A 288,358-nucleotide genomic window follows, 5' to 3' on the forward strand; every position below is an offset into this window, starting at 1 on the left:
TTTTCCCAATCCACCTCAGCCAATGTGGTTCAAAACTTACAATTTTCCATATTCAATTAAACACTTCATTAAACTATCTCACTTGCAGACATAATTCTAACGTACCATGGTCACTCATCTCTAAAGGTTCTTTACAAGATTATGAATTAAACCTTCTTCATTATATAATACTACATTTAAAATAGCATGCCCTTAAGTCAGTTCTTCAACATACTGCTCTAGAAAACCATTCTTAACGCATAATAACTAGGCCTACACAGTTTTAGCGCTGAACTGGTTCATCCATCTATCTGCAGATTGATGTTACTCATAATTACAGTGCTGCCCATGTTACATAAATCGGGGCAATCTTCATTTCCAATAAAGTTGTCATTTGTTGGATGAGAGAAAAAGATGCAATGTAATCCTTCAACATAATACATTTGTTTTTATAGCAATCCCACCCCTCTGCAGTCTTTGAAACTTAATTAGCCTATTTTGGTCTTCAGCGTTATTTAATACTTCCTGATCCTTCCAATAAAATAAGTGGCTTTCACCTTATGTGACATACAGCTTTTGGAGGCTCAAGATGCTTGAGTAAATCTAACTTTGAAAATAATGGGATAAGTAGCAGTGCATTCACATACAACTTCTATTATTCCAAAAGGAATGCACATTCAGTGAAAGCACAGACTAAAATAGTCCAAACAAAGCCATGATTAGTACCACAGCAAAAGTGTTTGTTCAATTGGCTACACTTACAAGTTGTTTTATGATTATATATCATATATACAGGTAAACCTGCTTTAACTTTGGCAGGAGCATTGGATCCAGTTTGGTACCTATGGGGGGGGCGGGGGGGGGGTCTGCTTCACACTCCCTCATTAAATTCCTTTTTCTTTTCAAAGGGCTTAGGAAAATTTTACTTCCAATATGGGTTGAAACTCAGAGTCAGCATTGTACAGATTGGAACCAGACCCTTTTGTTCAACCAATCCATGTCAATCATAATCCCAAACTTAACTAGTTCCACTTGCCTGCACTTGGCTCATATTGCTCCAAACAGTTATTATTCATGAACTTATCCAAATGACTTTTAAATGTTGTAACTATACCCACATTCACCACTTTCTCTGAAAATTCATGCCACACATGAACCAGTGTATACAAAATGTGCCAGTCATGTCTTTTTAAAATTTTTTTCTTTCACCTTAAAAATATGCCCTCTACTCTTGAAAATCTCCACCCTAGGGAAAAGTCACCTGCCTTATCTATACCCCTCATGATTTTATACATTTCTGTAAGGTCACTTCTCAACCTCCTAAATTCCAATAAAAAAAACAAAAGTCTGTCCAGCCTCTCCTTATAACTCAAACCCTCCATTCCCAGCAACATCCTGGTAAGTCTCTTCTGAACCCTCCCTAACTTAATAACACCCTTCCTATAACAGGGTGACAGTACTCCAGAACAGGTCTCCCCAATGTCTTTCACTACCTCAACACGACATCCCAACTCCTACACTCAAAGATCTGAACAATGAATTCAAGAGTGCTAAATGCCTTAACTACCTTATCTATGTGACAACACTACTGTTCTACAAAACTATCAAGGCTCTACTTAAGCATACAAACTCTACCCTTGTTTGTTTTACCAAAATGCAATACCTTGCATTTATCCAAACTGAACTCTATCTGCCACTCTTTACGCCCATTGACTCAATTGATCAAGATTGCTGAAATCTTAAGACTACCTTCTTCACTGTCCATTGTACCACCAATTTTGGTGATTTATTGCAATCTGCCAACTACAGAAGATTATATAAATCTGTTGCAAAGCTCAAGTTTCAGCTTCTACCTAGTAGATTGTTTTCATAATATTAAGAAACATGGAAAGATGCCACATATGCCACTATTCAGCACAAAGGGAACTATGACCTTTGCTCATTAACCTACACACTGAATAGTCACTTTCCTTTGTGGAATGGTAATACTTGTACAGCTTCATATACTGCATGCAAGCCTTGAATGAGCTGGTTAATGCAAGGAATAGTTTTTTCAATTGAAAGTGTAAACTCAAGTAGGGTAAATAATAAAATTACTTCCACTCATTGCAGAAACAGGAACCATTTTAGTTGAAAGGTGAAAATTAGAATAAATCTTATCAGACAGAACTATTAGAACATGATATGCTTTACCACTATCAAGGAAAGGTCATAATGTTATTTGGAAGGGAATTTCATGGTAAATATTGAAAATATGAAATGATAGTAAGAAAGGGAAGCAGGGAGCTCCAGTTGAAAAGTTAGCACTGACACAACTGGCTAAAGTTTGTGTTTTAATTTTGCAATCCAATAAAAATCTCACTATGAATTTAAAGTAGCATTACTGCTGAGTGGTGCATGGATCTGATCCTTGAAACGTTTTATTAGCTCATTCTAATTGAGAAAGAGCTGCTTTTCACCAAAAAGAGCAGTGAGGTCTCACAACAGAGAAGCCCAAGACATTAATGTAGGAATTTGAACCACTCCCCACCATAATCAGCCATACCCAACATATTCTTGTGAAAATATGAAACAAATTAGGTTGTCTTTGTGCATACACATTTCACTAAATTGATTTCAGAGGTAAGGGGTTTGCTTTACAAAGAGGCATTGAGCATTTCTCTGGAGTTTAGATAAATGAGAGGAAATCTAATGGAGATCTACAAATGCCAAAGGGGGTTGACAAAGCAGACATGGAAAGGATGTTTCCTCATGTGGAGCAATCAGGAACGAGAGGTCATAGCTTTAGGATAGAGGGAGGAGATTTAAAACGGATGAGAAATTATTTCTCTCAAAGAGAGTCATGAATCTTTGGAATTCATCACCCCAGATTGTGATGGATATTGGGTCACTGAGTAAATTTGAAGAGATAGACAGATTTTTAATTAGTTTGAATTGAAGTGTTATGGAGACCAGGCACAAAAGTGCTTAGAGACAAAGAAACTGCAGATACTGGAATCTAAGGTAGACAAGCTGGAGGCTGGAAGAACACAGCATACCAGGCAGTGGAGAAGAAATCAACATTTCGGGTGTAACCCTTCTTCAGGACAGGCGGGTGGATGTAAGGGGAGCTGCAGATAAAGGTGATGCGAGGGCAGGTTGATGAGGTGGGGGATAGGTGAAGACTGGCAGACGGTACGACCTGGTTGGTCAATGGGAGGAATGAATCCGGTAGGTGGCTGGGAGGTGTGGAAGAGAGGGAGATGATCTGGGGAGGGAGTTGGGGGAAGGAAAGGGAGGTTATTTGAAATCAGAGAACTCAATTTGTTGAGTAATCCTGGCTGTAGGCTGCCCAAGTGGAAGATGAGGTGTTGTTCCTCCATAACGAAGGCACAAAAGTGGGGCTGAAGCCAAGATGAGATCAGCCATGATTGTATTGAATGGCAGAGCAGGCTTGAGGGCAGAATTTTCTGCTCCTACTTTAATCTCTGGTCGAAAGAGCTAATTTCTACAACTTCATTGCAATAAACTCTCACCCATTTGACTGTACAAAACACAATAAAGTCACCTAAGTGTTTGTAAAAGCAACAATTATAACTACCAAAAGAAACATCTCAATAAAAGGGGAGCACTGGACACTTAAACTCAAAGCCTAAAGCAAAAATTACATTTCTGACAGCAACTCTTCCATAAGAACTAGTTGTCATAATACTTCATGCATATTCTTTATAGTTTAGGCATTGGAATTCCTTTCTCATCTTACATCAAATGTTTTTGGTGTAGTCTCATTTCAGCAGTTATGGTGAATGGAGAATTATTTTGCTTCAATAAGCTGTGTATTTTGAAAAAACATTCAACCATTTTCCCAAAAGCTTATGGCAATTTCACTGCCTTCTGCCCTCCCCCCACCCCAACACATTTTATGGTAATAGAACATTGATCTTTCTCACGATAACAAAGTATACAAAGGAATTGCAACTTTATGAAACAAAGTATTTCTTGTTTTGAGCTTTTTAAAACTGCAGTACAATATGCAAAAAGAAACAGAAAAGAATACTACGTTGGAAACAATGGGCCGTTGTGGACAATCACATTTTAATTAAAAATGATTTCAACAGATCCATACTAGCAATAGTATTTCATTTTTGAAACCCTAACATATAAAGAAGTTTTAAAACACTGAAGTGAAATGCAACTTCTTGTACCATACAATGCATTAATTAACAGATTCAATTACAGTACAAGTTTAGATTACATCAACTGAGCTGCAAAGGAGTATAATTGCAAAGATTTAATTTACAGCGATATATCTAACAAAATGTGAGATTTAATATACACGATGATCCTTTATAATTTAGGTATTTCATATACTGGTCCAGCTGTAGTCTTCTCATTACTTAAGAAAACTGAAAAATAAACAAAATAGCTGTTTAACACTAGATCACAGAATGTAATCAAATTCTATAGACAAATTACATATTATAATCAGATTAACACACAGCATGAATTAATGCAAATGCAAAGTACTACACATACTGGAGATCTGAAAGAGAAACAAAGTGCTGGAGAAACTCAGCAAGTCTGCTAGCATCTGTGGAGAGAGAAAAACAAAGGAAATTATTTGAATCCATATAATATTTCTTCAGCAATGAAGAAGGAATTCATGTAATCTTGTGTAGCCTTCTTTTAAAATGTGAATTTAACACTTCTCCCCCACATTTATTAGATTCAAATTTATTCCAATATGCACATTTTTGCTTGTCTGATTGACTATTAGGATCAACCAAACATCCAGACAACTCCCATTTCGTCCTAACTCAACACAATTGAAGGATGCAATTCTATTTTGATTAATGAGTACCACATACCTTTGAGTACTTGCAATTTCTGTGGAATTATTCAAAAGAGTAAACATCAAGTCTGACTACTTATATCTGTTCAAAGATTTAAATCAACCCAAACTCGTAGCTCCTCATGACGATCTGCAACTGGTTTCAAATTCTTCAATATGCGTACTTCAACTTTACTTTGCTAGCTGGATTTTATATGCTATCTGGAAGGAGGCAAATCTGGTGTAGGAAAGACAGAAGTTGATGGACCGATGCACATCCGACAGCAGCTCAGATTCAGGTTCAGGCGGAAGAGGACCGGAGATATGGTTTGACTCAAGCACAGTAGGAAAATTAATACTGATGGCAAAGTCCTGCCTGCCTGTGGCAACTCCAATTTTCTCAAATGTTCTAGCATCTTTATTGCCATAGAATTTAAGATATTTTCTAATTAACTTGTTCATCGATGCTCTGGAGCAGGTGGGACTCGTATCTGGCTAAGAGGTAAACACGCTATCACTGTGCCACAAGGGTTCCTGACTCTCATGACTGTTTCTTCCACTATATTCAAAGGGCTAGTTTCCTCTGCTCTTTTTCTACCAGTCACAACCCTCGGTTTTCTAGGAGAAAGTGAGGACTGCAGATGCTGGAGTTCAGAGCTGAAAATGTGTTGCTGGAAAAGCGCAGCAGGTCAGGCAGCATCCAAGGAGCAGGAGAATCGACGTTTCGGGCATAAACCCTTCTTCAGGAATGAGGAACATCCAGCTCCCCAACACCATTACAGCCTTTTCTCATATTACGCGATTCTCTACAGGCCTCAAAAATTCTACAACATTGCCAGAGATGATCAACAACATCCCTACTATCTAGAAATGAAGCTAACTGCCCAGTTAAAAATAAATCTTGCCTCAAACAACTTAGGCTGTACTATGGAGCCATTGCATTTATTATTGCCAACCTACAGCTATAACAGAGGAAATTCAAGTCTAAACCCATTAAACCGCAGCTTACGTTGTGCTGTACTAATACCACCTGGTCACAAGCTCGCTTTCATACCCCAAAGTAATCAATCCTCAACAGATATTTTGCATTCCTGTAACACTTATACAATTCTCAGTGAATTTAAAACAAAGTTTCAATGATTTCTGTCTTCTCCAAATCCAAATTTAACAAACTTCATGCAAGCCAATATTTGGGATGAAGCAGGAATTTTGTACAGGGAATGAGGCAATGCTGGAAATGTAGAGATAATACTGAATTTGCAGCAGGAAATATTTTGCTTCTGTTTTCTGTTCAGCTGGCAGCCACTGTCTGGATGTCAGGTAGGAAATCCAACATTAAAAGGATGAAGTTGAGGAACCTTAGGCATAGCATTGGGTTATTGATCACAGAAGGGGAACAGTAAGATATTGGATTTGCTGGGGGGGTCAGGTGGTCATACTCTGGAGAGTTTGAAGGCATCAAAGGAGTCATGATGTGTCCAGTGAAGAACTGTTTGGAACAAAAATTCCCTGAATCAGGAGCTTCAATATTACATCTAAACCAGGCTCCCTGGTGTTCTGCATGTTGAGGGTCAGACACTGATAACAGAAAATTGATGACACATACTACAAATGCTGGAGGTTGTAGACCAGATTAAACTTGTAAAAAACAAAAATCTGCTCTTAACACTCTTCCACTCACTGCCAGCAGCACTGGAGGTTAGGAAGCAACAAGGGGTATTACCTGTAAAAACAAGAGTCCAGGAATGAGGACTTTCGGTTATGAGAACAGATCGAAGAAGTTGCAACTGTTCTTCTTGGACAGAAGGTGGCTAGAAGAAGACTTGATAGAGGTTTTCAAAATCATGAGTGAGCTGGATAGAGTAAATAGGGAGAAAGTGTTCCTGCTTGCAAAAAGGAACAAGAGGGCATAGATTTAAAATAGTCTGCAAAAGAAGCAAGGGTGATATGGAGGGGGGAAAGAAAAAACAGTAGTTAGTTATGATATGGAATGCATGCATTGCCTGGATATGTGGTAAAGGCAAGTTCTGTGGCATTCAAGAGGGCATGAGAGGATCACAGACAAAAACAGTGTGCAAAATTATGGGAAAAAGAACAGGGGATTGGCACTCAATAAATGATGCTAATTTAACATGACAGTGCAAGTATGAAAAGCTGGATGGCCTTCTTCTATACTGTAATAGATCTGTGATTCTGAACTCAGGTCTCCTAAATAATCACACTAGATCAATACCACACCAAATCCCAAAACATCCTAGTAAAAAATAGCTGAGCATGAATATCAATAGCATCTTCACTGACCCTGGTGCAAAGCTTCTTAAATTTTGCCATTTAAACTCTGTAATCTTAATAGGATAAACACTGCTATAGACTCAGGGATTTGTATTACCAACAACTTGTACTATATAACAGCTTTAATGTTTCAAGATGCTTCACAGAAACACTATAAAACAAATATGATACAAAACTACAAGAGGAGACATTATGTCAGATAGCCAAACCTTTGTTAAAGAGACAGGTGGTAAGAATTATTTTACAAAACTGAAAAGGGAGCTGAAGAGGCAAAAGGAACGGAATTCCAAAGGTAAGAGCCCAGGCAACTGAAGGCATGGACATCAATGATGGAACAATAAAAACTGGGAATATAAACGAGGCCTGAACTTGAGAAGCACAGAGGTCAAAGAGCGTTGAGAGATTGGTGTCGATAAAGAGGAACAAGCCCACAGAAAGACTGGCAAACAAAGAAAGATGAGAATTCTAAACCTAAAATATTGGTGGACCAGGATCCAAAAAAGGTCAAGGAGTACGGGAGTGACAAGCCAACAGAGCTTACTGCGACTTAAAGACAAAGTTTTGGATACACTCATAGTTAGAGTGGGGATAGTCACCAGTAATGCACTGGAAAAGTTGGTCTCGAGCTAACAAAGTCAAAGTCATCATAGTCATAGAGATGTACAGCACCGAAACAGACCCTTTGGTCCAACTCGTCCATGCCGACCAGATATCCTAACCTAATCTAGCCCCATTTGCCAGCATTTGGCCCATATCCCTCTAAACCCTATTCATATATGCCTTTTAAATGCTGTAATTGTACCAGCCTACACCACTTTGCCTGACAGCTCATTCCATACATGCACCACCCTCTGTGTGAAAAAGGTGCCCCTTAGGTCTCTTGTATATCTTTCCCCTCTCAGCCTAAACCTATGCCCTCTAGTGCTGGACTCCCCCACCCCAGGGAAAAGACCTTGCCTATTTATCCTATTCATGCCCCTCACTATTTTATAAACCTCTATAAGGTCACCCCTCAGCCTCCGAAACTCCAGGGAAAACAGCCCAAGCCTATTCAAATTCTCCCTATAGCTCAAATCCTCCAACCCTGGCAACATCCTTTCGATAGGAAGGAGACTAGAGTTGCACGCAATATTTCAAAAGTGGCCTAACCAACATCCTGTACAGCCGCAACATGACCTCCCAACTCCTATACTCAATGCTCTGACCAATAAAGGAAAGCATACCAATCATCATCTTCACTATTCTACCTACCTGCGACTCTACTTTGAAGCAACTACGAACCTGCACTCCAAGGTCTCTTTGTTCAGCAACACTTCCTAGGACCTAACCATTAAATGTATAAGTCCTGCTCTGATTTGCTTTTCCAAATCGCAGCATCTCACATTTACCTAAATTAAACTTCATCTGCCACTTCTCAGCCAATTGGCCCATTTGATCAAGATCCCATTGTACTCGGATGTAACCTTCTTCACTGTCCGCACTGAGGATTTCAGCAGCGGATGAGATTAGAAAGGGGTGAAAATCAGGTAATGGTACGATGGTGGAAATAGCTGGTCTTATTGATGGCTCAAATCAAGTCTCAATTTCTGTTTCAAAAATGGCACCATGAATATAAAGCCTGATTCAATTTTACTGTTGGTATGGGCAGCGATGGAATAGATAGCTATGAAACAGTCTGGGGCAGAGGTGAACAGCCTTCTCAAGTATAGGCTGTGACAAAGTAGATGTCACTGGACTAGTAACCCAGGAACCCAGGATAATGTTTGAGGACATGGACTCGAAATCCATCACATAAAAATGGTGAAATTTAACTTCAGTAAAATATGGAATTAGAATTAAGTCTTATGTCATTGCCTATCATTGCAAGAACGCATTTAGTACTCATCTGGTTCACAAACATCTTTTAAGGAAGGATAACTGTGGTCCTGCTGGGTTTTCTCTAGCAATCGGTGTTTTTGTCACTGTGGTTCTTCTCTGGTCTGATCTATGTGACACCCGGTCTGGTCTAAATGTGACTCCAGAACAACAACAATGTGATGGACTCTTAACTGTCTTCGGAAATGGACTAACAAGTCACTCAGTTGTATCAAAACTGCTACAATTTCTATAGGAAGGAATAAAACCAGATGGACTATCAAGCATCAAAACAAAAAAAAAAGACAGTGACAAATCCAGCTCTGTACACCCTGCAAAGTCCTCTTTTCTAAATCTGGGGGGTTAGATTTTGTGTTTGAATACAGTTCTCATACACACGCAGTTGAGTTGCTAGATCTGTTTGAAGTCTGTCCCATTTAGCATAGTTATAGTTCCACACAAAATAATAAAGACAGTGGTCTCCAAAATGTGCAGTGGTCACTCCCATTGGCATGGTACAGCTATGATTGGTAAGTTAGTGACAATGAGGTGAAAAAGTTCTCTTTTTGTTGGTTTCCTCACCACCTAAGATCCAGTCTTAGGACTACTGGCTCAATCAATCAGTATTGCTGCTTCTGAGCCATTCTTGGTGCTGGACATGAATTCCTCCAGCCAGAATACTTCTATGCCCTTGCCACACTTAGTGCTTCCTCTCAGTACTAAGACTTTATAAGGCAGGGAGTCAAAATGTTGATGGAGATATAATGGAAATGTCACTGGAATAGTAATTCAGAACCCCATTTTATGTCCTGAGGATATGGGTTTAAATCCCACCATGCCAGATGAATTCAATAAAACAATTCTCGAAAAATTGGACTAATGCCACCCATGTAACCAGTGATTATCGTAAAAGAACAAAAATCCATCTGATTCACTAATGTTCTTTAGAGATGGAAATCTCATCCTTTGCTGGTGTGGCTGGCATGACTCCATACCTACAGCAATGTGGTTGACTCTCAATTCTGCTCTGGGCTGGCTGAGTGGGTGACACCCAGATCTCATGAATAAAAAAAAATCCTAACTGTATGTCACTGTACTACTCTCTGCCAGTGTAACAGGACGTACGCAAATGAATCTGACTTAAACTTGGCAGTGTTGCCATATCTAGTTATGAATGGTAAACATTTAAACACTCAACAGGAGGTGAATGCTACATAAATAGCCTTATTAATAACAGAGCAGCATGAGGCACATCAGAAGTATTTGTTAAAATTCCAAGTCAGGATGGATGCAATGTTGCTTCACTTTTGTTGGGTCAAAAACCTGAAACTCCAACAGCACAGTGGGCATCCCTACACCCCAATAACTGTAGTGGTTCAAGAAGACAGCTCATTGCCACTTCCTCAAGTATAACTAGGGATGCACAATAAATACATGTATTGCCAATGACACCATCAAACCTGGAAAAAGTTGAGAACATTTTATGCGCACTAAATTTCCACTCATCCAATGCTGTCACATGAGCTGGGTATTAGCTTACATACGAAAACTAACATTCTACCTTTGCAGGATGCCAAAGGCCAGCACTTAGATGAAAAATGTACCTTCCAACCTCTACCACTGATAAGAACAAAGGCACAGGGCCACCACCTGCAAGTTTCTCTCCAAGCCACACACCATCCTGACTTGGAACGGTCTTTATTCCTTCACAGTTGCTGAACCAAAATCCTAGAATTCCCTTCCCTAACAGCACCATCAACATACCTGCACCACACAGACATCGTATCATCCTTCATCATTTCCGCCACCTCCAAATAGACCCCACCAGCAGGAATATATTTCCCTCCCCACCCCTATCAGCGTTCCAGAGAGACCACTCCCTCCACGACTCCCTAGTCAGGTCCACACCCCCCCACCAACCCGACCTCCACTCCCGGCACCTTCCCCTGCAACCGCAAGAAGTGCAAAACTCGCGCCCACACCTCCCCCCTCACCTCCCTCCAAGGCCCCAATGGATCCTTCCATATCCATCGCAAATTCACCTGCACCTCCACACACACCATTTACTGTATCCGCTGCACCCGATATGGTCTCCTCTACATTGGGGAGACAGGCCGCCTACTTGCGGAACGTTTCAGGGAACACCTCTGGGACACCCACACCAACCAACCCAACTGTCCCGTGCCTGAACACTTTAACTCCACCTCCCACTCTGCCAAGGACATTCAGGTCCTTGGCCTCCTCCAACGCCAGACCCTGACCACACAACGCCTGGAGGAAGAGCGCCTCATCTTCCGCCTAGGAAACCTCCAACCACACGGGATGAATGTATTTCTCCAGCTTCCTCATTTCCCCTCCCCCCCACTGTATCTCAATCCCAACCCCCAGATTCAGCACCGCCCTCTTGACCTGCAATCTTCTTCCCGACCTCTCCGCCCCACCCCCTCTCCGGTCTATCACCCTCACCTCATTCCACCTATCATATTCCCAGCGCCCCTCCCCCAAATTCCCTCCCCCCTACCTTTTACCTCAGCCCGCTTGGCACACCAGCCTCATTCCTGAAGAAGGGCTTATGCCCGAAACGGCGATTCTCCTGCTCCTCAGATGCTGCCTGGCCTGCTGTGTTTTTCCAGCACCACATTTTTCAACTCTGGTCTCCAGCATCTGCAGTCCTCACTTTCTCCTTGTAGTGGTTCATTACTACCTTCTTAAGTGCAATTAGTGATCAGCAATAATGCAGATCTAGTCAGCAATGTCCACACCTCATGAACAATTTTTAAAAAATAGGTAGAGGCCAAAGCTTAATCCTTGAGTATACAATGTCATATAGCTCAACCTAAATTACTGAATATCATGACTGTAATGTCACATTCAATCAACTCAAGCAATGACATAAGAGGTTTGCTTTTCTGCACACAATTTTAAGTTATCCATTCTAAAACACAAAGAACATTTCCATTAACAAACCAGTAGTAAAAACTTTTAGAATGTCCAAAACATTTCAAACGTTCTTTTAAAATTCCCTTTCTTCCCACCCCACAATTCATTTCTCATCTCTTGACAGCAGCATTTGATTGAAGGAGCAAATTACTGCAGATGCTAGAATCTGTACTGAAAAGAAAAAAAATGCTGGAAAGCACACAGCGTGTCAGGCAGTATCCATGGAGAGAGAGCATGCTAACGTGGAGTCTAGATGGCTCTTCAGAGTTGGCCATTTGTTTAATGCCCTGAACTTTAGGCGCAATCCTTTTTTTTTACTATTTGTGCTTGGTAGGTTTGTGCTTTCCACTCAGGTTCTTGATTACAGGAACCTGACTCCTCAGATGATTTTTTTCTTCCCTTTTTTTAAAGCCAGGGACCCAATGGTTTGAGATCAGTTAACTCAGTACAGATGGTACTCCAGCCCTTAAACTGGCATGGCACAATATTACATTATTAAGATCGTCAGAGCTTAATGAAATGCTACAGTTCTATATATTTTAGAAAATTACCAGACTACAATATGAAAACATACTTTCCATCGGTTACCACATTCATTGCAAAAGACAAACGTTGTCATGGGTTCATCAGCACTTCGTGTTTGAACCTGAAGAAAGACAAAAGCAAGGATAAATCAGAAAATGGCTTTCTTAATAAAGGGCAAAAGTTTTGTTCTTATAAAGCAAGAAAACTACAGGCAATATTTTTTTCTGAACACATCTTGCAAAACTGTGTTTGAATTCCACGTGACAAGGAACAAAACATATTAAGTATTTCTACAAGAAACTTGTTTTCTATGTGGCCTGCTCTACAGGAAGGAAGAAGGAATTAACAGAAAAATAGGTCAATAACACAGGTTTGGTAGTTTAAATATTCTGTTATAAATAAAATTGTTTAAATTTCAATAAGTGGCAAATCTACATCTTTCTCTAGAAAAGACATGCTTATTCCAAGTATTTCCTTCAAATATTTTAAGAGTTTAATATTGCCTCTGATCAAAAGGTTTTAAGATTAGAAAAATTTTGAAAGCAGGTTTGAAAATAAATTGTGTGTGGTTGGTTAACGTTTACTCAGAAATATGGAACAATTACAAGATGGCAATAGGCCTACCTAGAATTGATTCTATGATTTTGACTTGGACAGGGAGTTTTGCAAATTGTAAAAAACGTGGCATACATGTTGGACACTAATATCTTCACTCTTATCACTATGGTTACATATTCTCATGATTCATTCAGTGTAAAAGTGTTTCTGGCTGACTCAGTCATCAAAGCTAAAAATCATTAAAACCACTACAATGGTGTAAATCTCAGCTTGCTGAATGATGCAAAGCCATCTTGAGACTTGCAGGGATAGATAATGAAGCAGAGTGAGGCAAAGAATGTTGAAAGCACAGAGCACAATGGCTCAAAACCAAAAGCAAGCAGCTATTTATAATGTATGGAATAACATGTCAGAGCATTTAGAAATCACCTGATAACTGGGAGAGTGGCTAATGTTGCATCTTTGTTCAAGAAAGCTGTAAGGAGAAACCAGGGAACTATAGACTTGTGAGTCTGACTTCAGAGGTGGGTAAGTTGTTGAAGATGATTAGAAAAAGTAGGATTTATGGAGATAAATACCACAACACCCAGTTATAGTCCAACGAGTTTATTTGGATATATTGAAGAAGACCTGGATTATTTGTTAAGTCTCTCATCTTTCAGTTCTTTCATATGTAAATCCCAGAACTGTTTAAAAGTTACACTTTCAAGTGAACGTTAACAATAGGTGACAACGTGGGGACACCTCCCAACAGGTACATGGCATGTACATATGTGACTCGGCCAACATTGTCTATCTCATGCGTTAGGCAAGGATGCTCTGAAGCATGGTAAATTGGCGAGACCGAGCAGAGACTTCAGCAATGGATGAATGGACACCGCACAATAATCAACAGACAGGAGTGTTTCATTCCAGTCGAAGAACGCTTCAGGGGTCCGGGACTTTTGGGTGACCATCCTCCAAGGTAGACTTTAGGACAGGCAACATCGCAAAGTGGCCGAGCAGAGGCTGATAGCCAATTTCAGTACCCATGGGATGGTCTCAACTGGGACCCTGGGTTCATGTCACACTACAGCACTACACCACATGCACATAGACCCCATCTCATACGCTCACACATACTTATAACCCTACCCTACCCCCCGACACACCAACACAAGTTTGTGGGGTGAAATTTACTTGCAGAATTAAATTTTATTTTGCTCAAAAACTTCATGAATCCATGTAAGATTCCATAAATCCCTTTTTTAGATTAGAATCAGTCTGAACATTGGAGCACAGACATCCTCACACAGGGCACCTCACACCTTCAAAGCATTCTCTGGACCAATATGGCACCTATTGTTAAAGTTCACTTGAGAAGGTAACTTTAAGTTTGGGTTTTACATATGAAAGAACTGAAACCAACATGCCCTTTCTAAAAGATGACAGACTTTGGTAACTGCCGTGGGCGGCACGGTGGCACAGTGGTTAGCACTGCTGCCTCACAGCGCCAGAGACCCGGGTTCAATTCCCACCTCAGGCGACTGACTGTGTGGAGTTTGCACATTCTCCCTGTGTCTGCGTGGGTTTCCTCCGAGTGCTCCGGTTTCCTCCCACAGTCCAAAAATGTGCAGGTCAGGTGAATTGGCCATGCTAAATTGCCCGTAGTGTTAGGTAAGGGGTAAATGTGGCATATGGGTGGGTTGTGCTTCGGCGGGGCGGTGTGGACTTGTTGGGCTGAAGGGCCTGTTTCCACACTGCAAGTAATCTAATCTAATCTAATCTTAAACAATCCAGGTCCTTTTCAATATACAATTTCAGTTACATCACACTGTAAACTTTTGCTATAAATTCTGTGTTCCACAATCTTATACTCCACAACAACTAATGAAGGAACGGCACTCCGAAAACTAGTGCTTCCAAATAAATCTGTTGGACTATAACCTGATATTGTGATTTTTAAAACTTTTGTACACCTCAGCAAATCCAAATCAGGATTTGGACATTTCGAGTGGCAAAAATTGATTAGAGATAGTCAGCATGGTTTTGTGTGAAGGAAATCATATCTCACTAACTTGATTGACTTTTTTAAGGCAGTTACCAAAAAGACTGATGATGGCAGAGCAGTAGACACTGCTGACCTGGACTTTAGTAAAGCTGGTGACAAAGTTCAACATGGGAGACTAATCAATAAAGCTAGGTCATATGGGACTCAGGATGCTCTTGCCAATTGGATACATAATTAGCTTAACAGGAGACAGCATAATGGTGGAAAATTGCTTTTTGGACTGAAGGCCTGTGACGAGCAATGATCCGATGAGATTAGTTCTGGGTCCTCTTTTGTTTGTCATTTATATAAATGATTTGGATAAGAATATAGAAAGCATGGTTAGTAAGTTTGCAGATGACACCAAAGTTGATGGTATGGTAGGCAGTGAAGGTTTTCTAAGATTACGAAGGGTTCCTGATGTGGGCGGCACAGTGGCACAGTGGTTAGCACTGCTGCCTCACAGCGCCAGAGACCCGGGTTCAATTCCCGCCTCAGGCGACTCTGTGTGGAGTTTGCACATTCTCCCCGTGTCTGCGTGGGTTTCCTCCGGGTGCTCCGGTTTCCTCCCACAGTCCAAAAATGTGCAGGTCAGGTGAATTGGCCATGCTAAATTGCCCGTAGTGTTAGGTAAGGGGTAAATGTGGCATATGGGTGGGTTGCGCTTCGGCGGGGTGGTGTGGACTTGTTGGGCCGAAGGGCCTGTTTCCACGCTGTAATGTAATCTAATCTAAACAGGTCAATAAGAGTTTGAAAAATGAGAATGAAAAACAGTAGTTGGAGTTCAACTTGGATAAATATGAGGTATTGCATTTTGGTATAAAAAATGGTAGGGCCTTGATTAGAACAGGTGGACCTAGGGGTGCAGGTACATTAATCTTTGTAGTTTATGTCACATATAGACAGGGTGGTTAAAAAGGCATTTGACACACTTGCCTTCATTGCTCAGTCCTTCGAGTAAAGGAATTGGTAAGTCATGTTGAGGGTGCATAGGACATTGGTGAAGCCTCTTCTGAAATACAGTATCTAATGATCGCTTATTGTGATGATGTTACACCTTTACCAAGGTTAGGTTGTCCTTGGTTTTTTTTTCCAGAGGGATCATAAACCCATAAATTTCAGAATCTGTGTTTATCTACTTAAAGAAACTTTAAAGTTTTAAAACAAATACTTGCACAATGATATGGGAGTAGCCAGTTAGAACATAACAGCGCAGTTTTGTCTCTTTATGTTGAGTTGACCTGTGAAACCAATCTGAAGCCCATCTAACCCACACTATTCCATTTTCGTGCATTCCACGCCCCCATTACTCGGAGTAAAGAGACTACCTCTGACATCTGTCCTATATCTACCGTCCCTCAATTTAAAGCTATTTCCCCTCGTGCTAGCCATCACCATTTGAGGAAACAGGCTCACTGTCTACCCGATCTAATGCTCTGATCATCTTGTATGTCTCCATTGAGTCGCCTCTCAACCTTCTCTCCAACGAAAATAGCCTCAAGTCCCTCAAACCTTTCCACATTGCACATTCCCTCCATACTAGGCAACATCCTAGTAAATCTCCTGAGCCCTTTCTAAAGCTTCCACATCCTTCTTACAATGCGGTGACCAGAACTGTATGCAATATTCCAACTGTGGCCGCACCAGAGTTTTGTGCAGCTGCAGCATGGTTCCGAAACTCAATCCCTCTGCCAATGAAAGCTAACACACCGTATGCCTTCTTAACAACCATATCAACCTGGGTGCAACCTTCAGGGATCTATGTACATGGACACTGGAGATCCCTAATGTCCTATGCAACCTCAACATGTCTTACCAATCCCTCATCTACACTAACAAGAATCTTATGCCAGCATTCTGCATTCCTGCTGCTCCTTCCTTAGTAAACTACAGCTCCCGTGCTCGGCAACCTCTTCCCTGCCTGATCAGTACATACTTAACAAGGACCCACAGTAGCTGTTCCTTGAATAAGTTCCACATTTCAATTGTGCCCATCCCCTGCAGTTTCCTTCCCCATCCTATGCATCCTAAAGCTCACCTAGTCGCAACATAGTTGCTTTTCCCCCAGGTATAACTCTTGCCTTGTGGTATATACTTATCCCTTTCCATCGCAAAAATAGACGCAACTGAATTATGGTCACTACCAAAGTGCTCACCTACCTCAAAGTCTAACACCTGGCCAGGTTCATTACCCATTACCAATTACCAAATCTAATGTGGCCTCACCCCTTGTTGGCCTGTCTACATACTGTATCAGGAAACCCTCCTGCAGACATTGGACAAAAACTGACCCATCTAAAGTACTTGAACCACAGTATTCCCAGTCAATATGTAGCAAGTTAAAAGTCCCCCATAGTAACTACCCTGTTGCTATCGCTCTTATCCAGAATCATCTTTCCTATCCTTTCCTCTACATCTCTGAAACTATTCGGAGGCCTATAGAAAACTCCCAACAGGGTGACCTCGCGTTTTCTGTTTCTAACCACAGCCCATACAATCTCAGTGTGGGAGTCCCCAAACATCCTTTCTGCAATCACAATACCATCCTTAACTAACAATGCTGCTGCTATCCCCAACCACTCCAACTTCTTGCTTGCCAGTGCCCTCATGCGACAATGAAACCCTATTTCAGACCTCTCTACTCTCAACGCAAACTGCAATTTGGGTTTCCACCCCCTCGGTGAATTAGTGTAAACCCACCCGGAAAGCATTAGCAAACTTCCCCCCCCACCCCGGATATTAGAACCCCACAAGTTCAGGTGAAGACCATGCAGTTTGTAGAGGTCCCACCTATGCCAGTTCTCCCAACTCAGCTTTTCTCTGGTTTGTTTTGGTTTTAGCAATCAATCAGTTTGCTCGAGGCTGCGGATCAAAGAAAATCCGACATGGAAGAAGGTACTCCATTCTGAATCTGCCATCCCTCTTGCTTGCAAGACACTGTTTGATTTTACCTTTTTTACCAAGTGATGTTTATGGGGATTGTTGCAGGAATTTGGAACAGCATCATTAGGTTGGATAGCTTAAGTTATTCTGTACTCTGTTCTCTTTTGTTTGTGCTTCATTCGATACTCCTGTAAATAGATTCTGCTTTGTTTAAAACAGAGGGCTTTTGACAGGCTGTATCACTCCTGGAATATCCACTTTACATTTGCTCAAAACAACTAGAAATGTTAGGGTCTGGCCTGGTCCATAACGCATCGCTATAGGAAGGATATTATCAAGCTGGAAAGGGTTCAGAAGAGGTTTACCAGGATGTTGCCAGGTATAAAGAAAGGCTGGGACTTTTTTCACTAAAGCCTGAAAGGAGATGGAGGAGTAACCTGATGGCAGTTTATAATGAGGGGTATAGACTGAGTTGATGGTAGTTATTTTTTTTCCCTAAGATGGGGGAGTTTCAAGACCAGGGGCACATGTTAAGGAGAGAGATTTAAAAAAGCTGAGGCGATTTTTTTAAAAATAGAAGATGATTTGCGTGTTTAAAACGTGTACAACGTTTAAAAGACATTTGGGCAGATATACGAATAGGAAAGGTTTGGATGGTTTTGGGCCAATAGCAGACAGGTGGGACTAGTTTAGTTTAGATTATATACTGGATTAGTGGTGCTGGAAGAGCACAGCAGTTCAGGTAGCATCCAACGAGCAGCAAAATCAACGTTTCGGGCAAAAGCCCTTCATGAAGGGCTTTTGCCCGAAACGTTGATTTCGCTGCTCGTTGGATGCTGCCTGAACTGCTGTGCTCTTCCAGCACCACTAATCCAGTATTTGATTTTCAGCATCTGCAGTCATTGTTTTTACTTAGTTTAGATTATGTTCGGTATGGACTGGTTGGACCAAAGGGTCTATTTCCATGCTATATGACTCTATGCTCACTCTTTTCATCTGTACACAAGGTACAAGAAATGCTGGATGAGGCCATAAGGATAGTCAAGAAAGCATAAAAAGATCTAGTTCTCTTGGTATACCACGAGGACAATATAGCACCATGCTAAGAGGGGGCAGTATTCTGGCAACTACCTGGGACGCATGAGGAGGGGGAAAACCCTCAGTGAAACAGAACTAACCAGACTTACTGTTCAGCAGATAAATGGTCTGAGATATCAAGCCACAACATTGCCCTCTTGGTCTGTACTTCATCCATATTATGTCATTGTGTTTTGCTGAAGCATCAGTGCACAAAATGAAACATGATGATACAAACATGGCTATTTTCAACACCCAGAATGGGCATATGATACCATCAGTAAGCCACTGTAGTTAGGAAGTGCATCACCACAATAACATAATACAGCTGCAAAATGACAATCAGGTAAATTAGACAGAAGTGTTAGGGTCATCTAAATCAATATTTTTCTGGACAGCACAATGCAGCTTCTTCAACCAGAGGTGCAATTATTTTTGATGTAAATAAGCACAGAGAGGGAGAGAAAAGAAAAAGCATCCTTTGTATTCATGAAAACCACAAAAACCCTTAAATAGGACAACCAATGAAATGAGTATTTCACTTATTAAAACAGGTAGACTGAAAAAAAAAACTGGTTCCAGTTCTGCTCTACTAATTTAATAATGCTTCTTTGCAACTTTTGAACAAATGCTCAGGACTACTTAATTGGCCCTCATAACATCAACCTCATTCTTACCTGTGTATAAGTACAGTTCTTCTGTTTGCACCTCCCACAAGTGAAGAGGGCAGTTTCAGTACCACCAGTCTTGGCCATTTGGCGCTCTCTGATAGCTTCATTTGTTAAAGCTTTCCGAATCTCTCTCAGTTCGTCACTTGCCATTTCCTTTATTTTTGGTGAAAAAAGAAGTCAGAAGGTAAAATATTTTAAATAAAAACACATTTGAGCCCAGGTTACATGTATTTTAAATATGTCTTACGAAGAAGGCTCAAAATAAATTTTTCATTTACAATATTCTTCCAATTTAGATATTTTAGCCTTTCAAACTACAGGAAACTGAATGTGTTTTTGTAAAAATCCCTACCTGGTAGAAAACACTAATTGCATTGTTGATTTTCAGCCCTGATGATCTACCAGTTCACATATTTCTTCATTTAAAGAAGTCACACAGTTAAGGTTGATTAAACGCATATCAAGAAGCAATTCAGTATGGTTCAGTATCCAGCTAACCCAAGAACTGTAACTGCAGTCTGTTTCTTGCTGCTGCTGCCCAAGAAATGCTCTCGTGTCAATACCACTATAAGTGATTTGACAACTTTTAATAAGCCAACACACATAAAGCTACATTAAAAATGGCTACATTACTCAATTCCAAAGAAATTACCAGGTTTTCAGGCTGAATGTCTATTACGTGTGAGATGACCAATGTATGTATCCATTTTGATACAAGTGTAAAAGTCAGGATGATGATCAGTGATAGCAGATTTTGAGTTATGAAAAGTGCATCAAGCACAACTGGCTGAATATTTAGCTTGCTTCTTTTTAAGTTGGGGGGTGGAGAGAGAGAGGCTCGAAACAATCAATATTTCAGGTCAGATTCCCACGTAATGCGAACATCAGTACACAGATATAGTTGCACCAAACACCAGTAGGATCCAAACTGTTTAAAAATTTCAATACTTTATTTGAATGGGAGCTTGATTCTTGTCAAATTGCATCTCAATCCAGAATGAAACTAGTTTTAAAGAAATCGTTAATGCCCCTTTCTACTCAAGATACTACATGAACTTTATCAAAGTGAAAGAAAATTCCACTGCCTGGGAATAACAGGGATATAATTTAATCTTTCTACACCTATTCAAGATAAATTAAATCTTAATGATGTTTCTACTTCACCTTAAATCACACGGCAGCCACCTTTTAAATCACAATGAGGTCAGGGTTGCAAATTTCAAAATGGTGTCACCTCCAACATGCGTAGTGGGATCACTACATCTTTTGATTGTCACAGTCGATTTTCAAAGAAAAAACACACACAAGAATTGAAATATTGGTTAAGTATGTAGTGTATTGCAAGTTCCTCGCAGCAAGTGTCTTCAACCCCAAATCACTATTTAATGTATTTAATTTTTGGTTAAGTGTGGTATCTAATGTCATAATTTAGAACATTAAAAGTTAGGATACTAAAAAAAATTCATCCCGTTGGGAATTCTGAAGTACCTAACTATTCACTTTTTTGCTTGTATATAATAAAAAAAGACCAAAAGACTTTCTTTACACCTGCTTTTAGATTAGATTAGATCACTTACAGTGTGGAAACAGGCCCTTCGGCCCAACAAGTCCACACCAACCCACTGAAGCGCAACCTACTCAGACCCATTTCCCTTCACCGAACACTACGGACAATTTAGCACGGCAAATTCACCTAACCTGCACATTTTTGGACTGTGGGAGGAAGCCAGAGCACCCAGAGGAAACCCACACAGACACAGGGAGAATGTGCAAACTCCACACAGACAGACCTGAGGCAGGAATTGAACCCAGGTCACTGGCACTGTGAGGGAGCAGTGCTAACCACTGCATGACTGTGCCGCCCACTGTGGACACAACATAGTCAGTACATTGGAAATATAAGTAAGTCTGGAAAACTGTGGACACCAATTTGTCATCCTGATGCAGTTCACCATTTTCAAAGAAAGAAAATATTGCACTGGGTTCATATTACAGATGTTTGGCCTGCTTGTATGTGGCCGTAATGGGCCCAACATTTATTTCAGCCCAGTATCATTCATACATCACCTGCAATAAGTTGGCAAAAAGACCTCTGCCAAATTTATGGCGAACAGCTGCTGGCTGTGGCTTCTACACAAGGAGAGCTTTTTCATTGGGCAACAACAATGCATCTCCTCAAAACTCTCTTGACTTCTCTTTAGAGGATCTCTTGTGGCACAGTGGTAATGTCCCTGCCCTGGACCAGGGATGGCCAGGTTCAAGTCCACTTGTTCCAGAATGATGTAATGACATCTCTGAACAGATAGATTTTAAAAACCGGTTCGACATAAATTTGCAGAGAGAACATAATTATATTGATACTTTTTGCCTCACTATCCTCCCTGCACTGTCCCTAACTGCCTCCACATTAAATACTTGAAGAAAGGTCACACCAAGTATTAACAATGAAAAATCAGGGTACACTCAAATTTCTGGGGGCACAGGCAGCACGGTGGTTTAATGGTTAGCACTGCAGCCTCACAGCGCCAAGGACCCAGGTTCGATTCCAGCCTCGGGTGACTGTGTGTGGAGTTTGCACATTCTCCCAGTGTTTGAGTGGGTTTCCTCCAGGTACTCTGGTTTCCTCCCACAGTCCAAAGATGTGCAAGTTAGGTGAACTGGCACTGCTAAATTGCCCATAGTGTAAGGTGCATTAGTCAGAAGGAAATGGGTCTGGGTGAGTCACTCTTCAGAGGGTCGGTGTGGACTTGTTGGGCTGAAGGGCCTGTTTCCACATTGTAGGGAATCTAATCTAACCTCTGGCAAGGGATTTATTTGTAATTTAATGTGTGGAATGTACATGGCTATGATCAACATTTCAAAATGCATTGAGAGGGTAAACGGCATAGTGCACCACAACAGTATTGCAATAACACAGAAGGCCAGGAAAGAACTTTAAATTAGTATGAAGCAAGAATACAGAAAACAGTATAAAGAGTGGACTGCAAGAACAAGGAGAGACTCTGAATGAGATTAAATCTATGGACTGAAATATTGCTTTCGTGTGTCTGCCTGTATTCTCTGGGTGTTGTAAATTTAATTGACATTGCAAAGTCAAGTGTGTAAACTGAATCAAGGGTTATAAAGGAATAGAAAGGATTTGCAATAAATAAAGTCTTTTGCAAACCTGGTGACAGCTCAAAAAGATCTTTACAGCCAATACAGTATTTGTGAAGGAAGGTCACTGTTGTAAAATAGGGAAATGTAGCAGCCAATTTTCACACAATAGTAGTATCTCGTTGCTGTTTGAGGAATGAATGTCCAGATAATGTTGGTGGTTGAGGGATAAATATTACTTAGGATACTGACAATTCTCTCACTGTATCTTTGAATAATGCTATGGAACCTTTTATGTCAGCATAAGGGGGAAAAAAACAGGGCTTTGGTTTTGTATTTAATTCAAAAGGCAGTATCTCGAACAACATATACTACTTTCTCAACACTGCATGAAAAGGTCAGCCTGAAGGATATTGTCAAGCCATGGAGTGGGGTGTGCAACCTTTTGACTGAGGGGCAAAATCAGTAACACTAGGCTAAGTATAACTTATCAGTTAAGGAGCTGATTTGTGTTCATACACAAGTGAGGGAAAGCTCGGTTTCTACAGGTGGGTAGAACATAGAACAGTATACCATAGTACAGGCCCTTTGGCCTCAGATGTTGCGCCGACCTTTTATCCTACTCTAAAGATCAAACTAACCCACACTCTTTATTTTGCTATCATCCATTTGCCTATCCAACAGTTGCCTAAATTGTCCCTAATGTATCCGACTCTACTACTACCACTGCTGACAATGCATTCCAGGAACCCAACACTCTGTAAAGAACAGACTTCTGACATCTCACTTAAACCTTCCCACAATCATCTTAAAATTATGCTCCTTTGTGAAAGCCATTTCCCCTCTAGGAAAAATTCTGATTGTTCACACTCTCTTTGCAGCTCAACATCCTGTACACCTCTATCAAATCACTTCTCATCTTTCTTCATTCCAATGAGAAAGCCTTAGCACCATCAACCTTTTGTCAGAAGATATTATCTCCAGTCCAGGCATTATCCTGGTAAATCTCCTCTGCACCATTCTAAAGCTCTTTTCCAGACTCTTCCTATAATGAAGCGACCAGAACTGAACACAATATTCCAAATGTGGTTTAACCAAGGCATGACTGCTCTACAGTATAACCTCACAGCTCTTAAACTCAATCCCCCTGCTAATGAAAGCCAACACATCATACGCCTTCTTAATAATCCTATCAACTTGGGTGGCAACTTTGAGGGATCTGCAGATGTAGGCCCCAAGACCCCTCTGTTCCTCCACAGTGACAAGAATCCTGCCTTTAACCCTGTACTGTGTGAAGGAACCAGATAAAAGCATTTTTAAAGTACAATGAGAATACATTCTCAAAACAGCAAACATCCTCAAATTTTAGCATGTGTCAATGTAGATGAAACCTGCAAAATAAAACACCCCTTCAAACACTGCTATGTGAAATAATTCTGAACCAATTTATAATGGAGGCGGCATGGTGGCTCAGTGGTTAGCACTGCTGCCTCACAACACTGGGAACCCAGGTTAGAATCCAGCCTCGGGCAATTGTCTGTGTGGAGTTTGCACATTGTCCCAGCGTCTGCAAGGGTTTCCTCTGGGTTCTCCTCCCACAGTCCAAAGATGTGCAGGTGAATTGGCCATACTAAACTGCCCATAGTATTAGTTGCATTAGTCAGAGGGAAACAGTCTGGGTGGGTTACTCTTCGAAGGGTCGGTTTGGACTTGTTGGGCCGTCGGGCCTGTTGACACACCATAGGGAATCTAATCTAATGCCCATAATTTTCTCTCCGATATTTGGAAGTTTTGAATTTAGAGGGCTAATGGAGAATGGGTCGAGGTGGACAGCTCTTTCATGAGCTGGTACAGACACAATGGGCCAAACAGCATCCTGCTGTACCCCAAAATTCTATGATTCTAATAATTAGCAAATTACAAATCAGCACGCTGCTAATGGCATCCCTGGTTAGAATAAAATACCAAACTATTTTGATTTCAAGATTTCGGACAGAGTAGTTATTACAAACACCTGAAAGATCATTCTTGATGTCTGGAAAGATGGCAATAACATTCAAAAACACTGGTTATGCAACAAAACTGTTCTTCACAGAACTTTTGAACCATGTATTCAAGTACAATTATGCAATCATTAGAAGTTGTTTTAAAAATGTTTAGCAGAGTTCAGCTTCAGTAATGCTCATTAATGAATTAAGGCTCCGGAATCACAATGAAAAAATATTTTTAATTAAAACAACTCCAAATCTTTAAAAGGCCCAATTCTAATACATATAAATTTGTTACATGAAGGCAGCAATACATGTCAACATGCAAGCATTAGAAAATCTTTCTTGCATGCCATTAATAGTTTGACAGCAACATCTAGTGGCAGATATTTTAATGCAAACAGGACTTAATTTCAATGTATTTAGTATCGACAGATTGGTGAAATGGTATAATGTATTTAGAGCAAGTGTTTTCAATACATTCTGCGCTTTTAGAATCTTCTGTGGCAACTTAAATTGTTTTACTACTTTTAACAAACATTATAATGACAGTAGCCATTTGGCATGACGATTCTGATACATGTATTTACATTATTGAAAAGGTCATGATTTTGTTTAAATGCGAAATAAAACATCTCAATAATAACACTGCCTTACCTCAGCAGTCATTCTTGCAATTTGTTCTGGTGTAATATTTCCACAGAGAACATTCTTCCTTAAATTGGGGTTTTTGGTATCTTTTAGGTTAGCTATCCTGCTTCGCACTCGGTTTTTGTATTTCATATCTGTATTGCCCATCTCTTGGAATACAAGTATCAATTAAATTAAGGAATCATAGCCAAAATCCAGAATAATTACATTTTAACTTAATTCCATCATAAAACATCAAATTTCAAAGAATATCAATTACTGAAGCCGCTGAATGAGTTTATTTTGAACTTTGGTTTAGGAGATAACCAAAAGCGACTATCCTTTCTGCTTTGGCTCATCGGTGGCTATCCTTTTATAATTTATTTTGATAGTTCCGCTAAGAAAAGCTAATGTTTCTAGAGGTTGGAAATAAGAGGTGGAAATCACTATCTAAATAGCAGCTTTACAACATAAATTGGCTTTAGCTCCTCATTGAGTGTTACATTACCACCTCCACCCACACAAAGGTTTGACACAAAAAAACGTTTTGCGTAAACCAGTTTTTGATTTTTAATTCTTGTATTTGCAGAAGAGGAACTACAAATCAACATATACTATAGGGACTCAAATGCCTATATCTTTGTTGGTCAAGAGCTTGTAAATTTATTGCTGCAAAAACAAACCAAACTTTCTCAATGTTTATTTGCAAGTCTATTTCTGCTAGGCATGGAATTTTGTATACTTATGCTCAAGATTAGCAATGTTAGCAGAAGGAATGTTGAATTCACAATCAGTATACAGCACGCTCAGACGAGGTAAAGAATGGCAATACATGGTAAAGCCATGTTGTACTTCCAATAAAGCGTAAAAATGGTCATTACAAAAGAAAAATGAACATCAGTACTCTACTTCCTACACCAAATAACCCTTCTATCCCATTAAGTGAGATGGGCAATTTATTTTAGCTCATGTTGAATTATGGGCAGTTCTGATTGGTGATGGTCATTACAGAAATGACAAGACAGAATGTACACTCCATCACTTAAACATTCAGCAAATGAAATATTTTCTAGAGGACAGCTTATGAACATCATCTGGAGAGGATATTCAGATGAAAAAAAAGGATATTCTCTTCAATTTGAGCTGCCATATGGTCACAGTCAGTTCCTATTGCAACATAATCATCTGCAATTGAGATGCAATTAAAATCAGAAGCTGAATGTCCTGTATTTGTCCTGTTCAGCAATAAATGCATAGAATCAAAAGAGGATAAGCAAGAGTAGTTGATCATTTCAAATGGTCTTTCATTCAGATCTGAATTTTATATGTTTCAATGCATGATTTGCCAGGAAATCTTTTCAGTTAAATCTCGAGATGAAACAAAATTATATTGCTGCTCCTTAATATTAGAACCTAGAACATTTGACTAAAATAATACAACTGTGCTTCTGAAGTACGGCTCTTTGAGCTGTTATTGCAAACCATATTGGCTAATGACAAGATTCATTCCGAATATTTGGATCAGTCCAATTTGCAGTCATTCTACGATAAAGTGGAAAGGAGTGCCTTCTGCAGCCAATAAAATGAATTCGAGGCCTTGCACAAAAAAAAGCATGCTTCACAAACATCCATTAAACAAATTATATAAATCCCATTAGTTCCTGCAATGTGAAATTCAGTATTTGCATTAGATTATTCAACATTAGATTTCATTTTCAGATCTTTTGGCTAAAATACATTGCACTTTTGATTTGCAAATCACTGTTTATTTCTGACTAACATTCTGTTAACTCTCAGTATTTATAAATAATGCGAGTTTTGAGAAGATTTGTAGGTCAGGTTGAAGTTCTGGGTGTAGGTTTGCTCACTGAGCTGGAAAGTTCAATTTCAGATGTTTCGCCACCATACTAGATAACATCAGTGACCCTCCGGACGAAGCATTGCTGGTATGCCCAGCTTTTTCTTTATGGTTTAGGTTTCCTCGAGTTGTTTACATCATTTCCTATGATGTTATTTTCTGTCCTTTTTCTCAAGGGGTGTAAACGGGATCCAAGTCAATGTGTTTGTTGACAGAGTTCCAGTTGGAATACCGTGCTTCTGGGAATTCTCACGTGTATTTGTTTGGCTTGTCCTAGGATGGATGTGTTGTCCCAGTCGAAGTGGTGCCCTTCCTCATCCGTATTTAAGGATACTAGTGAGTGTAGAGTCATAGACTCAGGTGTACAGCATGGAAACAGACCCTTCGGTCCAACTCATCCATGCCGATCAGATAGCCCAACCCAATCCTGTCCCACCTGCCAGCACCTGGCCCACATCCACCACTTCCTCTGGCAGCTCATCCCATACACGTACTATACTCTTTGTGGACAAAGTTGCCCCGTAGGTCTCAATTATATCTTTCCCCTCTCACCCTATGTCCTCTAGTTCTCGACTCCCTGACCCCAGGGAAAAAACTGTCTATTTATCCTATCCATGCACCTCAATTTTGTAAACCTCTATAATGTCACTCCTCAGCCTCCGACGCTCCAGGGAAAACAGCCCCAGCCTGTTCAACCTCTCCTTCTAGCTCAAACCCTCCAACCCTGGTAACATCCTCGTAAATCTTTTCTGAACCTTTCCAAGTTTCATAACATCTTTCTAATAGGAAGGAGACCAGAACTGCACGCAATATTCCAGCAGTGGCCTAACCAATGTCCTGTACAGCTGCCACATGACCTCCCATCTCCCGTACTTAATACACTGACCAATAAAGGAAAGCATACCAAACACCCACTTCACTATCCTATCTACCTGCGACTCCACTTTCAAGGAGATATGAACCTGCACTCCAAGGTCTCTTTGTTCAGCAACACGCCCTAGGACCTTACCATTAAGTGTACAAGTCCTGCTAAGATTTGCTTTCCCAAAATGCAGTCCCTCTCATTTATCTGAATTAAACTCCATCTGCTACTTCTCAGCCCATTGGCCCATCTGGTCAAAATCCTGTTGTAATCTGAGGTAACCTTCTTGAATGTCCACTACACCTCCAATTTTGGTGTCATCTGCAAACATACTAACCATGCCACTTATGCTCACATCCAAATCATTTATATAAACGACCCAGCACCCTGAAAAACAACCCTCCACTACCACCCTGTCTTCTACCTTTGAGCCAGTTCTGTATCCAAATGGCTAGTTCTCCCTCTATTCCGTGAGATCTAATCTTGCTAACCAGTCTCCCATGTGGAACCTTGTCGAACGCCTTCCTGAAGTCCATATAGGTCACATCTACCACTTGGCCCTCAATCCTCTTTGTTACTTCTTCAAAAAACTCAACTAAGTTTGTGAGACATTATTTCCCACGTACAAAGTCATGTTGACTATCCCTAATCAGTCCGTGCCTTTCCAAATACATGTACATCCTGTCCTTCAGGATTCCCTCCAACAACATCAGGCCCACCACCAACGTCAGGCTCACTGGTCTATAGTTCCCTGGCTTGTCCTTACCACCTTTCTTAAACAGTGGCACCATGTTTGCCAACCTCCAGTCTTCCGGAACCTCACCTGTGACTATCGATGATACAAATATCTCAGCAAGAGGCCCAGTAATCACTTCTCTAGCTTCCCACAGAGTTCTAGGGTACACCTGATCAGGTCCTGGGGATTTATCCACCTTTATGTATTTCAAGACATCCAGCACTTCCTCCGCTGTTATATGGACATTTTTTAAGGTGTCACCATCTATTTCCCTACATTCTGTATCTTTCACATTCTTTTCCACAGTTAATACTGATGCAAAATACTCATTTAGTATCTCTCCCATTTTCTGCAGCTCTACATAAAGGCCACCTTGCTGATCTTTGAGGGGCCTTATTCTCTTCCTAGTTACCCTTTTATTCTTAATTTATTTGTAATAACCCTTAGAATTCTCCTTAATTCTATTTGCTAAAGCTATCTAATGTACCCTTTTTACCCTCCTGATTTCCCTTTTAACTATACTCCTACTGCCTTTATACTCTAAGGATTCACTCAGTCTATCCTGTCTATACCTGACATATGCTTCCTTCTTTTTCTTAGCCAAACCCTCAATTTCTTTCATCATCCAGCATTCCCTATACCTACCAGCCTTCCCATTTTCACTCTAACAGGAGTTTACTTTCTTTGGATTCTCGTTATCTCATTTCCGAAGGCTTCCCATTTTCCAGCCAACCCTTTACCTGAGAACATTTGCCCCCAATCAGCTTTTGAAAGTTCTTGCCCAATATCATCAAAATTTGCCTTTCTCCAATTTAGAACTTCAAAGATTATGTCTTTTTGTGGTTAATTTATGTTCATGTTCATGTATCTTAGTGGCTATTTTTCTGCCAGTTTGTCCAATGTAGTGCAAAAATGCAAGAACTGTAACAAACACTACATATCACTTCAACTGGGACAACATATCCAACTTAGGACAAGCCAAATCATGACATGCGTGAGAATTCCTAGAAGCATGGCATTCCAACCGGAACTCTATCAACTAACACATTGACTTGATTAGATTAGATTAGATTACTTTTTTAGATTAGATTACTTACAGTGTGGAAACAGGCCCTTCGGCCCAACAAGTCCACACCGACCCGCTGAAGCGTATACCACCCAAACCCATACTCTTACATTTACCCCTTCACCTAACACTACGGGCAATTTAGCATGGCCAATTCACCTAACCTGCACATTTTTGGATTGTGGGAGGAAACCGGAGCACCCGGAGGAAACCCACGCAGACACGGGGAGAATGTGCAAACTCCACACAGAGAGTCGCCTGAGGCGGGAATTGAACCCGGGTCTCTGGCGCTGTGAGGCAGCAGCGCTAACCACTGTGCCACCGTGCTGCCCACCACTTGGATCTCATTTACCACCACCTGAGAAAAATGACAGGAAATGTCACCACCACCCCAAGGAAACAAACAAGAAGCGGGTCAGACCACCAGTGCTTCATCCGGAGGCTCACTGATGTTACCTAGTATGGTGACAAAACATCTGAAACCAAACCTTGCAGCTCAGCAAACAAACCTACATCCAGATTTATAAATAATTTTATTAGTAGTCTAGAGAGTTGCTTAGTAGTCTAGAGAGTTGCTGCATACATTTTGTTCTCTTGCAAATTCAAATGATAAAATTGCTGTTTTGAGGTTGAAGACTCTGAATTGCACCCCTGCAAAGTGCTCCAAAATAACAAATGTTTCATTCAGAACAAAGATCGCAACACAATGTAAGGAAAAGAGCAAATTTGATTTCAAAGCCTTCGATTATGCAGAACATTATGTTTTAAATGCTAAATTACACCATTTAGGAACATAAAATAAGAACAAGAGAATTGATTTAAAGGTAAAGGTAACACAGAGTCAAATAGCACGGAAGCAGACCCTCTGGTCCAACCAGTCTTTGCCAAACATAATCCCAAACTAAACTAGTCCCACATCTCTCCAAACATTTCCTATTCACTTATCTATCCAAATGCCTTTTAAATGTTGTAATTGTACCCGTATCCACCACTTTCTTAGCAAGTTCATTCCACATGTGAACCACCCTCTGCTTAAAAAAATTTGCCTTTCATGTATTCTAACAAAAACCTCTCCTCTCACATTAAAAAGTGCTCCCTATTCTAGAAATCCCTAAGCTAGGGAAAAAAAATTACCATTATCTGTATCTATACCTCATTATTTCAAACTTTTATCGGTTGCCTCTCAACCTCCTACACTCCAGTGAAAGAAGTCCCAGCCTTTCTTTACAACTCAGACCTTCCATACGTGGCATCATCCTGATAAATCTCTGGGGCTTGATAATAACCTTCCTATAACTGGGCGACAAGAACTGGACACAAATTCCAGAAGAGACGTCACCAACATCCTGTACAACCTCAACATGACTTGCTAACTCCTACACTCAAAAGGACTGAGCAATAAAGGCATGCCTGCCAAATGCCTTTTTTAACTACCTTGTCTATGTGCTAGGCAAACTTCAAGGAATTATATACCCATACCCCTAGATTCCTCTGCTATACAACACTACCCATGGCCCTACCATTAAACTTTATAAGCCCTACCCTCGTTTGTTGTACTGAAATTTAATACATTGCATTTATTCAGATTGAACTCCATCTGCCATTTTTCAACTCATTACTAAGGGATCTTGGTCAAATAGGTTAATCTTTAGAAAACATTCCTCACTGTCTACTATGCTACGTATTTTGGGGTCACCTGCAAATGCATTAACCCTGCTTTTTATATTCTCATCCAAATCATTTATATAAAAATGACAAACAAAAAAAAGGACCCAGAACCGATCCTTGTGGAACACCACTGACGACAGGCCTCCATTACGAAAAGCAACCCTCCACCATCACTGTGTCTCCTGCCGTTAAGCCAATTATGTATCCAATTGGCAGGCTCATCGTGAATCCCACGTGATCTAACTTTACTAATCAGTTTATCATGCGGAACCCTGTTAAAAGTCTCACTAAAATTTAAATAAACAATGTTTACTGCACTGTCAACCACCTTTTCGGTAACTTCCTAAAAAAAAACTCAATTAAATTTGATATATGAGTTTCCTTGCTCAAAACCATGCTGACTATGCCTAATCAATTTCTGCCCCTCTAAATGTCCACAAATCCTATTTTTTTTAATAATCATCTCCAACAACTTACCTACAACGGAAGTCAGACTCACAGGTCCGCAGTTTTCCAGTTTCTCCTTACAATCTTTCCGGAACAAAGATACATCATCAGCCACCCTCCAGTCATCAGACCCTCACTCAGTTATAGATGATGCAAATACTTCTGCCAGGGGTTCCACAATTTCTTCCCTTACTTCCCACAATCTTCTGGGATACAATGGATCAGGACCCAGAGAATTATCCACCTTTATTTTCTTTAAGACCTCCTGAACTTTCTCTTCTGGAAAGTGATTTTTTTTTACAACATCAAAGTTTATTCGTCTGCTTTCTCTAGGCTCCATTTCTTTCTCCACAGTAAAAACGGATATGAACTATTCATTTAGCATCTCTCCCAACTCCTAGGGTTCAACACAATGAAAACCTCCTTCATCTTTAAGAGGCCCCATCCTCTTGCTCTTAACATGTTTGTAAAACCTTTTTGGATTATCCTTACTTTATCTGCCAGTGGTATCTCATATCCTCTCTTTGCTGCCTTGACTTATTTAAGAATGCCCCCACACTGTTTATACTGATTAAAAAGATTCAACTGAACCAAGTTGTCCATCTCTAAACTAAGAGGTATGCAAATGTATCATTACAAATCAAACATATATTGTACTAAGAATCATTCAGTAACCAAAATTTCAATGTCTGAATTTTTATAGAATATTAGCTAATCTATATAACTATGTACAAGATAAAATCATGACCACAGAAGAAGTCCATCAAATAGGCCTGACCACGGAAGGATGGCAATTTCCTTTGCTAAATAGTATTAGTGAACCACATGGTTAACTCTTAACTGCCCTCTGGGCAATTAAGGTGGGTAATAAATGCTGGCTTAGTCAGCGATGCCCTCATCTGTGAATGAAGAAAGAAAAGCAGCTAAGCAGGCTTTCAGTCTCCAACATTTGAGACAGACAGAGATTGAATTTTTTTTGATCATCAACAGGATGAAGTTCTTAAAGCAGATTGTAAGAATTTTCCTGGGCAAAAGTATGACCTGCCTATAAATCAGAGGCACTGTAAAATCTGCTTCTGAACAAAAAACTTTTGTAAGTTTGAAGCATAGGAGCAAATGTAAAGGTCAAAAAAAGAAATCTTGCATTTAAACAGGAGGATATAATTCATCTGTTTGACCAGCTGAGACTTTTGTCATAGACGTGGACATTTAAAAAGAAAATCAAAATTTGCTGGAAATGCTCAAATCTGGTAGCATCTGCAGAGAGAAAGTAGAGTTAAACGTTTTGAGTCCAGTAACCTTGTTTAAGAACCAGTTGTAGCTAGAATAAGATTGGTATATATACACTAGGGAAGGGGGTTTGGGTAAGGGGAAAAAATAAATGATAGGAGGAGGTGGAGCTGAGACAGAGGAACAGGCGAAGGCCTGTCTGGGAGAATGAATTGTTGCTAAAGGGGACTGTTAGTCACAGAATCGCCACATTACAAGTAGAGACCATTTGGCCCATTGATTCTGCACTATCATTATTACTGAAACTGGCAACCATTTCTGGTGTCAGCTTCTGTGTAGTTAAACACAAAACAACAATCTTTTGAAATCAATGAACCGGGAACTTTCCTTTTCACGCTGTAATACTCCTGTTTAAACACCATTGTAAAACATGCACCTTGTTAATGAGGTGTAGGCAAACCTTTAGGCAAGAAATCACAACTTCTTAGAAACAAGCTCTCTGGCCCAGGAAGAGAACTTTTAAATCTGTGGAATGTTAAAATTCTCCAGATGATAAGGCCAGATCGGATCCAATGAAGAAAACTTCAAGTTTATGTCTTCTAGCTACTGGTCCCAAACACAATTTCTGCATAAAGTATTTTAAAAAGTGAAGACTAATTAGTACATTTTGCTTCCTGGTTTGCTGTCCATTGAGAAGCAGAGAGAGTGAATGCTTGAGGCTGTGGTGCAGGCTGTTTTGTCCTAGATAACGTCAAGCTTAGTGTTGTTGGAGCTGCACTCATGCAAGCAAGTAGGGTGTATTCCATCACACTATACTGCGTGTCTTGTAAATGACAGACAGGCTTTGGAGAGTCAGGAAGTGAGCGACTTGCTACAATACTTCTCACCTTTGATTTGCTCTTGTAGCTACTATATTTATATGGGAAGTCCAATTAAATTTCTGGTCAATGGTAACCCCCAGAATGATGACTGTGAGGGATTCAATGATGATAATGCTGATTAATATAAAAGGACAGTGGTTAGATAGTCTCCTATAAGAGATTGCCATTCCCTGGCATGTGGGCCAACTGTTACCTGCCACTTGTCAGCCCAACCTGGATATTGTTCAGATCTTGCTGCATTTGAACATAGACTGCTTCAGTACCTGACAAATTGTGATTGGTACTAAAAAGTGTGCAATCATCGGCCAACATTCCCACAAATGTACCAGATTTTTGCACACCTACTCAACTCCTCTGGCCACTGCATGCTCCAACTACAGACTTCTCTTAGATAGTACCCATTATTTAACGTTTTGCTTCTTAACATTCTCACCTGCTGATCAATAGGCATATGGGGTCAGGAACTCCACTACAGCATTACTCCTCAACCCTCTGGCCTATTTGTCTCTGTCCATATACTGTTCAAACCCCTGGCTCCTGTGCTAATTGCATGCCGCTAGCTAATCCAGTTTATCCCCCGCCATCAACTTCTCAACTGTTGACTCAGTAGCACATCCTGCTTTATAATTAAGTAGAATGAAAACAAATTTCATAATTAATTAGAAGTCGACTGTACTGCTTCCATAACAAAATTCCAATGCAAATCATGCTCTCCAGCAGTCACAAAAGTTATCTCGCAAAACAGATTCAGTAGAACAGCTCTAGGATGAAAATATTACAATTATGTGGATACACTGGAGAAACTAAGATTGTTTGAAGAGAGGAATACAAGAAGTTTTTTTTGGACGTATTAGGTGAAATAAATCAAGTATAACTGTATCCACTGGCTGATAGATCAGTTAACAGAAGTCAAATTCTTAAAGATATTTTTCAAACAATCTGGAGATGCCTATTGGGGGGGGGGGGGGGGGGGGGACTTTTTAAAACTACAAAACTGGCTAGTATATCAAATGTATTTTCCTGATGAGAGGGGTGCAAACAGATTCAATGGACACTTTTGAAAAGGACTAGAGTACAAACTCAAAAGAATGCAAACTTACAGGGGAGTGGGATTAACTGAATTACTCGTCAGTATTTTCCTTTGGTGCTGTACCATTCAAATTCACTAAAACTGGAAAATCTTACATCCAGCTACAATACTTTAACAGATACAACTGTAGCAGTGTTAAAATCAAATGGAACAACATGCTTTCTAAATAAATAAGCAACTATTGCTAGAAGATTAAAAGTAGAACATGTAGGCTGTGTTGACAATAATGTTCTATGTTTTAAGGCAATATACTTGCAAGGTCATACCTCCAATGAAAACCATAATTTGGAAAATAAGTGATTTTGAAGGACAGAAGATAGAACTTGAGAAAATAAACTTGACAAACAGAAAATAAAGTAGTGGACGACATTTTGCAAGCGATCACAGTACTAAAAGAAAGAACAAACTAAACACCTGTTGGAGTCAAATTGATGAATCAAGATGGGAACAAGCAGGGTTAGGAAAAGGCATATCAATAGACAGGCAGACGAATGCATGATAAAGAGAACGCAAAGAAATTTGGAGAGAAACCAAGAAAATTAATTAGTAAGATAAAAAAGAACTGTGCAACTAAGTTAACAAGGATCATTAAACAAAATAGTAAAATATTTTACAGGTATATCAATTACGATGGGATTAGGACCATCAAGGGATGGACATGATAACATCATGAATAATAGAAAGAGAGCAGACTGTAAATAATTATTTCACTTCAGTATTTACCAGGGAGATAGAACAGGTAGGCAATATTGAAAGAGGAGATGACTGATGAGATTAGTGTGTTTCAAGTTTTAAAATGCAAATATATTGAACAAACTAAAATCCTAAAGACAGCAACTTGCTGGGATGGATTACATCCACATGTTTTGGAAGATTCTAATAGTAATAGCTGTGCTATTACTGTGCTTTTCCCTAATATGTAAGGAGATGGTGTAGAGGTAGAGGTCTGGCAGACAGCTGGAATAAAGAAAAGATAGGCAGAATATGTCCAGGGAATTATAGACAAGTCAGCTCATCATTGATACTCAGAAGCATAATGGAATCTCACTAAAAAGGAGAGAATAGAAGAATATGTAGAAATACAAGACTGAATAGTCAGCATGATCTGCAAAAGGGATTGATTTACTTGTTTGTTTCTGAGGTGGCAACAGGCACAGTTTACAATAGTAATACAGTTGGTGGGATTTGTTTTAATATAGCTATTCCCCAGATTGCAAACGGTTTCCATTCTGGAGTTTCTTTGTAAGCCAGAATGCGATGTAGGACAATCTAAAATAACTGTTCGAGGAAACAGCACCCCTGTATGGGCTCGTATTCCTAAGTACAAATGTTTGTAAAGTGGGGAACCCTTTTACTTCAACAGGTTTTGATAAGGTCCCCCATAATAGACTAAAATGATTAAGATTACAGAATGTGAAACCAGGGAAGAAGTGGCATTATGGATTGCTAGTTGCCTTCAAGACACAAGGCAAGAGAGTGTAACAAAAAAGTGTAACTATTTGTTTAGATCAGCAAAATTGGAAAATGGTGTTCAACAAGGACCTTTTCTGGGACCATTATCTTCACAATTTACATTAAAAATTGGAATTATGTATTCAAAAACAGGGAGAGTCAACACTGCGGAGGGAGAGTCAACACTGCGGAGGGAGAGTCAACACTGCGGAGGGAGAGTCAACACTGCGGAGGGAGAGTCAACACTGCGGAGGGAGAGTCAACACTGCGGAGGGAGAGTCAACACTGCGGAGGGAGAGTCAACACTGCGGAGGGAGAGTCAACACTGCGGAGGGAGAGTCAACACTGCGGAGGGAGAGTCAACACTGCGGAGGGAGAGTCAACACTGCGGAGGGAGAGTCAACACTGCGGAGGGAGAGTCAACACTGCGGAGGGAGAGTCAACACTGCGGAGGGAGAGTCAACACTGCGGAGGGCTGTAATACACAAATGAAGAGGATATAAATAAACTTTCAGAACAAGTGAATAAAAATTCAACACATAAATGTGACATACCACTTTTTGGTGGGATGAACAGGGAGGTCACTAATTCCATGAAAGGACCAAATCTAGGTGAGGTGTAGAATCAAAAGGGACCTGAGAATACAAACACACTGAATTGCTAAAAGTTGTGCCACAGGTTATCAAGGTTTTTTTTCAAAAAAAGCAAAGTACTCTGAATTCTAATCAGTCTAGGAATAAAAAGTAGGGAAGTTATGTTAAACCACACTGCCTGCAGTTCTAATGGCCACATTGCAAAAAAATGATACAGAAGAACTGAAGATGTTGAAGATATGATATAAAAAGCTAATACCAGAAATACATAGGCTTACACATCAGACGATGGTTGACAGCTTGTGATTCTTTAGTCTTGAAAAACAGGCTCTTTAACATTATGGAAGTCAGGGAAGGGTGGGGGTGGGGGGGGGGTGGGGTGGGGGGGGGGGGAAACAGGCAGGAAGTGGGAGAGTGGGGGGAAAGAAAAAGTCAACTGATGGGGAGTGGGCGTGGAAGAGACAAGGAGAAAGATAAAGGCAGACTGACAGAGACAGTGCGTGACTAGGCGGGCATCAGGCTGTTACCGAAAAGAAAACAAACAGAATTCAAAAGAAATGAATTATTTCAAAGATTGATAAAAATGTGGAATTCTGTAATCACAGGGAATGAAATGAATGAAACAAATATTATACATGCATTCAAGCAGAAGCTGGACCAAGCATTTGAGGGAAAAGGTTAAATTATGTTTTAAAAAATGGAGGAGCTACGTTGCCTCCAGCTGCTCTGCTGAGAAACTGCAAGTGAATGAGTTGGCATGCTCTCAGGGGCAGCTGTATAGCTGAGAGGAAACACTGAAGAAGTGGATGATAAAACCAACAAGGAGTGATTGGACCAAAAGCCCTGTTTCGGTAATGCACACTGGTGACAATACTGTCACTTTAAGAGGTTATTTGTCCTGGTTGTAAGGCAGAGATAATGAGCTGTCTCTAAGAGGGTAAACAATTTATGAAACCTTGGTGTTGGATTTTAAGTCGAAACAATCAAAGCAGCTTGCTCTCTCAGACCAGGCTTTCTAGTTTTTAGGTTTAGTTTTAAGCAGAAGCCATTTGGGTCTCAAAAGAGTTGGATGCTTCAGTGAATATCTCCTAGTTGCTATTCTCTCTGAAGTTTCTTTTGATGTTATTTCCTCCTAGATTGGAGAACTATACCAGAGAATCTCTTTTTGCCAAGGGATGTATTTATGGAATGATACTATACTGGAACAGTTAATTCGTGATAGTTACTGTACATATTAGGTGAAGTTTACCAGAAGTTCCTCTTTATTTTGTTTGTATTTTAGAGAAAGGGTATAAATAAGTTGTGTTTTGCTTGATGTTGAGCAGCTTGACCAGTAACATCTGGTCCACAGCACTTCACAGATAACTTTAAAATAAGAAATAAGTTAAGGTCTAGGCTATCTTAAAATATAGTGAGTGGGTCTCGTCCATAACAATATCCTAAGAATGTGAGCATTTTCTCAACCATAAAGTTTCCTGTACAAAACCTAAGATTCTAAACATTTTAGGCATTGACTGGGATTCATTTTATTATACAAATTCATGGAATGTCATTTGGGGGAGCTGCACCTCAAAATCTCTCATTTGAATCCTGTGACAGGGCTACTTCTCCTCCATTTTAGGCACTTACTGTTTCCCTCATTGGTCCAGCAACCAACTGGGAGGAGGAATCCACAATCTCTTGATCCAAGAATGGAGCACAAAACAAAATCTAGTGGAGATGTGCTGCAGCTCAGCTAGTAAAAGGTGATTGCAAAGGCAAAAGTAAAATCCTGTCCAGTGGTTTTGTTGTTTGGGTTATTTGATCATTTTAGTTCTTTTGACTTGTTTGTCTCCATGGGAGAAATCACATCTTTAAAATGGAGGCTAAACTATGCCAGAATCAAATAAGATAAAAGATAGAGGAGGGACTTGGGGGAGGGGCGTTGGGAATACGATAGATGGAAGGAGGTTAAGGTGAGGGTGATAGGCCGGAGAGGTCGGGAAGAAGATTGCAGGTCAAGAAGGCGGTGCTGAGTCTGAGGGTTGGGACTGAGGTGAAATGAGACCACGCCCTCCGTGACTCCCTCATCAGATCCACACCCTCCACCAACCCAACCTCCACTCCCGGCACCTTCCCCTGCAACCACAAGAAATGCAAAACTTGTGCCCACACCTCCCCCCTCACTTCCCTCCAAGGTCCCAAGGGATCATTCCACATCCGTCACAAATTCACTTGCACCTCCACACACATCATTTACTGCATCCGCTGCACTCGATGTGGCCTCCTATACATTGGGGAGGCAGGCTGCCTACTTGCGGAACGTTTCAGAGAACACCTCTGGGACACCCACACCAACCAACCCAACCGCCCCATAGCTGAACACTTTAACTCCCCTCCCACTCCGCCAAGGACATGCAGGCCCTTGGCCTCCTCCATCGCCCGACCATGGCAACACGACGCCTGGAGGAAGAGCACCTCATATTCCGCCTAGGAACCCTCCAACCACAAGGGATGAATGCAGATTTCTCCAGCTTTCTCATTTCCCCTCCCCCCACCATTTCTCAGTCCCAACCCCCAGACTCAGCACTGCCTTCTTGACCTGCAATCTTCATCCCGACCTCTCCGCCCCCACCCCCTCTCTGGTCTATCACCCTCACCTTAACCTCCTTCCAATTATCGTATTCCCAACGCACCTCCCCCAAGTCTCTCCTCCCTACCTTTTATCTTAGCCTGCTTGGCACACCCTCCTCATTCCTGAAGAAGGGCTTATGCCCAAAACATCGATTCTCCTGTTCCTTTGATGCTTGTCCAGCAACACATTTTTAAGCTCTGATATCCAGCATCTGCAGTCCTCACTTTCTCCCAGAATATCAGATACAATTGTCATCCACCCAGTAGTCATGCTTCAATTAAGATGATGTGTTCAACACTAAGCAAATAAAAATTATACAAACAAAGCCCTGCATCTACAAGCACATCATATCAAACCCAGCCATTATAAATTCCAATGCCTAACATGTCATGGAGTTTGTCTGCACAAACCTGTCAGGCTTTAATTATATTCTCCTGGCAATGGACAGCTGCAATGACACCACTGTTAGGTGATGCAAATGCATGGTTACACACAGTTTACATTATAAATAGGGATTTGTTTAGCCTAGTTGGCTTGGTGGGGGGGGGGGGGGGGGGGCATGTGGAGGCAGGAGGTTTGGTTTGTGAAGCAGTGTGATACCAACAGCATGGGTTTCAAAAACCCATCACTGACTGACGTTATTACATAGAACTGTCCTTTTAAACCTCTCCCCTTGATAGAGATATGATGGCCTTCTGGTAAAAATCACCATCCATCATCTCTCTCTAACAAGCACACAGCCCTAAGGCCTGGTGAGATGGTGGTGATAACACAAGATTATAAATGTGAACTCAAGAATTTGTAACAGATAAGGACAAAAAGTACAGCTTTAAAATTAGGATCCATATTGCCATCAGTGACCCCAATCCTATTATAGCCTAGCCTCACTTAACCGGAGGAGGTTTGAAATTCCAGTATGCAACCTCTCAGCATATCAACCAATTCCGTCAGTAAGTATACTTTAGAATCATACAATTAAGCTGAATAATGTGCATTTATCAAAGCTCCTTGTATGCAAAGTACAAAAATAAACACAGAAAGGAGTAGTTGGAGATGCTTTGATAAGACAGGTGAGAGAAATTTCAAACATTGGAAATGACCAATTGGGCATGCTTCTTTGTGACATTTCATCATTCACATAATCACTAATATCTGTAATTATTTTTGGTAAATAATTACATTTATTTAATAAAGAAAATTTCTACAACATTTGGAGATTAGAAAACCAGAGAGTGGAAATACATGAAAGCAAAAAAAAAAGGATAAATTCCAGTCCAATGCCTTCAGACAAAAACAGAAGTGATTTCCTTCATAGGCTGTGCTCCCTGGAGTGTCGGAGACGAAGGGGTGACCTTATAGAGGTGTATAAAACAAATGAGGGGCATGAATCGGGTAAATAGGCCTTTTGCCCTGTGGTGGTGGTGGTGGTGGTGGGTGGGTGGTAGAGTCCAGAACTTGTGGCGATAGGTTTAGAGGGAGAGGAGAAAGATTTAAAAAAGGGACCCAAGGAGCAACTTTTTCATGCAAAGGGTGGGGTGTTTATGGAATGAGCTGCCACAGGGAATGGTGGAGGCTGGTACAATTACAACATTTAAAAGGCATCTGAATGGGTACATGAATAGGAAGGGTTTAGGGGGATATGGGCCAAATGCTGACAAATAGGCAGCACTGTGGTTAGCACTGCTGCCTCACAATGCCAGAGACCCAGGTTCAATTCCCGACTCAGGCGACTGTGTGTGGAGTTTGCACATTCTCCCAGTGTCTGCGTGGGTTTCCTCCAGGTACTCCGGTTCCTCCCACAGTCCAAAAATGTGCAGTTAGGTGAATTGGCCATGCTAAATTGCCCGTACAGTTAGGTGAAGGGGTAAATGTAGGGGAATGGGTCTGGGTGGGTTGCACTTCAGCGGGTCAGTGTGGACTTGTTGGGCTGAAGGGCCTGTTTCCACACTAACTAATTAAAAAAAAAAGTGAATAGATTAATTTAGGATATCTGGTTAGCATGGACGAGTTGGACCAAAGGGTCTGCTTCCGTGCTGTACATCCTTATAACTCTATGATTAGATGAATGTTTTGTGCTCTCCTAAAAAGACAGCAACATTAGTAGGGAGAATAGCAATCAACTTTCACAGCCATGAACCAGAAAAAAAAGATTACTGGAGGTTTCAGAGCAGTGCATCAACACTCCCTTACTACTCCAAATAATTTATAGCTGCTAAAGACATTCGAATGTTTGGAAGTTGAGAAAACTGAGTGAAAATGGGGTAATAAAAATTATAAGTCTTCTGCATCAAGTCATACACAAGTTATAGCCTCACTGCAACACAAAAGGAGAATATTTGGTCCAATGCATGAATGCTGGCTCACTGTAGTGAAATCTGTTCAGTTTCATTCTCTTGCTGGATTGCCATAACTCTATAGATCTATTTCCCTCAAGCACATAAGCTGTTTCCTTTTCCAACCATTGCTTGCAAGTGTGAAAAATGTCAAGATAGAGTCTTCAGGGTCATCCCGTTTAAGTCTTCCTCATATCCCATTTGCATTTCTTTCTCCATACCTTAATTCTGCATTTCCCATCTCCATTTTTATTGGGATGGAAGGGAAACAGCTAATGTAGCAGGATAATATCATTGATTTAGTGGCAAAAAACAACTGTAGAACTAGCAAGCACTATGAGAAACTTAGGGGCTGAAAAAAAAACTTACATTTATACATTCTCAAATATCCAAAATAGCTTCAAATTGAATTACTAAAATCTAGTCAGTCACTTATTACTTCAGGAAATGCAACTGTGAACATGCACACATCAAGTCATATGATCAGAAAAAAAAATAAGAGTAGGATATCCAATTTTAGCCAGTTTGTGGAAGGAATGTTGAGATGTCACAAATGTAATTCATAAATTACACATTAACTACAACCATTAACTACACATTAACTGTGCAGATAAACAGTCACCAATTTGTACTTAACAAAACTAAGTAACAGAAATAAGTAAGCAATTTTATTTTACTTTAAGAAAGTGGCTTACATTTATAGGCAGCATATTGGACTCCCCTGCCTCTCTTTGAATTGTATACAGTTTTAACGTCCACCTGACAGTTTTTGAATGAGTAGTTAAGCCAAGGTACTGTCTCCAAATGTAGCTGTCCCTAAGTACCATACTGATTATATGCAACTCATGACAATATGACTTTGACAGATGTGCTACTAACATTTAGTCTGAATTCTGGAGAAAGGAAACAGCTAGAGACGAAAGTAGTTTTCACGGTATTATCATCATGGTTTCGATCAGAGAACAACAATCTCTGTTTCAAAAATAGCTGGAAAACAGGGAGGTCCATTCATAACTGAGGCTAGAAAATGTTTAGACAAAGAGCGCTCTTAGCAGAATTGATAAAGAAAGGCAAAAAGAGCTTTTGATGACAAGATGATGATTAGAAGATATAAAGTGGAGAGGTTTTCATCATGTGGCATTCCTCTTCTTCATAGATCATGAAGAGCTATCTCAGCAACAGGAATACTTAAGGACAAAAGTAATCACAAAGCAAAAAGAGAAAACTCGGCCCTTTACAGGCAGCTTTAGGAATGAAGGAGATTTGGCAGCTTCAAGTAACAGAATAATAAATTAATGCATATTACTCACTGTCTGTTTGGAGGGCAGCCGACAACATTTCTCTGCACTTATTGCGAACAGTATCACTTGTAACAGGAACTGGAGGGAATGTGGTCATCTTTGGAGTAGTAGGTGTTCTTGGTTCTGATCTCTTACTAGAGCTACAAGACATTGGGTTTTCATTAATTGGATCAGATTTCCAGTGAAAGCAGTCAACTTCAAAAATAAAAAAGGTGACACTAATACTGACCTGATTTACTGAATACCTTTAACAAGGTACTATACAGAAGACAGCTAAACAAGATTTGAGCTCATGGTGTTAGGGACAAAATACTATCATGGACAGAAGATTGGCTGATGGGCAGAAGGCAGACAGTAAGGATAAAGGAAACTTTTTCAGGATGACTGCTGTTGAGTTTGATTTCCACGAGGGTCTGTGTTAAGTCCACAATTACGTGATGGACGAAGGAACTGAGGGCATTGTGTCATCTGCAAACTTAGCAGCAGAGTAGGTGGAGAGACAGGTAGTGTTGAGAAAGCTGGGCTTGGATATGCTGAGAGTGTGAACAAGGAAGTGGCGATGGAATACAATCTGGCAAAATGTTAGGTTATGCAGTTTATTAGGAAGAAGAGGTGGAGATTATTTTCTAAACAGGGAAAAGCTTCAGAAATCTGAAGCACTAAGGGACTTGGGAGTCCTAGCTGAGGATTCTCTTAACATTAAGATGCAGGATCAATTGGCAGTTAGGAAGGCAAATGCATTCATTTCAAGAAAGTGAGAATACGAGAAAAGGAATATACTGCTGAGGCTCTACAAGGCTCTGGTCAGACTGCATATTGAATATGATGAGCAGCCCCTGGCTAACTGATCTAAGGAAGGATGCACTGGTATTGGAGAGAGCTCAGAGGAGGTTTGAAAGAATGATCCCTGGCTTGTCATATAAGGAGTGGCTGAGGACTCGAGGGCTGTACTTGAAGATTGGAAGGATTGAGTTTTTTTTGGGCTGGGGGGGGGGGGGGGGGGGGGAAAGAAAGAGCGGGGAAGAGGTTGGGTGGGGAATAATTGGACTGAAAGTTATAGAATACTGAGAGACCTAGATAGAGTGGTCTTGGAGTATCAGAGGCTGAGGGGTGACCTTATATTGAGATTTATAACATTGAGGGGGTACAGTTAGGTAAAGGGACAAGATCTTTTCCATAGGATGGGAGAATCCGAACTAGAGGGCATACATTTATGGTTATAGGGGAAAGATTTAAAACAGACCTATGGGACAACTTTGTCACACAAAGGGAAGTGCACATATGGAATGAGCTGCCAGAGGCAGTGGTGGAAGCTGATACAATTGCAACATTTAAAAAGGCATCTGGATTTGTATATGATTAGGATGGGGGCCAAGTGCTGGCAAACAGGATTAGTTTAATTTAGGATATCTGGTCAGCACGGATGACTATTTCCGAGCTGTACATCTCCATGATTAGATTAGATTAGATTTTTTTATTATTAGATTCCCTACACAGTGTGGAAACAGGCCCTTCGGCCCAACAAGTCCACACCGACCCTTCGAAGAGTAACTCGCCCAGACTCATTTCCCTCTGACTAATGCACTTAACACTAGCAGTGCCAATTCACCTAACCCGCACATCTTTGGACTGTGGGAGGAAACCAGAGTACCCAGAGGAAACCCATGCAGACATGGGGAAAATGTGCAAACTCCACACAGACAGTCGCCCGAGGCTGGAATCAAGCCTGGGACCTTGGTGCTGTGAGGCAGCAGTGCTAACCACTGAGCGAAGGTGCTTCCACTAATAGGAAGACTAGAACCCAAAGGCACAGCTTCGAGATGAAGGGACAAGCCTTTAGAATTGAGACGAGAAGGAATTTGTTCAGCCAGAGGACAGTTAAATCGATCAAACTCATTACTGCAGAGAGCTGTGGAGGCCAAATCATCGAGTGTATTAAATACAGAGATAGATAGATTCTTCATTGGTGAAGGGATCAAGTGAGATGAGGAAAGGCAACAAACTGGGGTTGTGAGACATATTAGCCACGATTGAGTGGCAAAGCAGACTTGATGAGCCAAATTCTGCTCCTACGTCTTATGATACCATCCATTCCCCATGCAAATATCCAAACTAAAAAATAGTTTTAAGGTTTTATCTCTTTTTATAAGCTATAAAACAGGTTATTCAGATTACTGGGTGTTCAAAGTCAGTACAAAGGAATATATGATACTAAAGAAAATGAAATTAAGCCACTTAGGCATTAATTTTCAGTAACTATTGAGGTTTTGCTGTTCTATTCAGAAAAAAAGCTGATTTATTAATTATTTTCATAGAGAAAAACATTACATTCATTGGTATGAATTACCAAAAATATTGGATAATTTGCTAGGGGAGAAACTATTAAAACAGCATGTGAAAAATTTCTATTTTTTTCATAATAGTCTGGTCGAATAAACACATATGCTCAATATTACAGACAATGTTTGAATATCCTTTGCATCTCAAGTCCTCAAACCCTTAGTTCTAGAGAATAAACTTATTTTGAATGAGAAAACCTGATGTTTGAATTTTTGGTAAAGCAATGTACAATTATACCTTTATCATTATCAATACCTGCATCACCATTACTACTTCCAATTGCATCCTCTCTACTACTGTCAAGTTTATTACTACATGAAAATATTCTGCACAAGTACCAATAATACTTATCAGAAATGTCACAAAATTGGACAAAGAAACAATACCACATTTAATCAAGTGTTTAGTCAAAAATGGTACCTTTTAGGAACATCTGAAAAGGAGAAAGAAAGCATTTAGGGCAAAGCTTAGAGGGTCATTTCAGACTGCATGGCCTTGGCAGCTGAGGGCACACGGACAATGTTGGAATAATAAAAATTTGGGACACTCAAGATAGGAGAATTGGCCGAATGCAAATATCTCAAGAGGGCTGTGGGCTACAGGAGACTACAGAGCTCAGAAAGTGCATGGCAAAATAGATAAACAAGGATGAGGAATTTAAATTAAGGCACTGCTTAATATGGGAGCAATTATTGGTCAAACAGCACAGCATTGATGTGTATCAGGATCTGATGCAAATTAGGGCACCAGTGAAACTTTGGATCATGTTAAGTTTTCAGAGGCTAATGAAGTCACAGAGAAATTACCCGCAGGGAATCTGAAGAGTGGGGCAACAAGTGGTTGTTCCATTAAAATGGAACTGTATGCATTATAGAAGGTAATTAAATGTTAAAAGGAGCTCCAAAAAGACCTTTGTTCTGTTGAGTCTGAAATGTTCTTCGAGGAAGTTGAACATTCCTTTCTTTTGTCTTCAGCATCTTTGTCTCCTGCAGGGCCATCTGCAAACCATTAATTTAGACAAACATCAACTACAGTACTTTGAAATTAACACACCATCCATTTAATATATAATCACTGATCTTGAGGTTTTCAAAAGCACAAATTAAAGTACAAGAGAAAGCTAGCTATAACTAAATAGAATTTCTGCAGGCATTTAAAAAAGGAAAAGCATAACTAATGTGTGCACTGGTCTTTCAGGAAGTGAGTCGAGTGTATGAGATGCTGGAAAAGTATAGCAGGTCATGCAGCATCTGAGGAGCAGGAGAATCGATGTTTCGGATAGGAGCCTTTCATCAGGAATGTAGGGCTCCTGCCGAAATGTCAATTCTCCTGCTCCTCAGATGCTGCATGACCTGCTGTGCTTTTCCAGCACGATACACTCTTGACTCTGATCTCCAGCCCTCACTTTCTCCTTCAGGAAGTGAGTCTGGAGAATTAATAATAGAAAATGAGGAAACAATAGAATATTTCTTCAATTCTCTGACTGCCTTCACTGGACAGTAAACATACCAGATGTAATTATAAAATCAAGAGGTGAAAGGAAAGGATGATGTTAAAACAATAATTAACAGGTTAACGGTATTCAAAAAAAAAATCACAGCGCTAAAAGCTGACAAATCCCCAGGTCCAGAAGGACTTCAGCCTGGGACTTAATAGAAGTGGCTGCTGAGACAAACCTAGTGCGTGTATTAAATTTCAAACATTTTCTAGATTCGGAAAAGGACCCATTGTGTGGAATGATGCTTGCTTTTTCCTCGATTTAAGGAAAGAAGGAGACAAATCAGAAAACTACAGGCAATAACAATAGCGTTAGGGAAAATTCGAGAATCTACTATGAAAGAGGTTGTATAAAGCTGGGCACTTAAAATCTCAATGCATTCAGACAAAATAAATACTTGTTTGTGAAAGGGAAATAATGTTTCACTAAATTAAGTTAGAGTTCTTTGAGGTAGTAACAATGTGAATGAAGGGGAACCTGCAGATATACTTAGATTTTTAGAGGCATACAACAAAGGTGCCACATCACATGTTACTACGCAAAATAAGACCACGGCAAACATATTGACTTGAACAGAGGAATGATTAGTTAACAGGAGGCAGAGAGTAATCATAAGTGGGTCATTTCAGGTTGGCACGATGCAAAGAGTGGAATGCACAGTGATCAATGCTGGGGATTCAACTATTTATAATCTATCAACAACTGGGATGAAGGGATTAAATGTATGATTCAATTTGCCTTCATAATCACTTACTGTAACATGAAGCCACTCAAATCCTACTCTTCTGCCTTGACTGTTTCAAGTTAAAAACCACACAACGCCAGGCTATAGTCCAACAGGGAACACTGCTAAATTGCTCTGCTGTCCAAATAAGCCAATTATCTCTAAGAAAGCTGCACATCGTCCTTCTAGTGGACACTGCAGGGACAAATCGATTCATCGGACATCTTGTTGCTCAGGAACAGCCTATTATTATTTTCTTTGCCTCTTCTCCCCATATTACACATTTAATGAACAACGCACCTCAAAGAGGTTAAAAACTACATTAAAGGGAATATAAACAAAATCCAAGACATTTTCACACTCTGAATTCAAACAAAAAGAAACTAGAATGATGTCTTTATTTACACAATATGGAAAACACAAATCAAACTAAGTTCTACATGGTTCTTCCACATTAGATTCTAAGTTTCCAAATAATATTTCATTGTGGACCTGCATTACATTTCTTGCATATTGGAGACATTTTAACCTTCACATTACAATTTCCTCCCTTCACCATATCTATTTTAGTTACAAAGACATAACTTCAACATTAGCAAGTACATCCCACAATTATATTCTACACAAATCCATTTTGATCATGACCTTCATTGTTGCTCATGATTAGTCATCCGTTATGAGGTTAGAGTAGAGAATGTGGTACTAGAAATGTACAGCAGGTAAGGCAGCTTCCGGGGAGCAGGAGAGTTGACGGTTTGGGCAAAAGCCACCACGCTCTCTACTCTAATCTCCAGCATTTGCATTTTCACTTTTGCCTAATCCATTACGAGCTGGTCTGTTCCAGTGTGAAAAGTTTTCAAACTGTATGGTTGATAGCATTAAATATTTGAGACTATTTCATTAAGCACTAGTGTGAAATATTTTGACAGCGAGAGGATTACGATCTATACAAGTAACAGTATCTTCAGGATTGTTATATATTTGGACTTAAAACAAATACTGAACTCAGTCTTGTTCTCCACAACTGAAAATTCCTGTTGATACACTGAATTTACATGAAAAGCAACAATCATGGTGCTGGCATCAACAGTCAGTTAAAATGGAGTCATACAGTCATAGAGACGTACAGCATGGAAAAAGACCTTCGGTCCAACCCGTCCATGCCGATCAGATATCCCAACCCAATCTAGTCCCACCTGCCAGCACCCAGCCCATATCCCTCCAAACCCTTCCTATTTATATACCCATCCAGACGCCTTTTAAATGTTGCAATTGTACTAGTCTCCACCACTTTCTCTGGCAGCTCATTCTATACACATGTCACCCTCTGCGTGATAAAGTTGACCCAAGGTCTCTTTTACATTTTTCCTCTCTCAGCCTAAACCTATGCCCGCCCATTCTGGACTCCCCCATTCCAGGGAAAAGACATTGTCTATTTAACCTATCCATGCCCCTCATGATTTTATAAACCTCTATTAGGTCACCCCTCAAACTCAGACACTCCAGGGAAAACAGCCCTAGTCTATTCAACCTCTCCTTATCACTCAAATCATCCAACCATGGCAACATTCTTGGAAATCTTTTCTGAACCATTTCAAGTTTCACAACATCGATCCGAAAGGATAGAGATCAGAACTGCATGGAATATTCTAACAGTGGCCTAACCAATGTCCTGTACAGCCGCAACATGACCTCCCAACTCCTGTACTCAATACTCTGACCAATAAAGGAAAGCATACCAAATGCCTTCTTCACTATCCTATCTACCTGCTACTCCACTTTCAAAGGAGCTATGAACCTGCACTCCAAGGTCTCTTTGTTCAGCAACATTCCCTAGGACCTTACCATTAAGTGTATAAGTCCTGCTAAGATTTGCTTTCCCAAAATGCAGTACCTCACATTTATCTAAATTGAACTCCTTCTGCCACTTCTCAGCCCACTGGCCCATCTGATCAAGATCCCGTTATAATCTAAAGATAACCTTCTTCACTGTCCACTACACCTCCAATTTTGGTGTCATCTGCAACCTTACTAACTATACCTCTTATGCTCGCATCCAAATCATTTACATAAATAATGCAAAGTAGTGGACCCAGCACCAATCCTTGTGACACTCTACTGGTCACAGGCCTCCAGTCTGTGAAACAACCCTCCACCACCACCCTCTGTCTTCTACCTTTGTGGCAGTTCTATATCCAAATGGCTAGTTCTCCCTGTATTCCATGAGATCTAACCTTGCTAATCAGTCTCCCATGGGGAATCTTGTTGAATGTCTTACTGAAGTCCATATAGATCACATCTACCACTCTGCACGCATCAATCATCTTTGTTACTTCTTCAAAAAACTCAATCAAGTTTGTGAGACATGATTTCCCACACACAAAGCCATGTTGACTATCCCTAATCATTTCTTGCCTTTCCAAATACATGTACATCCTGTCCCTCAGGATTCCCTCCAACGACTTGCCCAACACGGACGTCAGGCTCAATGGTCTATATTCCGTGGCATGTCCTTTGGCTGAGCTTACATTGGTGCTGCCAGAACTGTAGCGGTACTGGTACCAATTTCAAAGTTATCAAAGACAAAGACACCCTGACATTCTTTTGTCAATTCAACTTTCTTGAAAATTTTAAAGAAAGGCAAAAAAAGCCACGACAGTGCAAAAATTCAGAACAAACCTCCACATCAATATATTGAAAAAAATTATTGTTAAGTTTCAGGCATTAGAAAAATCCAAACTAACTGAGTGTTTCACTAGGTTCTACCGGGCCTTTGGTGTGCTTTGCTTCAAGTCTGGTAGTGTGACCAATTTGCATTTGAACGCTACACCTGGCACTTGTATTCAAAATAATAAAAAGCTCTAATCGAGGCTATGTTCTTCATATATTTTTGAAGGGGTTTGGTCTGGTCCATAACATAAGCATTCTGAAGAAGTCACATTAAACTCAAAAATATTATATTGTTCTCTGTTCAACTACCAAAGACAACTTCACCAGTAAACTCAATTGCAAAAGCTGAGACATTCAAATATCTGCTCTTCATAAACCATTCAAACACTAATCCGTACATCTTTGGACTAGTGTCTCATTTCTAACGTGCAATTAGTAAACCCATTCTATTACATTAAGAAAGCCTGGCTAAGTTGGCACAATTTTATAGCATAAATTCGTATGGCCTGGGATTAAGGTAGTCACAAGGGAAGGGATCCTTCTAAAATAACCTTTACCCAATGAGCCAAGAGGTAAGTGAATAGAGGCACAGAACCAATTCATTGCTCATCCGTAAGCTTAACAGTTTTCAGGTATCCCATTTAGAACTGTAATGAATTGCAGAACTTTGCCCCGTATCTAGTTGTGACATTGCCAGATAATGTGTATGTCATTCCTTAATTTAGGATGGCAGGTCCTCCCTGGAGGATATTTCATTATCAGATTATATGTACCCTGTATATTCTGAAGGAATCCTGTAAATATCCACCACTATGTATCTAATGACCTCCCCTTTCACCTGGTGTTCCAGTTCACTTTAGCTAGCTCAACTTTCACCACTCATAGCTGTCTGAGGTTTACAATATTAGTCTTGGACCCAATGTTCTCCCATACAAACTGGATGTAATATGTACTGTGATTGTTGTTACCAAGATGTGCCTGAACTCAGATTATTAAATAAATTGTATCATATTGCACAGTACCAAGTCTAATATAACTTTGTCTTTTGATAGGTCCAAAACATGCTGCTCAAAACTCTCTCTCTGAAGCACTGTGTCAACTCCTTATCACATTCTTAGCACCAACGTGACTTTTTTCTAATTTATACATAGATTATAAGGTCTCCCTTGATTATGGTCATCCTTTTTATCAAAAGCACCAAGTATTAATTCTTGTTACTTTGCCTCATATTGTGATTACTGTTAAGAGACCCTGTAAGCCGCTCCCACTAGTGACTTATTTCCCCTAGTGCTCCACATCACCCCCCCCCCCCATCCTGATCTCCTGAAATCTCTTGTTGTACAAATGACAACTTCAATTAACAGTCCTCCCCCTCCACCGTGATATCATAGACCCGTCAATATTCTCAACTTAAACCATGAAGTTCTGAAGCCAAGCCCTCTCACAGACTAGACTTATTTACTTCAATGCGCGATACCAATTTTTGGTGAATGTTATGTAGATAGTGTGTTTAGTTTTATCTGTTGTTATATTTGCAACATCAAGTCTGGATTGTTGGTACATTCCTAGGTTTATTTCTTTGAGCCCTTTCTGAACATTCTCTAACCTTCAGTTCACATATTTTTATTACTTACCTTGTTTCTACTCTTTGATCTACCACATATTTCCACATTTGACTCCTTGCACCATTTAGAGTTACAGAGGTGTACAGCATGGAAACAGACCCTTCAGTCCAACTCGTCCATGCCGACCAGATAGCCCAACCCAATCTAGTCCCACCTGCCAGCACACGGCCCATATCCCTTCAAACCCTTTCTATTCAAATACCCAAACAAATGCCTCTTAAAATGTTGCAATTGTTCTAGTCTCCACCACATCCTCTGGCAGCTCATTCCATACACGTACCACCCTCTGCGTGAAAATGTTGCCCCTGAGGTCTCTTTTATATCTTTCCCCTCTCACACTAAACCTACGCCCTCTAGTTCTGGACTCCCCGACCTCAGGGAAAAGACTTTGCCTATTTATCCTATCCATGCCCCTCATAATTTTGTAAACCTCTGTAAGGTCACCCCTCAGCCTCCAACGCTCCAGGGAAAACAGCCCCAGCCTGTTCAGCCTCTCCCTATACGCAGATCCTCCAACGCTGGCAACATCCTCGTAAATCTATTCTGAACCCTTTCAAGTTTCACAACATCTTTCCGATAGGAAGGAGATCAGAATTGCACGCAATATTCCAACAGTGGCCTAACCAATGTCCTGTACAGCCGCAACATGACTTCCCAACTCCTGTACTCAATACTCTGACCAATAAAGGAAAGCACACCAAACGCCTTCTTCACTATCCTATCTACCTGCAACTCCACTTTCAAGGAGCTATGAATCTACACTCCAAGGTCTCTTTGTTCAGCAACACTCCCTAGGACCTTACCATTAAGTGTATAAGTCCTGCTAGGATTGGCTTTCCCAAAATGCAGCACCTCGCATTTATCTGAATTAAACTCCATCTGCCACTTCTCAGCCAATTGGCCCATCTGGTCAAGATCCTGGAGTAATCGGAGTTAACCCTCTTCTATGTCCACTACACCTCCAATTTTGGGGTCATCTGCAAACTTACTAACTATACCTCTTATGCTCGCATCCAAATCATTTATGTAAATGACAAAGTAGAGGGCCCAGCACCGATCCTTGTGGCACTCCACTGGTCTCAGGCCTCCAGTCTGAAAAACAACCCTCCACCACCACCCTGTCTTCTACCTTTGAGCCAGTTCTGTATCCAAATGGCTAGTTCTCCCTGTATTCCATGAGATCTAATCTTGCTAATCAGTCTCCTATGGGGAACCTTGTCGAACGTCTTACTGAAGTCCATATAGATCACATCTACTGCTCTGCCCTCAATTTTTTTTGTTACTTCTTCAAAAAACTCAATCAAGTTTGTGAGACATGATTTCCCACGCACAAAGCCATATTGACTATCCCGAATCAGTCCATGCCTTTCCAAATACATGTACATCCTGTCCCTCAGGATTCCCTCCAACAACTTGCCTACCACTGAGGTCAGGCTCACTGGTCTATAGTTCCCTGCCTTGTCCTTTCCACCCTTCTTAAACAGTGGCACCACGTTTGCCAACCTCTCGTCTTCCGGCACCTCACCTGTGACTATCGATGATACAAATATCTCAGCAAGAGGCCCAGCAATCACATCTCTAACTTCCCACAGAGTTCTCGGATTCACCTGATCAGGTCCTGGGGATTTATCCACCTTAAAACCCTCTACCTCCCTAGGTATGCAGTTCCCAAGAGAATGAGCCCCAACACTTAGGTGTACGTCCTTCCGACACTCCACCCCCAATTTTCCCCAGTACCTGTGCCAATGGCACATGAACCAGAAACCATCTTACCCATTCCAGTCTTTGAGCAATGTATCTTATGTACACAATGCCAATTTGCACATGCCTCAAGGAATAACCCAAAAGATTAGATTTTTTTCAATTTAGTGCCTAGATCCTCTCTAAATACAGCCAGTCCTAGTTTTGCTTATGTCCCTTTTCTCTAAATGAGCCATAACCACCGGATCTTCCTTCCTACCAATGCAAGTTCATTTTTTCCCCAGCAGATATGCCAAACACTGGCACTGGGCAAGCAATAACGTCATTTGGACTCTCATTCTTTATTATAGCGAACAATGTCAATCCCTGTCAGTATATTCTGACTATTCCTTGTTGCTTCCCCACTTGAATCACTTCCTGTGTTATGGACTAGGCCAGACCACTCAAAACATTAAGCAGGCAGCCCAGACCATAACTTTGCAATTTGTCTCAATAAGTGTACAGTGAAAATTACCAGAGTAAGCTAGCTAGGTTGACTACCAGGTTTTTAAAAAAGACAAAAATTTATTCACAAAAGTAGGGAACCAAACACAAAGAACAGAACAAAGAACATCTGCCAGAACTCAGACTATCCAAACTAGACTTGATTATGCTGTCCTGAATATGTACAACAGTCCCCAAAAACAAATCCCTTAAACACAGTAAAAATGAAACAAAGGCTTACAAAATTGAAGTTGGAAAGGTAGAAGGAGAGAGAATTTAGCAGCCTGTTCCCACACAGCTCCACTGCTGAACTGACTTGAATTGTTCAGCTCGATGGCTGGCCACACCCCCTTGACTTATACAGGTTACTTCTAAAGCCATAAAAGCTTTAGTCTAAAGTCTCATCTGTTTATATATAAACAAAAAGGCCTTTCATCACTGTACCAAACCAGTGGATTCTGAGCCTGAGTTCAGAGGTGAACTGAAAAAAACCAAAGGACATAGTAGTATCCTTGAGAAAAGGAACAACTCTTAGAAAAAAAGCTTTGTGACAGCTGTATCACAGAACATAGAAAAGTAAAGCACAGAACAGGCTCTTCGACCCACAATGTTGTGCCGAGGATTATTCCCAATTTAATATAAAATAATCTAACCTACACACCCCTCAATTCACTGCTGTCCATGTGCATGTCCAGTCGCTTAAATGTCCCTAACAACACTGCCTCCACCACCACCACTGGTAACGCATTCCATGCATTCACAACTCTCTGCGTAAAGAACCTACCTCTGACGTCTCCTCTACACCTTCCTCCGAACACCTCCAAACTATGACCCCCTTGTGCCAATCAATCCTGCCCTGGGGAAAAGTCTCTGGCTATCAACTCTATCCATGCCTCTCATTACCTTGTACACCTCGATCAGGTCACCCCTCTTCCTCCTTTGCTCCAGAGAGAAAAGTCCAAGCTTAGTCAACCTATCTTCGTAAGGCAAGCCTTCCAGTCCAGGCAGCATCCTGGTAACTTCTTTGCACCCTCTCCAAAGCCTCCGTATCTTTCCTATAATAGGGCAACCAGAACTGGACACAATATTCCAAGTATGCTCTCACCAGGGACTTGTAGAGCTGTAGCAAACCCTCGCAGCTCTTAAACTCTATCCCCTGTTAATGAAAGCCAAAACACCATATGCTTTCTTAACAACCCTATCCATTTGGGTGGCAACTTAGAGGAATCTATGTACTTGCACACCCAGATCCCTCTGTTTCTCCACACTGCCAAGAATCCTGTCTTTAGTCCTATATTCAGCATTCAAGTTCAACCTTCCAAAAATGTGTCACTTCGCATTTATCCAGGTTGAACTCCATCTGCCATCTCTCAGCCCAGCTCTGCATCCTGTCTATGTCGTGTTGCAGCCTGCAATAGCCCTCAATACTATCGATGGCACCTTCAACCTTTGTGTCATTTGCAAGTTTACTAACCCACCCCTCAACCTCCTCGTCCAAGTCGTTTATAAAAACTATAAAGAGCAGAGGTCCAAGAACAGAGCGCTGCAGGACCCCACTCAACACTGACCTCGAGGCAGAATACTTTCCATTTACAACCACTCTCTGCCTTCTGTCAGCCAACCAATTCGGAATCCAGATAGCTAAATCTCTCTGATTCCCATACTTCCTGACTTTATGAATGAGCCTACCAGGAGGAACCTTATCACATGCCTTGCTGAAGTTCACGTACACCACATCCACTGCTCGACCTTTGTCGACCAGACTTGTCACCTCCTCAAAGAACTCAATAAAGATTTGTGAGGCATGACCTGTCCCTCTCAAAGCCATGCTCACTGCCTTTAATCACGCCATGCTTTGCCAAATAGTCATAAATCCTATCCCTCAGAATTCTTTCCAAAACTTTGCTGACCACAGCAGCTTAGCAACCTTTTTCACTTTCCAGAGCAACCTAGGATAAATCTGGTCTTTCCCTGGGAACGTATCAATCTTAATGTCTGCCAAAATTTCCAGCACATCAACTTCATCAATCTTGATCTGTTCAAGCCTATTTCCCAGCTCCTCAAAGTTCTCATTTACAACAAGGTCCCTTTCCTTCGTGAAATCTGAACCCAAAAAAACTCATTTAAAACTTCCTCTATCTGCTCAGACTCCACGCACACGTTCCCTACACTATCCCTGATCGGCCCTACCTTCTCTCTGATCATTCTCTTATTCCTCACATATGAGTAAAATGCCTTTGGGTTCGCCCTAATCCTTCCCACCAAGCCTTTCTCATGCCCCCTCCTGGGTCCCCTCAGTCCATTTCTGAGTTACATTCTAGCAAGCCTGTAATCCTCGAAAGCTGTGCTAGGCCCTTGCTTCCTCCACCTATGTTCTTTCTTTTGACAAGAAGCTCCTCTGTTCTAGTCATCCAAGGCTCTTTAATCTTACCCTTTTTTCCAGTCTCAGAGGAACAAATTTATGCATCACTCACAACAACTGCTCCTTAAACAAACGAAGTCTCCACATGTCTGTCGTGCTCGATCTGTACTCCACAACTCCTGTTTGGTAGCGTCGTAATTTCCTTTTGCCCAATTAAATACCTTCCTATGATAACTGCTCCTTTCCCTCTCCATGGTTATGGAAAATGTGAGGCAGTTGTGATCACTGTCACTAAAGTGCTCTCCCACTGCAAGATCGGAAACCTGTCCTGGCTCATTGCCAAGCACCATAGCCAAAAAGGCCTCTCTTGTCCGCCTGTCTATATACAGAGTAAGGAAACCTCCTTAACACACCCAACAAAAACGACTCCATCTAAAGCATCTTCACTGAGGAGGTTCCAATCAGTTTTGGGATAGTTGAAGTCACCCTTAACAACAACCCTGCTACATCTGCATTTTTCCAAAACGTGCCGGTCTAAGAGTTCTTTGATCTCCCTACTGCGATTGGGGGTTAATGAGGTGCCTGCTCCTTTCCTGTTTGTAACTTCCACCCATACTGATTCAGTAGACAAATCTTCCTCGACAACCTTTGTTTCTGCAGCTGTGATGCGCTAATTAGCAATGCTACACCCCCTCCTCTTTATCCACCTTCTTTGTTCTTTTTAAATGTACTAAACCTTGGAACACCTAACAACCATTCCTGCCCCTGTGAAACCCAAGTCTCCATTATGGCTGCAACATCATAGTCCCAAGTACCAATCCATGCTCTAAGTTCATCACTCTGATTTCTGGCACTCCTTGCGTTAAAGCAGATACACTTTAACTGATCCCTTTGTTTCATCACATGAAACATCTTCCCAATAGATTCACTACATCCTGTCACTGCCCCATCTAAAACTACCTCGCTCTTGTGTGTAGCTCTGGTTCCCATCCCCCTGCCAAATTAGTACCGTGATCAGTTTCCACATCAACCCTTCAATCCCTTCTCTCAAGCAGAGGGAGAGAAACCTCAAAGATCTAATGGGCAACTGCAGGTTCGGTTCCTTTATCCACCTCCAAGTCACACTCCTGTCCCTGATCCAGTCATTTTGAAAACACTTTTCTTCACTCACTCTATCCATAACAAATATTGCATATCTGCTTCAGCTGTACAGTAGCCAAAACCAGTCCAAGGACATTTCATGCTCTCTCACAAAATGAAAAATATGAAAAAGGTGGATTCAACTTTTAAGCAGAATATAACCATCTTTAATCTTTCATCTCAACCGCTTTCAATGGTCTCCTGCCATCAGCTTTTTCAGAAAGGAATCAAATTACACTGAAGTAAAGGCGTAGTTACACTGCAATCCTTCACCCATGTGCTGATTCTTCATGTCTAGGACTTGGTATGTCTGAAAGCTGTAATCCATTACAGCCATACTATTTTGTCCACAGCATACAAATCAGGAGGAGGTAACCCTGACTGAATTTCACCTCCTTAAACCAGGACTATCAAAGTCAATTTTACATCCTCACAGATCAAGAAACTCAGAACCTGAAGACAGATTAGAATTAGCAGAACATTAAAAAATTTTTTAAAATGCTCCTTATCCTAAATTAGTAATTTCAGAGGTAATTCCAAAAATGCAGTCTTCAATGTCCATTTAGTAAACTCTTTTACCAAAGACAAAAGATGACATTTTATTTTTCTATAAATAATTTTAAACAATTGTTGATTGTGTACCCTTGCTTACAAAAGTGCAGAGATTAAGGCAGAAAGGTCTGGGCAAATAAATGAGGACTGTAGATGCTGGAAACCAGCAGCTAGATCAAAGTGGTGCTGGAAAAGCACAGCAGGTCAGGCAGCATCCAAGGAGCAGGAAACAAAAAAAAAGAGAGACATTCCGGGTAAAAGCCATTCCTGATGAACGTCGATTTTCCTGCTCCTTGGATGCTGCCTGACCTGCTGTGCTTTTCCAGCACCACTCTGATCTAAACCCTGGGCAAATAAATGACTAATTGCTAAAAATACCTTAAATTGCAGACAAAATATTAACTCAGATTTCATAGTGGTGCTGATGCCAAGGCTAACATTTACTATTACTCCTTTAAAACCAATGGCAAATTCTAGAGTCTACCACATGCAGCCAATCATGAACCGATGGAGTTGATCAACACTTTTCCACAGGCTTTACTGAATTCCTATAGACTTATTTCAAATATAAATAAAAATACAAGAAAAGTTTCATTGGAGAAATGAGAATTATGTATCTTGCTTGGAGAACCTTTGAAAAAGAATTGTATCTGATTGAATGGATTGCAACTGCCTTATTAATGCCATATTAAGTTCACAATTAAAGCTGAACAGCCTTATTGGCACTGAAAAATAAAGCTTAGATTGATCAGTTGGAATTTAAGACATTACATGTATTTGTTTTAAGATTTTATGATGTTTCAGCTTCTGTTTTCATGGCATAATACATCTCAGTTATTTCATTCTGTAGGATCAAATTAAAAGTGAAGGATATTTAGTGCATTTTACTTCCTAAGGTATTCACACAGACAACACTTCAATGTGATCTGCAGCACATCTCATTTCACTCCCTTGACTTCATACAGATTTAGGGAAAGGAAAAACCCATGTCACATAGTTCACTAAATCTTATGGACAGAGGAAGCAACACAGAGCTATCCTGATTTATCACATAATACGCAACATACAGAATATGGTCTGTGGAGTAATGGAACAAGTTATGTTCGACGTCATCATGAACTTTAAAGTAATACAATGAAGGGCAACCAGGATGGCTCATTAGGTTAAGACAGCAAGCTTACTAGAACTATTTGTACAGGTTAGGAAAAAAATTGCATCATATCAAAGTATTTAAATTTGGAAAAGTGTGTAGGATAGTAAAGATGTGGTGGCCTTTTTGTGGTTCAGGAATAGGTACTCAAGAACCATAATTAATTATAAAATACAACATTACTGGAAGTATAATGAATGCTGAGTCCATATTTATAAAACTAAAATACAAATTCCAGGGTAAGACAAGTGAAAAAGTACACAATGCTGGTGCAGCAAGTCAAAAGGGCAACAGTTAACCAGAACATAGTCTTGAACATACATTCATTGGTAGCTTGTCAAATTCAGCTTTTATTGAATTATCTCTAAAGGCCAATGCATTAGAAATTTTTAATTACGCAACTACAAAATTTTACGTCTGATACCATTTTGAAATGGATAAAACTAGTTTTACTATAAAATGAATTGCACTTGACTTCTATTGTCATTCAACATTAGTTGAGTTTCACCAGAACAAAAGCACAACTTCCACTAGTCAAGGAGCACTTTCTACCTCCCTCAAATATACCATTTTTCTTCAGTTAACTTCAAAATAAAATAAAAATCTCATACATGTATAGTAATTTTTTTAAGATTACTTGGATTATAGTTTATATGTCATATAGATTCTGCCAGTTGTTAGCCGAGCTTACAATGACTAGAGCAGAACTTTACCTAGCAGCTTTTTCCATGATTTGATGAGTGACTTAGCAAGTGTTGTGACTTCTTCATCTGTGCTTTGTTTTCTAACAGCATTCACAGACATCCCAACCCGTGTAGACTAAAGAATAAAAAGGAACAGATATTATAAATCATCTTTAAAATTGCAATAAAAATACCTTCCTTATTTTACCTGATTTTGATCTGCATTAGGAGAGAAGTCCCCTTCCTGTGAAATAGGGTCAAGGTTTAATGCTGCCGGACATCAAAATGTCTACACTTCAGGAATACAAGCAGCCTGGTAAAGTTAACAATATTTTAAATTCAGTCTCCAAAAAAAAAACTTAATTCATCATACTTTCAACTATTGTGTCAACAATGTAAATTTAACATGTCCTTATATAAAGGATCCTTACTCCTATGTAGTTAATTGAAGTGCCAATTATCACACTTCTCATTCCCTGAAGCACCTGCAGCAGGAACGAGGTGAACTGTCCACAAAGCTCCTGTCACATAACACGAAGGCACTTGAGGCAAGATGCATTCCTATGAAAAATATTTTTTTTCACATTTACAGCTTCTGCAAAGGGTTGCAATAGATTTTCGGATCCATTATTCAAAGGTTATAGGCAATGTTTTGTTAGGGTCAAGATTAGAGTGGTGCTGGAAAAACATAGGTCAGGCAGCATCTAAGGAGCAGGAATGAAGGGCTCCTGCCTGAAACGTTGATCTCCCTGCTCCTTGGATGCTGCCTGACCTGCTCTATTTTTCCAGCACCACTCTAATCTTGACTCTAATCTCTAGCATCTGCAATCCTTACTTTCACCTCATGTTTTGTTAGGGTCGAACATGCAAAACTGTTTATGTAGGGATAATTGGATTGATAATAGCATTTGCCATTGCTGTTAAAAAAAAGGCACTTTGTTTTGCTTACTTGACCTGGAATTTGTACAGTGAAGGAGGAAATTAATGTCAGGTGCAGGATTGGGATAGTCTTTGCAATTCCCTTTTAAGCAGGTGTTAAGATGGAAGAAGGTTCAAGTAGCATAATCAAAGGCAAAGGTGGTGAGATCATAATGAAGTAGGACTTACTGAGCTGATTAAACTTAGAAACAAATTGAGGCATTCCTTGATCTCTCAGAAGAGTTAGTAAGAAATGAGTATGAGAGCTATGTCATTTTCTGGGACAAAGCAAGTAGCATTCTTCATAGACCTCAACAACACTATGTTTACGAGGAAATTTCCCAATGCAAAACAATGCCTGCTGAAAACCAATAAGTCTGTGCCCCTCACTTTTAATATCCAAGTGGTTTGCATGAGGCCATTACATGAATCAAGAGTTAAAACTCAAAGCGGAGGTAAGACTTCTAGCAACTTTTTGCGGCCAGTAAACTTGGCATTCTCCTCTACTTCTCGCGAGAGCTGTTCAACAGCCTAGTCATAGGACAGGAAACTTGATGTGATTGAGCCCATTTTTCAGATATGTTTATATCTTGCAACTGACAAGGTAATTTGGCTCTTTTGCACAGTTGTTGGCAAACTCCACATACAAGAAAAGGAAATTACAAATTAGAATCACACCAGAACCTTTTTGCAAGTTACAATTTTCTATTTTTCTCCCCAGGATTGAGATCATAGTTTTAACAATGCCAAATGACGTTCCTTTAAAGTACTAGAGATGCCAATGACTGTATGCCTTAACGACTACAAAGAAAATTAGTTCTATAAATCAGTCTGCAGCAAAATTATGTTGCTTACAGATTATGACAAACGCCCCAGGAAAATTGGTTTGCCAGAAAATTTTAGAATCAATGATGTAAAGATTGTATTTACATAACCTGAATTGTAAATTAGTTTCTTCAAGCAGAATATTATTTAGACTTTCACTTTCAAAGGTATTGCGTATCAATGTCCTATAAAAGTTGTTCAGAGTGGGGGAACATTTGAGATTCCAATGACATGGAAAATGTAATTTTTAAAAATTGTAATTTCACCCAATAATCTAATGTGGAAAGGTCTTCATCCATACAAACCAAGAAGTCAGAGTTTTAGTTAGCATCTTTGCCTAGTAACTCCATTTCATTCCAGTGTTCTGACAGAAATTTTGTTACATTGGTAAGAAGCGAGGCCAAGAATATGTTTGGTTGTGCTTCTTAAAAGCCTGAGAACAACAAAATCTGGGCAAAATATTACAGCTGCCAGTTCCAAGAAATTACATCCAGCAAAATCAAGAACAATCTTCTTTTTATGCCATAAGTTTTCTATGTTTAGGGAACAAACAAGACAAGGAGGGCAGAGTCAAATGTACTTTAGCATGGACTAGTATTGGGTCCACTGCTTTTTCTCATTTATATAAGTGTGAATAATGGAGCTCAGAGATATATAGCATGAAAACAGACCCTTCAGTCCAACTTGTCTACATTGACCAGACATCCTACATTAGGCTAGTCCCACTTGCCAGCACTTGACCAGATCCCCCTAAACCCTTCATATTCATACACCCATCCAGATGCCTTTTAAAAAGGTTGTAATTTTCTAGTCAGTAAGTTTGAGAAATTTGAATGTCCAAGATGGCAGCAGAGTAGGACTCCTCAGATGGACCTTGCCCATTCAATCCGTTTCTTTTTTTCTCTGTTGTATTTCTTTCCCCCTCTTCTCTCGGCCATGTATTCCCAGCCTTGGACCCAGTTTGTCCTGCCATGCCAGAGGCCCAGCATGGCGGTCTTTCAACGGTACATGGCAGTCCCTCGGCCCAGTATGGACTTCTGGTCTTGGGACTGCACTTTGAGGCATCATCACATCATGGCTAAGCACTTAAAGACTGTAATGTTTGAACTTTCAGCTTTATTTATTTTGTAAGTAAAACTAAAGACGGTGTCACTGTACTATAATTACTGCAGCTTAAGTTTGTTCTTTCTTTCTAGCTTATTCTTAAGATTCTGTACCTAGGTACACGTACCCAAGATAGCACCTTGTGTGGAGACATTATACACTTTCCACTGTAATCCTGCATTTGAGTACATGTGACAATAAAATAAAACCAAAATTGTCAGTGTAGTGAACAGCAAAGAAGGTTTCCTCAATACAACAAGACCTTGATCAGATGGGCAAATGAATCAAGGAGTGGTAGATGAAATTTCATTTAGATAAATGTGAGAAGCTGCATTTTGGTAGGCAAACCAGGTCAAAACTTATACGCTCAATGATAAGTACCAGGGAGTGTTGCCGAACAGACAACTTTGGGATGCAGATTCCTAAATCCTTGAATGCAGAGTCACAGGTTGACAGGATAGTGAAGGCAGCGTTTGGTACACTTGCCTTTATTGGCAAGTGCATAGAGTATTGGAGTTGGGACACCATGTTGTGGCTGTACAGGACATTGGTTTGGCATGGAATTCTAGCTTCCCTATAGGAAAGTTGTTAAAGCTGGAAAGGATTTACAAGGATGGAGGGTTTGAGCTACAGGGAGAGGATGAATAGACTGGTGCTATTTTCCCTGGAGCATCAGAAGATGAGGGGTGACCTGACAGAAGTTTATAAAATCATGAGGGATAGGGTGAATAGTCAAGATCTTTTCTCTAGGATGTGGAGGGGGTCCCAAACTAGAGGATATAGGTTTACGGTGAGAGGGGAAACATTTAAAATCAGACCCAAGGGTCAACTTTTTCATTCAAAGGATGGTGTGTATGAATGAGCTGCTAGAGATAGTGGTGGAGGCAAGCACAATTACAACATTTAGAAAGCATCGAGATGGGTATATGATTAGTAAGGGTTTAGAGGGATATGGCCCAAATGCTGGCAAATCAGATTAGATTATTTTAGCATATTTGGTCAGTATGGACGAGGTGGACCAAAGGGTCGATTTCCGAACTGTATAACTCTATGACTGGTATTATTGCTATTTACCTGCAACAAATCCAAAGTCATGGGAATGCTTTTAAGTTCTTTCAATAAATCAACCGCACCACTCTGCAGAATTAACAGAAAAAGCAGAACAAAAAGTTATTGCAGTATAAGCTGAGTAATTGAGGACCCATACACGTTCACGAAAATGTATAATAGTGTTACCAATTGGTTGATCAATCAAGATTAGAAAATACTATAAAATGTTACCAAACACTACAGAAGAATTTTAGAAATAAATGATGTTCAGTCTGCACCAGGCAGGAGATTACCTAAGGTTGTCCCATGTTTTGAGCAGCCTAGACTTTGTTTGCATTTAGCTGTCTACATCCTAACGACTTCTGAATCAAAACCAAGACACAAGTAATAAATCTTAAGGATTAAAAACCATGACACTGCTGCAGCTAACAGAAGATACAAAAAATGTTCATATGCCAAATATAATTACTGAAGTTGCAGCACACACAATACTAACTGCACTCCGTATCCCTCCCATCCACACCTTCAAAGTAATCAACTGAAAAAAGTTTAACTCGAACCAAAGACATAACATAAATACATCAAATGCAAAGTCAGTGATCCTCATCCCTTGTGGAATTACTGAAATATTTAACTTCACATATTTTAACTCAGAATAGATTAAAAATAAAAATGGAATTTAAAGTTGAAACATGTTCTCTCTGAAAATAACTATAATCAGCATCCATAAAGGAAAACTTTCATTCAAAACCCATCACTGAAAACAATTATTAAAATATGGAACTCCCTCAAATAACCTTGTCTGTCCACAATTCATCGCGTCCCCCCCATAAAAACTACAAGCGATATGAATTTAAAAGCTGATGAACATAAAGGATCAAGAGGGCGTTCTCCCATCCAACATCACAAACGCCAGAAGCCTCAGCATTTCCCCATAAAGTTAACGTTTATTGCCCGAGGGTGTCCTTCAGCCTAACCATTCACTGTACATGGGTTAGTTCACATCCCATCGGTTCCGGAGGCAGAAACCTGCAGCGAAGCAGCCGGACTGGGCACGGTGCTGCATCGACAACCCCGGGCAGGCGGCCACCCTCTACACACCCACCGTGTTCTTCTTAGACACCATCTTATCCATCTTCTTCGCTATGCGTACGATTTCCTCCAGCTTCCCCATTCTTCTCCTGCGATTCCTTTTTAAAAAAAAAAATCCCCACCCTCCCTTGATCTCGCAACGCTAAGATGGGAAAGACACAATGGCCGCAGTCATCAGTACCAAACAAACCAAGCTCCCTGCCCCTCGACTCAGCTTCGCCTCTTGTATATGGCGCTTACCCCAGCCATTCACAGTCTTAGACACCGCGGGCGCAAGGATCCCTGGGGGTTGTAGTTCCGGCTGAGACACAGAATGCCGGTTCCCACCATCACTCCGGCGGCTGGGTGACTACACTTCCCAGCATCCATCGCGCTGCCCGAAGAAGGTTCTGGGCGACTCGGTTATTTGCGTTTCAGGTAAAAACAATGACTGCAGATGCTGGAATCCAGATTCTGGATTAGTGGTGCTGGAAGAGCACAGCAGTTCAGGCAGCATCCGAGGAGCAGTAAAATCAACGTTTCGGGCAAAAGCCCTTCATCAGGAATAAAGGCAGAGAGCCTGAAGCTTGGAGAGATAAGCTGGAGGAGGGTGGGGAGAAAGTAGCATAGAGTACAAAAGGTGAGTGGGGGGATTGGGTGGAGTAGATAGGTGGAAAGGAAGATAGGCAATAGGACAAGTCATGGGGATAGTGCTGAGCCAGAAATTTGGAACTAGGGTGAGGTGGGGGAAGGGGAAATGAGGAAACTGTTGAAGTCCACATTGATGCCCTGGGGTTGAAGTGTTCCAAGGCGGAAGATGAGGCATTCTTCCTCCAGGCGTCTGGTGGTGAGGGAGCGGCGGTGAAAGAGGCCCAGGACCTCCATGTCCTCGGCAGAGTGGAAGGGGGAGTTGAAATGTTGGGCCACGGGGCGATATGGTTGATTGGTGCGGGTGTCCTGGAGATGTTCCCTCAAGCGCTCTGCTAGGAGATGTCCAGTCTCCCCAATGTAGAGGAGACTGCATTGGGAGCGACAGATACAATAAATGATATTAGTGGATGTGCAGGTAAAACTTTAATGGATGTGGAAGGCTCCTTCAGGGCCTTGGATGGAAGTGAGGGAGGAGGTGTGGGTGCAGGTTTTGCAGTTCCTGCGGTGGCAGGGGAAGGTGCCAGGATGGGAGGGTGGGTTGTAGGGGGGTGGGGCAATTTGCATTTCAGGGTGAACAGTCTTAGTGGCGCCTTCTCTCCAACTTGTCGTCAGTTCGTTGGGTTTGGGTTCTTTTTCGAGAAACTTCTTCGTGCCTTCCCGGTTGTGGAAGGAGGAAATACAGGTTGTACCTACCATTGCCATAAATCGACAAAGCTGGACCCTATCTCTGTCATCAGTTGAAGTTTTCATCCCTTGTCGAGTAGGGAGAGTGGGTGGAGAAGATTTGAAACACAACCTTAGCAAAAAAAACCTCATGTCAGCCCTGAAACAATATCACTCGTAAATCACAGAAATGGGATTGGGTAGATCCTGTTCTTTCATTTTTGCATGGGTTTGCTTTTTAATGGCTGAAACACCTAATTCAAACGATACACTGAAAAATCAAACGACATTGTTTCAGAAGTGGATTGATTGGCATAAATTTACTGCATCTCCTGTCCAACATTTTAATTTAGATAGTTAAGATATGTATTAATGTGTGTTTATAGTAAAGCTGAATCTGATACTGAAATAGTGTACATCACAGAATCCCATTTGTTACGGCAAAGGAGTGTTTGTCCAGGATGTCTGTACCAGTACTATTATCTAGTGCCAATCTCTTGACTTTTACTCTATATTCTTGCAAAAATATTTCTATCTAAATAAACATCCAATGCCCTCTCAAATGTCTCAGTTGAATTAGCTTCCATCACATTTCCAGGCACTGCATTCCATACCTTAACTACTCTTTCTCAAGTTGCCCTTTTGGGCTAAAGAACTTGTTGGTTTTATCTTAAGTTTTCAAAAACTTAAAAATCAAAGGAATAAGAACAACTTATGTGGCAGTAAAACATTTAACTTTAATACACAAACTAAATTCAAAATTGAAAGTTCAGACAAAGTATATTTAATTATGTGAATTGATTATCAATTAACAACTCATTTGGTATGAGTTGATTTTAATTGTCTCACTGGAGCTTCATTGCTTCAGGTTTTAATTGGAAAGTTTCAAAAATGTACTATTTGAAATTGGTTTACTTTTTCTTTCAATATCTAGTGTACTTGCTAAAAGTATCAAACAATGGTATTTGCACTACAAATATATCTAATATAGTTTATTTAATTTCTGCAATGTAAGGAGGACTTACCAGCAAACTGAAGTTTAATAATCAACTTTCCTGGACCACAGCTACCTTCACCTCAGTTCTTGGAATGGTACAGCTGAATGCTTTTTGGGTCTACCGTTGTCCTGCTCTTTACTAATCTGCCTTTTCTTTCTCTTCTAAAGTACTTGTTCAATACTCTTGAAAATTACTCTTCAATCCGCTTCCATTATCCTTTCAGCCAATGTATGTCAGATCACAACAACTTGCTGCTGTTATGAACCAGGCCAGACCCCCTCAAAACATTGCAAGAAAGTAGTTCAGACCCAAAACTTTTTTAGTTGTTGCAAGCAGTGTAAAGTGGAACTTCCAGGAGAGATGTCATTGGTCAAACCACTAAGTTAAACAAAACAGAATTTATTTACAAGGTTACTGAATGAAACACAAGCAAAAGACAACAGAATACCAAATAACAACCTATCCGAAAACCTAACAGACTAACCCAACTTAATGATGCTGTTCCAAATACTTGCAACAATCTCCATAAACACTACTCGGCACAAAAGGTAAAATCAAACACAGGGTCTTACAAGAGAGAAGTCAGAGAGTATCAGCCTGAACCTGCATCTTTGGGTCCAGCAGCTTCCATGCACCACTGCTGAAAAAAAAACCAAAGCTGAGCTGGGAGAACTGGCCACTCCCATTTCATTGTCCAGTAGTTTTTTTCAAAAACTTGAAAGCCTGTTTCCTGTTGGCTGTAATCAAACTGGCTGTAAAACCCTTCAACTTAGACTCTTCGGAGTCTGTGTCTTTTATGACCCTTTGACAAAAAACCAAGGCCAACATAACCTTGTTAAAGGAGCAGCATTGTCACACTTCTCCCCTTAAAATAAATGAACCATTAATATCCAAAGATGGCTTCCTTTTAAAAACCCTTAATCCTAAGTTGTTAATACTCTACAACACGCATATACATTACATTGACTATAAACAAGCAAACATGTGCAACTACATTCTCTTTCAGTCTCTTTTACTTCTGCCACCAAATGCCTCCGTTTCTCATTCAAGTCTGGACAATGTGTTGACAATTACGTTGTCTCGTCCTGCCACTTGCACAATTTTCAAATTGAATGGCTGTAACAACAAGCTCCATCTAAACAGTCAGGCATTTTTGTCTTTAAATTTCTCCAATGGGAGAATTTTACCCATTAAACTTCAATGGGTTATAGTCAGTGTATATGCTTGTCTTAGATACGTTACTGGTAACATAAATATTGAAATGTTGTAACGCCAACACCAAGCTCAAAGTCTCCTTCTCAACTGTCAAATATTTCTGCTAATGAATGCTCAGTGTTCTGGAGGAATACCTGACAGGTCTGTCTTTTCATTGTCATCCTGTAAGAGCACAGCACTGACACCCATATCACTTGCATCGATAGTCACCTTGAATGGTTTTGTGTAATTAGGTAAGACTAATACTGGGGCAGTGGTTAATGCAGCTTTCAGGCTGTCAGATACGTTTTGACAGTCCACAGTCCACTGAAATTTCTTGATTTGGAGATGCCAGTGTTGGACTGGGGTGTACAAAGTTGAAAATCACACAACACCAGGTTATAGTCGAACAGATTTATTTGGAAGCACTAGCTTTTGGAGTTCCGGAGTCACTAGCTCTGAAAGCTAGTGCTTCCACATAAACCTGTTGGACTATAACCTGGAGTTGTGTGATTTTTAATGAAACTTGTTGCCTTTCTTTAGCAATTCTGTGTGGAGCAGCTGCACTGCTAAAACTTGGTATGAATTTTTGATAAAATACACAGTCCCAGGAATCGTAGAACTGCTGATTTTGTCGATGGCACGGGAAACTCCACAGTTATCTTTGTTGTTGCATCCTGTGGAGTCATTTGCCCATGTCCAATACCATGACCCAGGAAGGTGATTTAGACTTTGGCAAATTCACTTTTAACTGGGTTTATCATCAAGCCTGCCTTCTGAAGTCGATCGACCAAGTCTGATAAATGTTGCAAATGTTCCTTCCACGTGTGACTAAAAGTCACCAGGTCATCTATATATACAACATAGTTGGATAGTCCAGCAATGATCTTATTGGTTAGTCTCTGAAATGTGGCTGGTGCATGTTTCATACCAAATGGCAAAACTTTTAAGTTGATACAGTCCATTTGGCATTTCAAAAGCCAAAATTGCCTTTGCTCTTTCTGCCAAAGGTACCTGCCAGTATCCTTTGAGCAAGTCCAACTTAGAAATATAAGGTGCTTGTCCAACTTTTTCAACATAGTCTTCCAAACGCAGAATCAGAAATGCCTCAGTCTTTGTAATTGCATTGACTTCGCGATAGTCCACACATAACTGTTGAGTACCATCGGTTTTGGCACCATGACTATTGGTGAGCTCCAATCAATGTTACTCACTTTAATTATGTTGTTTTGGAGCATGCGTTCAATCTCGTTTTGAACCTGTGCCAACTATGCCAATAAGGATGTTGCTTAGTCGGAACAACATCTCCTATCTCTACATCATGCATAATTAGGTTAGTACTTCCCAGCTTTTTTCAACATATATCCCCATGTGATAGTAATAACTTTTTCTGGTAATTTTGATATTCCTCTGGAAGGTAACTCAATAAATTATCCCAATTTTGACAACTTCCTCGTTGAGGAATGTCCAATTCAGAATCTTCTGAACATGATTCTTCCCTCTGTGTTATAACCAATAACATAGTCTCCTTTGGCTTTCCTTCCCTGTAAAATATACCTTTTGAGCATATTCACATGACACATTCTGAGGTTTCTTTTTGCCTGGAGTCATTATCTGATAGTTCATGTCACTCAATTTCTTTTCAACTTAATAAGGTCGACTGAACCTTGCTTTAAAAGGATCACCTATCACTGGAAGTAACGCTAACACCTTATCTCTGATAGCAAAATTGCAAGTTTTTGATTTCTTGTCTGCTTCCTGTTTCATTGTATGCTGTGATACGTTCAAATACTGTCTTGTCAGCTCCCCCACTCTATTTAATTTTTCCTGAAAATTTGACATATCGTCCCAAATATGTGGTCTCTGAATTCTGACTTACCAATTTCTCCTTAATCAATTTTAGTGATCCTCTCACTTCATGCCCAAACACTAATTCAAATGGACTGAATTTGGTCGATTCATTTGATGCATCTCTGATTGCAAAAAGCACAAATGAAATTCCCTTGTCCTAATCATCTGGATAGTCTTGACTAATAGTCCTCAACATGGTGTTTAAAGTCTGATGCCACCTTTCCAGTGCTCCCTGCGACGCTGAATGGTATGCAGTAGATTTGAATTGATTTATACCTAACTTCCTTGAATAATTTTGATGTAAAGTTTGACCTTTGATCTGATTGTGGGTCCTCCATATCTAGTGGAAAAAATTTATAATTCCTCTACAATCATTTTAGCTGTGATATTGCATAATAGAACAGCCTCTCTGAAATCTAGTGGACACATCAACTGTTGTTAAAAGAAATACTGATTCCCACTTTTTGTTTTAGTTCGGTGTCCTACACAATCAATTAAGAACCTTTTAAAAGGTTCCTCAGATGCAGGAATAGGTATTAAGTGTGCGGGTTTTATTACTGCCTGTGGTTTTCCAATTACCTGACGTGTATGACTTATCAGGCAAAATTCAACTACATCCTTGTGCAGTCCAGGCCAGTAAAAATGTTTTTGTATTTTAGCTTGAGTTTTTCTCACTCCTAAATGACCCCTTTGAGGTAGCTTGTGCGCTGCTCACATCACCTCCTTTCTATATCCCACTGGTAATACAATTTAATTAACGTCTGCCTGTTTCTCATCTGTCTGAATATGCAATGGTCTCCATTTCCTCACGAAGACATCATTTTTAAGAAAGTAACATTCAGGGATACATTCGGATTTGTTTTCTGTGTATGCCTTTGATACAATTGCTTTAAATTTTCATCTTTCTGCTGTATCTCAGTTAATTTATCTAAGCTAAAGATGTCAGCTTTGGCATCTGTCTGCTCCTGGTTTATCTTCAACATCTAACCAAATAGAGCCTCTGCTAATTTCATATCAACTTTCTTATCTGTACTCTTTGATCTCTCCTCTTTCAATTGGTGACTTTGTGACCTCGTTTCCACATAGTCAGGAAATATCCCATGATATATGTCCTGCAATAGTTCAGTTGTCAGACTTTCCACTAGCTTTTCATCGACAGTTGGTAGCCCTCTTACCTGTGAACCAGCTATATCATTAGCAAGGACAAACTGTATTCCTGGAGCTGAGAGTTTGTTCAGTATTCCTACCACGACTTCCCCATTCTTCACTGGACAGGAAACTCTAACCGCTCTTTACAAAATTGAGCACTTTTTGTCTCACCATGAATTCCTGTAATTAGTACCTTTTCTGGCGGTAGTCCATCAGAGGTACATATCTCCTCATCTTTCAATGTCACAGATTGAAAGGATCCTTAATATTGAATTCCTGCTGCTCCTGGCCTATGCGAGCAAACTTTGCCTTTGCAGGTATAAGGTTTAAGAAGATCTGGCACTTTCACCTTAACCAACCTCCAATCACCTTGTACATTCTAGTGCAGATTTTTAGCCTTCACTGTGCTTTCCATTACAACTCCAACAAAATTCACTAGTTTTTCCTGTTTTCCTATATCTGACTTCCCAGTGCTTTTCCGAACCGACCAAAACCGTGATTTCATGTGGCTTATGTTATTGCAGTGAAAACACCGGAGCTTTTCAACTTCTCTTTTCCCTTCAAGGGTTTGGGTTTTACCCTGTGCTAAATTATGCTTATGATCTTCACCGAGCTCTACCTTTCCCTTTCCATGTGAGGATTTCTCTTTTCCCCAATTTCTATCCCTCATGGATTGAAATTGATTTTGAAGCTAAACTTTAATTTAGGGACCAACTCAATCTCAGCCATTTTAGCTGCTAATCTTTTCATTTTAACTCTCTGCACTTCCACATGAGTTCTCACTACTTCAAGAAGTGAACTTTGAACTCATCCAAAATAATTCTGTCTATAAGAGTGTCATGGGTTTGCTCTATTTTTACTGTCATTATCCACCAACCAAAATGTCTTTGTTTTATCCTTTCAAACTCAATGTAGGTTGAACCAGGGTCGTTCCTTAGATTCCTGAAATGTTGTCTGTAGGCCTTTGGCACAAGCTCATATGCACTTAAGATGGTTTTCTTCACCTCATACACCCCATAAACCTCTTCTGGTAGTGATGTGAACACCTCACTAATTCTACCTACAGGTTTTGTTTGGATTAACAAAACCCACACAGTCACTGGCCACCGTATTTGTTTAGCCACCTTTTCAAATGGTCACTGGCCACCTTCTCATCAAATTTAGGCAATGCTTGAATATATTTAAAACAGTTTCTCACCAGGTCTTTATCTACCATGGGTTTGCTCATCCTCACTCTCTTCCTTGCTACACTTACCTTCAGCCTTCATCTCCAGCCTTTTAAGCTGACTTTCCTGTCTGAATGTCAATTTCTGAAGTTCAGACTCCCTGTCTTTCTTCCTTTCCTCTCTCTTCTCTTTCCTCTGCTTCTAATCATAATTCCTTGTCTTTTGCCTCTAATTCAAGGTGCTTCATTTTCAATTGAATCTTAGCCATCCCTAAAAGTTCTGATGTTAGCAAGTTTTGAGAAGATTTGTAGCTCAGGTTGAGGTTCTGGATGTAGGTTTGCTCACTGAGCTGGAAGGTTCATTTTCAGACATTTCATCACCATTTTCAGAAACTTCATCTGGAGGCTCACTTAAGATGCTACCTAGTGTGGTGATGAAACATCTGAAAATAAACCTTCCAGCTCAGCGAGCAAACCTACATCCAGTTCTGATGGTGTTTCTAGCAAATTTAGATGCTGAGCTATGGCTCTAATTATCTCTCCTTTCTTCATGGAAGGAGGTAGCTCCAGCTCCTGCTTGTCTGCTAATTCCTGCAGCTTGGCCTTAATCAGCTTTTGAAAAACCCCCAAGGTCACTTCTACCCCCAGAAAACTCTTGATGACTGAGAAAGCCATTACTATCTCAAGCACTGTTTAAATCAAAGGAATTCAACACACAAAACAAAAAGACACTAACACCAACCACTCGCTGTCATCAAGTCCAACAAACCCAATCCCAAATCAGAACTATAGAACAAATCCCGCAAAGCGCCCCCAATCTGTTATGGACCAGGCCAGATCCCCTCAAAACATTTCAAGAAAATAGCCCAGACTCCAACTTTGCTAGTTGTTTTAAGCAGTGTAAAGTGGATATTCCAGGGAAGATGCCGCTGGTCAAACCACTTGGTTAAACAAAACAGAATTTATTTACAAGATTACTGAATGAAACACAAACAAAAGAGAACAGAATACTGTATACATTAACTTATCTGAAAACCCAACAGACTATCTCAACTTAATGACTCTGTTCCAAATACTAGAAACAATCCCTATAAACACTCCTTGGCACAAAGGGTAAAATCAAACACAGGGTCTTAACAAGAGAGAAGTCAAAGAAAACCAACCTGTACTGCTTATTTGGGTGCAGCAACTTCAATACACTACTGCTTTAAAAAAAGCCAAACCAGAGAACAGCTGAGCTGTGAAAACTGGCCACTCCCCTTTCATTGTACAAGTGTTTTTTTTCCTCAGACCTGTTGTCTGAGGTAGTTATTTTTGGCTGTAATCAAACTGGCCTTAAAACCCTTCATCTTAGACTTTTCGGAGTCTGTGTCTTTTACGACCTCTCTGAAAATAAAAGGACAGCATAACCTTGTTAAATGAGTAGCATCTTCACACTGCAGGTAGGAATCTTTCCTCATTATCTCTGGTTCTTTTGCCTATCATTTTAACTCTGCCTCCTCTGATTACCAACTGTGTCATTGGAAACCATTTCTCCTGTACTTTACCAAACCTTGCATGATTTTGAATCAAATCCTATTAGCCTCTTCTCGGTTCTGAGAAAAAAGAATGTTAGCCTCTCCAGGTCTCCACATAGTGGAAATTCTTAATTCCTGGTATCATTCTAATGAATTTCCTTTTTACCGTATCCAAGATCTTGACAAGTTTTCTCAGTCTGGTGCCTAGCTGAGATTTATTAAAAATGTGAGAAGGCCAAAATGAGACAATATTCTAAGCAAAATTAAACTAAGATTCTTTTTATTGCCAAATCTCCTCTTGAAGGATTTTAGTGAGGGAGCCCAGAAAAGGGAAAAATCTTCCTTGAGCTTTGCCCACACCAATCTACCTATTGCAGATATATCTAACCGTTACAATATTGTAGCAGTGACCACATAGTCCTTGTGGAGACAAAGTTTGTCTTGTTCATATGATTATGTTGTGCAGCGATGCTACTCTGCTTAATGGGATGGATTCAAAACAAATCCAGCAGCCAAAACTGGGCATCTTTGAAACAATTATATTTAATCAAAATCTGAAACCTCATGGATCAGCATTTTCTTTACCATTACCGTCAAGCCAGAGGGTCGACATTCATTCAATGGGGAGTGCAGGACAGCTTACCAACAGTTATAGACATACACTTTACCATTCTGATTGCTTGCTGTATCTGCATGTCAGCTTTCAGCCCTTATTTAAAATGACGTCCAGGTCATTTTGGACATAAGAATATTTTAATCACTCACTATTTAACAAAGGTGCACCTCCATTTCTCTGATCAAAGTACATATCTTCTCACGAGTCCACATTATGTTCCACCTGTCATGTTTTTTTGCCATTTGCTCAGCTTATCCAAATCCCCTTGTATCCACTTTGCATCATCTTCGCAACATGTACTCCCACCTAGTTTAATGACATCTACAAACATCGAAATACTCTGTTTGGTCCCTATGTGCCAAATCATTTATATTATTAGGGCTGGTTCTTGCCAGTTTACATTCATATCCTGTACTTTTATCAGTTTCTAGGTCCTCCTTTATTGAATTCTAAAATATTCCCAGTCTTCAGACCTATCACTTATTTTGGTATTTTATATACCTACTTTGATCTAATGCAATATTTTACTTTTGTTAATCACGATTGACTCTCATTTCCTGTTAGGTTTTGAGTCTTAAAAGAATGTATGCTTGTTGTAAACCAGGTTTTATTTTTAAAACTAAATCATGGCAATCGACTACCACATTATTTAATATATTTTCCCAATCTACCATAGCAAATTTGCTTCTCATTCCTTCAGTTTACTTCATTTGGATTAAAGAGATTAAAATTTTACTAATTCCATGCCCCCACCAAATTTGGATTGTATTTCATCATTTTCCAAACTAATGGAAGCTACCAGCATGTTATGGTCATTCTCCCTAAAGATTATTTTACATTAAGATTATTAATTAGTCCCATCTCAATATGAATTACTAGATTTAAAAGAGACTTCTGTAACTGCTCTACCAACACAAAACATCTTGTACATATTCTAGCAATTTGCATTGGTGCTCATTATATTTAACCAATCTTTATGTATATTAAAGTTACAAATGATTACTGTATTATACTTGTTACATGCACATCTATAATTTTTTGATTTATACCATACCTAACATTACCGTTATTGTTTGGTGGCATACAAATGTTTGCTGCCCTGTTCAAAGTTGAAAGAGCTCAGTTTAGGAGATGAGGTGATATCTAGCCAGTATTGGACCAAGTGCAGTATCAAAAAGCCCTAACAAAACTGAATTTGGATTCAGTAGGAAAGGTCTCCTCTGATTTGAGTGTTAGTTAACGTAAAGGAAGATGGTTATGGTTGGAGGAGGTCAGTTATCTCATCCTCACGGCAACATGCAAAACATTTTCAGTGCTGTATCCTAGGCCATACATTTGTGACTCTTCAGATAGTGAAGAAATCCATATCCACATGCAGTAATACCTGAATGATATTCAGGTCTGAACCGATAAGTGGAGAGCATATTTATATCACACAAATGTCAAGCAACAACCATCTCCACCACAAAAGAATTAAACTGTTTCTCTCTGTTATTCAACAACCTGTGGGCTATCATTAAACCAGAAACTTAACTGGACCAGCCCTATAACTACTAGGACTACAAAAGTGGAGAATTCCTCAGGGAGTATCACATCTCCTGACCAATATTCCTTCTAATTTTAGTGTGCAAACCTCCAAGATTCATGTGTGGTAGCAATTTTTTTAACATTGGAAATCAGTACGTCATACCAATCGTGCACAGAATGACACGCTCTGTTGCTTAGAAGGACCGTTGCTTCTGACTTTCCAAAGTCTAGCTTCCAGGATGTGCCTTGCTTAGATGGGTGCAGCCCCAATCACACTCAAAGTTCTACTTCATCCAGGACATAGCAGCCGTCTACAACTGTAAACATTCACAGGACAGCAGGCCCTTCGACAGCTCTTTCCAAACCTACAATCTATAAAAGGGCAAGGGCATGTGTATAGACTCTATCATGTTATTCTGTATTTTTTATTGTGGTCTGAAATGGGAAAAGGACTGTTTTAAAAAAACAACCATTTTGTAAGGGATTTTTTGCATTTTTTAAAAAGTAAGCTGCCAACATCTTAGCCGGGGGAGAAGCTTAGTCACAAATGTACTATCACCGAGAGATGTGTAGAAAATTAGATTGGCTGGTAACGGGTAGCTGATTGTCACTTGTGTCTAAGAAGACAAGTGAATTTAGGAATATGCTTACTTTTTGAAAAATCTTTAACTTTTGAGAAGCATTGGAAATAAAGGGGCTTAATTTCCACAGCTCTATCCCAGAAAGGCATGACAAAGTATTGGAGCTTGACCAGGATGGATTTTGAAACAGAGGCAATGAGGATTTAGGTGTAATATTAGTAAATAACAGGTGAAGGAAAATGCCAAGTTCTGTAGTGCATTTAAGACATGGCACCAGTAATGGCCAAACATTTCCTGCATATGGTAGTTGTCTCTAACAGTCTTAAGGAAACTTTCAAAGCTCAGGTTGATTGAATTGCTGAGTAAACTTGAAGTAGTTTTGCCAGAAAATGCTAAGAAGCCAAATATAATTGAGGTATTAGTACAGCACTTGGGTTTAAAGAAAATGCAAGAAAGATCAGATATTTCGAGTCATGAGACATTGGAATCAGGTGAAATTCAGTTATGGTTTAAGCAACTTGAGCATGAGGAGAACATGATGAAATAAGAGATGGTATAAAAACACAAAGGAAAAGGAGAGAGATAAGGAACAGAAATGGAATTAACAAAACAGGGAATGAACATGAAATAAATAGAATTGCAAAGGAAAGAGAAGGAAGATGAAAGAGAGAGCAAGAAAATATTGTTATCAGCATAAAAGGTACGGTTGAATTAGGGATCGTCAGATGCTAATGCCAACCCTGGTGAGGAGAATTGGAATCATAATTTGAAGTCCAGTCAAGAAATAAGACAATACTATATTGCCTGCAAGTAACTTAGTGCTTGAGGTCTATACAGAATGCCCAAATTTCTCCTTTTCTGCATGATTTCTAATATTTTCTCTGAGGTTTTATGACTCTTGTTTCTTTATCTACATGTGTAACACTGCATTTATCCATTGTGTATATCACTTGCCAGTCATGAGCCTAATTACCCAACATACTAAGATATGTGTGGCGTCACTCACACAGATCTTAGCATTGGTAAGTGTGCAAATTGTGCCTCGAGCACTTGTTTCTTTAAATAGCAAGACTAAAACTGCACACAGTATTCAAAATGTGGTCTCATCAATACCCTATTTAACTGAAACAAAACATCCTTTATGTTTAATTTCTCTCATAATTAAGGATAGCATTACATTAGCCTTAATTGCTTGCCCTACCTGCATGCTAACTTTTTGTGACTCATGCAAAAGAACATCTAAATCCCTCAGAATTCTCCAGTTGTTCTCCATTTATTCTTGTTGTCAAAGTGAACAATTGCACATTTTCTTACATTATACTCCATCTACCTGATTTATTCATGATTCAACATGCCTTCCTGAAAAAGTGGTACGTGATCTCTTGTTGACTGCCCACATGACTCCCAACACCTCAACAGGATTCTATCCACAGAATTTAGTCTGTTCAAGCAATAATTTAATGCTCTAAGTAGTACAACAATTAGTTTATTTTTTTTCTTTGAATAATTTGCGACCAAGAAATCAGTTATTATCAAGTCTTGGAGAAAATTTGGAGAGTGCAGAGGCATTGTATAAGACTATCTGGGACACTGTTCGATTTAGGAAAATTGGCTTGTAATGAGAGGGAGGGTCACAGTGAGTGGAACGGTCCTAAGGTAATAGGTTATAATGATAAGCACTGTACTTCTCGATCATTTCAATCTTTGCAATCAAACTTAAATTTCCATAGTTATGAACAAAATTCCAGATTATTTTGCAACTGCTGGAGATAAGCATGGTGCCCATTTGTGCCTGAGATGTTGATGTGTTTGTAATGAAGGTCTTGAAGAACAGAGTGCAGTACTTGAAGGCTGAATGTAGGTACTGTGATCAATCATAACACACATGATAGAGCTATCATATCTGAAGCCAAATTCCCAAAGGTGGTGCTCAGGTATTGCAAGAGGACTTAATTGCTGGAGGGAAGCAAAAACTGTGGGATATATCAAAAAATCTTTTGGCAAGTTCAAGCATTGGGTAAATGTTCAGGTCAAAGACTAAGAAATCCTTGGATTCACAAAATGGTGTGATGAACAGGAGAGTAAGAAAGCACAATTAACATAGTAACTTTGGAAATGATTCTTGTGCTCGAAAGCAATTATGACTGGAGAAAGGACTTCTGATAGAACAAAGGGCGAGATCTCACGTGGTTCTATAATTATGACAGACATAGAAGTGGAAGTAGAGACTTTATCTTGATGAGATCAGCCCCAATAAAATAAAGGCCAAAGAATAGTCTCACAACAGAACTGGAAGCAGAAGACTTCAACACTGTGCTAGTATGTTGGCTGCCAATAAATCAGAGGATAAGCTAATAAGGTAGTCAAATAGTTGGAGTGAATTTGGAGTTTATTCTGAAGTACTGGATAAGGTTCAACCAACTTGTTACAAAGTGTGTTTGTCCTGAAAAAGTTCATGTAGATGGGATTGAAAACTAAAGCAAGGCCTCCAGGAGTTTTGAAGAATGATTGCGTAATACAGATGATAGTGTCTTCAATAACTGGAAAAGTAGTCTCAATCTTTTTAAAGATTTTTTTGTGGCATATTCACCAGAGTGGAGGTATATTGCCATAAGTTATATTTCTCTACCTTTTAAACAGAACTGCTTCTAAGACTGCCCAGAAAGGTAACAGATGCATAGGAACTAGGAACAGGAGTAGGCCATTTGGCCATCAAGTGTGATCTGCAATTCAACAAGCTCATTTCTGGTCTACCCAGATCTCAATTCCTCTTTACTACCAGCTCAGCATAGCCATCAACTCCCTCAAAAAAACACTCTCTTCTTTGAATACTTCCAGTGATTTAGCTTCCACAACTCTTTCAAGTCGATAATTCGAGACATTCACAGCCCTCTGAGATAAGAAATTCCTTCACATTTGTTTTAGATGAGTGTCCCCTTTTTGTGTAACTATGTCCCCTTGTTTGAGATTCCTCACTGGTGGAAACATACTTCAATATCAACCTAAGATTCTTGTGTGCTTCAATGAGGTCATTCATCATTCCTCTACACTTCAATGCATAAATCAACCTCTTCATCCCAAGAATCAGTCTAGTGAATCACTTTGAAAGTGTCTCCAATATCAGTGCATTCTTATTTGAATAAGGGGACCAGACTTGTAGTATTGTACTCAAAGTGCAGTCTCACCAATGCCCTGTACAGTTGTAATGAGACTTCCCTGTTTTTAAACTCCAGCCCTTTAGCAATAAACAGAATTCCATTTGCCACCTCAATTACTAGCTGCACCTGCATACTACCTTTTTGTTTCATGTACAACAATACCCAGGTCTCTGCCTGCTGCATTTTATTTTGGAGTTCCTCTCTCTCCATTTAAATAATTGGAAACTGAACAAAAGTTTCTATAGCTTAAATTATGTACCAGCGTATGGCATTTTTCAAAAAGAGGTGTTTTTTTTTGCTGAAAATCTGTGGTGTTCAACTAAAAGCAGATCTTACATTTGTTTGTACCAAAATGAACAACTTCCAGGCAGCTTTACAAGATATATGATATCATGGGGTGGTACTGTTGAATGGAACTGAGGAATTTGAGAACTGTATTTGTTAGGCATTTAAATACTTTAATATTTAGCAAAGTAGGTAAGACTAACTTTCATTCACAATCCTAGTTAGTTTTAACGATTAATCTTACAGTGAGCATTACAGAAAAAAACTGCTGTATCTTAAAAAAAAGTCAGAGGAGTTGCAAAGCTTATGTGGATTGAAATATTTGTATAATTAGATTAGATCAGGTGCTGGTTTTGATGTATTTGGGTTGAATACTCTGATAAAACACTCTAAGTAGAGGATGTTTTAAGGACAAATGAAACATTATCAAACTTTAAGTTTTTTATTGATTTCTGGGATGTGGGCATAACTGGCTGACCAGCATTTATTGTCTGTCCCTAGTGGCCCTTAAGAGGTGGTTGTGAGCTGTCTCTTGAACTGCTGCAGTCCACCTTCTGTGGGTTGATCCACAATGCTATTAAGAAGGGAATTCCATGATCTTGACTGAGCAACAGTGAAGGATTGGCGATGCATTTCTAAGATAGGATGGTAAGTGGCTTGGAGAGGAAATTGCAGGAGGTGGAGTTCCCTATCCTTCAAATGTTAATCTTCTTGATGGGAATTGTAGAAACTGATTTTTTAATATTTCTGATGGGTGAGAATTGAAAACGTTGACTTTTAGCTTGGGAGCTCAGGAAACAAAAACAATTATTAAAGGTACACCGGTTAGCAAAATCCTGGCTGTGAATGTAGGAGAAAGTGAGGGCTGCAGATGCTGGAGATCAGAGCTGAAAATGTGTTGCTGGAAAAGCACAGCAGGTCAGGCAGCATCCAACGAGCAGGAGAATCGACGTTTCGGGCATGAGCCCTTCTTCAAAAATGAGGAAAGTGTCCCCAGCAGGCTAAGATAAAGGGACTTGGGGGAGGGTCATTGGAAATGCGATAAGTGGAAGGAGGTTAAGGTGGGGGCAGAAAGGTCAGGAAGAAGTTTGCAGGTTAGGAAGGTGGTGCTGAGTTCGAGGGTTGGGACTGAAACAAGGTGGGGGAGAGGGGAAATGAGGAAACTGGAGAAATCTGAGTTCATCCCTTGTGATTGGAGGGTTCCTAGGCAGAAGATGAGGCACTCTTCCTCCAGCCGTCGTGTTGCTATGGTCTGGCGATGGAGGAGTCCAAGGACCTGCATGTCCTTGGTGGAGTGGGAGCGGGAAGTGGAGGAGATGCGGTGGAGACCATTGTCGACCACGTCTGGGGGGAAATTGCAGTCTTTGAAGAAGGAGGCCATCTGGGTTGTTCGGTATTGGAACTGTTCCTCCTGGGAGCAGATGCGGCGGAGTCGAAGGAATTGGGAATATGGGATGGCATTTTTACAGGGGGCAGGGTGGGAGGAGGTGTAGTCTAGGTAGCTGTGGGAGTCGGTCGGTTTATAGTGCAAATGTAGGATTCTATTTGTCCAGTATGTTTAGTGAGATTCTGTACAATGGGTACACTGAAGGTTGTATAAAGTTATGTAGATAATTAACATCCACCCTTTGACTATGAGCTTGAGTAAGAAATCTTTATGGATTGATTTTTAAAAATTTACTAATGGGATGTGGGCATTGCTTTGCCGATCCAGAATTGCCCAGAGGCCAGTTAAGAATCAACCACGTTGCTCTGGATCTGGAGTCACATGTCGGCCAGATCAGGTAAGGGTGGCAGATTTCATTCCGTAAAGGGCATTAATGAATCAGATGAGTTTTCTGACAATTGACAATGGTTGCACAGTCATCATTAGACCCTTTATTGAATTCAAATTCTAATGGTGGGATTTGAATCTGGGTCTCCAGGATATTAGCTGAGTTTCTGGATTAATGGTCATGCAATAATACTACTAGGCCATTACCACCTCTTAATTTAGGTTACTAGTCAAATGACATGACCACAATGCCATTACCTATAAATAGTGACTTGAGTCAAATGTTAGAGGGAAATGAATGCTGTAAAATTAAATAGATCGATGCAACTCATTAATTCATCATGTTTTTACAAAAGGAAATGTCCTAGAGAAACATCATTTTAAGATGTAATGCTTTGTACTGAATATAAAATCATAAGAAATCGGAATAGGGGTGGGAGTTCGACATCTTGAGCCTGCTTTGCCTTTTAATGAGATTTTGGCTGATCTGACATGCCTGACATCCATCTTCCTGTGTTTTTCCTATAACCGTCAATTTGCCCTTCTGATCAAAAATCTATCTTGGTCTTAGATAAACGCAAAGGCTCTGCCCCACACAACTCTTTGTGGCAAAGAGTTCCAAAAACCCTCAATCCTCTAAGTAATTCCTCCCTATCCCAGTGGTAAATTGGCACCCTTTTATTCTGAAACTCCACCCTTTGGTCTCAGACTGTCCATGAGGGGAAACATCTCAGCAGTTACCCTTCAAGCTCCTTTAGATTCCTATGTGTTTCAGTGAGATCGCATCTCATTCTTCTAAACTCCAATGAGTACAGCTCCAAGCTGTTTAGCATTTGCTCATCGTACAATCCCTCTGTACCAGTGATCATCCCAGTGAACCTTCTGTGAACTGGTGGTCTTTGATTTAATTTGCTTTGAAACTTTTTGGTTGCGCATACAAGTTAAATTTTTAGTTAAACAGAGAGAAAGAAATCTGTTCATTGTATATTACTTGCATTTAATTATAGGCAGCTGGTGGACATTAAATAGAAACATAGAAAGTTGAAGCAGGAATAGGCCATTTAGTCCTTCAAACCTATTTCTCCATTCATTGTGATCATGGCTGATCATCCAACTCAAAAGCCTATTTCCGCTTTTCCCCCATTTCTTTGATCTCTTTTGCTTCAACTGCAATATCACAACTCCTTCCTAAAATCATAAAATGTTTTGAATCAACTGCTTTCTGTGGTATTGAATTCCACAGGCTGACCACTCTCTGGATCATGTAACTGAGTTTCTACTGGCAATCTGAGAAGTTACTACTGCTGGGAATCCCCATTAAATAATTCTAAAATCAATTGCACATCATGAGAATTGAATTTCTTACTACAGAATTTGAGGTCTCTCTCAGTGCAGTTTTCTTTTGAGTCAGCAAAAATGATTGTTTCTTTGTCACTGACCACAAATGTCAGGCCGCTATGTTGATAGTCACAACTGCAACAAAGATGGAAAACAGGTTAAAGGCTCTTAGCAGGAACCCATGTTAGGTTGGAGTGGCGGGGGGTTGGGGTGTGGGGGGGGGGGGGGAGGTGAAGGATGGAGGGGAAGAGTTCAATCCCCAACTATAGGGAACTTTGTACACACTTCTGCTTTTCCTAGCCTCCATCAGCGCTGTGACATCACTTTCAGAGATAGCTGTTCTCGCCTCCCTTCATCTGCAGGGTTTCCTGAAGGCCATAGTTAAGCCTGTTAATAATAGGGTTAAATCAGAGGCTGGCAGTAATACTGAAGTACTAAAATTGCATATCCCTTGTCTTAGCTCCATTAAACCGTGAATAAAGGATCACTAGGATTTTTTTTAACCCATAACTTCTGACTTGACCTGAATCTTGGTGTGGTGCTACTCTTTAAGAAGGGCGGTAAGAACAAGCCAAGGAATTATAGACCAGTGAGCCTGACGTCAGTGGTGGGTAAGTTGTTGGCGGAACTCCTGAAGGACAGGATGTACATGTATTTGGAAAGGCAAGGAATGATTAGGGATAGTCAACATGGCTTTGTGCGTGGGAAATCATGTCTCACAAACTTGATTGAGTTTTTTGAAGAAGTAACATAGAGGATTGATGAGGGCAGAGCGGCAGATGTGATCTATATGGACTTCAGTAAGATGTTCAACAAGATTCCCCATGGGAGACTGGTTAGCAAGGTTAGATCTCACGGAATACAGGGAGAACTTGCCATTTGGATGCAGAACTGGCTCAAAGGTAGAAGACAGAGGGTGGTGGTGGAGGGTTGTTTTTCAGACTGGAGGTCTGTGACCAATAGAGTGTCACAAGGATTGGTGCTGGATCCACTACTTTGCATCATTTCTGTAAATGATTTGGATGTGAGCATAAGAGGTATAGTTAGTAAGTTTGCAGATGACACCAAAATTGGAGGTGTAGTGGACATCGAAGAAGATTACCTTAGATTACAACAGGATCTTGATCAGATGGGCCAATGGGCCGAGAAGTGGCAGATGGAGTTTAATTCAGGTAAATGCGAGGTGCTGCATTTTGGGGAAGCAAATCTTAGCAGGACTTATACACTTAATGGTAAGGTTCTAGAGAGTGTTTCTGAACAGAGACCTTGGAGTGCAAGTTCATAGCTCCTTGAAAGTGGAGTCACAGGTAGATAGGATAGTGAAGAAGGCATTTGGTAGGCTTTCTTTTATTGGTCAGAGTATTGAATATGGAGTTGAGAGGTCATGTTGCGGCTGTACAGGACATTGGTTAGACCTTTATTGGAATATTGTATGCAATTCTGGTCTCCTTCCTATCGGATAGATATTGTGAAACTTGAAAGGGTTCAGAAAAGATTTACAAGGATGTTGCCACGGCTGGAGGATTTGGGCTATAGGGAGAGGCTGAACAGGCTGGGGCTGTTTTCCTTGGAGCGTCGGAGGCTGATGGGTGACCTTATAGAGGTTTACAGAATTATGAGGGGCATGGATAGGGTAAATAGGAAAGTTGTTTCCCTGGGGTTGGGGAGTCCAGAACTAGAGGGCATAGGTTTTGGGTGAGAGGGGAAAGATACAAAAGGGACCTAAGGGGCAACCTTTTCACGCAGAGGGTGGTACATGTACGGAATGAGCTGCCAGAGGAAGTGGTGGAGGCTGGTACAATTGCAACATTTAAGAGGCATTTGGATGGATATATGAATAGGAAGGGTTTGGAGGGATATGGGCTGGGTGCTGGCAGGTGGGACTAGATTGGGTTGGGCTATCTGGTCGGCACAGACTGGTTGGACCGAAAGGTCTGTTTTTGTGCTGTACATCTCTATGACTGAATGACTATTTCTTTACTCCTACTATGACAGATCAAGACCATAAGATGGCAGCATCTTATCTAATATTGAGTGTTCTTATCAACACTGAAATAGTCTTGTTTCTTTTTTACATCTTAAAGAAAGTCTTTGTTTTCAGAATTCTTCTATGATAATAATTCAGTCAGCTTCAGATATGATTGTCTCATATTTGGCAATTTAGAATATTATAGGGGACTGGAAAAATGGACATCTGTCTCGTACAGTGATTTACATGTTCCAGTCTATTAGTGAGGTAAATTGAGCATAATTTGGCCAGCTATCCTATTTTGCTTTACTACAAAGCTTAAATGATATGTGGAAATTTTATTGTGAATTCTATGTCTAGTACACCCTTGACTTTGCTATAACAAGTGTATTTAAAATATTTTCCTAAGCAGAATTTGGAAAGATGCTATCAGTCTGAAATGAAATATGAAAGTGCTAGATATATTCACTAGGTCAGGCAATATCTATTGAGAGAACACAGAGTCAATGTTTGAGATCTGCGACCTTTCATCAGAAAATGTGTCATGTTTATCTGATGTGCAGCTGAGTACTACAGACCAGAAAAATTGCAGATTTTGTCTAATTAAATTGGCTAATCTTGCCCAAAGTAGTATAGAAGATATTATAGTTGGCTATCTTTGTTCTTGGATTGGAGGAGTGATATCTTCTAACATCCAGATAGCTATCTAGCAACTCTGGGACTGACAAACTGTCAGGATCAGGTAAAACCTTGGATGAAGATTCAGGCAGGAAATCAGCCATGGAACTGCAATTGAACAAGCAGATGATGCCTTTAGGCATGACAGAAGTTAAATTCTGAACACTCTTGCACTAAAAAAAATCCCAATATTCAGGCTAGAACAGAAATTGCAATATCTTTCAAGTTCTCTCTTTTATTGGCCACTTGTATTCGTACATTCAAAAGATAAATATCAGTAAAAACTTCCCATATCTGTTTATTCCATACATTCATTGTCATGTAAAAACCATTTCCAGAAGAGAAAATTCAAGTGGCACAGAGTATTTGTTAGCATAGCTGAGTGCAATGCCAACTATTACCAGTGACTTGAAAGGGTTTTGATTTTCTATCTGTTTACAAATTCGGCTAAATCAACAGCGATTATATGGATCAGAAAAATTGGAAAAGCATTTAATGAGAATGACAGTTGTGTAACTTCTGGCAAATAGCTGCAAAGAAATGACTGCTGCAATGAACAATCGGATTATATTTTGAGGGCACGACGTTGTGAAATGTCAAAGTGGGGAGAAAACATTATTTAACAGATAGGAAGAAAAATATTTTTCTACTTTTCCTCTATAAAAAGAACAAAAAAGTAAAATTAGCTGTTTCACAAAAGAACTACTCAGTAAGTATATACTGGAATTAAGAAGACCTGAGTGGATCCAAGATTTTTAAAATTAAGAGCTCAAGTGGCAAAACAGAGCTATGTTAGGCACACATTGAATGATCTTCATCCTAACATTAATATCTATGAAGGGTGAAATAATTCCGTTTTTCTGTGGAACTACCTCTAAAGCATGAAGTAACAATGGCAGGATACTTCTCCCTTTCAGTTCTGATTCAAATGTGTGTATGTACGTATTCAGTTGCTTTTCAAATTTTAATTCTTCCTCTACATTTAATCAATTTTAAGTTGTACCAAAATATTAGCATGCCAGTAGAAACATCACACCAGCTTATTTATTTTAAGAAGAAATATCTAACAAATACTAAAAAGAATTCTTAAGAATTCCTTCAATCACATGCTTTACTGACTTTCAGGAAAAAGTTATTCTGGAAGGTTTTTTGACCTGTATTTCCTCCACAACATACTGCAGAGAGTAAAGTGACTTTGGGATTACATGTAACGACATTAGCATGAAATGAATCATAAATCTTCCAATTTATCTTGGATTTTGACCCACCCATTTAATCTCATTTGGAAAGATTTTGTACATTTCTTCATCAATAACCTGTGTGCTTTCAAAGTTTGATTGATGCTTTTCTTTAGATTTAGATGTAGTTCGAATGATGTATTTTTGAATTCCTTAATGATAATTTACTAATAGGTCATATGACAGGAAGCTTTTTCCTGAAACATCGATTTTCCTGCTCCTCGGATGCTGCCTGACCTGCTGTGTTTTTCCAGCACCACTCTAATCTTGACTCTGATCTCCAGCATCTGCAGTACTCACTATGGCCTAAATGATAGAACGTGTTCAGTTCCAAACATAAGGTAGTTTTAAAGCTGATCAGAAGGTACAAGAAATGTGACGTTATGCTTTGAATGTTTTGGAAATATCTTTTGAAATATGTTTAGTTATTTGGTTATTTAATTCTGTAATAATATTCAACGATGCTGATAAGAAATAAAATTGAGAACATTAATGAAATGAAGAACCTCTGCATATCATACACAGATGTTGATGTTTACAATAGCTGTGTCTTGATGTTAGTTTATTATTAGAGACTAATTAATTATAAAGAAATCAAATTCTAAACAAGTCAAATTGCGATGTTAAGTAATCTATAAATATGCCCCCAGGAAAGAGGAGGTAGGAAGGGAGTGCCTAGTGACTGAAAGACTTTACTGACAACTAACAAATTTTTTACTCTGTTTATATTAAAGTACATGGCTTTTTTTTCCTTGAGACTACAAAGGAAGTTATACAAACAGAACAAAAAATATATATGTCATCAGCTTTCACTGATATGAGACTTGTGTCTCTTAGAAAAGCCCCCAGAGTGTGAAGCAGACATTCTGTGCTTTCTACTTCTGTTTGGGTGGTTCACAACTAGAGGAAACCACACCTCTGTACAGTTAACCTGCTTTAATGGAAAATCCCACTGAGTCACTTATGAAGAGCTGAAATGGTTTGATTTGCTATCGACTTAGAAACTGATATATCTTTTTATGGAACAGAATAGTGCACTGAACATTCCTGTATAACTGGAATAATTGAATATTGTTACACCCATTTAATATCCAGTCTGTCAAGAGCAAATATTTGCAGAGCAGAATTTTACTATGATATAGTACTAAAACCAATTTATTTGCCACTTCAACTATAGCAGGTTGGTCTTGACAAGTTGTATACCTACTATAGACGATTTAGACCTAAGTCAGTCGAGATTGAATAGGGAAGTGAAAGTGTTTATTGTTGATTAAGTATATGAAGTGGAAGTGATAAAAGCTAATCAAGCATTGAAAATATAATCAATAGGTTCACCAAACGTTGGGGGTTGGTTTAGTTCAGTTGGCTGGAGAGCTGGATTGCAATGCAAAGTGTGTTTTTATTTCAAAAATATTATTTATAAAAAATATAAAATTATTTATAAAAAATTATTCATAAAAAATATATGTATACGTTGTCACAAATGCAGGGTTTGGTTCTGTACAGTAGCAAATCAAGAAAACAAACAAACATTGGACTTTGACCATCTAAACAAACCAAAAGCATCACGGACTTGAACCAGACTATACTTACATGCATTTGAGGCACCAGGAGGATCTGATAACTGAATGGACCCCCATTTAACTTCAGCAGGAAATGATCAGACAGAGTTTTGATAAAGACTTTCCCACTGCAGCTACCCAAAACTTTAGTGCAACACTCAGTCAAGGCAACTCCTTTTTCTGGAAGACTAACAAGACCAAAGAGCATTTTTCACAAGAGTTGATGGTTCTCCAGGTGTAGGGGATGTTTGTCTTAGTGTGTCTCCTGGGGAACAGACTGTAAAGCACAGAGTCTTGCATCACAGAACTAGTCAGGATGAACCTCGACAAAACCACTACATCTTTCTCCAGACTTGCTTTGCAAAAGCACATTTCATAATGAGATGTGTGACAGTCTCACACTCCCCCACCTCCCCGGTTGGTGCTTCGAGGACAGCGTGCGATAGTGCAGACTGACCAGGTGTACAAGAAGGATCTCATAAGTAGTGCCCTTCTTACCACCAGTCAAGTCTGTTGGAAAGTTTCTGTGATGAGGTATACTGCCAAACGACTTTGACAGTCTGCTCAGGAAACTGTGCAACAGGATCCATGCTCTCCTTTCCCGCAGGATCTCAAGGACTCTATGACTCTATGACTTGATTGTCCCTTAATCGGAGGTGATCTACATGAATGCTTCTAATTCTTCCCATCTCTAAGTACCACAAACATTTGCAATATTTCCCATTTTTCACTTGTGTGAGGGTGGAGAAGTTGAGAATACAAATATCTCAATTTCCCCTGAAACTACCTTTTTCTTTTGCTGGTATCACACAAACATTTCTAACTTAATTATTTGCGCTTTTCATCAGCGGATGCAATACCAATGCTATGCGTTTCTCAATAATCTTCCAAATCATGACTGACAACTGCCAAACTCTACAGTTTGAAACATTGCATGTTATCTTAAGGTCACAATTTATGACATAATGTATATATAGTGCATTACTGGTCAAACTTCTTCTACTTCATCATAAGCATCTTGTGATTTACATCATTCCCCTTTCAGATTCTCTGTTCTAGAGATGACACAGTTGCAAGCTCAGGTAGAAATCATGTGTAATATTGTACCCTGTTGTTTTAAAAGGATATAAGATCAGTTAGGTCTATTGGTTTAGAGTATTGACTATAACCTCTTTCTGCTGTTTCACTATCTATAACTCTTTTGCATTGATTTTCAGGCCAAGGTACATTACCCCAGATTGCACAAAAATACACTTGTTCTTTTTCAACTTCATCGAGCCTTCTATAAAACTTCATTCAAATCTTGTATATTCTCCTTTTCTATTATGGTTGCAATCAACAGATCATCCTAATTATTGAAGCAATATGGAATTTTTGCAAAATCGTATCCATTATATCTTGGAAGAGTTTTGACAAAGACTTTATCATAATGCAGCCTTGGTGTCGTTTAACAACCCCAAATGTGTGTTTATCATTAAATGTCATTAACTTTACATTAAGCTGAGTATAAACATGGGACAATCCAACTTTGTGAATATCTTGCATATGCTAACTCTGCAAGCATATCTTGAGAGCTCTGTAGGGAGTGCTGCTTATCATCAACAACTTGACTGATTTGGATTTTGTTAGTCTCAAGGCTTTTTTTTGTGGTTTTGGTATTACATGAGGGTTATCCACTCACAATGCTTAGTTTCATTAACACACCATTTTCGCAAGCTTCTTTAGTTCCTTCTCAACCTAAATACTGAAAGCATAGGCAACTAATCCATCTCTGCATTATCCTTATTTCAAAAAAGTCTCTCTCACTGATTATACTTTCATAATGTTTTGATACTACATGCCACACAAAATAACATTGACCCAGAAATGGCTGAATATGTTGCTAGGTATGGAGGCCATACATCTCAAAGACTAGTAGATTATTATTAATCAGCATATCCCATTAGTTGTTCATAATAGGCAAAGTACTATATGGAAAACCCTTATCAAAAAAAATGCAGATGCTGAAAATCTGAAACAAAAACAGAAATTGCTGAAGTAACTCAGCAGGTCTGGTAACATTTATGGAGAGAAAACAGTGTTACTACTTCAGTTGGGAAAATGAGGACTGCTGGAGATCAGAGTTGAAGAGTGGAAGGGTCACTGGAACCAAAATGTTAGCTTTGCTTTCTCTCCACAGATTCTGCCAGACTTGCTGAGTTTCTCCAGCAATATCCAGACCCCTGTTCTTTGCATAGAAAATGTACACTACCCATGTTTGGTTCAACTCAACAATATAGATAAGTCATTCACTGGCTCATTTCTCAGCACAATGCACGAACCAATCATAGTCACTCTGCCTTGTTCAAAATTTAAAGAAGGCCTTGTTTACTGACAATCATTGCTAATGGATGTATGCTCCATGGCAACGCCTCTACCAAGCAGCACTTTTCTTTCTTGCAGTGTAAATTTTGCTTTTCCCCTTTGAATTGGTATTCTTGTGAATTGTCCTCATGAGTGCAAGATAAAAAGTTTCAACAATATGTTTTTTTTTAAGCAGTACTCAAGTTCCATACCCTTACACATCAGTGGGGTATTGCACTGGCAATCGAGCCTTCCTATTCAGAGTTGTCACAAAAATTAAATATTTTTAATCAAAATACACAAGTCTCCAATTTACCTGCCTTTGTAGACCCAGGTTAACTGAAAACATGGACAGATTTTTTTGTATTTAATAAGAATTATATTTATTACAAATAAATAGGTTATAGCTGCAGGTAAACAACTGTAAACTGTTAACATATAACTCTACAAGTTCAAAGCTCCTTATAAGACTCCTCACTACATGCACATACAGACAAAATGGTGAAGGGAAGAAAACTGAGAACACAGATCAGTGATCTCGGTCAGAATTAACTGATATGATATGATCCTTTTGGTTGCTAGGGCCTACTGTTCTTTAAATTTTCTATGTCGGATAGTTTTCACTTCCTTTCAGGAGACATAAAGCAACTGGTTCACAAATTATTGTTTGAAAGCAACAGATTACAGCAACAAGTGAGGGAGAATAAACTGTTTTGTTCAGGTTTTAGGTATTTTACTGCAAAACTACACACTAGTAGTGTGTCCGATGGCTTCTGGTCATATTGGTCATGCAGTTACCCAGAAGCCAATCACAGGTTCGTAGGTTGATAGAGTAGTGATCAATTACTCCACAAACCAATCAGCTATTTGTTGCTGGCTGAATTCTACTTTGTATACACCCCCTGTTGCCGGCCCATCTGCAACTAGCCTCCCTCATTTGTTGTTCAATGCAGCAGTCCAAAAATTCTACTTACAACTTTTAAAAATGCAACAGACCCTCCCACAATCCTTGGTATTTAATATTGTCCTTTTCTAATTTCAGTCCACAATCAAAAATACAGAAAAAAATAGTCTTTACAGTACTAACAAACAACTATCATCAGTTTGCTGACATATTTTGCTACAACAATTGCCCTTATATTGGACATTGCACTTCACTTGGTCACATATTACATTACTAGATTTTTGATTAAGCTGTTTTCTGAATTTAGAGGTGTGACATGGAATTTGTTCTAGCAGATGTCTCGATTCATAATCTGCAGCCCTAACACTTCATATGTTGATTTACTAACATCTTCCTACAAAAAAACCTCTGACGTTTGAATGATTTCTAATGGTGTAAGTAAGATCATACAGCCCTAGCTGTTCATTGTTCAAACATTCTGAATTCACTTCAGAATTGTGAACTCCACGATTATGTCACTGTTTTCCATTACTACTAGAATGAATTCTCTGTCCTGCTTTTGCCTTTGCCCAGTAAGCAGTTGGTATATGCTTTATCTTTTGACAATTAAAGCATTTATTGTATTTGTCCTGTACCACCTGTTTTCCATTACAGTGATAACAGATCAGGAAGCCTCTTCTGAACCCGTCTCCCCATTTTAGGCTTGGCAGAAGCCTGATGAGGACAGAAGAGGTGCAGTTCACTTTCTGAGGATGAAATTCCCAACAATTCTGTGATGCTATGTCCATGATAAAAGTAATACTAGTTTGAATGTTAAACTCTGTCTTTAGTAACTTAGACTGGATTTTTACATCCACAAATCCACATACAAATCTGTCTTATATTGTGTTAAAATTATAATTTCATGGTGAATTCTCCACTACTTAATGCACTCTATAATTATTTATCTAGTTTTGTTTCCAAATTTGTAACTTCTAGTGGTTTAACATTAAAATGTTCCTCCAACTTGGGGGTAATTATTTTAAATGACACTTGTTTTGCCTTGTTAGGAGGCAAAAGGTTTGTTTGTATACCCTACAATACTGGACTAATTATCCATTAGCAAATTTGTCTTACTTTGAGGCAGGACTTCACTTTCACTTTGAGTTCTCATAGTACAGTATTAGCTGTGAAGGATATGCCCATTCTTTCAATGTCTGAACTGAATATTCTTGAGCTCTGTCATAATATTCCTAGCCTTCTGATGTGTGTTGTGGGTGTAGCCAAGTTCTCATTTTCACATGTAACAGTGACCCATGAAACAGTTCACTGTGGCTATCAATGATGTACTGTGTGTAATGGTACAGAGTTTATGAGATAGATTTTATTGAGTTGGGCTGGCTTTCAAACTGGCAAGCAAGACCCAAAAGTAGAGGTCCCTCACTCATTTATGACCGATACCATTTTTGTCTCTAGGGAGAAAGGTGTAAGACATGAATCACATAGGTGGAGCATTTGAACATAATGCACTGCTCTTCAGGCCTTAACCCATTGTGTCGATGTCATGGATTTATGGAGTAAACGGAGCTGCATTTGAAGGTCAGATAAGGTCTGTTTACTTGCTATAATCTGACACTTTTAAAACGTCCCGCTCTTTAAACATGGAAAAACCAGTCAAAGCTGTCTATCGCAGTCATGAGAAACATCCTCTACTTTAATTAATAGACTTGCTGGTGTTGTTTAGAAAGAAACCATTAGCATCTGTTCCTGCAGTTTCAAGAGGGATCTTTATTGACATTTCCCAAAGCTGTTATTTGAATATATGACTGTGTTTCAAAAGCCATAACACTTATTTCAGGAAGGAGAGACTTTCTTTAAATCATTTTTATTAACTTCTTCATTAGGTGAGATGCAGTCATGTAGTAACATCATCTTCCGGATTTGTATTCATATATGCTGAAACTGGGCTCTCAGAAACAGAAATAAAAGAATCCATTAAAATTTCTTAGTTATTATCAACCCTTCATTAAACTTATAGCAGAAACACATAAGGAAGGCTTAAGTTTTGTCAATCCTACAGTATTTAAATTGGCAGAAGAGAATAGCCAAAAGTTAGCAAAAGGTTTATTTTCAATAACTGGAACGTTTTTCATGAAAAGCACTTTAAATTGAAGGGAATTCATTGCATCTATCTGAAAGTGTTTCTGGTCTAGTTGCCCTTAAGAAATTGCAAGAAGTATCCTTGGTGAGGGAAAACAATAAGTTGTTGTCCAGAACTGTGGGACATAGTCTCAGAGAAAAGAATAGTCCATACCTTGTTCCCAGTTTGCTTGGTATTGCTTTGTTGACAGGTCCCTCTCTTTAGCTACTGAATTGTCCATCCCTCATCCACCTTTTTAACCATTGGTTGTTCTCCATCACCTCTTCTTTGCACCCACTGCATTGTCCTCCTCCACTCCTTTGCACCTGCTCATTTCTTCGCTGTTCCAAAGGAAAGGTTTAGAGGGATATGGGCAAAATGGAGGCAAGTGGGATAAGCTTAGTTTGAGAAACTTGGTTGGCATGGACTAGTTGGATTTAAGAGTCTGTTTCCATGCTGTATGACTCTATACCCAACCAATGGAAGCAGAATATCCTTCTTTACCCTGTTGAAATTGTTCATAATTGTGAACATCTGAATAAAGTCACCTCTTAATCTTCTCTACTCCAAGAAAACAAGCCCAATTTCTCTAGTCTTTCCTTGCATCTGAAATACCTTATTCCTGGTATCATTCTATTCAATCTCTTTTGCACTGTCTCCAGGGCTTTTACATCCACTTTAAATAAGGTGTCCAGAACTGAACACAATACTCTAAATGTGGTCTGACCAATGATTTGTACAGTTGTAGCATGACTTCCTTGCTTTCATATTTCGTGCCTCTATTTATTAACCTAAAGATCCAATAAGTCTTCTTTACAAACGTTTCAACTTGGCCTGGCCACCTTCAAAAAATCATGTGCATGAACCCACAGGTTCTATACCCTCCTCAAATTGTACCATTGAGCCTGTATTTTTTTTCTCCATGCTTCTTCTACCAAAATGCATTAGCTCACATTTCTCTTTATTAAAATTCATCTGCCAAGTGTCTGACCATTTGGCTAACTTATCGTATCTCTCCGAAGTCGCTCAGAGTCATCCTCGCAATTTATTATTCTATCTAGATTAGTGTCATCTGCAAATTTAGAAAATTTGCCCTCAACACCGATCTCCAAATCATTTATATAAATGAGAAAATGCAAGGGTCCCAACACCAATCCCTGGGAACTTTACTTTCAACTCATCTCCAATCTGAGAAATGCCCTCTGTTTCCTGTCTTTTAGGTCACTTCTAATCCATGCTCATTCCATCAATCCTAAACATTTCTAATTTGCTAACCAAGCTGCCATGTGGCACTCTATCAACTGCTTTCTGAAAGTTCAAGTGTATTATATCCACTACTCTTATCTACTGCCTGTCACCTTGTCAAAGAACTCAATCAAATCTGTCTGACATGACCTTCCTTTGACAAAGCCATGTTGACTGTTCAGTATTAACTTATTTTTCTCTATGTGTATATTTATCTTATCGCATATTATGGCCTCCATCAGCTTTTCCACTTATGACGTAATGCAGACAGGTCTGTACTTTCCTGGGTCATTCTTTGTTCCTTTATGAAACAACATTTGCAACCTCCAGTCCTCCAGGACTAATTCTGCGTTCAGAGTGACCTGGAAAATTTCTGTCGACAGCTCTGCAATTTGCTTCCTTACCTTTCTCAGCAATCTAGGATGCATCCCATCTGAGCCTGGCAATTTCTCTACCTGGAGTACTGCTAGCTTTTTAAACATCTTTTCTTTATCTATCATCTATCTATATTGCAGCAAGACTCCAATTTCTATTGAAATTGTCTTGCAATAGAGGCTAATAATCCAATTGATTTCCAAACTAACTGTTTGCTCCATCTGCATTTTCCTTTCAGTGACTTATGAACAAGGACACTCAGGTCCTTTTGATAATCAACATTCCACAATTTCTCACTATTTAAGTAATATTTTATACTTCTGTCTTTTCTACCAAAGTAAATTACTTCACAGTATATTAGAACATAGAACATTACCGCGCAGTACAGGCCCTTCGGCCCTCAATGTTGTGCTGACCTGTGAAACCAATCTGAAGCCCATCTAACCTAAACTGTTACATTCTCGCCCATATGCATTTCCAATGACCACTTAAGTGCCCTTAAAGTTGGCGAGTCTATGACTGTTGCAGGCTGTTGTAGAATTAAATTTTCTATCTAATTTAAAATCTTTAATGGGTTTCATGAATTAGAGTTTCTTTCAATATCAAGTATTTCTGACAGAACATCATCATCTGTTTCTGGGATCTGCTCATATTGAATGAGTGGATATGGAGGCGACATGGGAAGGTGGGTGAGGTCTGGAGCAGGGTGTCATTCATGGAGATGGTATGAGGGCATGATTTGGCAAGGAAGGGACATGGGAGGGTTAATGGCGTGATGGCCAGAAGTTTTCATATGTTCTAAAACAACTGGGACAAAGTCCAAGAGAACTGAGCCGGAACCCCTAACCAGCCCACCTCAGCATTCACCTTAAGTACTTGCTGTCTGTCAGTTTGTGTAAGGAAAGCTCTGACAGATATGTGAAAAGTGCTTTGTATGTAGAAATATTTAATATCAAAATGTTAGTTGGAATATGTTCAAATGCATAAGTAGTATCATTTTGTGTCTCACATGTATCAGTATCAACATTTCAGCTCTTCATTCATAAAACTACCTAGACATGGCATGAAGAGGGATACTTCTAGATTTCCAAATAATTATCAGATAGAAGGTACAAATTTGCTCTTGCTTGCAAATCGTGGTCTTCACAGAGCATAGTAGCAGAAAGCAGTTAGCAGAGTTAGCTGGATAGCTGTAGGAAGGCAATTGGATATCTGCCAGCAACCCAAAACACTCTATTGGGTTCTGGTAAGGAAAAGGTAATTGATCACATAGTCAGGAAGAGAATGGAAGGCTCCCAATAAAATTTTACTTCAATACAGAATTGGTTCAAACATGGGTAACATAGCTGTGTGTCAGAGGTGAGGTGACAGTAACTGCTGATGACATCAAGGCAGCATTTGATGGAGGAATCAAACTGGTGCTGGGAAAGCACAGCCGGTCAGGCAGCATCCGAGGAGCAGGACAGTCGATGTTTCGAGCATAAGTTTTTCATCAGGAATGTGATGAAGTATGGAATGTGATGGAGTATGATATCAAGAACCCCAGCAAATGGGAATCAGAAAAAATCTCTCCACTAATTAGAGCCATAAATAGCACAAAGGACAATGGTCATGGTTGTTGGAAGTCAGTCATCTCAGCCCCAGGATATTAGTAACAGAGTTTGTCAGGGTAGTGACCCTTCCTATCTGCACTGTGGGTGTCCCTACACCCTAAGGACCTCAGTGATTCATGAAAGTATCTCACCACTACTTCAAGGCAATTAATGATGTGGAGATGCTGGGATTGGACTGGGGTGGATAAGGTCAGAAATCACATGACACTAGGTTATAGTCCAGTGGGTTTCTTTAAAATCATAAGTTTTCAGAGCACTGCTCCTTTATCAAGTGAAGTGTAGAGAAGCACCCAGGTACATAAGGATGTGGCAAGGATGCCTAAGACATGGTATATTGATGAGACCATGCAGACACTACAGCAACAGATGAATGGACAAACGCTACAATCATCAGACAAAAATATTCCCTCCCAGTCGGGCAATACTTCAGCGATCAGGGACATTTAGCTTCCAACCTTGGAGCAAGCGTCCTCTGAAGCGGCCTTTGAGATACATAACAATGTAGAATTGCCAAGCAGAAACTGATCTCCAAGATGGCCTGAACTGTGATCTTGGGTTCATGTCGCACTATAAGTAGCTTCACTATACTGTTCTGTATCTGTAAAAATCTTCCTTACTGTTTGTTTTAACACCATCATCTTGATAACTTGTTATGATCTCTCTACCTTAATTAGTTTGTACAGTTTTGGACTACTTGATACTTTGGTTAGACCTTCTGCATGTGACCCTTATACCTATCATGCTATTCCAACCATTTGGTTTGCCTCCAGCACCACCTTATTTTTAATTTTTTGTAATTATCTCTCTGCCTCAAGTAATCAGATTATAGGTCAGCCCTTCACTTGCTATTCAGCTGTTGACACTTTACTCACACCATCTGACATTTTTGATCACCTGCAGAAACTTATTATTCAGCCTGTCGACACTCCAGTCGACACTCCAGTATGATCCTTTCATATCACTGTCTTTATGTGAGCTCAGGTATATCTTTTAAGTTTATCTTAAAAAAACAAATAAATCTTTGAAATTTGATGAGTAAAGGAGTCTCTGGGGCTAAGTGAGAAATAGAACTAGGTTGTAGCATAAATCTTGTATCTTGTCAGGAAAGCATGAAGAGAGAGTGAGATCCTAAACTATTTTCCGTTTTAAAAATAATCTATATTTTCATTTTAAAAGTTTCTTGAAAATTCACTTTTTGCTGGACTGACAATTTGGCTGCTATTGATTACGTAATGCCAGTTGTCAACTATTTCTGAAAAGTTCTGATTAGCAATAAGCAGAGCCAAAGACTTACTTGGAATATTATACTCCTTGCATTGTAGACATTCCAGTCAAGCCAACATGAAAGCAGCAAATGCATTTCCTGCAGTCAGAGTGGTTTGCAAGGAAACTATTTGAAACTCATTATGTCAGAGATAGCACCAATGCCTCCAGTTATCTTATACAAAACACAGTGGTTACTGAAGGGATTATTTCGACAATGTTGACTTCTTTGGTTAGTCTATTGTAACACTAGAGAAAACAGTAAAGCAGCCCCAGGCTTAGCTGAAGCAGCCTTGGGCCTCAATCTCTCCCAAGAGTCTGATTTCCAGAAATAATCCTGTATTTCACCTGCAAAGTGAGCCAGTTCCCTCAATGAACTGCCAGAGGAAATTGTGGAGGCTGATACAATTACAACATTTTAAAGGCATCTGGATAGATATATGAATAGGCAGAGTCTACAGGGATATGATTCAAGTGCTGGCAAATGGACTAGATTAATTTAGGATATCTAGTCAGCATGGACAGATTGGACCGAAGGGTCTGTTTCAATGCTGTGCATTTCTATGACTCTATGACCTCCGTTGTTGATTGACCTATTGGATTTTAATTCCTATGAATTGATTCCAGTATATTTTAGGTTGTGTTAAGAAATCAATGGGGAGGACTTTTTGCTGTAGTTTAGCAAATTCAATCTGTGTAATGTTTTAGTAGATGTTGATATCAGTTTGTTTATTATGTCTTAAACTGAAATGTTGTGCAATTCTGTACGTCATTCACTGTAAGATTCATATTTCTACTTAAAAGCTATCAATCTGTATGAGAATTGTGACATGTGCCAGATGAAAATAAAAGCTACTGATCAAAAAGGTGCTATAACATCATTTGAAATTGAGGCCAGCCTTAAAATAAATGTCACATGCTTATATGGAAGTTATATGGGGACATGCCATGTCACATGCTTATATGGGGACCCAGGTTCAAATCCCGCCATTGCAGATTTTAAAAAGGGCTGGCACGGTGGCTCAGTTGTTATCACTGCTGCCTCATTGCGCCAGGGACCCGGGTTCAATTCCCCTCTCGGGCAACTGTCTGTGTGGAGTTTGCACATTCTCCCAGTGTCTGCATGGGTTTCCTCTGGGTGCTCTGGTTTCCTCCCACAATCTAAAGATGTGCAGGTCAGGTGAATTGGCCATGCTAAGTTGCCCATAGTGTTAGGTGCATTAGTCAGGGGTGAATATAGGGGAATGGGTCTGGGTGGGTTGCTCTTCGGAGGGTCGGTGAAGACCTGTTGGGCTGAAGGGCCTGTTTCCACACTGTAGGGATTTTTCTAATCTAATCAAGTTCCACAGAGTGGGATTTCATTGACCTGAAAACAGGCTGAAGAACTGGAAAGGAACCCCTCTGGGTTCTATGCATAAAGCTGAACGATATATTAAATGCCACTGATGGGCCATTCTTGGAATTCAGAATGAGAGATGGAAGTCCTGGTTGAGAGTGTAGTGCTGGAAAAATACAGCAGGTCAGGCAGCACCAGAGGAGCAGGCGAATCGACGTTTCAGGCATAAGGCTTATGAGCCAAGGGGGTGGGAGATAAATGGGAGGGGAGTGGGAGATAAATGGGAGGGAGGGTGGGGCTGTGGGGGGAAGGTAACTGAGAGTGCGATAGGCAGACGAAGGTGGGGGTAATGGTGATAGGTCGGAAAGGAGGTTGGAGTGGATAGATGGGAAGGAAGATGGAAAGATAGGACAGGTCATGAGGGTGGTGCCGAGTTGGAAGGTTGGATCTAGGATAAAGATGGGGAGAGGGGAAATAAGGAAACTGGTGAAATCCATATTGATGCCATGTGGTTGGAGGGTGCCAAGGTGGAAGATGACGTGTTCTTCCACCAGGCATCGGGTTGTTAGGGAGTGGCGATGGAGGAGGCCCAGGAGTTGCATGTCCTCGGTGGAGTGGGAGGGAGAGTTGAAGTGTTCAACCACGGGGGGTGGGGTTGGTTGGTGTGGTGTCCTGGAGATGTTCTCTGAAGCATTTTGCAAGTAGGAGTCCTGTCTCCCCAGTGAAGCAGAGACCGCATCAGGAGCAACAGATACAGTAAATGAAATGTGTGGAAGTGCAGGTAAAACTCTGATGGATGTGGAAGGCTCCTTTGGGGCCTTGGATGGAGGTGGGGTGCAGGTTTTGCAATTCCTGCGGTGGCAGGAGAAAATGCATGGAGGGGAGGGTAGGTTGGTGGGGCGCATGGACCTGACGAGAGTCACAGAGGGAATGGTCTTTACGGAACACAAATAGAGATGGGGAATGGGGTCTGTTGTAGGTGGCGGAAATGGTGGAGGATAATGCGATGTATATGGAGGTTGGTGGGGTGGAAGGTGAGGACTGGGGGTTCTGTCCTTGTTGCGGTTGGAGGGGTGGGGTTCAAGGGCAGAGGTACGGGAAGTAGATGAGATGTGCTATAGGGCATCATCGACCACAGAGTAAATTGCGGTTTTTGAAGAAGGAGGCCATCTGGTGTGTTCTGTGGTGGAACTAGTCCTCCCGGAAGCAGATGCAGTTGGAAGAAGGACTAGCATTTTTACAGGAGACAGGGTGGGAGGTGGTGTAGTCCAGGTATCTGTGGAAGTCAGTGGGTTTGTAGAAGATGTCCGTGTTGAGTCGGTCACTGCTGATGGAGATGGAGAGGTCCTGGAAGAGGGAGGGAGCTATCCAAGATTGTCCAGGTGAACTTAAGGTCAGAATGGAATGTATTGGTGAAGTTGATGAACTGTTCAACCTCCTTGTGGAAGCATGAGGGGGCGCCGATACAGTCATCACTGTAGCAGAGGAAAAAAGTGGTGAATGGTGCCAGTGTAACTGCGGAAAATGGATTGTTCCACAGAACTGACAAATAGACAGACATAGCTAAGGCCCATGGCTAGCCTTTTGGTCTGGAGGAAGTGGGAGGATTAAAAGGAGAAATCATTGAGGATGAGGACCAGTTCAGTCAAACAAATGAGTGTGTCAGTAGCGGGGTACTGGTGGGGCACTGGGACAGGAAGAAGAAGAGAGCTTGGAGGCCCTCGTCATGGTGGATAGAGGTGTATAGGGACTGGATGTCCATGGTGAAGATGAGGCATTGGGGGCCAGGGAAAAGAAAGTCATGGAGGAGGTGGCGGATGTAGGTGGTGTCCTGAATGTAGGTGGGAATTCCTGGACCAGGGGTGATAGAACAGTATCAAAGGTATGTGGAGATGAGTTCAGTGGGGCAGGAGCAGGCCGAGATGATAGGTCGGCCTGGTCAGTCAGGTTTGTGAATCTTGGGTAGGAGGTAGAACTGGATGTTACGGGTTCCCGGACTATGAGATTAGAGGCTGTGAGTGGGAGATCCTGCCCTGCTAGTCTGTCAGAGCTGGCAACTCCTCATTTTGTTTATCCATTTGTGGGATTGTGGGCATTGTTCATCCCTCTAATTGCCTGAAAACAGTTGAGAGCCAATTACATTGCTGAGGGTCTGGGATCACATATAGGCTGGACCAGATAAGGATGGCAGATTTCCTTCCCTAGAGGACATTAGTGAACTAGATGGACTTTTACACTAATTACCAGTGCAACAAACTTTTATCAAATTCAATTACACCATTTGTCATGTGGGATTCAAACACATCTCCCTATGACATTAGATCATTGGACTCAATTCTGTTCGTTTCTCTCTACAGATGTTGCCAAGCCTGGGTTTCTTTAACACTTTGTTTTTGTTTGTTTCGCCAGAATATTAGCCTAGGTTTCTGTATGACTAATTAATTACAATACTACTATGCCACCTCCTCTCTGTTAGGCACAAAAAAAACCCTGCGGATGCCGAAATCCAAAGTAAACAAGCAGCAGCTGGAAGAAGAAGGGTTATACCCGAATTGTTGACTTCTCCACCTCCTGATGCTGCCTGGCTTGCTGTGTTCGTCCAGTCTCCTGCTTGTTTATCACTTCTCCTGTAGCAGCTGCCAGATGTGCACCCATCAGAGGCACTAGCCTTACCTCCTCACTTCCAGCAGACTGCTGGTAAACCTGATACAGCTAAACTATCTTCTAAATGCCATCCAACATGTCTCCTAATTCAATCCCTAAGCCACCACTGAATTGCACTGGATTAAAGAATACTGTGCCTCAAATCACTCAGTAATGAGCCAAATTACCATTCTTCTGGCAACAGCCTGAAATCCCATATTAATCCCCTGTGGGTACTAATTTAAATTGGGGTTGGTGAGGGGAAGTTTGCTGCCATCAAGGAACAAACATGAAGTTTATCTTACAGTTAAGATGGCCTGGCATTCAGGTTTCCACATGATGGACTGGATTCAATTCTGCCCTCTGAATCACTATCACTGCTGTATAACAAAGGTTCTTACAGAATTTGAGTCTGTCGTAGGTTCTCTCTTGGTAGCAACAGGACTGATTTCTCTTGGAAATGGACGTTGCATTCTTTACACTCAAGAATTAACTTATAGCTTCTAGTATCTAGTCACGTAGTAGCATGGCTTGAAGAAATAATATCCTTACTTTTTATTGCTATGTGGACTGAGTATTGTAACCTGCATAATCCCTTCCGCATATCCGTTCTAATTTCACTATAATGAAACAAACAGGATGTGAGTCTATGAATGCTACGTTTCCCAGTTAAGGTAACACACTTTAACTCAAACATCATCATTGTCTGCCTTTTTGTTTTATTTTGGGGAGGGGGCAGTTTGTATTCATACTCCACTTTAAGCAATAATGATGACGAGGCCATAATTTTGAACCAAAGTTATGGCATGGTTAAGGTTACTTTTACATTCAATGGTATAAAATAATTTATGTTAAACAAGTTGTTTTACTTCTGTGATGAGATACAGAGGAATGTAATAGACCATTTAGCCCAGTGAGCCTGCTCCACCATTTACTATGATTATGACTGATCAAATACTTTAATGTCTTAGGTAATCAGAAATCTGTTAATTTCTAGTTTAAACATACTCAGCCATGAGGAGTAGAGAATTCTAAAGATTCGCAATGCAATAAATTTAAAAGAAAATCTCCTCACCTTGGTCCTAAAAGCCTCCTCTTATTTTTGAATTATGCCCCCTAGGTTCGCCAACCAGGAGAAACATCTTGCCTATGTCTACCTTGCCTACCCCTTTCAGTATTTTGTATGTTTCAATTAGATCATTTATCATTGCTTGAAACTTCAGCGAATACAGGTCCAGTTTGCACAATCTTTCTACAGTCCCAACATCCTAGGAACAAGTCTGATGAAACCCCACATTCTACATTTAATTGCACATTTCAATGTGTTTTCAATATTTTTGTATTTTTTCTGAATTAATGCTAACTTCCTTCATAGGATCTAATTTTTCAGAGATATTTGTGTGTATTTTTTAAAATGTTGTGATTGATAAATTATTTGTACAACCTTATTCTAGCTCTAATTGTAATTATATGTATCAACTCTGTTATAAATAGAATGGTACATTTGTGTGGATACAAAAGAAGACTGCATGTGTTTATGTGCAGTGAATAGACAACTTGAAATGCAAATTACCTCCAATGAACTGTTCAAATTATTAAGGCTCGGTGAAGCTTTTAGCTGAAATTGCTTTTGGAAAAAATATAAGCACTAAATAAATTATGCCTTTTTTCAACTCAATCTCAGGAAAACAGGTGGTATTAGATGATATTAAAACACTTAATGTACTGTGTCTGATACTCTGGCTAACTTGATAACTGCTGACTTGTAATCTATAGTTAGAGTTAACAGCTTTTTATTTGCCGATGAAAACGAATACCAAGAAAGTGTCTAAAGTACACCTATGGGCGTCCTAATGTTCGTACATGTCAGCTTTATCTTATCTTGTACAAGAGGTATATTAGAAATATAATCATATCAAATGTAACATTTTTATTGCTGAAGGAAGACTCATTTTGTCAAAGCTTTTCATCTTGTACTCACCAGGACAATTTGCAAGAAATACCAAACTAAACAGAAAATACAATTTACACTATATAAGAAGAAAGTTGATTGATTGGCAGGTGGACTCTTCTTGGTAGAATTGTATCATGCAGAATGCATGATGACTGATATTTAAGTTAAGTTTTGTTTTAAGTTTAAAGCAGGCAGATAGACTTTGGTCAAGGCATTGCCATGAGAAATGCACCAGCGAATAGTTATCATCCATTTTGTTGCATTAATTGGACAAATTGATGAGGAGTCAGGAATCAGACATTTATAGAAACACGAGTACCTTGTTCAGACTCTCAAACCTGTTTTGCCATTTAACAAGATCATGGGTGATTGTGGCCTGAATCTCTCTGTACCTTTGCTGAACCAAAAATTTCTCTGACACCTCCGAACTTTATATAAAACATTACAACATACGTATTTCAATCCCCACATTTCTTTATGCATGTGTCTTACATTATGTACTCTTCCCCCACCCCAAGACACTCCACTGTATTCTAAAGCATTGTCTACCTTACACCCAAGTTTTGTTTTTAGTTTTATTTTACACCCTTGCTGCTAGTGCCAATAGCTTCTACACTTTCTAACCTTCCATCGTACATCTATGGTTGTCATTTGCTTTTAGAATATGACAGAAAATTTTATTTTTATTTAACAAATTTATTCACACCCTTCAAGTTGAAACAGGCGCAGGATGTGTACATGTTGAACTGTGGACCAGTTTGGGCAGTCAGCAGCTTCCAAGCCCAGTTAGACCACATATGGAAGTTTCCTTTGTTGATCTACTGCATGTCCATTATAGAAAGTCTATAATTTTTATCTTTTTAACTGTATTTCTTATTTTTCTTACTTATACTATGAATAACTGTAAGGTAATATGACTTTTTTTGCTTTATTTCTCTATTTTGTATCTAAAATGTGTACTTAAGTACCTTTATACCGAAGATGGTGTGTGTGGGGCAGTGTTGTAAATGTCTCTCTGTACTCCTGAATGCACCACACTGTAGGCCTAACTGGCAGTCTTAAATTGGTTGTCAGTGTAATTATTTGCATGCTGAGGATAGTTGAGCAAATGTTATCCAATCGCAGAATTACATCTAACACCCTTTTGAGAGTTTCTGCAAATATGGACTGATTGTGTATGGACAGGCTTGTTGCAAACAGCTGAAAGAGCATGCTGTTTGATACAATTTGCCAATCTTTCAGATCAACAGCTTACACACCTAGCATCACATCAGCACTAAATTTCAAAAACACGTTATTCAATTGTGTGATGGGCAGAATGTGCATTTGATTTGTTGGTAGGATTCTGTTAGTGATTAACACCATTCAGATTGCTACTGTTGTTCTCTTTTTATTTTAGTATTTCTTGCAAATTGTCCTGATGATTAAAAGATAAAAACTTAAAAATATATGTCTTTTTTCAGCAATAATCAAGTGCTGTATGAAACAAAAACTGAAAGAACTGTGGATGCTGCAAATCAGAAGCAAAAATCAAAGTTGCTGGAAAAGCTCAGCAAGTCTGGCAGCATCTGTGAAGAAAAATCAAAGTTAATGTTTCAGGTCGCATGACCCTTCCTCAGAATCACAGAATTGTTTTTTGATCTGTACTACCAAATGACTATTTGCAAAATCTTGTTTCTTTCTTTTGTATTTTGTAATATCTAGTAGAAAGCAAGCTTTAACATCAATGGCAGACAAAGAAAAATGTAGTTTGACACATTGTCATTGTTCTGAATATTTGGAACATGTTTCTACAGAATGATTTTAAATCTTGGGCTTTCTGAGACAACATGTATCCTTTTTTAAAAAAAGAAATCAAGATTAAGAATTGTAAAGGTTGATCTAATAGTACACCACAATTATGTTCACTGGAATATTTGGAAATAAAGTTATGTCACAATATTATATTGGAAGAACCAGTCATTGATCATTATTGGCTTTTGACCAAAACATTTTAAACACTGGAATGAAAACATTGAGAAGTCAATCAAATTTATCAACAGGAGAAAATGAGTAATCATGTTGCAAAAGGCAAACTACAGATAAAGAAGTTCTACTCTGGATCTGCAGGTCAGCATTTATAGAGATTATTCTGCTTAAGTGCATACAATGATCCATTAAATTGGGATATTGTTGCAAGGCATTAGCAGAAACTCTGTGTGGCAATCGTGCCTTGTCAGAAGGTTGTGTATTCATGTCCCACTCTTATACAAACCCATCAGAGCATAAAATTTAAGTTAACAAATCGAGTTCAATACCAAAGGGACTGCTATAGTGTCATGTATGTTGTCTTTTGGTTGAGACATTAAATTGAGGCTTCCTCAGATGGAAAGTCATCATTCTTTGGCACGATTTTGAAGAATAGTGGTGTGGTTTCCCTGGGAGCAAAAGCAAAATGCTGCAAATGTTGGAAATCTGAAATTTAAAGCAGAAATTTTTGGAAATAATCAGCATATCTGACAGTAACTTGAGAGAGAAACAACATAAACAATTCAGGTTGAAGACCATGCATCAGTTCTGCACACTGTACTTGAGGTATTTTAATCAGACAAGACCGCTTCGGATTTTTTTTGATGTACTGAGAAATAGATCTACACTATGAAAGTAATTGAATACCATTTTAATAAGCTTTTTTTTTACAGATGTCATATGGAAATACGATAAATATGCAGAGAGAGAATTTGCAGAAAGTCCTCCAGAGAATGGAGGAGAGGAGGAGACCCAGAATCTATTCTTCCCACTGTAAGTTCCAAGATGTTCAAAGCTGAGTGCTTCTGAAACCTTCACAACAGTTTTAAACTGACAGATACTGTGGTTTCAGCACCTTTTCCCACCAGAACAGTGTGCAATAAGGCAGAGTTTGGATGTGAATGGAGCACTGGAAATCCCCTAACCTTGAATGTGATCCCTTGTAAAATAGATAGAATGAATCTTCCTCTCCAGAGATGCGTGCTCCTTTGAAAGATCACAAAGTGACACACATGGTGCCAGTAAGTGTGAACTGTGAGCGGAGGCCAGCCTATCATATTAATGAGGAGACAATAATCAAGCATATTCCTCTTGATTAGTACCACATCTACAGGCATCCACTCCATCCACGACTGATGCTCAGTAGTAGCAGTGATCTACAAGATGCACAAGAGAAATTCACCCAAAATCCTGAGGCAGCACCTTCCAAACCCACAATTACTTCTATCCATAAGGACAAGGGCAGTGTAAAAGCAGTGTAAAATAAAGCATATGGTTCTAAAATGGATGTAGAAACACAGGGATCTGGTAGTGTATATGCACAAATTGTTGAAGGCACCAGGGCAGATTAAGAAAGTGGTTTAAAAGGGAAACGGGATTCTGGGATTTATAGACTGAGGCTGGAGTACAAAAATGCGAGAAAGTAGTAATTAGAAATAGCTAGTAAACATTAATTCATCCTCAACTGGAGTATCATGTCTAATTCTGACCACCACATTTTAGAAAGAAAATGAAGGGGATGTAGAAAAGATTCACAAAAAAGTAAGAGATACCAGTTACAAGAACCAAGAATGTGAATATCATTATAACATTTATTTATTAACTCAAAGGCTTGCTGACATTTATACAATAATTTTTCACAACCAAAAGAAAAAAACAAGTATGCACAATTCCCATAGAAAACTAATTTTTCTGTTCATATTATGCTTACTTTCAAATAAAAATCTGGCAAAACATCAAACTTACACACGTTAAATGTGAGGGATTCCTAGCATTTTTGATTTGATTGTTTTAACAGTGCCAACATATTTCTGTCATTAAAGGATTTTGGAATCTGTTGAGAGTTATCTAAACAGTGCATTGCCTGTTCTGTTCCTGACTTGGGTGTTTCTTTTTGGCGACATTAATATTTTAAATTTAGCTGAACTCTACACAACCTATAAAACTTTTTCTGTGTGGTTCACTTGACACTTCAACATAATACTGCAGTCATTACAATTCAGAATTTTGCCAATATGTTAGTTAACTTACATGAAAGATGATTAAGTAATAAAATTGTCATTATTTTTCATACTCCTAAAATTTATTTATAATGTTATTATAACAAATAATAACTTAAAATATTACTCACTTACTGCCTTGTGTTATAAAAATGCTTAAGTAGGACTAGTTGAACCTTCAAATAGTAATCATTCACAATGCCATCAATCAAAAAGCATGAAAAGCTATTGGTTTATTTACCCTAAAGTTTGTAGATTTGCATGCCATCTTGTTAAAGTTCGGCAGCCGGAATCAATGGATCCTAATTTTATATCTTCCAGTTGCTTCATATACTGAGATGTCAAAACAGACTCATTGTCCAATAACTACTCTATCAACACATTTTGTTCAAAATGTTCTGCAAACTCAAGGTCACACCTCCAAGAAACAAAAGAGCCTGTCCAATGCATTGAATTAGCAATTGCTCAATTTATCTCAATCAGCAGCTGTCTTTCCTGAAGAGGCTGGTCACAATCCTGCTGTAGCCATTTGGAAAGATGCTAACTTGTCTATATACAAGAAATCCTTTACGACTATTTGTCAATATCTTCTCTTTCAGATATTAAGACATTTTAGTCCTTTGTCTGAAACTATTGATCTAATTCTTTAAGATATCATAACACATGATACTCCACAGGCTAAAATGAAAATTCAGCGATAACTTTTGTTTCATAACAATGTAGGAGCAGGATTGGCCTTTCAGCCCACTGATCCGACTCCACAATTCAACATGAACTGATTCTGTATTTCAATGCCATGCACCTGCTCTCTCCCCATACCCCTTAAATCCTTTTGCTCCTGGAAATCAATGCACCAAGCATTGATACCTGAAGTACCCCAATTGTCAACACCTTCCAATCCAAAACAACCTATTTATTCCTACTTTGTTGGTGTGGACTGGTTGGGCCGAAGGACCTGTTTCCACACTGTAGGGAATCTAATCTAATCTTGTGTCATGTTTGCTAACCAATTCTCAATTCATGTAAATATATGTTCACCATGTACTTTGAGTTTGAACAATAATCTTTTATGTTGGCCTTTACTGGGAGCTTTCAGAAAATCGAAACACACATCTACTGATTCTTCCTTATTTATTCTACTGGTCACACCCTAAAATATTCCTGTAGGTTTGTCATACATGATTTCCTCTTAATAGATTTATGTTGATTGGGTCATACATTGATGTGTCGGAGTGTCCTGCTATCACATTCTCTGTGACAAACTCTAGCAAGTTCCCTACTACTAATGTTTGGCATTTGACAAGGATCCCCATGGGAGACTGGTTAGCAAGATTAGATCTTATGGAATACAGGGAGAACTCGCAATTTGGATACACAACAGGCTCAAAGGTAGAAGACAGAGGATGGCGGTGGAGGGTTGTTTTTTCAGACTGGAGGTCTGTGACCAGTGGAGTGCCACAAGGATCGGTCTTCTACTTTTTGTCATTTATATAAATGATTTGGATGCAAGCATATGAGGTATAGTTAATAAGTTTGCAGATGACACCAAAGTTGGACGTGTAGTGGATAGCGAAGAGGGTTACCTTAGATTACAACAGGATCTTGATCAGATGGGCCAATGGGTCGAGAAGTGGCAGATGGAGTTTAATTCAGATAAATGCGAGGTGCTGCATTTTGGGAAAGCACTTATGCACTTAATGGTAAGGTCCTAGAGTGTGTTGCTGAACAAAGAGACCTTGGAATGCAAGTTCATAGCTCCTTGAAAGTGGAGTTGCAGGTAGGTAGGATAGTGAAGAAGGCGTTTGGTATGCTTTCATTTATTGGTCAGAGTATTGAGTGCAGGTGTTGGGAGTCATGTTGCGGCTGTACGGGACATTGGTTAGGCCACTGTTAGAATATTCTGGTCTCCTTCCTATCGGAAAGATGTTGTGAAACTTGAAAGGGTTCAGAAAAGACTTACAAGGATGTTGCCAGGGTTGGAGGATTTGAGCTATGGAGAGAGGCTGAACAGGCTGGGGCTGTTTTCCCTGGAGCGTCAGAGGGTGAGGGGTAACCTTATAGATGTTCACAAAATTATGAGAGGCATGGATAGGATAAATAGACAAAGTCTTTTCCCTGGGGTTGGGGAGTCCAGAGCTAGAGGGCATAGGTTTAGGGTGAGAGGGGAAAGATATTAAAGGGACCTAAGGGATAACTTTTTCACGCAGAGAGTGGTACATGTATGGAATGAGCTGCCAGAGGAAGTGGTGGAGGCTGGTACAATTGCAACATTTAAAAGGCATTTGGATGGATATATGAATAAGAAGGGTTTGGAGGGATATGGGCCGGGTGCTGACAGGTGGGACTAGATTGGGTTGGGGTATCTGGCGTCATGGATGGGTTGGACTGAAGAGTCTGTTTCCATGCTGTACATCTCTATGACTCTATAACTGTTCTGTTAAACTGTGTTTTCTCCCTCCATTCTTTTTTAAACGGTGGGGTTATATTTTCCACCTTTCAATTTGTCAGGACTGAACCAAACTCTACAGAACTTCAGAAAATATGAACCAGTGCATTCATATTTCTGGAAGTTCTTAGATATTTCTTAAATTGATTCTTGTAAATTCATTCTAATATTTTATTTTCTCCATTTTAGTCAACATTTGTCCTCTCAGTCCTCAGGTTTACTACTGTTTTGAACAATTTCATCTGACCCCCCCCCCCAATCTGGATTAAATACTGAATTAAAATTTATATTTTCATTTTTTTGTTAAACATAGTTGGACCACTTTTCCTGTTGTGTTCTTTTACCTGAAAGAAATATAATTTCTGCAACATGTGTATTCAGTTTTAAATATTAATTATTGCTCAGACACTGTCATGTCTTTAGATGAAATTATTTATTTTATTTCAGCCAACTCATACCTTCATGGTTTCCTTTGTTGAAGTTTAGGATCTTACTTTTGGTTTGGGCCACGTCACTTTCTATCCCAAATAAAGAATTTTCTCATGTCATTGTTACTTTTTCCCTCAAGGACCTCACACAACAAGATTATTAATGATCTTTTACATTGCACAAAAGCAAAGCCAGTGATAGCCTGCCAGTGAGAGAGTTCCTCAACGCATTGATCTAAAAATCCATCTTGTACACGCTCCAGGAATTCTTCCATCACAGTATTGTTGCTAATATGGTTTACCCAGCCTACATTTATATTAAAACCACCCATGATTATTGTAGCATACTTATTGTATGCAACTCTAATTTCTAGTTTATTGCTTTTTCATGCTTCATCACATGGAGGCCTATGGACAACGCCCACAAATGTTTTGTTCTCCTTCTTGTTTACTATCTCCACCCAGACTGATTTCACTTTTAGATTTCCTGCATCATTATCCATTCTCACTGTTGCATTGATTTGACTTTTCACTGTCAATGATATCCCACATTCTTTTTTTATTTTGCCTGTCCTGCCGAAAGGTTAAATAGCCTTGGATGTTCAATCCCTTCAGCAGCCATATCTCAGTAATCACAACCATATCATACTAAGTACAACTATTCACATTCATTCATTTACCTTATTCTAAATACAGGTACTTTAGGCATTCAGATTATAGTACCTTTAGTCTGGTCTTTTTGACATTTTTCCACTTTTCTTTGTGCTCTAGCTGTATTTGCTGCTGATTGAGAAATCAGTGTAGCTCATTTTAATACTTAAGCCATCAAACAATTGCAGTAAACTCAGGGATAATTAGTGTCAATTGGTTCATTAATGAGTTTGAATGAACAATCCACCACCAATGGCTGGGAGTTCCACATCAGTCACTTCCACCCTCTGACTTATTGGGAGGCAATTTGCTGCTTCTAGGAGACTGATTGGGGTGCTCCCCCACAATTCAATGGTCTTGGCTGCCATGGTTCCCACCTTGACAAGTTGGATTTAATCCAGCACAACATATTTCAAAGTTAACATCAGCATAAAAAAAATTATAGTATCAGATTCCTCATGAATACTTAATTTAGAGGTCTTAGTGAAGAAATTTGCCTCAACATTAACCTCTCACAAAATGGGAAAACTTTCAATTTTTAAATAATATTTTTGTTTATTTTAATTTTAAAGTGAGCATTAATAAGTTATTACTAAAATTAATGAATTATATCAGCATGTAAAGGATCGAAAGGTGAGAAAGAGAAAAAAAAAGTGTATTTTAAATTCTTATTAGCTTAGTAATTAATGGTGGTTAAAGTTTTAGATTATAGCAAGAAAGCATACATTCCAAACTAAAAAAAGTATTTATTAGATATGGTTATTATATCTGTGTGTGTACCATACAAATTGACTAAAAGTTAGACAATGCCTTTAGAAAGGGTAGTATTTAGTAAATAAACCTAGGAAACTAAATTCATTTGTAATTACTGAATGAGTGCTTTGACCTGAGAGAACCCTATATATCCTTGACCTCCAGAATTCTGGTATTATTACATTTCCCCTTTGCTAAGGAAAGCAAGGTTATGAAACTGTGACCTGATAAAGTCTGCTGTGGGAAGTTACAGGCATCTGAACTCTCACACTCCTTCCCATTTAAAATTTCCTATTGGATTGTAACCAGATAGATCTGTTAAGGTATTGTCCAGTGGGGATGCATGCTATTAACAGTACCAGAAGGACTACTGTTGCTTCCTATTAAGGTTCCTGAACATGGAATTAGGCCAATATATCATCATCAACATGTGTTGTTTGGGGATAAACACATGTCACTAAACATAGTCAGCTTTCCTGATGTTATTGTTACACCTGATAAAATGCAGATTGTGCTTCAAAAAGTCAAAATAACAGTGAACTACTTCCTATAACCTGTACTGACCTATTTGCTAATGCACAACACTTTGAGAGTTCATTATATTGCAGCTCCTTGTTTCACACCGGTGGCAATGTGAAATAATCAAACAGCAGAATTGGTAAAATTCCAGGAAAGAATAACACAAAAGAACTTTTGTAAATATGTTTATACATTTGCCTAACACCATGTTTCTGGTAGTTTTTTTTTTAAGTTTGAAGAAGAAACAGGAAAGAGCTACCATTTTCTTTTAACAGTATCTGATTCCATGTAAAATTTTAAAAATCATAAACTGCAGTCTTTTCTTTGTGGAAGTTGGAGGCAACCACTTTAGGTGCAGACCAGTGTAGGACAGCCTCCAAGTTAAGCATTTTTAATGGCAATTCTGACACTTAAATTTTACAGCCACTTTTAAAGTGGTAAGCACCTAATGAAGTGTAAAAAGTTGATGCATGTCCATTTATTCATTTGAAGCTAGAACTATATATTTACTTATTATAATAGTAAATAAAGACATTCAAATGATTTATTTACAATATTTACAATATTACTCGATTGAAGTGAAGCTAGGTTGTGTGACTTCAAACATAGCCAGCTTTTAAAACATTTTCTTTTAATTCCTTTTAAAAGTAACAGGCTGAAAATTCCTGTTATTGATGTTATCAGAAAAAAAATAAAATATTGGTACCCTATGGAATCACTGAATGTTGCTTTAACCCAAGCATTTTTTAAAATCGGAGTTATACCCCTCATTAAAGTAGTGGCCAAAGTAATATCATAACATTAATTATTCCTTCACTCATATTCTCAACATAATTTCTAATTTTATTTGTTTATATGAGAATTAAATGATGTCCTGGATGCTGTTTAGGTTGTTGTAGCAGTGAAATGCATCTGTTTGTCTGAAATTTATGAGCAAGATAACCTTGACAAATTTACTTTTGTAAAATATCGAATGGAATTGCATTTGAAAAGGATTATTTGTGAAGATCTAAACTAAATTTTACGGAATTTATTTCTGCTAAACTGCATTCTTGAATGGCAGTGGAATATTTGAAAATCATCTGATTTGGACAAATGCAAGAAAAAGTTGATCTTTTTAAATTATCCCCCTCAGTACAATCATCATTTACCTGTTTCAAACTTCATTAACAAGGCCCTTGCTGTTTTGAAAGTTATAGCTTCGATTGATAGCAGAACTCCAGCTGCTCAAAATGACATTTTTTAAAAGGAGCATTGCTCTCTTGGTATAATAGATCATCCTTTACATCTGAAACAATTTTGCTGTCTCTTGTGATGTACAGAAAGCAGGCTGCTCATCCCCAGCAAAGCATTTGCAGCAGCAGACTGAGACGTCATTTGAGAATAAGCCTCAATAGCTGTCTCACTTTTAGTGAAAGGGTCTTCAGAATGATAGTTATGATATTGAATGTGAGAAAGAGGAAATAAAGTGCCAGTAGCACAGGTGGTAGTGCCAATTTATTTGTTTAAGGTATTATTTAATCTGAACCCGAAGTTGCCTTTCAGAATTCCAGTGACCTCTCCACCATCTTGCTGAATGTTCTACACACACAATTGGTAGTACTGCTTTGGTACACCATAAATTGGATGGCAGTGTGTCAGCAGCCATGACATCAGGAAATAGGGCTTTTTCTCCCAAGGTGCATTCATAAATATGCTTGAATAGCTGAACAGTGCAAGAAAAAGGTGCTGTGGCAAATTCCTATATGCATTGCAATGACATGCAACATCTAATGCTGGACGTCAGACATTCTGAGCATTGAGTGCTGTGAGTAATAAAGATCTAATTTAATGCTTTCAACTTCATAATGCACATTTATACATTTAAGAACTATAACAATTGGATTGCAGAGAGGAAAACAGTTCAAAAAGAATACAGTGTGTTCTTACTATGATCAGAAGGATATTGGCAATGTGCAAATGGCTTATGGTGAGTTGTGCTGCTCAGCATTCCCCTCACAAGAAGCCTCAGGTGTCTGAAAATAAAACAAAGAACTGTGGATGCTGGAGATCTGAAACAAGAACTGAAATTGCTGGCAAAACTCAACAGCTCGGGCAACATGTGTCGGCAAAAAGGGGAGTTAATGTTTTGAGTACAAGCTGGGTTCAGATGTGTATCAGATGGTTGCTATTAATTGTCGGAATACATATAAACAATTGAGTCTCTTGTGACACAGTGTTAGTGTCCTTAGCTGTGACCCAGGAGGTCCAGGTTCAAGTTCCATGTGCTCTAGAGGCAAGTAATAATATCTCTGAAGAGTTATACTTTCTACTCAAAATGAGGCACTTGGGAGAGCCCTGGTAGAAAGCAACCTTCAGTAGACTGTTGATTATCAAAGTCAAGATTAAAGTGGTGCTGGAAAAGCACAGCAGGTCAGGCAGCATCCGAGGAGCAGGAAAATTGACATTGCAGGGAGGAACCCTTCATCAGGAATGAGCCTCATTCCTGATGAAGGGCTCCTGCCCAAAACGTCAATTTTCCTTGGATGCTGCCTGACCCGCTATGCTTTTCCAGCACCACTCTAATCTTGACTCTAATTTCCAGCATCTGCAGTCCTCACTTTTGCCTTGGTGATGATCAAAACAAAGCAGATAAACAATTGAAGAAGGGTTCTTATGATGCAACGGTAGTGTCCCTACCTCTGAGCCAGGAAGGTTTGGTTCAAGTCCCACCTACTCTAGAGACACATAACATCTCTGAAGAGTTTGCTTAGAAAATATTCTCTTGTGGTACAATGGCAGGTTGTTACCTCTGGACGAGGAGGCTCGAGTTCCAGTTCCATCTGCTCCAGAAGGGCATAATAACAGCCCTGAACAAGTTGATTCGAACATAAACAACTAAGAATCTATTAATACTTTGACCAATTAACCTGACTCATTGGCTGAACCTGGCTAGACTTGTCGTGGGGCATGAAACTTCTTAAGCTCAACTCCAGATAATGTATAAGACAATACTGCCTCTTACCCGAGGGTCATCCTAAAAGGGAAAGCAATGGAAATAATTATGGTAAAACCATAGATTCAATTAATTATGCTCAAACAGAACCCTTCCAATTTACAGCTATGCACTTTGGGACTTATATATCATGTGAGAGGGGATAAAGAACTTGCCAGAATGTTCATGATGTAGGAAAACATGACTCCTAGTTGTCTTACAGGAAAAGTTGATTGGCCAATACTTGTGTGTTGAGAAGAATGAAAAGTGATCTTATTGGAACATTCAAAATTCTGAGGAGGTTTGAAAGGGACGGTCTTTCCCCTTGTTGGCAATCTAGAATTAGGAATCTTAGTTTCAGAATAACCGAGTCTCACAATTAAATAAAAATAAGGAATAATTTATTTTCTCAGAGGGTTGTTGATCTTTTGAATTCTCAGAAAGCAAAAGAACTTAAGCAATTGAAAGTATTCAGTGCTGAGTTAGATGGATTTTTGTGTAGCTATGAAATTGAGGGTTATGGGGGATAGTCAGATAAGTGGAGTTGAGGCAATGATGAGATCAGGGCAGGAACAGGAAGCTTACTTGCTTTCTCAAAATGAGTCACTGATTCAAATGCCAAAGTCTCTTCACTGCCACCCAAAAGTTACCCAGTGGAAAAATATTTACAAATATATATTTCATTTATCATGGGACCTGCCAAATGTTGTTGGAATCTGGTTCCATCAGAGAAAAGCAAAGTCTCATAATTTTGATGACCTGGTAGGTATAGTGATTATTTCTCAAGTGGGATAAATAGACATATTTTAATTTTTTAATGAGGATATAGAACTTTTTTTGTTTCTACAAATTTAGTTATTCATTTAGAGGCCATGACTTCAGTTGTGAATGAGTTAATTTTCTTATCTCTAGTGCAGACGGCCCACTCAGCAGACCATCTCATGGCTAACAGCAATAGCTCTGATCTCATCAGCAAACTGCACTTGCAGCTGAACAATACAGTCCTCTCCTCAGAACACAATTACCAGAAATTCACAGCTTTTCACTGAAACCTCCCTAAGGACGAGAATGCCAGTCTGTATGTCTGCTCCCAGAATAATAGTTGCTGCCAATCTCTTCCACCTTAATCATATTTTACATGATTTAGTGGCAATTTCATAAATATATGAGCATTGTACTTTAAAATATGATTCCACACCAAAATGTAAAAACACCAACAAGATATTTCAAATAGGGAAATCCTTAATCCCCTTGTTTAGGAAGCTGATAAACTGGGGATACATTCAACATGCACAGTGCAATCCTGTGAGAAGCAATAGGTCAAAAAGAAAAGAACATTACATAGGGATGACTAGTGTACTAGAGCTCTATTTAACATTTCACAGGCCAGGGTAGCGAGGGAATTTGGAAGGTTTTTCGATATAAGTTTCAAGCTATTCACACATTGTTCAGGAAAAGAAGAATGATAACAACTGATATCTTCTGAAATGAATGATTTTCAATTTATCTGTCTTGTGGATATTCTGGTAATATTAGGCTGAAAGTTTTGCAAAGGATCAATATTCCTACATTGGACACCTATCTCCTTTCAAGTTTTCCTGTACCATCAGCATAGCTTTTAGTGCAACGTTCACAGAGGTCTCTTAATTGGCTGCCTCTGTGTTCACCAGGTGAACTCAACTTCTCCCAAGGCAAAGAGAATCGAGCTCATTTCTTGCCTAATTTCAGATGGACTATTATGATTCAAATCTGACACCAAATTTATGTTATGATTTAGCAACAAGAAATATAACTATACAATGTTAGAATAGTAATACAATACATATATAATTTATTCTTAACATTTAGAATTAACATATGGTAAATATGGTTAATAGATGATGGCTGAACAGTGCACATTAAATAACAAATGTACTCATGATAGATACCATGTGAACACATCCTCCACCCACACTGCCACCATCACTAAGACAGTAGATCATCAAATCTTCACAAAGAATTACAATTCTTCAATTTCACTGATCTAGCCTTTGAAACTTTCTTCTAAGAACCACTCTGTCATGGACTATCTCCACAATTACTCCTGTTCTGGTTGATCGTCCTCCTTTCCTGTGTCTATGAATACCTGGACTTGAGGATTGCACTCCAGTACTCAGTAACTCGAGTTCTTCATAATAAGTAGCTTTACTAAGCTAAAACAGCTCTGGACCTTTCTTGGAGCTAAAATTTTGCTAATTTACATTCTGTTTGTGGGTTTTTACAGTTCCATGCTCAGCTTTAGTGAAGTATTAATTGTGCACAAATGCCTTTTGAACCCTTCACAGTTACTCAAGCTTCCAAGAACTAACTCCAACAGTTGGCTATCTACTATTCCTAGAAATGTCTTCTTGGGTTTTACAACAGAGTCATCCAACTCTTCCCGACTTCTCATGAAGACTCCCACCTGTCTTCCCTGAACACAGTAGCATGGCCTAACATGGAATCTATCTTCGTCTATGTCTGTCTCTTTTCAATTGCATGTAATTTTTGAGCCACTCCTTATTACCCTCCAAACTGCTTTAAGTGACCTGTTGAAAAGTTTGCAATAAACCTCTCCACTGTTGCTGGTCAGAATTGACTGTTTCCACCTGGCGATGCTTTGAACTTGTTATTTTCTCCCTTGTGAGAACTGCCAGTTACTCAAAGGCTGACAGCTGTCCTCTGCTCATCAGGGAAAGGTGATAGCTGCCACTGGTTCCCAGTGAGGGAGCCAGGTCACAGATGAGAGAGGACTGGACGGTGATTGTTGGTAAAGGTGATGAGGCAGTCAGATGAAAGGGCAGGGAAAGTGGCTCTCACTGAATCCTTCGTAACTAGGGACCTCCCTTCCTCATCTCATGTCCACAAGGATTGTTTTTCAGATTTCCCATACAGTGACTGTCCCACTGGTGGAATACTCAATATCACTGAATTGGTGTTGAGGTGTGAAGGCCATTCATGAGCTTTCCTGCCCCTGAATAACCAGGGTAGCAGTGAGAGGATGACAGGATTGAAAGCTTTTTATTTCTTGATACAAGCTTTTCAGCAATGATAAGGAAGGAAATAAAAGAAGATAGTATTTTTAATGAAGGGAAACATAGTGCTGGAAAGAAAGAATATCCTTGAAGTGCCAAAGACAGATTGTACTTGTTCAGAAACACAAGACAACAGAGCAACCAGTATTAAGGTATATCGTGTATTTTCTTCTTCGGTTCTCTGCTTGAAGAGATTACTTACTGAAATATGGCAAAGTCGGTGAGATTATGGCAAAGAGGCAGGCTAAGGGCAACAGACCATAAGACATAAAACATAGGAGCAGAAGTAGGCCATTCAGCCCATCAAGTCCCACCTCCATTCAATGGGATCGTGGCTGACCTGAAACACCACTTTCCGGTCTTTTCCCAGCAAACAATGATTCCCATAATGTTAGAAATCTGTATATCTCAGTCTTGAATATACTTATTAATTAGCCAGCTTCAATAATGGTCTGCAGTAAAGAATGCCCCAGATACATATCCCCTGAAAGAAGAAATTCCTCTTTTTGGTAAAGAAAAAGAAGGAAGCATATGTCAGGTATAGACAGGATAGATCGAGAGTATAAAGATAGTTGGAGTATACTTAAGAGAGAAATCAGGAGGGCAAAAAGGGGACATGAGATAACTTTGGCAAATAGAGTTAAGGAGAACCCAAAGGGTTTTTACAAATACATTAAGGACAAAAGGATAGCTAGGGAGAAATTTGGGCCCCTCAAAGATCAGCAAGGCAGCCTTTGTGTGGAGCCGCAGAAAATGGGAGATATGCTAAATGAGTATTTTGTGTCAGTATTTAATGTGGAAAAGGATATGGAAGATATAGAAAGTACTGAAATAGATGGTGACAGCTTGCAAAATGTCCATATTACAGAGGAGGAAGTGCTGCATATCTTGAAATGCATAAAGGTGGATAAATCCCCAGCACCTGATCAGGTGTACCCTAGAGCTCTGTGGGAAACCAGAGAAGTGATTGCTGGGCCTCTTGCTGAGATATTTGTATCATCGATAGTCACAGGTGAGGTGCTGGAAGACTGGAGGTTGGCTAACATGGTGCCACTCTTTAAGAAGGGTGGTAAGGACAAGCCAGGGAACTATAGACCAGTGAGCCTGATGTCAGTGGTGGGCAAGTTGTTGGCGGGAATCCTGAGGGACAGGATGTACATGTATTTGGAAAGGCAAGGACTGATTAGGGATAGTCAACATGGCTTTGTGCGTGGGAAATCATGTCTCACAAACTTGATTAAGTTTGTTAAAGACGTAACAAAGAGGATTGATGAGGGCAGAGTGGTAGATGTGACCTATATGGACTTCAGTAAGGTGTTTGACAAGGTTCCCCATGGGAGACTGGTTAGCAAGGTTAGGTCTCACGGAATAAAGGGAGAACAAGCCATTTGGATACAGAACTGGCTCAAAGGTAGAAGACAGAGAATGGCAGTGGAGGGTTGTTTTTCAGACTGGAGGACTGTGACTAGTGGAGTGCCACAAGGATCGATGCTGGGTTCTCAACTTTTTGTCATTTACATTAATGCTTTGGATGCGAGCATAAAAGGAACAGTTAGTAAGTTTGCAGATGGCACCAAAATTGGAGGTGTAGTGGACAGCGAAGAAGGTTACCTCAGATTATAACAGAATCTTGATCAGATGGGCTAATGGGCCGAGAAGTGGCAGATGGAGTTTAACGCAGATAAATGTGAGGTGCTGCATTTTGGGAAAGCAAATCTTAGCAGGACTTATACACTTAATGGTAAGGTCCTAGAGAGTGTTGCTGAATAAAGAGACCTTGGAGTGCAGGTTCATATCTCCTTTAAAGTGGAGTTGCAGGTAGATAGGAAAGTGAAGAAGACATTTGGTATGCTTTCCTTTATTGGTCAGAGTATTGAGTACAGGATTTGGAAGGTCATGTTGCAGCTGTACACAACATTGGTGAGGCCACTGTTGGAATAGTGTGTGCAATTCTGCTCTCCTTCCTATCGGAAAGATGTTGTGAAACTTGAAAGGATTCAGAAAAGATTTACAAGAACGTTGCCAGGGTTGGAGGATTTGAGCTACAGGGAGAGGCTGAACAGGCTGGGGCTCTTTTCCCTGGAGTGTCGGAGGCTGAGGGGTGACCTTATAGGGATTTACAAAATTATGAGGGGCAAAATCTTTTCCCTGGGTTTGCGGACTCCAGAACTAGGGGACATAGGTTTATGTTGAGAGGGGAAAGATATAAAAGAGACCTAAGAGGCAACTTTTTCACGCAGAGGGTGGTACGTGTATGGAATGAGCTGCCAGAGGAAGTGGTGGAGGCTGGTACAATTGCAACATTTAAAAGGTATTTGGATGGGTATATGAATAGGAAGGATTTGGAGGGATATAGGCTGGGTGTTGGCAGGTGGGACTAGATTGGGTTGGGTTATCTTGTTAGCATGGATGAGTTGGACCAAAGGGTCTGTTTCCATGCTGTACATCTCTATGACTCTATCTCTGTCATAACTGGATGATCCTTTACTCTGAGGTATGCCCTCTTATACTAGACTTGCCCAAAAGGAGAAACAGCATTTGCCTTGTCAAATCCTTCAAGAATGTTATATGTTTACTTCTTATTCTTCTAAACTCCAATAAATATAAGTCCAACCTACTCAACCTCTCCTCAGAAAATAATCCTGCCATGCCTGGGAACAATCTAGTGAACCTTCTCTCGGCTGTCTACATCGCCAATATACCTTTCCTTAGATAAGGGAATCAGGCATGTTCCCAATATTCCAGGTGTGGTATAATTAATGTCTTATATTGTTTTAGCAAGACTTTCCCATTTTTATATTCCATTCACTTTGAAATACAGTTGAGATTGTGCCACTGGAAAAGCACAGCAGGTCAGGCAGCATCTGAAGAGCAGGACAATTGCCGTTTCAGGCATAAGCCCTTCATCAGGAATCCTCACATCTATAGTCCTCACTTTCTCCCGCTTTGAAATAAAATCTAACATACCATTTGCCTTTCCCATTACTTGCTGAACTTGAATACTAACTTCTTGTGATTTATGCACAAGGATCCCTAAATTCCTTGCACTGAGCTTCGCTGTAGCACTGCAGCAAACCTGATACCGAGATGCTGGCCAGGGAACAGGGTTGTGTGTTAAAGTGACAGGCAACTGGAAGCTCAGGGTCTTTTTTTGTGGACAGAACATAGACGTTCTGTGAAGCGGCCACCCAGCTGATGCTTCTTTTATCCATTGTAGAGGAGATCACATTGTGAGCAGTGAATGTAGTGGACTAAATTGTGTGAACTGCAGGTAATGTGCTGCTTTATATGGCAGGTATTTTGGCCCATGGACACTGAGGAGAGACTAGGTAAACAGCAAGTGTTACACCTTCTGTGGTTGCAGGGAAAGTTGCTGTGAGGCTTGGGGAGTTTGGGGGGGGGGGGGGGGGGGCGGAGGTGGGGGGGGTGGTGGGGGGGGTTGCTGTTGAGAATGAAGGGAGAGTGGACCAGGGTGTCTCAGAGGGAATGATCCCTACGGAAGGCTGACAAGGGAGGGAAGAGGACTATTAACTGGTTGTGGCATCTCACTAGAGTTGGTGGAAATTGCAGCTATGATCCTCTGGATATAAATTCTTTTGGGATTGTAGGTAAGGACCAGGGGAACTCTTTTGCTGTTGCGGGAGGGAAGACAGGGAGTGAGGGTCAAAGTGCAGGAGACGGGTTGGACCCGGTTGAGGGACCTGTCAACAACAGTGCTGAGGAATCCTCAATTGAGGAAGATGGTAAAAAATACAGAGGCTCTCTTGTGAAAGTTGACCTCATCAGAACCAATGTGACGGAGACAGGGGAACTGGGAGAATGGAATTGAGTCTTTATAGGAAGCGAGATGTGAGGATACATATTCTAGGTAACTGTGGGAATTAGTGGGTTTATAGTGAATATTGGTTGCCAGCCTATCCTCAGAAATGGAAACAGAAGTGTTGAGGAAGGGAAGGGAGTAGTCAGAGATGGACCGGATGAAAGTGAGGTGGGGTGGAAACCTTCTGCATAGAAACGGACATTTTCCGAGCTACCATGATGTTCTAAGGAAGGGTTAACTCTACACAGATGCTGCCAGACCTGCTGAGCTTTTCTAGCAATTTCTGCTTTTGTTTCTGATTTACGGCATCTGCAGATCTTCTTTTTATTTTCTATTTAAATGATATTCATCTCTTCTATTCACCTCGATTGAGTCTTGAAAATTGAGGGCTATATGGCATTCAATAAAAATAGTAAACCACCTAAAAGGTGGAAGGGTAATACTGTTAATCAAGGATAGCATTTGTGAAAATAGTTAGAGATGACATTGATTCAGGGGATCAGGATGTAGAATCATTTGGATGGAGGTGAGAAATAGTAGGAGAAAGTTGTCTCTAGTGGGAGTGATCTATAAACCCCAGTAGTAAACAAAGTGTAGGACAAAGAAGACCAGAATAAATATTGGATGTTTATGATAAAAGGATGAAAATAATCATTGTTGAGTTTAATCTACATATGAACCGTAACCTGGATGAAAAGCTCCTTGAATCCTTTTTGAGATTGGTTTCAAAAGGTGCAGCATTAAAACATTATCAGGCAGCATGTTATATTAGACTTCGTATTGTGTAATGTGACAGAATTAATGAATGATCTAGAGTTAAAGCTCCCATAGGTAGCTGCAAGCAAAATATGATTGAATTTTACGTGTAGTTTAAAAGGAAGAAGAATGGGTCTAAGACTCGTATTTTAAACCTAAAGAAGGTTAATTAAGTAAGCAGAAGAACTGAACCAGCATTCTTAACTAAGGGATGGATCAAAGAAGTATAGTAGTAGCAATTTAATGAGATGTTTTAGACTAACAGAATATTATTACTATAAATAAAAGAAATTAATGAATGGACCTTTCATCTGTGATTTATTAAATAATTAGTGAAAGCATTAAACTTAAAGTAAACATATAGAATTAGGCACTAATTAGAACACACCTGGAGTACTGTGAACACTTTTTGTCTCCTCAGCTAAGGAAAGATATACTGGCATTGGAGACTGTCCAGAGAAGGTTCACTAGGTTGATCCCAGGTCTGGAGGGCTGAATAAAAACAAGAATTGCTGGAGAAACTTAGCAGGTCGAGCAGCATCTGTGGAGAGAAAGCAGAGTTAACATTTTGGCTTCTGCGACACTTCTTCAGAATTGTGTCAGTTACAGAAAGATTCTCTTTGAGGAGAGGTTCGAAGTCAGACAACACCAGGTTATAGTCTGACAGGTTTATTTGAAATCACAAGTATTTGGAGCATTGCTCCCTTGTCAGGTGAAGTGAGAGGGAAGCATACAGGCACAGAATGTATAGGCAGAGAGATCAAAAGGTCATACAAATGGTCTGACTAGAGTGTCGACAGGCCGAATAATAAGTCTCTGTTGATGATCAAGAGTGTCAAATGATGTGAGCAAAGTTTCAACAGCTGAAAAACAAGGGAAGGAATGACCTATATTCTAATTAAATGAGGCAGAGAAGAATTACAAAAAAATGCACGAGACAAATCAAATGACTGGCATAGCATAATAGGTATAAGAGTCGCATACGGATGGTTTAATCAAAGTAATAAGTAATCCAAATCTGTACAAACCAATTAAGGTAGAGAGATCATAACAATTTATCAAGATGGTAGTGTCAAAGCAGGACAGTAAGGAAGATTTTACACATACAGAACAGTAGAATCACATGTAGCGCGACGAACTGAAGATCATGGTTGAGGCCGTCTTCATGAGTACGAAACTTGGCTGCTTAGTGATTCTGCGCCATTGTGTACCTTGAAGTTCACCTTGGAGGATCGGAGACTGACCGCTAAAGTGTTCGTTGACATGCATGCTAGCTTAGAGTAGTGCTGGAAATGCACAGCAGGTCAGGCAGCATCCGAGGAGCAGGAAAATTGACATTTTGGTAGCCCTGATGAAGGGCTCCTGCCCGAAACATCGATTTTCCTGATCCTTGTATGCTGCCTGACCTGCTGTGCATTTCTAGCACCACACTAATCTTGACCCTAATCTTCAGCATCTGCAATCCTCACTTTCACCATGTATGCTCAAGCTGTCAGGAGATGCATTAACCTCAGCTCCATCAGGGCCGCACACACAAGATAACGCAGAATGTCATCCAAGCACAATGCAATGCCATCGAGGCTCTCAAGACCAATGGCAACATTATCATCAAACCAGCAGACAAAGGAGGAGCCAGTATCATAAAGAATAAAAATAGACTATTGCAAAGAGACATACTGACAACTGAATAACCAGGAACATTACTGACAACTAACTGCCAATCCAACCAAAGGACACATCGTCAACTCAACAGACCGATCAAGCCCTTTGATCCAGACCTTCAGAGTATCCTATGCATTCTCATTCCACATACTTCTTGCATTGGAGACTTCTACTGCCTTCCAAAGATATACAAAGCTAACACACCTGGATGGTCACTTATATTGGGCAACGGGACCCTTTGCTAGAACGTCTCTGGCTATATCGAAGGCACCTTGAAACCCATTGTACAAGGAACCCCCAGCTTCTGTTGCGACACCACGGATGTCTTTCAAAAATTCGGCACTCATGGACCAGATGAATCAGGAACATTCCTCGTCAGAATGAACATTTCGGCATTCTGCACCAGCATCCCCCATGACAACAACATCACTGTCACAGCCTTAGTATTCAACAACAACTGCCAATTTCCAGATGCCATTCTAGAACTCAGCTGCTTCATCCAGACACACAGAACAGCCATAGGGACCATATCTGCACTCAATATGCCAACATTTTCATGCAGAAGTATGAGTAAGACTTCTTTGCTGCACAGGACCTCCAACTAATGCTAATACACTGGTGTTATTTCCTTCCTTTGGGCTCATGGCAAGGAATCACTGAAATGACTACAGAGTGATATCATCAAGTTTCATCCCACCATCAGACTTAGCATGGACTACTCTTCAGAATCAGTCTAAAATCAGATTATTACTTAAATGAGGGATAATTGCAGAATTTTGAGGCAAAGAGGAATTAAGTAATTCTGATGCTTGAGTCACAAAAAGCTAGTGTGCAGCACATAATCAAAAATGCCAATGGGATGCTATCCTTTATTTTGAGGGGAATTGAACTTATAAGTGATTATATTATGCTTCAGTTCAACAAGGTGTTGGTGAAACTCTATCTCAAATATCATTGCAGTTTTGCTCTCATTCATTGGAGTTAGTTCAGAAGAGGTTTGATACTTGGAAAAAGTCTTGTGTGGATAGGTTTCAAAGGGTGGGCTTGTTTCCACCAGAGTTTAGAAAAGTAAGGGATGACTTAATTGAAGTGCATAAGATCCTGTATGTTTTGATAGATCAATGTAGAAAGGATGTTTCCTCTTGTAGATGGAAACTAGAGGGGAGAAAACAAAACAAAGAACTGCAGATGCTGGAAATCAGAAACAAAACATTCTGAAGAAGATCATTGGTCCCAAAATGTTAACTCTGCTTTCTCTTCACAGATGCTGCCAGACCTGCTGAGTTTCTCTAGCAATTTCCATTTGTTTCCAAACTTGAGCCCTGTTTTAAAATTAAGGATTGCACTTTTATGAGTCTTCTTTTTTTCTTAGAGGTCTGTGTGATTTGGGAACTCTTTGCCTCAGAAGGTGACGGAAACAGGTTTTCAAGACATAGATAAATTCTTTTTAGGATGGGGAATCAAGGGTTATTGGAGGTAGAAGGGAAAACGGAATTCAAACGCAAACAGAAAGGCCATGATCTTACTGATTGCCAGAGCAGGCTCAAGGTGTCAAATGGTCTACTTCTGCTCCTATTTCTTATGCTTGTATGTTCAAGTTAAGCAGTATATGAATTCCAGCGGAATATGAAAGTAGGCTATATCTCCTTCGGAGTGTCCATGAATTTTGCTGATTTTTGTTTCAGCATAATTTGACCAATTTTCTCCAAAGTTAATTCTGCCAGGAATTGCAATGATTTATCAATAATTTCAAAATCAACTTTGTCTTTGTGAATTTTTATTTCTAATCTCCATAGTCATTGTTTTCACTAACTTGTCGATATAATTAATGAAATTGATTCCCCTGGAAGCTAAACTCTTCTGCTAAATTTTATTTACTTTAGACTTTTGTTTATTCTCAGATTGACCTAGTTGTCAAAGTCTTTTAAAACTTTATCAGAAGTATCTGTACCTTCTTTGATATTCTGGCAATATATTATGCCATATGCTATAGGACACACAGTGTAAATATATTCAACCCCCAATGTGATTTTAATTTTTGAGCAATTTTGTACTTTAAGAATTTTTTTTTCAAGATGTGCAAGCCTGTGTTCCTTTTCTGTCCCTTTCGACTTTAACAACATCCTTCCTATAGAAGGGCAACTGGAAATGTACGCAGTATTCTAAAAGTAGCCTCACCAATGACCTGTACAGCCACAACATGACATCCCAAATCCAATACTCTGTGTCCTGACCAATGAAGACAACTATACCAAACACCTTATTCACCACCCTGCCTAACTACGACACAACTTTCAAGGAACTATGCACATGCACCCCTAGGTCTCTTTGTACGGCAACACTCTCCAGAGCCCGACCATTAATTGTGTAAATCCTGCCCTGGTTTGCCTCACATTTTGCCTCACAAAATGCAACACCTTACATTGATCTAAAACTCCATTTGTCACTCATCAGCACATCTGATTAAGTTCCCTTTGTACTCTGAGATAATCTTCTTCACTGTCCATTGCACCACCTATTTTGGCGTCATCTGCAAACTTACTAACCATGTCTCCTTAATGCACATCCAAATCATTCTTATAAATAACAAAAGGTAGTTTTCTGTATTTTTTATTAAGAATTTTTCAATTATCAAAATGGTAGTTCCAGTCTTCTGAAGAGTTTTTTTTGCCTTTTACAGTCCAAGATGGAGCTCTTCCTGCTTCTTCCAAAGTAAAATGGATGTTTTCTCACTTTTTCAAATGCTAAGCATATCCCCCTGCACAACTTCTAACTAAAGTTCTTTGGCCATGACCTTAATAAATCATCCCACTGAAATCGAAGTATAAATCATATAGATCCTGATCTGGTAAAATTCCTCTACACTGGGGAGACAGGCCGCTTACTTGCGGAACGTTTCAGAGAACTCCTCTGGGACACCCGCACCAACCAACCTAACCGCCCCGTGGCTGAACACATAAACTCCCCCTCCCACTCCGCCAAGGACATGCAGGTCCTTGGCCTCCTCCATCGCCAGACCATGGCAACACGATGCCTGGAGGAAGAGCGCCTCATCTTCCGCCTAGGAATCCTCCAACCACAAGGGATGAATGAAGATTTCTTCAGCTTCCTCATTTCCCCTCCCCCCACCTTATCTCAGTCCCAACCCTTGGACTCAGCACCGCCTTCTTGACCTGCAATCTTCTTCCCAACCTCTCCGCTCCCAACCCCTCTCAGGCCTATCACCCTCACCTTAACCTCCTTCCAACTATCGCATTCCCAACACCCCTCCCCCAAGTCCCTCCTCCCTACTTTTTATCTTAGCCTGCTTGGCACACCTTTCTCATTCCTGAAGAAGGGCTTATGCCCGAAACGTCGATTCTCCTGCTCCTTGGATGCTGCCTGACCTGCTGCGCTTTTCCAGCAACACCTTTTTCAGTTCTGATCTCCAGCATCTGCAGTCCTCACTTTCTCCTGGTAAAAATCTTAGAATTGTTCAAACATTCTTGTTGATTAGACTTCTTCTAACTTTTGCTTTTTACCTTTTCAGTTAATTCTGTTGTCTTTTCAGTACTGCGGCAGTAGAATTATTTCTCTGGCTTAAACTTTATCCTATGCAGCTCTCTTCGTGCAGCCTATTTGCAATGGTGCAATGCTCATTTTGAGAAGTGAGAACTTTATTTTCACCCCTTTTTGTTCCCTGTCTGGCATTTGCAACAGTTTAGAAAAACATTTTACACTATTCTCTCTAACTTCACATCTGGATCCTTTACAACCCTCTAAAGCGCCTTTCAATTTAAGTTCTTTGCCTTGTCCCAGTGTGACTAATTTTGACCACTTTCATAGCCCACACTGTTTACCCTGAATGTCATACCACCTCTGAGTTGAAGTTCATCTTCTGGAGTGCTGCTTTCACCCTGTTGCTACTGTGTAAAATACTGCTGACTACTTGTCAGTTTTCACATTACAGTCATTGACTGCGTCTTTTTAAAGCAGTAATGTTCTTCAAGTGGCAAAGTTAATTGTGTTCAAAACATTTGTCCTTTAATGTCAATTGGAATTTGACTCTGTAACATTTCTGCAATTTTATATTTTCAAATACCTGCACTGCCAATTTGTATCTTCAAGGTACCATCCACTGGTGGCTTGTGGCTAGGTGGTTTGCTGCCACCAATCTTCCTTTCTATGCTAAGAGCCTATCTAATTATCAGTGGTAGAGGATAGACTACAATATGGGCTTAACAAGAAGAGGTACTTTGTCTTATATGAGGAAAAGATTATTGTGTGATAAAAATAGATATCATTAATATTAGCAACATAGTCAAGACTATAACTATCAGGTTCCTGACACATTACATCTGACCCTATTTGGATCTCATATACGATAAGTTGTTTCTCTATCCAAAGACTGTGATTTGATCAAATTGGCTGGAGCTCAAAAGAGCTCAACATTAACTCTTGCAGAACTAATACTTTATACAACAGTAGTCTCTATCCATTTTTTAAAGAGACAATGGCATTCAATGGCATTCTATTCTGTATATAGAATTTTGCAGTGATGCAAAATGGTTTTAATTTTGAACTGCCAATAAACTTGTGATGTTTTGGTGTCTGAATGCACCACACAAAAAAAAGTTCTAAAATACTCCCAAATTTTCATAAGTTACCTTTACATTGTCAATTGTGAAGTTTGCTCACTTATTTTGGAGCCTGACGAATACTATTGAAAAAGTTCCTGCTCATGAAAGAATATCCAGTCTTTGCAGTGCTGATAACCACAGTCAATCTATTCCAACATGGAATGATTAAAAGAAAACATAATATAAAATACCAATCATAGCTTTCTAGTCAAGTGCCAGAATAATAGAACATTCTTTTTGCTGAGCGATATTGTTAGAGGTCATTGGCACCACTTTTCTTAATGCAATGCTGCAGAAGCATCCAATATTTCCTTTAAAATTTGATCAATTTTCTTCAGAATATAGCATTTCTTTAAACCAATAGTGATTTCTTTCATAGTGTTCACCTGCATTGAGGTTGCAATCATTTAAGATGAAATTTATTCTCTTTCCCATTGTTCACTTGTCTTTTACCAAATCATTTTTAGAGGAGGTACTGGTGGCAGAATTGTCTTGCTTTTTTTAAAAAGTGTTAGGGTGGACGGGTTAGGTGGCAACTAACACACAATCCACACACTCTCAGTGTCATCAACTGACCAGATTTTTAAAAGCTGATAGACAGGCCTTGAAGCTGCCATTTCTTAATATTTACTGATCGAGACTTACTCTTCAGCAGATACAGAGTTGGGAAAATAAGGACTTTTTGTTCTGTTCTTATGGGGTTGAAGTAATGGGGAAGTTTAGGTGGAGGCAAAGACAAGTGTTTGCTTTTAGAGACTGGAGCAATTGAAGGCCCCATCCTAGTCCAGCTGGTAGGTCACCCTGACTTCCTAATTAGGAAACCATTTTCTCTCTTACCAGGAATGCAGATAACTGGCGAGGTGGAAAGCTGAGACCGTTAAATGGCCTTTTCACACTGAACATATTCAGTGAGGTGGCTTCAAAGCCATCTCATCCCTTTATTTCCCCTTCTCATCACTTTTCACTTGACACTTTCAAAGTAAGGAGAATTGGACCCTGACAAACTGACATGCTGGTTGTTGTGATGTAAAGATGTTTGCTCTAACTCGCTTAATGGTACTCGCTTAATGTGATCAAATAAGCAGCTTCATAAATCAGTGCCTTATTTCAAGACAATGGGAGGAGAAATGAAGAGTATGCTTTACCTTAAGACATGTGACATTGCCTTTGAAAATAGATGCTGTGTCTTGAATGATCATGTCTTCTTCTCTAATGTATAAGACTGTGTTTCTACAAATCTAGGAGGAAGACAAAATAACTGAGTGAGAAAGGAAGAGGCAGACACTTTTTGAAAGTCTTTTCTAAAGTTTGTATCATGAGCAACTGAGGTAAATTCAAAATGAAATTCAAAAACCTATACAATAAATTTAGTGGTAACTTAAAATTGGCCTTAAACCTAAACAATTCCAGTGGGTTCCAAAATATCCTGAGTATTCACAGATAAGCTATAAAGTTTTGTTTCATTACTCTCTATTGGAACCACCAATTTTACATGTAGTTATTTTCCATTCGCATACCCCAAGTGCAGAGGTCCCAGGCTCAACATGAACATTGACCAACTGACAAAAGCACATGGAGAAATGAGCGCTATGCAGCTGAGTTCCTGGCTAGTGCTATTGTTGCCTTCCAACTATAACCAGAAGACTCTCAAGCAAGAATATTAAAATGAGCAAAATTGAAAACTTATCTAACTTGGTTGAAAAGTGTTTGGCTTGTTTCTGAGACATCTTTCAATCTCACAATCTCAGGGTTCCTAGAGCAGAATTTTGCACCAATAACCTTCAGCTGTCACATGTTGCAGTCCCAATTATCTCAGATGATATGGAATGAGTGGGATGGGAGAGTGGATTTGAGAATTCCCTGTCTGTTTCATTATAACACAATAAAGAGCTAGATCCATTGCAGATATGACATGTCAATTATAAGGAGAAAATGCCAGGCAATATGGAGGTACAGAGGCTCAGCATTAAAGTTCTCAGTCTTATTTACACAAATCAACTTATGAATCTGAAACAGATTTTGAAAATAATATTCCATCTAACTTTTCAAACACCTCCATCTTACCCAATCTAATTATTCAATAATCAACTTGTGAAATTTTGATATCTGATTCATTCTTGAACCGTTCATATCTTTATGTCATCTCTAATTTTATCACTGTAAATACACTCCTTTTCCAGCTGTTCTCCCTACCATAATATCTCTAACTTATTAACTCGCTGATGTTTTCCTCCTGTCACTGCATAGTTTACTTTTGATTTAATGGAATAGAGCAATACTTACTTTAATAGTACTATTTTAACAATACTATTACTTTGCTTCCAGCAACAAAATTCCATGGCCTTTTTATCTGTTCTAATTTTCATTATTTGCTGAGTTTTTCTCTGAAACTTGACCATAAAGTTTTTCTTTAATTAAAGAAGTCCTCTCACCTCAAATTGGTTTATTAGTTAAAAGAACTGATTGTGTAGGCTCATTAGCAGCATCCCTAACAGCAAACACTATCAAGGCAATTCCTCTATCTCAATCATCAGGACATTTTTGACAACAAGCTTGAATTGTTGTCTTTTTAAGGTCATAGATTCGTTCACCGAGTTGTTGTGGTCTTCAGCAGATGTTTCGTCGCCTCACTAGGTGACATCATCAGTGCATCTTCGATACAGTGTTGATGGTCTGTCCAGCCTGGCATTTATGTGTCTCTGTTTTTTGGTACTTAAGATTCCATATCTGCGTGGTTTGTATGTGCAATCCTGTTCAACATGTTTATTGATTGAGTTCTGGGTGGAATGCCAGGCTTCAAGGAATTCTCTCGTGTGTCTATATTTAGCTTGTGCTAACATTTTCCCAGTTGAATTCATGCCCTTTGTTGTTGTGTGGTTGGAAATGAGAGAGTACTGATCAGGTCTGGCAGTGGCGAGATGATGTTCATGCACACGTATGGTCAGTTTTCATCCTGTTTGTCTTATGTAGTGTTTTTCACAGTCCTTGCAGGGTATCTTGTAAATAACATTTGTCCTGTTGGATGTGGGTGTCGGGTCTTTAACCTTTGTGAGGAGCTGCTGAAAGGTGTTTATTGATTTGTGGGCCATTAAGATTCCTCGGGGTCTGAGAAGTCAGGTAGTCATTTCTGATATTTCTTTGATGTACAATATGATCACTATCATGTTTGGTTGTGTAGTTTTTTCGTCTTTAGGTTTGTTGAGTAAGTATTGTAGGATAGTGCTCTTGGGGTACCTGTTTTGCTTAAATCCCCTTGAATAGGCTTTCCTGTTCTACCTTCTGGAGTTTTGAGTTGCTGCATTGTGTCTTTGCTCATTTAAATCCTGTTCTAATGAAGCTTTGTTTATGGGTGCTGGGGTCATTGCTATTATAATTCAGTATCTAGTCTGTATGGATGTTCTTCCTGTACACACTGGTCTGGAGTTCACCTGTAGGTATGCATTCCACTAATACATCCAGGAAGGGTTGTCTGCTGTTGTTTTCCTCTTCTTCAGTGAACTTTATTCCAGTGAGGATGTTATTGATGTGGTGGTGGTTTTTTTCTCATTGTGTATGTTTAGTGATGACAAAGGCATCATCTACATACCAAATCCAGAGTTTCGGTTGGGTAATGGGGAGAGCTATCCATTTTAAGTGTTGCATTACTGCTTCTGCTATCATTCCAGATATTGGTGACCCTACTGGTGTACCGTCGATTTGTCTGTACACTTGTCCATTGAATGTAAAGTGAGTAGTGAGGCATAGGTCCAGTAATTATAACACAGAGTTCTTGTTGATACTGCTGGTGTCGTTGGGTGTCCTAGTAACTGCTTCATCCAATAATGTGGCAATCATACTCTTGGCTAAGTCAATGTCTATAGATGTGGTCTTTTAGTTTTGATGTCATATTCCCAATGTTCCTTGAGATCATGAATGATGAGCTGAAGATGTAAATTGCTTTATTCGTTATTTCTTTGAATGCTTGTAACACAAAATTTGAAACTTGATCTAAATATAGTTCTTTGGAAATGCCAAAGTTTGTAGAAATTTGTACTGACATTTCCATTTTCTCCAAAGGCACTGCCTCAGAAAACCTATGAAAAATATGCATAATTGTTAAAAGGTACGTGTTGCTATCCTTGGTTTTAGGCAGGAGATCGACACAATCTGTTAAGACATTGCTAAAAAGGTTCTTTAAAAGTTAATAGCAGAATTAAAGGCATAGGTTTAATTAGCAGAGTTTCCACATGACTGATTTGTATAGCATATCTGGCAACATTTCACCATATTTTTATATAATCTTGATCAATAAAAATGTACTTAAGTGACTTACCACTGGAATTTCATGAGGAACTTGTAAAATTTGTTTACGATACTCAGAGGCGACTACCACAACCTGATAGTCTACTGCTCATTCCTGATTGTTATTTAGATGGTCTCTGTTTCCTCATTAGCAGTTTGGCTTTTAAATAATAAAACCCACATATTGATTCTGATTGAGTTTTTGATTTGACTGTGTGATCTAGTTCTTTCATTTCAGGAGTTGCCTGTTGCATTTCTGTTAAAGGCGATAGATAAAAAAAGAATAAAGGTGACATATTTAACTTAAGTGTTTGAAAATTCTGTCAAATAACTGAATTTCAAAGCCATCTCCCTTCTTCATAAGCTTCTCCTCTTTCTGTCTTATTCATTGTACTGTGACTAGATCTCAGGCCCAGTCAGGAAAACAACAAGGGTATTCCTCCTCTAGCATCTCAGTTCCTTTTATTTCTATTGGGTAATCCACCACTTCTGGTGAAGTCAAAAGTTTTCTCCCAAAGCTTAAATCAATTTTTTCGATAGGGATTTGTTGCAGTCCTCCAACTACAACTTCTCTATTTTCTATGTCACTTCTTAATCTAACTCTACTTAATGGAAAACACTGGAGAAACTCAGCAGGTCGGGCAGCATCTATAAAAATCAGAATACAAACATTTAAGACTCAAACATTTAACTTTCATCCTCTCTCTACAGATATTGTCAGTAGGACCCTGTGAAGCAGCAAGGACTGGAGGGATCTTGGTTTGCATGTCCATTAGTCTCTTAAGGTCATGGGACAGTAGATAAAGTGATTCAGTAGACTTATGGGATACTGGCCTTTATTGACCAAGGGATAGTGTTTGAGAGTGGGGATGTTATGCTGGAACCATTTGAAATGTTGGTTCAGCCACAGCAGGAATATTATCTGCAGTTCTGGAATCAGTGTCATCGGAGGGATACAATTGCACGGGACAAAGTGCAGAGGAGATTTACCAGGATGCTGCCTGGACTGAAGAGTTTTTGTTTTGTCTGTGGAGTGGTGGAATGGAATTGTCAATGTCAAAGGTCTTCTGCCTGTCAACCACAAAGTGATTCGTTTCCACATAGCTGAATAGTATGTAAGTTTGAACAATATAGCCAGGAGCCTCCTGAACCTAGGCAAAGAAGTTGGTATTCTTGTTTCTGCAATAAAAACACCTAAAGCCAAGAAGAAAGTCATTTAACTTTCTCTTGTCAGTTGCTGTAAGCTGTAGTTTTCAACGAATATGTCAGTGACTCCATAATTTGTTATCCAGTCCCTCTGTACCTCCTACAAGCAAGTGAAAACCATCCAGAGAAGAGAGAGATCAGTGTACAGCAAGTACTGACAAGCAAAGGATAATCTCAGTAAACCCTGTGCACAATGGTCATTTAACTGCCTTCCCAGTTTTCCCTTCCACCAAAACAACCACTGTTTTCTTTGTGTCTGTCTTTATGTATGCATGTGAGGGAGTTTTATAAAAAGGTTGAATTTCAATTGATAGCATTACATGTAGACATTTAAAGTTGTTTATTTGCAATTATTTGTTATAAATGGTAATTCTTTGTAAGTTCAGAAGTCAGTCTGATTGACAGATTTCTCGATGGGATGGGATGGGTTGGGGGAAGATATCAAAACAGGCCTCAGAAGCAAGTAGATCTGATCTATAACCTGGTGGGTAAAGGTGCCCAATCTGCAATAAGAGTCCAAAATTAATTGTGGTGTGGTCAGATGGCAAAGGCAAATCTTTGTGGAATAAGTCAGTTTCCAATCCTGATCTCTGGAGTCTTTGTAAAGTCAGAGTGTCTGACTGGGGAATCACTTAGTATGCTGAGATGAAGTACTGCTGCTGCTCTCCTGTTGATCCACAAGCAATGAAGATACTTATCTATTCCTTAAACCTGGTCTCTCCTCCCTAGTTTCCTCAATCCTGGGAAACTGATGCCCATTGCAAAATTTACAAAGAAGCTTAAATGATTAGATTAGATTACTTACAGTGTGGAAACAGGCCCTTCGGCCCAACAAGTCCACACCGCCCCGCCGAAGCGCAACCCACCCATACCCCTACATTTACCCCTTACCTAACACTACGGGCAATTTAGCATGGCCAATTCATCTGACCTGCACATCTTTGGACTGTGGGAGGAAACCGGAGCACCCGGAGGAAACCCACGCAGACACGGGGAGAATGTGCAAACTCCACACAGTTAGTCACCTGAGGCGGGAATTGAACCCGGATCTCTGGTGCTGTGAGGCAGCAGTGCTAACCACTGTGCCACCGTGCCGCCGTGAGAGGGTGCCAGTTTGATTAAGATATTTGAATGACCTCATAGGAGGAGGTTGCTACCCTCCCCTTCTTCGATTTCAGTTGAATTTAGGAATTGAGGTTCAGAGACATGTCCGGGTGAGGTTTTAGGTTTTTAAAATTTTAACAAATGATGTGATCATAATACAGCCATTTTTGAGAGTTAAAAATTTCAGTCTGCTGCTCTGTATTGTACAGAGTGAATGTACATCCTCCACTTGAATCTCTCCAATTTTAATCACTCCACTCTGGATAGCCATTCCTTCAGTTTTGAGCCTTTAAATCTGGAATTCCATTTCTAAATTTCTCATTAACTCTCCCTCTTTTAGCACACTCACTTAACAACCTTTTGACCACCTATCACAATAATTTCTAATTTAGCTAGAATGAATTAATAAGAATGATGTAGTGTATTTGTAGCTTCTTTAGGTCCAGGTCAATTTCCATCTGCTGTAGAGATGTGTCTATAACATATCTGAACAGGTTGATTTAAAAAAAATACAGACCTAAAAAATATTTTGGATGTTCAATTTATAGTTCTGTTTAGTGATGGAAATATTAAATTAAACTGCATTGACAATACTTAAGGGGTGATGAACCATTAATTATCCTAGGATATTAAAGCTGTATGATTAATTTAAGCTTCACCAATTTCAGTCAGCTATAATTGCTCATAGGTTCCTTCACCAGTCCTCACTAAGTTACCTGCCATCTTGATCCAAGTCATGGGTGTGACAGACCCTTAAGAATGATTGCATTATCAATGAAGTTGAGGAAGACAATTCATACAAGCCAGCGTCCAAAATGTAGCGGATTCATTGTTTTATTTATCCTCTCATTTCATTGTTGTATTGTGAATGTAACTTATATTGTATAACATGAGCACGCTTGTGATTTCTGAAGTAAGTAGGAAGGAGCGATTTGCACATTTGTTAAAGTCTGATGTGAATATTTGATGATGCAAGAGTTGATGAAGCCTGAAACAAAACCTTGTAAATTGATTCTGAAAAGGTAATCTTCTATCAGTTGGGGTAGATTTAATGGACTGATACAGGAACAGACGATGCAGATGTACTGTAATTACTTGGTAATCTGTATTTTAATTCAAGTTTTCTGTTTCCTTCTATCATTTGCTGAAACATTGGGCGCAATCTTAACCTGTGACTATTTTATGCTCATTTAGAGCTGTCAAGGACCAAGATCTGATTGGTCAAACATCTATAAACTCATCACCAGATGATAGAAAGCTAATTTGAAGTACTTATTAACTTCTCATGATGACTATAAAAAGGTCCTGTGGAGGACAAAGCTAAAGTGATATAATAATGAAGTCTTCCGGGGTAAGAACACAGGGAAAAAAAAATTAAAGCCCAGAGGAGAGCCATTTGGCCCATTAGTGATTTAAAAATCCAAGACTTTGTTCATTGTTCCAACTCAATACAGAATTGTGATGAATTTAGGCTTGTTCTGTATGACATGGTGATTTTTTTTTAGTTTCCCCACCACATCACATGTTATATCTACCTGTGTCTAGGGCCTGCTTCAGTGCTCCTCAAATCCAACAAGAAGCCAACCCTACCCTATTTTGTTGAACAAAATACTCATCAACCTTTTTTAAAAAGTTTAAATTTTTCACCATTATTATTCCTCCTAAATCACTCCAGTAAAATAGAATTATACTAGAAGGTTTTCGGGTTTGATACCAACAAACATATTGTTGTCCAATAACAACCACCAACTACAAAGCGATCTTAACCACAAGCACTAATTTTAGTAAAAATGTCTTGCATACACTTGCAAATACAGGAAGTTTACAGTTACCAAATAAATACCACCTTCAACAAGGAAGACAATAAAACACTCAGAATAATCAAAGAACACTTTTTCTTGGTAGTTTTAACAAGTAGAAAAAAAGGTTAAAGTGCATATGTCTAATCTGTGTGAAATCATGTACTCAATGATTGCCTATTCCTCATCTGCACATTTACCAATTAGAGAAGCAATTAGCACATTTAGATTTCCACCTGGCCACATGTGGTTAGTGGTTAATGTATTGAACAACACTGGAATAATAAGGTTAAATGAATGAGCATGGGGGCTGGCTGATTTTTTTTTGTCCTCCTGAAACATCAAGTTGCAGTAGATTGCCCACTATAGCTACATGTAAGTAAAACTAATGCCATTAAATGATTTGGGTTTCACAGAAACAACATTCAAATTAAACCTGTTTTGAATTCTAACAACATACATTTATAGCAGTACCCTTAACCAAATGAGTTGTCCCAAAGTGCTTCAACTGGAGGACCATAAACTATAGTCCACTGATCATTGCATTAGCTGATGAATAGCTTGGTTTTAGAAGTAGATTTTATGAATAATGTAAAAGAGGAAAGTACACTAAAGCAGAGGGGAGGGAATTCCAGAGCTTGAAGACATAGCCATCAATGATGACACATTTATAATTCAGAATGCATTAGAAAATTACAGATATCTTGGAGAGTTATGGACTGGACTTTTAATCAAATAACACTCCAGTTTCTTGAGTTTAGAAAAACTGACCCTTGTAGCTTTCTGTTTAAAAACATGATTAAATACTTGGATTTCTACTTTTTCTTTAACCTTAGTGTTCACAACCTAAGATCCTAAGCCACACAATCTAGCACTGATCACACACATCGAATGAGAGGTGGTTCAGAAGTAATGGGGCAGGTTAACAATGTTTTTATTATTTACAGCATTTGTGAAGCAACCTTAAAACCTAGTCTATCAGAATTTTAACAATCTTCTGTCTTGATATATTTTGTTAAAACTTGTGAACACATTTTGTTATAAAACACAACCCTAAATGTTATCTCGTAAACCGACCGAATCATTTTTGAGCAAAAATGGTCAAAATACTATACATAACAAATACGTTACTCAGTTTTATAGGAGACTTTCAGTCTTTACTCCTAAAGCCGTGAAATGCTCCAAACCTCTCAATCAAAGACCAATAGCATTTCCTTCCTGCCTCCTCACAACTTCCTACAGCAGGTCTTATCGATGTAGAAATACTGAGATCATCAGTCTGCTTTCAATGCCAAGTCAAGTCTTTTAACAGGAAACTGATGGCAAAAAGGTAAATTAAAACAAAATTCTCACCTCCTTCAAGGCGTCTGCAGTTTTGTTATTTTTTTAGGAACATGGGAGTATTATGACAACTGAGACCCAGATATATTTGCTTATCTGAAACATGGAGTCCTGCATCCATAAATCCTGATCACCTTATGAAGACTGTTTGTTTATTTTTATCCCACAGTCATTGCCAGATTTCAATCTGGTCAGTACCGATAGCGTCCGTCTTAGCTAGGCTTGTCAGAATAATCTGATAAGCTCCCATGCGACCTCTTTTGATAAAAATTGGCAAAGGATTAAGAAGAAATCTTTGTTCTTCCATCAGCTTAAAGTAAACATTACAAAAATAATTCATTATAATCAAAATAGCTATGGTACACAACTGTTTAGTGCGATTATTCTGTAAGAAATCTAATTAGCAAAATACAAATGCAACCTCAGAATTATTCTTGTTTTCTTTATCAGGTCTTTCAGCTAAAGCTGCAATTGCCTACTCTTTAGCTAGCTGCAATACATATTGGAATAAAATCATATATATTTATGACAAGAAAGACTATCTCAATTCAGTAAGCACTCAGGAAATATGATAAATTTAAGAATCCTGTTTTAATTGAATCCTAAAATTTAACATGTTTGTTAAACTCTGGTTTAAAAACTCAAATTACATATATTAACATTGAAATTGCTTTATTCCCTTTTGTGTTTCCAAGTCATAATGGGGTTTTAGTTCAATTCTTGGCTGAGTCCAACACATTTATAATTACTTTAATTAGATCACCTAGTTTGATAATATGTGCTGATACTGCCACTCCTTGATTTGATCATCATCTCTCTGCTGTCTTTCAAGTTACTTTAATTAAGTAAACATGCCAATGCAATGAACTATGACTCATATCTGGATTCAGCAATCTACCTTTAGCACAATCATAGCAGTACATTAAATAGTTACAAATAATCAGAGTAAACCAAGGGTTTTCAATCGTTTTACTTGGAGGCACTCCCCTCCATTTTTAAAATTTCATACATGTCTGGAGTACACGCCAAATATTTTTCTTATGGTGGAAACACATACATTTGTTATTTTGTTTTATTTACTTAATGTGTCAAGATAATTGATTGCATAATTTCCAGTGCTGTGTGTGCTGCGTGAGAGCTGCAAGGGATAGATTGAAAACTTCAGGCAAGATGACAAACTTTTGTGTCATGCTGGCAGAGTGAATGAGGCTTTTAAAATTAGCTACTGCAAGACATTTTGGTGTTTTAGAATTAAGAACTGCTCCTCTTTAGAGATACTCGTTTGGCATTTGGCAATGTAGTGGTGTTTTGGTAGCAGACAATTCAGGAAACAATCTTAAGATAGTGCGTCAGAGTTTAGCATTTGACAAGTTATTTCATGAGTGTCAAGGAATCTATATACTTTCAAGTTATATTTTTGAATAAATAATCTGACCTCATGTACAAATAGTTAAGTCCTATGTATTACATAGATGATTTAAAAGCCAATTGTATAAGATATTTTAATTGACACTGGATGTTGGATGCAATTTGAGTTATCCATTTACCATCAAATCAGGGATAAACTTACAAAGGATATGACCTGAATCATGCCCCAAGCTGCAACATTACTGGCTTCTACAGAAATGAATGAGTGTAAAATCGAAGCTCCTATTTGGTGCTCATTGTTTCGGCTAGATGTTTATCATTCACAGACTACTGAATGAATTGAGAAAATCTTTGGAACCACCGTATAGTTCCGTCATCTCCAGTAGCTCAAAGCCCTGGAATTCCCTACTATTCTTCCTCCCTCTCATTTTCCCTCCCTTCCTCCCTAACAAGACTGCAGGAATACCTGCAGAGTTTATGAATGTGGTTCACCACCACCTTCTCAAAAGTGATCAGGAATGGTCAATAAATACTAGACTTGCCACATACCATAAACACATTTTTAAAAAGCTATCTTTTCAATGTGTTAATTCAGTCCTAGCATACTTTACTCTGCACAGAATCACAATAAAAACTATGCAGTTAATTATTGCATGAGTTTAATAAAAATTGAGCATTCCGTTAGAATTATTGATCACAAAAGTGTTTTTGTCAAGAAATAATTCATAAAATTAATTGCATCTTTATTCAACAATTCAAGCAACCAGAATTGCAAATGCATTTAATACAGTTTGTACCTTGAGTGTTACATTCTGTCCCCATCAGATACAGGATGAAGATGTGTTTGGTTGAGACATTTATGTAGATTGCTCATCCACATTCAGAGTCACCATTTGAAACAGGTACAATAGATTATTTTCTGAGGGGCTTTGGACATACAAGAGGTCAAGAAGATACTTCAAATTTGTTCTCAGTGGGACTGATCCACTGGTTGATATTTAATACTGGGTTCATGTTTTAGAAGACTTGCATTCTATTGCTGAAAATCAGAACTTGTCATTCTTTTTAGCTTTGCCTTAAACATATTAGATTAGATTAGATTACTTACAGTGTGGAAACAGGCCCTTCGGCCCAACAAGTCCACACCGCCCCGCCGAAGCGCAACCCACCCATACCCCTACATTTATCCCTTACCTAACACTACGGGCAATTTAGCATGGCCAATTCACCTGACCTGCACATCTTTGGACTGTGGGAGGAAACCGGAGCACCCGGAGGAAACTCACGCAGACACGGGGAGGACGTGCAAACTCCACACAGTTAGTCGCCTGAGGTGGGAATTGAACCCGGATCTCTGGCGCTGTGAGGCAGCAGTGCTATTAAGTGTTGTGGTGAGGATGATGTCTGTGCTTCACTGGCCAGCTCTTCCTGCCTCCAGATGAAGGAGTTGAGGTCATGCATTCACGCCAAGAGTGTTTCTCCACTGTATTCTCCATTGGATTCCATCTGCATAGATGGTCTTTTAGCTCTGGGCTGTCAGACAGCCTTTTCAGTATTACATACAGTAGGGGATCAACTGAGGTTACAGCATGTGGGATGCTGTGGAGTGTGGTCAAGGACATTTATGTTGAGTACTGAGGAGATTCTTGATGTCTCCTTCCTGTGAGCACTCAATGTTTCTCAGTCCTTGATGAGTGTAACTCTGTAATTGGCTCTCATTGAGGTAGGTCCTTGGGTTATTGGGCCAGAGATGTACTTGATGGTTCTGAAGATTCCATGCATGTCATAGCCAATAGAACACTTCAGGAATTCTTGTGCTGTTTCCACTTATTGTCTGTTCTTTTGGTCACAGGTTTGTTGTTTGACCTCAACTGTCACATATCTGCTTTCTTTCCACATCCACAATGATTTCCACTTGAGTGGAGCTTTTTTACAGGATGAGAGGGACACTGTTCAACTTGCATTGCCTCTAGTCAAGAATCAAGACCACCCTAACCTCTGTCATCAAGCTGCATGATGCGAATAACACTTGTATGTGTGCATACTTAGAGGCCAAGCTTGAAACCATTTTCATTGCATTCACAAAGGTTTAAGAGAAATGAACTTTAGGCCAAACATCTAAAAGTCAAAGGTTGTCAACCATACTACCTGTACTGTGCAACACTACCCCCTTAGTATCAAGAGCCATAGACAATATGAATCAATTCTTATGCATTGGGATATTTTCTTTCAGCAAAGGGAAGCATGAACGATAAAACTCAACACCAACTCCAGTGTGCCAGAGGAGTTTTTGGACATTCAAAGATGACAAAGACCTCAAATCTGGTACCACAATCACAATCCACAGGGAAGCAATGTTAACCACTGTCCTGTATACTTTGGAGACATGGAAAATGAACAGCAAACATCTCAAGTCTCTAAGTAAATATCAGCAGAGATGCTTCCATGAAATCCTGAAATCAAATGGCAGGTGGGTACTCCAATATCAGCCTCCTCACTTGTACCAACATTCCCAGCATCAGGGCATTGGTTATTGTCAATCAGTTGTGTTAGGCATGCCACATTATCCACATTCCTAATAAAAAAAAGCTTCCAAAATAACCTCTACACTCTGAGCTCTGTAACGGTGAGTGGTAACCAGGGGTTCAGCGAAAATGCTTCATGTACATCCTCAAATCCTCCCTGAAAATGCAATACCCCATGGGAATCTCTTGTCCAAAACTGCCCGACCAGGTAAAGCAGCATCTGCAAAGTTATCAATCATTTTGAACATCTCTGACATGACCAGGTAGAAGTGGAAAGTATGTGTGAACATCTGAGCCTCCCATCAACTCATCCAACTCAATAAACGTCACGTTTTGTGGCATGATTTGTGGTCCAGCATTATACGTTTTAGTTATCTCAGGACCCACAACTTCAAAGTGGAAGAAAGTCATCCTCAGTCTTTAGGACTGCCTAATAAGAAGGGATATTGTTTAGTATGAATTATGTAATTCCAGTTCAATGATTCATGCATGTAACACTGATTCCTGCTTTTATCTTCCACAAATTGTAATTCAGCTTTTGTTCTCATCCACATAATATCCTGCATTTCCTTAATCTCTTTCCGAGAACTCAGAGTTCCAGTGAATTGGCTGCACAAAATGTTAATGTTAGGGTTCCCTACACTAAACTGCAAACAGCAAAAAGAAGCGTTAGTCTCGGAACATAGTAACAAGAGTAGATAGTCTCTTTTGGTCCCTTAAATAGTTGAGTCAATTTAGAAAAGAGATTAACTTTCTCAAATTATTATTTGAGTAATTCCATTTAGATCAATAATGGCCAAGAAAGTGTCCAAATGTAACCAAATCATGTTTACTTACTTCTGTCTCAAATTATATAAACTAAATGTAAACATTTCCAGCTTGTTACTATTTGTATGATATAAGGTGTGAAGGAGCAGCACTCACCCTAGCCTCAAATAAAGCTGCCCACAAACTTTAGAGAACTCGTATATGGCACAAGCCCTATTAAGCCAACTAAATCTCAATGCAATCAATGGAGGTTGAGATTTATTTTAGCTCCTTAATTTTGCCTTTCCACCTTATCTAAAGTCACTTGCGATGTACATAACTTTAACAGAGTGAAGAGTTTTTTTTCTGTCACCAAATCACCAAGATATTTTCATGTGCACAGTACACTGGCTGTGGCCAGCTCGGTCAGAGTCAGTCCCCTGAACTGAGGAGATTCCAGATCCCCTGGTTATACTTATTCTAACCCCCACCCCCATCCTCCGCACCCATGTCATGTGCGTGTAGGTGTAGGACACAGTGACAAAACATTGAGTGCTGAAAACTTTATTCATATTTCCCCAACAGGAAGCAAAGCCACTTGAGTGGCCAGTAACAAGCAACACCCTTTTCATCAAGGGCAATGCCGAAGTGAATACAAAAGCGAAGGGGAGTAATGAACAGCTTTATAATGGAAACATCAGACCAGGTTTGCAAAGAATAGAAGTATAAACCTACTTCAAGCTGTTTATTTAGATAGTACACTTGATTATTATTATGCTCTAATCTCTGATACACTATCATTTACACAAAAGTTAAATTCACATCTGGCCATGCGAGATAATTTAATACCCATAAAATTTGTAGAAATGCTGGATTATCATGTTTTGCAAAATTAACAAACATCTTGGAGATCTATCAAAAAAGGGGAAGTTCCCAGCAGAATTTATACAAACAGAGCAAATTGTTATTGTTCCAAGTCATTTGAAACTGTTCTCACAAACTGATCACATGGATTTCCGTTTACATAACGGAGACCTGAGAAAGCAGATTTGCATGGAGATCTCATATCAGAAAGTAAAACTTCCATGGGTAATCAGGCAGTTTGATAGCTTAACCCTATTGCCTCACAATGCCAGGAACCCGGGTTCAATTCCAGCCTCGGGTGACCGTGTGGAGTTTGCACTTCTCCCCGTGTCTGTGCGGGTTTCCTCTAGGTACTCCAGTTTCCTTTCACTTGGCCTCTTTCTGCACTGTGGGGATTCTATGATTTTAAAATCAATTACAAATATTCAATGCCAACATATTTATTTTGCCTTAGTTCTGATTTATTTTAGTAGGTAAATTATTGTACAGAGAAACTGGAAGGGAGTGTTTTGTATTTGTTTATATTCATCTGTGCCAGGAATTGCAGGTTGAAAAGGCTGACAATTACGTGCCCTTTCCTTTTGTGGGTTTGATGTTTTATATTAATGTATCATTTTGTATTTATAGTTTTCTGTGGGGAATAAAATGACAGAAGGTGCAAAAGTTGAGATGGAGGTTACCACTGGCTAGAAGGAACAGGGAAAAATGTAGGAAAAGTGTTGCAATCTCAGCAAGATTGAGGATGATCTCGGACATATCAAGAGTGATCTTAATTGCACAGTGTGATCTCAGGAAGGACAAGAAAGTTCACAGCAATTTCATGGAGGTCAGGCTAATCTCAGAGAAGATAAGATGATTGAAGGGAATTCAGGGTGATCTTGAGAAGATTGAAGGTCATCTGGGATGGGGGAGTTTTCAAGGATAGTCTCAGGAGGGCACAGTGATCTTGGGGAAGACAATGCAATCTCATGGAAGTCAAGGATCATCTCACAGAAGTCGAGGATGATCTCAGGACGTCAACGGTGATCTCAGGGAGGTCAAGTGCCGATCTAAGTGCTGTAATATATTGGCAACTTTGGTAAAGGCTTTCAACCATGGGCAACCAGTATTTTTTGAAAGCCAGTAGATTCAGAGTCTTGATATCTGAGAGTATTTTGGTGCCAACATGTACATAATTTACCTTGTGTTTCAGAAGCTCTTGGCAGGGAATCATTGCAGGCAGAAGACTACCAAGAAGTTTGAATTACAGCTCAAACAAATGCTGAAGGCAGTCAAGAAGGGACCCAACCAGCAGTCAGTTCAACGATGATCAGCGTGTCCCAGAGTCTACTGCTGTTACCTCTGAGGCATTGACATTGACAATCAAGGATGCTTGGGTTACTGTCCTGTGTGCTCTGACACACGATAATCTGTGGCCCCTAGCTGTGGCTGGAGCCAAATGCTTGTGGCTTTGCAAGTGAATGCATCATTAACCCCCTACAGCATTAGAACCTTCAGGGGCACCACAGAGTGGAATCTCCCAGGCAGACACTTTGTCAACTAAATTATGAAAGACCTGTTAGAAAAGGCTAAGGAGTCATGTAATATAGGATAAAAGATCTGTGGGTTTCAAGGCCATTGTAGGGATTTAATGTATTTAATAAGACCTCCAATTAACATCATTATAACTTGTCAAGAGATAAAAGAATGTACAGGTATTTTTTGTGAAGTTCTACAAGCTTTTGATAATTACTAAAACAATGAACAAATATAACTTTTGAAAGAGTAAGATTTAACAGAAAATATCCCAAGAGAATCCATAGAGGCCATGCTAAATTGCCCATAATGTTAGGTGCATTAGTCAGAAGGAAATGGGTCTGAGTGGGTTACTCTTCGGAGGGTTGGTGTGGACTTGTTGGGCCGAAGGACCTGTTTCCATACTGTAGGAAATCTAATTTAACAAGTTCATTAAGAATCTCTACAGATCAAATATAGAGTTTTGAAATCATAATTAATGGACAAGATTATATTTGATTTATTACTGTCATGTGTACCAAGGTACAGTGAAAAGTGTTGATTTATGTGCCTTACAGGCAGATCGTACTATACAAGTGTATTGGGATAACAGAACAGAGTGCAGGACACAGCATTACAGCTGCTAAGAAGGTGCAGAGAGAGATCAATATTAACATTAAAGAGGTCTAATGGAATAGGGTAGAAGAGCATATAACTTGCTGTGAGGGATCTTTGATTATGTTGGTTGCTTTCCTGATCCAGTGGGAAAAATAGTTGAAGTCAATGGGTAGAAGGCTGATTTGTGTGACAAACTGGCATGTGTTCACAATTCTCTGTGGTGTCCTTCGGTCTTGGGAAGAGCAGTTGCCATACCATCCTATTATGCATCCACATAGGATACATTCTATGGTGCACCTATAAAAATTTGTATGAGTCTTTATGGACTTGTTAATTTTTCTTAGCCTCCTGAGGCAGTAGAGGTATTACTGTGCTTTCTTAAATCTAATGGTGGACCAGGACAGATTTTTGATGATCCCAGGAACTTGACACTAATGAATTATAGGAATTATTGATGAGTCTTTGTCAGATTTATTACAGTCCAAGGAGGACTTTACTCTCAGATATTCAGATTGTTCTGGAAGCATACAACAGGAACAATCACAGGAAAATCCTGAGATGTGATTATCAGAGGAAGGCAACAGACTCCATTCAGTTTGTAAGTTAGAAAAGCCCTAAAGACATTTGCGACAAGCCAACACAAAGATTAAGCCAAACAGTGGATGCCAAGAGTCATTGTCATTGCTTTGGAACAATAAAGTCTCAGGGTATAAGGAGTTAAAATATCATGCTTTATCTGTAAAACTAAAGGTCAGTTCAAAAGATATGTAGAAGCAAAAAATAAATGCAATATAGCAAAACATCAAATATCTACTCATTCAATGATGCTAATGAGGTTGAGCCACCAGCATTTGAAAAGATACCCAATGCATTCCTGGAAGAATTTGATGATCAACCAATTCAGGTTTGACAGAACCTTTTATGTCAATGGAAATTTCATTAATTTTAAATTTGATTTTGGGGCAAGTGTCACTATGTTATTAAATGACTTACAATAGTGAAGGAATAGAAATTGTAGCCTACCATGATGAAACTGAATGGCTCCAGTAGAACAGCTCGCACAGCTAAAGGGATGTTATAAGCAACTAAGCAACGGAAAGGGTACAGGAGGGTAGAGACTTCTAGATAATTCATAATCAAGAAACTGCACTCTTGACCATGCATGATGTCTTGACCTTAATTTTTTTGATGCAGTGGAAGGAGCTCAACTAGTTATAATGAACCACAAACAGGTCGAGAGACTATCAGAACAGTATAAGAAATCAGAACTAGAGAAGGCTATTTGGCCTTTGAGCCTGCTGTGCCAAGAGAGAGACATAAATTATGCCATGCCTGATCAAAGACAAATCAAACCGAATAACTTGTCCAGAAACAATCTGTTACTGAACAACTGGTCAAGGGACAATTGGTAGAAAAGTTGTGTTTCTTTAAAATTCAAATAATCTATTTGAGCTAAGCTATGATAGTATTAAAAATATACATCATATAACTAAGAACAACCAGTGGGCAGCAATATATTCCTAGGAGGAAATGCCCAGTGGCCACCTGACCTGAGCAAATTTGACAAGAACAAAAGAATGACAAAGAATGTGTTATCATTCACTGATATTATATTGAAGCAGTCAAACAAAAACTCCAGTGAATTGGCTGAGAACACATAATTTGAATGCAATAGCGTTTCAGAACCATAAATTACCAGTGTGTGGCAGCAGACTGTGTGAAAATATCCAGAAAAGGATACACTTGGGATGTTTGGGGATCACCAGGTATATAGCCAGAAGTACGGTGAGCAAAAGATATCAAGAGTGTTTGAAGATCACATAATGAAAATAAATCTGTGATTACACACAATTTTCAGAACATGAAAATGGTCCTATCATTACTGAAGAAAATTCAGGTGATAGAAACCAGCAAGGTTTATGAGAACATGCAGATGAAGAGGAAAGAATGAGCAGTACAACCCACTTGAGCTCATTGGTCAATCATTAAGTGAAATTGTTGTGGTACCAACACAGCCTATTGAGCTAATTCTAGATAATGTCAGATGAAAAAACAACATAAATTCAAGATAAATATTTCTAATCTTCATCTCCCAAGGAAGAAGTGTCAATATCAGCGACACAGTTAAATCAGTACCAGTTCTCAAATAGCATAACAGAGGATGTGAACATGTTGGATTCACCAGCAAGACAGTCAAATAATGATATTCAACCTAATTGGCAAGTTGAAGTAGAGTTTATATCCTCTAACCCAGATGTATCAGCAGACTGAGAATGAAAATCTGCTCATGTAGATTGAGAATGGGGCTGCATACAATGCTTAAGGTAGGACAATCAACATCTACTAATTCAGGACATAGTCATGAAGATATTACCTGGTCAGAAATCCAGGATACTGCAAAAAGGAAAATACCTGCTTCAACTGAATTACCATCTTCCATGAATGAAGTTCATGAAAATAAAGATTTTCTGGATGATGTTATGGAACAACCACCTGATTTGTCAGGGAACAGATCTTTGGTGAAAGCGACTCAGAAGATCAAAGCTTTTCCAGATAAAGTAATATACTACTTAAGCAGAAATGATGTCCTCAGTGAGGGACATCCAAGAATTAAAAGGATCACTAAGGGAACAAGATTTTTCAGACCACACAGATTCAAAACAGAACCAATGTCAACAATCTTCAAGCCAAAAATCTTACAAGTTCAAAAATAATGTGTTCTGGAAGAATTGAGAAACTTTCAGACTGTCTGAAGTTGTGAAGCCAGAGATTTAGTGGTGGAGGGGGGAGGGAATATGGTAGTGATAAATATAATTTTATATTTATATAAATGGCTAACTTTGAGACAAATGCTTGGGAGATATTGTATAACCTAATAGTTCATTAAAAAAAGGGTTATGATTGGAGACTGCTCCACACAAGGTGATGAGGTCTTACTGGTTTGGGTTAGGAAAGACAGAGCATCTTTGAATCTTCTAGTCGATGACATGTCTTCACAGGTCTCCCAATAGTCTTAATGACAATGTCTAACTTATTAATTTAACTTGTACTGACATTGTGCTTAAGACAAAAGCCTCTCCTCATTAAGATTGTTTAGCGGCGTTCCTCTACCGTTTAAACCATGAACTAATGAAGGAAAGGGAATGGTGGCAGCAAACAATCCCAAGCTGGTAGTGATTGGCATCAGAGTACTTACAACATAGATCATAATTAAACAAGCTTGTTGTCTCAGTGAAAATCAATTATCTTACACTTGACTTCAGGATGTGCCTACTTACAGCAGTTATTCACAAAACTACAGATACTTAAATAATGTTCCACTTTAGCAGCAGACAGCTTTCCTTGAGACTGTCCTTTTACATTGTTCAGGAAATAGATAAAAAGTTGTAAACATTCCCAAGTGAACAGGCTGTAATAGATCAGAGCAGAGTAATAAACTGAATTTATCAATAATCTAATTATAAGGAACACCGAGCTAACAGTGACCACAACATGATAGAATTCAATGTTAGTTTTGTGAAGGAGTAGGATGAGAAATTGAGCATAAAAGACTGTTCAGAAATATAAACAAGTAAAAATACAGATGAAAAAGGTTGTCCAAAAGAATATGTCATAGGACACAAGACCAGTGTATATCCTGCAAAGCAAGTGTAATTATAGAGTCATGAAGTCATAGAGATGTATAACATGGAAACAGACCCTTCGGTCCAACCTGTCCATGCCGACCAGATATCCCAACCCAATCTAGTCCCACCTGCCAACACCCGGCCTATATCCCTCCAAACCCTCCCTATTCATATACCCATCCAAATGATTTTTAAATGTTGCAATTGTACCAGTCTCCACCACTTTGTCTGGCAGTTTAATCCATACATGTACCACCCTCTGTGTGAAAAAGCTGCCCCTTAGGTCCCTTTTATATCTTTCCCCTCTCACCCTAAACTTATGCCCCATAGTTCTGGACTCCCCTAACCCTGGGAAAAGAATTTGTCTATTTATCCTATTCATGCTCCTCATAATTTTGTAAACCTCAATAAGGTCAGCCTCAGCCTCTGACACTCCAGGGAAAACAGCACCAGCCTGTTCAGCCTCTCCCTATAGCTCAAATCCTCCAACCCTGGCAACATCCTTGGAAATCTTTTCTGAACCCTTTCAAGTTTCACAACATTTTTCTAATAGGAAGGAGACCAGAATTGCACACAATATTCCAACAGTGGCCTAACCAATGTCCTGTACAGCCGCAACATGACCTCCCAACTTCTGTACTCAATACTCTGACCGATAAAGGAAAGCATACCAAATGCCTTCTTCACTATCCTATCTACCTGCAACTCCACTTTCAAGGAGCTATGAGCCTGCGCTCTAAGGTCTCTTTGTTCAGCAACACTCCTGAGGGCCTTACCATTAAGTGTGTAAGTCCTGCTAAGATTTGCTTTCCCAAAATGCAGCACCTCATATTTATCTGAATTAAACTCCATCTGCCACATCTCAGCACATTGGCCCATCTGGTCAACATCCTGTTGTAATCTGAGGTAACCTTCTTCACTGTCCACTACACCTCCAATTTTGGTGTCATCTGCAAACTTATGCTCGCATCCAAATCATTTATATAAATGATAAAATGTAGAGGTCTGATCTTTGAGGCACTCCACTGGTCACAGGCTTCCAGTCTGAAAAACAACCCTCCACCACCACCCTCTGTCTTCTACTGCTAAGATTTGCTTTCCCAAAATGCAGAACCTCACATTTATCTGAATTAAACTCCACCTGCCACTTCTCAGCCCATTGGCCCATCTGATCAAGATCTTGTTGTAATCTGAGTTAACCTTCTTCGCTGTCCACCACACCTCCAATTTTGGTGTCATAAGAACAAAGAAAATTTACAGCCCAGGAACAGTCCCTTCGACCCTCCAAGCCTGAGCCGATCCAAATCTGCAAACTTACTAACCATAATTCTTATGCTAGCTTCCAAATTATTTATATAAATGACAAAAAGTAGTGGACCCACTACTTGCGGCACTCCACTGGTCACAGGCCTCCAGTCTGAAAAACCACCACCCTCTGTCTTCTACCTTTGAGCCAGTTCTATATCCAAATGGCTAGTTCTCCTTGTATTCCATGAGATCTAACCTTGCTAATCAGTCTCCCATGGAAATCTTGTCAAACACCTTACTGAAGTCCATATAGATCATGTCTCCTGCCCTGCCCTCATCAATCCTCTTCAAAAAACTCAATAAAGTTTGTGAGACATGATTTCCCATGCACAAAGCCATGTTGACTATCCCTAATCAGTCCTTGCCTTTCCAAATACATGTACATCCTGTCCCTCAGGATTCCCTCCAACAACATGCCCACCACCGACGTCAAGCTCACTGGTCTATAGTTCCCTGACTTGTCCTTACCACTCTTAAACAGTGGCTATAAGAAATACAAAAAAATTGACAAAGAACAGTAGAGATCCTGAGTGACATGAATAATAGCAAAGAATTGGTAAGAACTGCAAAAAGGGAGTGCTGTATAAAGAAAATGGTTTTGAAGGGATTATTGTTCATTACATAGTCTCCACCTATTCTACTGACAGCATGCTCAATTCTGGCAGTGGAGTGGAAGGTGGAATTGTTTCTTGTAGCACAGTATTCGTGCGCCTATCTCTGAATCAGGAGGCCTGGATTCAAAACCCGCCTACTCCAAAGGTGTGGTATCATTTGTCTAACAGGTTGTTTAAAAATATCTACTCAGTCTGTGGATGGAAATAGCTCTAGCGCTTGGAGGGAGCATTTGCAGTTCCCTACAATCCTCGTAGTTATGCCTGGCCAATTAAAGTTGTATTTGTTGCTATCTTCCATGAACCTGGTTACCTGCCTCTTCTGTAGACATGTTATAAACTGTGTATCCTCTACCTCAAATTACTACATAAGCCCACAGGAAAACATGCATAAAAAGGATTGATGGCAGTGAACTACTTCAAACAACCACATACAGATAGAGGTGGCAAATATTACATGATTATATCACATATCCCATGGTCATCTGGGAAAATACCACCAGAAATGCAAGAATCTTACAAGAGCTATAGGACATATCATTAAAGATTTTTACAAGCATATTAAGGGAAAGAGGGCAGCTAACAGGTTTGGCTCTGTTATAACATGTACATGTTATATTGTAATTGGATAATGAAAATGTCAGAAATTAAATAGTTATGGTGTATCAGGTTTCATGAGGAGGTTATAGAAAAGTACCAGAGCTTCAAGGGAAAATAAAAAATAAATCAATAGAATAAAATAAGGATCTAGGAAATGTGGCCCTACTTATATAACATTGTTGGGAAGATACTTGGATCTGTTACTGTTGTATAACACTGTTAGGAAGATACTTGGATCTGTTACTGTGAGCAGAACTGTGTATTTGGACAAGGTAAACTTCCCAGACAAAGCCTATATGGATCATGTCTAATGAAACTAGCTGAATGTTTTGAGGTGGTAACTAACATGAGAGACAGATGTGACTCCCTATGTGATTTATCTGAATTTCCAGCTCATTCAAAAAGGTTCTATTCAAAAACCACTAAAAAAAACGATTATCTTGAAATGAAGGAAACCTATTGCCTTGAATGGTGAATTAGTTAGAAGGTAAGAGTCAGAAAGTAAGGAATAATTGGTATATACTCAAATAGGCAGAATATAACGACTATACTGGAGCAACAGCTTTTTCCTATATCATTAATGACTTGTATGAAGCAATAGAGAACCAACTATACACGTTTACTAAACACACTAACTTAGATGGCACAATAAATAGTGTAGATGGGAACAGAAAGATGCAAGCAAACATTGCAGATTAAGTGAGTGGGTAAGACTATGGCTAATAGAGGTCAATGTGAACAGTGTAAAGTCATCCAGTACCAGTGTGTTTCCTGAATGGCAAGGATAAGGAGAGTTAGGCATCTAAGAATCAAGAAAATAACCAAAACCTTGTTGACAAATACTAAAAGGAAAAATTGAAAGGCTAGTGGAATGTTGAACTTTACTCCAAGAGGATTAGAATACAAAGGGAGCAAGTGATATTTCAGCCACACAGAGCTAAGGGTCATTTAGAGCATTGCATTCAGTCCTGGCACTTCAGAAAGGATATACTGATCTTGGAGGGAATATAGCACAGAATTATATCAGAGTTTAGAGGGTTCAGTTATAAAAACAGGTTGCGTAGACTTGTGTACTGTTGAATAAAGAAGATTAAGAAGTGAGCTAATTGAGGTCTTTAAGATGATTATAAGATTTGATACATTAGAAGAAAACTGTTTTCTTTATGTGCTTAACCTTAAAATTAGAACCATTCAGGGCTGATGTCAGAAAGCATTTTGTCACTCAAAAGGTAGTGAAAATCTTGAAGTCTTTACTCCAAAAAGCAGTTGTGGTGAGGCCAATTGAAAAATTTAAGAATCTTGAAATTAAAATATGTTGTTAGTTAAGGTATTCAGGAATATGGATTTGAAATGGGTTTGCAGGGTTAAGAGAGAGCAGCCATGACCTATGAATGACGCACCAGGTTTGTCGTTGAATGTTCCGGTTTCTATATTCTTTGTAGCCTTTTCTTACATAACACACACCTATCATTGAGAAACAACATTTCCACTCAGAAATCCACAGTCACACCAAGAAGATGGGTAATAATGTCAAATTCAGTGCACACATGAATAGCAGTGAATTATGGGAGGTTTTTTTTTGCCTTTCAATTCAGTTTACTTTAAATTGAAAGTAACCAAAATGGAAATTCAGACAAACATGGAGCAAATATGTAGGCAGTTCATGTACATTCAAACAAAATTCAGTAAAGCAATTTTGCCAGGTGTGAGTGAAGGATGAGGAATTGGGATTTCATTTGCATAGCTCTGTCTCTGAATCATGTTCTTGTTTAGTGAGATTCCTCACTTGAAGGACAGCTGCTGTAATTTGCCTTGAGTATTTTTACTCTCTGCCCAGTACAATGATCTGATTTAAATAAAACAATTGGAATAATTGGGATCTAATAAGTTTAACAAGCATGTTTAGCAACAACCTCAGATTATGTCTTTGCAATTTGTAAATCACAGAAAAATTGCTAACACTAAGATTAAAAGCAAGACAATATGTACCAATGGAACATCAATGAGAGATCTACAATGAAATGTCAGTTCACTTCCCAGTCTAACTGACACTGTTTCCCGCCTCAGGCAACTGACTGTGTGGAGTTTGCACGTTCTCCCCGTGTCTGCGTGGGTTTTCTCCGGGTGCTCCGGTTTCCTCCCACACTCCAAAAATGTGCAGGTCAGGTGAATTGGCCATGCTAAATTGCCCGTAGTGTTAGGTAAGGGGTAGATGTAGATGTAGGGGTATGGGTGGGTTACGCTTCGGCGGGGCGGTGCGGACTTGTTGGGCCGGAGGGCCTGTTTCCACACTGTAAGTAATCTAATCTAATCTAATCTAAAGTGTAGCATCATGGTGCAAAGAGACTTTCAAAAATTCTTCAAAACATTATCATAAATCCTACTGGCAAGATAAATATACTCGTTCGTTTGATGATAACTCAGGAAAGAACAATAATGGAATAATTTGAAATGACAGCATGGCCTACTTTCTGTTAATGATAAGTTTGAGAGGATGAAGAGCAAGTTTGACAACTATCTCCACCCTTAGTATGGTGACTAATACATTTAATTGAGTGTAAATATTTAATGTCAACTATACAATGATTTATAGATGTTTGGTGGTACAGAACTTGAGCATTGCTAACAAAAAGATATTTTGAAGGTTTTCATTTTCACTCTTCAAAACAATTTGCAAGAATACCAATTTAAAGGAAAAACTAGCATTAACACTACAGGAGAGGAGAGTGCTGACTGGTTGTCAAGTGGAGTCTGATTGATAGAGGTGTTGTCATTGGAGAATGCACTAATTGAGGATGAGTGACAATAAATTGCCAGGCTTGATTTCAATTTTAAAATAGTCAGATTGACTGATTGGTCAGGGAAGCATCCTGAAAAATGAACCAGTGAATTATTTTGTTGAGTTGGATGTGTGCATGTATTCTTTGTATATGTAAAAACAGTGGACAATGTACTTGTATATGTAATTTCTTATAAACACAAGGGAGCCACATTGCGAGTCTGTTTGTCAATCCAAAATTCTTTGCACATTCAGAATTATCCAATGAAAGTTGATCAATTGCAAAATTACATCAAATGTTGCACACTTTGTGAGTTTTGCAAGCAGGGACTGGCAGGATACAGTAATACATTGCTTGCTGTGAACAAGCAGAGGAATATATTGTTTGATACAATCTACCAGTCTTTGGATTATATTGCATTTTTACTTGGCATTATATCAGCATGGAAATTCATATGCCACATTATTCATCTGTTTAAAAGGCAGAATGTATTTTTCATTGTTGACAGTATCCTGGTAGTGGGAGCACCACTATAAGATTGGCTTTATTGGCAACCTCATAAATATGGCTTGAGCCATTTGTTCACTCTGAAAACCTAATGCAAAATAGATTTACATCAAAGCCATTCCACAGGGTAATCAATAGTCTGATCAGATTCCTTCACTACCAGTGCTTAGTCATAGCTGTGTGTATGATCTACAAGCTTCCTTGCAGATATTCACCAAGGCTCCTTAGAAAACACTTTCTAAACCCACAGTCACCATTATCTAGAAGGATAAAATACATGGGAATACTACCACCTGCAACACATTCACCAGCTCACTTGGAAATATACTACTGTTTCTTTAGTGTCGCTGGGTCAAAATTCTGGAACTCCTTCCCCAGTGGCATTTTGAAGGGTACCTACACCAAATGGACTGTAGTAGTTCAAAAAGACAACTTACCACCACAATCTCAAGAGCAACAAGGGGTGAGAAAAAGTGATGGCGTATTATCCACGTCCTCTACATGAATAATTTAAAAAACTTCTCATGCAACTCATGAACGATATCCAGTCTTTGTCCTGAGAAGTTACTTTTCTACCCTGTGGTATCACAACCATTTGAGCAACAAGTGAAAACTGTTTTATGCTGCTACTATGCAGCAGCAATACAAGCTTTTGTCCACAGAAGATTGTCTGTTAGTTTGTGAAGATTTCTTATGGCTATCACCTGCTAGTGAAGTTTCAGGTCAAGAAAATTGGATGAATTTAATGTTAAGAATTTTCTCAGCATTTCCAGGAGTTAATCAGACTTTTTTTTAACCTTGTTTCAGTTGTGATTGAGGAGGATGAGCATCTTTCTTCAGAAATTCCTAGCCAAGAGACACATTCAAAGGATGAGTACTATCAAACCCAGTTCCATCATTTTAGGAAGAAAGTCCTGTGACATCAAACTTTTCAGTTCTTGGTGCAGTACATTGGCGTCCCTCTGATTCACGTCTAGGTCAGAGTGTGCAGAATTATTCAGCCATCTCTCTGAAAACACTAGGTTCTGTAACCAATGGCAATAATGAAGAAATGCTATTGTCAACATGATGCAAGTTCCAATACTTTCAACATAAGATGGACAATAATCTTTCAGTCAGCAGCAAACAGAGTGAACCTGATAAGGTTCCTCAGGACAATAGAAAAAACGAAACTTTGTAAAGGCAGGAAAATCCTTCAGCAATTTTGAAGAATATGAATTATGCCCTACATTTATATGAGAGCCCAGAAAATTCTCTCTCTCTGTCTAATGCTACAAACATAGTGTCAGAAGTGGCAGCAGTCAATGTTAAAGTTCCCCTTGTGACAGCTTTTCACAGAGAACGTTTTTACCGTACCTGTGCATTCAGTCTTAACAGTCCTAACTGCAAATCTTCCAGTGCAGCCAACAATTTTTGAGGACATTTTTATTGATTGATCTTTTGCATTCCTTGTGCAATTATTTTGAAGAAGTGAATTCTTATTCTGCCAGTGATTTATTCCTCTCTTTATCTCATATTTGAGAACATGACACAAGAACCTCAAAGTGCCATTATATAGCTATTACAATTGAATGGTTCTACTCTTCAGCTCTTCTTCGATGGTGCAATTCCACCAGTTGGCGATTTTTCATTGTCAAACTTTCTCTTCAATTGAATCATGAAAGAGACAAGATTAATCAGCATCCAGTGGCGACCTGTGCTTTCACTAATATGAGCTATAGAATAGATCACTTACAGTGTGGAAACAGCTCAACAAGTCCACACCGACCCTCTGAAGAGCATCCCACCCAGACACATTCCCCTACATTTACCCCTTCACCTAATACTATGGGCAATTTAGCATGGCCAATTCATCTAACCTGTGCATTTTTATTTGGACTGTGTGAGGAAACCCACACAGACAATGGGAGAATGTGCAAACTCCACACAGAGTTTGCACTGAGGCGGTGCCTGCTAACCACTGTGCCGCCCGTACTCTTGTATGCTTTGCGTTTCAGCTGTTAAAAGTACAGTTCTAGGCCATCCTTCAGGTCAGCATTCCCCTGCATTATTTCATAATTCCAGATCCGGGAGAATTGTGAAATCTTCACAGCATCTGATTTTGAGGCGAGATGGTGGCCTGGAAATATATTCAGTTATATGAAATATTTGTTGTTAAATGTTTCAGTTAATAATGTTTTAAAAAATTCTGGTTAATAATGTTACAAATGAAAAAGGTATTGGGGTCAGGTGGGGGAGATGTAGAAATGGAGTTTAATGACCACAAAGATGGGCTTCTGAGGTAATCTGTGAGATAATTATGAATTCTGTAGTCAGATGCTAATACTCTGCTAGAAGGTTGGAAACTATACACTCTTCATCAAAAACAGTCTGTTAATAAACATGGTTTAAAAGTAACTGAGAAATCTTTCCTGAGCACAGTTGAAGATCCAAAACCCTATTCTAGAACTTAGCCAACCTATTAGAAGCAAATACAGTTAACATCAGGCAAAACTGAGATAGGGAGAGGACACTTATTCCTGATGAAGGGCTTTTGCCTGAAACGTCGATTTCGAAGCTCCTTGGATGCTGCCTGAACTGCTGTGCTCTTCCAGCACCACTAATCCAGAACCAAGACAATGGAATCTAGGGCTCGTCGTGGTGGGAGCAGTCCATAAGGATGTTACACAGCTGGAAGGTACTTCTATTCGTTTGGACTTCATATCAACCATAGTGTATTGGCATCCACTAATTAGACTGAAGCAATACCAGAAAAACTGTAGATAGCTCAGTTTCTCAACAGGAAATTTTAAAAAGCTTGGCCACCACATTAACAATTATAAAAGGATTAATGCTGTTTTAGACAGTCATCAGTCAGAAGTGTTATTCTGCAAAGATAAAGTTGTTTTCTTCCTGAACAACTGCATTCCTTGTGTTGATGATTTTCCCATTCGACAGTACCATGGAATTGATGTTTTGGAGCCCTTTACTGCACCTTATAATAACAAACTCCATGGGATTAAATATTCAACCATAACTGTAACCAGAAGTCACTTCTAAGAAAAATAAATAAAAATAATAATTCTCCTGCATTGTGATTTAATAAAAGCAATGTTTTCAATAAATTTTAGATTCTATACTATTCACACCTTATTGATTTTCAAGGCCAAGTGATCAAAGAATGCTTTAGAGATAACGTATCACATTAAGTAAATATCCTCCATTTTTTCTGCACGTAGTTATATGATGTGCTTTAAATGCATAGCAAAAGAGTTCCCTAAATGTATATCATGTTAATTCAGATCATATGGCAGGAGCCTTTTATCAGCCAATGAACAATTCATTAACTATGTTGTTTAATGTGAGCTGTATCAAGATCATCTAATCAAATTGGCATTACATGTGAAAATAATCCAGGATAGAGCAGTCCACTTGATTGCACCACTGCCCCTGGAGTCAATATCCACCATCATCATTGTTAGTTCACAGTGACTGCAAAACATATTATCTGCAGGATACACAGTATCAACTCATCAAACTTACTTTGACAGCATTTCCCAGCCCCATAACATCTACTACCATGAAGGACAAAACAGCAAGGTCATGGGAACGCCGTCACAAGTGACAATCCAGAGTTGGAGATATATCACTATTTCTTCATTGTTGGTTCAAAATCCTGAAACTTGCTACCTAATATCATTGTGAAACATCGTCAGCACAGGGAATGCAGTTGTTCAGAAAGAAAGCACCCCATTATCTTTGCAGAATAAAACTTCAAAAATACCAACAAATGTTCATACAGCAAGTGCAAAATTCTGACGATCCATGTTTAATTCTTGCTGTGGTGAGAAGTTAACAGGGGGTCCCATATTTCTAGTTGCAACCCAGTAAACAAAAAGACTGACATTTTATTTTACACTTTTAACACATTGAGGTGTGACATCTACCATGTGACAGACTCAATCCTAGAATATCTGACATTTTCCAAGTAGAAAAAAAGTAGTGAATTGCTCCTTGAGATATGAATTTCATTTTTATCTTCATTATTTTTAAGTACAAGATACAGAGTAAAATGCTAAGAAAGGTGCACTGTAGCTAGATTAGTATATAATAGAAACTCAATGGGATTAGGGTCAGAGTTATCTTTTGGAATTACAGAACTGGGAGATCCTGGGTGTGAGTACCACAAGTACTGGTTTGACAGGAATTAACTGTAAATGGAAAGGGTGGTGAGGATTTGTGGTGATTATGGTAGTAGGTGAGGTCCTTAGATTTCTTACATGATGGGAGTGGTCCTGGAATTTTGCAGGATTGAGATAGCCACCCAGTTGGTGTTAGCATGAAAGAGGGGTGACTGGAGTTGACTTAAAGGGATACATTTCCTGCCATTTTCATTCTACGTCATGAAGGCTGTGGGTTTGGGAAGTGCTGTTCAAGAAACTTTGGTGAGTTGTTGCAGTGCATCCAATTTGTGGTACACACTGCAGGCAGAGTGTGCCAGTGGCGGAAGGAATGGACATTTGAGGTGTTGGGTGGGGCAGTGATCGAACAGACAAATTTGCCCTTGGTTGTTAAGCTGCTTGAGTATTATTGCAGCTGATTCATCCAGGTCTCACAGCACTGACAGGATCCACCCTGACCCAGCTCTCACAGACTGACAGGATCCACCCTGACCCAGCTCTCACAGACTGACAGGATCCACCCTGACCCAGCTCTCACAGACTAACAGGATCCACCCTGACCCAGCTCTCACAGACTGACAGGATCCACCCTGACCCAGCTCTCACAGACTAACAGGATCCACCCTGACCCAGCTCTCACAGCACTGTCAGGATCCACCCTGACCCAGCTCTCACAGCACTGACAGGATCCACCCTGACCCAGGTCTCACAGCACTGTCAGGATCCACCCTGACCCAGGTCTCACAGCACTGTCAGGATCCACCCTGACCCAGGTCTCACAGACTAACAGGATCCACCCTGACTCAGCTCTCACAGCACTGACAGGATCCACCCTGACCCAGGTCTCACAGCACTGACAGGATCCACCCTGACCCAGCTCTCACAGCACTGTCAGGATCCACCCTGACCCAGCTCTCACAGACTGACAGGATCCACCCTGACCCAGCTCTCACAGACTGACAGGATCCACCCTGACCCAGCTCTCACAGACTAACAGGATCCACCCTGACCCAGCTCTCACAGACTGACAGGATCCACCCTGACCCAGCTCTCACAGACTAACAGGATCCACCCTGACCCAGCTCTCACAGCACTGTCAGGATCCACCCTGACCCAGCTCTCACAGCACTGACAGGATCCACCCTGACCCAGGTCTCACAGCACTGTCAGGATCCACCCTGACCCAGGTCTCACAGACTAACAGGATCCACCCTGACCCAGCTCTCACAGCACTGACAGGATCCACCCTGACCCAGGTCTCACAGCACTGTCAGGATCCACCCTGACCCAGCTCTCACAGCACTGTCAGGATCCACCCTGACCTGGCTCTCTCAGCACTGTCAGGATCCACCCTGACCCAGCTCTCACAGCACTGTCAGGATCCACCCTGACCTGGCTCTCACAGCACTGTCAGGATCCACCCTGACCCAGCTCTCACAGCACTGAGAGGATTTACCCTGACCCAGCTCTCACAGCACTGTTAGGTTCCACCCTGACCCAGCTCTCACAGACTGACAGGATCCACCCTGACCCAGCTCTCACAGACTGACAGGATCCACCCTGACCCAGCTCTCACAGCACTGTCAGGATCCACCCTGACCCAGCTCTCACAGACTGACAGGATCCACCCTGACCCAGCTCTCACAGCACTGTCAGGATCCATCCTCACCCTGCTCTCACAGCACTGAGAGGATCTACACTGACCCAGATCTCACAGCACTGTCATGATCCACCCTCACCCTGCTCTCACAGCACTGAGAGGATTTACCCTGACCCAGCTCTCACAGCACTGTTAGGTTCCACCCTGATCCTACTCTCTTACAACACTGTCAGCACCCACCATTCCCCCATTTTGACAGATCTGAACACAAGCACCCCCAACCCCATCTCCACATGCATAAAGTATCCCTCCATGCCACTGCGTCCCTTAAAGATTTCACCTTAAAGATTCTGACTTGCCCAATTGAGTATTTAATCACTGTTGAACATTATTCATCATTCCTGATGAAGAGCTTATGCTTGAAACACCAACTCTCCTGCTCCTCAGTCTCTCATTCCTGACGAACAGCTTATGATTGAAATATCATCTGTCCTGCTCCCCGAATGCTACCTGACCTGCTGTGCTTTTCCAGCACCACACTCTTCGGCTCTAATCTTCAGCATCTGAAGTGTCACTTTCTCCTGTTAACATTTGTAATTATTAAACATTTGCCATTAATATTATCTTTGATAGTGCCCTTAAAGGTTTGCAGTTGACGTTCCTCTTCAGTCTATTGACAACTACATACGAAATGTTCATGTTTCTGCTTTCAAGTCATTTGTGTCTTTTTATCTAGTCATTCCTGTTCTGCTTTCAGTTTAGGGAAGGCGATGTCCTAGTGGTATTATTGCTAGACTATTAATCCAGAATTTCAGCTAATGTTCTGGGGACCCAGGTTCAATTCCAAACATGGCAGATGGTGCAATTTGAATTCATATTAAAAAAAAACTGGAATTAAGAATCTCCCAATGACCATGAAACAATTGTAGGTGTTTGCGACAAATCAAACCAGACAGACCACCTGACATGGACCTAGTCACTGAAAAAGGCAACAGCAAAAAAATCCCTGTGACCCTGCAAAGTCCTCCTTATGAACACCTGGGGCCTAATGCTAAAATTGGAAGAGCTGTCTTACAGATCAGTCAAGCAACAGCCCGACATAGTCATATGCAAACCTGACAGGCAATGTCCCAGGCACCATTATCACAAAACTCTGGGCATATCCTATCCCACTGGCGCAGAGATGATGGCACAGTATACAGTTGGGAGGGAATTTCCCTGGGAATCCTCAACATTGACTCCGGACCCCATGAAGTTTCACAATTTCAAGTTAAACATGGGCGTGGAAACCTCCTGTTGGTTACCACATATTGTCCTCTCTTAGTTATTGAATCTTACTCCTTCATGTTGAACAACACTTGGAAGAAACACTGAGGATGCTAGTCAGCCATGCCACTGATCCAAAAGGATGTTAGCTGTTAGACTAAGTCTGAAGCATGTAGTGAGGGAACCAACAAGAGGGGAAAATATACTTGACCACACCCTTACTAATCTGTCAGCTGCAGATGCATCTGTCCATGACTGTATCGGTAAGCATGACCACTGTATAGTCCTTGTGGAGATGAAGTCCCACCTTCACATTGAGAATACCCTCCATCGCATTGTGTGGCATTATCACCATGCTAAATGGGACAGACTTTGACCAGATTTAGCAACTCAAGACTGGGCATCTACTCCAGCACAATCTGCAACCTAATAGCCGGCATATCTCCCATTCAGCCATTACCATCACACCAGGTACAATGGAGAGGGCAGGAGGTCATGCTAGGAGCAGCACCAGCAATACCTAATAACGAGGTGTCAATCTGGTGAAACTACCAAACAAGACTACAGAACAACCTCGGTTATCCAAACATCAATTATCTGAATTTTGTATTATCTAAACAAGATCTCAAGGTTCCTGTAAATGCATTTCAAGGGAAGTAGGAAAATTCTAATCCTCATCCATTTAAACCATCATTTTGTAAATTTGAACTGGAATATAGATGCAAGAATGCTTTAATAAATAATTAACTTCAAATATATACTCGTGACGTGATGTTAGAGTTAAGTCTTATACTTTTTATAAAAAGACTCTCTGATACTTACTCTCCTGGAGGACAAAGGTTGTGACTGTGAACACACAAGAACAATATACGTGCAAGCCTGAGCTGTGTGCTCTAACAGCCAGATTCCCTCTCAACGTTGACTCACTCCATTTTGCGAACCCAACTATTTTTTCCTCAGCTCATTCTCCGGAGAGTTAAGTCAAGAAATATGCTTGTACTTTTTGATTCCGTTGCTTTTTCCTCCCGTTATCCCATTACAACTCCTTTTTTTTTCCAAACAAAGAATAGTTCAATATCTTTCAGCTGACTGGAAAATTTAATTTTTTTTTGATGGGAGAGAGCAAATCGGAGTGAGTTAGCACACGTGAAAACAAACAGGAGGAAAACTTGACAGGAGGAAACACAAGGAAAACATTACTCCCCCATTAAAAAAAAATTGATGAGAGGACGGAAACTGAAGTTAGCGAAAAAATCTTCCCTCTCTCTTGTGTTCCCCTATATTTTGCACCTCTCTCTCTCTCTCTCTCTCTCTCTAAGTGGTCGCTGAGGAGGGAGGGACAACATTTGGTTAGTCTGGACAGCGAGACGACACCTTTAAAGAAAGATGCTGGCTGCTGTCAAAGACCGGGTTTAAACCGAGGAAAATGTCAGAAAACATTTCCCAGACTTCAGTCAAACTCTAGCCAAAAGTGATTTTATTTTTAAGACCTCATGAATTTTTAAGCACTATCCAGTGTTTGTACGCATTTTATCGATTGAATGAAATACAAACTCTGTAAACATGCTTTTTTATGCAATTATGTTTAGTATGGCTTCCTTTGTTTAAAATCAGATCAGTTATCCGAACAATCAGTTATCCAAACAAATTACTCCCTGCCCGTCTCGTTCGGATAATCAAGGTTGTTCTGTACTTACATGCCAAACAGCATAAGCAGCAAGTGAAAGACTGAGCTAAGTGAACCCACAACCAACGAATCAGATCTAAGCTCTGCAGTCCTGCTACATCAAATCATGAATGGTGGTGGACAATTAAACAACTCACTGGAGGATGAGGCCCCACAAATATCTCCACCCTCAATGATGGAACAGCCCAGCACATCAGTGCAAAGGATAAAGCTTCACAGCAATCATCAGCCAGAACTGCCAATGGATGATCCATCGCAGCCTCCTCCAGTGGTCCCCAGCATCACAGATACCAGTCTTCAGCAAATTCAATTCACTCCACATAACATCAAGAAACAACCAGAGGTACTGGATAGTGCAAATGTTATGGGCCCTGACAATATTCTGGCAATAATACTGAAGACTTGGGCTCCAGCACTTGCTACTCCACTACCTAAGCTCTTATAGTACAGTTACAATACTGGATTCTACTGGACTATGTGCAGTAAGTATGTCCAGTACACAAAATGTAGGACAAATCCAAACCAGTCAATTATCGCCCCATCAGTCTTTTCTCGATCATTAATAAAGTGTTGAAAGTTATCATCACCAGTGCTATCAAGCAGCATCTCCTCAGCATTAACCTGCTCAGTGATGCCCAGTTTGGGTTCCTCAAGGGCTAGCCAGAAGTTAGGATTACAGTCTTGGTTCAAACATAGACAAAAGCACTGAATTTCAGAGGTAATGTGACAGTGACAGATTTTGACATTAAGGCTCCATTTGACTATGTATGACATCAAGGAGACCCAACAAATCCAGAGTCAATGGGTATCAGGGAGCAAACTCTCTGCTAGTTGGAGTCATACCTGGAACATAAGAAGATGGTCATGGTTGTTTGATGTCAGTCACCTCAGTTCAAGGACATCTCTGTAATAGCTCCTCAGAGTAGTGTCCGAGGTCCAACCGCCTTCAGCTGCTTCATCAGTAACCTTCCCAGAAGTGGGGATGTTCACCAAAGATTATTCAATGTTCAGCACCATTCCCTACTCCTCAAATACTGAAGCAGTCATGTTCAAATGCAATATGATCTGGATAGTGTCCAGTCTTGGGCTTACAAGTGGCAAGTAACATTCATGCCACACATAGAGTTATAGAGATGTACAGCATGGGAACATACGCTTCGGTCCAACCTGTCCATGCTGACCAGATATCCCAACCCAATCTAGTCCCACCAGCCCATATCTCTCCAAACCCTTCCTATTCATTTATCCATCCAACTGCCTCTTAAGTGTCACAATTGTACCAGCCTCCACCACTTCCTCTGGCAGCTCATTCCATACACGTACCACCCTCTGCGTGAAAAAGTTGCCCCTTAGGTCTCTTTTTATCTTTCCCCTCTCACCCTAAACCTATGCCCTCTAGTTCTGGACTCCCCGATCTCAGGGAAAAGACTTTGTCTATTTATCCTATCCATGCTCCTCATAATTTTGTAAACCTCTATAAGGTCACCCCTCAGCCTCCGATGCTCCAGGGAAAACAACCCCAGCCTGTTCAGCTTCTCCCTGTAGCTCAAATCCTCCAACCCTGGCAACATCCTTGTAAATCTTTTCTGAACCCTTTCAAGTTTCACAACATTTTTCCGATAGGAAGGAGACCAGAATTGTACGCAATATTCCAACAGTAGCCTAACCAATGTCCTGTACAGCCGCAACATGACCTCCCAACTCCTGTACTCAGTCCTCTGACCAATAAAGGAAAGCACACCAAATGCCTTCTTCACTATCCTATCTACCTGTGACTCCACTTTCAAGGAAGTATGAACCTGCACTCCCAGGTCTCTTTGTTCAGCAACACTCCCTAGGACCTCACCATTTAGTGTATAAGTCCTGCTAAGATTTACTAATGTCCATCTCCAATAAGAGACAATCTAAAGACTGCTCCTTGACATTCAATAGTATTACCATTACTGAATCCCCCACAATTAACATCTTTGAGGCTACCAGTGACCAGAAACTCAATTGGACTCATCACATAAACACAGTGCCTACTCTTGAATACACCATTTACAAGGCACAAGTCAGGTGTCAGATGGAATATTCACCACTTGGCTGGATGGCTGCAACTCCAACAATGTTCAAGAAGCTTTGACACCATCTAGGACAAAACAACCATGCTTGATTGGACCCACAAACATTCATTCCGCCAACAACAACACTCACCAGCAGCAGTGTATACTACCTACATGATGCACTGCAGAAATTCACCAAAGATCCTTAGACAGTGCCTACCAAAGCCATGACCACTTCCATGTAAAAGGGCAAGAGTAACAGATACATGGGAACACCACCAACTGCAAGTTCCCTTCAAGCCTCTCATCATCCTGACTTGGAAATATATCACCGTTCCTTCACTGTTGCTAAGTCAAAATCCTGAAATTTCCTCCCGAATGGCATTGTGGGTCAACCTGCAGCACATGGTTCAAGAAGGCAGCGCAATACCACTTTCTCAAGTGCAAGTAGGAATAGGAAATAAATGGTGTCCAGCCTGCAATGCCTGCATCCCACACATGAGTAAAATAAAGTTTCACATTATTTATGCCTCTATGTTGAACAAACTTGGAGTTTGAATCATGCGTTTATGGAATTTTTCATTTCTCTGATGTCAGTTTTGGTGCATACTCAAACAATCTCTTTCCTCCAATATATTCAAGAATTTATGTTCTGATGTTTTATCGTTCACCTGCTCTTTGACTGAATCAAACTGCAATAAGACATCAAATTCATATACTGTGTTTGTTTCTGAGCAGCCTTTGCTTATGTTTTCTGAGGCCAGTGAGATCCAACAGTACATTTCCATCCACGATGGCGAACAAACCATTATTTCATGATCTGCTTTATGAATGATTAATTATTTATCCAGAAATTGATACTTGTCTTACATATTTACATTGAGGTTAGCAAATTATATTCTAACATTGTAAGTACATAATGGAATACATGAAATACAGGTGAATAAGTTCCAATGCGAAAGAAGTTTATATTTCTAATTTTCCCACTTTAATTCTATCCTAATACTTCCAGAGTGAATCTTTCAGACAAATCACACCTTGACGAGTGAATAGTAACCACTCAGTCTCAAAACATGTATGCATGCAGTGATTTAACACATTTAACATAAGCTGGAGCAAAAAATAACTATCTATACCTAACTTGTTATGACATGTATAATTCTGATATTGCGTGAAAGGATTCTATACTGTGATACAACTGCTTACTTATTGTTGCTTTTGTGTAATTTCAAGAATCTGGGTAGAGAATTGGTATATACAAGACAAAATTTGTCATTTTTTTTAGTTTTAGTTAAAATTAAGACCAGAGTTTGAACGTTTACAATGTCACTGTAGCATTGGCAAATGATGTTAAATCACTGTGTGCTATTGAGTCAAATAGAACGTGTACGTGGTAATGATAGAGCTGGCAGGTCAGTGGAATGGAGACAGTACATCGGGGGAGCAGACGTGGGAGATAAAAAGAGACAGGGCCAGAGATGAAAAAACGAAGGTCATGCAATAACAAAGCAGAGCTGAAGATAATGAGGTCAAATCTAGGATAGCAAAGATTTATTTTGAAATGAAGAGAATTAAATGAGACAGAAAAATAGCCAAGCAATACTAAACACAATGGAAATGGACTTTATAGACACATAAATTATAGAGTGGAAATGGGACTTGCAATAGCAAGGGCAATTTGTTTGAACTTGTGTGTGATACTGCTGTTTTGACAGCAAAAGTAAAAAAAAACTGAAGATATCATCTGTTGCTGAAACATGATTCCAAATATTGATGGGGTCGCATATTCAGCCATGCTTTATCTGTGAACCCACCCCGCAGGCAGCTGCTATTACCAGCACTACAAAGCCCAAGACCATTCTCACCTGTCACCCACTGATAGGAACCTGCCAAAGTAGACAGGCAGGAGGCTGAAAGAACACACAGCAAGCCAGGCAGCATCAGGAGGTGGAGAAGTCAATGTTTCGGGTATAACCATCCTTGACCAGCACTAGAAACTCTGACTGCTTTCTCCTCCTGAATGAATAAACCACTCACAGTGTGCACTTTACATTGAACTCAGCTCTCTTACAGATATTTCTTGGATGAATACCTCTAAAACATCTCCTTCCTCTTTGACAGTTAAACACATGCAAAATCTTATTTTAATTCTCAGATGATAAATTGCACGCCGACCTCAAAGCAAAATCACCCAATGTTTGCTTAATCTTGTTGCAGGTGAGAAATTCTTCAGATACGGAAGCAATCCCTGCCTAAATGCACCAAGACCTGGACAGTTTTCAGCTTGGGCTTAAAAATGGTAACTAACATTCACATTGTACGAATGCTAGGCAATGACCTACTCCAATCAGTTACCATGTAATCACCGTCTTTTGACATTCAGTGGCATTAACATCACTGAATCACCCAGTAAGATTGTGGGGATTATCATTGACCAGAAACTGGACTGGACTAGCTATATAAATACAGTGGCTATAAAAGCAGGTTAGAGGCTAGGAATAATGCAGTGAGTAACTCACCTCCTGACTCTTCAAACCTATCCATTATCTACTAAGTAGATGTCAGGAGTGTGATAGAATTTGCCTGGATGGGTATGGCTTCAACAACACTCAAGAAGCTTGACAAGAACCATGATGAAGCAACCCACTTGATTGGCATTGCATTCACAAACATCCATTCCCTCTAAAGCTCAGTAGCATCACCGTGTACTATCTACAAGATGCACATCAGAAATTCACCAAAGATCCTTCGACAGCACCTACCAAAGCCAAAACCCCTTCCATATAAAAGGGAAGAGCAGCAGATACATGAGGACATCACCACCTTCACATTCCCCATCCAACCCACTCACCATCCTGACTTGGAAATATATCACTATTCCTTCAGTGTCATTTGGCCAAAATCCTGGAATTGGCATTGTGGGTCTACTTGCAACACATGGACTGCAGCATTTTAAGAAGACAGCTCACCCTACCCCTAACTCCAAGAAATTGACACAATTTATCTAAAAAAGAAAGCATTCTCTTACAGCAGAAATCCTGTCAAAACCAGCCACTCACCAGGCCATGGTTGAGGCTCTAAAATATAGTGACCCAAAGTTTCATAGTTCGTCATTTTCCCTGAGGAAGGTCTTCCTGCCATGCACTTGCTTTCCAAAATCTTCTCTGGTGTAGGCCCAGTATGAAACTCATGTACATTTCAGAATGTTATAATCCCAGTTGATAGTATTACTGGACAGGTCAGATTCCAGAGAGAGAGCTGGCTTGATAATAATAAGTTATCTGCGGGTCGGTGTGGATGTCAGTTGCTAAAAGACTGCAAAATGTGCCTTTAAAGGAATCTCCAAAGATATACAGTATCTGATGTGGGTGATTCTTGAGTCTCCAGCTCTAGTTTGCAGCAATGTGAGGGACGATTTCTCTTCATTGCAGACAGCAGTGGTGTGTGAGAAAGCTTCAATGGAATCTGCAAAAGAATCCCCTATCTCTAAGAAATCAGCCAGAGATCTGTTTATATTTCTATCTCCCTCCACAGAAGGATGGAGTGCACCTCAGGTGGTGGTGGTGAGAGAAAAGAAATAGGGCAGAATCTTCCAAAATCTGGAACAATATGGGAAATGGCAAGTAATTTGGGAGAATAATAAGAAGTTGAGTGAGGCTTTTCTCAACATTAAGACCAATAATTTGCATTTCCCAAGTAAATTCTGAAAGGTTGAGACAAGATACTTTCCAGTGAGCGGCAAGGGGCCTATTATTGAGGATTATTGCTCATTATCACCCTCAATATTACTTTGTCTCACCTTATTTATATGCACTCCCTTATTATACTACGTACTGGGTAGAAACTGGACACTGAGAAATCCTGATATGAAAGTCAGTGTGGGCTTGGGATTCCAGTTTGCTACTTGTTCCTTCAGATGTCAATCTTGGACACCCAGCATTAACAGCCAAGGGCATGCTCCATAGAAAGCGACTGCATACTTCCTTGTCCATGGATGCTGGCATCTAACATGTACTATCTTCACAGCACCATCATGGGCACATCTTGGATCCACTTATTGTATGCCTCTGCAATTTGAGGTGCACTGGCACCTTTCCTTGCATTGCTGCTGCCTGACCACTTTGTGTGCAGGATCAGAGACCTAGCTCCCAGTCAGGACCAAGCTGCATCTCAGGGCTGCTCGCTTATTCTCTTAGCACACACTCACAGTATTCCTGCCTTGTATTGCCTTTATGCCCTTTTTTCTTTTTGGCCACATTTTGAAGACTCCCAGTAGTTGTGGCTTACCTTACCATTTCATGAGGCACAAGGCCAGGCAGCGTGTTGTACTTGTCACCAACCATCAGTCAAGAGGGTGGAAATGTTGCTGTGGTACTGCACTGTATCAATTTCATACACACAGTGTGCCATGCATGCAGCAAAGGCACTGTGTATGCTATGAGCCAATAGCCATGTCTCAAAGTCTAGGGGAGCCTCAGTCAAGCCAAGGGAGGCACCCTCACTCAAAGCATTGTGGCACAGGGTGTAAAGGATAGCCTCCAATATCAATCCAGGGGCACAGCACAGTCAGTTGGCATTCAGGACAGTCAGGCCCTTATCTCTACTCTTTAGGGAATGTGCCACAGTCGGTCCAGTGGCTGAGTGCAACCAGTTTGGGGAGTTGTGGGACCACAGTCAGGGGAACATTTTGAGATCTGTCAGGAGGCTGGTCATTCATAATTCAGGCATAAGTTGTTCAAGGGGTTGAGTCACTCAGTCCTGGGAGTCTGTCCACTAGAAGTCAAGTGTGGGGTTATCAGGGGTCACTTCTGTGAAAAGGAGACTGTGGAAATTAGTTGTAAAGAAGATTTGAGATGTTAACTCTGCTTTGTCTCCATTGAGTTTCTCCATCAATTTCTGTTTTGGTTTCAGATTTCCAGCATCGATTTATTTTAACTTATTCCCGGGGATTGGAATCAGAATATTAACATGAAGAAGGGATGAGAATATTTAGAGTTGGGGGTGGATCGGTGGGATGGGGCAAGAGATGTTAACAATTTATATGGGAGAAGCAAGAAGATAGAGCCTGGGAGGGAAAGGGGTCACGTGGGAACGGGAGATCATCAGCAGTAGGCAGCACTTGCTTCATTAGGGGATCAGTGCACTAATAGACCTGGCATTTTTATTTGATAATGTGGGCAAATGAACCCTTAGATAGGTTGGATGGGAGACTTGGGGAAGGGAACAGCTTCTGGCATTTACAGGAAAGGATATCAGGAAGGGGATGTTTATGTTTAGGTTCACCAAGACAGAGATGCTGAGCCTGAACTCACTATTTGACAAGTGACTGTTGTGCACAATAGGAATTAAGAAAATGACTGTGGCCACACCCAGAATGGTTGGGGTAGTGCTTCTTTCTGTAGGGGAGGGGGCTTCAACTTCCTGCACTGGAAGGAACTTCAAACGGCAACATCGTTGCACAGATTCCCATTTATTCAAGCTGAAACACATCTGCAAACACTTCATGTTTTGTGAACTATTAGCATCAGTCTACTGTGTTGTGTATGAATCTTTGCCCCAAGCACTCCTGACTATTTCATGCATGATAACGAATGAATCACACAAATGCCTATGAAGCAATTACTATGTTTGTCTATCCAGTAAGATGGATCATTGTTGCCAAAGTATCAATAACATGGAGTAGGAGCTGCTAATTACACATTTTTCACCAAATTGTGTAGTTTGTGTAGTTCTCAGGAAGAGCAGGTTCCATATCTTCAATAAAAAACAAAAGAACTGCTGATGCTGTAAATCAGAAACAAAAATAGAAATTGCTGGAAAAGCTCAACAAGTCTGGCAGCACCTGTGGAGAGAAATCAGAGTTCTGAGGAGGGGTCACTTGACTCAAAACATTAACTCTAATTTCTCTCCATAGATGCTGCCAGACCTGCTGAGTTTTTCCAGCAATTTCTATTTTTGTCTCTGTAGCTTCAATGTTATAGTCACAGCTAGACAAAAGTTTGCACACACCGGCGATGGTGAAAACTGAACACAGATTTGCAAATGTGAAAACATATTTCCAGTGACATGTTACTCCTGCTGTCATGTAACCTGAGAAGGTCTTCTTATTTCTTTCCCTCCCACTATTTCTCAGTACAATTCTGCATTATGTATCTGGGATATAAGATGCTTGCTGTACAGAGGAGCCCATTGACATTGGATGTTTGATCACTTGGGGTGATTTTGTCTTGAGAGCCCAGACATACTCTGTATGTCCTGCCCAGAGGCAAGTGCACCTTCATTGACTTGACCTCCCACAGGGCTAAAGGTGGCAAAGGAAGACCATGTCACCTCTGGAATGTCCTGATATGAGACTTTGAAGAGAAAGGAGGCCTGTGTTTGTTTCTCCTTCAGCTGGGCACCAACTGGCACTGCCTTGTTTCCTTGTGAGGAAGGGACATCTGGAGTGAGGTCAAAGTTCATCATTCTCCTTTTGCCTTCCCATTGGTGCTGAGCACCAACAGCTAAAATGATAAAGTGTAGGTTTGTGCACAGACACGACAAACTCTGAGGATGCTGGACTTAGCTCCCGATGGCAACCACACACTCACGTGCTTGAGGCAGTAGCGTCCCAACTGCATTGCTGCAGATGTGCAGTCTTTATGTTCAATTCCCCTGTGCCCCCAAAAAGGTTGCCTGCTGCTCCAGTGTCTACACGTGCATGCCAATGAAGTCCCTGAGTGCCGACACCATGTAATCATCTCCTGTATGGGGCTGAGCAGATGCCCGGTCTCCCGCAGTCCTCTGAGTGCCAGTAACCTCAGGCATTTCTCCCTCGACTAGCTGTGGAGATATTGCAGTCAAGGGCTCACCAGGAGGAGCTCCCAACTTCAATCTAGAAAAATTTCCCACCAAAATGTCAGTGTCTGAACTGGTAAAGGGTGTCGAAGGTAGCCTTCCCGATGCTTCCTCTGAGGCAAATCTGCTATCTTCCTCAGAAACAACACAACATCAGGTTATAGTCCAACAGGTTTATTTGTAAGTACTAGCTTTCGGAGCACAGCTCCTTTGTCAGGTAGCTACCTGACTAGCTGCCGAAAGCTTGTACTTCCAAATGAACCTATTGGACTATAATCTGGCGTTGTGTGATTTTTAACTTTGTCCACCTAATCCAACACCAGCACCTACCCAGCCTTCCTCAGAAACAGAAGAGAATGTACTGTGGGGCAGCCTTTTGACAATGGACACCGTGGATGTGTCATTGGTGAATGTAGGAAACAAAAGAGAAAATATTGTGAACAAGAGTTAAATTTGTAGCATATTAATGGTAAATGCCCCTTCTGGATAATGGAAGAGTAGCACAACAAATTCTTCTTACTTTGTTGCCGGGACATAGAGGTTTCTAAATGCTCACAGGAGAGGTCTTGGTCCTCACCAGCCAGGACTAAGATCCTCTGTATCTAAGGAGTGAGGAGACAATTAGCCTGCACACCTCCATCCCTCCTGGCTCTTTCAGCTTTACCACAGGCCATTTTCTTTTGTAATCAGAGAAAGTGATGAATAGAGTGAGATGAAAGTGATGAAATAGCTATTTGTTGGGAAATTGTGTTGATGTGACCCAACTGAGTTGGCAGTATACAGGGTTAGTAATCTGGGGAATTGGGAGATTGAGAGTGAGTGAGGGCAAATGTTGCATGCAGTAGTGAGAGGATTACAGCATAAGTCTTGTGTGAGGTGGGTGCAGTGGCAGAAATAGAGTGAGAGTGAGGTAGCAGAAGGATCATGGTGGCACTTGCCATGGTTGAATGGAGAAGGTCACTGACTTTCTTCTTGCACTGCTGGTCACTTATCTGTAGAAACCGCAGACCAGGCTGGTAGTGTCTGGCCTCCTCTGCTCGTCCTGGGGGATCCCCCTCTGCACAACCTTGTCAATGAGATTTTCCAGGTGTCAGCCTGCAAAACAGGCTGCCAATTTCCCATCAACTACCATGCCCAGGACAATTGTCTGCAACTGTTCAGGACCATTCTGGCTATTAACACTTGACTGTATGCACAACAGTTTTTAAAAATATAACACCAGTGCCAGAGATGGCTGTATATCCTGCGATGTCCCAGCCATGGCGAGTACCTCCAGCTGCAGTAAGTGGGAGAATCAGGCCAGCATTGGATGAGAGGACTTCCATGGTGACATGGTAGATAGTTAGTGAGGTGAGTTTGGGATGATCGTGCAAGAAAGCTCACGAGGCTTCATGGAGAGCTCCTCCTGGAAACCTGATGTAAGTGGGAGGATTCAAATCAAAATCTTGCATAGCAGCTGGTAGACCGTGATATCTGAAATGCAGTCTGCTGAATCCCTGGAGTTTTAGAATCTACTGCTACCATTGGCATAGACATCAATGGCAATACAAATGCATGTAGCTGTGGAGTATCAGTGGCTAGAGTCCACTTGTGTAATATTGCTTCCTCACAGAACAGAAGCATATAATAGGCTTTTGATGGTAACAGAATGTGGGAGACAACATAAGTCTCTCTAGTAGGAACATTGAGATGACTTTACCCTTTTTTGAGCTTAAGCAGTCAACCATTTATTGTGATGTTTGCCCTCCAGTTGCACTTAGCAGAAGCAGTGAAATGATTGAACGAAAGGCACAAAAGCATTCCAAAAACACAATGTCAGGAAAGGGCAGTTTGATTCCAGTTCACTTCGAATTTGTTTGGAGAAAATTGAATGTGTGAATTGATTCAATAGATTAACACATAACTAATATCAGGTCTGTTTGTTACTATCTACAATTCAGTTGCTATATTTGCCTGAATAATAGTTGTACTTCTAAATAATCAATTGGGATTCCCAGAAAAATCTGGTAAGACAGCATCGGTAGGCAAGTTCTTGTTTACATATCACATTTTGACCTTACGGATCCTCAGTTTTGAAAATGTCATGTTCTTCTGTTTTAAATTATTAGAGATATTCTCATAGCACACCTGCAAACAAATGGTAGATCTAATTCTTTGATCACTATGGGGCACAATCATTTATTTTCAGGCAATATAATTATTAGAGATATTTCAACCATATAACATGAAAGTAAAATTGAAAAAAATAAATATTTATAAACAAAGCCAATATTTGAAAAGTCTGATATTTAATTTACATCGATGCAATTATAGAGAGGAGTCCAGAAATATTCCCCTCATAATCTATTTCCATCCTGGAGTTCTAAAATAGACTATGGGAACCCCTTTGTGAGTGTGACCTTGCTGAGAAAATTGTGTGTTTAAATGAAATAAGTCATGGAGTCTGGAGCCTGAGCCAGATTTCCTTTGTTAGGTGTGGTGCAGCTGCAGTTACTGTGCAGGATTGTATGAGACAGAGGCACACTCTGAGCAAAAGTGTCAGCAGCTGGGTGAGGGCCAACTAGTCGGACGCCAGGCCTGGTGAGCTGGGTGGTGGGAGAGGTCACCGTGCTGACTTTTACAGCGATCTTATCTGCATCCAGCCATTGCAGCAGAAACATCAAACATTTCCTGTCCACAAGGCAGAAATACAAATTGTACAGCATCCAATTTTAGGCAGTCACTTTAACCTAATGCAGGATGCCAGAGATTTACTTTTTACTTTTATAGAGGGAGGGAATGTATAAAATTTGTCTCTCCCAGTCACAATTTCATGCATAGTCAGCGAATCCAGACTTATGACACATTTAATTACGAAGTAGGTGAAATAAATTTGCAAATAGTGCAATGATAGATTCAGATTTTCATATTGTTCTATAATGAATGAAACTTACAGATTGAAATATGAATGTAAACTCTCTAAAAGAAAAGCTAAACTAGAAGGACAATTTTGACCATCTATGCCTGATAGAACTGTGCAGCACGCGGTTGTGGAGTGGGAAAGGGTGGGGAGGGCACATGGGGATGGAGTTACAACTGGACAGGTGACTTCCTTACTAATGTCATTGACTTCCATTTAAATATACTCTTCTGAACAGAAGTAAGGCACCCACTGGAAGTCAATGGGACCCTTCTTTAAGTCTGCAGATCAGCTTGGTTGCCATTGTGGCTTTCTGGCAGGTGTGAAAAGCAGAGGACCTGAGACCAGCAGTGGTCATTTATGGTAAGCTCCTTCCTGTTTTTGTGGGACTTTATTCTCAGGCCCCACAGAATAGCTTTAAACCTCCTCCAGCCAGGACCAACTCACTTACTTCCTGCAAAACCCTCCTAAAAACTCTGTCTTATGACTATCTTCTGGTTGGTTAGCTTTTCCAGAAGAACCTATTTGTGTTATTTCCAATTCCCAGTTGTGCCTTATAACCAAACTTTAAATTTGGTTTTAATGAATCCTCCATCATTGCTGCTTTAATAGGAAACCTATAAAATTACAGATATATTCATATCTATGGTCTAAATAATTACATTATTTCATTATAATCTTGCTGATAGACATTTATTATAGCAACAATATACAAAGTTTCTTAGTTCATTGCAGCAATGTTTATCTTACTTTTGCCCCAGTTAATTCAATTCCAGAGTAAATTCATAAAGTACCACTAAAATGTAATGCACAATCATTAAATTTATAACAAAAGATTATAATTATAATAATTATTATGTACCTGCTGTTCCATTAATACAAAATAATTCGGCCATTTATAATCATAAGTTTTTGAAAATAGCTTCTGCCAACTGATTTCCTGGGTCTCAGCCGACTTCATCTTAGCTCAGACTATGAAATGGGTGGCATGTTTCAAGCAGGGTACTTATTTAAACAAGTAAAATGTGGTCTTAAGTACTGATCTGACTTTTTAGAATTCATTTGTGGGATGTGGGTGTTGCTGGCCAGCCAGTATTTTATTGCCTGTCCCTAGTTGCCCTTGAGAAGGTAGCGGTGAGTTGCCTTCTTGAACCACTGCAGTCCACCTGCTGTAGCCATCAGGAAGGGAACTCCAGGATATTAACCCAGTAACAGTGAAGGAATGGCAATATATCTCCAAGTGAGGATGGTGGGACTTGGAGGGGAACTTGAAGGTGGTGGTGTTCCCAAATATCTGCTACTTCTGTCCTTACAGATGGAAGTGGTTGTGGATTTGGAAGATGCTGTCTGAGGATCTTTGGTGAATATCTGCAGTGCATCTTGTACATAGTGCACACTGCTGCTACTGAGTGTTGGTGGTGGAGGGAGTGGATGCTTGTGGATGTTGTGCTAGTCAAGTGGGCTACTTTGTCCTGAATGATGTCCAGTTTCTTGTTGGGGCTTCACTCATCCAGACAAGTGGGGAGTATTCCATTGCACTCTTGACTTTTGCCTTGTAGATAGTCAACTAGCTTTCAGGAGTCAGGGGTGAGTTACTCGTTGCAGTATTCCTAGCTTCTGATCTTCTGTTGTAGACACTGCATTTATATGGTGAGTTGACTTGAGTTTCTGGTCAATAATAACCCCCAGGATGTTGACAGTGGGGGATTCAGTGATGATGACACCATTGCATGGCAAGGAAGGGGTGGTGGTTAAATTGTCTTTTATTATTGATGGTCGTAGCTTGGCATTTATGTGGCGCGAATGTTATTTGCTACTTGTCTGTCCAGGCCTGGATATGGTCCAGAACTTGTTGCATTTGAACATGGACTGCTTCATTACCTGAGGAGTCACAAATGGTGCTGAACATTGTGCTATCATCGGTGAACATCCCCCCTTAGCGTCATAGAGTCATAAAGAGGTATAGCATGGAAACAGACCCCTCGGTCCAACTTGTCCTTGCCGACCAGATATCCCAAACCAATCTAGTCCCACCTGCCAGCACCTGGCCCATATCCCTCCAAACCCTTCCTATTCAGATGCCCACCCAGATGCCTTTTAAATGTTGCAATTGTACTAGCCTCCACCACTTCCTCTGGCAGCTCATTCCATATATGTACCAGGCTCTGAGTGAAAAAGTTGCTTCTTAAGTTGCTTCTTTCCCTCTCATCCTAAACATATGACCTCTAGTTCTGGACTCCCTCACCCCAGGGAAAGACTTTGTGTATTTATCCTACCCATGCCCCTCATGATTTTATAAACCTCTATACGGTCACCCCTCAGTCTCCGACGCTCCAAGGAAAACAGCCCTAGTCTATTCAACCTCTCCCTATAGCTCAAATCCTCCAACCCTGGCAACATCCTTGTAAACCTTTTCTGAACCCTTTCAAGTTTCACGACATCTTTCCGATCGTGAATAGAATTGCACACAATATTCCAACAGTGGCCTAACCAATTTCCTGTACAGCCGCAACATGACCTCCCAACTCCTATACACAATATTCTGACCAATAAACAAAAGTATACCAAATGCCTTCTTCACTATACTATCTACCTGTGACTCCATTTTCAAGGAGCTATGAACCTGCACTCCAAGATCTCTTTGTACAGCAACACACCCTAGGACCTGACCCTTAAGTGTATAAGTCCTGCTAAGATTTACTTTCCCAAAATGCAGCACCTCACATTTCTCTAAATTAAACTCCATCTACCACTTCTCAGCTCATTGGCCCATCTGATCAAGATTCCACTGCAATTTGAGGTAACCCTCTTCGCTGTCCACTATACCTCCAATTTTAGTGTCATCTGAAAACTTACTAACTATACCTCTTATGCTCACATCCAAATCATTTATATAAATTATGAAAAGTGTGGACCCAGCACCGATCCTTGTGGTACTCCACTGGTCATTGGCCTCCAATCTGAAAAACAGTCCTGCACCACCACCCTCTGTCTTCTACCTTTGAGCCAGTTCTATATCTAAATGGCGAGTTCTTCCTGTATTCCATGAGATCTAATCTTGCTAACCAGTCTCCCATGGGGAACCAAGTCCATATGGATCACATCTACTGCTCTGCCCTCATCAATCCGCTTTGTTACTTCTTCAAAAAACTCAATCAAGTTTGTGAGACTTGATTTCCCATGCATAAAGCCATGTTGACTATCCCTAATCAGTCCTTGCCTTTCCAAATACATGTACATCCTGTCCCTTAGGACTCCCTTCACCGAGGTCAGGCTCACTGGTCTACAGTTCCTGGCTTGTCCTGACCAGCCTTCTTAAACAATGGCACCACATTAGCCAACCTCCAGTCTTCCAGCACATCACTGTGACTATCGATGATACAAATATCTCAGTAAGAGGCCCAACAATCACTTCTCCAGCTTCCCACAGAATTCTAAGGTACACCTGATCAGGTACTGGGGATTTATCCACTTATATGCATTTCAAGACATCCAGCACTTCTTCCTCTGTAATATGGACATTTTTCAAGATGTCACCATCTATTTCCCTACATTCTGTATCTTCCATGTCCTTTTCCACAGTAAATACTGATGCAAAATACTCGTTTAGTATCTGCCCCATCTCCTGCAGGTCCTCACAAAGGCCACCTTGCTGATCTTTGAGGGACCGTATTCTCTCCCTAGTTACCTTTTTGTCCTTAATATATTTGTAAAAACCCTTTGGATTCTCCTTAATTCTATTTGCCAAAGCCACCTCATGTCCCCTTTTTGCCTTCCTGATTTTCCTCTTAAGTATACTCCGACTGCCTTTATACTCTTCTAAGGATTCACTCGATCTCTCCTGTCTATACCTTACATATGCTTCCTTCTTTTTCATTACCAAACCCTCAATTTCTTTTGTCATCCAGCATTCCCTATACCTACCAGCCTTCCCTTTCACCCTGACAGGAATATACTTTCTCTGGATTCTTGTTATCTCATTTCTGAAGGATTCCCATTTTCCAGCCATCCCTTTACCTGTGAACATCTGCCCCCAATCAGCTTTTGAAAATTCTTGCCCAATACTGTCAAAATTGGACTTTCTTCAATTTAGAATTTCAACTCTTAGATCTGGTCTATCCATTTCCATTACTATTTTAAAACTAACAGAATTATAGTCACTGGCCCCAAAGTGCTCCCCCACTGACACCTCAGTCACCTGCCCTGTCTTATTTCCCAAGAGTAGGTCAAGTTTTGTACCTTCTCTAGTAGATACATCCACATACGAATCAGAAAATTTTCTCATACGCACTTAACAAATTCTTCTCCATCTAACCCCTTAACACTATGGCAGTCCCAGTCTACGTTTGGAAAGTTAAAGTTCCTTACCATAACCACTCTATTATTGTTACAGATAACTGAGATCTCACAAATTTGTTTCTCAATTTCTCTCTGACTATTAGGGGGTCTATAATACAATCCCAATAAGGTGACCATTCCTTTCTTATTTCTCAGGTCCACCCAAATAACTTCCCTGGATGTATTTCTGGGAATATCCTCCCTAAGTACAGCTCTAATGCTATCCCTTATGAAAAACGCCACTCCCCCATCTCTCTTGCCTCTCTTTCTGTCCTTCCTTGTAAGCTGGAACATTAAGCTGCCATTCCTATCCATCCCTGAGCCATGTTTCTGTAATTGCTATGATATCCCAGTCCCATGTTCCTAACCATGCCCTGAATTTATCTGTCTTCCCTGTTAGGCCTCTTGCATTGAAATAAATGCAGTTTAATTTGTCAGTCCTACCTGTCCTGCCTGCCCTGACTGTTTGACTCGCCTTTGTTCTCAACTGTACCAGTCTCAAATTGAAATCTTTGCTCACTATCTCCCTAGCTCCCAACTCACCCCCACCCCCCCAAACACCTTACTAGTTTAAATCCTCCCAAGCAGCTCCAGTATATCTCCCTGCCAGTGTATTAGTCCCCTTCCAATTTAGGTGCAATCCGTTCCTCTTGTACAGGCCATTTCTACCCCAAAGGAGATTCCAATGATCCAAAATTGTGAATCCTTCTCCCATACACCAGCTCCACAGCCATGCATTCATCTGCTGTATCCTTCTATTCCTGCCCTCACTAGCTTGTAGCACCAGGAGTAATCCAGCTATTACTACTCTCGAGAACCTCCTTTTAATTTCCTGCCTAACTCTCTGTAATCTCCCTTTGGAACCTTAACCTCTTCCCTTCCTATGTCGTTAGTTCCAATATGTACAATGACCCCCTGCTGGTCCCTCTTCCCCTTGAGAACATTCTGCATCCTCTCTGAGACATCTTTGATCGTGGCACCAGGGAAGCAACACACCTTTCTGAATTTTCGCTGCTGGCCACAGAAATGTCTCTCTGTACCTCGGACTAAAGTCCCCTAACACAATCAATCGCTTGGAACCCAACTTACCTCTCATTACATTAGATCCAGTCTCACTACCAGAAACTTGGCTGTTCATGCTACTTACCCCAGAGTGTCTATCAGCCCCACATTTTCCAAAACAGCATACTTGTCTGAAATGGGGATAGCCATAGAAGACTCCTGCATTACTTGCCTTCATCTCTTACCTTTCCTAGAGTTAACCAATCTATGTGACTGTATCTGAGACTTTCCCCCTTTCCTATAACTGCCATCCATCACATCCTCTTGCTCTTGTAAATTCCTCATTGCCTCTAAGTGCCTCTCCAACCAATCCATTCTATCTGATAGGATTTGCAACCAACGGCATTTATTGCAGATATAATCCTCAGTAACATGTAAACTCTCCCTGAACTCCCACATCGGACAAGAAGAGTATATCACTCTACTAAGGGCCATTTTTGCTTCTTTCAATCTACAGACCTAGAAAATAACACCATCTTAATCCTCTACAAAACACTGCTCCAGGTTAAATTAATACTTATGGTTTATATTTTAAGTTTAATCAAGAGACATAGCTCAATAAAACATATATTCAAGAAAAAACCCACTCTACTTACTACTGAGACTTACTTTAAGGCCACACTTAAAATCCACTTATCTGCTTCTGTGCTGTGACCTCTCCCAAACAGGTTCCTCCAAGATCAGTTGTGAATTTCAGTGTTTTTTAATTTTCCCAAATACACTCAGGTGCCCAGTGATACATGAATTCAACAGCAAAGGCAGTAACTACTAACTCTGTCAGTTAGCAATGTGGGTTTCCTTCTGTCTCTCCCTCCTGCACTGACCTCACCACGTGCTCCCTTTGTCTGTTCTGCTCCCTTTTAAAACTGCTGTTGTTCTGACATTTGTTTTTCTTAAAAGTTCCAAAACAATGCAACAGCATATAAAACAGTAATTGCTGCTCCTGGAATTCGAGGAAATCACCTCTAATGGAGGGAAGCTCATTGATGAAGCAGCTGAAAATGATTGGGCCTAGGATACTATCCTGAGGAACTCCTGCAGAGATAGCTTGGAATGGAGATGACTAACCTCCAACAACCATAATTATCTTCCTATTTTTCAGGTATGATCCCAACCACTGGAGAGTTTGTCCTCTAATAGCTAGTGATTCCAGTTTTACTAGGGCTTCTTGATTCCACACTTGGTCAAGTGCAGCCATGATGTCAAGGGCTATCACTTTCACCTCATCTCTGGAATTCAGTTCTTTTGTCCATGTTTGAACTAAAGCTGTAATGAGATCAAGAGCTGAATGGCCTTGGCTGAACCCAAATGGGCAGCATTGAGCAGGTTATTGCTGAGCACTATTGATCAAACATTCCATCATTTTACTGATGATGGAGCGTAGACTGACGGGGCAGTAATTGGCTGGGTTGGATTTGTCCTGCTTTTAATGTATAGGACATACCTGGGCAACTTTCTACATTGTTGGGTAGATACCAATGTCGTAACTTGGTTAGGGGAGCAGTAAGTTCTGGAGCATAAGTCTTTAATACTATTGCTAGAATGTTGTAAGGGCATGTAGCCTTTGCAGTATCAATGGTCTCCAACTGTTTCTTCATATCACTTGGAGTGAATCAAATTGTCTAAAGACTGGTATCTGTATTGCTGGGGACCACTGGAGGAGGCTGAGATGGATCATCCACTCATCTCTTCTGGCTGAAGTTTGCTGCAAAGGTCTCAGCCTTAACTTTTGCACTGATGTGCTGGCCTCTTCCATCACTGAGGATGGGGATATATGTGGAGCCTTCTCGTCCAGTGAGTTGTTTAATTGTCTACCACTGTTGACGACTTGACGTGGCAGGACTGAAGAGCTTGCTTCTGATCCATTGTTTGTGGGATCGTTTTGTTCTGTTTATCACTTGTTGCTGCATTGTTTGGCATGCAAGTAGCCATGTTTGGTGGCTTCACCAGGTTGACACCTTATCTTCAAGTATGCCTGCTGCTGCTGCTCTTGTCATGCCCTCCTGCACTCTCCATTGAATCAGGGTTGATGCCCTGACTTGACAGTAATGGTTGAGTGAGAGATATGCCAGGCCATGAGGTTACAGATTGTGCTGGAGTACAATTCTGATGCTGTTGACGGCTCACAGTGTCTCATGAATGCCGATTCTTGAGTTGCTCGGTCTCTTTGAAGCCTATCCCATTTAGCATGGTGATAGTGCCATACAGCACAATGAATGTTATTCTCAATGTCAAGGCTGGACTTTATCTCCACAAGGACTGTGCAGTGGTCACTCTTACTGATACTTTCAGGAACAGATGCATTTGCAACTGGCAGATCAGCAAGGATGAGGTCAAGTATGTTTTTCTCTCTTGTTAGTTCCCTCACCATCTGCTACAGGCTCAGTCTAACAGCTATGTCCTTTGGGACCTCCACCAGCTAGATCTGTAGTACTGCTGCCAAGCCACTCTTCATTGTGGACATTGAAATTCCCCATCCAGAGTACATTTTGTGCCCTTGCCATCCTCAGTGCTGCCTCTAAGTGTTGTTCAACATGGAGGAGTACCAATTCATCAGCTGAGGGAGGATGATACATGGTAATCAGCAGAAGGTTTCCTTGTCCATGTTTAACCTGAAGCCATGAGATTCCAGAGTCAACATTGAGGACTCCCAGAACAACTGCCTCCTGACTGTATATCATGGTGCCGCCACTTCTACTGGGTCTGTCCTGCTGGTGATTCCATGAGTATGACTATGTCAGGCTGTTGCTTGACTTGTCTGTGAGAGAGCTGTCCACGTTTAGATGCTAGTCCCTAGATGTTAATGGGGAGAACTTCGCAGGATCAACAGGGCTGTTTCTTCCATTGTCTTTTCCGGTGCTTCAGTCGATGCTTGGTGATCTGTCTGCTTTCATTTGTTTGAGACTTTGTAGCGATTGGTACAACTGAATGGCTTGCTAGGCCATCTCAGAGGGCAATTGAGAAGCAACAACATTGCTGTAGGCCTAGAGTCACATGTAGGCCAGTCCAGGTGAGGATGGCAGATTTCCTTCCCTGAAGGACATTAGTGAACTACATGGGTTTATCCAACAATCAACAATGATTTTATGGTGATCAGTAAATTCTTAATTCCAGGTTTTTATTTGTTTCAAAATTCATATTCCACCTTCTATCATGGCAGGATTCGAACCAGGCTCCATAGAACATTACCCTGGTCTCAGGATTAATAATCTGGTGAGAATATCATGAGGCCATTGCCTACTCCATCACATATTGGATAAAATAGTTTGAGAGTTTGATGTAATGTGGCAAGATATACTGATCATCTGTAACTATCAAGCTGTGATACTTATGTCAGTTCCTATAACATATGAATGAGATGAAGGTCACATAGTACTAAATAATTCAATGAATTTTTATTATAACTCCTGGTATTTAAATATGCACATTACAATCGCAGATATTTGTAAGTCTGGGCTCAAATTGACTAATTCCAAAGTACTGGAGCATGCCTCCCTCAATGTGTCATGTTGCAAGGGAACAGAATTCTGTAATTGGGAGGCCTCAGCCTAATGGTATTATCACTAGATTATTAATCCAAAGACCCAGATAATGTTCTGGGGACCCACGTTTTCATCCTATCATGACAAACAGCGAAGTTTGAATGCAATAACAATTTTGAATTAAGAGTCTAACGATGACTGTGAAACCATTGCTAATTGTGGAAAAAACCCATCTGGTTCAATATGTCCTTTAGGGAAGGAAACTTCCATTCTTACCTGGTCTGGCCCCCATGTGACTCCAGACCAACAGCAATGTGGTTGACTCTAAACTGCCCACTGGGCAATTAGGGATTGACAATACATGCTGGCCTGGCCAGGGATTCCTACATTCCATGAATGAGTGAATTTTAAAAAATGGAGATGGTAGCATGCCATGAGGTGGTGATATCTCCTTAAAAGTATATCATAATGCTGCTACGAGACCAAGCAGATCTGAGTTAAATTGATTAGAACCCACAAATGTTCTTGGGGATCACAATGTGCAATTAACCCACACTTGTTGAGTGGCATTCACACTAGCATATACTAACATGTCAACAGCAGCCTGCTTCTTATCATAATGCCTGCATGCAACCTGCATTCCCTGCAGACTTCATTGCCATTCGCATTAGCAGGGTTTTTTTCAAAAATTTCAGATTTCAGATTTTTCCTCAAACTTCTAAATTGCACTATTTAAAACTAACTTCCTAAAAGGCTGGAATAGATTCTATGAGTTAATCTCCAAGTGAATCTGACTGGGAAAGCATGATTAATAGTCCATCACAGGAGAAATTAAACACTTACATTTTTGGATGCTGTACTGAAGATCTTGATGGAGGTGGTTAAGAGGATGATGTCTTATATTCTCAGGGAAAGGAGATCCTCTCAAAATATGATATAAAACCAATGGGTACAGACAGCTGTGGCTATCAATACAAGGAGAAGTTACCATTGTCCCAGAGGATCACACGCTATTCTCTCATTAGAGAGAAAGAGGTAACTGGTGGTAGTTTAACCTGAGGGTCACCATGCCTCAGCTGGTAAGCAGGGTTGAAAAGGTTATCTTCATGGTAACCTCAGCTAGTATAGGAATTGAACCCACAATGTAGGTGTCACCGAAGGAGTATAGCCCCAAAGACCAGAATAGCATGCAGCAAGACATTCAATTAGCTTGTATAAATAGCTAAGTTCAGTGAATGCATCTTCAAATGTCATATCCTCCCAAATCCACCACAAACTGATGCCAATGCCACTTTACTAAACTCCCACCATGACTCTATCAATAATTTCTATCAGTCTGTAAGTTAGCTTGCTGAGCTTCAAAGTTTGTTTTCAGAAGTTTTGTCACCATACTAGGTAACATCATCAGTGAGAGTTTCTGGTGAAGCACTGGTGGTATGTGCTGCCTCTCTATGTATAGGTCTTGGTTTCTTAAGGTGGGTGATGTCATTTCGGGTTCTTTTTTTCAAGGGAAGGTAGATAGGGTCTAAGTCAATGTGTTTATTGATGGAGTTCTGGTTAGAATGCCATGTTTCTAAGAATTCTCGTGCATGTCTTTGATTCGTCTGACCTAGGATGTATGTGTTGTCCCAGTCAAAGAAATGACTTTCAGACTACTCAGACCCCTTGCCATCATGGTAGCCCACAAACCTACCAACACACTGACACAGTGACTAATGAACCTAAAGGATCCATTAGATACCACCAACAAAACTAACATAATTTACAAGACACCATGCAAGAACTGTAAAAAACACTACATCAGACAAACTAGTAGGAAACTTGCCAACAGGATACATGAACACCAACTAGCCATCAAAAGACATAACCATCTCTCACTAGTTTCCAAACATATAGACAGACACTTTGACTGGGACAACACACATATCCTAGGACAGGCGAAACAATGACATGTACGAGAATTCTTAGAGGCATGGCATTCTAACCAGAACTCCATCAATAAAGTTAAAAATCACACAACATCAGCTTATAGTCCAGCAGGTTTATTTGGAAGCGCTAGCTTTCGGAGTGCTGCTCCTTCATCAAGTGGTTGTGGAGTATAAGATCATAAGACACAGAATTTATAGCAAAAGTTTACGGTGTGATGTAACTGAAATTTCAATATATAATTTCAGTTACATCACACTGTGAACTTTTGCTATAAATTCTGTGTTTTATGATCTTACACTCCACAACCACCTGATAAAGGAGCAGCGCTCCGAAAGCTAGTGCTACCAAATACCTGTTGTTCCAAAACCTGGTGTTGTATGATCTTTAACTTTGTACACCCCCAGTCCAACACCGGCATCTCCAAATCATGTTGATTAATAAACACATCGACTTAGATCCTATCTACCTTTCCTTGAAAAAAAGAACCGGAAATGACCCACCTTAAGAAACCAAAACCTAAAAATAGAGAGGTGGAACATATCACCAGCGCTTCACCAGACACTCTGACGAATGAGGTTACCTAGTATGGTGACAAAATGTCTGAAAACAAACCTTTAAACTCAGCGAGATAACTTACAGACTTATCATCGACCTGACCTACAAATCTTCTAAAAAATTGATCATTTCTATCAATCAGGATTCACTCCTAATATTCATATGCTTAAGCTCACACTCAGACACTGAGCACTATTGCAATCTCAGATCACTTCACACAGTTTGCACGCTCTGTCAGCTATTCACCAACGACAGCTAGGCCAGCTAAACATATTGCATGGTACACTCTAAAATACTTCCTTCTCATATGCAATAGGAGTAACAGACACCCAGAGAAATAGGAACTAACAGGAGGGGAAGAGGTACACCTTCATACTTTAACCCGTGGAATAGATAATATTGGTCATGATGTTAAGACAGTGGCTGCTGAGATGCTAAACCCAGTGAAGGTGTGGATATCCAGGCACCTAATCATTTTTTTTCTCGTTGTACTTCTTCCTCATCCCACAGTTACTTCTGACTGCAGATGGTGTAAACCTGGACATTTTACTGACTCCTTTCCTTACACTACAACCAATCTTTTTCCCTTCTTTCTTTCATATACCCAAGATAGTAAGGCTACAGCCGGAGAAATATGTTGCCACACTAAAGAAAGGAAGTGATTGCACTAGAAAGGATGCAGAGGAAATTCTCCAACATGCTACCAGCGCTGGACCATTTCATCTGTGAAGAGACTGTAGGTGGACTGGGGTTATTTTTCTCAGGGCAGACAAGACTAAGGTGGGGCCTGATTGACATAGGTAGGGTCACTAGGAATAAATCTTTCCCCTTGGTAGAGAGGTCAATTACCAAGAAGCACAGGTTTAAGGTAAGGAACGTGAGATTTAGAGAGGATTTGAAGAAATGTTTTTTTCACATTGAGGGTGATGGATATTTGGAACTCATGAAAAGATAATAGAGGCAGAAACATGTATAACATTTAGGAAGCATTTAGATGAATACTTCAAATGTCATAGCATATAAGGCTAGGGTACAAATGCTGGGAAATAGGATTCAGCTGGATAGGTGATAACCAGCATGGAAGCAATGGGCCAAAGGCCTTTTTCCGTGCTGTAATATTCAATGACTATGGAGGCAGAAGACACCGGTGATAAAGATACACTATCAATTGTTTACATATTTGCAGCCACAAACTAAGCTACTGACAGTGTAATGTCAAGGATAGCTTAGAGGTAGATTCCCTACATGTTAAGAACTGGGTGCATGCACTTTAGCCACATCCAACAATCACACCATCCAAAACCAGCTCTGAGGGGTTTGCCAATAAATAAAGCCTTATTCTTTTGTAAATGTTGTTGTTTTACTTTTTTTTTGCCAGAAATTAGAATATGTATAAGTGCTTAAAGATTTATATTGTCACCTAGGCATAAAGTCCATTATATTTGGCTTTAAGATATATATGAAAGAAAAAAACATGTGGTGTAAAAACATTTTACTTCCATTTGATCCAGGAATCTGCTATGAGCTAGTAACCTCTAATTGAATTGAAGAATGCATTGTGACTACATTTTCTAGCCTCAATAAGAATGCAAATGTATTTCAACAGTAGAATAATAATTTTATATGTCAGTCCTTCTAAAACAGCAGGTCCATCAATCTGTGAGAGAAATCCGTTATGGTATAAAATAATAAGCAATAAACTGGGCATTGTCTTAATACAGCAGGATTTCTTCATGCTAGTTAAGATCCATTTTATATAGATATCTTACACTCATATGTCCACATAATCAGCAAGACTCTCTACTTTCATCACTGCAACATCACTCACTTATATTCCTTTGGGCATCCCACATTCTTTCCTCTAGAAACTTGAGGTAATCTAAAACCCAGGATCTTAGTTGCACCAAGTCCTATTCACCTATCACCCGAGTTAGATGTATTGGTTCCCAGTTAAGTTGTGGAAGGTGCCATTGACTGTAATATCAAATGGCACTTACTCACAAATAACCATTTCCTGATTCTTTGTTGTTTTTCATCAGGGCTACTCAGCTGTAGACCTAATTAGACAGTTGATCAAAATAGGATAAAAGAGCTGAATTCCAGAGGTTAGATGAGAATGACTGTATTTAACACCAAGGTAACTTTTGATGAAATGTGGCATCACAGAGCCTATTAAAGTCCCTGCCAAATCGCGCATAATTTAGGAAACCTATGAAGCTAGAATCCAATTCAATTAGATTCAATTGAAATGTTAACTAAAAATTTAAGTGACTGATCTAACAGATCCACAGGGATTTTCCACTCACCTTTGAATGTGCCAAGGTAAAAACTGAGAGTGACAAAATTATGTTGGGTCTGCAACATGAAGATATTTTGGGGTGATCTAACAACCCTACCTCAACTCGAACACTACCCTATCTTAATGGATAAAATTCTGCCACTAATGATCTGTCTGTCTGTCTCTTATATTCAAAACAACATCAACATTGAATCATGTAATGTACGCTACTCTAATACAGAGAAGGAGCCTAACATCAATTTACGTTAGTGTTTTAAAAATAAACAAAATAAACATTATAAAAGCAGAAAGTACTGGAAATACTTAGTTAGCATCTGTGGAGGGAATCAAAGTTAATGATTTCCTTCAACAGAAAGGAAAGGTTAATCTAAAAACCTAAGTTTGTCTCATCAATTAACTTGCCGTGGGATGGATTTGAGGGTACGAGCACTAAAAGAACTGCCAATATGTGACTTCTTGTTATTTTAAAGGTGTGGTCAGGTTTTACAATTTTGATCAAAAGTGTTCTATAAAGTGCCTGCAATATGAAAATTAAATGTTGGGATTATGCAGACAGCTAGAGCAATGAAATGGTTTTACCCTATGTCTACATTAGGTAGCAGTCCATAGCACTGTCAATGCTTGCTTCAACTGCAGTTGGACATCTGCTGTCAGTACAGTCATAGACGCATGGGCATTTACAACACAGAAGGAGGCCCTTTGTTCCATTGTGTCCATGCTGGTGAACATGGATCTGATGACACTTATCCCTTTTTTCCCAACTTGTGGCCCATACCCTGGGAGCTATTGAGAGAAAATAATAATCCAAAAATTGCTTAAATGCATGAAAGAGTTTCTGACTCAACCATCCTTTCAGACAGTTATTTATAGACTCCCATCACTCTCTGGGTGAAAGATATTTCTTCTTCACTCCTCTCTTAGCCTTCTATCTTTGATTTTAAATCAATGTTACTTTTTTATTTGTCCCTCTGCTAATGGCAAAAGTGTCTTCCTATCATTAAATCTATGTCCCTCATAATCTTATACATCTCTATCAGGTCTCCTCTCGACCATTGCTGTTTGTAGCACATCCAATCATTCCTCATGGCTCAAATCGTCCTGATACATCTCCTCTGCACCCCTTGAGTACAATCACATCCTTTCTGTAATGTAGTGATCAATGTAGGACATTAACAACTTTTTAGGCATTAAAGTATTAATATTTGAAAAACAATTATCAATATTAGAAATATTTACAATTATATAATAACTGGAATTTCATCAGATGCCTCCAATCACATCCCAGCCAAAGTGTCTTTTCTGAAATGTAGTCATTGTTTAGTGCAAGAATGCAGCAGTCACATTTGTGCAGAGTAAAATCCAGCAAATATTGGTTGGGATACTGGGAATCACAATATTGCATGTCTTTGAACTAACAATAATGAGATATTTTACATTCACTATGGTATATAGGCAGGTGGGACCTGAGTTTAAAATTCTCTTCCTTGGCTGTCAGTTTTGACTCATGTCTAAATCATGGAGTGAATAGAGAACATAGAACATAGAACATCACAGCATAGTACAGGCCCTTCGGTCCTCGATATTGCGCCGACCTGTGAAACCAATCTGAAGCCCATCTAACCTGTACTATTCCATTATCGTCCATATGTTTATCCAATGACCATTTAAATGCCCTTAAAGTTGGTGAGTCTACTACTGTTGCAGGCAGGATGTTCCACGCCCCAACTACTCTCTGAGTAAAGAACCTACCTCTGACATCTGTCCTGTATCTATCATCCCTCAATTTAAGGCTATGTCCCCTCGTGCTAGCCATACCATCTGAGGAAAAAGGCTCTCACTCTCCACCCTATCTAGTCCTCTGATTATCTTGTATGTCTCTATTAAGTCACCTCTCAAACTTCTCTCTAACGAAAACAGCCTCAAATCCCTCAGCCTTTCCTCATTAGACCTTTCCTCCAAACCAGGCAATATCCTGGTAAATCTCCTCTGCACCTTTCCAATGCTTCCACATCGTTCCTATAATGTAGTGACAAGTGCAGCTGCATCAGAGTTTTGTACAGCTGCAACATGTTCTCATGGCTCCGAAACTCAATTCCTCTACCAATAAAAGCTAATACATCGTACGCCTTCTTAACAACTTTATCAACCTGGGTGGGAACTTTCAAGGATCCATGTACATGGACACCAAGATCTCTTTGCTCATCCACACTACCAAGAATGTTACCATTAGCCCAGTACTTTGTATTCCTGTTATTTCTTCCAGAGTGAATCACCTCACACTTTTCCATATTAAACTCCATTTACCATTCTCAGCCCAGCTCTGCAGCTTATCTATGTCTCTCTCATAACCTACAACATCCTTCTGCACTGTCCACAACTCAACCGACTTTAGTGTCGTCTGCAAATATACTAACCCATCCTTCTACACCCTCAAGCAGGTCACACATAAAAATGACAAACAGCAGTGGCCCCAATACAGATCCTTGTGTTACAACACTAGTAACTTAACTCCAGGATGAACATTTCCCATCAACCACCACTCCCTGTCTTCTTTCAGCTAGCCAATATCTGATCCAAGCTGCTAAATCACCCTCAATCCCACATCTCCATATTTTCTGCAATCGCCTACTGTGGGGAACCTTATTAACGCCTTACTGAAATCCATATACACCACACCAACTGCTTTACCCTCATCAACCTGTTTGGTTATCTTCTCAAAGAACTCATTAAGGTTTGTGAGGTACAACTTCACAAAAAGAGCGGGAGCAGCAGAGGAAGTGACGGTAAACAGAGGGGCAGCCGGGAAGGAGAACGGTGAGTATAAATACTCCCCCTTTAATCACCAACGGTCATTTGAGTGGGAGCAGCGGCCGAGGAAAAACGAACCCGGGAGACTACAGCTAAGGTAAGACAGTTTGTTTCAAAATTACTTACCTGTAGCGGGCAGCGGTTTTTTTTTCTCTCTCTCTTCACAAAAAGAGCGGGAGCAGCAGAGGAAGTGACGGTAAACAGAGGGGCAGCCGGGAAGGAGAACGGTGAGTATAAATACTCCCCCTTTAATCACCAACGGTCATTTGAGTGGGAGCAGCGGCCGAGGAAAAACGAACCCGGGAGACTACAGCTAAGGTAAGACAGTTTGTTTCAAAATTACTTACCTGTAGCGGGCAGCGGAAGTGAGGTTGGAGCGCATAGCTGGGCGGGAAGGTAAGTGACTAGTATTTGAGTGGGTGTGTTCTAGACCCCAGGTCCTACTTCCGTAGGGCCTCCCTCCCACCCTCCTCCTCTAACCTAACTTTAAAGTCCACAGGTTATTGACTCAGTGTTCTTGTTTTTGGAGACAGTGTACAGTCATGGCAGCGCAGGCGGTGGAATGTTCCTCCTGCAGGATGTTTGAGGTAGGGGTGACCACCGATACTCCTGCCGACTTCGTGTGCAGGAAATGCAGTCAGATCCTGATCCTCACCGAACGAGTTAGGGAACTGGAACTGGAGCTGGATGAGCTGAGGATTATTCGAGAGGCTGAGAGGGTGATCGATAGAAGCTACAGGGACATAGTTACGCCAGAGAACAGAGGTAGCTGGGTAACAGTTAGAGGTGGGAAGGGGAAGAAACAGGCAGTGCAGGGTTCCCCTGTGGTCGTTCCCCTAAAAAATAAGTATGCAGCTTTGGAAACTGTTGGGGGGGACAGCCTTGCAGGTGTAAGCTGCAGTGAAGGGGTCTGTGGCTCTGAGATTCAGAAGGGAAAGGGGGAGAAGAGGAGAGCGCTAGTTATAGGGGACTCTCTAGTTAGAGGGACGGACAGGCGGTTCTGTGGACATGGGCGAGACTCTCGGATGGTTTGTTGCCTCCCAGGTGCTAGGGTCCGAGACGTCTCGGACCGTGTCTTCAGAGTCCTTAAGGGGGAGGGTGTGCAGCCAGAAGTCGTGGTACACATTGGCACCAACGACATAGGTAGGAAGAGGGGTGGGGAGGTCATTCAAGAGCTCAAAGAGTTAGGCTGGAAACTAAAAGCTAGGACAGACAGAGTCGTCATCTCTGGGTTGTTGCCGGTGCCACGTGACAGAGAGGCAAAGAATAGGGAGAGAGTGCAGTTGAACACGTGGCTGCAAGGATGGTGTAGGAGGGAGGGCTTCAGATATTTGGACAATTGGACTGCATTCTGGGGAAGGTGGGACCTGTATAAACAGGACGGGTTGCACCTGAACCAGAAGGGCACCAATATCCTGGGGGGTAGGTTTGCTAGCACTCTTCGGGGGGGTTTAAACTAATTTGGCAGGGGGATGGGATCCGGACTTGTAGTCCAGCAAGTAAGCTAGCTGTGTGTCAGGATGTCCAAGACTGTAGGGAGGCTGTGGAGAAGGTAGCACTGACAGGGACTACTTGCGGACACAGAGATGGGCTCAAGTGCGTATACTTCAATGCAAGGAGTATCAAAAATAAGGTGGGTGAACTTAAGGCGTGGATCGGTACCTGGGACTACGATGTTGTGGCCATCACGGAAACATGGATAGATGAGGGACAGGAATGGCTGTTGGAGGTTCCTGGTTACAGATGTTTCAGTAAGATTAGGGAGGGTGGTAAAAAAGGAGGGGGGGTGGCATTGCTAATTAGAAATGGTATAACGGCTGCAGAAAGGAAGTTTGAGGGGGATCTGCCTCTGGAGGTAGTATGGGCTGAAGTCAGAAATAGGAAAGGTGCAGTCACCTTGTTGGGTGTTTATTATAGGCCCCCCAATAGCAGCAGAGATGTGGAGAAACAGATTGGGAAACAGATTTTGGAAAGGTGCAGAAGCCACAGGGTCGTAGTCATGGGCGACTTCAACTTCCCAAATATTGATTGGAAGCTCTTTAGATCAAGTAGATTGGATGGGGCGGTGTTTGTGCAGTGTGTCCAGGAAGCTTTTCTAACGCAGTATGTAGATTGTCCAACCAGAGGGGAGGCCATATTGGATTTGGTACTCGGTAACGAACCGGGACAAGTGGTGGGCTTGTTAGTGGGTGAACATTTTGGTGATGGCGACCACAATTCTGTGACTTTCACCTTGGTTATGGAGAGAGATAGGTGCGCACAACAAGGAAGTTTTTACAATTGGGGGAAGGGAAATTACGATGCTGTAAGACAGGATTTGAGGAGCATACGTTGGGAGCATAGGCTGTCAGGGAAGGATGTGGTGGAAATGTGGGACTTTTTCAAGGAGCAGATACGACGTGTCCTTGATATGTATGTACCGATCAGGCAGGAAAGAAATGGTCGTGTGAGGGAGCCTTGGTTGACGAGGGAGGTTGAATGTCTAGTAAAGAGGAAGAAGGAGGCTTACATAAGGTTGAGGAAACAAGGTTTAGACAGAGCAGTGGAGGGATACAGGATAGCCAGAAGGGACCTGAAGAAAGGGATTAGGAGAGCTAAGAGAGGGCATGAAAAATCCTTGGCGGATAGGATCAAGGATAACCCCAAGGCATTTTATGCGTATGTGAGAAACCTGAGAATGACGAGAACGAGGGTAGGTCCGATCAAGGACAGTGGTGGGAGACTGTGTATTGAGTCGGAAGAGATAGGAGAGGTCTTGAACAAGTACTTCTCTTCAGTATTTACGAACGAGAGGGACCATATTGTTGAAGAGGAGAGTGTGAAACGGACTGATAAGCTAGAAGAGATACCTGTTAGGATGGAAGATGTGTTGGACATTTTGAACAACTTGAGGATAGACAAGTCCCCCGGGCCTGACGGGATATATCCTAGGATTATGTGGGAAGCAAGAGAGGAAATTGCAGTACCGTTGGCAATGATCTTCTCGTCTTCACTGGCAACTGGGGTGGTACCAGGGGACTGGAGAGTAGCGAATGTTGTGCCCCTGTTCAAAAAAGGGAATAGGGATAACCCCGGGAATTACAGGCCAGTTAGTCTTACTTCTGTGGTAGGCAAAGTAATGGAAAGGGTACTGAGGGATAGGATTTACGAGTATCTGGAAAGACACTGCTTGATTAGGGACAGCCAGCACGGATTTGTGAAGGGTAGGTCTTGCCTTACAAGTCTTATTGAATTCTTCGAGGAGGTTACCAAGCATGTGGATGAGGGTAGAGCAGTGGATGTAGTGTACATGGATTTTAGTAAGGCATTTGATAAGGTTCCCCATGGTAGGCTTATGCGGAAAGTCAGGAGGCATGGGATAGAGGGAAATTTGGCCAATTGGATAGAAAACTGGCTAACCGGTCGAAGTCAGAGAGTGGTGGTAGATGGTAAATATTCAGCATGGAGTCCAGTTACAAGTGGAGTTCCGCAGGGATCAGTTCTGGGTCCTCTGCTGTTTGTAATTTTTATTAATGACTTAGAGGAGGGAGTCGAAGGGTGGGTCAGTAAATTTGCAGATGATACAAAGATAGGTGGAGTTGTGGACAGTGAGGAGGGCTGTTGTTGGCTGCAGAGGGACTTAGATATGATGCAGAGCTGGGCTGAGGAGTGGCAGATGGAGTTCAACCCTGCCAAGTGTGAGGTTGTCCATTTTGGAAGAACAAATAAGAATGCGGAATACAGGGTTAATGGTAGGGTTCTTGGTCAGGTGGAGGAACAGAGGGATCTTGGGGTCTATGTACATAGATCTTTGAAGGTTGCCACTCAGGTGGATAGAGTTTGTAAGAAGGCCTATGGAGTATTATCGTTCATTAGCAGAGGGATTGAATTCAAGAGTCGTGAGGTGATGTTGCAGCTGTACAGGACTTTGGTTAGGCCACATTTGGAGTACTGTGTGCAGTTCTGGTCGCCTCACTTTAGGAAAGATGTGGAAGCTTTGGAGAGGGTGCAGAGAAGATTTACCAGGATGTTGCCTGGAATGGAGAGTAGGTCGTACGAGGATAGGTTGAGAGTTCTCGGCCTTTTCTCGTTGGAACGGCGAAGGATGAGGGGTGACTTGATAGAGGTTTATAAGATGATCAGAGGAATAGATAGAGTAGACAGTCAGAAACTTTTTCCCCGGGTACAACAGAGTGTTACAAGGGGACATAAATTTAAGGTGAAGGGTGGAAGGTATAGGGGAGATGTCAGGGGTGGGTTCTTTACCCAGAGAGTGGTGGGGGCATGGAATGCGCTGCCCGAGGGAGTGGTAGAGTCAGATTCATTGGCGACCTTTAAGTGGCATTTGGATAGGTACATGGATGGGTGCTTAATCTAGGATAGAAGTGCAGCACAACATCGTGGGCCGAAGGGCCTGTTCTGTGCTGTATTGTTCTATGTTCTAACTTACCTTTCAGAAAACCATGTTGACTATCCCTAATCAAATTATTCCTTTCTAGGTGCTTATAAATCCTATCTCTTATAATCCTTTCCAAAACTTTACCCATAACCGAAGTGAGGCTCACTGGTCTGTAATTACCAGGGTTGTCTCTACTCCCCTTCTTGAACAAGGGCACAACATTTGCTATCCTCCAGTCTTCTTGAACTTTTCATGTAAACAATGATGACATAAAGATCAAAACCAAAGAGTCTGCAATCTCCTCCCTAGCTTCCCAAAGAATCCTAGGATAAATCCCATCCACCCAGGGGATTTATCTATTTTCACACTTTCCAGAATTGCTAATACCTCCTCTTTATGAACCTCAATCCCGTCTAGTCTAATACCATGTATCTCAGTATTGTCCTCGACAACATTGTCTTTTCCCTCTGTGGATACTGATGAAAAATATTCATTTAGCACCACTCATGTCTCCTTGTAGTCCATGTACAACTTCCCACTACTGTCCTTGACTAGCCCTAATCTTACTCTAGTCATTCTTTTATTCCTGACATACCTATTGAAAGCTTTAGGGTTATCCCTGATCCTACCTGCCAAAGACTTCTCATGTCTCCTCCTGGCTCTTCTTAGCTCTCTCTTCAGGCCCTTCCTGGCTAATGTGTAACTCTCAAGCACCCTAAATGAGCCTTCACATCTCATCTTTACATAAGCCTCCTTCTTCCTCTTGAAAAGAGATTCAACTTCTTTAATAAACCACGCTCCCTCGCTCGACCACTTCCTCCCTACTTGATAGGTGTATATTATCAAGGACACTCAGTAGCTGTTCGTTGAATAAGCTCCACTTTTCAATTGTACCCATTCCCTGCAGTTTCCTTCACCATCCTATGCATCATAAACCTTGCCCAATCGCATCATAATTGCCTTTCCCCCAGCTATCACTCTTGCCCTGTGGTATATACCTATCCCTTTCCATCACTAAAGTAAACATAATCAAATTATGGTCACTATCACCAAAGTGCTCACCTACCTCCAAATCTAACACTTGGCCTGGTTCATTACCGAATACCAAATCCAACGTGGCCTTGCCTCCTGTTGGCCTGTCTACACACTGTGTCAGGAAACCCTCCACACATTGGACAAAAACTGACCCATCTAAGGCACTTGAACTATAGTGTTTCCAGTCAATATTTGAAAAGTTAAAGCCCCCATAACAACTACCCTGTTACTTTTGCTCCTATCCAGAATCATCATTGCAATCCTTTCCTTTCCATCTCTGGAACTTTTTGGAGGTCCTAGAAAACTCCCAACAGAGTAATCTCTCCTATTCTGTTTCTAACCTCAGCCCATACTACCTCGGTGGACAAGTCCTCATCAAACCAGAGGACTGCCACTGTAATACTGTCCTTGATTAACAATGCCACCTTCACCTTTTTTACCACCTTCCCTGTTCTTACTGAAACATCTAAACTCCAGAACCTGCAACAACCATTCCTGTCTCTGCTCTATCCATGTCTCTGAAATGGCCACAACATCGAAGTCCCAGGTGCCAACCCATGCTGCAGGTTCACTCACCTTATTCTAGATGCTCCTGGTGTTGAAGTAGTCACACTTCAAACCACCTTCCTGTTTGCCGGTGCACTCTTACGACCATGAAACCTTATTTGTGACCTCACTACTCGCAACCACCTGGACATTGGAGCTACAATTTAGGTTCCCATCCCACTGCTGAATTAGTTTAGACCCTTCCGAAGAGCTTTAGCAATTGTCCCCCCCAGGATATTGGTACCCCTCTGGTTCAAGTGTAGACCATCCTGTTTGTAGGGGTCCCACCTCCCCCAGAATGAGCCCTAATTATCCAGGTATCCAAATCCCTCCCTCCTGCACCATCCCTGTAGCCACGTGTTCAACTGTTCTCTCTCCCTATTCCCCACCTCGCTAGCACATATTACGGATAACAAACCAGAGATAACAACTCTGTTTGTTCTAGCTTTAAGCTTCCACCCTAGCTCCCTGAATTTCTGCCTTACATACCCATCCCTTTTCCTACCTATGTTGATGGTACCTATGAGGACCACAACCTGGAGCTGTTCCTTGACTGGGGCTTGAACCTGTAACTTTGTGGCTCAGAGATAAGAATGCGAAAGACCTTTTTAAATATTTATGTGTACAGTCCTGTCTGTATTTGTAAAGTACTTTAGTGTATAGAAAATAATGGGCCATTATCAGATGATGTTGTGCAATTAGTATAAAACTGAAGCTGCTCAAAATATCTACCAAATCAGTTAGCACATATGGAGAGAGAAACAGAGCTATGATCTTTCATTATGTGTGTGAACCAGTGTAGTCCTAAGGAAGGAAATCAAACATTTGACTTAGTTAATGCAATAACATTGAAGTACAATACTTATACTCTTTAATCATGAGTTATTGATACCTGCAATTGAAATTAACTGTGTCCTGGTTCTTTGCAACAGATCATGGAACATTGAAAGGGAGCAAGGTTCATTTTTGCCCACTCTTAAGTTAATAGCTATGTTGTAACGTTGATTGGTTGATTCCCACGATGTGGCCATTGAAGGTTGATACACATCAACAGCATGGGAAACAGCTGGATCATTTGAATTTTGAAGCTTGATAAGTCGATGCCGAGCGATTATGTTTTGAAAGCTAATTCAATCATATCAAAGCAGCATTTTAAAATCACAAGTTACTGCACAGGAAATAATTTCGTTATTAAGAATGATTCTGAGCATGATTTGGGGGCTGGATACTTATGCATATCCAAGAAAGGAATTACCAGTAAATACGTTTAGAAACAGAGATTTCAGCCATAACTTGGTATCTGAAGTTTACTGCTCATGGAATTATTATTATAAGTTATAGCTTGCCAGGAAAAGTCAACATTCTGAGAATAAGTAATGGTTTGAGAAATTAAGTTTGACGCTGCTTTTGGTCTGGTTATATTGGATGGTAACACTTGTGCCAAGAAGAACATTTGTTTCTCATAAACTCTGATCTTGTATGTCAAGGTGAACCTCTGTCAAATGTGACATTTCCACATGCTGCAAACTCACTGCTTTCTTGTTAAAAATTTCAGTAAGATGATAACTAAAGGTATCCAGGATGTAACACCTCAAGGTGGTGGTTAAGAGGGCAAAAGTTATATTGATCTAAAAGAAAATGGTAAGCTAATTAAAGTTTATCTATTGCTAATTAAGAATAGAAAAATTGCAGAGAAAAAATGTATTTTCATTTTAAATTTGAACATGTAACAAGTGAATGTAACATTAAAAGCATGCAAATTACATATGAAGTAAAAGATGGAAATAGGACTAGCACCTGTTAAGGAATAACCTGCTCACTGATGCTCAGTTTGATTTCCACCACGGACACTCAGCTCCTGAACTTATTACAGTCTTGGGCCAAAAGTTGACAAAAGAGCTGAACTCAAGAGGTGAGTTGAGAATGAGTGCATTTGACATCAAGGCAGCACTTAATTGAGTATAACATCAAGCCATCATAAAATTGGAGTACTTGAGGATCGGGGGAAACCTCTCCACTGGTTGGAGTAATATCCATCACAAAGGAAGATAGTTGAGGTTGCTGGAGATCAACCACCCCAGACCCAGGACATCATTCCACCAGCTATTTAGGATATGAGTTGTTACAAATTTTAATCAACCTGTTCATACATGGTATTACACACCTCTGGAGCAGGTGGGACTTGAATACAAGAGTTCTTTTGGGTAATGTCCTAGTGTAATGTCCTTGACAAAGCTGTCTTTAGCTGCTTCATCAATGAGCGTCCCATGAGTATAAAATCAGAATGGAGGATATTCGCTGATGATTACACAATTTTAAGCACCATTTCCAGATACTGAAACAGTTTGTATCCACATGTAGCAAGTCCTGGACACCATCCAGACTTGGGTGACTAAGTTGCAAGTATCATTTGGGCCACACAAGTGCGAGGAAATTACCATCTTTAACAAGAGAGAATCTAACCATGGCTGCTTGATGTTCATTAGCATTACCATAGCTGAAACACCTCCATCATATCTTGCAGATTATCAGTTGGCCAGAAACTGAACTGCACCAGCAATATAAATATTGTTACTAAAAGGGTATGTCATATGCTGGGAATCTTGCAGCAAGCACTCAACTTTTGTCTCTCCAGTCCGTGACCTATAAGGCACAAAGGGTACGACAGATTACACTTGACTAAGTGGACGAAAGCTCCACTCAAGAAGTTAGATGCCATGCAGTCCAAAACAGTCCATTTGACTGGCAAACTGTCCACCATCTTCACCATTTATTTCCTTCAAACCCAATACACTGCGGTATTAGTGTGTATTATCTATAAGATGCACTGCCATAACTCATCAAGGTTACTTCTTCCACACTCACAACTATCTACAGGAAGAAGGCAGATAATCTATGGAGCACTTATAAACTTCCTTCCAAATCACACACCCTGGTTTTGATTTGGAACTAAACTGCATTCCTATAGTGTCACAGAATCAAAACCTTGGACCTCCCTTCCTGACAGCACTGTGGATTTCCCTACACTTAATGGTCTGTAGCAGTTGAAGAAGGCAGATCACCACCAACGTCTCCCAGGAAACTGAGATGGGCCATAAGTGGTGGACTAAACAGTAATGCTCACATCCCATGAACAAATAAAGAAGTTCAGAGAGAATGCAGCCCAACATTAATAACATAAATTTAACAAATATGTATAGTAAGTCTTCCCTCCAAATCCTTCCATAAGCAAAACTCAATGTTTGAAAAATGACACCAGAAAATACATTCTAATTTATTTCCGGAACATATTGAAATTAATTATTATAATGAGCACATTTAATTCTTCATAAAAATAAGAAAAAACAAAGCTTTGAAATTTGTGATAGGGTGATAATTTCTGCTATAATTATATTGCAAAATAGTTGTATGTGTGTATCTAATGTACACAGAAATATTCTAAGTTCAAATTTTTATAGGTGATTAGCAAAAGTCCAAAGGGCTTATGTAAAAGTAACTATGCTTATTTTGACTTTCAGTTTGTAATGTCAAGTATATTTAATTAATTTAACAATTTCAAGTTATTATTGTTGTTCAATACAATTTTCTTGCAACATATATGTTCAACGCATTAGATTCCCTACAGTGTGGAAACAGGCCCTTTGGCCCACACTTGTTGTGTGGCCCAACAAGTCCACACCAACCCACAACCCACCCTGACTAGTGCACCTGTCACTACGGGCAATTTAGTATGGTCAATTCACCTAACCTGCACATCTTTGGGACTGTGGGAGGAAACCGGAGCAAACCCACACAGAGATGGGGAGAATGTGCAAACTCCACACAGACAGTTGCCCGAGGCGGGAATTGAACCCAGGTCCCGAGGGCTATGAGGCAGCAGTGCTAACCACTAAGCCACTGTGCTGCCCATTTTGCCAGATATTTTGCTTAGTTGCTTGCATTTTTATAATGCTATGTCTGTGCTAGCAAACAAGGATAAATAAAAACACAAGTAATTTAAATGTTAAGTTAAAATTATTGCAAGTATTTCAACTGTCCTTTTTATGTACTAAACCACTCAATGTTTTTATAACTTCCTTTTATTGCACACGCCAATTAGGAAACAAATGTAGAAGTTTGCACCTGGACAGGCCATTAGTTCATTCTCTAATTATTTGACCAATGGAATGTTCTATGGAAGGAAAATTCCTCTTGACATGACAAATGTCTAAAGGAATGTTCCAGTTTATAGTGCAGACAAAGTAGAAGGGAAAAAAAATCTAGAACTGTAATATAGCTGTCTTTAACTGGTATACATTAACAATAAAATTGAGCCCCAGCTGCACAGAAATTTACAAAACAGGTTCAGACCATTCAGCCCTTCATTTTCGTACAAGAAAAAGGTATCTAATCTAATTTCACTTTCCACTACTCGGTCCATACTCTCCAGTTATGACAAAACAAGTATGATTCCAAGCACATATCTACCATTTTGAACATTTACTCTTTCCACAACAGTAAACCAGAATACATTGCATCAACGTGACAAGGCTTTTCTCAACAACAGTTCCTAATCCTTCAACTTTTACTACATAGATGACAAGGTCACTCAGCAAAGAGGAGATCCATCACTTACAAATTTCCTTCAATCGCACACCATTCTGACTGGGAAACATATCACTGATCCTTCATTCTCCCTGTGTCAAAATCCTGCAATTTCCTCTTTAGCAGTACTGCAAGAATACCTCCAATATATGAGCTTCCAACAGTTCAAGAAGGCATCACTAAATTCTCAACAGCAATTATGGATGACCTTGCCAACAATGATCTAAGTCATGTAAATAAATCGCAATGAATAAAAGTAATTAATCCAAGAGCCAAAATTGCTGATAAAATTTTTACTCATAGAGTAGTAAGGGTATGGAATACTTTGCCTGCAACGGTAGTAGATTCACCAACTTTAAGTACATTTAAGTCGTCATTAGATAAGCATATGGACGTACATGGAATAGTGTGAGTTAGATGGGCTTCAGATTGGTATGGCAGGTCGGTGCAACATCGAAGGCCGAAGGGCCTGTACTACGCTGTAATGTTCTTTGTTCTATGTAAAACTGTATGTGCTGTATGTGCAGACAGGGCTAGGTATGCTAGCTTGCCACAACAAGCTTCAGGGACCTTCTGCAAACGGAGAGTAGATGCCACCACAATCTGTGTGATGTGCCTCTAGCACCAATGCATACACAGACTCAAAGGAAATGTTGCTCACCAATAAAGGTCTACTCCAGAGAGGATCCAGTGGAATTTTTTATCTTTGTGCCATGGGATGGGTGTGATGGGGGGTGTAGAGGTGTGTCAGTAAGGCAAAGATAGTGTTGATTTTCTGAGTCCTTTCAGATTTGTTCAAATGAAGCCCATTTGAAACATATTAGATCCAGAGGATTCTTGACAGGGTACATGTGGAGATGATGCTTCCTCTAATGGCAAATTATTTTCTTGCAGAGGGTCATGAGCTATTGGAACTCTCTTTCTAAAAGAATTGCAGAAGCAGAATATTTGAGTGCTTTCAAGAAGATGTGGATAGATTCTTGGTAATCAAACGGTGAAAAGTTATCAGGGCTAGGCAATGAAGTTGATTTGAGGTGATAAGCCACAATCATATTAAATGGCTGAGTAGGCTTAGGCGCTGAATAACTACTCTTGCTCCTTGTTCAAATTTCATACATGTTGACAATAACCTATACCTGAAGAAGGGCTCATGCCCGAAACGTCAATTCTCCTGCTCCTTGGATGCTGCCTGACCTGCTGCGCTTTTCCAGCAACACATTTTCAGCTCTGATCTCCAGCATCTGCAGTCCTCACTTTCTCCAATAACCTATACCCAACAGGTTGCCCTAGTTTCTCAGTTGGTAAATTAACCACCTTTCTCACCCAATGGGAGGCAAGTGATCAGGGAAATAAAAAATGAGAGATGTAAGCAGCCAATAATTGCTAGCAATTTGAGAAAGTCACCCATGGGACTGCTTGCTCAACATTAACTGGCAAAACTGTGGGTAAGTCTCCCTCCAGAGAAAACTCACCCAATTATTTTCTCTGTTGACCACTTCTCCTGGTACCTCCAGGAAGGGAAGGTTTCTCCTCTTTATGATTAACTTCTGGGTGAACATTGTTCTGATGCATGTTGTGCTTGTTCCATCAATCAAGTGCTAAGTCAAATTAAATAATTAGCTATAGTTCATGAGCATTCCTAGGCATCTAAACTGTTGGAGGGATACAAGTGGTTAGATAGCTTGATAGGTAACACTCCACATCATAAATATGGCAAGGTAAAGAAGCAGCTCTCCATGAATGACTACAGCAAACTGAGAATTGAACAGAGGCCACTGATGTAATTCTGCACCACACTCTCAACATCTGTGCTAATCACCCACATGTCATGATTATGGGTATGTTCGGCGAGCTGGGAAGTTGCTTTGCAGACGCTTCATCCCCTGTCTAGAGTTAAAAATCACACAACACCAGGTTATAGTCCAACAGGTTTAATTGGAAGCACACTAGCTTTCGGAGCGACGCTCCTTCCTCAGGCAATCATATCCTCTGTCTAGGTGATATCGTCAGTGCTTTGAAGTATCCTTTGAAGTGCTGCAGTACAGTGTCTACTGGAATTTATATGGTTTCATTCCTGCTGCTTCCAGTTGCCGGTTCCGGTTGTTCGTTGCAGCGGTCGGTATATTGGGTCAAGGTCTATGTGTTTGTTGATGGAGTCCGTGGATGACTGCCATGCTTTGTAGCAATTCTCTAGCTGTCCTCTGTTTGGCTTGTCTTAGATGGGTGTGTTGTCCCAGTTGAATTTGTGCTCCTTATCATCTGTGTGTATGGCTACTAGGGACAGCTGGTTGTAGCATTTAGTGGCTAGTTGGTGTTCATGGAAACAGATTGCACAAAACACAATATAGGACAAACAGGCAGACAACTAGCTGTCTTTGCATGGAATCTTGTAAATTACGTTAGTTTTGCACAAGACGGACACAGGGTATTTTGTTCTGGTGAGTTGTCTGAGCCTGGCTTTTGGTTTATGGGCTATCATGAATCCGAGTGGTCGGAGAAGTCTGGCTGTTAGTTCTGAGACATTTTTTATATAGGTAGTGTGGCTAGCGTGTTGGGTTGTGGCATGTCCTCGTCATGTTGTTTGTCTGCTAAGCATCTGTGGACTCCATCAACAACCACATAGACCTAATCCCAATATACTAGCCACTACAATGAACAACCTGAACCAGCAACTGGATGCAGCAGGAATGGAACCAAATAAATTCCAGAAGACACAGTATGGGAGCACTTCACAGGAGGCCCAAAGCACTGAAGATGTCTCCTTGACAGGGGAGGAAACATCTGCAAATCAGCTTACAGCTCAGCGAATATCCCACAACTACGGCAACTGGCGCCAGAGCTACAAATCTTTATGCAAACCTTGATAACCAACCCCATTCAAGTAAACTCAATGCCCAAAATATTTAAATATCTAGGGTTGCAAGTTGCTTAGCAACACAAGTAAGCAAATTGTTGTAACTATTTTGAGGTCCAGTTTTAGCCATCCCATTTGTATCTTTTTTGTTATTTATTTTCTCATGTCATTTTGATCTTTGTAGGCAGTTTTACTAAATGGTAACTGGCATAATCACCCATTTGTAGATCTGTAGTTTTCGCAATGGCAATCTGCGTTCATGAAATACTAGGGAGAAGAGGAGGACCACCAGGCAGACTGGATGCATAAAAAGTATTGGATACATGTGCTCAACGCAATCTGCAGACAAGTGAATTAACTTTCTTTAACACACAATTACTTTTCAGTACTCATTACACATTAATATTCCAGGGGAACTCATGCTAGTCTCATATCATTACAGATTTCTTTGACTAATTTAGATAAATTGATCCCAATATGAATTTTTAATGGTTCCTTCAATAGCAAAAATACAACTTATTGCTTATAACTCAGCCTTGATTTCTTCATAAAGAATTATGGACATAAATAAAACATAAATAGCTTAATCATTGAGTTTGCATTTGCATTTGTTTATTTGTACTTCATTTTGACACGTCATGACCTACTGGCATAACAGTTGATCTGCTTGATGCATCTTCCTGTGTTTGCAGAATTAAAGCCCAAATGACATTGTAATCCTTTAGTTGCACAAATGAATTTGCCAGTTCATGGGACCTACGTGTCAATGTATGTGCTGTAGGAAAATATCATTTCCAGATAATAAGGTATTCAGAGGAGAAATTTGGCAACAGCAATAAAGTCGAAGTGAAATATAAGCATTTCCATATTGTGTACAAATGGCAAAGGAAGTCATAAGCAAGAAATATTCAGTACCAGCCAAGTAACCATTTAATATTGGCCAAGTTTATTCAGCTGGTACTGAACTTTAACAGTGCAGATGTCTCCTCAGTTGACATGCAGGAAGGGAAAGGATCACAATGAGTGCTATTTTCAAATAAGCTTCTTGCTGACATTACTACATCTGATATTAACTCACCAGCTCCCTACACAGAAGGAAACATAAAATGTTGGGTTTGTTTGATTTCTACTTTTTTAAAAAATCAAAATGATGCAGATCCTGGAAATTTGAGGTAAAACATAGGAAGTATGAGAAATGCTGAGCAGGTCTACCAGCATGCATGGAGAGACAAACAGTGTTAAAATTGCAAGTTGAATATGCCTCATATTCAGAACAATAGTTGTTTAAATCTGATTTGAATTAGGAGATCATTTTTAAAGATATATTTTAAATAATCAGATGGGTATGATGTGAACTTGATATTAATGGAGGTAATCTTCTTTACACTTTCCTTCTCCATTGATTGTATGTATACATAGATTATCAAGTCCTTAAGGATCTCATTATTTATCGGTCAACATTTTCTGCTTCACTTCTATGAAAGCTTTTCTTTGGATCGATGGAGTTATGCATAATTTTAAAATTTGCAAGCCACAGGCTTAACCGTCGATATGAACTGTAGTTTCTTAACTGTCCATATAATTGAATATATCTGACATAAATATTATTCAACTGCAATTTCTTTGAACATTCTTAATCAGTAATATTACTTCCAATTCCAATGCATCATTTATACTATTATTTATAGGTAGTTTGGACCCTGGAGCACAGTTGTAATAAATAGAGATATGTTGAACTCACTGGTCCCTTTCAGGAAACTGCTCCGGTGTTTCTGGCTAAATGGCTAAAAAGCAAATGAAGGTAATTGGAACTTCTTGTCAATTTTAGCTTAATAAAACAGAATACACCCCTTATCTCCCTTTGACAATGTCCTTTCATACTGGTCTTAGATACCCCTTGTTACAACCCTCACTTTCAGAGGAGGTCATCATATAATTGCTTTCAACATAGAACAAATCATAAATTCATCTTATACTGAATCTTAAATGTAAACCAACTTCAAAGCATAGCAAATTATTTTCCCAACATGGCTCACCATCATAATGAGGAATGATTGGATGAATGTACATTTACTTTTTCTGCTTTATCATTCAGTTACCATTTACCAATTTAGTAATGGTAATTTACCAATTATTATAATGGTGATTACCAATTACCATTACAAATGCATATATTAAGTAATTATTTTGTCACACAAACAAAGTTTCAGCCAAAGAATTAATCATGGTAGCAGCCATACCTGGTCAACCAGGTTTAATGTGTGGCAAAACTTGTTGCAAACTGGAAATTAAGCATTCACTACTCCACCCTACCAAAGTGACCTGAATTACTCATTCCATCAATGTTTAATATGTTAATCTCCAAAGACTGAGTTTCTTTGCTTTTGAGTTTTTAGAGTTTATTAAACTGTTAAAGATTTTATATAGTTTTACAGATAGATTAGGTGGTTTAATAATTATCTTTTAACAGTTGATGAAACAGTGAACCTCTTCATCCATCGCCCCTTTGCTTTCCCCTACAACACAATACCAACCTACACCTTAATATATCAACCTACACCTTAATATATCATCTGAAATTCACTTTCACATCTGAGTCAGAAAGTTGTGGTTACAAATCTCAATTAAGGAGATTGCCACCTAATTTATACTCATATTAAGATCATTACCATGAGAGTGGTATGTTGTGGGAGGTAAGATCTTTGGGTGAGGCTTTAACCAGAGACCTCATCTGATTCTTAAGTGAATGTAAAAGTTCCCAAGGCACTCTTGAAAGAAAAGCAGAATACTCACCTAAAGTCTGGAACAAAATTTTGGACCGAAATTCCTCTGTATTGAGGGACATTTTAATCTGGAGATTGTTGTTCTAGTCTCCATGTTATAATCTCTCTCTTCCTATGTTTAGTGATTTTTGGGGTGGAGCTAGGGCGGGGTTAATGCTGCCAAAAATGTCAGCAAGTTGGGAAATGTGGCCATCCTGTCAAGTTCCACATTTAACTACAGCATTCTTTCTACTCCATGTTTCAATTTCAATGAAATATTTAAACTGTGCAGAAGTGCAAATATTTAAAAAGGATGTAAAGCTATTGGTATGTTGCAGGATATTGTTATATGGTCCTCTCTGCTGACCAATCTGTTGCAGAAATGCAGTTTAAGTTTAGTTCAATAATAGCTGCCTACTGTTCAATGTTTGTTTATCTTAGTTCATTACAAAACAGTGGGAAAGCTTACAAAAATGGGAATCTCCCACAAAATTGTTAGTCCCTTTTTTTTATTAGACTACTTACAGTGTGGAAACAGGCCCTTCCACACTGAGGTGACTCATGTCACCTCTCTCCCCCAACATCCCCGTGGTCCCTTCCAGAAGCTCAGCCAATTTTGTGCTTATTAAGACAACCTACACTCACATCCAGCTCTCCCTTAGTCCTTTAGTTCATGCTTAAGTCTGTAGATTTTTTTTTTCTCTCCTTTATCTGACAAAATATCTGGTTAAGATTTTCACAGTAAGTTAATACTTAAGTCTATGGGTAACAAATAGTTTCGAGTTACAGGATTCCAGGTCAGAAGGCCAAGTGAACTGTACATCCTGCAGTATGTGTGAAGTCATGGACATATCAATTGTCCTAAATAAATCAGTCTGAAGGATGGATCACTGGCTCTACAAGCTTGAGGTCTGGATTCAGAACTTGAGGTTTGGCTGGAGTCACTATTATGCATCCGTGAAGCAGAGGACTATATGGATACCATACAGAGGGAGGTGGACAAAACACAAATTAGAACTACACTTGGCACAGAGGGAATGGTCAGTCCAGGAAAACCAGGCAGTAAGTGCATGAGTCCCCTAAATCAATCTTGTTTACTAATCAGTTTGGAAATTATTTGGAAACTGACACCAAGGGTGACTCAGTTGTACATAGGTGGAGAAAGAAGAGTAGAAGGAAAAAGGTTGTCTGGGTTTCCATTGAGGGGGATCATGCAGGGGTTTCTGTGGTAGCGAGTGTGACTCGAGGATAATGGGTTGTGCAAAGGATGTCACAGAGCTGAGGGCACTCAGTGAGGTGAGGGGTCAGCCGGAAGACCAAATTGGGAGCAATGGCATAGGTAGGAAGAGGGATAAGGTCAGGAGTCAGGTTTCACGTCAGCCAGAAGTCCAAATTGGTAGCAATGGTATAGGTAGGAAGAGGGATAAGGTCAGGAGTCAGGTTTCAGGAGTCAAGAAGAAAGTTAAATAGTAGGATCTCAAGAGCAGTAATTTTAGGATTACTCCCAGCACCACATGCTACGCATAAAAACAGGCAAATTGAATACATGGTGAGAGGACTGGTGCAGGAGAGGGAGGACATCAGATTTCTGAGGCAATGGGGTCAGTTCTGGGGCAGGTGGGACCTTTACAAGTCAGTCAGGTTACATCTTAATGGTATTGGGACTGATATTACCATCTTTACCAAATTTGGGTTACAGATCGGGTTCCCATTCTCCTCACAAGCTGGTTTGGACTTAGCCCAGCAGCACTAGCCTATGGACTGCAGCAGTTCAAGAAAGCCGCTCACCACCACTTTTTCAACAGCATTAAATGCTGGCCAGAGAGCAGCACTCACATCCCACAAATGAATTTAAAAAATTTTGAAAACAAAAAAAAATGACACGGCAAGTTTAAGAGAAAAAAACCTATAAAGTTGCTAGAAATAGGAGTAATTTTGAGGCTTGAGAGATTTTTAGAATACAACAAAGGCAACTGATAGTGGGATATTAGAATATTAATGCAATCTTGCAAAAAACATAAACACTGAAGTATAAAAACTTCACAGGTTTGTGTGAAAGAAATATTTGGCTCAAATCAATGTGGATTCATTACAGACAGCCTCGAACAATTTATAATGGGGAACAGAGAAATAGCAGAAAAACTAAATGATTACTTTGTAGCTGTTTTCACTGAAGAAAATGTAATAAATCTCCCAGAACTTGAGATCCAAGTGGCTCAGAGAATGAGGAGCTGAAGGAAATTAATTTTAGTAAGGGGATTATACAGGAGAACTTAATGAAGCTGAATGTTCTTTAATTCCTAGGACCTGATAGTTTACATCCCAGACTGTGAAGAAGATGGCTATAAACATAAGTGATGCATGGGTGATTATCTTCCCAAATCCTATAAACTCTGGAAAAATTTCTGCAGACTGAAAGGTAACAAATGTCTTCTCACTATTTAAGATGGGAGCTAAAGAGAATATAGGGATTGACAGACCTGTTAACCTTATATCAGTAGCAGGAAAATGCTCAGATCTATTATAAAGGATGGGATAAATAGACACTTAGATGATAATGATCTGATTGGGCATAGTTAGCATTGATTTCCAAATGAAGTGTATTGAAGAGGTTCGTAATTATACTGTTAAAGGACAGTTAATGGATGTAGTATACTTAGATTTCCAAAAGGCTTTTGAATATGTCCCCTATAGGAGGTTGGTTAGAAAAGTTAAAGCTGATGGGATTGGAGGTAATGTACTGCCATGGATTAGTTATTAACAAATAGACAGAAAACAGTGTAGGAATAAATGGGTCAATGTCATTTTGGCAGACTGCAACTAGTGGGGTACTACAAGCATCAACACTGAGGCCCCAGCTTTTCACAATAAATATCAATGAATTAGAGTTGGGGACCAAATAATAGTATTGCCAAATGTGCAGATGATACAAAGTTATGTGGAAATGAGTGTTGTGAGAAAGATGTAAAGTGGCTTCAGAGGATCTTGGACAAACTGAGTGAATTGGCAAGAATATGACAGACAGAGTATAGTATGTGAGGTCATCCACTTTGGTAGGAAGAACAGGTTTGCAGAATATTTTTTAAATGTTATATAGTTGGAAAATGCAGATGCACTAAGCGACTTAGGTGTCCTTGTTGATAAATAAGTGAATCTAATACCATATCCAGAATGCCGCAAGCCATTAGGGAGGCCTATGGAATGTTAGCCTTTATTACAAGAGACTTTGAGTACATGATTGGTGAAATCTTGCTTCACTTGGATAGGACTATAATTACACATCAGGAAAACTGAACAGTTTTAGTCTCCTTGTCTCAGGAAATATATTAATATCACAGATAGAGTGCGCCAAGATTCACTGGAATTGTTCCCAGGATTGTGCAGTGGTCCAGTGCAGTTAGGCCCACTGGGCCTGTATTCTCTAGAGATTCAAAGAATGAGACACAATCCTGTTGAAACTTAGAATAAGCTTAAAAGTTTAGGCAGGATAGATGCAGGTAAGATGTTTTCCCTTATGGTTGAGTCTTGAACTACAGCTAAAATTCAAAAATAACTAAAATGACATCTGTTCAAAGTAAGTAGAAATGATTTTTACTCAGAGAGTTGTAAATGTCTGGAAGTCCTCACCATAGGGGCTGCGGGAGTTTAGGCTTTGAGTATGTATGAGAGGTTGATAGATTTCTGATTACCAATGATGTACAGAGTTGTGGGGAAGGATGGGTAAAAGGCATTGAAGTGTTGGGCTATGATCATATTGAACGCTGGGCAGGCTGCCAGGCTAACTTACGTACTTCTGTTCTTTTGTGTTATGTTCCCAGTTGTGTATCAGAAAGAACTGATGAAGGTAATTTGGCTGATGTGCCAGCAAAGCTGAAGCCCATAAGATAAATGGGACAGTGATGGCATGAATTTGAAGTTATTTGAATGGCAGGAAACAAAACAACAATTGTTTCCAAATTCAAAGAAAATATATACCCACACTCTACTGGAGTTGGTACTATGGTCACTCCTTTTCCGGTATATAGTAGCAATCTTGAGTTGGGTGTAGAGGGTACAATTTCAAAGTTGGCAAATTCTTCCCAAAAAGGATGAAGAAAAAGAGGACACTGATTTAATATAATTGACAAAAGAAGGAATGATGGCATGAGGAAAATCTTTTACACACTGAGTGGTTAAGATCTGCAATTCGCTGCCTGAGAAGATGAAGGCGAGATTTTTAATCAAGGTTCTCAAGAGGGAATTTGACTATTCTCTGCAAAGGACGATTATGTACAGCTACAGGGAGAAGGCAAGCATATAGCTCAACCTGAATTGTTCTTTCAAGGAACCAACTCAAGCATTGAAACATAGAAACATTTACAATAGGAGCAGAAGTAGGCGATTCAGCTGGTCGATCCTGCTCCACTGTTCACTGTGATCATGGCTGACCATTCCACTTTCCACCCATACCCTTGGATCCCTTTAGCCCTAAAAACTATATTTAACTTCTTGTTGAAAACATTCAATATTTTGGCTTTAACTGCTTTCTATGGCAGACAATTCCACAGGCTCACCACTCTTTGGGTGAAGAAATTTCTCCTCATCTTAGTCCTAAATACCCTATCCCCTTTCCTTAAACTGTGACCTTTTGGTTCTGGACTCCCCATCATTGGGAACACCTTCCTGCATTTATCCTACCCAGGCCTGTTAGAATTTGAAAAGTTTCTATGAGATTTCCCTTCATTCTTCTAAACTCCAGTGACAGCGTCCTAACTGATCCAATCTCTCTTCAGAAGTCGATCTGCCAGCTCCAGGATGATGGGTCAAATGGTGTCCTACTATGCTGTAACTATTGTCTAACTCAGTAAGGTGGATAATAACAGACTTTAATAGGACACAGACAGGGACTTCAACAGTTTCCTCATTTCCCCTTCCTCTAGCTCACCCTAGTTCTAAACTTCTAGCTCAGCACTGTCCCCATGACTTGTCCAGACTTGTCCTACCTACCTATCTCCTTTTCCACCTATCCACTCCACCCTCTCCTCCCTGACCTATCACCTCATCCCCTCCCCCACTCACCCATTGTACTCTATGCTACTTTCTCTCCACCCCCACCCTCCTCTAGCTTATCTCTCCATGCTTCAGGCTCACTGCCTTTATTCCTGATGAAGGGCTTTTGCCCGAAACGTGGATTTCGAAGCTACTTGGATGCTGCCTGAACTGCTGTGCTCTTCCAGCACCACTAATCCAGAATAGGTTAATATGTGGCAAATAAAATTTAATGCAAAGAAGTGTGAAGTGATTCCTTTCATAAATAAAAAAGTACAATTTTAAAGCTAGTTCAGGAACAGAGAGACTTGGGGTACAATTCATTGAACATGGAAGGGCAGGTTGAGAAAGTGATGAAAAAGAAATGGGATTTGGATAAATTTTATTATTTGGTTTCGTGCTACTTCTTGTCTTGTGAACATGTTTGAAAACAATTTGTGGAAATTGGTATCATATGTAAAGAAAGAAATCGAGTTAATTCTTCAGGTCCATAAAATATCACAGACCTGAAATGTTAACTCTATTGTCTATGTATATCCTGTCTGATGTACTACTTCCAGAATTTCAATCTTCATTTCAAATGTTCAACTTCTGCAGTGGTTGTTTTCAGAGGGATTTGTTTGCTTGATTGTCCTTTATGCATCCTCCAAATCGTTGCTTGATTTTAATGTAGTCAATTAAACATTTGATTGTTAAAGTTTGTAATTGGTTATGTAAGATAATAATCCACACTTTTCAGATCTGTAATAGTGCCAAAGTGTTTGGGGGGGGAGGGGAAGAAGGTGGTTGCGGTGGCTGGTGGCGTGCGTGTGTGTGTGTGTGTGTGTGTGTGTGTGTGTGTGTCCCTCACTTCCCAAGACTAGGGTGGAAAGTAAAAGTTAAAAATTCCCAAAAACCAAATGAAACATTCTCAAACACATCCACTTCCAGTCTTCATTGAACTGAGAATGTGATTGATTCCAACTCTTCTTTCAGGTAGTGGGTTCCTCATTTAAATAATTAATGTTTAGACTCAAACGTTTTCTCCTGGCCTCTTGACCAGAATGACTTCTGAAGAACAAAAGTATTTTTTTAACCTTAGGGCACCCCAAACAAATTTTGTTAGCCTGCCAATGATAAGATGCCCACCCACTGGAATCAAATATTCTCCCAATATTAATCAGAATCTGTGATCTCCTTTTCTTACTCATGTTCTCCATAGAATCCCTGTGACCTTCTTCTCACCTTATCCAAACTCTTCAAACCTCTCCTTAATCTTCGTCTTACAAGCCTGATCTCACATGTTTAAATGATCTTTTTCCCTGATCCTTGATTTCACTGGCTGTTTCAAAGATATCTATCTCCTTCCTTGATCACTCCTGGCTCCACAATTGAAGTGTTTGCTCAAAATCCCAATCTCTTTAGCCATCTCCATAATCTCCCTGACCCTGATCTATTCTCCCCTTCTTTCCTTTACCTGATGCAATAGGTTAAACTGCTCAATAGCCATTCAGCCTCTGTCTGACTGAATGCAGGTAGTTCAAAAATAGTAAATAAATTTTACCTTTAAATTAGTCTGAAGATGAGGGAAAGCCAATTTGTGAGTATTATCCCTGCATTCCTACACACATCCCTAATCTCAGTTAAAATTAAGGCCATTTAATATTTGATATGCCCAAAGTTAAAAATTTTCAAGATTATTTCACTGAACCTGTTTCACAGCTGGAAGTTACACTAAAGGAAGTATAGCTGAGAGATGAGACTGTAACACAGCTATTAGAAGGACAAGGACAGCAGGTACATGGAAGCACCACCATCTGCAAGTTCCCCTGAAAGCCACTCACCATTTTGACTCGAAAATATATCATCATTCCTGCAATGCTATTGGGTCTAAATCCTGGAACTCCCTCCCCTACAGCATTTGGATCATTTTCAAAGTCTGCTGTGTTCAAACTTGCAGAACACTCATTAGAAAAGTGGTAACTACACCAAATTGATTGTAGTAGTTCAAGGAGGTAGCTCACCACTACTTTTCACAAAGACAGCCAGGGATGAGCATACATAATGGCCCAGCCAGCAATGCTCACATCCCATGAATGAATAAAATAGATTACCAATTTGCTCGTCCTAGATGTATGGGAGTTTGAACCTACCATCTCATTTACAGACGCCATAAGTTAACACCGGAGAATAACATATCATTGATTTTGTATATTTGCGATGTTCTTTGAAAATGCAAAGGACCAACATAGAGTTCAGAGTTGGTTTGTTTTTCTCTATCATACTCTAATTAGGCAAAGTTGGATTTTATCCACAACAAGATTCAGCTAACTTAACTCCAATTTATACTGAATAAATTGTCTAACAATTTGAAGTTGCATGCCAGTGTATGTGCCAGTAGTATAGTGTTTTATTGTCGAGGCAAGCTGTCTCATGTCTCTTCAAAGTCAGATTATAAATATGTTATGTTTGTACAGCTATTGATTGTAACCTGATTACTAGAAGCTGGATTGACATTAACAAAGCAAAATTGTTTAGTAGTTTTTAACTGGAACAACTGAAAAGGAAATGGAGAGGGGTAATATCAGCTGTAATATGGAAGCTTATATTTTTCTGCATAGATGAGCAAAGTTGTAGAGTGATATATTTCCTATTTATCCTGTGAAGGGCTTTCCATTGTGTTGTGGGTTAGGTGGCAAATTTTTTTATTAGATTTTCATAACTTTTTATAATTTCAGGAAAGGTGTTTCAAACCAAAGAATTCTTCTTACTTCATTATGTACGTAAACTTGTGTTGGTGTGTGATGCTGCTGTGGTTCAACCTGTCCTGTTTGAGCACTGAGTCACCTATCTGGATCATTTTCAGAGCCTGCAGTGTTCAGACTCGTGGAATAAAAGCTCATTAGAAATATGCTTCAGTTTCTTTGCATTGACAATTTCATAATGCATTTGGCCTACCATAATGTTTCTAGCGCCAGGGACTAAAGGTTTACATAGAAACATAGAAAATAAGTACAGGAATAAGCCAACCAGCCCTTTGGGCCTGCTCAACCATAGAATATGACAATGTCTGATCATCCAACTCAGTCTCCATTCCCACTTTCGCTACAGACCCTTTGATCTCTTTAACCTGAAGAAGGTGTTAAATCCTTGAAAATATTCAATGTTTTGGCTTCAACCACTTTCTGTAGCAATGATTTCCACAGGTTTATCACTGTCTGGGTGTAGGAACTTCTTCTCAATTTCAGTCCTAAATGGCCTACCCCATATCCTTAGCCTGTGACCATTTGTTCTGGACTCCCCAGTCTATGGAAACATCCTTCCCACATTTATCCTGTCTAGTCCTGTTAAAGTTTTACAGATGTCTATGAGATCACCCCTCATTCTTAACTCAAGTGAATATAGTTCTAATTGATCTAGTCTCTCTTCATACGTCAGTCCTACCATTTCAGGAATCATAGATTCATAGAGTCATAGAGATGTACAGCAGGAAAATAGACCCTTTGGTCCAAACCATCCATGTCGATCAGATATTCCAATCCAATCTAGTCCAACCTGCCAGCACCTGGCCCATATCCCTCCTAACCCTTCCTATTCATATACCCATCCAAATGCCTTTTAAATCTTGCAATTGTACCAGCCTCCACCACTTCCTCTAGCAGCTCATTCCATACACATACCACCCTCTGTGTGAAAAAGTTGTCCCTTTGGTGCCTTTTATATCTTTCCCTCTCACCCTAAACCTATGTCCTCTAGTTCTGGACTCCCCCACCCCAGGGAAAAGACTTTGCCTATTTACCCTATCCATGCCCCTCTATAAGGTCACCCTTCAGCCTCTGACACTCCAGGGAAAGCAATCCCAGCCTGTTCAGCCTCTCCACATAGCTCAAATCCTCCAACCCTGGCAACATCCTTGTATATCTTTTCTGAAACTTTTCAAGTTTCACAACATCTTTCCAGTAGGAAGGAGACCAGAATTGCATGCAATATTCCAACAGTGGCCTAACCAATGTCCTGTATAGCCTCCTAACTCCTGTACTCAATACTTTGACCAATAAAGGAAAGCATACCAAACGCCTTATTCACTATCCTATCTACCTGCGACTCCACTTTCAAGGAGCTATGAACCTGCACTCCAAGGTCCCTTTATTCAGCAACACTCTCCAGAATTAAGCGTATAAGTCCTGCTAAGATTTGCTTTCCCAAAATGTAGCACCTCGCATTTATCTGAATTAAACTCCATCTGCCACCTCTCGGCCCATTGGCCCATCTGGTCCAGATCCTGTTGTAATCCGAGGTAACCTTCTTCACTGTCCACTACACCTCCAATTTTGGTGTCATCTGCAAACTTAGTAACTGTACCTCTTATGCTCGCATTCAAATCATTTATGTAAATGACAAAAAGTAGAGGACCCAGCACCGATCCTTGTGGCACTCCACTGGTTACAAGCCTCCAGTCTGAAAAACAACCCTCCACCACCACCCTCTGTCTTCTACATTTGAGCCAGTTCTGCATCCAAATGGCTAGTTCTCCCTGTATTCCGTGAGATCTAATCTTGCTAATCAGTCTCCCATGGAAACCTTGTCAAACACCTTACTGAAGTCCATATAGATCATGTCTACTGCTCTGCCCTTATCAATCCTCTTCAAAAAAATTAATCAAGTTTGTGAGACATGATTTCCCATGTACAAAGCCATGTTGACTATCCCTAATCCGTCCTTGCCTTTCCAAATACATGTACATCCTGTCCCTCAGGATTCCCTCCAACAACTTGGGCGGCACGGTGGCACAGTGGTTAGCACTGCTGCCTCACAGCACCTGAGACCCGGGTTCAATTCCCGCCTCAGGCGACTGACTGTGTGGAATTTGCACGTTCTCCCCGTGTCTGCGTGGGTTTCCTCCGGGTGCTCTGGTTTCTTCCCACAGTCCAAAGATGTGCAGGCCAGGTGAATTGGCCATGCTAAATTGCCCATAGTGTTAGGTAAAGGGGTAAATGTAGATGTAGGGGTATGGGTGGGTTACGCTTCGGCGGGGCGGTGTGGACTTGTTGGGCCGAAGGGCCTGTTTCCACACTGTAAGTAATCTAATCTAATCTAAACTTGCCCACCACCGATGTCAGGCTCACTGGTCTATAGTTCCCTGGCTTGTCCTTACCATCCTTCTTAAACAGTGGCACCACGTTAGCCAAACTCCAGTCTTCCGCCTCCTAACCTGTGACTATTGATGATAAAAAATATCTCAGCAAGAGGCCCAGCAATCACTCCTCTAGCTTCCCACAGAATTCTAGGGTACACTTGATCAGGTACTGGGGATTTATCCACCTTTATGCATTTCAAGATATTCAGCACTTCCTCCTCTTTAATATGGACATTTTGCAAGATGTCACCATCTATTTTGCTATTTTCTATATCTTCCATATCCTTTTCCACAGTAAATACTGATGCAAAATGCTCGTTTAGTATCTCCCCCATTTTCTGCGGCTCCACACAAAGGCCACCTTGCTGATCTTTGAGGGGCCCTATTCTTTCCCTAGTTACCCTTTTGTCCTTAATGTATTTGTAAAAACCCTTTGGATTCTCCTTAACTCTATTTGCCAAAGCTATTTCATGTCCCCTTTTTGCCCTCCTGATTTCCCTCTTAAGTATAGTCCTACTGCCTTTATACTCTTTTAAGGATTCACTCAATCTATCCTGTCTATACCTTACATATGCTTCCTTCTTTTTCTTAACCAAACCCTCAATTTCTTTAGTCATCCAGCATTCCCTATACCTACCAGCCTTTCCTTTCACCCTGACAGGAATATACTTTCTCTGGATTCTCGTTATCTCATTTCTGAAGGCTTCCCATTTTCCAGCCGTCCCTTTACCTGTGAACATCTGCCCCCAATCAGCTTTTGAAAGTTCATTGCTAATACCGTCAAAATTGGCCTTCCTCCAATTTGGAACTTCAACTTTTAGATCTGGTCTATCCTTTTCCATCACTATTTTAAATCTAATAGAATTATGGTTGCTGGCCCCAAAGTACTCCCCCACTGACACCTCAGTCACCTGCCCTGCCTTATTTCCAAAAGTAGGTCAAGTTTTCCACCTTCTGTAGTAAGTACATCCACAGACTGAATCATAAAATTTTCTTGTACACATTTAACAAATTCCTCTCCATCTAAACCTTTAACACTATGGCAGTCCCAGTCTATGTTCGGAAAGTTAAAATCCCCTACCATAACCACCCTATTATTCTTACAGATAGCTGAGATCTCCTTACAAGTTTTTCTCAATTTCCCTCTGACTATTAGGGGAATCCATCTAATAAACCTTTGTTGCACTCCTTCCACAGGCAGAATATCCTTCCTCAGACAAGGAGACCAAAATCTACACACAGTATTCCAGTTCCGATCTCACCAAAGACCTGTACAATTGTAGCAAGGTGTCCCTGCTCCTGTATACAAATCCGCTACCAAAGTTTACCAGCTGTAAATTTATAGCAGCCCCTCAAAAACTATTTCTGCATTGTGTTGAAAGCCAATTGCTACGTGACACTGTAGTTGGAACCTAACCCATCCCTGGAGTAAAGTGAAATTTCCATTGGGAAACCTCGAAAACATTTTTACATTTTTTCGGTTTGTTACTGTACATGAAAACTCCATGGTTAAGTCCATGCAGATTTGAAAAGTTCACATGACTTTTTAAGTCTATCTGGACCAGGAAATCACCGCATGTATTCAAAAGACAGGAGCATAAGAGAATCCTACATTTGCATTTTAATTAAACTGAATGTTGTGATCATTCGTAACCAGGAAGTATCCATGGCCGTGACCGGAATTGACTTGGAGAGGAGCCTAGCAGCAAAGACAGTGGAATTGCAATGGCAGGAGTTTGAGAGCAATTTGGGAGAAACAGCAAAAATTCATCCCTCAGACAAAGAAGCATACTGAAGGGAGGATGAGGCAACCATGGCTGACAGGGGAAGACAGGGACAGCATAAAAGCAAAAGAGAAAGCATATAATGTGGCAAAGAGCAATGGGAAGCCAAAGGATTGGGAAGCCTACATCAGAGGACAACGAGAAAAGAAATATGAAGGGAGAAAATCAAATATGAGGGTAAACTAGATGGTAACATAAAAGAAGATTACAAGAGTTTCTTTAGCTATATAAAAGGCAAAAGAGAGGCAAAAGCAGACATTGGGCCACCGGAAAATGACGCTGGAAAAGTAGTAATGGGGAAAAAAGAAATGGTAGAGGAACTGAACAAGAACTTTGTGTCAGCCTTCACGGTGGGAGACACGAATATCATCCCAAAAGTTCAAGAGAGATGGGGGCAGAAGTGAATATGATAACCATCATCAAGGAGACGGTGCTAGAAAATCTGAAAGGTCTAAAAGTGGATAAATCACCTGGACAAGTAGACTACACCATAGAGTTCTGAAGGAGATAGCTAAAAATATAATGGAGGCGTTAGTGGTGATCTTCCAGAAATTAATGGAATCAGGGAGGATCCCAGAGGACTGGAAAATTGCTAATGTAACCCCTCACCCACGTTTAGGAAGGGAGTAGAGTCATACATATGTACAGCACGGAAACAGACCCTTCGGTTCAACTCATCCATGCTGAACAGATATTCAAAATTAATCTAGTCCCATTTGCCAGCACTTACCCAATCCCCTCTAAACCCTTCCTGTTCATATACTTATCGAGATGCCTTTTAAATATTGTAATTGTACCAGCCTCCATCACTTCCTCTGGCAGCTCATTCCAAAAGATGGGAAATTACAGGCCAATTAGTCTGACCTTGGTCATTGGTAAGATCCTGGAATCCATTGTGAAGGGTAAGATTTCTGAATGCTTGGAAGTGCGTGGTAAAATAGGACAAAGTCAGCCTGGCTCCATACAACCCTGTCATGGTATACGCTGTAAGACGTGTCAGAGTATGGACATGGATACCACCATTACGCGTGGGGACACCTCCCACTGCGTACATGGCAGGTACTCATGCGATTCAGCCAACGTTGTCTATCTTATACGTTGCAGGCAAGGATGCCCGGAGGCATGGTGCATTGGGGAAACCGAGCAAAGGCTATGACAACGGATGAATGGGCACCGCACAACAATCAACGGACAGGAGGGTTCCCTCCCAGTTGGGGAACACGTCAGTGGTCCAGGACATTCAGCCTCGGACCCTCGGGTGACCATCCTCCAAGGTGGACTTCGGGACAGGCAGCAGAGAAAAGTGGCCGAGCAGAGGCTGATAGCTAAGTTCGGTACCCATAGGGAGGGCTTCAACCGGGACCTTGGGTTCATGTCGCATTACAGGTGACCACCATTACACTATACTCACACACAGATACTCAGCCTACACACACACACACACTCACACACACACAGGCACTCCTGTACACACATACACACAGACGCGCACGCAGATACCCACACACACCCTTACAGACACACACAGTCCCACACTCACACATGCACCCCCTCACAGACTTAAGACACTCTGCACTCACTACACACACACATACACTTTCTCACACTCACAACCCCCAACCCAGACAGACACACACACAGACAGACAAAGATCCACATGCACCCATATATTTTGTGGGGTGAATTTGTACTTGCAGGGTTACATTGTACTTTGCTCAAAAACTACATGCATTCATGTAGAACTCTGAGCTCAAAAACTGCATGAATTTATGTAAAACTCCGTTATCTCACTTTTTAGATTAGAATCAATCAAAATATCATGGCATAGACAGAGAACACGGGGGCCAACACCTTCAACATATTGTCTACCTATCACCATTGTTAACAGCTAACCCGAGAATGCAACTTTTTAATAAAAAAAGGTTTTGTGATTTACACATGAAAGAAGTGAAACTATCACTGTATTCTAACAGATGAAAGGCTTAACAGACAATCAATTTTTCAATGTATAATTTCAGTTACATCACACTGTAAATTTTTGCTATAAATTCTGTGTGTTAGGATTGAGCACTCCACTACCACCTGATGAAGGAGCGTCGCTCCAAAAGCTAGTGTGTTTCCAATTAAACCTGTTGGACTATAACCTGGTGTTGTGTGATTTTTAACTTGGTTTCATGAAGGTGAGGTCATGCCTGAAAAATCAGTTAGAATTCTTTGAGGACGGAAAGAGCAGGTTAGACCAAGGAGAGCCAATGGATGTTGATTAGATTACTTACAGTGTGGAAACAGGCCCTTTGGCCCAACAAGTCCACACCAATGTGCAACCCACCCAGACCAATTCCCTAACATTTTACCCCTTCACCTAACACTACGAGCAATTTAGCATGTCCAATCCACCTAACCTGCACATTTTTGGACTGTGGGAGGAAACTGGAGCACCCAGGGGAAACCCACGCAGACACAGGGAGAATGTGCAAACTCCATACAGTCAGTCGCCTGAGCTGAGAATTGAACTCAGGTCCCTGGTGCTGTGAGGCAACAGTGCTAACCACTGCGCCACCGTGCTTGGACTTCCAAAAGCCCTTTGACAAGATGCTGTACAGGAGGCTGCTGAGTAAGGTAAGGGCCCGTGATGTTAGAGACAAGATACTAGCATGGATGGAAGATTAGCTGTCTGGCAGAAAGCAGAGAATGGGAATAAAAGGGTCCTTCTCAGGATGGTAGCTGGTGACCAGTGCAAGGGTCAGTGATGGGACCACAACTTTTCACTTTATACATTAATGATCTAGATGAAGGAACTGAGGGCATTCTGGCTAAGTTTGCAGATGATACAAAAATAGGTGGAGGGACACATAGTATTGAGGAGTGGGCATGCTGCAGAAGAATTTAGACAAGTTCAGAGAGTGGACAAAGAAATGGCAGATGGATTACAATGTGGGAAAGTGTGAGGTCATGCACTTTGTTAGGAGTAATAGAGCAACATGCTATTTTCTAAATGGGGAGAAAATTCAGAAATCTGAAGTGCAAAGGGACTCGGAAGTTCTAGTCCAGGATTCTCTCAAGGCAAACTTGCAGGTTGAACAGGGATGTATTCCTGATGCTTTATAAGGCTCTGGTCAGACCACATTTCGAGTATTGTGAGCAATTTTGGGTTCCACACCTCAGGAAGGATGTATTGGCCCTGGAACACGTCCACAGTAGGTTCACAAGGATGATCCCAGGAATTAAAGCCTGAACATATAAGGAAGTTTTGAGGACTCTGGGTCTTGTACTAATTGGAATTTAAAAGGATATGAGGGGGATCTAATTGAAAGTTACAGAATACAGAATGGCCTGAACATAGGGAATGTTGGGAAGATGTTTTCATTAGCACGAGAGACCAGGACCTGAGTGCACAGCCTTCAAGTAAAGGGAAGAGCCTTTAGAACAGGAATGAAGAGAAACTTCTTCAGTCACAGAAGACTGTGAAGTCCAGATCATTGAGTACATTTAAGACAGAGGTAGATAGGTTCCTGATTATCAAGGAGATCAAAGATTATGGGGTGAAAGCAGGAAAATGGGGTTGAGAAAATATCAGCCATGATTAAATGGTGGAGCAGCCTCGATGGGTTGAGTTGTCCAGTTTCTGTTCCTATGTCTTATGACGGGCTCAAGACCATGAATAAAAGGTGGGTGTATAGATCAAATACTGAATGGAGATTTTTCTTTGCACTGAAAATGATTAGGATATGGAATTCCCCACTACAGGAGAGCTTTGACAGATAGCTTAGTTGATTTCAAAACAAAACGATACAAACAGGTAGGAACGGAAAATGGCAAGACAAAATGTCAAAAGGAAATGGATATGGGAGAAGGTTTAGCACAGACCAAATGGCCTATTTTTCTGTTGTAGGTTATCTGCCGTGCTGATTTGGAGTCAGGTACCTGCAACACCCCACCACGACCCACCCTCCCATTCTGGCACTTTCCCCTGCCACCGCAGTAACTGTAAAACCTGTGCCCGCACTTCCTCCCTCACCTCTATCCAAGGCCCTAAAGGAGCCTTCCACATCCATCAAAGTTTCACCTGCACATCCACCAATATCATTTATTGTATCCGTTGCTCCCGATGTGGTATCCTCTACATTGGAGAGACTGGGCGCCTCCTAGCAGAGCGCTTTAGGGAACATCTCCGAGACACCCACACCAATCAACCAAACCGCCCCGTGGCCCAACATTTCAACTCCCCCTCCCACTCTGCCGAGGACATGGAGGTCCTGGGCCTCCTTCACTGCTGCTCCCTCACCACCAGACACCTGGAGGAAGAACGCCTCATCTTCCGCCTCGGAACACTTCAACCCAAGGGCATCAATGTGGACTTCAACAGCTTCCTCATTTCCCCTTCCCCCACCTCATCCTAGTTTCAAACTTCCAGCTCAGTAACTGTCTCCTTGACTTGTCCGGACTTGTCCGACCTGCCTATCTTCTTTTCCACCTATCCACTCCACCCTCTCCTCCTTGACCTATCACCTTCATCTCCTCCCCCACTTACCCATTGTACTCTATGCTACTCTCTCCCCACCCCCACCCTCCTCTAGCTTATCTCTCCACACTTCAGGCTCACTGCCTTTATTCCTGATGAAGGGCTTTTGCCCGAAACGTCGATTTCGCTGCTCGTTGGATGCTGCCTGAACTGCTGTGCTCTTCCAGCACCACTAATCCAGTATTTGGTTTTCAGCATCTGCAGTCATTGTTTTTACCTACCTGCAACTGATGTCATTGGCTGTACAAAGAAAGCCAAGAAACTGAAAAGGAACATCCTTTTGTTCACTATCATATAGTTAGTCGTATTAAGAGTTGTGTAAATGTAATGTACTGCCCATTTTCTACTCTTGGTAAAATGTACTCATACGAAGGTCGACTATGTCGAAGATTCATGCATTAATCAATATCACTTGACATAAAAATGAGCGTAGAGTCAGAAATAAAGTGAGATTCCATGTAAACAAGGATAAAATGATAGATCTCAGGGTGAGGTACAATACTCCCAAAGTAACTCGTGAAGCTACTCGGTTTAATAACATTTACTATATATTTAAATGTTCTGAAAAATATAGAATAGCATAATCGTTGTAGGGGGCATTTTTTTTCCGACGAACGCAAACTACCGTGGGTCAACCCAAGTGAATTAATTGTGATTTTATAGGTACTTCTCTTTATGATGTTAATGTAGGTGAGGTTGGATTAAAACTGTGTCAGGATGACAGAGTTCTTAATTTAAAGAAAATAATGTGTGAGTTCACTTTAAATGTAACCAGGCACAATATCACAATGTTGACGTGGAATTGGAGCAGCCCCTCCCTTTGCTCTGAACATTTCTTGGAACTGCAGGAACTGCATCCAACATTTAGTTGCCAGGAGAACAAAGCATTTTTCACTTGATGCCCATGATTATAAAGTGAGAAGCGGCGATTACTGATATATTAAATTTTCCAGCACCATTCCAACCCAATATACGAAACTGTGTTTACAGCTTAAAATTCGTTGCACTGACACGGTCTCATCCACAGTTCGGATTCGAGTAAAGCTTCTTAAACTTGAATATTAGTAGTGTACCGCAGCAATTATCATTCAGTTCTGAGATTTCTTGACGGAGTTCTGAATAACACTGCACTTTATAGCCATTGTTTGCAAAAAAGAGATAATTGCACCCCTGATCCAGACAAAGGCACGGCGGAAGATGCTTTATTATTTGGCTTTTATCTTTGCAATTATTCATTTCAATTACTTAAACTGTGATGTTAAATGCATTGATGATTGCTTTGTACATATGTATGTGAATAAAGATTATGTCTTAAGGAACAGGGAGGTTGATTAAATTTGGTGTTTCCAATAATAATAGAAATCCCACGTTAGTTATTTAAGTCGAATATTTAACAATTTCTGGTGTATTTGTTTTCCGAACTTATGTTTAAAAATTAACAGGAATAAATCGGAAGAAATACAGATTACTGGTCTATCATGGGAACAACAAGACATTTTCTGGATTGAATTTAAAGTATATGGAAAGCTGCTTGAAATTTAACCATTTTGTTTCATCACTTAGTATTAACGGGGATAAAAGTAGGCGGAAGTTTTTACCACTAACATAATAACTGTCAACTCTTAATACGATTGAGAAATCTGAGAGCCAATTTACACCTCAGCCCTAAGCGTTTGCAAGACGAATGAGCTCTTGTAAACAGGTCTCTTCGTCTTTCAAACCGTAACACATTTCGAAACTATTAGTCGCTGCCGTTGCCCAAAACCAAATTCTTATCAAACGACATTGTGGTGGGAGTGTGCTATCAACTGATTTAAGAATTAACAATCAAAACGATGAACTATCCCTTCGATTGGCATGTCAACAGTTTTATCAAAATCGCTACGAACATTTCCAAATTATCAAAATTAAGGAAACGTAAAAATGGAAAACCAGCATTATGCACCAGTGTTTCCTTAAACGGAAGTCGCGAATTCCAAATGTACAAATTACACTATTTGGGCATCAAAGGGAACAATTTTCATTTTTTAAAAGTCTATCTGAACTGTAGTATTTAACCGCAAGGTCAGATTTGTAATTTATCACATGGTTAATTGTCATCACGGGATCGATGAGTAGTACTCCCCCAGTGGGGTCACAAAGTTGTGCTTTAAATTGTTGACAGGATTTGAGCGCATATTCCCAGTTCATCGTCCTCAGGAAACGCAATTCTATCTCTCTGTTAAAGAGACGCCTGGTTAAGTGTGTGCGAAAGATTACGACAGCAAGGCATTATGTGCCAATTGACAACCAATGATCGTCAATCAAGTCCGGGTCAACTTAACCAGTCACTGTTTCATTGCTGTTTCTGGGACTTTCCCCTGTGCAAACTGGCTATGGCCATAGCGAATACCTTAACAGTGTCTGCATTTCCAAAGTATATATTTCTTTGGGGGGGGGGAGGTGAATGGACCCCGCAACGACAACATCGTTAGCCAGCCCTATATTCAAATTACTCAATTTGCGCAGTCCAGTGAACGTCCTATAAATATTAAAGCGAATCTATATCTATGCACGCTTACTTATTTGTAACTATCAATAAAGGGAAATAGGCGATAAAAAGGACGTTTAATGTGGTACAATAGAATGTCTCACTGTGATTCATTCTGACTGACCTCAGCAGAATAGCTAGGTAGCAAGAATTACAGGAAGTTCACAGGAAAGAAAAAGTGAGGTGAACGCTGCGTCTGCAGGAGTAAATCTGGAAGCTCAGGGGCCCAGTGGCCAAACTTGAGGCAGAGCTGCAATTCTCTAATGAAGAGTGGAAGGTTAGCAGGATATGTCGGAGTATTATTGGAGGCTTTCCACTCCACAAGGTTGGAACACAGAGCTTGAGGAAGCATCTCTAATCTGGAATGAGTACTCAAAATGTCAGGTAGCTGAAGTTCAAGTGCAAGTTCAAGAGGAGAACCAAAGGCTACAAGTCAGGACTGATACAAGCCAAGGGGCATCTCAGCAACACAATGGGTTGTGCAGGAGAGAGAATACAATGATGCGGTTCATAGATCTTGCAGGGAGGACATCCTCTTTCCCAAGTTATGGGTGTCCAAAACTAGAGGGCATAGGTTGAAGGTGAAAGGAAAAGTTTTAAAAGAACATGAGGGACAACTATTTCATTCAGAGAGTAGTGCTTATATGGAACAAACTGCAAGTGGAGGTGAAGACGGCAGCTACAATTACAACATTTAAAAGGCATCTTGATGGGTGCATGAATAGAAAGGTTTTAGAGGGAATATGGGCCAAATGCTAGCTAATGGGACTAGATCAGTTTAGGATATCTGGCACGGTTGAGTTGGACTGAAGGGTCTGTTTCCGTGCAGTATGTCTCTATGACTCTAACCAAGCAACTGTGGAAATAAGAAAAATGTATTTTATTCATTTCATCTAAATCTTATTGTCAGTTGTCAAATCTGTATTCCCCAATTCAGTTACTGTTATTTTATGGGAAAAATACATTACAAATGGACAAAATGTAATTTTCAGTGGATAGATGTTCTCACTTTCATTGCACACTGCTATTCAATGATCTGTCTCCATGGCATCTGGGTTGACATTTGGACAGGTCGTTTGAAATAAGCAAGTGATTGTCAAAGTGCAGAAAAGAACAAATGAAGCAAACAACTCATTGAACTTACAATTATATAAATAATGGGTTTTTTTTCCAAATAATTTGTTGTCATTTAAAGCTAAGGTAATTATTCAAAAGATAAACTGAAATGACGGAACAATGTTAAAGAATCACAGAATGGCTGCAACATAGAACTAAGCCATTCAACCCATCATGCCTGGTTTTCTGAAGGACCAATTCACCCAGTCCCTCTGCCATGATGTCATTGTTTCATCTTATGTTTATATGCTTTGGTTCTCAATACTTCCAACAATGGGAATTTTTTCCCATCTCTACTCTGTAAAGATCTCTCATGAGTTGAATATCAATGTCCTCTCAGTTTCTCTTCTCAGAGTATAAAGTTTTCTAATTTATCTATGTAAGTGAAGTTCTCCTCCCTGGAACCATATTGTGAATAATTTTGGATCACTCTGAAAGATCGTTAATTTTTTAGCCTTCAGATCCTTCCTGATGTGTGATATAAAGAACTTGAGGCAAATTTCCACTTGAAGCTGTACCAGTGTTTTATACATGTTTAACATAGCATCCTCATGTTTTTATTTCATGCCCCAGTAATAAACAGAGGATACATGTTTTATTAGTCAATCACAACCTGTTCTGCCACCCTCAAAAAATTCATATACATATACACATAAGTTGCACTATTCCTGCACCCCTGTTAGAATTACATCCTTTAGTATTGCCTCTCCATCTCTCCCTTCTACTAAAATGAATCACTTCATACTTTTCTGCATTAACTTTGTCCTTTTTGAAGTTCTGTATTATCCTTCTTGCAATACTTCAAATTTTAATATCATCAGCAAACGTTGAAACTGTGCCAAGTACACCAAGGTATTCGTCATTGAACTATGCATCAGGAAGAGCAGGAGTCCTAACATTGACGCTTAGAGAACTACATTATAAAACGTCCCCTAGCCTGAAAAGAAACATATATTAGTTAACCCATACTCTCAGTCAATTGATGTTGCTATTGTATATTTTACTCCACAAGCTCGAACATTGCTTATAAATCTGTTGTGTGACATTATATAAAATTCCTTTCGGGAGTCCATGTACAACATATCAAAGCATTTGCTTCATCACCCTCTTACTTCATCAAAAAATAAAACTGCATCAAGTTAAACACAACTTATTCTTAACAGTTCAATGCTGCCTTTTCTTATTTACCCTTTATTTGTCCAAATGACCATTATTTTGTCCTTAAGCAATCATTCGCAGCTTCCTTCAGGCATATGTGATGCAAGACATATGTTGAGGTGGTTCGGCTAGGTTGAACTGTCACTAAACATGCTTGTTTGTCAACATTTCACCAAGATAGTAAATACAAGAAACTATCTCTATTTAGAGAAGTAAATACTTGTACTAAAATAACAACTTATAGAAGGTTTATTTGTAACATGTCTAATTCTCTTGAACAAGGGAACATTTAATGATAAAAATATAAATTGTAACAAGTGTCTTTGATCCACATTCAATATATGGAGTCATGGAGCTGTACAGCATGGAAACAGACCCTTCGGTCTGAATCATCCATGCTGACCAGATATCCGAAATTAATTTAGTCCCATTTGCTAGCATTTGACCCAAATCCCATCTAAATCCTTCCTATTAATATACCCATCCAGATTCCTCTTGAATGTTGTTAGTGTACCAGCCTCCACCAATTCCTCTGGCAGCTCGTTCTTGACATGCACCACCCTCTGTATGAAAAGAATTCCCCTTAGGTCCCTTTTAAATCTTTCTCCTCTCACCTTAAATCTATGCCCTCTAGTTTTGGACTCCCCCATCCTAGGGAAAAGACCCTGTCTATTTACCTATCCATGCCCCTCATGATTTTACACACCACTATTACATCACCCATCAGCCTCCAACACTCCAGGGAAAACAGCCCCAGCTTATTCAACCTCTCCCCGTAGCTCAAGCTCTCCAACCCTAACAACATCCTTGTAAATCTTTTCTGAACCCTTTCAAGTTTCATACATCCTCCCTATAGCAGGGATATTAGAATTGAATGCAATATTACAAAAGTAGCCTCACTAATGTCCTGTACAGCTGCAAGATTAAACCCCTAACTCTGATACTCAATATACCTGTGTGACTAATAGCTCAGTTTATGATATCGCTCCCTTTAAGTTGGTTTATTTTTCTTTTCAAGCCCAAATTAAAGATTTGAGTTGTTTAATTTAAGCTAACATTTCAGGGCAGCACTATGTATAGTTGGATGATAGGTAATTATAAGGAATTGAAGCCTTGTCTCCTTGTTCACAGAGATTGCATACATTCTGATCATTTTCCAACATTGTCAAAAACAAATGCTCTTAGTATTTAAAGCATGGTTCTGCAGAAATTCACCGATACATAGAATCACACAATGGTTATAGCACAGGGGGCCACTCAGCTTGTCATGTTCATGCCATCTCTTTGCAAAAGCAATTCACCTGGTCCCATTCACCTCACTTTAGCATTTACTTCTGGTGAGATAGTGATGCAGTTCTCTCTCAACAGCAATCAAGAATTGAAAGAAACTTTCCTCCACTACACTTATATTCTCTAACTGCTCACACTCTATGTAAAAGCATTTTACTTCATATTACCATTGCCCCTCTTGTTTACATAATAGTCATTGAATTTCAGAAGGTATCCATTAATTGTGAATCATTTGTAAACGTGTTGTGCATGGAGCTTCAGTAATACATTAGGAAGAATTGGAGGAAATACCATCAAGGTTCCGATTTATTCTACCAATGACCTACAATTTGAGGAAGCATTCAAACCAACATTTCTAATTTACTGAAAGAAGTTTCTGCACTGCCAACTCCCAGATGTTAAGCTCGTCAAACTCTGGAATATGGATTATACTTGAAAAGTTGCCTTACTTGAAATTGCACCTCCACAGTCACTACCTCAAGACTCGCTTATCAAGATTTTGGATTGTCTTTTATTTCTTAGTCAAAGGTATAATCTATGTTTGGTTGGATAGCTGGTCATTCAGGCTAGAATGCTAGAATACAAGAGCAGAGGTATACTGCTGAGTCTGTATACGGCTCTGGCCAGACTGCATTTGCAATGTTGTGAGCACTTTTGGGTTCTTTATCAAAAGAAGGATGTGCTGTCATTGGAGGAGATCCAGACAAGGTTCACAAGAATAATCCCAGGGATGAAAAGCTTGTCATATGAGGAGCAGTTGACAACTCTGGGTCTGTACTTGGAGTTTAGAAAGATGAGTGAGATTCCAATTGAAATTTTCAGAATGCTGAGAGGCCTGGATTGAGTGCATGTAGAGAAGATATTTCCACTAGTAAGAGAGATTAAGACCCAAGGACACAGGCTCAGAGTGAAAGGATAAGCCTTTAAAACTGAGATGAGGAGGAATTTCTTCAGTAGAAGATGTTGAATCTGTAGAACTCATTGCTACAACGTTTATTTAAGTGTATTGAAGACAGTTCTTATTTGGTAAAGGGATCAAGGGTTACAGGGAGAAGGCAGGAGAATGGGTCTGAGAAAATCAGTCAAGGCCGAATGACGGAGCAGACTTGTTGGGGCTGTTTGGCCTCAATCTGCTTCTATATTTTATGATTTGTGATGCAGAGTGATGCCAATGTTGGTTCAATTACTGCACAGCATACCACTCTTGTCAGTGGTCTTCTCACCTGAGGCGTGGTGGCTTTCAGTTAAACCAACATCAGTTATCTCTCTCTAATAAGACAGCAGCCAGTAGGACTATGGCGACTTCACCTTTTTAACATTTTAAAGCCCGGTTTCCAATCAAATATTCACCCATCCCTTAATTAGCATTAGCTCGAGGTTAATAGCATACGGTCATTTCTACTGCGTTTAGGACAGTTAGATTAGACTTCGAGTCTTTTAAATATTCAGCCTAGATAGCCTGCGTGCCGTTCCAGCATCCGGTCTCTCGTCAAAACTATGTTTCTTATGGACGGGTGGAAGCAGGTCTGTGACTTGCACTTTCATAGTTTTATCTCGACAAGTACTTAGAGTTAGCACTTCGATAACAATTTCAAGGTGGGTTACTATTTTAGATTAGATTACTTAGATTATTTACGGTGTGGAAACAGGCCCTTCGGCCCAAGAAGCCCAACCGACCCAGACCCATTCCCCTGCGTTTACCCCTTCACCTAACACTATGGCCAATTCACCTGACCTGCACATTTTTGGACTGTGGGAGGAAACCGGAGCACCCGGAGGAAACCCACGCAGACACGGGGAGAATGTGCAAACTCCACACAGACAGACGTTGAAATCAGTTGTGTTAAGACTGTCCCATTGTGAGTTCGCTATCATCTCACTGTCCAAGCAACCACCTTGAGGAATATCGACGCGCAAATCATTGGTTTGTTGGTTAAAATCCCCGCCTCTCTTTTGGTGTGATTGGTGAAATGACGCCTCCTAACCCCTGATTGGTGCTGTTACTGTATATTTGCTCTTGCGACGGATTCGCCCGGAACAGAAGTTTCTGACCAAGATTTAAACGCGAATTGTGACTGACAGAGAAATCTGCCCGTTTTTTGAAAGCAGCAGGCTATAAGCTGTCAGATCAAAGTGTTTTGGCTGGAATGAGTATTTCTGAGGCCGATTTCTGCGGTGTAGAGGATTCGCAGCCCGGGGGCTCTGGCTTGGACACGGCCGTTTCTCCATGGGCTCAGTCCCAGAGCCCTGCCTCTCAAACCCGACTTACATCAGCTCAACCCGCGGCTAAATCAGAGGGCAAGGCGGAGGGGGAGTCACGGATTCGACGTCCCATGAACGCGTTCATGGTCTGGGCAAAAGACGAAAGGAAAAGGCTGGCCCAACAGAACCCTGATCTGCACAATGCAGTCTTAAGCAAAATGCTGGGTAAGTGGAGATCGTTTTCAATTCTTGTAATGAGAGAGAGAGAGAGAGAGAGAGAATGAGTTTTTCATGTGCAATTTATTAATGGTCCATTCAAGAATCTAGACTAGGTGAGGGCATGGAATCAGAAAGATTGGCTAATATAATTCGTAATTGACGTGTGAATGCCTCAAAACTCTGGGCACAGGTTTTTTTTTGTTATTGGTGCGAGAAGTTTCAAAAACTGTAATCTGCACAAAACAGAGTAAGGGTCACTTGACCTGAACCGATAGCTCGGATCTTTCTCCAGAGGTCGCCAGAGCTTTTCCAGTAACTTTGTTCTTTTTCTATTCAAAACAACTTGGCTTTTCCCAAAATATTTTAGTAAATCTCTTTCTCGAATGAACTTCGTTGAAGCATCTGACCCACCCACATTGTTTATTTGACAATGAAGTATTTTAACTTTGACAGTGTGTTGAGTTGTGCCCCGCTCTCTGAGATTTCACTGTGTGCCAATTGATGTGTGTTTGTCTGTGACCTCGCAGGGCAGTCGTGGAAATCTCTTCCCTTTGACGAGAAGCGTCCCTTCGTGGAAGAGGCTGAGAGACTCCGTGTGCAGCACCTGCAAGACCATCCCAACTACAAATACAGGCCTCGCCGGAAGAAGCAGAGCAAGAAAGTCAAACGAATCGAGAGCAATCTGCTGGCGCACAACCTGGCCCCGACCCACGGCTCTGGCCTCCGGGGCAGCCAGGGAGTTTGTGGCGACAGTTTCCCCCGGGCTCAGCACGAAGGGAGACACTCAGGCCAACAGCAACTTCCTCCCCTCTGTCACTACACTGAGCTGCACGGCATGGGCTCGGAGTTCGACAACTATGGGCTGCCCACACCGGAGATGTCCCCCTTGGACGTGTTGGACCCAGTGTTCTTTCCATCGCACATGCACGAAGACTGTAGCGTCTCTTACAGGAACTACCAGCATCAGCACATAGACTACAGCCGCGAGAAAGCAGGCAGCCTGTCCTACTCCGAGCAAATCTCTGCCAACGTGGCCGAACTGGTTCGGAACCCGCAACATCTGTACTACAGCCAGCTGTGCCCCCCAGGCCAGGGGGCGTCGGCAGCTCACCTTGGACAACTCTCTCCTCCTCCTGAAGCCCAGCACGTCGACAACGTGGAACACTTGGCTCCAACTGAGTTTTGGACAGATGTTGATCGGAGCGAGTTCGACCAATACTTAAATCTAGCAAGGACTCGTCTGGATGTCCCTGGGCAAACCTTTCAAGTCTCTCTGTCGAAACTGAACCCGAGAGGTGTGTCTTGCGAGGAGAGCAGTTTCATTTCAGCACTGTCGGATGCCAGTAATGCGGTCTATTACAGTGCCTGCCTCTCTGGCTAATTCAAGGCGGTTAAGTCTCTGTAATTGTGTTTTATTTTTATTTTTTTGAAACCAAATATTTTAAACTGTTATTGCGGCCATATATACGCTTCTAATTCAACCCAAGTATCCGGAAATCACTGGTTGGCTTCCCATTTTAGCCGAGCGGGAAGTAAAGTGAACCAGAAATTGATAAATCACTGGTTGGAAAAACAAATGAAATGGAATTTTTTTTTGATGTCGGAAACACACACTGGTATTAAAAACGGAAATGTATTAGTCAGGGATCATTCCAAGTGGAATATCCTGTTTTGTAAGCCTTATGTAGCAGCACGTACAACAATGTGGTCAGACGGCTTTTGCTTAAAATCCGAAAGAAAATGTAAATGTTGAGGTTTTCTGGAACTGTGCTTTCAGCGTTTTGTAGATACACGATATTATTTTAGTGCTTTGATAACTTTTTTACACATGTATAATCTTAATGAAGGCTCACACTACTGTAAATAGTGAATTCCGTTTTAATTGCATTTTGTAAATCTGTTAATAAAAACTTCTATTTAATACATTTCAATTTGTAACTTCTTTTTTTAAAAGTTCATTTGTTTTGTGTTCTAATTCAGATAATCTATATTTTCAAATAATATAGATTATTTGAAAATAGCAAACTTTTTAATGCATTTCTCATTACATTACACACTTTTTTTTCTAGCATCTGTTAGACTGGAAACGTGTATTGCAAAGGAATTAAGAATCTGTATCCTTACTGGGATTGACTTTTATCCCATGTTCCAGTTTGATGTTCAAGCATCTTGTAGTTTATTTTTATAAGAATGTCTCCAATCACCCAATGGTTTTGGAATGACTTTCACTCACTAAGACTTTTATTTTTTACATCAATTGTTCCACTTCTTTGGAATTTAATAGTCATAGTGATACACAGTGCAGGAACAAACCCTTTGGTCCCACTTGTCCATGCCAACCAGATATCTTAAATGAAGTGTATAGGAATGTTTCATTTGTAGCTAGCTATCCATTCAAGTAAGGATGAGTTGACTCGTGAAGTCAGTTCTTAAGTCCAAGTCACAGAGCTATTACTTGGTCTAGTTGCAAAATGTACATCTAGTTCAAAAACTTGGCTTCAAGCACCCTAAGTGGCTGCAGTTCAATGACTGTGACGCACATTGAAAGGCTGTTTACACACAGGTACCTTGGAAACAGGCCCTTCGGCCCAACAAGTCCAGACCGACCCACCAAAGTGTACCCACCCAGACCCATTCCCCTACATTTGCACCTACGGGCAATTTAGCATAGCCAATTCACCATTGGACTGTGGGAGGAAACCCACGCAGACATGGGGAGAATGTGCAAGCTCCACACAGTCGCCTGAGGTGGATATTGAACCTGGGTCTCTGGTACTGTGAGGTAGCAGTGCTAACCACTGTGCCACCATGCCACCCACTAAGTATGAAGGATGAACACAACCAAACACGGTGGCACAGTGGTTAGCACTGTTGCCTCACAGCGCCAGAGATCCGGGTTCAATTCCCGCCTCAGGCGACTAACTGTGTGGAGTTTGCACGTTCTCCCCGTGTCTGCGTGGGTTTCCTCCGGGTGCTCCGGTTTCCTCCCACAGTCCAAAGATGTGCAGGTCAGGTGAATTGGCCATGCCATATTGCCCGTAGTGTTAGGTAAGGGGTAAATGTAGGGGTATGGTGGGTTGCGCTTCGGCGGGGCGGTGTGGACTTGTTGGGCCGAAGGGCCTGTTTCCACACTGTAAATAATCTAATCTAATCAAATAATTATGGCAAAGTAATGAACTAATTTAGTAACTAACCAGGGATGGTGCTTTTTATCAAAATCATCTTAGGATCTAATTTTAATCATATTTCTTAAAGGAGGGCATGCTGTCAGCATTACAAACTTTCTTACATTCTCAATGCTGCCACAAGACATTCACCTGCATCATTATCAGACCTTTCCAAATACTACAGTGAAATTTAAGCTCAAATGGGAAATGATTAATTTTCCTTTTTTTAACCACTTGTGTGTTTTTAATAAGTGTAATTTTTTTCTATACAGAAATCCCTTCACCGGAGAAGTTTTGAATGTCAGCACCGGCAAAATTGTCATATTCTTGGGAGGTTTCAAACATTCAGACCCATTACTCGCACATTGTTTTGTTCACCACTTTATCCTTTCTGCAGATAGACTATTCAGTTCTACTGTTGTCATCATATAATATTGGAAATCGAACTGCTACATTTATAGATCAAATTTTCAATGGACTTTGGCTATGAAAATATAAATGGCACAGTTCATTTTTTTGGAAAATAAGAATTAATAGTCATAGTGATATACAACACAAACAGACAGTTTGGTCGCACTTGTCCATGCCAACCAAATATCTTAAATGAATCTAATATCATTTACAAGTACTTGGTCCATATCCCTCTTAAACCCTTCCTATTCATGTAGCCATCCACATGCCTCTTAAGTGTTGTTAGTGTACCAGCATTTACCACTATCTTTGGCAACTCATTGCATCTATGTACCACCCTCTATGTGAAAACGTTGCCCCTAAGGTGCCTTTTAAATCTTTCCCCTCTTACCCTAAACCTTTGATCTCTAATTTTGGACTCCCTCACCCATGGGGAAAATAGCTTGTCTATTTATCCTATTCATGCCCCTCATGATTTTATAAACCTCTATAAGATCACCTCTCAGCCTCTGATGCTCCAGGGAAAATAGCCCCAATCTATTCAGTTTTTCCCTGTAGCTCCAACCCTGGCTACATCCTTGTAAATCTTTTCTGAACCCTTTCAAGTTTCACAACATCCTTCCAATAGCAGGGAGACCAGAATTACACACATTATTCCAATAGTGGCCTAACCAGTGTCCTGTGCAGCCACAACATGACCTTCCAACTGCTATACTCATTGCACTGACTATTAAAGGTAAGCATACCAAACACCTTCTTCACTATCCTATCTACCTGCGACTCCACTTTCAAGGAACAATGAACCTGCACTCCATGCTCTCTTTGTTCAGCAACGCTTCCTAGGACCTTACCATTATGTGTTTAAGTCCTGCCTTGATTTGCCTTTATAAATGGACAAACAAGTCTGGCGGAGTCTAGAGAGAGCAAAATTAAGTTAACATTCTGAGTCTGTGACCATTAAAATGATTCAGTGTCCTTCAAACCATTGGTATTTGTAATATACTGAGATCCACACTCAATGCCATGAATCAATGATTGTAATTTTGATGATCCATTCACTCTGACCTTAGCATCCTACAGTGTTCCAATGAAGTTTAAGGTACAGCACCTCATCTTATGATAAACCATTTTACAGCCTTCTGAACTCAACACTGCATTCAATATTTTTAGACCATTATTATTCTTGCCATTTTGTTTCTGTTTGATGAGTTTGATTCTTTTTCTCTTGTTTTTCTTTTTTTTTGTTTTAATGGAAGCTGTTCAGAATTCTGACATTCACATCTCCTCTGGTCACATCTTTGTCATCTTCTTGGCCCATTGCATTTTGCTTCTGCCCAACATCATTAAGTGTTTTGCATTAGATCTCTCCTGCCTTCCATACCATTCACAAATCTTTCCATTTGGTATATTGATCCATTCCCCCACCCTTCATTTACTTAAACATTTCCCAGTTTATCATAGGTCATTGTCTGAAAGATTGTCTCTATTTCTCTGTCCATAGATGATGTCTGAGGATTTCCAGCATTATTCGTTCTTATTTCAGATTTTCAGAATGCACAATAATTCACTTTTGTTACTTTGCTTAAAGTACGTTTCTTATTTACTGGCCACACAGCGCAGTAGCAGTTACCATGGAGAAAGCTTCAGATAGAATTAATTCACATTCTATTAAAACAAATGCCTGGAAGCAATTAATAACATTAGGATTAAAAAAATCTGACTTGGGATCTGATTCATCTTTCCTTGATTCATTCAATATTAATACTGCTCAATGTACTGCTCCGCTACAGTTATGTGCTGTTCTATTAACATTTCATGTAGAACAGGTAGAATTAATTCACCAAAAATATCTTTCAAAGTCATCGGTTTTATTTAATTAAATTGCTTTATTCTTTACCTTTATTCAGTTAATAGCTCATGAGCTGTGCATTCAAACACCATAATCTGTGATGACACTTCAGTTCTGAGAGGATGGTGTTGAGTCAGAGCTGCCACAACTGAAGTTCTGAATGGACTCCTTTGCAGAAAGTTACAGATATTAAGATGTAAACATATTTAATGTTTATTGTTGGGCAGCAATGAACAAGTCCCCAGTTTTAAATCTTCCTGGTCTGATTTTTCTCCACCTTACTTTCTCACTGGAAAGTATTTATTAATTTCACAATAAAATTAGTGGAACAGCTGCTCATTTTAAACTCTGCCAGGTTATATAATTATCCTTTCTTAACTTACAGAAAGCTTGAGGTGAGATGTCCTTAGGGATGGGTTTATATCCTGCCAACTCAGGTGGATTTCTCTACTTTGGTCAGGAGGCAGTGTTCAATAACGATATGTGAACTATGGCAGGATACCACAAATGACCAAAGTCAAGGTAGTTTGGTTAGCCAAACTTGTAATTTGTATGATAAAGAAATACATGTGGAAGTAGGAGCAGAACTAACCCATTTATTCCCTCAAATATGTTCTGCCAATCTTGGCTAATCTATTTTTATTTAATTAATATTTCTCAATTTCAAATTGCTTAATACCCATATTCACAAAAATCTATTAATATCAGGTTTGAAACTTCCAATTGACCTGGCCTTAATGTGCTTTGGGGAGGGAATTTAGGATTTTCAACATCTTTTGTGTATAGAAATCTTTCAGGTATACCCTAATTAGCATGGTTGCAAATTTAAAGTTATCTGTTTCTGTTCTGAATTTCCACACCATAGGAAATAGTTTCCCCCTACCTACTCCCCTAATTTCTTCAATTATCTAAAATATATTTATTTCTTTATTCTTCTTTACTCAAAGAAATGTAAATGAAATCTATACAACATAATTTATTCCTTTCAGTTTTGGTTTGTCAATGTGGAGATGTACAGATACACGAATTCTGGGATTTTAATTCAGATATTGGTTGGCCAAGAGCCTGAATATAATATGTATGAGGATACATGAGTAGAAGTGAATTAATTCAGAAAGACACAAGAAAAAAAAGTTATGTTAACTCTAATACTGGAAGTGAAAATAAATGACAAGAAGACATCATAGACCCCCACTATGAAATATGAAAAACCCCCAGCAGCAAGTTTTGTTGATGTTATTAGCTTTAGTCAAATGGCATATGACTATTAAGTGCATCCATTTAGCTTTCTTTTTCATGAAATTTTCAAAGTGCAGGGGCAGAAATGTCATGCTCCGAATTAAATGTTGGTTGCTAAGCTTGGACGTCTTTGTGCCTTTCACTTGTAGTTAAAAATGAGTGTGATATGTGCAAATCAACTGATAGACTTTTTTTGTCTGACATAAGTTCTTTCAACTTTAATTAACTGTGTATGAGATGCTTTGGAATTTTTCTGAGAAAAGTAGCAAAGATAATAGAGAATGTAGGTCTGATTTCTGGAATGATAATGAGAAAGATTAGAAATGGATTTGATTGAGTTTGGAGAGAAGGTGTGTTTTGTCCTAATCAACTATTATTAAAGATGAATTGAAGTAGCAAGATTTCTTTCACCCATGGCTGCCTTAGTATCAGAGCACTGAAAAGATCATCATGATACACTTTTTTATGGACGAATTCTTACCAGAAAATGCACCTGAATTCATCAATGAGTATTTCAGGAAGTTCACAGGTACCAGCTAGGTGATGTGTTCTCCGTTCCATCTTCAGTCATACAGCAAGTAGTAAAGAGCCTTCTGAACTGAGGCAATTGATGGATTTGAATCCAGACCAAGAATTAACTCTTAATAATAAAGAAGCCCAATATAATATTAGCTCTCACCAACAGAATTGTTAATGCGGCGGACGATAAAATCACATTTGCCAGTTTCAGAATGCAACTTCAAGTCAAATACAAGCTGTCAAGACCACAACAAAGTTTTCATGGAGAAAACAATCTTTTTTCTGACTGATTCTAATTTATGTATAGATTGAAGTTTTATTTTTGGATGCAGACTTTGCATTTTGTGGTATTGGAGTATGTAATGTTCAGTTGGTTCTCTCCAATGGATAATCAGTATACTGCATTTTTAACATTAAGCATAAATTGCAAAAGTCCAGTGATTTTATTGAAACTAAAAATATCACAGTGATGTCAAATTGATGGAATGATCTGCCATTAAAATACCTTTAACTAAAATATCTTATTCCAAGATTTTTCCATTATTTAATTGCATTTTCAAATGCACTCATTAATAACTGGGTTGTTGAATGGATTTAAGAGAATTCAGGAGCAATGAAACATGAAATACTGGTCCTTGGTCAATCACTCTTAGCAATGCTAACAGTGCTTCACGTATTGCCATTGAATCTCTGAGTAAAGTTCAATTCTAATCAACTTTTAAAACTACTTTAAATATTCAAACCAACCACTAGCAGCCTTTAAAAACACTCTTAGCTATGCATTTCTGTTATAATAATTTTGCAAAACACTAATTTACATAGTGTAATTATGAATACTAGAATCTTTACAAAATGGAAATGTTCAAAATTTAACTTCAATCTGGTAGGAACCAAGCAAATGCAAAACTCCATTTTCACTGGGCAGGTTGACTTCAGGCTCTAGCAGTCTAACTCATGTGTTTTCCCTCAATGTATGTGGTATTTTTGTCAAGATTAGCAGGTGGCTTTTATTTCATTCATATATGAAAATGTATCAGTTTTCAGCATCTGTAATTACAATGTCTGACGCTTTAAAGAAGAACAACAAATAGAAAAGGAAAGATGCAAAAAAGATTGTGGACCTGAAGTTGAAAATGACTTCCTGTTGAATGTCTTGGCATTGACCAAGAATGTCGAAGTGAACAATCATTAGCATGAGCAACTGAAGCTACTGGGAAAATGAAAGGTAGGATACCGTGATGAATCATCTGATAGGGAAATTGGATCCGTGAAGATGAGATTAGGGAACTAATGTGAGTAGTACATGTCAGCATGACATTTAAATGTTAGCCATTGATGGAAAACATTTTTTGATATCAATCTTTTCTGGATTACTTCACCTCAGGTCATCTTCCCATCTCTCCCCAATTATCTTTATCAGAGTTTAATTATCTTCTTTGTGACATTTAACAACCAGACAGTGGTTCATCCATTCTTTCAGGCATCACTCCTTGGATAGAAGAGTAGTTTTCTCCTCAAAAATGCATAGCAAAAAATGAAGGACCCAGTTCCCTGTTTACATATTACCATCGTGAACCAGTTGATTAGGACAGTCTGACAATGTTTATTTTTCCCTATTTTACCCTCCTGGTAAACTAGATGTTCAGAAATGAGACTAAGAGCATCAAAGAATGTCTGACTCATGATTTAGATAGAACCAAAAGATATTGAGAACTGTGTGCTTATATTCAACAACTATATTTTGTAACATTGGGCAATCCTAAGAACAAAATTACTCATATAGTAAAAACATTTGACAAAGTTATGCACCAAATATTGAACATCATTCAGGCTATTTATCATAAACATTGATAGAAAGCTAAGGTGTTCCCTCATATATATTCATCTCCACAGTTAAGATTACAAAGATAAAGTATCGCTAAGGATCCACACAAATCTCAAAGCTTTGATTAACATAAAGTAAAAGCATATAACAGCCAATTTTGAATCAAGTAGTTATATATACTATTTAATTCTAAAAATTAGATGAATAAGTACTGTTGCTGCACTGCACTGTTAAAAATATGTTTAGCTTTCCTGAAGATAGTGGCTCAAATTGGAGTAACCTCTGGACATTGGGAATTCTACCAAGAGCCCACAATAAATCGCAACATGGGAAAATAGGCTGAGAAAGATACAGAGGGGTTTCCCCACCCCCACCACCATTTGGAACTTTGTAATGCTAACTCACTCCAGATTGCAGACTGCGCAAAGATGGATCCAAACCAGCCCTTCCTAGCAGGGATCACAGGTTAATAATGAAAAGTTATAGAAAACTTGCTGATTTTCCTCATTTCCATAGGAATCACTGAAACCGGTGTAGTATCCCTAAGATCAGAAAGTTCATTCACTTAACTAATAGGCCATTAGTATTTCAATTTGATTTTTTTATGCTTCTCTTATCATTAATTTTCTGTCCTCCCATACTCCTTTCTTAAAGATACCAGGATATGATTTCACAGGTGATGGGCACCCATTTGTACCTTGTTTTATTCACCAGATGTGGGCATTGCTGGCTAGGCCAGCATTCATTGCCCATATCTATTTGACCAGAGAGTAGTGAGAGTCATCCACTTTGTGCTGGGTCAGAAGTCATATGTATGCCAAACTAGGTAAGGATGGCGGATTTCCTTTCCTGAAGGATAGTAAAGAGCCAGGTAGGTTTTTCATATGGCAATCAACAATGGTGTCATGGTCATCAGTGGACTCTTAGTTCCAGTATTTCTTATTGAATTCAAATTCTACTATCTGCCTTAGTAAGATTCAAACCTCATGTCCTTAGAACAGCAGTGGAGTTCATGAAATAATATTCTAGCGATAATACCACTCGGCCATCACCTACCCTCATCTAAATCATGTCGTGTCTACCTGAATATTGATTGTTCACTGTCTATTTGATCATAATTGAATATTAGCAAGTTTCCAATCCCAATAGATGTTTTCTTAGAGTCTTAAAATAAATCATGAGTGAAATAATTAATTGCATCAGTTCTAATTTTCTAAAATTTCACAGAATCAGGGAATTTTTCATGTTATAGGAATACAGTGAATGTAACTCCTTTATTCAAAAAGGGAGGAAATCAGAAAGCAGAAATCTACACAACATTTAGCTTAACATTTGTCACAGGGAGGATGTTGGAAATGATCATTAATGACATTATAGCAGGGCACTTAAGACCAAGCTAATCAGGCCAAATAAAATAGTGAAAGGGAAATGGAAGGGAAATCATGTTTAACCAATTTTATGCAGTTCTTTGAGGAACTATTATGTGCTTTGGATAAATGGGAGCTGGTGGATGTATCATACTTCAATTTCCAAAAGGCATTTGCAAGGATGATACGTCAAAGGTTTTTGAGGAAAATAAATGATATGGAGGTGTCGGTGTTGGACTAGGGTGGACAAAGTTAAAACTCTCACAACACCAGGTTCTAGCCCAACAGGTTTCTTTCTAAGTATTGGCTTTCAGAGCACTGCTCCTTTATCAGGATCCTGCCCCCCTAGTTACCCGTTGGACTATTTCCTGGTGTTGTGAGATTTTTAACCTTGGAAATAAATGTTCATGGAGTATGGGTAACATGTTGGCATGGATAGAAGATTGTCTCACAGAAAGGAAACAAGTGGTATAAAGAAGTAAGTTTCTGGTTTTCAAATTATACTGAGTATATGCCAATAAGCATCAGTGATAAAGGGAAGGAAGATATGGTTCCAAAATTTACTGATGCCACAAAAAATACGTAGGAAATTATTTGTGAAGAGGACATAAGACAAGGCCACAAAAAGATACAGATAGGTTAAGTGATTGAGCAAGGATCTGGCAAATAGACTATAATATGTGAAAATATTGCATTGTTTACTTTGGCAAGAAGAATAATTTTATTTAAATGGTGAGAAATTACAGGGCTTCGAGCAGCAGAGGGACCCACATATCCTTGTGCATGACTTGGAAAAAGTTAGTTATTGGAAATAATTCAGAGAGTGTCTAATGGAGTAGTGTTTGGAATGGGCAGGTTGTCTCATGGGGAAATGTTGGACAGGCCTGTATCCCTTGTAGTTTAGAAAAGAAAGAAGTGACTTAACTGGAAGATATAGACTCCTGATGGATCGTGACTGAGTGGATAAGGGATTGATCTTTCCTCTTGTGAGAGAATCTAGAATTAGAAGTTACTATTTAAAAATAAATCATTACTGATTTAAGACAGAAGTAAGGATGATTTTTGTTCTTTCACAGAAGACAGTAGAGACTTTGGAACCTACTTCCTTGAAAAGTGGGGAGTGCAGAGAGTTTGAATGTATCCAAAGCAGACGTAAAGAGATTCTTGATGAGCAAGGGGCTGAAATATTATCTGGTGTAGTCAGGAATGTGGAGCAATCAGATAAGCCATGATCTTGATGAATGGTGGAACAGGCTGGAGGGGCTGAATGGTCCACTCCTGCCAATTTGTATATTTGTATGTTAGCCTTTACATCAAGGAGGCTGGAATGCAAATGAGTTGGAGTTATGTCAATGCGTATAAAGCTCTGGTTAGACTACTTGTGGAGTGCTATGTTCAGTCTTAGTACCAACCCAAAGGAAGGATAAATTGGCCTTGGAGGAGATGTTCCTAGGTTCATGAGAATTATATCAATGCTTAAAATGATTGAACTGTGAGACTAATTGGATGGTCTGGACCTTTAATCCTTTCAGTATGCAAAACGAAGGGACAACCTAATTGAGGTTTGTTTCAGATAATTAAAGGATTTCATATGACAGATAAAAAATATTTCTGTTGATGGGTTAGTCCAAAAGAAAGGCCATAACTTTAAAATGAGAGCAAGAACATTCTGGAATCTCATCCAGAGTCTAGAGATGAGTTTGGGGAACCAGTATGAATAGACATGGCAGCAAGAAGTTTCAATCCTGCTGTGGAACAGTTCTTCACACATTACAGAGTGAAAATTTGGAACTCTTTTTCCCAAAATGGTATTAAGGCTAGGTTGATTGATAATTGATCGTTTTTATTAGCTGAGGTACTAAGAGATAAAGAACCAAGGCACATAAATGGAGTTAAGACAGGTCAACTATGATCTAGTTGAAAAGGTTTGAGAGACTAAATGGCCCAGTTCCACGCTGTTAAGCTGCCACCAGTAACGTCTCTCTAATGAGAGAGCAGCACCATAGTCTTCTGGGACTATGGCAATTTTACTTGACTTTAACTAGTTGGGTGGAAATCCAAAAATACTATAGGTTATTTGAGATAAATTGTACCTCCGTTGCTACTTTATCTGTGATTAACTAATCCAGCCCAAAGCAGAGATGAAACTTTTTAAGTTGGGTTGCATGGCTTAGCAAAGTACCATCTATTTATGGATCGAAATCCTGAAACACTGCCTTTTAGAAAAATAATGCTAATCTTACTGCAGATGGTGAAGCCTAATGTGACAGTGATGTAATTGTTAATATGTTGCTTCATTCTCTACTGGAGCTCTCTACTAAGGTAACTGGTCAGGCATTGTGCCATGGGGCCATACCCTTCCTCATGTTGCCAGTAATACTGACTTCAGTCATTTTCACTCGCATCCTGCCCAAGTACTGCATTTGAATGAAGTTTTTGGTGACAAATGTTGAATCACACCATAATTAAGGAGAGTAGACTGTCAGGAAGGAGACAAAGTTTACAGCCATTTCTTACTCATTTTCTGGTCTTGTATTTCCTTGTATATTATACAGAGTTCAGAATAATTTCAATAACTGAACTGTATTTTATTTTTACTTCCATAAATTCTGGAACTTCAAATTTTTTGAGATATGACGACATTCACAATGTGTGGTAGCATTATGAACTGGGGTGTACTATGTCACTTTTCTAAGTTCTTAAACAAGCTAAGAAAATGTAAGAAAATATGTTTCCCGGCTGGCTCTGCTATAATGATCACATTTCCGGGTGTTGTCTCTCTCTCTCTCTCTGAATACTTCACTTTGTGGAGGATCACAAAGTGATCCTTAATCACAAGCATTTAACAAGGACCAAAATTGATAGCATTGGCATTTAAAAAAAATTTTATTCATGGTATGTGGGTATCACTGGCTGAACCATTTAGTGGGCGGCACGGTGGCACAGTGGTTAGCACTGCTGCCTCACAGCGCCTGAGACCCGGGTTCAATTCCCGCCTCAGGCGACTGACTGTGTGGAGTTTGCACGTTCTCCCCGTGTCTGCGTGGGTTTGCTCCGGTTTCCTCCCACAGTCCAAAGATGTGCAGGCCAGGTGAATTGGCCATGCTAAATTGCCCATAGTGTTAGGTAAGGGGTAAATGTAGATGTAGGGGTAGGGGTATGGGTGGGTTACGCTTCGGCGGGGCGGTGTGGACTTGTTGGGCCGAAGGGCCTGTTTCCACACTGTAAGTAATCTAATCTAATCATTTATTACCCATCCCTATCTCTCCTTAAGAAGATAAAGGTGAGCTACTTCCTTCAATTGCTGCAGCCATTGGCTTGTAGGGACACCGACAGCGCTGGTAGGCAGAGTGTTCCAGGATTCCAACCCAGCACCATCGAAGGAATAGCACTATATTTCCAAGACAGGTTGATGTGTGACTTTTTGGGAAACTTGTAGGTGGTGATGTTCCCATGCATCTGCTACCCTTGTCTTTCTAGATGGCAGAGCAAGTGAGTTTAGAAGATGCTTTTGACAGAGCTTTGATGAATTTTGGCATTGTACTATGCCAATAATACACACTCCTGTTACTGTGCGACAGTGAAGAGGTGAATTAAAATTGAAGGCATTGAAGATGGAGAATGTGCTGCCAATCAAGCAGTCTTTGCGCGTTGTTGAGCAAGTGGAAAGAATTCAATCACACTCTTGTCTTGAATCTTGTAGATGTTAGACAGGCATTGTGGAGACAGGAGGTGAATCATTAACCTTTGAACTGCTCTTGTAATGATGATACTTATAGTGCTGACACAGTTCATTTTTGGGTCATGGTTATCTGCCAGGATATTAATAGTGGGAAATTCAGCAATGATAATGACATCAAGGGACAATGATTAGATTCCCTCTTGTTGGAAATAGTCACTTTCTGATATTCATGTGATATGAATATTGCTTGCTGCTTATCAGTGCAAGTTAAAATGTTGTCTGGGACTCACTGCATAGAGTGATGGCTGCTTCAGTGTCTGAGGAGTCACAAATGGTGCTGAATATTGCACAATCATCAGTGAGCATCCCACTTATGACCATATAATGGAGGGATAGTGATTGATGAAGCTGTTTGAAAAGGTTTGGGCCAAGGACACTGCACTGAGGAACTCCTGCAGTGATATCCTGGGCCTGAGATGATTGACCTCCCACCAGCACAACCATTTCTTTTCTGCCAGGTATGATTCTAATCAGCAGAGAAATTTTCTCATTGACTCAATTTTTGCTAGGTCTCCTTGATGCCCCATTCTGTCTCATGCAGCCTTGATTAGATTAGATTACATTACATTACAGTGTGGAAACAGGCCCTTCGGCCCAACAAGTCCACACCGACCCGCCAAAGCGCAACGCCCCCATACCCCTACATTTACCCCTTACCTAACACAACGGGCAATTTAGCATGGCCAATCCACCTGACCTGCACATCTTTGGACTGTGGGAGGAAACTGGAGCACCCAGAGGAAACCCACGGGGAGAACATGCAAACTCCACACAGTCAGTTGCCTGAGGCGGGAATTGAACCCGGGTCTCAGGCGCTGTGAGGCAGCAGTGCTAACCACTGTGCCACCGTGCCGCCCATCAAGGGCAATCATTCTCACCTCACCTCTGAAGTTCAACTGTTTGTCCATGTTTTTCCCAAGACCGTAGTGAAGTTAAGAGCTAAGTGGCCCCCTGCCACTCAAACTGAGCATCACTGAGTAGATCAATCATTTGCAAATTTCACTTGAAAGCACTATCAGCAACCAATTAAATTAATTTGCTGAGGATCGTGAGTAGACTGTCAGGGCAGTGATTGACTGTGTTGGATTTGTCCTGCTTTTTGTATTAGGAAACATCTGGAAATACCAGATGCCAGTGTTATACCTATATTAGAACAACTTGGCTAGGGCTTTGGCTAATTTGGGGCACACATCTTCAGTACAATTGCTGAAATGCTGTCAGGGACAATAGTCTTTGAAGTATCCAGAATGTCTAGCAATGAAGGAATAGTAATGGATGGCTGCACTGGTATTTTGTGAGTTTTGGAAAAGAATTTGGAAGTGATGATATTCTCTGAACATTGCTGCTCTTGCCTTTGTGGTGGTAGAGATGGCAGTGGGGAGAATTGCTGCAGTGCATTCTGTAGATATGATTTGGAGGAGCTGGAGTTACACTGGGGTGGACAAAGTTAAAAATTACACAATACCAGGCTATAGTCCTAGTGAGCTGTTTTGAATGGTATTGAAGTTCGACGTTGTTGTGGACTCATCCATGCAAATGGTAAATATTCTATTGCGCTCCTGACTTGAATCCTGAAGATAGTGAGGAAGGTTTGAGAGTTCAGAAGGTAAGCTATGTATTAGTCTACCTGATCTTTTACATGATTTATCTGCTCCAGTCAAGCTTCTGGTCAATGGTGCAAACTCCCCTCCTGCCATACAATACCGTTTCTACCCACCAGCTCACTGTTCAGCTTCAAAGGGCTTATAAAAAATACACTTATACAGGAATGTATTATTGATGTACGGAGTCTCAATTCCTAGGAAACACAATGCAGCTGTAGTTCCTGTGCATGTGCAAAGGAATGTATTTCCTTCCCACCCCTGGAACATTACAGACACAGCAGGTACTTAGTTAATTTTTTCTGTTGACAAATGTCGTTCACTTGTTTTTCTAAAAATGCATTACCTTCCTTTCATGAGGTAATATTTGCAAGAAGACACTACATTTTCACCAACTAAACTTAGACCACTTCAGGCTAGTATACTCCCATTAGAAATAATCTCCTTTAAAAAAAAGTATAAGTTTATTTTGTACATGTGAACTTTTTGGTAAAAGATTCACTCACAAAAACTAATTGAGTTACATTTCCGATTTTAAAAAGATTTAAGCACATGGCTTTGAAACTTTTTTGTTATGACAAGTTATATTTTCAGGAAGGGAGATAAAGAGTTGAGTTTGTTTAGAGTGTCGGGAAAGACCAAACATTATTGTATTGAGGTGCTTTCGAATTTTTATTGTACCTTGTGGATCTTTGTTATTTTTATGCGAAACATATCTGCAGTCTGCGGGGAAAGTGGAGTGTTTTTTCAAATAAAATACTTTGTGCATTATCTGAAGCAGTGTGTATCTTGTTGTAAACATATATTCCAACTTATTGTGAGAAAAGCCAAGAAAGATTCAACAGTATTGCAAAAAATAGTAGTTCTCATCAAGTGACTTCAAATGTCTAAAGGATAATTGTGTTATCTAGAACTTCTACCAGGAAGCAGTGCTTGCAGGAACTGTGTCTCAGATACATCAAAGCTGTGATTTCCCTGAGATGTGCTTCCTGTAGCTATCAGTTCCTGTTGGGAATATTGGATCACCCCATAGCCTCCTGTCAAGGTTCACGTATTAGTTCTTGGCCACTTTTCCTTTGCTATACTCCAATGCCTTTCTAAAATCACTGTCATGCATACATCTTACCCTGAAATAAGTTGAACTGGTTTAATTTGGTTTGGCAAATGCAATGCAATTTTTGTTTTCTGTACAGCTGGCAAACCAGTTGAATTTGTTTTTCTCATCTATACTTTTGAACATGTAGAATTTTAGAAATAAAACATAAACTATTTGAGAATTAAGCAGCACTGAAATACACTTGAAATGCATCTTTGTCTTGCTTATTTCAAATTTTCTGTATTTCTATATATTTTCAGTAAGTAAGGCCTTGAGGAGCAATCAGTTGAAATCGAGTCTGTATTGCAGAGTTAATAAAGAACAGGATCCTGTACAATCAAGCTAATGATAATTTGTCTGCAGTCCTTGTTACCATGTACAGAATAGACAATGTTTGCTCATTTTGGATCGTAGATGCCAGTCTGACTCATCCTGATTTAGTCTAATGGAAATGAGAAGAAAGTTTGTCTTGGATGCTTTAATCTAAATGGAAATGTGTGTGAACTCAATCAACGTATACACCATTCTGTCTTCGGTACCACTTGAGTTCTTGTTAGTGAAGTGGGAGTTGGCATGGATCAGGGTGACACTAGGCACACGGACACACAAGATGACCACTGAGCCATATGTTGACCACTTGACACACAGGATGGCTGCCAGACCATACTATGGAGAGAGACATTAGAGCAAACTCAGATACCGCTTGTGGCCACCAGAATGCCAGCACAATGCAGTAATCGTCCTTCTCAGGAAGAGCCATTAGTGCCCATTACTGACAATGAAACTGACAATGTCTGCACTGAAACAGACAACAACTGCACTGAAATTAACAAAGGCTGCACTGGAACTGATAATGACTGCACTGAAACTATCAACGATTCTGCAAAGTTTACAATAAACAAACCATGTTACAGAGACAATAACCTAATCACTGACCCATTATATCACAAAATGTATAAAAGTATCTTGACATGTGCTCCAGGTTGAGAAAAGGCTCACAGCTGACCACTGTGCTGTTGGTGTCTTTCTCTCCCCAGAACTCCGGTATTTCCTTGTACAATAAAGTCTGTCATTGAGCCTTGACTCTGACTCCGAGGCTAGTGAGTTTCCCCATAATACTACATTCTCAGACATGACTTCCTGCCACTGAAAATAATGCATATCCTTGGTCCGAGGTGACCTGAGGTACTACCTAGTATTTAATTATTGTTTAGTTTATGACTGACTGAAGAAGCAACAGGTTGACATCAGGTTGGTATTAGATCGAACCATTTGTTGAAGGCAAGTTTGATTCCAATGGCTAAAGCAGTTTGCTTTCAATATATCAGAATAACCCCAAGTCTTTATGAGATGCAGGCCTTGCTTTCAGTCACTATGACATGCATTAGTTAAATAGCCAGTATTAAACCATATTTTGTAACATTTGGTTTCAAACAAACACATATAAACACATTAACATTAACAAGTTATTGCTGCTACTATATTTTATATTCATTCACAACACATTAGCATTAGAGTGAATTGTTCCATCTTGTGCTCTCAGTGGGGAGCTAAAAAGGAAATATAGGTCAGAGAATTGTTACTATACTTTGTAGCTGTTCTCAAATCCGTGCTTGTTTCAAGCTAAGAGAAGCAATCCTTCATGCTACTTTCGTATGTGACAATGTTCAGACAATGACTTCCTGTGATTTTGATGTGATTCTGACATTCAGCTTATAATGCAACATCAACAAGAAAATAATGAAAGTACAAACTACTGCAAACTTCCAATGCCATTTTCAAACTGAATCACTTTCATTTAATTGTAAAGGCAATAATAGTACAGTAAAGTAGGATTTTACATAATTTCACGCTCTATCATATTTACTCTTGTATGCATCTATTTGCAAAGTAGTTTTAATATTTAGACTTATCACATTAAACAAAACAAAAGCATCATTGATGTGCTGCTAATTGGTATGTTGAAATTTTACAAGTATAATTGAATATAACCTACTCAACGAGTCAGATTCTGTTTGTGACTAATTTATAATATAAACGTATCTTTAGAGCTGAGAAACAATATAAATTAAATATTAGCCAATATGGATAAAGAGCAGCTAAACACATGAGAAAAAGGAACCAATAATATTTTGCATCATTCAGCTGATAAAGCAAGAATGAGATATACAGATTATACCAGCACTGAGCAACATTATATTAGAAAATGAAAAAGTCAAAAGGATAAAAGACATTAAAATAATTTGGAAGTGCGAACAAATAGGCTAAATAGCCTTTTTAGAACAATAAATACAATGAAAGGAATCCATTGAGGTATACAATATGGTAAATTCACCCTCTGATAGCTTTAGAACTGCAGATGCCAATTTAAGTTGTTCGAAGTTGAATTACTTTCAATGTTTCAATTTAAAATGTATTGTTTCACACTTGCACATGTTGTCTTCCACTTGTGATGTTTATTCCCATTCCACTTTGTTAACATTTTCACCTTGAAGCTTTCTTTACTCATCACAATTCAATACAGGATTTCAAATCCATTTCAAAATAAGGTGTTTCCCATTTCAGATGGCGATGAGGAGGAGTTGTTTTCCTCCCAGATAGACATGAGTATTTGGAATTTTTCTCCCAATAAGCAGGAAAAGTTGAGCCAATGAATATATCCAAGATTGAGTTAAACCGAGCTTTTATTGACCAGGGAGTAATTTCTTTCGGACTTCTAAGAAAGTGGACTTAAGGCCACTTAATATGAGATTAGCTGTAATTTTATTAACTAGTGGAGAAGATTTGAATGCACAGAAAAGTCTACTTCCATTTCTTATTTTCCTATATGTATGACTTTGATTATTCACTGGCACTTTCATATGGTGTGAACATTTATGTGTGTGAGCACCTTCTTGATCTCACATGTACAATACTCCATGAATGATGCTGATCCGAGAATAGAAGCTTGTGAAATGTTATACCTTTGTCTAAATGAGAAACTACCCTTAACTTTTCTTCTCTACTTTCTCTCTTAGGATGAGGCTTGAACCGTCTCTCTTCCTTTAATTCGATATCCTTTCATCTCTTTATTACAGTCCTCTGTGGTACATAGTCAGGGTTACTTTTGAAATATGTATTCTCATCTTCTGCATTACCGACATTCCCATAATTTGTTGCTTATAATGTCCGATTTCAATTTTAATCAATTCAGAATTACCTCCTCCTTAATATCTTTCCCAATTATAAACACTGACATATAGTAATTAAGTATCTTCGTCATTTCCTCTTCTTTCATTATTAGTTCATTATCTTCTTTCCCAGGAGTTCCACTTTACAGTTAACAATTCACATGTTTCCCAGATATTAAAAATCATAGTAAAGCATGCAAATGTAATTTTGAGATTATCACCTTCTTACCTTTTCATAAATTAACTTCTTCAGAGTTTGTAAGTAGAAATCTATGGCCCATGTTGTTTAATTTGGTAATTAAATATTAGACCACACGTGTGTAGCTATGCACATTGCATGTTTTAATACTTTTATGTGGCTCATAATTGGAGATTTCAAAATACAGTTAAAGGAAGATGTGGAATTCTATGACAACTTACTTGGTACAATTCCAGATTCTGATTCCTATCACAGATTTTGCATAAGTATTGAACTCAGATATAATTGTCTTATATCTAATTGCCATGGATAAAGAATGAGATGTAACAAAAAATGAAATATGGCTGAACTTGTTTGTGAATTATATGTTTTTATAATTTATATGATTAAAATAGTGCTGGATTATGGTGACTTATATTTTACTGTATTTTCAAAAATACATACAACAATAAATTACTATAGAAACAGATGGGACAATGACAGATGGGTAAGGCACTGGAGGGAATTGTAAGGCCATTGACCTGTGTCAGACAGTACAGGAGGCAACCCATTACAATGGAGCCACAGCTTTTCTGATTGGAAAAGACGAATGGTGAAGAAGTGGGTAAAGAGCCCCAGAAGAAGTTTTCAAAATGAATAAGATTACACTAAGCTGTTTTTAAACAATAGGGATTGGATCAAAATATCCCCATCACCTTTTGAACATATGTGTTTAGTTAATCTAAACCATGGCTTTGTATTGACACTAGACAAGAACAATTGAAAATCTTATCTCCAGCACTGGCTAGATCAACATGTGCTGAAATGTCTGCTTATAGGTAACTAAATGTTGAAGTGTTCAGCTTTACTGCTGTTTGAGAAGAGACCAAGTAATTAAGTTCTTTAGGTAATCACCATTTAGTAATTTGGTAAAATGGATTTTGAATAAGCAGGAACAAAAAAACCCAACACAGTTGATTGTAACCTTCCAAAGCTGGGTTCATCACAATATGAACTAGGGTATGATAGAGTATACTTTTAATATCTGAATTAATTTAAAATCAAATACTGAATGAGTTGAGTTAAATTTTGTATTGTTGCAGTTCAGCACCACCAAGTAGCTTTGACCTAAGGAAAATATTCTCAATAATTAAATCAAAACCTAAGTTGTTGTTAGTTCCAAGTTGACCTGATACGTTGTTACCTTTTCTGAACGATTGTAATGCAACATCAGAAAATATTCCTGGGAAACAATTCCTGGAAATGGGTTCACCTCAGAATTGTTGCAGTTTATGTTTGTAATCTGAAATCTTGCCAAATTTTCTTTTGGTTTCAGTCGTTAATGGCAGGTTGGGCAGTCAGACAAGCATTACAGGATGTTTTCTGGAAAATTCACCAAAGATCCTTAACAGCACTTTCCAAACCCACAACCACTTCCATCTAGAAGGATAAGGGCAGCAGATACATGGGAACACTGCCACCTGCAAGTTCCCTTCCAAGCCACTCACCATATGACTTGGAAACATATCACCATTTATTCACTGTCGCTGAAACAAACTCCTGGATTTCCCTCCCTAAGGCATTATGGATCAACATATAGCACATGGACTGCAGTGGTTTAAGAAGGCAGCACACCACCACCGTCTCAACAGCAACTAGGGACAGGCAATAAATGTTGGCCCATCCCATGAGTGAAAATAACACAGAAAGGTAACTGTTTACCCAATGCCAAAGAATGATCCCAGAGCTTGAATTGAATTGAGTTGAGTTTATTGTCACGTGTACTGAGACACAGTGGGAGCTTGGATTAGTACAAATATTGATACACACAATTAAATTCTCTTAATCAAATATTAATGTAGTTAAACTGCAGAAAAGTAAATCTGATTTAATTGCCTTGAAGGCATTTTGTTTTAAACTTTCCATAGTTAAACTTTCTCTTTTCTGACCAACCACTCACTTATACCCATAGGTACTTTAGGGCATTTTAAATCCACATTTGTAAACAGTATAAGTAGGTCAGTTAGTTCAGCTGAATGCATGGCTGATTTGCAATATAGAGTGGTGCTTAGAGTATGGGTTCAATGTACTGTCACCACGAAGATCCCATGTCCCACATTAAATAGCTCTTGGAAAATAGAAACCAAAATTAAATAGAGAAATGCAAGCAACTTTCTCTCTAAGCTGGGCACATGGGCAGTAGCTTCAAAGTTCCATGCACAGGGATTGGCATTGGCTTACTGATCATGGCATTGGCTTCCAGTTCCAGATATTGTGTATTGGAGACTTGTGCAGCCAGCAAGAATATTAGAGATGAAACTGATTGTAATTACAGTTCACATAATAGACCTGATTGAAGGAGTCATCAGCAGCACTATCAAAAAGCACTTACTTAGTAATAACTTGCTCACAAACTCTCAGTTTGTGTTCTATCAGAGCCACTCAGCTCCTGACCTCACTATATCCTTGGTTCAAACATGAATGAAAAATTGAACTCCAAAACTGAGGTTGAGAGTGACTGCTCTTGATATCAAGGTTACATTTGACTTAAGAAACCCTAATAAAACTAGAGTCAATCAAAATTAAAGGAAAATTCCTCTGGAATCATGGTTGGAATCTTAGCTCTTGTTGTTGGAGGTCAGTCATCTCAGATCCAGGACATCTCTGCACGAATTTTGCGAGGTAGTGTCCTAGGCCCAACCATCTTCACCAATGAGCTTACCTCCATCATAACGGCAGAATGGGAATCATTCGCTGTTGATTGCACAATGTTCAGCACCATTTGTGACTCCTCAGGTACTGAAGCAGTCCAAGTCCAAATGTAGCAGACATAGACAATGGGTTTGGGCTGACAAATGACAAGTAACATCTGTGCCATTTATGTGTCAGACAAATGCCATCTCCAACAAGAGAGAATCTTATGATCATTCCCTTGAAATTCAATGACACAACCATCACTGACTCCACCTTATCAACATATTGGGGGGTTATCAATGACTGGAAACTGAACTGGACTTGTAACATATAGATAGTGGCTCCAAGATTAGGTCAGAGGAGACGGATCCTGTGACATATAAATTACTTACTGAGTCCACAAATTCCATCCGCACTCTACATCTACAAAGCTCAAGTCAGGAGTGGGATGGAATCCTCTCCACATGCTTAGATGAGTGCATTTCTGACAATACTCAAAACCTTGACATTGTCCAGGGCAAAGCAGCCCACTTGATTAGCATCATATCCAAAAATATTCATTAACTCCACGACGGAGTGGAGTAGCAACAGTGAATGCTGTCTACAAAATACACTGCAGAAAATCACTAAGGCTTCTTAAATAGTACCTTCTAAATCTTTGATTACTATGATCTAGAGGGACAAGGTTAACAGATACATGGGAACACCACCATCTGCAAATTCCTTTCCAAGCCATGCACCATCCTGACTTGGAAATATATCATTGTTCCTTTGCTGTGACTGGGTCAAAATCCTTGAATCCCTCCCTAACATCATTATGGATGTACCTATATCAAATGAACTGTAGCAGTTATCATCACCTTCTTGGAGGAATCCTACATCCCATGAATTAATAAAGAAAAGGCCATCTAACCAACAATTAATTGGTCAGCTGAATATATGAATGAGTTTGCTGAGCCTAGTTGTCTTAGAAAGGCCTTAACATCTTCAATACAGCTTCACTAGCAGTACTACCAGTGGGTGGCATGATTGGTACTATTTTTTAATCTACTTAACATGTATAAATGCTTGCTGGATTCATTAAAAATGGAGCCCCTGAATTATGTATTTGCAATGTGTACTTGTAAAATGTTGCTTGTATAATTAGTCGGTCTCCAATTAACTGGTTATAAACATGTTAAAAATGGAAAGGTCAGCTCAATCAAGAAGCAAGAGGTAGTTTAAAATTCAAGTTGGTTGACAGTGTAAAGTAGGTAGTTGCAGATCAGCAGCTCTTTCACTTCAAACTATTTTCAAAATGGCACAGAGTGAAAAAAGAGCCATCATTACTGTATTGCTCATTTCAACTGCACTTCCAAACACACATTTAATCATTAAGCATTTTCTGAACCCAAACTTCTCCATGGTTCCAATTACTTGTAGTTTACTTACTGTAGTCCTTAGCCTTTACCACAGGTAGAATATGCTACAAGAGAATCCTCCATAATGGAAGGAGACCTGATAAAATATGACTTCAATGTGCTGCTTGGCTTCCATGAAGGTGGAGTAGGTAGGGAAGTAGAGTGAGAATGTTAAAAACTGAAGATCAGAGAAGGTTCATAAATCTGCTATGTATATTATAGTCATGGTAGTGAGACGTCATTATGCAAAAGAGGGGCAATTCACTGGGTGGAATCTTCCCAGGCCCTGAATGACATGAGTCATTGTGAGAAATTTGAGAAAATGGGCAAGGTGTTGAGCATGGCCCGTTTCGATGATGAATCATATTTTCCAATCAAGTCCAGGACATTAAGGTGAGATTCCTGTTGTTAAGCAGCAAGAGACCTATTAACATGAATATCACTCTTTATCACCCTCATTACTAACTAATCCCACCTCATTATTATGCAGTCTCCCAGCTGGAAAGAATGGAGATGATGAGAATTTTTGGCCTAAAATCTGACAACTGCTGCTCCCCCTTTGCTCCTCCACGTTTCCATCTTGGACACCCAGAGCCAACATTTCAGAGCACCTTCGATGGGCAGTGGCCAGATGTTGGCATCTAACACATATCAGCTTCATCCACCCTCGTGGCACATCACCAAACCACTTACATTACACTTCAGAATGTCAATGCTGTACTTTGGTGTGCACTGGCACCTCCTGTGGCAATTCTGCTACCAGTACACTGTATACAGGGACAAGCACCCAGCTCTCAGTTTGGACAAGGCTATGTCTCAGGGTGGTGCACTCACTGTCTTGGTGCACACTGACTTTGCATCTACCTGGTTGTTTGTAGCATCCCTGTCTTGCCTTGCTTGAACTTGCATTTGGCATTTTTCCCTTTCAGCCACACCTTAAAGACTCCAGTAGTTGCGCCTTGCCTTGCTGTCTAAGCACAGACACAAAGCCAGGCAGCTTGATATGGTTGTCAGCAGTCATCCATCAAGGAGATAGACATGTTGCTTATTGCACCACCCTACACCAAACACACATCCACAGCAGGTGCCTGCAACACATGTGGCAAATACACTGCATGTGCTGCAAACAAATGGCCATGTCTCAAAGTCTAAGGGGAATGGTCCTAAGCCACGTTAAAAGACCTTTCTGGTATTGTCAGTCAAGACGTTTGTCTGATATCAGTCCAGGGGCTTTGGCACAGTCAGTTGGCTGCTTGGGGAAGATTCTCTCTTCATAGGGGATGAGGACTTGAATGTCAGACACCTCACTACTCATTTTGGCACATACCATTCAGTCAATTTTTACCCTGGAATGAAACAGGAGGAGGACTTGAATAAGGGGAAAGTGGCTGATACTGCTGCTAGAGCTGATGCAGATCAAGGTAAGGTGGTAAGGTATCACAAGTCAGTGAATGAGTGGCACAGAGACCATACACTGTTGGTATTCCACGTGAGTTGGATGGGTAACAGCAGCTGAGGTAAGATATGGCATGCAATAGTGAGAAGTGTAGAGCAAAAACATTGGTGGAAGGTGGGTGTAATAACAGAAATAGACTAAGTGTGAGGAGGTGGTGGCACTTGTCCTGGCAGAGCAGAAACAATTGATGACCATTCCTCTACCCTGACTACAGTGTCTTCCTCAGAGCAGGCTGGCATTGTGGCCTCCTTTTCTGGACCTGGAGGAAGAGGACAACCCTCCTCTGCCCACCCCATCCACCTCAATGTCAAAGTACCTGGCCACAAAGTAGAACACCAATTTCTCCTTTTTTTCCATGTCCTAGGCTCAGTCAAGTGTGCAACAACCTTTTAAACATGGTGCTGGTGCCCGTGATGCTAGGATATCCTGACATTGACAAATACTTCTGCCTACAGCGAGGGGAGAATCGGGTGACATTGGAAGAGAGGAATGTCATGGGGACGTTGTACCTAAATTGTGTGTTGAGTCTGGAATGATGGAGTGAGAAAACATGGCATGGAAATCAAGGTTCCTAATTGGGGAAGGCTGATTTTAATAAGATAAGATCGGGTGAAAGTGGACTGGGAGCAGCTACTTATAGGAAAATTCACATCAGAACAGTAGGAGTCACTCAAAAGTGTGCAGGGCCAACATGTTCCTGTAAAGGTGTTGGGTGAGGCCAACAAATGCAATGAACCTAATATATCAAGGAATGCACAGAACTGGATAAGGAAGAAAAAGGAAGCCTTGACAGAGACTGAGAATGCCCTAGAAGAATATTATAAGTGTGGGGATTACTTAAAAAAGAAATTAGAAGATTGAAGAGTTCACATGAAAAAACACTGGAAAGTGACATTTAGGAAAATTTTAAGGTGATTCATTAGTACAGAGGGGACAAGAGCATAACTAGGGAAAGAGTAGGGGGCTCATTAAGCACCAAAGTAACAGTTTGTATATTGAGCTGGAAAATATGGATGAGATTTTAAATGAGAAGGACAATGTAGATACAGAAATCAGGACGAGGAACTAAGATATACTTGAACAAATAAACATTGAGAGGAAGAAGGTATTAGTGATTTTAGTGGGATGGAAAGCGATAAATAATCAAGGGGCTGTATCCCAAGGTGCTATAGAAGATGATGGAGGAGACTGCAGGGAGTCTGACATTCACTTTCCTATCCTTGTTGTCCCTAATAGGGGTGCCAGATGACCCAATGGCAGCTAATGTTAATACTTTTATTCAAAAGGAGAAGTAGAGAAAAACCCAAGAAATGATTGTAGTATGAATACATTATAAGTTCATTATAAATATTTAGAATTAGAATATTATAAATATATTAAATAATCTTAGGGAACTGAAAAATGACCAATTGTTATATCAGAAATTCTTGGTTACATCTATGGGTTAATGTTCTAGATAACCCTTCAAAATCCCTGAATCCTTGAGCTTTCTCTGTGTCAGATTTGATTAACATAGAATTAAATGGGAGATACAGTCTCAGATCATTTCTAAAGCCTCACTTGAAGAAAAGTGGACAGTTACATTTCAAGCTATGCCTTGTGCTTGGCCATTAATCTACGAGTTATATCTTTGTTGTCTCATTTTGTGAAATTCAAATCTGATTCAGAGGCTCAGATTTTACTAGCCCCAGGATAGCAGTCTTCAAAGAGAGTGGGCAGATAAAATACTTAGGTGCCTTTTTTGGGATGGCTTACTGATGCAGTGATATTGCTAAGGAAGTTTCCCAGCAGCAGGAATGGCAGTGACTTGACTGCCTGCCAACTGAAGGTGAACATCCAATTTGAATAATTAAAGGTTCAAATAAGGACCATCTTCCTTGACTGCTAGCAGTTTGCCTTTGCAAATGCAACAGATTTCTCCCCTCTCCCGACCCATGGGTGGCAACCAACTCCACGAAGCTGGCCCATCCCACCATCCCAGAGCTTTCCATGGGAGAAGGAGTTTTTGGAAGCCAGAACACTCCTTGCCCAAAAAGGGGTCTGCCAGCAACCAAGGCTATCTCATAACCCTGACAGTTTCCTCAATCTGTCTTCATAAAACAGTGCCGCGAGGCAGGGTTAATCTGGTGAAGTTGTGTTGCACTCCCTCTATGAGAAGTGTTGTGCAATGAATGACACTGACAGTGGGTTTACTGTGAGAGTTACAGTGGAACCAAAAGGGGTACTTACTCAGTTGCCAGGAAATGGATGTTTTGTCATCCCTGCAGTAGCAGTCTCAGTCTGCTCTTGCAAAGGCCAGAATGCTCTCTTCATTGGGACTGATGAATTTGAAGTTGGGTATCTTTTACCCATCTGGGCCCTTTCTGCTCTATTGTAGTCTGCCTTCTCCTAGAATGAGGAAAGTGGAGGGATTGGGCAGATGGAAGTGGGTGACACAGCTATTAGTGCTAGTGGACATGGGGGAAAGGTGGTGGGATATTCCAAGATGAGCTGTGTAGGGGGAGGCTGGGGTGAAATGAGAAAGAGATGTTATAGATGATTATGAGAATGGCAGAGTAAGAAACTTGGTGAGAGGTGGGTGCAGTATTAAAGGTACAGGGTGTCTGAGGTAGCTGAGTGTATCATGTACCCGAGTAGAGCACAGAAGGTCACTGGGCTTGTTTTGGTACTGCCAGGCATTCTTCTTCACCTCTGAGACCACACTGACCTGGGTGGCAGGCCATTGGGTCTGCGAATGTTGCTTCCTCTGCAGTCTTCAGGAAAGAGGAAGCCCTCCTTTGCATTGCCCATCCTCCAGGACCTCCAGGTCACTGTTGAAGAATCATGGCACCATCTTCCCCTTGTAATGCCAGTGCTTATGCAGATAAACAGCAGCCTTTTAAAAATGCACATGGCACCAGAGATGTTGGTCTTTCAGGGGATATCCTTGAAGTGGTGGGTTTTTCCAAAATGGCGCATGGTGGGTTGGGGATGGAATTAATCATGGGGGAGACCTATGAAGTGAGATGGGTAATTAATGAGGTATTTGATAAGATACAGCAAAATCTTGCTACACCTTGTAGTGAAAATGCTTCTAAGAAACATGACACAACTCTTGTTTATCTAAGAAAATGTAAGGTTTCGTCCATAGCACCGTTTATTTTACCAACCATTCCCTGACAATCACCATAAATTTTCCTTTCTCTAATTGCTTTGGGCCCTTATTTATCCTAGTTAACATTTTCATTTTCTCATACCAAAATAAGCTTTTACAATCCACTTTTCTATCTCTTAGTAATTTGCATTCATATTTTCTTTTCCCCTTCTTAATCAGTTTCTTGGCCATCTTTTTCTAGATTATGATGTGCTCCCTTTCCTCAGGGATGCCACTTCTTCTGCCATCCTTTTAAGTCTTTTATCTTTCAATATAAGCTTTCAATTCGTTTATTAACCATAGATGGTTTAATTTCATTTTGGGTGTTTTTGTGGAATGTGTATCTGAAGATGGGTTTGTAATTCTTTTTATGTTGCTTGTCTACAATCAAGTTTTTTGAAGGATTTCTCCAATCCATCAGAGATAATTTGTCCTTCATGCCTTCAGAATTTCATTTCTTCAGAGTCAGGGTTTTAGTTTCAAAGTGAGCAATATCACATTCAAGCTTAATATGAAGTTTGATCATATTTTATCCATTATTTTCCAAGGGCTCCTTTACACCTTGGTTATTAACTAGCCCTTTCTCACAACACTATATCTAAACTAGCACAATCCCTTGTTAACTCCTCAATGTATTGCTCCAGAAACCCATCTAGTACACAGTTCAGGACTTTGTCGTCCACAGCATCATAGTGTCATAGAGTCACAGAGATGTACAACACGGACACAGAACCTTTGGTCCAACTCATCCATGCCAACCAGATATCCTAACCTAATCTAGTCCCATTTGCCAAAACTTGGCCCATATTCCTCTAAACCCTTTTAAACACTGCAATTGTATCAGCCTTCACTAATTCCTCTGGCAGCTTATTCCATACACATACAACCCTCTACGTGAAAAAATTGCCCTTTCGCTCCCTTTTGTATCTTTCCCCTCTCACCCTAAACCTATGCCCTTTAGTTCTGGACTCCCCCACCTTGGGAAAAGACTTTCTCTATTTATCCTATCCATGCCCCTCATGATTTCATAAACCTCTATAAGATCACCCCTCAGCCTCCGATCCTCGAGGGAAAACAGTCCCAGTGTATTCAGCCTCCCCCTATAGCTCAAATCCTCCAACCCTGGCAACATCCTTGTAAATGTTTTCTGAACCATTTCAAGTTTCACAATATCCTTCTGATAGGAGTGGCAATGTGGCTGATCCATTGTGTCCAGTCGCTCATTATTACTATGTTTCCCACATTACATGCAGCTCTAATTTTCTGATTTATATCATCTTCAAGATGACCACTGTGGATTGGTGACCATCATTTTTTTACTATCTCTTGCTATTTCTTAGCTCCAACCAGACTGATGCTACACTTGATTCTTTGATCCAAGATCCTCACTTACTGATGTACTGATCTTTTCCATTATTATAAATGCTACCCCCATCTCCTTTTTCCTTTTGTTTATTCCTCCTAACTGCTGAATATCCTTGAATATTCAGTTCCCAGCTTGGTCAGCCTATAGCCATGCCTCCAAAACCACAATTCAATCATATTTAGTTACTTCAATTTGTGTGTTCAAATAATTAACCATTTACAAATAGTATGTGCATTCTGATAGATTGCCATTAACCTTCCTTTTTGAACATGATTTTCTATTCTGATCCTTTTGGACACTTGACCATGTTTTGTTTGTCTTCCATTTTTACCTTCAACTTTTCTACTCCCTTCTATCCAGTTTTGCTTCCCTTGAATCTAAGCTCTTTCTCTCTCAGGTTGCCATCCCTTGTCAAGTTAGCTTAAACACTCCTGAACAGCACTAAAAGAAATCTCCCTACAGGATGTCTATTCCATTCCAGCTGAGATGCAGCCTGTCCACCTTTTATAGGTCACACATACTCCAGTATGAATCTCAGTGCCTTGGAAATCTCATGCCCTCCTTTTCAAACCAGTTCTCCACATACATGTTCATTTGCTAAATTCCATCTCTTTCTCTGCTGGCTAGCATATGGGAAGAAATCCTAAATTTATTGCTTTGGAGGACCTGCTTTTCAAGATCTTTCCTAGATCAGGTCCTGTCTCCCTTTCTGCCTAAGTCATTGGCACAAATATGACATCTTTGACCCATACATCAGAGTTTCAACACAACATTTCAAAGTCATGTCTATGACATAGAAAGGACTAATTGTTCCACTAACAAGTGCTTTCTCATTACTGATCTTGCCCAATTCTTCCCTTCTTGTGCAGCTGAACCATCCATGTTGCCAGAAACTTGGCTCTGACTGCCCTTCTCAGAAGAATAATCCCCATTTTCTCTATTTCCTTTAGATTAATTTTATTGTACTTTTGTTTACTTATATTATCATTATTTTACTTTGTCTTAATTTAGCAAACATTACAACAGTTGATAAACATATTAGTACTCATAAATTTAGAATCATACAATCCCTACAGTGCAGAAATAGGCCATTCAGCCTATCATGTCTTTGCTGACTGCCTGAAGGGCAGCTGTAATGGAAAAGGGAGCTTCTGTTGGAATGTATAATTGCTAGGAATGGTGGTTTAGAAATGTCTTCTGTTAATTTTCATCTCACAAAGTTCAGTTAGACAGATTTGGGTTTGAAGAGCTATTCCTATGGATTTCAAAAATTCACAAACGTGACTGCCCCAGTCAACCCATCATCTCTACCTGCTCCTGCCCCACCAAACATATCTCCTCAGATCTTGACACCATCCTGCCTCCCTTGGTCCAGGAACTCCTCACATATATTCAGGACACCACTCATGCCCACCACCACCTCCATGACTTTCATTTCTCCAGCTGCCAAAGCCTCACCTTAACCATTGACATCCAATCACTGGATACGCCCATCAGTCATGACGAAGGCCTCCAACCCTTCCATTTCTTCCTCTCCCACTGACCCAACCAGTACCCCTCCACTGACACTCAGTTGATTGGCGGAACTGGTCCTCACCCTCAACACCTTCTCCTTCGAATCCTTCCACTTCATTCAGACTAAGGGGCTAGCCATGGGCACCCACATGGGCCCCAGCTACGGCTGCATCTTTGTCAGATACTTGGAACAGTCCACCTTCTGCAGTTGCACTGGCACTACTCCCCACTGTTATCTCCGCTACATCGATGACTGTACTGGTGTCACCACATGCTCCCATGAGGAGAAGGAACATTTCATCAACTTTCACCCTGACCTCAAGTTCACCTGAACCATCTCAGACATCTCTCTCCCCTTCCTGGACCTCTCTGTCACCATCCCTGGCGACTAACTCAACACAGATACCTACTTCAAACACACTGACTCCCACAGCTATCTGGACCACATGTCCTCTCACTCCCTCTCCTGTAAAAACACTATCCCTTACTCCCAATTCCTCTACCTGTGCTGTTTCTGCTCCCAAGAGGAGTAATTCCACTCCAGGACATCCCAGATGGCCTCCTCTTTCAAGGAATGTAATTTCCCCTGTCACATGGTCAACAATGCCCACCAGCACATCTCCTCCACTTCCTGCACCTCTGCCCTTGAACCCCACCCCTTCAACTGCAACAAGGATGGAAACCCCAATCCTCACGTTCCACCCAACTAATCTCCAGATACAATGCACTATACTCTGCCATTTCCACCACTTATAATTCGACCCAAACACCAGAGATATATTTCACTTCAGCATTCCCTATCAGAATTCCACAAAGACCATTCCCTCTGTGACTTCTTCATTAGGTCCATGCTTCCCACTAACTCACTCTCCACTCTCAGCACCTACCCTTGCCACCACAAGTGGAGTAAAACCTGTGCCCACACCTCCCATCTCATCCCCAACCAAGGCCCCAACAGATCTTTCCACACCTAACAGGGACTTTCCTGCACATCCAAATACCTCACCTTCTGTGTCTGTTGCTCTTGATGTGGTCTTTTCTATATTGAGGAGACAGGATGGCAACTTGCAGAACGTTTCAGGGAACATCTCTGGGACACATGCACCAAACAACTCCTTTTGGCCGACCACTTCAACTCCCCCTCCCACTCCGCTGAGGACATGCAAGTCCTGGGCCACTTCCGCCACCAAATCGAAGCCACCTGATGCCTGGCGGAAGAACGCCTCATCTTCCTCTTTGGGACCCTCCAACGACATGGTATCAACGTCAATTTCACCAGTTTCCTCATCTCCCCTCCCCTCACCTTATCCCAGATCCAACTCTCCAACTTGGCACCACCCTCTTGAACTGTCCTCCCTGTCCATCGTCCTTCCCACCTAACCGCTCTACCTTCCCTTCCGACCTATCACCATCACCTCTCACCTCCATCTACCTATCGCCTTCCCAGCTACCTCCCCACCAGCCCCACGCCCACCCTCCTATTTATCTCCCAGGACCCCCTCCCCCCACATTCCTGATGAAGGACTCATGCTTGAAATGTTGATCCTCCTGCTTCTTGAATGCTACCTGACCTGCTGTGCTTTTCCAGTGCACAATATTTGGCCCCAATGGATGCACACCAAGACAAATATCAACTGTTTCTGAAAGGCTATCAACTCAGTGAAAGAGCTTGTTTGGCCTGCTGTAAGCTTATTTGTCTTCCAGTGCAAGGAACTGTGCACAACTGAGTGTGGCAGCCTTACGTTCCAAGGTTTAGGACTACAAAACAAATTTGGGACAGCCACACAAAAACTCAATGGCCATGGTCAATGCTTCAACTTCTTCTGCAGATAGAATTGATGTAACAAGTATAAAACCATTCAGGTTGTATCTTCCAGGACACATTTAGTTAAATGAAAATGTCCATGCTAATTTCAAATGAGGCAGCCTGTTGTGTCATGTATTGTATTTAAATTTATCTGTTTTGTACTATCTGAATAACTACCCTTGAATTTTACTGTAATGCACTTTAACAAATTTTATGAACAAAATATATATTTGTAGCAAAGAATATTTTGTGCTGTTGATTTTATAAATTTCTTTGGTGCAATATTGATGATACTTCAGTATTAAAGGACAAATACAAAACTAATTGTATCATATAATTACTGATATCTCAGTGATATTAAAAGCAAAAATGTTAAAGATGTTACTTTGTTAAGTAATTATTAACTTTTTACATTATATGTGTTTACAGTTTGTTGCTTTTCATTTTACAGATTTGGGAGTTCAGTGTTTGTACTAGACCGATATTACAGTCAACAAAATTTATAGATTAATCAAAGGTTTTTTAGTATATTCAAATGAAATGTAAGGAATTTTCAAACTACAGGTGAACCACTATCTTCAAAACTGTTTCTATATAATGAACATATAGGAGACAAGTGTGGGTAAGCAGCTAATTGACAGGATTATTAAAGCAAACAGGAACATCCCACTTTATTTAGATTTAGCTGTAGCCACAACCATCCCTGTGGTTTTCCAATCACATTTTAAATGGCAGGAATGTTTTGTTAGAAATTGTTAAACAAAGGTAAATATTTTGGTAACTAATGAGCTGACAATTACAAGATAAATAATTAATTATGTTCTCACACATCTGTATTTCCTTAATTTCATTAACAGAACAAGAGATTCCTCAAATAATCATCTCACCTGACACATGCTGTTCAACATGTTGACTTATAGGACCAATTAATAGCTTATCTGCTGTTTTGTATTTTGTCATTTTGAATTTCAGAAATATTCTTTCAAATTGTATATTTAACTTTGTTTAATTGATAACCTCATAAATGTTGCCTCCAACAGGGCATACACACTGCCAGGTAAATTCTACAATCGACGGCCAGTCTACTTTGTCTAATGTCAGATTATTGTTAACATTGTAATTTAGGGGACAGTCACTCTTCAATGTGCTTTTTAAAAATCAACCTGTGCAAACACAATATGACACACATCGAGCAATTGAACTCAGATCTGACTTAAATAGGAACTCTATCACTGTGCCACAAGAGTCCTTTCAAGCAGTTATGACTTACAGGGATGGTAAATTTGTGCCATACAAATGAGGTCTATACACTTGAACCTGTTTTTGTACTGAACAGAAGTGAAGCCACAGAGTCTCACTTTGTTCTATCTTGGTGTCAGCACAGAATTTAATCCCAAATTCTGATTGTCTTCAACTACAATATGTTTAATTAACCACTTCTCATCAATGATGCAGCCATAGCAAAACTGTGTCTTTAAGTTGTAGTTACATTTTTCAATCAGTCAGAGATGATAACTGCAGAGAATGGTTTGATTTGATTAGATTACTTACAGTATGGAAACAGGCCCTTTGGCCCAACAATTCCACACCGCCCCGCCGAAGCGCAACCCACCCATACCCCTACATCTACCCCTTACCTAACACTACGGGCAATTTAGCATGGCCAATTCACCTGACCTGCACATCTTTGGACTGTGGGAGGAAACCAGAGCACCCGGAGGAAACCCACGCAGACACGGGGAGAATGTGCAAACTCCACACAGTCAGTTGCCTGAGGCGGGAATTGAACCCAGGTCTCTGGCGCTGTGAGGCAGCAGTGCTAACCACTGTGCCACCGTGTCAGTTTGCTGACAACTATTCTGCTATATTGGTTGTTTGTAGATTTCACACTCTGCAAGTAGATTTTGGAAGGTGGCAACCATCTATTGAATCACATATTGGCAGTGGTTGACAACACATACTCATATAACAGTAATGTCCAGTGTTACACTTATTACATTTGCCATGATTTGGAGAATCTGGTGTTGGACTGGGGTGGACAAAGTTAAAATCACACAACATGTGGTTATAGTTCAACAGGATTATTTGGAAGCACTAGCTTTCGGCGGGCTGCACCACAACCACCCGATGAAGGAGCAGCGCTACGAAAAGTAGTGCTTCCAAATAAACCTGTTGGACCATAGCCTGGTGTTGTGTGATTTTTAACTTTGTACATTGGTCATTTTCATTGAGACCCTTTTGGTGGGATGTTAGCATGGACAGTCAGGGCATCTGATGACAGAATGCAGAGTAAAAGACTATGCTGCTAAGTATGAAGTAATGCTAGTTTGATGTCCAAGCAGCCATTTTTGAAATTTATGTTCAATCTTCATCCACTGGTTTATGCTATTTAAATTTATGAACTGCTGTCCTATAACTACAACAACTTACATGTTGGTTATTGATAGATTTCTACAGTTTGAATGAAATTTTCAGAAATACTCTGAGGTTTTGAGTATCATTAAAAGTTGGTGAAATTAACATGGAATGATGTTGCAAGCAGTGAAGATTTTGATTCCAATTTCAAGGGTTCTGGTCAGACCACTTTCGTCCAGTCATGGGTGCTATAATTACTGTCCCTCGAGGACAAGAGTTCATCAGGATAATTGAATAGAGACTGCACAGAAGAGGTCAAGTTATTGATAAAGGGAGGAAGACAAGTGGGAGAGGAACCCTGCATTAATGACATTATCCATCCAGAATCTTCAGGTAGCATTTCTACTAATAAGAGCTCAGCAAAAAGCAATCTGTGTGACCTGTAAACAGAAAAGTTGAGAAATAATCTGCAGATCTGTGGTACCTGTGGAAATAGGATCGGAGCTAATGAATTTGCTTTGAACTCTGAAAGGGAAAAAGACTGAGTGAGTTAAAACATCTCACTAAAATGTTTCAGGTCAATGATCTTCTTTTTATCCATTTGACTTAAGACTTATGATTGACCTAACATTAATTGCCATATGTGAATTAAAAATCTCTGCCTTACTTTGTACATAGACATAATTCATAAATTTATTTCAGTAAGTCAGGCTCTACTTTTTGCACTAATGCACTGACTGCTAACCTCTATATTCAATGAAAATAGATTCTACTTACCCTATCAGTCACCCTAAAAAACCTTGAAAACCTTCAGTTAAATCATCTTTAAGCTTCTAAATTTCAGGAAATGTAACACTAGTTTGTGTAAACTCTTTTTACAATTAAATCCTCAGAGCCCAGATATCATTCTGATAAATACTTTGTTACTATCCCAATTGGGAGTGATATTGGACAAGTTAGACACCTGACTTAAATCTGACTTGATGGAGATCATAAGTTTTATTTTTGTAGTTTGTTACCATGGTGGAAGTCACTGAATATATTCACATGAGGCGATCAATGATTTTTTTTAACAAAAGAGCATTAATTTGTCATATCAACAAGCCAAGCTCTCTTTCTCCCTATATAAGACAACTTGTTAACATCTTAATATAAATAGGAAAGCAAAGATTCTAACCTTCTTCTCAACAATATCCTTTACAGATACTCAATCCCAGCAAAGTATCACGTCTATTATAATTTTAAGGTTTTCTGAACTAATACTTCCCACTATTGATGAACTAGAGAATTCTTTCCAGTTCTGAGAGCCTGAAATTCTTAACAGTTCTTACTACCTGGAATCCTCTACAAAATTCTCACAACCTGGAGATTTCTACCAACTAAAAATCCACAGTTTAGAGATTTCTACAACCAATCAGCCCTTCTGCTGACATGAAACAATTATTCTCAACAGAAACATAATTCAGGCCTCTGACTGTTTGTGTATTGGCCATAAAACTCAGTATTATAAGGCTACAAGCCCTGACAACATTCTGGCAATAGTGCTGAAGACTTGTGCTCCAGAACCTGTTGCTTCCCTAGCCAAGCTCTTACAGTACAGTTATAATCTACCCAACAATGTGGAAAATTGCCCAGATATGTCCTGTACATAAAAAGCGGGCAAATCCAACCCAGCCAATTACTACTTCAACACCAGGAGCATCCGGAATAAGGTGGGTGAACTTGCAGCATGGGTTGGTACCTGGGACTTTGATGTTGTGGCCATTTCGGAGACACGGATAGAGCAGGGACAGGGATGATTGTTGCAGGTTCCAGGATTTAGATGTTTCAGTAAGAACAGAGAAGATGGTAAAAGAGAGGGAGGTGTGGCATTGTTGGTCAAGGATAGTATTAGAGTTGCAGAAAGGATGTTTGGGGGCTTGTCAACTGAGATAGTATGGGCTGAGGTTAGAAACAGGAAAGGAGAGATCACCCTATTGGGAGTTTTCTATAGGCCTCCAAATAGTTTCAGAGATGTAGAGGAAAGAACAGCAAAGATGATTCTCGATAGGAGTGAGAGAGACAGAGTAGTTGTCATGGGGGACTTCAACTTTCCAAATATTGACTGGGAACACTATAGTACGAGTACTACAGTTTTTGTCCAGTGTGTGCAGTAGGGCTTCCTGACACAGTATGTAGACAGGCCGACAAGGGGCAAAGCCACATTAGATTTGGTATTGGGTAATGAGCCTGGTCAGGTATTAGACTTGGAAGTAGTAGAGTAGACGATTGATCTTTAAGTTGTCATTGTCTACAGGAATAGTGCCAGAAGACTGGAGGATAGCAACTGTGGTTCCCCTGTTCAAGAAGGGGAGTTGAGACAACCCTAGTAATTATAGACCAGTGAGCCTTACTTCAGTTGTTGGTAACGTGTTGAAAAAGGTTATAAGAGATCGCAATCACAATTCTGTTATGTTTACTTTTGTGATAGAAAGGGATAGGTGTATACCACTGGGCAAGAGTTACAACTGAGGGAAAGGCAATTACGATGCGCTTAGGCAAGATTTAGGAAGCACAGGATGGGGAAGGAAACTGCAGGGGATGGGCACAATAGAAATATGGAGCTTATTCAAGGAAAAGCTCCTGAGTGTCCTAGATAAGTATGTACCTATCAGGCAGGGAGGAAGCTGTAGAGCACAGGAGCTGTGGTTTACGAAGGAAGTGGAATCTCTGGTCAAGAGGAAGAAGAAGGCTTATGTTAGGATAAGGTGTGAAGGCTCAGTTAGGGCCCTTGAGGGTTACAAAGTAGCCAGGAAAGACCTAAAGAGAGAGCTCAGAAGATCCAGGAGGAGACATGAGAAGTTGTTGGCAGATAGGATCAGGGTAAACCCTAAGGCTTTCTATAGGCATTTAAGGAATAAAAGAATGACGAGAGTAAGATTAGGGCCAATCAAGGATAGTAATGGGAAGTTGTGCGTGGAGTCAGAGGAGATAGGGGAAGAACTAAATGAATATTTTTCAACAGTATTCACTCTAGAAAACGACAATGTTGTCGAGGAGAATACTGAGATACAGGCTACTAGACTAGGTGGGATTGAGGTTCACAATGAAGAGGTATTAGAAATCCTGCAGGTGTGAAAATAGATAAGTCCCCTGGGCCGGATGGGATTTATCCTAGGACCCTCTGGGAAGCCAGGGAGGAGATTGCCGAGTCTTTGGCATTGATCTTTAAATCGTCATTGTCTATAGGAATAGTGCCAGAAGACTGGAGGATAGCAAATGTAGTTCCCCTGTTCAAGAAGGGGAGTAGAGACAACCCTAGACCAGCGAGCCTTACTTCAGTTGTTGGTAAAGTGTTGGAAAAGGTTAGAAGAGATAGGATTTATAATCATCTAGAAAAGAATAATTTGATTAGGGATAGTCAGCATGGTTTTGTGAAGGGTAGGTCATGCCTCACAAACCTTATTGAGTTCTTTGAGAAGGTGACCAAACAGGTAGATAAGAGTAAACCGGTTGATTTGGTGTGTATGGATTTCAGCAAGGTGTTCGATAAGGTTCCCCACAGTAGGCTATTGTACAAAATGCAGAGAAATGGGATTGTGGGAGACATAGCAGTTTGGATCAGTAATTGGCTTGCTGAAAGGAAACAGAGGGTGGTGGTTGATGGGAAATGTTCATCCTGGAGTCCAGTTACCAGTGGTGTACCACAAGGGTCGGTGTTGGGTCCACTGCTGTTCATCATTTTTATAAACGACCTGGATGAGGGCGTAGAAGGGTGGGTTAGTAAATTTGCAGACGACATGAAGGTCGGTGGAGTTGTGGATAGTGATGAAGGATGTTGTAGGTTACAGAGAGACATAGATAAGCTGCAGAGCTGGGCTGAGAGGTGGCAAATGGAGTTTAATGCGGCCAAGTGTGAGGTGATTCACTTTGGTTGGAGTAACCGGAATGCAAAGTACTGGGCTAATGGTAAGATTCATGGTAGTGTAGATGAGCAGAGAGATCTTGGTGTCCAGGTACACAGATCCTTGAAAGTTGCCACCCAGGTTGACAGGATTGTTAAGAAGGCATACAATGTTTTAGCTTTTATTAATAGAGGGATCGAGTTCCAGAACCATGAGGTTATGCTAGAGCTGTACAAAATTTTGGTGTGGCCGCACTTGGAGTATTGTGAACAGTTCTGGTCACCGCATTATAAGAAGGATGTGGAAGCTTTGGAAAGGGTGCAGAGGAGATTTACTAGGATGTTGCCTGGTATGGAGGGAAGGTCTTACGAGGAAAGGCTGAGGGACTTGAGGCTGTTTTCATTGGAGAGAAGAAGGTTGAGAGGTGACTTAATAGAGACATATAAGATAATCAGAGGGTTAGATAGGGTGGACAGGGAGAGCCCTTTTCCAAGTATGGTAACGGCTAGCATGAGGAGGCATAGCTTTAAATTGAGGGGTGATAGATATAGGACAGATGTTAGAGGTAGCTTCTTTACTCAGAGAGTAGTAAGGGTATGGAATGCTTTGCCTGCAATGGTAGTAGAATCACCAACTATAAGTACATTTAAATCGTCATTGGACAAGCATATGGACGTACATGGAATAGTGTAGGTTAGATGGGCTTCAGATTGGTACGACAGATTGGCGCAACAGTGAGGGCCGAAGGGCCTGTACTGCACTGTAATGTTCCATGTTCTATGTACTGCACCAGCAAACTACTCTCAATCATCTAAAGCGATGGAAGGTGTCATCAGCAGTGTTGTCAGGCAGCACCTGCTCAGCAATAACCTGCTCAGTGATGCCTAGTTTGAGTTATGCCAGGGCTTCTCAGCTCTGGACCTCAGTGCAGGGTGATGTGAGAGTGACAGCCCTTGACATCAAGGCTGCATTCGACTGAGTGTGGCATCAAAGAGCCCTAGCAAAACTGGAATCAGTGGGTATCAAGGGCAAACTCTTCGGTCTTTGTCGTCATTCCTGACACATGTGAAGATGGTCGTGGTTGATTGAGGTGAGTCATCTCAACTCCAGGACATCTCTGGAGGAGTTCCTCAAGGTAATGTCCTAGGCCCAACCATCTTCAGCTGCTTCATCAATGATCTTCCCTCCATTGTACATCTGAAGTGGGGTTGTTCACTGATGATTGTACAATGTTCAGCACCATTCAGGACTCCTCAGATATTGAAGCAGTCCATGTTCAAAAGGAGTCTTAGAGATATTCAGCATGGAAACAAACCTTTTGGTGTGATTCATCCACGCTGACCAGATGTCCAAAATAAACTTAGTCCCATTTGCCAAATGTGGGCGGCACGGTGGCACAGTGGTTAGCACTGCTGCCTCACAGCGCCAGAGACCCGGGTTCAATTCCCGCCTCAGGCGACTGACTGTGTGGAGTTTGCACATTCTCCCCATGTCTGCGTGGGTTTCCTCCGGGTGCTCCGGTTTCCTCCCACATTCCAAAGATGTGCAGGGCAGGTGAATTGGCTATGCTAAATTGTCCGTAGTGTTAGGTAAGGGGCAGATGTAGGGGTATGGGTGGGTTGCGCTTCGGCGGGGCGGTGTGGACTTGTTGGGCCGAAGGGCCTGTTTTCCACACTGTAAGTAATCTAATCTAATCTAAAAAAGTTGACCCAAATCCCTTCCTATTCACATACCCATCCAGACACCTTTTGAATACTGTAATTATACCAGCCTCCATCAATTCCTATGGCAGCTCATTCCATACACGTGCCACACTCTGTTTGAAAACATTGCCCCTTAAGTCCCTTTTAAATCTTTCCCCTCTCACCTTAAACTATACCCTCTAGTTTTAGACTCCCCCACCCCGGTGAAAAGAACTTTTCTATTTACTCTATCCATGCCTCTCATGATTTTATAAACCTCTATAAGGTCACCCCTCAGCCTCCAAAGCCCCAGGGAAAACAGTCCCAGTCTATTCAGCTTCTCCCTGTAGCTTAAATCCTCCAAGTCTGGCAACATCCTTGTAAATCATTTTTTAATTCTATTCAAGTTTCACAATATCCTTCCTATAGCAGGGAGACCAGAATTGCATGCAGTATTCCAAAGTGGCCTCACTAATGTCATGTACGCAACAAAATTTAGGCTTGGGCTGACAAGTGGCAAGTAACATTCATGCCACACAAATGCCAGTCTATGCCCATCATCAATAAGAGACAATCTAACCACCAGCCTTGATGCTCAATGGTGTTACCATTACTGAGTATTTCACTATCAAAATCCTGAGGGTTATTAGTGATCAGAAACTCAACTGGACTCATCATCTAATACAATGGATACAAGAGCAGGCCAGAGACTAGGAATACTGCTACTAGTAACTCACCTCCTGACTTCCCAAAGCCTGTACACCAACTACAAAGCACAAATCAGGAGTGTTATAAAATACTCCTCAGTTGCCTGGATGAGTGCAGGCCCAACAATACTGAAGAAGCTTGACATCATCAAGGACAAAACATCCTCAAGCATCCACTCCTTGCACCACTAACACTCAGGAGCGGCAGTGTGTAGTATCTACAAGATGCACTGCAGAAATTCACCAAAGATCATCAGAAAGCATCTTCCTAATATATCAACATTCCTTCAATGTTGCCAGGTCAAAGTCCTGGAATTCTCTCCCTAATAGTATTGTGAGTCAACCCAGAGAAGTGGACTGCAACGGTTCAAGAACGGTTCGGGGGCGGCACGGTGGCACAGTGGTTAGCACTGCTGCCTCACAGCGCCAGAGACCTGGGTTCAATTCCAGCCTCAGGCGACTGACTGTGTGGAGTTTGCACGTTCTCCCCGTGTCTGCGTGGGTTTCCTCCGGGTGCTCCGGTTTCCTCCCACAGTCCAAAGATGTGCAGGTCAGGTGAATTGGCCAGTGCTAAATTGCCCGTAGTGTTAGGCAAGGGGCAAATGCAGGGGTATGGGTGGGTTGCGCTTCGGCGGGGCGGTGTGGACTTGTTGGGCTGAAGGGCCTGTTTCCACACTGTGAGTAATCTAATCTAATCTAACAAAAAAGAAGGCAGATCACCACCACCTTCTCAAGAGCAACTAGGGATGGGCAATAAATGCTGCCCACATCCCACAGGGAAATGAATAAATAGAAAGTAAATTTTCAGCAACTAATGCCACAAGTACCTGACTGAGGCTTTTAACTTCAATCTCATGCTTTCTTGGAAATAATCCTTTTATTCACTGTTCCAAATGACTTTTTGACTCTTTAAAAAAAAATCACGTTCACAGAGCTGAAAGCAAAATCAACTATGCATCTGCTTTAAAATCCAAATTCCCAAATGATCATAATATATTATGTACCTTAATCTAAGGACCTTAAGATGTGATACTATATTATTCATAGGACTTTTGATGGTCTTTATGTAACTGATGCATAACTTCTATCCTCTTGTATTCTAGTCCTTACGTCAAAAAGGCATTCCATTGTCCATTGGGCTGTCTACCAGTTCATAATAATTTAATGATTTATATTGGGGCCTCAAGTTGATTTGGATTTCAATTATATTTAGTTTTTCATCAGAAGAGCTGAGGTACAGGAGAAGGATTCACATTTTTGGATCATTGGAAGCTGTTTTTGGGTAGAAGTGGCCTATACAAGAAGGACAGATTGCACCTAAATTGGAAGGGAGATTCGCTTGGGCTGCTCGGGAGGATTTAAACTAGTAAGGTGGGATTTGGGCAGGGGGAGGTGTGGTGGGACCCAGGGAGATAGTGAGGAAAGATTCCAATCTGAGACTTGTACAATTGAGAACAGAAGCGAGTCAAACAGTCAGGATAGGCAGGGACAAAACAGAGAACAAGGTAGGACTGATAAATTAAACTGCGTTTATTTCAATGCAAGAGGCCTAACAGGGAAGGCAGATGAACTCAGGGCATGGTTAGGAAAATGGGACTGGGATATCATAGCAATTACAGAAACGTGGCTCAGGACTGGCAGCTTAATGTTCCAGGATACAAATGTTACAGGAAGGAGAGAAAGGGAGGCAAGAGAGGAGGGGGAGTGGTGTTTCTGATAAGGGATAGCAGTACAGCTGTACCTAGGGAGGATATTCCCAAAAATACATCCAGGGAAGTTGTTTGGGTGGAACTGAGAAATAAGAAAGGGATAATCACCTTATTGGGATTGTATTATAGACCCCCTAATAGCCAGAGAGGAATTGAGAAACAAACTTGTAAGGAGATCTCAGTTATCAGTAAGAATAATAGGGTGGTCATAGTAGGGAATTTTAACTTTACAAACATTGATTGGCACTGCCTTAGTTTTAAGGGTTTAGATGGAGAGGAATTTCTTAAGTGTGTACAAGAAAAGTTTCTGATTCAGTATGTGGATGTACCTACTATAGAAGGTGCAAAATGTGACCTACACTTGGGAAATAAGGCAGGGCAGGTGACTGAGGTGTCAGTGGGGAAGCACTTTGGGGCCAGTGACCATAATTCTTTTAGTTTTAAAATAGTGATGGAAAAGGATAGACCAGATCTAAAAGTTGAAGTTCTAAATTGGAGAAAGGCCAATTTTGACGGTATTAAGCAAGAACTTTCAAAAGCTGACGGGGCTCAGATGTTCGCAGGTAAAGGGACGGCTGGAAAATGGGAAGCCTTCAGAAATGAGATAACAAGAATCCAGAGAAAGTATATTCCTGTCAGGGTGAAAGGGAAGGCTGGTAGGTGTAGGGAATGCTGGATGACTAAAGAAATTGATGGTTTGATTAAAAAAAAGAAGGAAGCATATGTCAGGTATAGACAGGATAGATCGAGTGAATCCTTAGAAGAGTATAAAGAAAGTAGGAGTATACTTAAGAGAGAAATCACAAGGGCAAAAAGGGGACATGAGATAGCTTTGGCAAATAGAGTTAAGGAGAATCCAAAGGGTTTTTACAAATATATTAAGGATAAAAGAGTAACGAGAGAGAAAATATGGCCCCTCAGAGAACCTGAAGATGGGATCATGCCCGAAACGTCGATTCTCCTGCTCCTTGGATGCTGCCTGACCTGTTGCACTTTTCCAGCAACACATTTTCAGCCCCTCAGAGATCAGCAAGGCGGCCTTTGTGCTGAGCCACAGGAGATGGGGCAGATACTAAACGAGTATTTTGCATCAGTATTTACTGTGAAAAAGGACATGGAAAGTATAGAATGTAGGGAAGTTGATGGTGATACCTTGAAAATTGTCTACATTACAGAGGAGGAAATGCTGGATGTCTTGAAATGCATAAAAATGGATAAATCTCCAGGACCTGACCAGGTGTACCCGATAACTCTGTGGGAAGCTAGAGAAGTGATTGCTGGGCCTCTCACTGAGATATTTATATCATTGATAGTCACAGGTGAGGTGCTGGAAGACTGGAGGTTGGCTAACCTAATGCCACTTTTTAAGAAAGGTGGTAAGGACAAGCCAGGGAACTATAGACCAGTGAGCCTGACGTCAATGAGGGAATCCTAAGGGACAAGATGTACATATATTTGGAAAGGCAAGGACTAATTAGGGATAGTCAACTTGGCTTTGTGCATGGGAAATCATGTCTCACAAACTTGATTGAGTTTTTTGAAGAAATAACAAAGAGAATTAATGAGGGCAGAGTGGTAGATGTGATCCATATGGACTTCAGTCAGGCGTTTGTCAAGGTTTCCCTTTCGAGACTGGTGAGCAAGGTAAAATCTCATGGAATAGAGGGAGAACTAGCCATATGGATACAGAACTGGCTCAAAGGTAGAAGACACAGGGTGGTTGTGGAGGGTTGTTTTTCAGACTGGAGGTCTGTGACCAGTGGAGTGCCACAAGGATTGGTGCTGGGTCCACTACTTTTCATCATTTATATAAACAATTTTGATGTGAGCATAGGAGGTATAGTTAGTAAGTTTGCTGATGACAACAAAATTTGAGGCGGAGTGGACAATGAAGAAGGTTACCTCAGATTACAACAGGATCTTGATCAGATGGGCCAATAGGCTGAGAAGTGGCAGATGGAGATTTATTTAGATAAATGTGAGGTGCTGGATTTTGGGAAAACAAATCTTAGCAGGACTTATAAACTTAATGGTAAGGTCCTAGGGAGTGTTGCTGAACAAAGAGACCTTGGGGTGCAGGCTCATAGCTCCTTGAAAGTGGAGTTGCAGATAGATAGGATAGTGATGAAGGCATTTGGTATGCTTTCCTTTATTGGTCAGAGTATTGAGTACAGGAGTTGGGAAGTCATGTTGCAGCTGGAAACAGACCCTTCGGTCCAACCCATCCATGCCGACTAGATATCCCAACCCAATCTAGTCCCACCTGCCAGCACCCGACCCATATCCCTCCAAACCCTTCCTATTCATGTACCCATCCAAATGCCTCTTAAATGTTGCAATTGTACCAGCCTCCACCACTTCCTCTGGCAGCTCATTCCATACATGTACCACCCCTCTGTGTGGAAAGGTTGCCCTGTAGGTCTCTTTTATACCCTTCCCCTTTCACCCTAAACCTGTGCCCTCTAGCTCTGAACTCCCCAACTCCAGGGAAAAGACTTTGTCTATTTACCCTATCTATGCCCCTCATAATTTTGTAACCCTCTATAAGGTCATCCCTCAGCTGCCGATGCTCCAGGGAAAACAGCTCCAGCCTGTTCAGCCTCTCCCTATAGCTCAATTCCTCCAACCCTGGCAACATCCTTGTAAATCTTTTCTGAACCCTTTCAAGTTTCACAACATCTTTCTGGTGGAAGGAGACCCGAACTGCATGCAATATTCCAACCGTGGCCTAACCAAAACCTTCGCTCACACCTCCCCCCTCACATTCCTCAAAGATCCCAAAGGAGCCTTCCACATCCATCAAAGTTTCACCTGCACTTCCACACATCATATCCGTCGCTCCTGATACGGTCTCCTCTATATTGGGGAGCCAAGACACCTACTCGCAGAGTGCTTCAGAGAACTTCTTCGGGACACATGCACCAATCAACCGTATCGCCCCATGGCCAAACTTTTTAACTCCCCTTCCCACTCTGCTGAGGACATGCAGGTCCTAGGCCTCCTCCATCACCACTCCCTTACCACCCGACACCTGGAGGAAGAACACCTCATCTTTCACCTCGGCACCCTCCAATCCCATGGCATCAATGTGGATTTCACCACTTTCCTCATTTTCACTCCCCCCACTTTACCCCAGTTTCAATATTCCAGCTCAGCACCATCCCCACGACCTGTCCTACCTGTCCATATTCCTTCCCACCTATCTGCTCCACCCTCCCCTCTGACCTATCACCTTTACCCCCACCTCCATCCACCCAGTGCACTCTCAGCTACCTTCCTCCCAGCCCCACCCACCTCCCATTTATCTCTCCACCCCAAGGCTCCCAGCCTCATTCCTGATGAAGGGCTTTTGCCTGAAATATCAATCTTCCTGCTCTTCGGATGCTGCCTGACCAACTGTGCTTTTCCAGCACCACATACTTGGCTTTAATCTCCAGCATTTGCAGTACTCACTTTCGCCATGGACTTATATTTAATGAGCTGGAAACTAAAATGCAGACACTGGTGGTGGTGGTGGGGGGGTGGCGGAGTTATCTGGATTCTTGAAGTCACACAAATTAAGATAGAGTCCTAAAGTTTGAAGAAAACACTTACCAGACTTAAAATGTTAGCTCCATCTCAGTCAAAAAGTTATAGATTTGTTAGCTGTGATCGCACAGGATACACCTTCTCCCATGGTAACCATCCTTGTAACATTTATTTTCCTCAAACACAGCAGGAACACAAGCATTCTCAAGGATACAAGTATCATGGCAGCTCTCAGGGACTGGATACAAACCTGCACTGCATTGATGAAATGGAAGCTGTAGTGATTGTAATGAGGTCAGCCAGGGAGACCTCATAGAATAAGATATCTCTCATTGGGGCTGTTAATCTGGTCAATCAGGGAGCCCTGGCTGACAGATATAAACAGGAGTGCCAGATATCCTGTTAACTCTGAAAGCTTGCTCTGAGGGAGCTGAATCAGTGTCAAGGACTCTCCACATGTAAATAAAGGGTGACTTAGTGACGGGATACTGGCCTCAGTGGAGTTGTTTCAGATGCCTATTCTATTGATGAACTCTCCTGCATTGTGATATAGCCCTCTCAATCAGTCCTTTGTGCCCTGAACCTGGTGAAACTAGCTCTGTAATTGAATCTCCAGCACTGACCTTGTCACAGGGCAATGAGACAAAGTTGTATGATCTGGCACAAATGGCATCAATAAAGAGTGTCTTACATTATACTTACAGAGCAACTTGAGAGGGAATCAGTTCAGTGTCCCTGTTCAGCCATTGACTTTGTGCTTTGTGGCCCACAGATGCCTCTTTTAAGGACACCTAGGTTTACTTCTGCCTCCCTGACATGCAATCCTTTATCTGCAAGGACCAATGGTAGCATCATGATTGTTTCCGACCAGTATTTACATCCTACACATTATACACTGCATGCATTTTACATGCAAGATCGTAACGATTGCAATAGACTTTAACCAGTACACTTCATTGATGTAATCGCCCCTGATTTATGCAATCACCCCTAAAATGGCCTCCTATCAATACAAATGGAGCTGTGTTGTGACCAATAAAACAAAACTCTGTCCAGTCCAAGACTGGCTGCAACCATTTTCCATTTGTAGGGGACATCTAGGAATGGAGAGATCACAGAAGACAATGCAGGATACATGATGTATTATAAATCTCAGGCTTGGAATGGTCATCAGCTTCCCCATCCCAAGCCTTCATATACCTTTCCACCTGACAGTCCCTGGACTGCCCATTACAATTGACCCCCCATATGTTCCCACTCACCACCTATAGCAAGGATTGTACCTCTTTTCCTCACTCCTTAGCCCCATCCCTACAGTTTAGTCCTGCCTACCATCATGATATGCACTCCCCTCCCACCCTATTGAGGTCATGGTGGTGGCAACTGACTATAAAACCTTCGTCCTAGAGCATCCAATATTCTCCCATACACTACCAACTAGCCCCCTGCTTTTTCTGTCAAATTCCCTTCTTCAGCATCCTGTCTCCTCAGCCCCTGAGCTTGCTGCCTCCAATCCTCAACATTGATTCCCTTTACTTCTCAATCACGAGTGTCCCCAAATACCTCTACGCCCTTGCCATTCATTGCTGAGACCCCAGGGCTGACTGTTGACAATCTCCCTGATGTACTTGGATGTACAGTCTCTGTGTGTGTGATTGGCCCATGCCCGAATCGTTGTCTGTGCAGACCCCTGTCTGATCTATGCAACCCTTGACTATTAGCATTGGACCTGCAGGACTGACCAGGGCTCATTCTGGACTGTAATGAGTCAGAGCTGCTGACTAGGTGTCCTGAGCAAACAACTGACCATAACCAAGCCTCTGGACTGTCAGCAGATGTTGTTCTTGATTGACTCCCACAATAAGCCCCACCTGACTGATGGCAGTCTTCCTTGACTTGACTGAGGGCTGCTCCCCTCCAAGATTGAGACATGGTCATTTGGCTATGTTTGCTGCACAGGTTGCTGGCAAAAGTCAGTGTGAGATTAAGAGGACGCAGTGCCGCATAGCAGTACGCCCACGCACTTGAAGGATGACTGCTGAAAGCCATGAAAAACCATAAAAACTAAGCTGCCTGGCTTTTGTATCTGCACTAAACAGCAGAACAGGACCGAAATACTGGGAGCCTGTAAGGTCTGGCTGAGGAGGCAAAGCAGAAAAAGCCAAACCAGTCTTGAATGCAAATGCAAGGGTAACTGATTTCACCCTTAGTTTTCTCCGTTATTTTTCATTTTCTTGCACTAAATTTTGAACGTAACCTGGTTTGGAAAAAGCACATGATCCTGTCAATTAAGATTACAGGAAGAAACCTATAAGCCAGAAGCAGTTCTTACGGAAGGAAATGACTAATTTGTCCCAAGTTGAATCCCAAAAGTAACCTCTGAGAACAACAGAAGCACCAGAAGCTTTTATTTACAATTGTGTATAGAAGCCAATAAACTCTCAATAAAGTAACCAGATAAGGCACTGTGTTAGTTGCTTGATCCTCTACAGTTTTTTTATATCTTCTCTGAACTCAAGTCTAATCTCAAACTACACGTTTCACATTGATAAAATAACAATGCTGCCAAGGTGCAAATGGCAATATTCTGTTTTGAAGAGTGAACAATAATGAATAATGACTCCACACAATCAAAACAGGATGTTTTTATAGCCTACTTGATCAAATCAAACTGTTTTTAAACTTCTGCTCACTTGTTGTAAATGATTTTTTTTTCCACACATGACTTTGGACTTCGCAATGTTTCACTTGAAAATAATGGGGAATCGAATTGAGCGCTAAATGTTTCACTGTCCCAGGAAATCTTGCAGAACTGGATCTCTTTCCACCCAAATAACATTGCTGAAAGTTCCGAGAATAAGGAGGCAAGTGACTTGTCAGGACATTTCACAGTCAACCATCTTGCTGCATGCATACAGATAGGTGCTACATGAACAAACAAGAAGTCCTAAAATGCAGACTGTGAGCTGGGTATCTGTCCCAAGGTGTCCTTCTAGAAGCATTCCAATACTAGTTGCTGGTTTACATTGCAATGTAAGTGTGTGATCCAGATTATCCTGCAAGTGGATCGGAGAATTGCCATGAGGATAGCGAGAGATTTGCCAATGTCCACGGACAAGGGATGTGTGTGGCTGTTGGCCATGGATAATGCCCTAAAATACTGTTTGATGTGAAGCAACAATGGCAGCACGGTGGCTCAGTGGTTAGAACTGCTGCCTCACAGCACTAGGGTCCTGGGTTCGATTCCCACCTGACTGTGTAGAGTTTGCACATTCTCCCTGTGTTCGCGTGGGTTTCCTCCGGGTGCTCTGGTTTCCTCCCACAGTCTAAAGATGTGCTGGTCAGGTGAATTGGCCATGCTAAATTGTGCACAGTGTTAGGTGTGTTAGTCAGGGTAAATATCGGGTTGGGGAATGGGTTTGGGTGAATTTATCTTCGGAGGGGTGGTGTGGACTTGTTGGGCTGAAGGGCATGTTTCCACACTTTAGAGAATCTAATCAACAAGGAGGCTGCTTGTAGCTAGCAGTAAGCTGAAACTGCCAAGTATCTGCTCAGAAATCCATGTCAAGAATTCTTGATGTCTTACTTGCTTGGTGCATTTGGTTAAATAGGAAGCTGAATATAAGTGAGGTGACTCGTGGCGTTACAAAGGTTTTAAATTAGTTATACCTCCCTGTAATTAGAAACTCATCACTGTTGAGTGAGGAAGTCACCTTGCAATTAGCCAATACATAAAAGATACAGCCAGTTGCTGTTGTTGTCAGGGTAGCCTTGCTGGACCTCTTGCATGATTCTTCCACAAAGCTCTCTATAACTCACATCATTCAGGATGTGATAAGATTCCACTTCTATGTATAGTATATCTACCTGTTTCCCTTTATCAATATGACATGTTACTTCCTCAAAGAACACCAAAGGATTGGTTCGACTTGATTTCCTTTTCATAAAACTATATTGGGTCTAATAAATTACCTTGAACAAATCTAAGTTTCCTTCTTTCATAATATCTTTCCCCGATGCGAGATGTGAAGCTAACTAGTTTAGAGTTTCCTGCCCCTGTTTCTCTCTCTTTTTGAGTAAAACAGTTATATTTGCCATCATCCAACTTAATGGGACTTCCTTTGAATCAAGGAAGATTTGGAAAATCCAAACCAATGCCTCAGCTATCTAACTAACCACTTCTTTTAAGACACACATCAGGACTCAAACACTTGTCAGCCTGCTACTTCAACAATTTACTCAGTACCATTTATTTAGTGATTGTAATTTTCCTGAGTTCTTCACCCTGTTTTATTTTTTGATTTTAGCTGTTTCTGGGATGTTACCTGCAACCTCAATAGTGAAGACTACTGCAAAATACCTAAAACCCATTATTTCCGCTATCAATTCTGTCAACTCACTTAAAGATCATATGATATTAAGATATAGAACAGGAGTAGGTCATTCTGCCATGCAATAGGATCATGGCTGATCTAACATTCCTCATGTTCATGTTCCTACATTTCCACACAACCCTAGATTCCCTTACTGATCAAGCATCTACCTCAGCCTTAAATATACACAAGCACTTCCCTCTCACAGTTCTCTGTGGCAAGAAATTCCAAAGACTCACAATCCTCTGAGAGAAGAAATTCCTTCTCATCTCAGTCCAAAATTAACACCCCTTTATTCTGGCACTAAATAGAAAGTATTCAATGTCACCATAGTCCAACTTCCTCATTAGAGATAGACAACTAGTTGTAGTTTAACCTGAGGGTCACCCCTGGAGAGGTTGAGAAGGAAGAACTCTCAACCAGTGAGGAATTAAACTCACACTCTTCATTACAGACCGACTGTTCACTCAACTGAGTTAACTGAGCCCCTGTGACCAATGTTTATTTTATTCATTTTTTTCAAAGAATCTCTTTTAATATTTCTGGCTAGCTGTCTCCTGTACTTTAATTTTCCTCCCACCCAAGTATTTTGTTATTCCTTCTTTGCTGCTTTGTGTACCCTATCCAATCTTCTGATCTGCCACTTGCATATCTACAATTATATGTTTTTATTGAGGTCTGATACTATCTTTGACATTTGTAGCTTTCCATGGATTTTGGGCCTCCCTTGGAATTTTTCTTGCTCATTGGATAGATCATTAGTTATTCTGTATGTTCTGATATATCTCCTTAAACTATTATATGGACTTTATATTTACCCTTGAAAATATTCATTGAATTTTAAAAGTCTTCATCTGTGTTTTTTCCTGAATGCAATCAAGTCCCAATACCATCTGAAACAAGGGTATTCAGGTGAATTCTATGAACCGTTTTGTAAGATTCTTTGTGCATTTTAAAGA

At 40.3% G+C, this 288,358-nt stretch overlaps 2 protein-coding genes and 1 long non-coding RNA gene across 9 annotated transcripts; 2 read left to right on the plus strand and 1 right to left on the minus strand.

Annotated features, from left to right (window-relative positions):
* Nucleotides 1–4,037: 4,037 nt before the first annotated feature.
* LOC140463075 (transcription elongation factor A protein 1-like) lies at nt 4,038–140,636 on the minus strand. 6 transcript variants are annotated; one of them, XM_072556754.1, is made up of 11 exons: nt 140,500–140,636; nt 131,902–131,994; nt 64,313–64,375; nt 60,422–60,527; nt 46,714–46,801; nt 43,473–43,603; nt 26,440–26,517; nt 25,360–25,514; nt 19,625–19,771; nt 12,450–12,521; nt 4,038–4,364 (listed from the first exon to the last, which is right to left on the minus strand). In XM_072556754.1, the coding sequence occupies exons 2-11, from the start codon at nt 131,953–131,955 to the stop codon at nt 4,356–4,358; spliced, it is 903 nt and encodes a 300-aa protein (XP_072412855.1). In that variant the 5' UTR covers nt 131,956–131,994; nt 140,500–140,636; the 3' UTR covers nt 4,038–4,355. The 6 variants fall into 6 exon arrangements, with proteins under 6 accessions (XP_072412855.1, XP_072412860.1, XP_072412856.1 ...); XM_072556759.1 differs by lacking the exon at nt 64,313–64,375; XM_072556755.1 differs by lacking the exons at nt 131,902–131,994; nt 140,500–140,636 and adding an exon at nt 65,394–65,629 and having other exon boundaries at nt 26,461–26,517.
* On the plus strand, nt 65,752–108,981 carry LOC140463076 (uncharacterized). Of its 2 annotated transcripts, none has more exons than XR_011954603.1 (3): nt 65,752–65,797; nt 81,216–81,362; nt 107,750–108,981. It is a non-coding gene; the product is annotated as an uncharacterized lncRNA (long non-coding RNA). The 2 variants fall into 2 exon arrangements; XR_011954604.1 differs by lacking the exon at nt 107,750–108,981 and adding an exon at nt 82,429–82,498.
* A 94,596-nt stretch (nt 140,637–235,232) lies between the features above and the next one.
* Nucleotides 235,233–237,497, plus strand: sox18 (SRY-box transcription factor 18). Its single transcript, XM_072556760.1, has 2 exons — nt 235,233–235,632; nt 236,154–237,497. The coding sequence occupies exons 1-2, from the start codon at nt 235,353–235,355 to the stop codon at nt 237,005–237,007; spliced, it is 1,134 nt and encodes a 377-aa protein (XP_072412861.1). The 5' UTR covers nt 235,233–235,352; the 3' UTR covers nt 237,008–237,497.
* The last annotated feature ends 50,861 nt before the right edge of the window (nt 237,498–288,358 follow it).

The sequence above is a fragment of the Chiloscyllium punctatum genome, chromosome 37 (assembly GCF_047496795.1).
Source record: "Chiloscyllium punctatum isolate Juve2018m chromosome 37, sChiPun1.3, whole genome shotgun sequence".
Classification (NCBI taxonomy): Eukaryota; Metazoa; Chordata; class Chondrichthyes; order Orectolobiformes; family Hemiscylliidae; genus Chiloscyllium; species Chiloscyllium punctatum.

Excerpts from the sequence above, each read along its gene's own strand:
- LOC140463075 (XM_072556753.1), bottom strand. The coding sequence starts at position 65,462 with ATGGGGAAGCTGGAGGAAATCGTACGCATAGCGAAGAAGATGGATAAG. Across the intron at positions 60,528-64,312 it reads TGACTTTGGATTTGTTGCAG|TCTACACGGGTTGGGATGTC; the intron begins GTAAATAGCAAT and ends TTTATTCTTTAG. Across the intron at positions 12,522-19,624 it reads AGAACTGTACTTATACACAG|GTTCAAACACGAAGTGCTGA; the intron begins GTAAGAATGAGG and ends GTCTTTCTTCAG.
- sox18 (XM_072556760.1), top strand. The coding sequence starts at position 235,353 with ATGAGTATTTCTGAGGCCGATTTCTGCGGTGTAGAGGATTCGCAGCCC. Across the intron at positions 235,633-236,153 it reads AGTCTTAAGCAAAATGCTGG|GGCAGTCGTGGAAATCTCTT; the intron begins GTAAGTGGAGAT and ends GTGACCTCGCAG.